Source organism: Motacilla alba, chromosome 7, assembly GCF_015832195.1.
Source record: "Motacilla alba alba isolate MOTALB_02 chromosome 7, Motacilla_alba_V1.0_pri, whole genome shotgun sequence".
NCBI lineage: Eukaryota > Metazoa > Chordata > Aves > Passeriformes > Motacillidae > Motacilla > Motacilla alba.
The window spans coordinates 23,421,256-23,676,678 of NC_052022.1; the positions used below are offsets into that span (position 1 = coordinate 23,421,256).

Sequence of the window (255,423 nt, forward strand, 5' to 3'; positions counted from 1 at the left end):
TGCCAGCCCGTCTGTGAAGGCTTCAAATCAATAGCCCCTACTCCTCAGCTCTGTTCTGTAAAATGTAAAACTACGTCCTTAATATAAACATTACACTAGAAAACATCAGGTTTTGTAAGTACTTAAGAGGAAAATAATAATGATAATGGTAGAAACATCAAAATCAATGCAAGCTTCAGTATAAGAAAATTTGCAGCATTTTAACAATTTGAATTAGCTTTTATAGTTGAACACTGCTCCTGGAGCATGTGCTGTAAACAGAGGGAATCCTGCAGTATTTAATTTGTTATTCTTCTGCAGGAAGGAAAACAAGAACATTTAACGCTGGAGAAAAACTTCTTGCTGAACTTTAATTTCAGCTTTTGGAGAAGAGCAGTGATATTTAATACTATGAAGAATTGCATCATACCTTGTTTACAGTTTTATGTTCAATAAGTTCTTTTAGCACTCGGGACAGGAAATTCTGAGAGTTTGAATTAATCATCCCATAAAAATATGAATATAACCCTTCTTCTGGTGTTTTACCTACCCCAAACTTCTTGCTCAGAAGAAATCTGAACTTTAAAGCATACCTAAGTGTTTTTTAAGGATATGCTGGTCTCCTATGGAGAGAAAGAGCAGCTGAAAATAGGACACTTTTTTTTCCCCCAGAAGTCCTGAGTTTGTCTGAATCTGTAGCAGCGGAGTAGATGGCATAGTAGGAAAAATCCACTACTGAAACTGGGAATGTTGGACCACTGGTAGAGGAATTTTGAATGTACACATCTGCTTCAGCAGCAAACAACAACACCACAACAACAAATACCCAGAGAGGGATTGGGATCAGTCAGATGATAAATGGATCAAACTGATTATCTTGAAAAGGCACATACATGTATGATTGCACATTAGCAATATCCAAATTTTTCGTATTTTTTTATCTTTTGTCTATCTTTAAGGCCTTTTCAAGACAAACTTGTAGTAAACTAGCACAACAGTTTCCAAAACACATTCAGAAGTCTCAAAATAATTCTGACTGGACAAAAACTCAGCAACTTTCTCTTCATACACAACTTTCAAGTCCTGTTCTAAAGAACTAAGAATATTACATACAAGCAGTATTATTTTATTTATGTAGGCAGCTGTTGTAGTTGCCACAGAGATGTTATTCAATCTTAAATAGAAAGGTGGTCTGCAAATGACCATTCACAGTATTTGCTGTTAATATGAAAATGTATAAAAACCCCTGTGAATACTATAACATTCTTCAGAACAAGTACATTTCTGTTCAGGGGCTCATGATTAAAAAAAAAAAAATATATATATATATATTTCAGTGAGTTCTAACCATCAGCTTCCTACAGAGAGATGTAATGGGGGGTGATAATTGTATATGGTTTCAAATACTTGATGCAAAAGTACATCTTGGGTCTGTCTTTGAAAGGCCTGTTCTCATCAGAAACGGCAAAATTTAACCCACAACTGTACACATCTTTATGATGCATTTCACAGCTGTCTTCCACTATGCAGCTCTCCATTCTTGACTCCAGCTCCCTATCAAATCCTGTGGTCTATAAGATTGTATAAGTGTGAAGGGTGGAAAATTTTAAATGCCCTGTGGTCTGTATTATCAACATGTCACATTTCATCTCTACAAATGCTGAAAGCACACTAGAAGTTAGGAAATTATAGAATTGTTGTAGAATATCAAAACAACTTCAAAAGTGATGTGAGCAACAGGAAGACCATTTAGCCTGGGAGATCTTACAAGGTCTGTAAATTCAGAGTGACCTATTGGAAAGGAGAGGCTGCTATTGGATGCATTTCTACTTGAAATCTGCATACGACCATATAAAACCAGAGTTAGCTGGGATTTTATCCTTAGTAAGAATATGCAGAGTAGGAAGACATGCTGAGTATGAATTAGAATTGCATTTTATCTCTTCATTTTTTTCAGAACTTTAAATTTGGCTCTACCAAAACAAACTTGGATGACTTTTCTAAAACATCTGTCACTGAACATTGGTTTAATGTGACACCAGTTTGTTCGTAGATGCATGCAGAATGGTGCATGCAAACAAAACTCTTAGGGATGCCTGCAACCCAACAACAATTCAGGATGCCCCAAGAGCTGGGAAATATTTTCTACAAAAGGCAGCGGTAATATTACATCTGGGTGACATTAAATATCATTTTATGAGGAGAGGTCACACTGGGAGGCCTCAAGCAACCCTCACATTCATGACTCACCCTGTAAGAGACACGGCAGAAATCTCTGTCCCCAGCAAACAAGGAAACTGCTGTGTTCTCCACACTAAGCTATTTTTTGTATATATGAGAGGCCTACTACTTATTTTGAGGAAGGCTTCCTTTTTTGTTTGACTGTTGTACCTTTTTTTAGAATTAAGGCTCAATAATGTTTTACTATTATCTGTTTCAAAAATAAGCTGCCTCTAAGCACCACAGGTACTTGAGGTATGACTACAGACTTCTTGTTTGTTTGTTTGTTTGTTGTCTATGCAAAATATGAAAATAGTATCCAAATGTTTTGGTGATCCCATATGGCAAATAATGCAAGGAATAACAACAAAAATAAATAATTTGAAGGCATGTTACACAAGTATTCCTCTGTGGAAATAAAACAAGAATTTCCAGGACTTCTTTTCAACTGGCTTCTCCAGTGGTAACCTAGTAAATGTTAGCTTTGCTGAGAAGTGTTTCAGTAAAAGACACTTCAGAAATTGGGAGATCGGATGTAGACACAGAAACTACAGGTACAGTGATTTCAATATTTCCCCTCCATTCCCAAAAGTACCAATGTTTTTTATAATGAGAGATGCTCCTAAGTGATTACCTCAACACATCTTCTTTCCCAGAGTAGTTACCCCAGATTCTCTAAAGTCAGATTGGCTTTAAGCGAACATGGGCAGCCTTCTGTGTTTGCTTTGCACTCTACCCATTCTTAGACAGTAATAGCCTTGTCACCATGTACATGAGAAGAAGGAACTTGAGAGGTGTTTGGTTTTGTGTTGTTTTTTCTTTTTCTTCCTGAAGAGATCCAGTCATTTCCAGTCTTCAAAATTAAGGCCAGATAAGCAGAATTTTAATAAAATACAGCTTAAAATCTTGCTTTTACGCATGGAAAAAGTATGGTGAAGAAACGATGACTGAATTAAGATCTTCTGTGCCTGAATCCATGTCCCAGTCCCTTACCAAACAAAGATTTTGGTATTTGCTCATAACCTTTCTTCAAAAGACTTTGTTTGAGTTTTCCCCACTGGTATGCAATTCCTTGTTTGTCACCTGTTCATTGGGGATTTCAGTTTGTTTTTTTACAATAAAGAGTGGTTTCTGGATCAAGTATTTTTTAAGACTTTAGAAACTTTATAGATTCCCTTACTCAATTTAAAATTCACATCTGTATGCATGTCCTGAGTTTTGGTTCCTCTAAGGAAATCTGACATTTTATAACCAGATAACTTATATGCCTGTACATTTTCCAGCTTCCCTGCTACTGCCTCTGGGGAAACAATCCTAGATTTAGCACATCTCCATCTGCCTCCCCTGTATAAACAGACAAAGCAACTACTTAGCCAACCTGCTACTTGCTAACCACTCTATTTTTTAAGGAGGACAGTGATTTGGGTTTTTGTTCTTTTTTTACCTTACATCTATATTTGATGGAGTTACTTGAGATGCTTTTTGAAATTTGCTATTAACTTCTATTGCTCTTTATTATTGTCCACATATTTGCAGTTTTCTGGGGTTTTTAAAGTGTGTTAGGGCATCTCACTTGACTTTGTAATGGCTCGAATTTATTCCTTTTTTAAACTTGTGTCTGCTAGCTATATTTAGAATGCTCAGTATCAGATGGGAAGGATGCCTACAAATTATCTGCATTATTCCAAATTATTTGATAAGTTAGTTCATGAAGTACATGCATATAAATATCCGCCAACCATTCAATCTTACATAACTATGGTATTTGTACTGTGTGACAGATCAGTTCATTCCCGTGATAGTATTTCTATTTCCTGATTGCATGTTGAGAAAAATTACTTGGATTTAGATTGTAAGCTGTTTGGCACAAGGAATTCTCTTTATTATCTACGTCATGCTCAGAGAACCACATCTCTAAGTCGTGATTAGAGTTGTATGTGCACCGTTATCAAAACCAACAAATAGATGAACCAGAAACACATATGAATGCTTCTTCACAAATTTATTGTCATTTATATGCTCACAGTTCTTTTCAAAGATATTTGTGAACATATGTTTGTTTCATACTAAGAAAAAACATATTGAAAGTTGCAGTCAGCAATACGTATTTCTGTTTTATGAAATTATGTTTGTCTGTACTTCATTTCTTTCCCAGCTATGTTAAATGTTTTTAATTTTTGTAGGATATTCTTGCTTTGAGAAACTAAAGCAGAAAAAAAGTGATCTAAAGAAAAACATATGACATCTTTCCAAGCACTAGAAAAGCTGCTAAACCCTTCCTTTCAGTCACAATCTGTTCCAAGACTGAGAGCTCACTGGTACATGAATGCTATCCTGCCCCCTGAGAATATCAGCTTCACAGATAACATGGAGGACTACTTCTCCGTATAACCAATTTACTGTGAATGCTGGAAACACTGGAGATTTCTTAATTTAGAGAATAAATAATTCAAACAGACAGGGGAAATCTTTGCAAAACAATGTACAATTTTTAAAATTCTAATTCTGTTCAAGGAACAAGATAATTCCTAAACAGGAAAGAACAACTGTGTAAAGAAAGTACGTCAGTAACACAGGACTTAAGAAGTTGAAAACTGGCAGAGAGAACATCTGAAAACCTCCTGGTAAAGTACCCATGTAGGCTAGCCAGATGGCATGCTATTTGTTTTCACTACTTCATTTAACATAGAAACAAACTGTTCTTCAGCTGAAAAACAAAACCAATTAGAATATTTCCTTTCCTCAGTGTTCCTAAACCTGAGTCCATTAAAAATCACCAGGGGTTTCCAGATAAGAACTATGCAGTATCTCTTTAAAGTACAGGTGAAAGATCAGAGTCACCTCCTGAGTTCCCATCTGTTTTATAAAATAATACTGCATGGCAGTATTATATATATAAAATATCCTGCACAGCATTGGAGATGAGGAATTGTGAGAAGGGTAGTATAAGACATTTGAGCATTTGTTATGTTGGTGTCACTGAATAAAAAGCAAGGATGCTTACATACTGAAAAAATTTATATTTATATAAAAATGGTGCAACAAACTGCAATTCCAAGAAAATCAGATTTGAAAAAATCTTTTTTTTGGCTAAGGGCAGCCTCTTCTCCCACAGATTTGCCACTTCAAGGACAGACAAGAAGCCAAGCATATGCAGCATAATTTTGGCACTTTTTCCCTGATGGAAAACTATGAAATACAAAATCCAGTATAAGTGCTAGTGGTTTAGATCATATGGGAAACTAGTCATCTTCTATCTTGGGCTGTGGATTGAAAAAGGTACCAAGGATAACTATAATCTTTTATTCTTTTCATAGAGAAAGCTTACCTTGTAAAAGTTAGTGCAGAGTCAAATAAAAAGGGTGGTGATGGAAGGCACTTTACAACAGCTTCAAGACCTTCTCTGAACAATGAGAGTCAAATAAAGCATTACATAAATGCATTGTGTCCTTGATTGCAAGCACTTGAATTAATGCTATTCAGTATGAAATCTCAATGCATCATCCAGAATTATAAAATAAATTATAGCCCTTGTAATTAACACCCAAGGGGAATTACCCTAATGACAGCAAGAATAGGATTTGGCTCCAACTGCAGCTCTGTCTTAAACAAGACCAGGGCGAGTTTGGCAAGCCAGGTGACACGAGCTAGCTGTTTCACTGAGGTGGTACAGCATGCCATGAAACCAGCCTGAATGCAGACACTTCTGTTAGATGCTTTATGCTGGTATTGCAGCATATTTCACTGTATCACAAGAGCATTTATTGAAAAGGATAAATGTATACACGTCAGCTCTACACTAAAACTTGTACTAGCAATACCTGTCTTATTGGACAGTGTGGGCCAGACTATGTTATGGAAATGTATAAGTGTTTGACTACAGGTTTATTAGTTTGATTTTTTTCCCTCCACCAGCAGAGAGACAGCATATCAAAGCTTCCCTCTCATATGGAAACATTTCCTTTTCCATACTAAAACTTTTCCCCCCCTTTTCTGTCAAAAGATAATTCAGAAAAATACAGGACAAAATGCAAACCAACTGAAATAGTTACAAAACCTGAATGGAGACGAGTTGTAAGAATATTTAAAGGACAAGTTGCAGCTGTGCTTAATTTCAGCAGAAATGTGAGAAATTGCATCAATAGGGTGGATGCCTCTTGACACACTGGATGAGTCACAGGAATCAGTCTACAGGCACAGTAATTGGACACCTTCTAGAGCAGGCTTGTGCCTCTAGAACAGCACAGGAAGAGAAACAAACAGTAGACAAGATCGAGATCATTCTGATTTCTTACTTTCTGTGGAGTTTTATGCCTCATACACATACTCATTTGAGCTGCAGGAAGTTACCTCTGCTTAACTAGTAGGAGGGATGGATATATTATGTGAATATACCATTTTTTAAATACACAGGGATTTCATGCATAGTGTTGAAATCGAGTTATTCTATTGGTAAAAAAGTAATATTGTGATTACTACATTGTAGTTGACACGTAGCACAGTAAAGTAACTTTGGGAAACTTAAGTTCACCAACTTGACTGCTTACTCATTTTAAAGATTAATTTTAATATGCAGCACTGTAATTTATATATTTTACATATTTTAAATACCCAGCACAATGTATAATTAAATAGCTGCTTATTAAATATATAACTCCACAGCCTTAAAAAATTACAGCCCTAGAATAACCGTATTTGCCACTGAGACTCACAACAATTTAAAAATATTTATTCCTTCCTTAGATTGTTTGGATTTTTGGAGAAGAATAACGTAAGATTTTTGGAGAAGAATAACATAAATTATATCAGAACTTAATTTCTACATCTGATTTTCTTAGGGTTTATAACTCCTGAAAAAGTTGGTTTTTTTCCCTAGCACATCTTCATTCATTAGTTTATTCTCCATTCTCTCAAAAAAAGACAGCAATAGATAGAGCTTAATTATATACTAAACAGATCAAAAGCTGCCTCCACATGATTACACAGTCCCAGAAAAAGAACAGTCACTAAAATAGTATCCTGAACAAAATTGCATCTGGTGTAACCACAGAGAAGCAAATCAAACCTCATGTGCAATGTAAAAAGTGCACTACCAGGAGATCTGCCTTCTCCCTCTGAGGAGGTTTAGCATGTACTGAAAAAGAGTAGCTTCAGCACTGGTGAAAGAAAGAGCAGAACAGGAAGATCTCAGATCTCAGAAGAGAACTGCTTAGGCTACATTTGTAAAAAAACATCTGCACCTAGCCTTATACCAGTGGGTTTGTTACCACACCAAGCTCCTCAGAGAGCAGAGGGAAGGTGGCTCAGTGACATCTTTCCCAAGGCTGTGGGAGATGGGACTGAGCCATCCTTGAGGGCAGAATCTCTACAGGGCAGGCAGGCCTGAGGCACTGCTTTATAACAGTGCCAGGCTCTGTGCTTCCTCAGAACTAGTGAAAAATGCTTCGGGAGGTCTCTTCTTCATGAGGCCTCTGCTGGCTGCAGAAGGAGTTTGTCTCCTGGGTGTTGTGAGTACCAATGGCAGGCTGACAGGAAATACAGCAGCCGTCCCATGGATTACAATGAGGCAGAGGGATCTCTGGGGGCTGTTCAAGGTCTAGTATAGGTTTGGGAGTATGTGCAGATTTTGGTAGCAGATTTGCTGCCTGTGCCAAAAGGGGAAGGAAATTCCCCTTGAGCTCCTACCATGTCTGTTTGATGGAAGCTCCAAGGGGAACACTAATGGCTACTCTGCACTCCACGCAGATAAGAGAATGCTTCAGTGTGCAGATGCACATTTATCTACACAACAACAAATGCACTTTATATATTAGGGGGGTTTTATCAAAGTTGGTCTGCTCTGTAATTATGTTGAGAAATGAATTGGGTGGAATTTAAATGAGTTAAGGTAATGAGCTATTAACCTAGAGGATCTTTCACCAAACAATTCATGCGCATTCAATCTTTCCCTCTTCCCTCCAACTCCATTGTAAAGGTGAAATGAAAGACTAAGTTGATCAGGACATCAGCAGTCATGGCTATAGCAGCATTCAGCAGAAATGAAAAACAACATTCCTTATACTAAACTATGCAGGTGTATTAAAACAGTAGGATTTTTAATTTTTTTTTAATATTTGTGCAATGTATATGTACATGCCCATGTACATCATGGGAAAATAGGAAATAATCAAGACAATGGGTAGTCTCACTTTTTTATAAGAAATCCCTGCTGGAAAGAACCACAGAAACAAATGAATCAATTCTGGATTCAGAATGAGAGGAAGACTAAGTGATACACTGCTCAGATCTCCACCTATACAAAGTCCCTATCTCACAATTTTTAGCTCATTAGGGGCAAATTTTCTTTTTTCTTTTTCTTTTCTTTTTTTTTTTCCAGTAAACACACAGGAAAGCACCTGTTTTGAAAATATGTGGGAATCTGGCAACTGCATGGCAGAGACAGGTTGCTGTGTCTCCACAAAGGAAATGATGCATGACAAGATTGTCTCCTCCGCCAGCCATCATCCTACAAAAACACAATGCTCCACCAATTCCCTTTGGAGCTTAAAACCTGCAGGACAGAAACCATAGTGGGGAGATGGGCTCTCCTTAAGAACCTGTGTTCATTCTTTCTTCACAGTAGAATGAGGGACTCCAAACAGGCGAGAGAAAAAAATTTCACAAGAACTCTGCAGCTTTGTCACTCACTGCTTTCAATTCTGAGCAGAGAAGGGAGCGAAGGCTCTGCAGAACAGACCGGGGAGACAAAGCCAAGCCTGGCTGTCCAGCTCTAGGCTCCTCTGGCGCAGACTGTGCTCGAAAAGCGGGTGTGTAACCCAAAGAGAGCACGTTCTGTGGAGCCCAGTCTCAGCCGGGGAGCCGACCAGGAGAGTGTTCCCTGCGCCTGTACCGAGCTTGTGCCGGCCTCCGCGGGTCCCTGCGTGCTCTCCGCGGGGCTGCACCAGGTCGGAGCAGAGCAGGACGCTCGGCTCCAGCTCCGGCGGTTTCTGGGACACGGCCCTTCTTCCCAGCAGCGGCTTCCCTGGGCTGCAGCTCGGTGCCCCGGCCCCTGCCGTCGCTCCCATGGAGGCCAGCGAGGGGCTGCTCAAGGGCTCTCGACAGAAGGCAGGGGCGGGCCAAGGAGCGCTGCCTCGCTCGGCAGCCTCTGTGCGTGTGACATTCTCCCTGCGCTGTGCCAGGCGCTGCGTCTTGGAGCCTGGGGTGGAGTAACGCACGGACTGATAAATCCACAGGGACTGATGCTGTCTTCACACTTCCTCCTGCTTTTGTCACCCGCTGCAGCAAGTCGAGGACACGGCAGCTCTGTAATGTCTACTCGTGATTGAACTAAGCAGTTCAAGAGATTAGCATAGTTTTTAATAAGTAAAATATTTTATTTCATTGGGGTTTTTTGGTCCTTGGCATGAAACAAATTAAACTCCAGCTGTTCCTCAAGTAATTTCAAATGAAGCTGCTCAACCACCTGGACTCACAACATTTTTCACACCCAGTCTCTTATCTTACTCATTTCCTCTCCCTTTAGATACATTTTAAAATGTATTTGAACTAAAGTCCTTGAATTATCCCCTTGGAAAGTTTTTCATCTTTTCTTTGGCAATTTAATCCTTTAATTCAAGTAGTCAGTTGTGTATCAAAGGTCTTTAGGGAAATGATTGCCCTAATTTTTAGATATGTGATAGATATTCAGTCAAAAGTAAAAGTATTAACTTAAATGCAATTAAAATTATAGGAATCTACTTGGAATAATCTGATTTGTCTGGACTTTCAAAAAGCCTGTAATAAGTCCCGCATAAGAAGCTATTAAAAAAGCAGCCAGTTGTAAGAGATCAGTGATTTGGGATGTGGTGCTAGGCGGCTTACACAGACATGGTCAACATTCTGTGGCAAAAGGTTAACACTGAAACTGCCCCAAACCCATGTTCTAGCACTGTAAAGTGCACGAGCTGTCACTCAGCTTAACTGAAACAAAAGTGAACAGAAAACTAAAGAACTTGAATTAATTGAAAGTACAAAACATTCACAGCGGAAACTCTTTGTTGAAAAGAACAGAGTAATGGACACTGGAAGAAATCTTGTGAATTATTAATACAAATTTGGTGTCCAAGTTGTAGAAGAAAGATCAGAGCATCACTGTGGACAGCTCAGTGGCTGTCAAGAAGCAAACATTATTTGGAACAGACTGTTCCAAAGCATAAGGAAATACAAAAAACAATGCAACAAACACAAAGCAGAAAATACAATGACATTTTGAAAATTAGTGGTATGGTCCCATCAACAGGAATGCTGTGTTTGATGGCCCCAGAGAACAGTTTAGAATCACAGGGAAAAGTGTGAGAGAATAGAGAAGCCATAGATATGATTATAGGCTGTAAGGGCTTTTCTTCTGAAGTGAAATGCTAAAGGAGTGTTTACAGAAGGGATGAATAGAAAAGCACTTAGCCCTGAACACAGGCAATAATGAATATTATATGGAAGAGAAAATGAGCACTTCTATCTTTTAACAGGAAAAACATTCAATGAAAATGAAAACAATACATTTAAAACATATTACAGCCTTTTTTCTTTCTGACAATTCCACAAGAATAGTTTACAAGGTTTGTGGAATTTTCTTCTGAAACACTGATTGATAAGAAACTAAGTATTTCACATGTAATTCAGAACAATCAGGGGGAGCATATAAAGGAAATAAGAGGGGCCCTCCAGAGATGAGTTTCTCTATTCCCCCTTTAAATTATGATTATGAAAGGAGACTATAATGGTCTTCCATGAAAAAGAAGAGACTGGACTTATTAGGAACAGGGAATAAAATAAGACTAAGTGAATGCCAACAGTAGGGTTAAAGTGCAAATTAAAGCTGTCACTCAAATTGAGAGTTTCACAGACTGATGACAACTGCCATGCAACTAACCTTGAAGCTCACTCTTCCTCGACTAATGCATGAAATACAGATCATAAAAACAATGACTCCTCATGCTGTATTTTCTTTATAAACTACAGTGAAAACTGCAATTAAGGAAATGAAGCCTTCCCATAAATACCGTGAAACAAAGAAAGCCTTTGATTCTATATGCAACCAAAATGAGACAGACCTTGAGTTTTGGGTAGAAATCCTGAGCACTAAATCCAGCCTTGCTCTTTAGAACAGTGGCAATCAGAGGCACACAGACCACAGGATGCTCCACCCATCTTCCTGGCATCCCGAGGCAGAGCCTCATCTCGGCATGCACAGTGCTCTAGTGAAGCTTCAGCTTCACTTACTCCTGGAAAGTAGAATTGCAGGTGGATAAAACCTCAGAATATGACACCAAAATACAACACTAGCAATGCTGTTTTTTTTTTAATCCCACCTTTTGAAGCGCCTGTCATGAGGTACTATTAAAATCTAGATAATTTTCCTCTTTGGTGGCACTACATTACACCATGTATCAGCAGAAAACCTCAGTTAATTTACCACACACCATTTTTTCTCCCAGCCAGATTTTCACATCATCAAGACTATGAATATTTTACACTGTTAACAAGGTATAGAGGAAAAATAGTGTTTGTGAGCTATTCAGATAGCATGGTGATAAAACTCATTACAGAGTAAAAATAGCTGAAATTTATTCCAATGAACTATATTAATTCACAAATATAACTAATTTTAAACCCTTGCATAACAAGAGAATGAAAATAGAAGACTGCATGCAAGTGTGCGTGCTTATACATATGAGGAGAACTGAAATACACTTCTCCAGCACATCTGCACCCCTGTAAATAGAGAGCTAAAAATGAAGTGGGAGGAAAGAATTTCTTTGCAAAATAAAACAAACAAACCAACGCCGCATGCCTGGGGATGCTGAACTTAGCCTGAGGTTCCTTCCTCAAAGGACATGTCCTTCCCTGGCATGGCCGTAGCAAGGAGCCCATCCTCACAGATTCTCCTCACAGCCATAATCATAACATGCACACAATCTGCAGAAAATGATGGGCTGCAGAGCACTTGTGGATGGCATTTCAAAGAACTCCAGGTTCAAACAAGTACAGTGATCAAAACAGCCTGATGCACTGTCTCTCTTTTATAAAGGGGGCTAACAAGGTTTTTTTTCTGTGCAGAAAAGAGAGGACAGGAAGGAACAGAGTTGCAAAGGGACTTTATTTTTCCCAAATGTGTATTTTCAGTTTCTCATTTCAATCATTGATCGAGTAAGTCACTTGGCTTCAATTTTTTCTTAAGCACTTTCATGTCCTATTTCTGGTGACGCGAAGTGCACAGCAGAACGGACCTTGTGAATCTAATCAAAGAACCCGAGCCTATGGAACAGAAATCCAACCTCAGAGCCTGAACAAAGGAAGCATATTCATTAAAAGAGTGCATTCTATTCCAGGTAGTCATCACTTAAGTCCTCCTTCCTCATGGGAAGCCACAAAGGCTGTCTGCACCCCCAGCAGTCTGGGGGTATTAGATTAATACGATCTAATACACCAACTTTTCAATCACCTATTTCAACCCAAAAAGTAACAGAACTTTCTGTCCACCATAAATCTCCCCCGAGACCTGTGAACACAGATTAACAAACAGACAGGACCATGAGAAGGCCATCAGTTACTGAAGCCTCCTTCTCAAGGAGAAGGTATACACAGACAACAGAATTGGGGCATGAAATGCCATTTTTAAAAGGGAATGGAAAGATGTGACCATCTTTTCTTTTAGAGGGACACCTGGGAGATGGGAAGGGGAGGACAGTTTAAAAGAGATGTGTTGGCATGCATTTCTGTGAAGAAGTGTGTTTAAAGCTCCTAGCTGTCAGGAGTGGTGGTGTGAAAGGGAGGAGGGCAGTCTCACTAGGACTGAAACAGCAAAACACAAGATTGCTGTCAGCTACCTAACTGTCAGTGGAATCCTTCTTCCTGCAGCACTGCTGGACTACACTGTTTTTCCCACTTTCTTCTAATTTATCAAATAAAAAACTGGGACACTTCACAATTTCCCATAAAGACATTCACTTATAACCGAAAACCAGGAAGAGGATGAAGGAGTAGAGGAGGAAAGGAGAAAAGGAGGAAAGTATTTGCAAAAGCGAGCTTTGGTGTAATGAAGAGATTCCTTCTGGGCTCTCTATAGCCAAGAGAGGCTCTTTCAGTTCAATGTACGCTGAGGGGTTCTCTGCTTATGACCCCTAAAGCAGCCATGGCAGACGAGTTCAAGCAGCCATTGTGGATCCTCAGTGTGCAGGAACAGCTGCCCAGACCTCCTGCTTATCTTACTTGAGATGTTAGTAGAGCAACAATCAGCAAAATGCGCAGCAGCATAACACCAGCTCTGCACTTTGCAGTGCTGGGAAAGGCAGGGCACAGTAGGATGCACCTCTCTTGTGAGAGCCCTACCCAGGTGGAAGTGATGGATAAACCAGCTGACTGGTGCACAGCTCTCTCCATAAACTGCTGCAGGAGTGTTTATGGTCAGAAGACTAAAATACCAACTCTCGGCATTCCCTACAGACACACAGAGGACTATGGGATTCAATTCTCTGCTGGATGTTGATCCCTCTTTACTTTTCCTGCAGTTACTTAATACCACTGTGGCTCCTCTGAGGGCACATTGGCAGACACAAAATCTCTTTATCCAAATTCAGAAACCTGTAAAACTTTACTGATGCTTCTTCCTAATAAAGGCAGTGCAAAAAGAAGGCAATCAGAAAGGAATGTTAACAAATGGAAGCCTGATTAACCTCATAAAATTTGCAATTGTCCTGTAATTCATTATTCTGAGGTAAGCAGAAGCCAAGCAGCATGCTTGGTCTTTACTGTAGGTGTGACACACACTGTTCCTTCAGCCAAACTGTCCTTTAAAGACTATTTTTTGATGCATTATGCAAGTGATATATGGTAAATTTTTAATGTATTTGTGGCATTATACTTTTCTAAATGGCTAACACTGCATGTGATAATAAAGTTCAAAAGGGACAGGGAAAAAAATGAAAAAAACTCTTAAGTAAAGCAGGAGAAAATGAAGAAAAGCCTAATGAGAGCACTGAGCAAAACAAATACAGTCAATGCAGCAGCATCTGTAAGTGACTACATCAAACATCTTACTCCTCTCCTTTTAAAATCAATGACTATTACTCCAATTACCTTAAATATTATTCCAGGGCAAAAAAAAAGGTGCTGAAGTTTCAGTTTCAGGATGATGTGAGCTTATTCACAGGGTCTTGAAAATACAAGGAATCTTCAAGTTATACCAAATTCTAGGTAAGGTAGTAATGAAGGAATTCTTACACAGCTTTTTAGAATATAAAAAAAAAACTGAATATGAAATTTCCCAAGAGATTTGTGAAAAGAGCTTAAAGTGCCTCAAAAGCAATAGGTGAGCCATTGAAAAAAAGCCAAGGGATCGCCAATTTTCCAGAGAGAGTGATTTGGTTAAGAACAATTTCATTAAGATTTTGGTAAAGTAATTAAGGAACAGTACCACTCACCAAGTGAAAACCAACCAGCATTATACCCAGACACCTGTGCCAGCAGCCCTGGCACAAACAGCTCTGACTTCACTTCTTACTTGTCATGGGCACCCTGACACTGGAAACAAATTCTCTCATGGAGCTTTACATCCTCTTACACATCCTTGCTCCTTCCTTCACCATCTTAAGGAATGTCGCACCTTATTTTCTCCCTCAGGAAAGATTTTGGTGCCTTCTTTATTTCACAAAATAATGAGAAAAAATACTCAAATGGACATAGCTTGAACAGTCAAAAGATGGCAGTTAACTTTCTTAATGGACTTGTCTGTTTGATGGCCTAACAAACCTTTTACCGGCCAACAATACCAAGGTTTTAAGCTGCATCCTCTACCCCCCTTTGTTTTTTAAGTTAAGGGAAAATGCTTGATGACATCCATGAGTAGACAAGAAAAGAAAATCCCTAACTAGTCTCAGCCAAATTACAGACTTGAGGAAAACCTAAAAAAGAGCAGAACATCTCTGAACTGACCTAAAGTTTTTCCAGTTTATGAAGTTGGTTTTGCTCCTGCCTCTTTTAACCTATAATTCACTTTAGTTTTAATAAAAATACCCCCTTATAGTCTGCCTTTTGATTTCACAGTTTCTTAAAAAAATGTTTTGACAAATTTAAAACACCTTTAAAAATATACTTAATCTTACTGAAAATAAATTGAAGGACAGGTCTCCCTACTCTTTGGATGTTATTAGAGTAACTGGAGAAAATTCTCTACTCACGTAATAACAGACTCCTGCTCTTTTAGATTGTCTGAGACAATTAGCCTTATGCTTTCCTCAGCAGCGACAGACAATTCAAAGTAGTTTAAGAATGATGAATGAGGATAAGCTATTGTTTTCTTTTATATTCATAAAACTGTACCAATGTAATAGCAGGCAGGCATTTAAATTGCTACTGGAGATTAAAGCATTCACCCTAGCTCACGTATTTTTTGGGAGTCTGACATGTACTAAGCTATTTTAGAGTACACCCTGGATTTAAGGCAAGAAAAGCTATGCTACTAGAACCTCAAGTAAATTAGAGAACACCATGCTCCTAAGTTAAAATACTGAACCATCAACATCTAGTTAGTACTACCAGTAATATTCAAAAACTGAATTTAAATTTCAGTATGTAAGTGATTGATCTGACTATAAAATTCACTTAACATAACACAAGCAGAAAAACGTTATTGTAGTCATGCCTCCATTCCTTTGCAGACCTGGAGATGAACTATCTGCTATCTGAAGGTGCAATGTTGCTTAAACAGCAACTAAAAGTACTTTTGAAAGCATCATCTGTTACAGGTAATTTAGATGTATTTAAAACATACTTTTTTTTCCCAAAATTTGTCTGCTTTCATGCTGTGAGGCTGTATTTTGATGATTTATGTAACAATGTGGCCTGAACAGCGGTAGTCTTTTTTCCTCCCCACAAAAAAACACGCTTTAGATTTGAGCATATGAACAGCCACACTTGGAGACCTTGCTCCAAATATAGCTAGAGAGCAGAATTACAGTTCTTACCAATACCACAAATGCTTCAGTCAAGATTTATTCCTCCACCAACAGGAATTTGCTGGGTGCGTCAGCAGCTCATCTCTTTAACACCTCACACCACCACTGTGAGGAAATTCAGGAACTTGGCCACGCACTCCTAGGAAAGGGATGCAGCCTCTCGCTGTATCTGACATGGATGTTACAACCACATTTGAAAGCTAAAATTTAAGCATGCAATATCAGAGGAGGTCATCAAAAATTCCTTCCCACAAATCTCTGATGCACAGTCAAGTCTGCTAGATTCCTCTACCACTCATCCCCCAAGCCAAGGCCAAGGTGTTTCAACCTTGGTTTTAAGTATCAAGAATTAAGAACTGAACAAAACAGTAAAGAAAATCACAGGAACTCTGCTTCTTGAAGTTTTTCTGCCAAAACTGTGGTTCCAGTCACAACCTAGAGCTCCAGTATTAATTGCAGACAAGAGGCACAAGTCACTCCTTTACTGTGTGGGGTCTACAATCAGCTACGGAAAGCAAGCCCAGACCACCCAGTGTCACTCAGCTGTACAGCAACTGAGAAGTGACCACTCCAAAAACTCCCATGGTACTGTGCCTCTCCTGGAATACCCTCATTTTGAATACTACAGAGTATTTTGACTTCTTTCCCTTGTAAAATACACAGTAAAATAAATAAAGGGCAGGAGGACAAGTCTATAGAGCAGACTGGCACAAGGTGAGCCTGCGGGTGAATTTTAACTTCTAGAAAAGAAAAACAGCAAATATACAGGTTTAGGTCTATAAAATTACACACAACATAGCAAGGAAAACACATCACAAATTAGCAAATTCAAGTGATCAGGCAGAGGCTATAGAAGAAACTTGCTTTTACAGATACTCTACAGTAAAACACTGGACTGCTGGCACAGGATGCTGCAGAATAAATGTTACATGTTTTCACATGTATTGTTTTAATTTATTTCCATTTATTAAAGGCGTCATTAACAAACTTTTTAACTAGATCAGAATATCTCAAACGTTATGGGTTAATAAAATATAGGCTATTAAACCCATAACATATTAAGGGAAGTATTGATGTAGGATATATTAAGTAAGCTTGTGTAATTACACCATTATGGAGTACAGATTCTTTTCAATAATGTGCATACAGAGCTATCAAAGGAGCATAAGAATTAGCAGAATTCTCTTTAGAAAACATTCTTTTAAATTAAGTTTTTGTGGATTTAACACACTGCCAAAATGCACACATCATTTTAAAATGAGATGTGCATTGGGCAAAAAGCCAACAGTTTAAACATGTAACACATGATGCCACCAAAGTATTTTTAGCTATGTGCCTTAACAAGATAGAAATCTTTTTTTTCTGCAATATAAATTTATTTTCTATGAAAATGTTTTTGGCTGAAAACATTTTTTTACGTGTAAGGTTGCAGAAATAAATTCTGTCAAATATAGAAAAAAAATAAAATAGACATTTTTTCTTAGAAAAATGCTGTGACAAGATCTAAGCAAAACAGATATATTTCCTTAGGAATGGTTCTACTTTCTGTTATAAAACAGCTCAAATGTATTTCTTTTGCTTTATACAGGAAATATGATTTACACATGAAATGTGAAAGTTATCTTTTGTCCAGCGATTGTGCTCATTTCACAAGTAAAAAAGAAATGTTGTCATACAGCAACAATAACTGCATAATCTGCAACTACCACCTCTTTCCTATTGATCATGCCCCCACACTATTTCCTATTTCAATTCTGACAATTTACAGATTTTTCTGTAACTTACTATTGAGAATTAGTCTTAACCAGATGATTTTGATTAATTTCTCATGAAATCAAGACTCTGTGAATTGTAGCTCATGACCCCAGAGAGAACAATTTTATAACATAAAGTGGTGCAATAACTAAGCGTTGTTTTTTCTGAACTCTGCCTCCAAAAAACTTGAGCACTTCAAAACATCTAAAAAGATTTGAAACATCTCCTGTTTTGCTTTCTTGTTTTTTTATATACTGTAAAAGAGGTTCTTTAAATGTTCCAGCGTAGGGATAGAGTTGAAGACTAAGACTTGGAAATCAAAGTCACAACTGAAAAAATAAAAACCAAACCAACCCTTTTTCCAAAAAGATCACAAGTGTAACTAGCTCAGGATGTCACAATATTAAAAAACATTGTGAAAAGTCACAGAACAAGCTGACACACTTTCACATGTGACATTTAAAACAGCAACATTGTGTTTTCAATTTTTAAGTCTTGAAGAAAAAAATCAACTGAGTATTTCCTGAAGAATTTGGTCAAAAGGCTTTCATGCTTGCAAGGCTGAAAGAACATGCAGATATAGAATGCCTGTTCAAAAATTTTATCGTTATCTCATGTAACATTCACGTTGTAGTCTGAAATTCTTACATTAACACCCCAGCCTCAGCACCTGGCTTTCAATTAACAAGTGAAGTTAAAAACCAATGGTTTTTTAGATTGTGAAGTTACAATTAGAAATACTTGAAACTAAATGACAAAATACCCAATTTGCTGGTATCTTACTGTTTTATTCACAAAATAAAAGAGCTTTGTCTTTCCAAACAAAGAACATAACAGAAAGAGTCAATGATACAGTTATAAAAAAGCGTTACTGAAAATTTGAAAAAAGTCTGGTAAAATTTACAAATGTGAACTATCACTTTGTACAAAATCTTCTTTTCAAAGAAACTTCAGCAATAGATTTTAAAATACAGTTCTACCAGCTCAGAAATGCACCTTGATCGCCTCGGGGGCCGGGCTTCATTTCCGCCGGTGCGGGGAGCTCTCCCTGCGCCTGTGGTCGCTCCTGTGGGAGCGGGACTCCCTGTGCTGCTCGGGGTGCCGGCTGTGCTTGTCCCGCTGCCTCTCCGAGCCGTTCCTGGAGCGCTCCTCCTGCTCCTGCTCCTCCCGTGGGCTGCAGCGGCCGCGCTCCCTCTCGCGGGACTTGGATCTCTCTCTTTTCCTACTGCGATGTCCATCGTCTTTGCTCCAATGTCTGTAATTTTCATCGTCAGACACAGAAGCTCTTCTTTCTGCTTTCTTCAGTTTGGAATTACTGTGTTTATTTTCTGCATCCTTACTTCTTTCATGGTTCCTATCCCTTCCGCTGTGGTAACCATCTCTGCCGTTGGATTCATCTCTGTGGTGGTACTTTGAAACATCATCTCTCCTGTGCGATTCTCTTAAATGTCGGTGATTTCTTTCTGATTTGCTCTCAGTATCACTTCTTTCCTCTTGCTGCCTCCTTCCACTTTTCTTTTCAAGCGATTTCCTTCTCCTTTCTTGTTTTTTCCTGGAAACTTTATCAGATTCTCTGTTTTTCTTCTGCATTCTCTTCCTTTTGGCTTTAGAAGCATCTGAAATTATAACAAATTATGGAACTAATGTTGCATTTTAATTTAGTATATTAAATTTATTAAACTACAGAAAGAATTCTAGAGAGTGTTTTTTGCCAGAAAACATTTCTGCACATGTATCTGGACAAAGGGTCCAAAATAATGAACTCCTGATTTCTATCCCTTTGCTATCTGCACTTGATGCCTCTCTTTTTAAAACCTCTACCTGTCATCATCCTCTTGCTGACTTGTACCCAAGGACCAGGCATAGGCTGTATAAGTCATACACCAAAGCACTCTCACAAATAATCCTTTTTTTCTAGGAAGATGACCTTTCCCAGACTATCCAGTCTCAAAATAATTTACTTTTCCTGGAAAAGCTTATCAGTCAATAGAGATGAAAAACAGCAGACGAGGGAAAATCTCCAATACTATCCCATGAAGAAAAAGTGGTAGGATGAAGTGGCTTGAGATAATGGTATTGCAGCACTGTAACAATGGCCTTCAGGCTCATTTTTCAGGAGAAACAGTGACAGCTTTGTCAACAAGACTAAAACTAACTTCTGTGTTTCTAAATACACAGTAGTGTCATCTCAGTGGAACAGGTCTTATCTTCCCGTTTGCTCTTTATCAGGGACCTTTAGATCCCACTTGACAGTATTTGGCACTAACGGCCATTAACAATAATCATCCATTCACCTTAGTGCATGAATTATAGAATCACATCAGCTGCTTCTCATCACCTTTTGAAAATGTGAACTGGCCATGAACTCATTTATTAGTACGTGAATTATCTGAATTATCTAGGCTCGTGTCTGAACTAAGGCTTGCTGACATATTGTTATAAAGCAATGATAGATCAATTCAGATATATTTTAATCCATTACATTTTTAAGCAGTGTTTTCCATACTGTTTTACATCCACCAGCATGCAGGAAAAGACCTGAGAAAGCAAACAGAAAAGCTGTTTTGATGGCAGATGTACTTTATCCTCTGCTGAACCTGTTTTAGAACTACCTCCCCAGGGCAGTGCTGAGCTGAGCAAGCTGATGAAGTTCCAAGCACTAACAAGCAGTATGACAGTAATCTCTAACTTAGTTTAATTTCTGATCAGCAGGTTTTCTATTTTTCTTTCATACACTGCACCAACTGAAATACGGCCACACACTCCTCTGAAAAATGCCTCTTCACTCTTACAAGTAATTTTATAGATTTAAAAAGCTGCAAACACAGGAAGACTTCAGAGTTGTAACCAGTAATGGAACCTCAACTCAGTTAACCATTAAAGCTTACTGTTATCTCCAATTAGTGTTTTGACCACTGTATTAAGGTACACCAGAAACTGAAAAGTGAAAGCAGGCTGCAAAGGCATCAAGATGTGAATTTTAATGGATGTGTTCCTCAGTGGAGAAAAGGCAAGCAGTACAAGAGAAGGTCCTAAAACTTCGAAAAACCCTGTTTCTACTCACAGACTGCAGACTTGGTTTGTCACTAAGGACTGACCCCTCTGGTTCCTATCAAGCAGCTCAGCAGAGCTGCAGCTGTCCCTGCAGGACCATCTGGCTCTGTGCTGAACCAGTGCCTCCTCTGACCCTGTTTGGCTGCGCCCTCCTCTCGCGCTGTCGTCACTGATGCTGTTAGCCATGACACACAGCTCCACCTTGGACAGGAGATTGTGGTGGAGAACAGAACTGCACTTCCAAAGCAGGAGCAGTTCACACTGCTTTTATTTTATTCATCATTTTCATTTCAAAGACATGTAATAAATCAAATTAACTTTGAATCAGCAAACTTCTGTGCTACAGGAAGTCATGCTGTGCTATCATCTGCTCCTGCTATATATACTGGGGGAGACTGCACAAACTAACTCATAATAGCAACTCCTTTAAAGATTAAGCAATGTTTATGACAGTTCATGTCTAATAGAAGTTTCTACATCAGCACAACAGTATAAGACACTAAATACTAATTATAATGCGTAAAAATACAAAATTAATTATAAGAAAAAGCTAATTCTTCCTTGGAAATTCCTCTACAGACAAGAACTTTTACTATATTGCCACACAATCTTTTCCTGAAGCAGAGGAATTAGAAATAGGGACTCAGATGGACCACAATATTTAAACACATTGCTAGAACTGAAGAACCGATTTCTGGAAGGAAGAAGCACATATTTCCAGGGAAAGACACGAGGAGTATCAAGCTCACTCAATTAAGCCAAGAAAAAAGAGTAGTGGACATGAGTCTCTATGGTTCACCAATAAACATTAAGAAAATAATTGGGAATGACTCTAATCCCTCAATCCTCCAATAAACTAAAGTCATAGCAGAATGCAAAAGATATCAATTATGTAAAAAAAGTAATCTACAAACCAACGTTTCTCAGATATTCAAGTCTCTAAAAATGGAACTCATTTTTTCTGAGTGCAAATTCAAAAATAAATTTCCTTGAGAAATATTTAACATTTTAAAACTAAAATTCAAAAAAAACTATTAGTTTTTAAAACAGAGAAATGACCACTGTCTGTAGCCAGATTTTCCTCAAAAGAAGTATGCATAGAAAGAGTAATAAACATATCTGGAGAAAGAAATAGAAGAAAAGCAAATAGTTGTACTGATGGTGTTTAAATACCTGAGTCACTGCTGCTGTCACTGCTAGATGAGGAGTCACTGCTGCTCGATGACTCTGAGCTGCTACTGCTGCTGTCAGAATCAGAATCTGAGGAAGAGTCTGTGTCTGAAGATGAGGAGGAATCTGATGACTCAACATTTTGTTTCTGTGTCATGATCAACTTCGGTGCATTTTTAAGATGTTCCCGTAATTCATCCCTAATTAGCAAAAAAAAATAAATTGTTCTTCAATTTTATTATCTTGTTCATGGGGAGAGGGAAGATGAAGAAAGTAAATATCAAATGAGAAAAGTGTTTCTCACGTTAGTCCTCCAAGGCCAATGGAAGTGAAGAAATTGATGGCAAAGCGAGTGTTTCTTGGGTTATCCCGAGGCAATAATCCCTCAAAGAAAGGCTGCAGTGTCCTGATGAAAACAAACATCTATATTAAACACCATGCCAGCTCAGCACTCCCACTGACATAAAGAAACTGAGAAAGAAACTGTATGCATCTCCACAAGAAAGCAGAAGCTTTCTCTTCATGCATTTTTCAACACTTTCATTGTTTGTACCTGTGATGCATCTAATCAAACGCTATTTAAAAACTTGCTCTTTTATGACAACATAAACTTCACACACAGTAGAACTGCATACACACTGATAGATAATGACAACAGAAACTCCAACTTTGTGAAGCCCTGAAGTGACTTGTGGAAGTGCAGCAGCCTGGGATAGCAAAGGATAACAGGTGCTGACCAAGAAGTTCAAAAATTAGGGATCCATGCTGAAATCCCCTCATATAAGGCCTTAGAGATACTTTCAAATTTAAGTTTACATGAACTAAGGCATCTACCAAATTCTTCATACACAGAAGAAATGCCAGCTTAGAGGAAATAGCTCAAGCAACTGCAAGTAACACTGTCAGAATGTAACGCATTAAATCTCACACAGAGTTAAAAGAATGTTAAGCATACTACATTTAAGGATTAGTAAGCAATCCTAGAGAAACTGTTACTAATAGTTGTGCAGTTTTCCCTAGAGAAACTGTTACTAATAGTTGGGTGGTTTTTTCCTAGGTTTTGTCAGAAAAAGAAGGGCCAGTAACATTTATTATGCAGCTATAGAGCTGACAATATATAAAAATAAACTCACACTTGGAAATTGTTACGGTAGCTGAGTGTCACTGGGGGTGGAGGAGGAAAAGATACATCTTGCAAAGAGTCATGCACGTACTTGAACCCAAAGTGCCAGCAATGCACTGAGCTTCAAAAGTGACTCCCTGCAATGACTAAACCTATACATGAACTTATTCTTGAAGTACGGCAGCTACAGAAGGGCAGTCTCACTTGAACCTGAACACAGAGTTCTTATCTGTACGTTTTCAGATAAAGAACCTAATTAAATTTACAGTTTTGAAAATAAAATTTTAACTTACACATCTTTTAATCTTGCATTTAAATTTGGAAGTCCCATATATTCACTGAGTTCCTGAAAGAATATTTTGACAAAAATTCTACTGGAGGATGTGGTAGTTTCTTCACTCAGTATTATACATTCAAGGACCTGAAAATATCCAGAAAAGCATTAACCTTTAAGTTTAAACATACATTCTTTTCTTATCTTAGAAACTTTTGTCTTCCTGAAATACTGATATTTTTTCCCCAAGGTTCATAAATTCTAGTCAAGACTGTCTTTTTCAAAAATTCTTTTCTATCACATGGGAGCAGCTGCTGATCATATTTATGTTAATAATTCTATAAGGATTTTTTTTTTTTTCTGTAGGAAAAATCCACAAGATAAAATCAGATGCGTGAACTTCTGGCAAGTTAAGTGATTTGGGACTTAAATACAGGAGAGGTAAAATATTTGGATTTGTGTGTGCTTGAAGAATGACAGCTAGACTAGGCTATGAAACAAGAACAAAACAATACGAGAAATTACCTTTCTATATAATAAGGTATCTCAGAATGTGAGACTGCTTTTGTTTATTAAGTGTTTAAATCATAAAGCGACAGTATTTTTAATTGTCTTATAATTCAATACAACTTCTAATTTATTAAAAATTAGAAGCTTAAAACTCTTTTCCAAAAGAAGTACTTTCTAATCAACCAATTCCAGCTGAACTCCCTAAAATAACAGCTTAAACCAACTACTGAAAAATGGGGAGAGAGGATGATGATACACAAGAGGGAGAAAAAGGAGATGGTACAAACCAGAATTCTCCAACAGTGTCTGAGAAGTTACTTAAGATAATCCAGTTTGCCACAAGTCATTACAAACTGTAGAATAAGACTAGAATTGATGTACTGTATGTTACTGTGGAGTACTGGAGCACAAGGACAATGGCTTTTTGTTTTAACTTACACTCCAGGGAATTGAATCGGTGTACAGGAGATGAGCAAACATCTTGGCCACGTTCCTCAGTTTGTTCGTTTCCAGACGATGAATGGTATCGTACTGCTCCTTGAAAATGGCTTCAAAGGACTCCATATATTCTTTCTTTAGCATGCAGAAACGCTGAGACAACATGGCACCGCTTAAACAACCACTTTAAACAAAACACTAAACATGCAAATAACCTACAACTAAGTGACCTAATGGTGTCAATATTTACTGCAAGACTTCTTTTTTAAATAACCCTTGGAGGAAGAGCAAATACTCAAATGGATCTATTTCATAGCTTTGAGCAGTTTGTCAGGACAAGAAACTCATTTGCATTGCAAAGCAGTAATTATCAATTCTGAACTACAGCAAATTATCCAGCATTTTGCTTGACTTCTACACATCCAGTATTTTCACCTGATGCAACCCCATGGTTTTTCAGGACATCACCAGATGACTATTTCAGTTTAGAGAGGCAGCAGGAAGCAGAAGTAAGACATTTTGGACATATACATTTCAGAGACTATAGAAATCAACATTTACATTCATCTGAACATGCAGATTCATATGGTTACTGCTTTGTAATGGAGTGTCAGCAAAAGGATTTCCTGGAATAATGGATGAAAAATACAAATGAGAAGAAACATTCCCTTTCAGCATAGCTTGTTCCCTTGAGAAGACAAGTATTCCATTTTAACTCTTCAGACACGTCAATATTATCGATAGGCAAACCTTAAGTAAGAAATAACTGCAGATAAATTAACAGTAAGTTACACAAAACCAGAGAGTTAGCTGGTTATTGAAGAGGAAACAAAACACCCCCAAGCCCAGGAATAGACTGAATAAGTATTCAATCTTGTGCTCTAAATTAAACCTACTAAGCAGCTTTGAACAAGGTGGTAAATGACAAGAGTCTCCAAGATTACTCTTCAGCACTGTAAAAAGGCTATTTTCTGGTAACTCATAATACTATTGTGTCTTTTTACCATTTCTTTGCCACTGATTAACTGTTTGACCATAATGAAAAAAGGGAGGCAAAATAATCAACAACATAAAGGGAAAATGAATTCTCTCATTTTGCATTTACTATGCTTTTTACAATCAAAGTGCTAATTCAATCCACTAAAACAATCAACTAACATAAGCATTTTCAGAATGATAAAAAGACTATCAGTTTTATTTTTCCATTAAAACTTATGTTTGACACACAAAAAATAGAGTAAAACAATGAAATTTTCCATCATGAAATATAAAATCTGAAACAGAACTCACCCCTGCCAGTAACCCAAAGAATTTCTCATATGTTCTTTGCTGAGCACAGCAGTCAAGTATCATATTGCAGAGTTCTTTCTGGGTTATGAGAAAAAGAATATTTCTCCAGGTAAATTCACTGTAGCAGCAAAAAAAACCCATCAGTACATACCAAGCAACTGAAGGAAGCCTGACATGGATGTGAGCTTTGAAATGAGTATTTGCATCAAACTTCACTGGCAACACCAGTAGTTTTCTGAATTTCTCTGGGACATGAATATAAACTTTTGCCCTTCAAATTTCCTCTTCCACTTAAACTAAGATTTATGTGCTAACACAATGTACAACAGTTTTGAGGGCTTTTTTCATAGTTTTGTTTTTGTCAGTTGATTCTTTTTGTGATATTCTTCTCAGCGTTTCTTTTTGTTTGTTTGAAATAGTACCAATCCATGCATTTACAGAAAAATAAAATTCTTTACAACTTCCAAGTGTTAAAATGGCTTACCAACAAACCATTTGGAAACACAATGTGCATTTCTTAGCAGTTATTTTCAAAATCAGAAACATTCCAAACTTATTCCCCTGATATTCTGCCTGAGATGCAGCTTGTAATGCAGCTGTGAATTGGTTTAGGGCACATTTGGCAACATTAATTAAGGCAAGTGAGCAAATGTTTTTATACAAATTAAAAGCCATGAAGTTACACAATGCTTAAAATAGCCCTGCAGTTTTTGCCCTGTTTTTTATTACTGTTTTCTCCTAAGACCAATTCCATAGTGTAATCAAATTTATGACACTCCCAAATTGGTTTCTGGCAGTCAGTCATGTATCTTTCATTATTAGTTTAACTTCTCTTTAAACTAATAGTAACATTCCTATAAAAACTACTGGATGATTTCATACTGGATTTCCTGTTCTCCCACTTGTGTCATTCTTCTAAGCAAGTATTCAGAAGAAACATTTTTGCCCATCATAAAAGCTCAAAACAAATACAAAGGCAACCACGCTGAACTAGAAAAGAAACCACTCCTCCAAATAACAAGGCAGTAATGTATCAAATAAATTTACAGATGTGTTTAAAGACATTCATTTTAAGACTGTCACACAGTGTTAATGTGATGCATTAAAATGTATATTAACTTTTTATATTATCCCATTATACAGTAATGCTGCAGTTAATCAGTTTTTAACAATAAAAAGGGTAAAGTGCTGATGCCACTGTTAATAATGTCAGGAAGACTTGAAAAACAAATTACTATTCTTCCTCATCTTAAATGCAATTATAGCCTTGGTATCCCCTGTGGTTTACAGTAATTAAATATTTTAACATTTTAATTAAATATTACAATGATTTGGAGGGTATCTTGAATAACCACATGCACGAAAATAGGTTTGCCCATGAAGACATTCTTGCTGGTGTTATCCAAACAATTTGAGGTTAGGTCTGGAGAAACTATCTTCCAGATTTAAAATTAACAAACTTTACAACTATTTAATTACTTTTTGAGAGATGCAACAAGCTCAGATGGCAATTCTAGCTTAATTTAAAGCTTCAAAAGTTAGTGAACTAATATCTGTACTCCTAACGATGTTTATGGCATGAAGAGCCTGTTATTTAGCTCATCACTTGTTTTGAAGACCACAAAGAATTTGTTGCCCAATTTTACAGGCAATTTCTATATTGTGTTGTTTACCTGTTTTCATACAATGCTCAATGAGTAACTACTCAGCTTAGTTAAGAAAGCATACATAGCTATCTAATCATGAAGTAAAACACTTCAAAATATCTGACATTTCATATAGATGGTGAATCATCTTTTGTGAAGATCATGAATTTATTATTGTATCATAGAGAACAGCAGCACTTCCCGAAACTGCTAAGACAGAAGATAAGGAGAAAGCTCCTTCTAAATGCACTGCATTTCTCACAGTTCTCCCAAAACAGTCTCTATCTGCTCTTACCCAAACAGAATAAGAGTTTAGCTGAACCGTGACTCAACCTAACATGGCAAGTATCATCATACACTTAAAGATGCTAAAGGAAAAGACAGAAAATTCAGACCTGTTTTGGTTTTTTCTCCTGGTTTTACAATTTTAAAACACAAGCACACCCAGCCCAATCTATCTTCTCTCAGCTTCACACAAAGGCTGTGTTCATGGCAGGCAGAAGAGCTAAAGTAACTTATCCCCTTCTGATCATGGGTTCCTTTTCACAGCTAGTACTTCCCCCCTGCCCCTTCTCACCATTTTTTGCAATTTCTGTAAGATTTGCATTCAGCCAAGACTGCAGTTTCAGAGCTGCCCCCCAGGCTGCCTCCATGTGGAGGTTACTTCTGCCCTCCATGGCTGGAAGTGATGCCATTTCCACCTGCCTTCCCCTGCCAGCCCCACAGCTGTGCTCCATCCGTTGCATACACAAGCTGAAGCCATCATGAGACATCCCCACCCTGTAAGCTATTCTTAAAATATAACATTTTCAATGTCAACACTTCATTTCTAGAACTTTCTTCATGGAACTAAAGGAATTGGTTTGCCAGGAGCAAACCTAGTGCAGGCCTCAGGTTCATTTAAATCAATGTGAAATTGGAATTATGTGAAACGAGTGCCTTGCATTTTATGTATTTTCACTGCTTTTACAGATGCCACATTTTTTTCTCTTTTAATTCACTGATGCCTATTTTACTCCCACTGACTACCTTAAAGCTTTCCTTACTGCTGCATATTTTAATGGGTGTAACTATCACACAGCCTACTTTTCCCAGCATCTCTGCTTTCTCTTCTTAATTTGTCAAGTTACCACTTAGAGCCAAAGCTGACAAAGCCATGGAAGGTGTTTCAGCAGCAGGCAGCCTCTTGTCAAGCTATGTGCAGTGCTTTTAGCAGCTACTATGAAGTCTCCAGGTCTGCCCTGTGCCCTGCTAATGGTCTTCCTCAACTTTTGTCCCTTTTTTTGCTCAATCCCTTTTCTGTTTAGAGCAACATATGCTTAAAGCTGAATATGGTTATCACAAATCTTGGGTAAATCAGACTTAATATTTTACACTGGAATCATTAACTGGATATAGGGATAGATATATTTAAAATCATGTTGCTACTAGTCTGCAACACACAAACACACACAGAAATGGAAAAATACATCAAAGTCACAGTACCTCTTTCCTTCTACCTGAAGGCTGCACGTACAAAACTTCACTTTAAGTGATTTCACTGAGCAATTCCACCTCCTTAGGTTAAATCCATATACATATGTGTGCAAGATCAAAATCTAAGCAGAATTCTAGCTAGTGCCTGCCATCAGTAACACAACAGCCTAATTCTGTATGGATTCTGTACCTTTGCTTTGTGGACATCAACAAATACCACAACATAGTATGTGCATGCAGTGTACTTTTTTTTAAATTGACAAATCATGGCAATTTAGAATGATCCTGCACCTCAGGTCCACAAAAAGCTCCTACTTCAAAAGACAGAAAGCTACATGAGGATGATTATCTTTTACAGCCAGTAGCAAGGCTGTGAACTAATCATGGTGCAGTTGCTAAACCCACCAGCTGCAATGCCCTCCAATTAAAGAAATTAATGTATCTAAGAAATCATCAACTTGACCAAAGCGTAATTATCAGCTTTAGACCACCCTGCTCTACGTCAGCTTCCTGAACTATATTTTCACTGAAAGTGAAAATAGTCAGGCCAACATAAGTACTTGTGTTATCTTCAAGACTCAAGGCATAAATAACACGAGACACTGACACTCCCACACCACCAACTAGGACTGCTTTGAGCAAGTGACACCACCCCGTAAAAATGGAGATGTGTCAGATGCATGCAAAATTCTTTCAAGAAGGCTGTGCCTACAAGAATTTTTCTCATTTCAAGTAAAAAAAGTAAAATCTGGTGACGCATTACCTTTATCTGGAATATGCACAGTGTTAGAAGAGACTCTAATTTAATTTAGCCACATTTCTGTATACGAGTTTAGTTCTTATCACAAACCAAGAAAGAAGAAAAGCCTAAAAACCAATCCATTTTAGGCACATTTTCAAAGAGCAAGAACAGTGTATGGTCAGTTTAATTTTTTTTAGTTGTCTGCATTTCAGCCAGGTTCGTTTGCTTGCTTTTCCCCATAGTTCAGAAGCCAGAACAACTGGTAATACCACACTCCTCTAACTACAGTTTTAATTTATTTAAATTTTCTCCTTTGGTAATACATGGGATTAACACAGCTTTAACAGAGATAATAACAGTATTTTTTAAAAAAGTAAAACAGTGAGCTCTGCCAAGACTGAACATATGCTCAAAGAAGCAATTGCAAGGCTTGTTTAGAACAGCTTCGCACAGACTGAAGTACAGACAGCAAAGCTATTTCACTTTTGATCTGCTGGCTTCAGCTGGGTCTAAATAACACGAATAAAAGCAAATCCACTCCTAGTAAATTTACTTACAAATGAAATAACACTTTAAATGTTTCCCCTCAAAAAAAACCAAAATCAAAATCAAATCACAGGACTGCTGACATCCCTCCTCAGCAGCTGGTCCTAAACTGCAATGCCAAAAAGCAGTATTATGTTGTTCCAGTCCACAGATTAACCATCTGAACCTAAATCCTCTTTCTGTGAGTCAGAGCTGTGTGATAGATCCATTACTGGTATTAAACAGACAAACAACTTGTGTTGCACAGCAGTTAATGTGACACAATGATCTGATATTTCAACCACTGGTAAAAGCTGCTAATGTATTTCTGAACTCAACCCTGAGAACTCATACCAAAAGTTTCTACACATGAAGATTTTTGGAAGAGTTACCCAGAAAGATGGTCATTAACACTGTATTAATCTTAAATCTGTTTGCATCTGTCTTTAGGTTTCAGATATTCTGATTAGTTTTTTGGTTGTATGTAATTGACAATTTACTACTCAAAGCTTGTGGAAAACAGTCTTTATGACAAAATTCAATACATATTGCTTTATTAAGTAAAGTCTTTCAGAAGAAAAGCAGAACATTACTGTAAAATCAGACTTGATTTGAATAAAAATTTTGCAATGAAAATCTTAAGCACCTGATTTTTAAGGAATACTACAGCTAAATGCTCTAGTTCCTTCTCCATGATAACTGCCATTCATAGTAGGAGTTGGAACAGAGAATGAGCATAAACAAAGCTTGCAGGTTCACCCAAGAGTTCAGCAAACATTTCAGGAATTTCTCAAGACTGTTTAAATAACTGTTGAATCAGAAAGTGTGAAGAAATAAGACGCAACATCCTGCAATACAGATGGCTGGAGGTTTCAGTAAAACAGACCGGAAAACAAAGAAGTGCTTTATGCCTAAAATAATGGTAGTGGAGAATTATAAAGGTTGAAAAGACCTCTAAGATCAAGCCCAACCATAAACCCAATGTGTTCACCACTAAACGATACCCACATGTCTTTTGAACACTTCCAGGGATGCTGATTCCACCACATCCCTGGGCAACCTGTTTCAACGACTGACCACCCTTTCAGTAAAGAAACTGTACCTAGCATTTAATTTAAACCTCACCTGGTGCACTTGAGGCCATTTCCTCTGGTGCTATCTTGTTATCTGTGAGAAAAGACTAACCCCCACTGGCTACACCCTCCTTCTGGGTACTTGTAGAGTGACAAGGTCCCCTTTGAGCCACCTCTTCTCCAGACTGAAAAAGCCCAGCTCCCTCAGCCACACACAGCAGTCCAAGTGTGGCCTCAGTCCTGAGTATACAGAGGGACAGTCACTGCCCCTGTCCTGCTGGCCACGCTATTCCTGATCCAGGCCAGGATGCCATTGGCCTTCTTGGTCACCTGGGCATTGCTGGATCACGCTCATCTGCTGCCATCCAGGACCTCCAGGTCCCTTCCTGCTGCTGGGCATTTTTCCAGCCACTCAGCCCCAGCCTGCAGCTCTGCCTGGGGCTGTTGTGACTCAAGGGCAGGACTCAGCACTTTGCCTCATTGAACATCACACCAACGGCCTAAGCCCACTGACCCAGCCTGTCCAGATGCCTCTGCCTTCCTGCTCTCCTGCCGATCAACACTCCTGCCCAACTTGGTGTCATCTGCAAACTCAATAATAGCCCATTTTTTAATGAAGGCAGAGGGAATTAATTCAATAAAGGCTTCAGTCTGAAGTCTTGAATGAATAAAAGGTGATTTTTCTAGCTTAAAATCTGGCAGCTAATTTAAACAAATTTCCTGGTGAATGCATTCAGCTTTTTTATCCACATGTACAGACTCAAGTCCTAAAAACTCCTGAATAATTTTACTACCTACATTTGCTTATTCTTTCTGCTCTCACAATGATCAGGAAGTGTCTTTCTTTTTTTTAAGATTTTTGTCCCCATAAAGGAGCTTAATTCTATACAATGAGCAAGTCAAAGCTCTCATATCTTTGATTAAACGAGGTGAAGAGTAATTAGGACTCTTAAGGAAAAAAAATAAATCAGTACAAAGTAGAAGCCTCATGTGATAAGAGAATGCAGTTTTACAACAGTTTTCAATCTTTAATTGTAGTAATTCCTACAACTAGTACTGAATCATAGGTCGATCCTAATTGTTGGGTTTTTCTTTTTCCTTCCTTTATTTCATCTGAGCAGCTTTTTCCCACAGAATTTAGGAGTTGACAGAGACTGCCATGGTATTAAATCCTAAAAGTTAAGTAGTTCTCACTACAAGCAAGTAGTGTTATGCATTATAACTCTGTTGTATGGTCTAATACATATATTCTAGATTGTTTGCTCTATTCTTTTATAGTTGAATTTGCTGGGCAACAGGATGTTTTTTCCCATTAGAGTTCTTCAGGTTATGCATCCTTCACTGAGAATTATAATCTTATGCATGCTTAATATCGCATTTCATGCACGCAATTAGAGAACCAAATTTTAAAAAATCACAATCTCAGTTCTTAGTTTACTTCCAGGTAAATTGCTTAGAAACAAGCAACTGTATAAGAATTGAAAAAATTATAGGTAAAGAAGTTCTCAAAGAACACCTAAGTGTAGCCCAGATCTCCCCTTACTGGTTAGTATTATACTAAAGTTACTTATTACACACACTGTTTCATATAAAACTGATAATTAAAGCCACAAGAAGTTAAAAAGCCCACCCAAGTGCAACCCCTATGATGACAGCTTACAGCAAACCGAAAAGCTGCTTGGAAAATTAGATGTGTGTTTACATTCTACCAGTATAGAACAAAAGTACCGGATCAAGAACAGTTTTCATTACTTGAAACAGCAATTGCATTGATCTTACAGAGTCTGAGGACAAAACAGCTTTAGTCTCATGATCTCCAAAATTACAGCCAAGCAATCACTGAAAACTGCTTTACTTCAATATGATGTTTACTCACTTACTGTGAAAGCACCAAAACATCACACTCATAGCACTGTGCTAAATTTCAAGCCCCACTGATGAAGTCTACAGCTGCCTGCAAATATGATCTTCAACCCAGAGTCCTTTCAGAGACAGAACCCTGTCATGGTGCTGTATTCTTATCATAGGACAGAACTTCCACCAGTCCAAACAACAGATCTTTTTAAAAGGCTACGAGCAAACATTTGTGTTGCTTGACAGAAAGGAGCACATGCATAAGACAAATTGCTTATGAAATGTGTGTCAGTCTATTTGCTCTAAAGGTTGTGAAATAAATTTTGAGGAACAATAGCTGTAAGGAATGACTCTCATTCATCTGCCTGCTATACAAACTAGGTCATGGAACGTGAGCAAGGTTTTTAGATACTACCACAGTACTGTGTCTTTATAATGTTAGTTAGTAAGAAGAAGAGTAAGAGTAAAGGCTTACAGTCTGACTTTCAGGGAAATCCATCTTCAGCAGTTTGTGAGCACATTCTTCAAAGTCTAAGCTGAATAGAAAAAACACTTATTACCTGTGCAATATTTGCTATACTAAAAACATTCCAAAACTATGTTAAGAATCATCATTGGTGCTAAAACCTCAACTGTTTTGAAGAAAAGTATGTCAGCTGTTTGATTTGCCAAGACTTTACTGCTGTTGTGTTTTTTTTTTAATAAACATTTTGTATTTCCTGAGTTTCTATCTGAAAATTAATCCAAAGTGATTACATTTGCAGGCAATCTGAAAAGATGATCCAAGTCATTATTACTATCACATCATCTTACAAAACTTAATAAAACAGAAAAGTGGGAGCTTGTTTTGCACATTTTGAAACACACTGAAATGCAAGCACTTCAGACCAGCTCCAAAAGCAATATATACCACAGTCTTCTCTGTGCACTTGTGTTCTGAAAGCCTTTAGCTACCACTGGGTACATCCTCCCCCCCACACATCAGATGAACAAGTGTGAGTATGGCAAGAAAGTATTGAACAGTAACTTTGAGAAATGTGAAAGCCTTTGATACCCCCAGTATGGTATTAATTCATATGTCTAATGATCAACACCACAACGACACCATTGCCCTTGTAATGCAGCATCAGACCTGCAGAGTATTATGGGCTGCAAGGGATCAATCCTTCCTCTCAGCCTGGTGACACAGAAGCTACACTCAACAGGTTTGGAATATTTGTGCCACAAACTGCAAGCAGAGTTCATTCTCAACATGACCACAAGCAGACTGTACTTCAGGATTGGTAACTATATACTTATTTTCCTAACAATGCAGACTGCAAAAGAACTCCATCTCAGAAGTGGAGACAAACCACAGAATTTCTAAGTGTATCTCAAATTTTTTTCATAAATTCTCAAGATGCTGTTAAATTTGAAGATCACCGACTTCTGTTCACTCAGAAAGTTCTCATTACAGCAATAGTCCCAGTCCACTACTCAAACATTTGGAAACAAACAAGATTTATCTTATAACAAGAATTTGGAAAACAGTCTGCTTTACACAGTCAGGTCAGGCTCCATAAAGACCACGTCCTTCCTTTTCTTTTTCTTTTAAATTGCACATTAAGACAGAATTTTAAAATAAAGAATTACAGTTCACTGAATTGAAAAAAAACTACAATCCTAGGTGTGTAATTTATATTTACCTTGACTGAATAGCCAGATAAATTGTACGACGGAAGGAGACCAGGTTAATTTCTGTTTTGTCATGGACAGTAACCTTCTGACCTGGAACAAAAAAACATGGGTTTGTAAAGAACAAACATTAAGGAAGACATATGTAGTAATTTTTTAGGAAGCTCTATTTACCATTTACTGAGTCTGTAGCACACTATTTTTCTAGAAGTACTTAGGACTGTTTGCAGGTTTATATATTTTTTTATCTTTATTTTTATAGATAAGGAAAAAAAATCTGTATTTGCTTCATCTGTAACAAAAATAAATACTTAGAGACAATTTTAAAAGGGTAATTTTTTTAAAGACCCTTCATGTTTCTTAGTAACTGCAACCTCTGGGTTTAATATTTCTTGTCAACATTATTAGCAATCCATTTTCTGCATAATTTAGGCATACACTGCTTTATGCAGCGTTTCTGATTTTAAAACGTAATTCTTAGTTCCTTTTAATTGTAGGATCTACATTACAGCATTCCACAAAGTCCTGGAGCAAGTGTAGAAAAATCCATTCTGAACCAAACCACTCTGGGAACACTTCAATTTGTAAAATACTCACTATTCCTTCAGTCTTTGAATGTTTGGTAAAAGCATAAAAAATGAGAAATTATGGGAATGTTCATACTTGCAATAAGCCTGGGAGCTCTGCTATTCTGTGAAATATTCCACCAAACTAGTAAGGAAATCCATTCCTGGTATTGTACAGGAACAACACTTGACTGGCTTTTCCATTACTCATGCAGTCTGCACAAAAATTTCAGTTATGCTTATCCATCTATGTTTTTTCCTGGGAATTGAATACATTCTTTGAAAATGAGTAAGTATTGTCTCCACTAAAGTGAGAGACGGAGGACATAGATACAGTTGCAAGAAAATCCATCCTAATTTTGAAAGTGACTTAAAAATATGACAGAGCATGGAAACGTTTAAGCAAGAGTTTTCATTCAGCTCTTTTTCGTGTCTTACATTTTCAAGGTTTTTCTCCAAGGATACTGTCAAGAAAATCATTGGTTTCTCAAACCAATACTGTCATGAATAATGTGGCAAAGCTGCTTTTCTTTTTCTGCATATGCTAAATGCTTTCTTTCAGACTTTTATACTGTTTGCTAGTAAACACTTAGATCTGAGAATAACTGAAGAAGAAAACACTGCTTAACACTTGAACATCTCAGTTTTGCAAAACATCTAAGAAGCTGAGCTCTTCTTTCCTGTTTATCTACATTCAATCAATTGCTTGTAAGGTGCCAGTCATACACTTACCATCCTCATCCTCCTCTTCATCGTCTTCTTCATCTTCTTCACTACTTCCAGCTTCTTGATTTCCTTCAGATTCAGTGTCACCTTCATCAAGAATTTCTGAAAGAGCAGTATCCCAGATTAATGGAACACAGACCACAGCACTTTCATTACAAAAGCCCCCTTGATCCCACTCCTGAAGAGTGAAAGGATGTCTCAGGTACAGAATGTGGAAGAGGCCAAAAAGCAGATATATCATAACTGAATGGAAACAAGATGGAGAAACAACACTGAGTAGCACAAATACTAAGGAAAGGTCTGTGAACTGAAGGAGTTTTATAGAACAGAAATATTACCCACTCTTAAATAAATGTTGGCAGCAGCAGCTGAATAAGTAAATGCTATAGGTAATAGTTGTGCATACACACATTTGTCCCTACCTTTCTTCAGCATTTTGTATTTCTCTTCATTTTCCATAAAGTTTGGATCCATCTTGAAAACATCTTTAGAATAAAAGAGAATCTTTATTTAAAACACAAATTGAAGAAAGCTATTAATATTTAATCTTGAATTTATTTTCTTGGGGAATGCAGTTAAGGAATTATCTTTCATTTCTAACTTACTAAGAACATCCTCTGGGTTGTAGTCATCTTCCAATGGCAACATATGAGTAAACTGATCCTCCTCTTCCACTAGATCTAATCCCTCTGGAATGATTGGATGATCCTTGAAGCCATCCTTCCGTACAGCAAACATGACTTCTATCATGTACTGAACACGCATGTCAATTTTAGATTCATGCAGAATGTGTCGAAGGCGATCAAAGATTGCTTTGGAAAAGAGAGAAATGTAAACATGAAAGGTATTTACTAATACCAATGCCAAGACAGGTTTTGGCTAACTGTACTTACCATTAATACCTCTAGGAGAAACTTCTGTTAATTTGAGCCCACTTTCTTTAATAAATCCAATTGCTACTTCAATACTGTCATCAGTAGGCCTTTCAAGTAGCAAAGTGAGCATTTCCAAACACAAAACCTCATGAGCCTGTGGAAAAAGTATCAGCAAAGAATTAGAATGCACAATATTAACTATCACCACAGTCATTTACTGGTCAGACCTGTCCAGCCTTTGAGGATGCCACAACACAGCAGTTTAATCACACACAAGGCAGCAGTAGCTGGGCAAAGCTGATTAAGAGGAAGTCAAAATTTCAAATCCAGTTATACCATCATTATTTACACCAATTTTCTAGTGAATGTGACTGCTCTATTAAAGCGAACAAGCTAGCCAAGAAAAATATTTTGCCATTAAAGAATCAACAGAATGCCATTTCCAAGAAGCAAACAAACCAGCACTTGCATTACAGAACCCAGTTCTAAGTGCATTGTAGCTGTAATTAAATAAGATCTTCCAGGTCCAGGCATATAAGCAAATTGCCCACCTCAGATTAATTTCTTCTTTACGAAAATGCTGAACATTCCCAACACATTCCTGAGACACTGCTCCCTGACATTATTTAAATCAGAGCATCCTGATTTCTGACACATAAACAAGTGGAATAGAGCTGGATATAAATTTGATTTAGATGCAACTGAGTCTACTTCTGCTAACACACATGTTGCAAGAAAATTCTGTTTAAGATCTGTGGGACAGAGCTCCAAATGATCCTTGCGTTGCATAAAGACATGCCTGAATACTAGCCCAAACACACACATGAAATCTTGGGAAGCTCTGGAGAATAAGTGCAATGGTAAGTGCTGATAACTGCATAAGCAATTACCAGTATCTTTTATAAAGAGATCCTAACAACTTCAAGTAGGCACCACACTCAGGCTTTCAGCAACTTTCAGAAACATTCAGAGAACCTTCATTTAGGGTACTGCTGTCTTAAACTAAAAATTAGCCATATAGGGTTTGGATTGAGTAGAAACAAAGAAACATACCACATTCTGATTCATCAAATGTGCAACAAATTTTGAAGATGTTAGACAGAGTTGCTGCAAAAGAAATAAACCAGGAAATTTTAACATATGGAAGAAAAAATCCCTAACCCAGACATACTACAGATTACTGCATCTCACAAACAAATTGGAGTCATTAAACTATTTAAGGATACTGGTAGTTGTTCACAATTAGGACTGTACACTCAAAAATAAAAAATTAGAATTAAACACCCCTGCCCAAATAAAAAAAACCCAAACTATCACAGTATCAATCCAGAATAGGTTGTCAAACTTTCACGATACTCTAATACTACTAAATATTCCATTGACTGGTCTTGACCCATGTCTTGGCTGTGCTCCTCTGTACACACTTAACACAGTTACAGTGCAGAACTCCACATTGCAGCACATTGCTCCTTTACAATTTACATACCTTGTCATTTCTGCGATACCCTTTACGAAAATTCAGTATCAGCCTCTTGAGGATCAATTCACCAATATTTGGAAACTTGGAATTGATGATTGCCACAAGTGCTGCATAAACATGAGTAAAAATCGGAGAGGCGCTCTGAGCTTGCAAAATGGATCTAGACAGCAATCCCCTGGAAGAATAAGTAAGGTTTAGAGACCTTCCTGGTAATAAAGCACGTAATGTTTTATTCAGTACTTTCCACATGAAATAGTGTTGTGCAGTTGGAACAGCTGGAAGAAACCAGATGATCTTTTTCAAACCATGGTTTATCATGCCACAATTGGAATTTTGCAAAATGTCTTGCACAAATCTGTCTGAACTGAAAAGTTCTTAAACTGCTACCTAATCTTTCACTAAATATTGTTCATATTAGAGATACACTAAAAAATGCTAAGCATACAAAAAGCAATCTTGTATTCTGCAATTATCCCTTTTCAAATCTGAACTTTGTCTGATTATAAAATACTACTTAGAGCCTAAATGAACGTAAACAAAGGACTCATGAGGTATTAGTTCTTTTATTCTTCAAATTATCTCTTTTACATTTATTGTCAAGAAAGTCTGAGAAGAATCTGTAACTTGCTTCCCCTCCTCTCAATTTTGCTTTTTGTAATGCTTAGAAGCACACAAAATTTGACTTTTACTGTAACTCAACTACATGTGGGTGAGGATAAAAATAAAACAAACCTCCAAATGTGAATCTTTGAAGTATACACTGATATCCAAATCTACCTTCCCTGTGGTCTATTGAAATCCTAAAACAAACTCCTACAGAGTAATAAATACAAAGTGCATAGAGACCCTATTCCTACTCACTTCGGCATTGACATGTGGAATAGAACTCATTTCATACTAGTGCACAAAAATAGAGGACTTCCATTTTGAAATTAGTTACTTCTTGCTTGCACTGAAAGTGGTCTGTTTCAGTTCTTATTTATCATCTCCTTAAAACCTCAGGAAAGGACTTGACAGCCAGGTAAAAGTTCGTGTCATTACTTTTAAATGCACCTTTGTGCAAGTTTGGAAGTACAGAACCAACTAAGGAGGGAAATGGTGCCATTTTCCACATACACTATTTCGACATTTATAAACCACATACAAAAACTTCCACAGACAAGTGCATTGTAAAAATAGTGAATAAGCTAATTTTTAAACTAAAATAATATGGCTAGTATGAAAATTAAATTTCGGGGACATGAAATACAGGCAAGTAAAAAGCAGCTCTACATAAAGCGTGAAACTTCATTATTACTTTTAACAGAAATCACATTCAGAAACTATTTGCCCACTGTCCAGTTTTTACTTAATGATTTAATTCCCTTATTTTTCTGCTAGTTGCCTGAGTCTGATCTTCCCATCAGATATAACACACATGAAAAGTAACACACTCCTCCTCAAATAAATTCATGTCAGAGAAAGTGTCACTATCTATTTGAAACCTAACAGAATTATTTTTGGATTTACCATGCTACAACAGCATAATGGTCTTTTCTTTACAATGCATCAATAAACAACACCAACAGGTAACTGCAGTAAAACTTTTTTTGCTTCTTTTGCCTAAATAGTGGCTAAAATACTATTTGTCCCAGAAAAAAAAAAATGAAGCACTACAAAAAAAAAATAGACAGTGACAACTGTAAATTACAAGTCATTCAAATAAAATGCATTGGGAAAACCTTAAGAAAAGGAAATATACACCATCTGTTGCATTCTTCTACTCCACCAAGCATACAATCCCTTTCCCAAGTAAGGGACTATTCTGAATAGTACAATACGGCCTAAGGTTAATACTAAGATCTGACTAACACCATACACTACTAATAGCACACACAACACTGTACACACGAAGAGTGTACATGTTTCAGAAAAGCAAAAGAATTATTTTAAAATACTAAGGCTTACCTTCCCCGAACAATATTCTCCTGAAGGAGCTCATGAATGATGTTTTCTATATTAGAAACGTTCACTTTATTGACAAGACCATTGATCGACTTCTTCAATGCTTCCCAACTCATCCTCTGGTATGCCAAGCTATTACAGAGTATCACAAATTAGTATTGTATGAATTTAAAGTTGCACTGAGCAAATTTATATATATATTATATATATATATATAGCATATATTCACAACTCCATTTAATCAGTAAAATAAATTAAAAATATTCACTGCATAAATGTGAAGAGTTGTTCACAATTATATATTCAACCACTAGAAAATCATTGAACCAACATGATAAACCAAAGTGTAATTCTCTCCAGATATGGTATAACCCAGTATGTTGTTTTGTAAGATGTTCCAAAAAGATCCTAGCTACATTTAGTATCCTGCTTTACTTTATAATTTCCACTTTGCAGCAGAAGCAGGTACAGTTTTATCTTATTTTCTTATCTCTCTTCTGATAAAAATATACCTTCAAAACAATGATCACAACCCTTAACCCATCTTTCCCAACATTCTCGAAACACCTTAACTGTTCTGCTCGCAGCAAAAAAACTACTATGTAACTTTGAACTCACCTATTTTTATCAGTGATTTGCTCTTGCATCATCCTGAGCTTGGCAGGTGGTATATATGCACCACCTGTGCGAGTGAGGATTGGATCCACTTCTTCTTTCTTCTTCTTTGAGGTGGTCTCATCATGAGCAAGTGAGCTCTGGCCTGTCGACCTCTCTGGACTCCTGCGGTCAGGTGATGAGTATCGTCTCTGCTTTCTTCGATCGTATTCTCTGTCCTCCCATCTCTCATAGTGTCTGTCTCTCCCCCTTTCCGACCTTCTAAAAGGAAAAAACAAACCCACCCACTAAACACCCAAGTGTACGTGAAGTTTTCACTTTTTATTCTTAAAAGTAAGTATTTCATTACTGATTAAGAAAGGGCTCCAGACCTTCCATCTGAAGTTCTGTCATCATAGTATTCTCGTCTTGAATATTCCTCATCATATCTGCTGTCATCAGAGTATCTCCTCTTCCTGGGAGACGGAGACCGAGACCTATCACGCTCCATATCCCTACTCACAACCCAAGACACAAAAACTATTAGTAAGAGGCTGAGAAAAGCAGTGGTATTAATATATACTTGCAATATAATTGAGCAATGCATAAGTGTTCCAATTCTGCAATGTGAGTTTCAAAATATGTGTCACTCCAATAAAAGCGTCTACTTTAATTTGTCATCAGGAAAAAATTATCAAAACTCAAAGAAGCACTGTAAAAGAAAGCTCCTAGAATCTGAAATTAAATGTTTAACAGTAATAGCATCAAATAGCAATGGTAAAGCAACTTGCATTCCTCAGAACATTTGTTTCTACTTACTTTTGCCTGTACAGCATGAAGCACAGTTGCCCAAAAATGACAACTGTGGTACCAGCAATATGTAACTTCAAGCAAAAAGCTAGCATGTAATTTCTACTTTCAAGTCTCATGATAATTTAACTAAATGCTAAATTTTAGTAACAAATCCATTTAATTACTGTTACATTGACACTCAAGTATTTTATTAAATCTACACTTGCTTTTTACCACTTAGTTATGGTAATATATAAAAAGAAACATAACCTGATAATTTTTTTAACTTCTCTAGCTCACTATGTGAGGTATATATACAGAATTGAAGGACACAAAAATCAGTCATTCTACCTGTCCTCTGGAGACAAACTTTCATGTCGGGAACTGTAGTTTTCCTTCCTGTCATGACTGGAACCATGCTTTAAGGAAAGAGAAAGAAAAAAAATCAAGCTCCAACATGACTGTGAACACCTATCTTCAAATCAAAGCATACCATGCCTCAGTTCCCACTCCTTTACAAGAAGGGCCATCAAATAAAGCTGATGGCAGCCAGGTATGACAAGGAGAGGTTCCTGGTACTCTAGGAACAAGCAGTTGAACAGCTGGACACCCTGGACATCCACAGGATGCTGTAGATGCCAAATGCTTCCATGGGTTCATGGCACTGAACAAACACTGAAGAAAAAACCACAAGGGTTACCAAAAAACTTTATCTGGCTCAGGAAGCTGAAAACAGGTAGAGAGTGGGAGTGTACATGGGCAAGTACTTTTATAGTTGCCCTATCCTAAACTCTTTAAGGCACCTGCTGTTAATTACTGCTGGAGACTAGAGTAGATTGACCACTGGTCTGCCTTTCCTGCTTCCTTCTTTCAGATGCCATTTTAATTTGTTGTATCACACACAATACCATGAACAGAACTCCACCATTTCTTGTTTAAAGAGTGTCTTTGCTCTCTCCTAAAAATTCCCTTTATTAATTTTTCCTTACGTTCCCCCTTTTTACTACTAATCACAATTTATTTCCTCATGATTCATTCCTAGTTTCATACACTACAAACATCTGATTTATTTGGCACATTCGCAGGATTGTGTAAGTGATACACACTTAAACAGCTCACACCAAATTCCACAGGTTGAACCATGACATTTGTAAGTATGGACTCATACAAAAATCAGGATGTGACAACATCTACAACCAACAGCAAGATATTCATTAGCGTGTTTCTAAATAACTTTGGTAGAGTCATGCAGCAGCATCTGTAACCTGAGTACTTTCACTGCAAGGGTCATCTCTTCCTCTAGAATATTATTTATGATTTTTCAGAACCACAATCTCATGATGTCACAGAGTGGTTATCTGTGAAATAGCGAACACCTCACTTGATGCAGAAACTCAACAAAAGCATTTCCTTATGCACCTTGATGGAACTCCCTGCAGCAACACTCTCATTGAGTTCACTGAAGCAGCACCCTCTCCACCGACTGGCACACCAGCTCTTGTCCCACCAAAGAACCAGTTAAAACTCTGAGTGACCAGAATGTAACGATACCTCTTCCATAAAAAGCAGGGCAGCTGTTATCTCCAAAAACTTAAATGGGGGGATGTGTATATATGCAAACCAATAATTGCATTTTTGAGGCCATTATAACATATCCTAGAATGTTGTCTTTCCTAGGGTGCACTTCAGTTTGCTAAAATTACACCCAGCATTCTGTTGCCTGCATCAAGGTGATGACACAAAACAAGGGCATTGATTGTCCACTGGCAGCATGCATCCTTATAAAAGTTATGTCCACCTGTTTAATTTTAGAGCCACGCTATCTTTGATAGTACAAGAAATTCACATACACACCAAGGTTTTCTACCCCTTTCAATGATCATTACACCACAAAGAAGATCACTGAATTCATTCAAGGGTAAGAAAAGTCCTTAAGTTGTTTTTTTTCCCCAGCACAGTAATATAATGCCAGTCTGTATCCTAAGTCTCCAAGAAAGTGGTAATAAAAACCTTTGAATAACACAAGATAGTTCCTGTATTTAAATCCTATCTAGTGGATGGGAAGAAGGCACTGGGTCTTTTAAAGATGATCCATTCTCATGGGTTATTTATCATCTGTCTCTGCCCAAGCAGAACCAAAAAGAAAAGTGTTCACAGAAATAAAACAATGTTACGGCTGTTTCTGTCTTTGCCATTTGTCACATCTCCTTGCAAAAGCAGCTCTACTTGCTGAAGAAATTGTCACCCTCAGCTCTCTGTGACCAGGTTTAGTGACAGCTAAACCCTCAGCTCTTTGGGACCTGTTCCTCTCCATTTTCACCAAAATGATTAAGTGAAACTGTCCAATCAGTGTCCTTCTGCTAACTGGCTTATTTTAACAGATGAGGGAGCACTACCAGATTGGGAAAACAGAAGGTATTAAACTACCCCTCAATCATCCCTACTAAAAGCCACTCAAGCCAGAAAAGTTGGGTCAAAAGAGTGAAGAAGCTGATGCAGGTTTCAACTCTGGACAAACAGGCAGAGTAATACCACAGATTTGAGGCAGTGCATCACAACAATATTGCTCTGCTAACGTGTCCCAAACCTGGCTTTACAAATGCTGTGTGCCTTTACAAGCACAGCATTTCTGAATTTTTTTCTTCTTGCATTCCCAAAAAATCACCCCCACCCACTCAGAAATGGGACATACAGCTACTAAAAGAAAAAGTTTTAACATGCATAGTATGACATACTGTTGCTATAATAACTGCTACTTATTGCCTCTATATCTTTTAAGATTGTTGTTAAACTTTTCAAAATCTTTTTCCATTCCTCTACCTGCTTACACATACTGTTGAGCCATCAGCATTCAGTCAGTTTTGACCAATTATTGTAACATTTTACACTAATAATATTCAGTACTTTGATGGCAAGGACAATAGCAGCTAGAAATAGCTGTAATTTACTAACTCCAAGTAGTATTTATCTTGTAAACAGCTGCTGTCTGTTACAGATATTACTGGCTTTGCATTAAGGAAGTTTTATTTGACACAACATCAACTACAAACCTAATTACCAGTGGCATGGGAATGATCAAATCTTACAATTTAGGTTTAAGAACGCTTACATTTACTTGTGTCACCCTGCTCTTCATCTTGACTTCCGGCTTTTCACAAAGTTCTCAACGTGCAGCAACGAGGCAATCCAAGCTGGAGATCAGCATATGACAACCATTTCACCTGTAACACACACAAGACAATCAAGAACTTTCGACTGCACACGGTGCCGGAACACGCACCTTCATTTTATCCTTTAAGGCTATGCTTACACAAGTCCTTTAACCAAAAGGCTCCCCCGGCTCTATTCCGATTTCCTGCGGTCGCACAGCGGCCGCACAGCAGCCGCCGGAAGCTCACCGCCACAGCCGGCCCCGAGCGAGCGGCCAGGCCGCGAACAGGGCTGCCGGGGCCCTGCCCACCGACCCCGCCGCACGGCTCCCGGCCCGGGCCCAGGCTCGCGGCGGGGGAGGCCGCGAACACCCGACCCGGGGGCTCCCCCGGTCCCCACGGGGACGGCGGGATGGGCGCCCCGCCGAGCCCCGCCCGCCGAGCCCCGCAGCCGCGGCCCCGGCCCCGGCCCCGGCCCCGGCCCCGGCCCCGGCCCCGCACCTCCCGCCGCCGCTGCCGCCGCGCACGGCCCGGAGCGCGTCACTTCCGGCGGCGCGGTCTGAGCGCGCGACCGGCCCCGCCCCTCGGCCGCCATATTGGGGCGGAGCCGCGCCGTCCCCGCCTCAGTTTCAAATGAGCGCGCTCGCCGCGGGGGCGAAAGGTACGAACGGCTCGGTCCGGGTTCTCTGCGCAGCATCCCAGGGAAAAAACATCCCGCTGCTACCCAGCGCAGGTTTCCCGCCAGAAGCAACTGTAGCAGCAGGGAGCAGTCAGCCGGCCTGCCTGTGGGGCTGAGATCTGCGCGAAGCACCGCTGGAAAATTGGATGGAATACCGCTGCCCCTCGGCCTGCAGCCGAGCGCACACTTCTGTCCCTCACAGCGAGGGTTAAACCTAGCTGCACATGTGTGCAGACAGCAGACACTGCACTGTGCCGGGCGCTGAGGAACACCTGGGTGCTACAGGGGTCTCTGAGCTCTAAGTAATTCAGCACCTGCTGAATTACTTAGATCCAGGCTAACAGAGAGCCTCTGCCTTATTATAGGCACGAATGGGTTTGGATTTTGGAAAGTAATTAAATGCATAGGAAGGGATAAAAAAAGGAAAATTCTACATAAGGTGTTAAAATGCTTACGGTTAATTTTCAGTTCTTGTGAGATAAATGAAATGACGCAGCAGATGAGGGTCAGGGAGCATTGGCCCGGCAGAGGCAGACGGTCCCTGCGGATGGTGTGACCGAGCTGTGTGGCCAGGCTGTGCCTGCCCGTGCCCCGCGCAGCTCCTGTGCCGCCGCACCTACCGCCATGTGCCACTTCTTGAGGGCATGAAGATGCCAATGAAGTTTTCTCAGAGCTGGAAAATGCTACGTTTCTTTATTTTTTGGAGATTGTTAAGTCAAGTTATTTATTCTGTACTGAGCATTAGAGTACTTATGTTTTGTCATGTACTACACCTGCAGTATATTCTCATTGCAACAATTAGTACAGGTTCAAATGCTCACTGTCCAAAAAAAAAAGAAAATCACAGCATAGTGAGGAGAGGACATTCATGATTGGACAGATCTGGTCAATGTAGTGCAGCAGTTGAAGACTTAATCCCCAAGATTTAAACTGACTGTCTTGCTCTTGTGTCACTATGATCTCAGAAGAGTAAGAGAAAAGGAGCATCAGGCCATGACTGAGATCATGCTATGCAGCACTTTACCTCACAACCACTTTGGTTTAAACTAATGTACCAGTTCATGCTCCCCAGCACTTGAAGCATTCACAAAATGGGAAAAAACCTGTTCTCAAACTTTTCCAAAGGCCTGTAATGCCATTGTAACGTTGTATACTGTCACAGATACAAATATTCTGCTCTCAGGAGAGAGTAGTTATTTTAATTTAGAAATACTAAGCAGAATAGTCAAGGAAGCAAAACACACCTTGCTCAAAACCAACACAGAGATGTTAAGAAACAATAATCAGAAAAAGTGAATGATTTTTTTTTTTGCTTATAACTTTTAGCTACAGGATTTGATTTCTTTGGCTTAATGATTTGTGAATGCAGCTCTTACACAGGAGACTGGAAACAGCATGTATTTGCACAGTTGTACATGTTCTGACAATATGAATTGTTCAATGCTTTCACAAGATATTCCCTGAACCCACTGTCTGCCAGTGAACGCTCCATGATTTCCCATTCTGCTGTGAAAGTAATCTTTTTTCTGCCTCACGCTGTGTAAACAGGTGTCACAAAATAAAAAGGCATATGGCGTCAGTGTGGCAGCAGCATCTCCTGAGAGGGACATCCTGTGGCTGATGGCACATGTACCATCCCTCAGCCTGTCCCTCCAAATGCCCTGGGAGAGAGAGCATGGACAGCTGAGCTTTCTCTCAGAGGGAGCCTGAGGACAGGGATAGGAAATATAAAGGTCTCTTTTGAGGTGCCTCCACTAGGAGACTACTGATAACCTCTGAGAAACATGTTTGTGAATTAAGAGTGGCTGAATAACGTGGGATGACTTAAATTTTTCAGTTTTCTTCTTGGATGTGGAAAGCAGAGAAGGGGCTGGGGAAATGGGATTCACTGAACAAGGAAAAGGGCTTTTAATGCTGAATAGAAGCAGTGAAGTGAGGTTTCCCTTTTCTCCTTTCCTTAGTTAATGCTTTACTGTTGGATTATGCAGTGAAGCTCCCTTCTGCTCATTTCTTCCCGGCTCTGCTCAAATTAGAGTGCCTCTTCTGCAGTGGGTCACACATTTTATTCCTCATCAGGTTGAAGGGAGAATGCTTCAATTTTACAGTGGGTCTGGTGTTGTGGTTTGGCAAAATGCTTTAAGAGATGCAAGTTTTATTTCTGCGAGAGTGAAAAGACAAAGCCCACACTTCCCAAGTGCTTTAAGGGGGTAGAATGCAGTGCAGGTTGAGTACCCCAGATCAGCCCTTTGGAATCTGTCACACTCAAGATCCCAAATGTACAGAGTCTGAAGGAGAGCTGTGACTGTGGATTCTGACTTCTAGAGAGAAGAGGGATGCAGGCACAGTCTCTTGCTCGGTGTGTCTTCCACAACTTCTTGCTCAGCATGTGGGACTCCTTAATTGCCTGGAAGGCACTCAAGTGAAGCATCCAACTGAAGCAATCCTGATCACCCTGCAGGAGCCATACAGCTACTCTGTGGGTGTAAGAGATGGTGAGGATCTCTATCTCTGTCTGAAATAAATTACAGTTCGAATGGAGCATGATTATGGAGTCTGGAAAAAAAATCCAAAGACAAAACCACACAAGAATTAACTCATGTTGAGTGGCTTTATGTGTATTTGGAACAGTAATAATCAACAAAGAATTATTCTCCTTAAGTAAGCATGATGATCAAGCCTTGAAATACAATAACACCCAATTCACACAAAACTGAACCAACATGAGAAATATGCCTTCAGATAAGACAAATTTTAAATATAAACTTTTACACACTGAAAATGCTGAATGAACTGACAATTCAGTTGAGACTAATAGTAATTAAACCAAACATAATTGTAATCTTTGAAACCTGCTCAAAGGGAGGAAGGGTAATGCATCCAACAAATTCACATTCATCAGCTTAATGTTTTGCATGAACAGTCCATTAGTAAGCCACAGGAAACATAGTTTCAGTCTTGTTGTTTTCCCATGGCAGTTTTTGTCATTGTGCTTGAAATGATATGAGTTAAAAACCATCCACATGGCACTCCCTGGGCTGGTGCCTCTCCTGGCAGAAGCAGCTGTGGCTCCATCAACTCCCAGGCTTCCACAAGTGAGCAATAAAGGCTTGCATATAGAAGCTCACTGAAAGTACCTAATGCTTCAGAAAAACAGTGATAGCTGCTCCAATAGCTTATTCTGGCGACTGAGTCTTTGCAGGTAGTATTGCTTTATTAATTAATCTCAGAATGATGGATTGGAGACTGTTTTCCTGACTGCTTTATTAGGAGTGAGGAATTTACACACAGCTAATTCCCATCCAAGTTAATCAGTGTGACCTTTATCATGCTGTAGAATTGTAATCTTGTGCAAGGCTCAAAATTTGTTTCCAGATAGCTGTTGCAATATGCTGGCTGTGGGGTATTACTGTGCACATCAGCTGAGATGAGAAATCTCATCCTCTGTGGTTTCAGTTTAAGGTCACCTAAGTGACCTTAAGAGGTGAGCCAGCAAAGGAGGCTGGAGACAACACAGCTGAACTTGTTCAGTAGCAGAGTGGGTCAGGGATGTGCAATCCCCCCTCTACTGCTGCCTTTTGTGTGGCAGGAGTTATCTCTGATGCAGAGTGTTTAGAAGCAACATATGGGAGAGAGAGAGCAAGAAGAAAGCTCTTACATCACATAAACACCACTATTTCAGAGGGATCTAATATCTGTGCTCTGCAGTCCCCTCACCATCACATTTTAATAACTGCTGGAAGATCATGGGTTTACAATACTAAGAAATATCTCTTTTTGATACCTCGAATGTGTGACACTCATCACATTCCATCACAATTTTTTTTCCCAAGGAAACACCAGCAGACTCCTGCAGAGTGTTTTGAAACCTCATCAAAGTGAAGCTATCCCTCTGAGCTCAATGGCAGGGATGATCATATGTGAACTTCCACACAATTCTGTCTGTGTGAGAGCACATCACATATGTTTACTATTATTTTTAATGACAGTCTTTCAGCTGCTTCTCGTAGTAGTAAAAAAATCCACCCAGCTACTGTTTAAAGCACTTCCTAGTCTGTGTGCTAAAATCTCCCTTCTTTCAGTTTTGTGGCAATGCTCTTCTCCAACCAGCTTCTGGGACTGAAAACAATTTTTGTCCATTCATGCATCTTCTAAACTTAAATTAATATACAGAGTAAGCAATTATTCAGAAAAGGAAAGCATACTGAATGCAGATTGGCCAAAAAAAAGTAATTTTTTTTTTACAATGAGTTTTTGCTTGTTAATGTTATTAATGTTTGTTTGTTTGAAGCCTTTCCTACTAAGTGGAATGGAGTGGAGCCAGACATAGTGCTGCAGGTTCAGGGCACTCTGGGCTGTGAGCTGGTATTTTCATGTCCTTAGTTTCACTTTGTCCTTACACACTGCAGAAGAATGTTTGTTCTTTTCCACAGTTCCCAGACTTCATCAAACCAAGGTGTCACTCTACAGCCGGCACCCTGAAGTTGGAATATTGGCCTAAAATTCAGAGCTACGCTATGAATTGAGCTGTGTCATCATTTGGCAGTTTTAGCTTATTTAGCAACTAAAATCCTTTTTTAGCAACTAAACCCCCTTCAGTTTTGTTTTTCCTCCTTTGTGCTGATTTTTTTTTTATCCTCTGTGAAGTATTTTTATATCTCCTGACCTTTAAAGAAAAAAAATATCTCTGCTGTTCTGCAGAGCTAGGACAGTAGAACCCCGTGGTGGGGTCATGATGCTGGGTGCTGGAAGGTGTGTTTGTGCCCAGAAACCAGAGGACAGGCTAATGAATTCACTTTTCCTTTGCCTTCCTGCACTGACCTGGTGATTGTATCACAATAACACATAGTACAGTAGGTAAAAAAAAAAAAAAAAAAAAAAAAAAAAAAAAAAAAAAATACAGTGTCCTTCTCTCATCTTCCTCCTGCATTTTTATGCTGATGTCATTGAGCAGAAGCAGCCACTCATGCCTTGAACTAAAGGACAAGTTAGCATAGCTGCTTCTCACTGCTGAGCTGACATTTGGATGTTGTGCTAATCTTTCATCTCTTCAACAATGCAGAGGGAAAGGTGCTCTCTGACCAGAGCTGCTGGCTGCTCCCAATGAATCTCAGGTGAGATTAAAGCACCAACACATGGTGGGTAGATGATGTGTCATAATGGATGGAAGGGACAAAACCAGCACGAACATTAATTATTCTGGATTTGTTTGGTTTCTGGATAATTCTTATGGTCCTGATGTCATGACAAAATATCTAGCTGTTGGCAGGACATTAAGCTCCCTTTGGAATTCTTGGATGTTGCAGCATATCCAGCTATGTGAATTAATTACAGAAGATTTAAAAATACAGAAAGTTGGTGGAAAACACTTTTTTCAGCATTGAAACAGAATAACAACACTGGAAAGACCTCCTGAAGTATTTCACAGGGAGCTTTACTAGATACAGAACAGTAACATATTTGAAACAATAAAAGCAAAAGAGTATAGTAACAAGAGAAGTAACCAGTTATAAATTGAAGCAGACTTGTAGTAAAAGACCTCACTCCTCTGTAACAGCCAATTAGTGTGGCAGTAACTGTTAGGTATTGTACAAAACCTGATGCCACTATTATTTTATTGGAAGTGAAACATTTTAATTCTATTAAAGTGATACATTTTAATTCTATTAAAGAGAAGCTCTTCACAATATGAGATCAACTTGTGTTCAAGGTGAAAGCGATCTTAGGATCTTACCTGATTTGTGAATGTAGCTGATCTAAATCCTGGCAGAGACTGCACTTTGTCTCCTGTCTCTCATTTTAATCCTTTCAATCCTATTTCATACCACAGGAATTGTTCTTTAGCCTACTCAGAATGTCTTTTTTTTCCTGGATCGAAGAGTCTTCTTATGGTGTGAAATGGAAGTGTTAGGAGGTCAACTGAGAAAAGAAGATACTTCAGTCATCAAGATAGTTGCACTAAATAGATAAAAGAAATTCCTTTGTAGTGATAGTGATACCATGTATGTAATTCAATATTATTTTAAACAAAATGCAGACTTCCTATGTATGCATATACTACAAATTAAAAAAAAATATTCACAGCAACTGCCAAAATTACTTGTTCAAACTAACAAAAGTAGGTGCCAAAGTGCTGATGCTCCTTTGATAGTTTTAACAGCTGTGTGGTTCTGCACACTGTATAATCAATGGTAAGAGCTCCTGACCTTTTTCTTACTTGTCTAAGAAAGACCTGTAAGCATTTTTTCCCCTTTAAACTGCTGTGGTATATTGTCTAAAATTTCACTGTGTTATCCCAAAAAAGTCACGGTAACAAGCCCCTTTAGGAATGCGTTCATCATGTCACACAATGCATCAGTTAATTATTTCATCTTAGCACTACAGCAGACCTTCAAGTTAATAGCCTTTTCAAACTATAGGCAAACAGTAGGTGCCTGACTTAATTAACTCTGCCTGTGATGTGATTTGTATCTTGGTGTTGCTTGTGCTAAAAATGGACACTGTTTTTCCTATGGGTTATGGCTGTATTTCTCCAAAGGGCTGGGACACTGCAACTTGAGGAGCAAGATTATTGTTATTTGATGATTTAGTTATCATTATGGTCTGCAGATCAGAAGATCTGCAAACACCAAGGCACAGCTAATGGAGTAAAGCAAAATTGATTGCACTAATATTTGGATGAACACCTACCAGTAATATATAAATAAATAAAGAAACAAACTATTCATAGAAATACTAGAACAGATTTGCTGTATGGTCTAAAGAGAAACAGACTGTATGATGGGTGATCTGAAGACCCACTGCACTCAACGAAGAGATTTATTATTTTTTTTATTTTAAGGGTAAATTCTAATCCCAAGCACTGTTTCCTCCCTGTACCACCATGGCCATGCATGGTTCCTCTCAGCTACCCAGGGTAGGAAATTCAGCCATCCCATTACTGGAATGTTTATATGTCTTTGTTGTCCTAATTGTGGTGAAGTATTCACTTCACAAAACTTCTGGGGACACCATGAGTGCAGCTGAGCACTGTCAAAAAATGGCCTTCTTCTCAGGATTCCTTCTGGACAGACAGATTTTATCTTCACTGGGGGGATCACATAAAGCAATGACAGTAGTCCCTTGTGAAGCTACAAAGGGATCTTGAGTAGTGCCAGTAATATCCATCCCTGTCTGGATACAGGTGGCACCCTCCATCTGTCACCTCTGTGTCTTGCTGCATAGGAGGTATCCCAGCATAGCAACATATACTTGGATTTTTTACAAATTAAAGAAAAAAATTGAGATTTTTTTTTCGGAATTTGTAATTGTGACTGTTCCATCCTTTTTCATCATGACGAAAAGACTTCTAAATTTTAAGACATAAACTGCAACATGAAAACTACACACAAAACTAGTATTTTTCTTTAACTCTGCTACAGAATGTGTGGTAAACTCCACATCAGAAACAGAATATATTACATTATAAATAATAAATGTCAAACAGTTAGTCAATAGTTAATGCTTAGAATCACCCCATGTGAACATTAATTATTTTTGTTCATTTTTAATGGGCTTTTTCCTCAGATGTTATATTTGAAGAGAAGCAGTACACTCCTCTTACGGTTGCTAACTGTACCTTTCTATTTTGAGTTGAGTCCTTACGGTTTTTGCAAAGTACCAAATGTTCCTATTTCCTGTGAGAAGGGTTTCCAAATGAGCCTTTGGCAATATTTCTGAACAAAGTGGGACCACTGTAGGAATAAATTGGCTTTGCCTCTCAAATCTCCATGGGGCTTATGAGGCAAAATGACTTTAGCAGGGAAAGTAGGTTAAAGCAAGGACAGGCAGCCTCCTCAATCGACTGAGCTGAAAAGAAGCACAAATACCCACCTGATCAAGTATATTCAGAACTCAGTAGTCCTAAAACAGACCACAGGTCAAGAAGCATCAAGTGACACGAACTTACAAAAGATGTTCCCTAACTGTTACTCGGATGTTTTAGCTTTAAACTGGGTTTACTCTAGAGAAGCAAATTAAGAAATATCATTTGATATAATCTTAATCTTTGAAAGTAATCTGTTTTTTGTTTTTTTGGATATGAACCCTTTCTTTGTGTGTGTGCGTGTATGTTCCTGCTAGTGTATTTTAGTAAGGATTAGAGGGTTTGGGATTTTGTTGTGGTTTTTTTTTTTTTTTTTCAAGCATTGGACCATAGGGAAGCTGCTTTTATGAGAATTATTATGAAAGATAGGGTTTTGTTAATTAGTTTTAGAATTTCTTCCTTTAGACACAGATTCTCTAGGAATTAAGATGTTTTCTTATTTTTATCTACCTAATCCAATAGCTTTTGTTGTTTTCCACCGTGTGAGTTCTTATCAACAATATGGACTTTTTCCCCACCTCCTTCATTACCTACAGCTTTAATGAACTGTTATTTCTGGAAATCCTTTTGAAGGTTCCCTAATATACTGTTATACTGCTTCTCAGCTGCAGTTATGAATTACCTTGATTTATTTTGATACTGTGATTAATTTTGACACTGAGGAGTTTTTCATAGCATCAAAATTTACCAACAGTAGTTCTGTCACTTATGTGCTATTCTCAATAGTGTCACTGTGTATCATTGTGGGAAGCTCAATTCTGAGAACAGAAGCATCTTAATCTTCTCAGCTTTTTTCCCTTATTTTTGTAACAAAACAGTGCCCCCAAGAGCTTTTTTTTTCAGGAAGGGACAATTTTAGAAAATTAAGTCAACCATTCATCAGTATATTAATTCTCTGAACATAGAAATTCTGCCCAGCATTGCAACCAGAGGTGTTGGTTTGAAGAACAGTCAAAAGAGTGTTTGTTTTGGTTTTCTTGTTTTATGCCCAATAATGGAAAGTTAACCAAATGACTTAATTCCTCTAATGGTTCCAGTTTGGAGAGCTGTGCTATCTTTGCTGGCGCTCTGAAGAAAGGGAGGAGGCTGCAGAGATCACTTCTCAGCAAAGGTCCTTATGGCAGGGCTGCTTTTGTCCTTTGCCAGTTGACATCAGGACAGCTGGCAGTGGTCTGGGAGGCAGCAGGAAGCACTGTTTGTTTGTTTGTGTGTAGATAAACAGAGAAGAAAGATAGCATGAAGTGAACAAGAACAAAGAGAGAATAAACAAGGAACAGCTTTAGTTACAGCAGTCATAAAAATACAAACACCAAGCCTATTAGGTATTTTGCTAAAATACATGAAATATATGCAAAAATAATCAGAAATAGCCTCTAAAACTCAGAGAGGCAGGTTTTAATGATAACCTGAAGTGATAATTTTTTTAAACATTTTTTAAGTGTCAACAGTCATCACTACTTTTTCTGACCCTGAAAAACACCTACTACAAACAGAATTTTGGGTAATTTGTTGTCTTTCTCTCCATCTCATTGCATGGGTTCACCAGAAGTTGAAGCTCATAAATGAAATAAAAACCCCACATAAGAGCATATATTTGCTTTAAATAACTTTCAGTAAGCTGTCACAGGAACACCTCAGGACTGAACCTACAACAGAAGTTTAACTAGTAGGCATGGTCTCCCCAAAAAAGCCTGCTAATATCTCTCTTTAGCAGAGTGATCTCATTTTCTCTGGTATATCTCTACAGACCCTTTTCAGCCAGGTCCTAGGCCCCTGAGAGATTTAGGGGTGGAAGCCAGCACTTTGAACTCTTCAATATGCAGAGCTTTTCAGACTGGTAAGTAAGTGTGAGAGCCTTGTGTTGTGATGAGATCTGTGCCAGAGCAGGAGTGCAGTAACAAGATAATGCTCAGATCCAGCGGGCAGCCGGTCCGGTCAGATGTGGTTGTTTCTGAGTTGCACAGATTTGCCTGAATGAAGATGAGTATGAGAAAAAGGAAGTACTATAAAACACACAGAAGAAATAGATCATAGCATTCCTAGGTACCCCCAAGTTCCAAAGAATAAAAGTGTTCCCTTTGGTTGCAGGAGAGCAGCAGCATGAAGCTTAACGCTGTGACATGAGGCTTTGTTCTCTCCATAGGAGATGTCCAGATCCTGCAGCCTCCCACAGCTTCATTACATATTCACTAAATATTTTTACATGGAAATTATAAACTCCTTTTGGGTCACAGACTGTGTCCATTCTTTAGCTCACTGAGTTTAGAAACATAATTATTCCTCCTTATATTAGAATTGCAACTAATTAGGAACTAATTATTAATAATAAAAGAAATGTGCTGTAATTTATCTGTCAAATGCATCCATGTAGTAATATTTTAAAGGCTATACTGGCCTCTCAAATAAATGTAGATAAAGATCTACTCTCTTAATAACCATTTTATGGATCTTCATAGCTTTGACACAAATGTGTCTAGTTTTTCCAGTCTGTTAGAATCACAGCAGGCACTTCAGAAGTGGGAGAATAAACTGTCCTCTGGGAAAATCAAATAAATAGTTTTTAGGTGCCTTGTGATAGTGGCAGACACTTTGGGGTGAGTCCCTTGTGTTTTGTGTTTAATATCAACACAGGGAAATTGTGGTACAGCTAATCAGCATGGCCTTTCACTAGGCATTCAGGGCATCATTATTTGCAATGCAGTAGATTTCTTTTGTTCTGGTTAATAATCTGAGCTTTAGGAAATATTTCACTATCTAACATTCATAAACATAAAAATAATTTGAGGCATTTATTTTCTAGCATTCAAAATTCAATGTTTGCCTTAAATCTGGAAGTTTGCTCTTTTTAGCTTTGAGCCAAACAAATATCAACCTTCAATAGGTGTATGAGTGAGTATGACATTTCTCTGTAGAGAAAATAATTTTGCTCTTGAAATTTCTAGTTTTCACCAATTTTAGTCAACCTTTCCCAACCTGAGCTGGCAATACCAAAATGTGATCCCACACAACAAGTCACTGCTGGTTCAGCAATGATCTGCAAGGATGTATGTAATGTTACTCCTGCTTGAAACTGCAGGATCCCAGCTTTGCATTTGTTAATTACTTGGGCTGGGGAAAGAGGTCTCCTTTTTTAAGGAATATTTGTAAATAATTTCCCTCTCTATAGAAGTAATTCCTACTTAAAAATTAGAAGTAATTTCAACTGCAAAAACAGGCATTAATTTTTCCCTTTCTTGATTTGATTTCTATGTGGCAGCAAACTCACCAAAGACAAAATGCTGTGGAAGAGAGGGTGATAATGGATGGTTTTATAAGTGGGGTGGAGTGAATTTTACAAAAGTGGGAGAAAGGTGACCTCTGCTCAGAAGCTTCCCTGCTCATTAGCAGGTGGATGTGGTTTAAAGATTCACTGTGGTGCAACGAAAGAATCAAATTAGGTGTTGTGTGAAGCTGTCATTACTGTGTGTTTCTCTGTACAGCTCCATCTTAAAGCATGTCGTTCCTTTCATAGCAGCCCCTCCGATTACTGTATCTCATCCCTTCCACATCAAAGTGCTGTCAGCGCTTTCATAGTATAAAAAGAACACAGAGATAATTTTACAATACATTCTCTTCAAACAGATTTGACTTGTGCAGTTGCAACATTTCTTTCTGTTCTGGGATTTGCAAAGGAAGATGCACTAAAATGAGCAGCATATAAAAGCTGAACAAAAACAGGGAACTAAATACCTGTTTAAAATTGGACCAAAGCACCTCTGCAGGGATGGTAAGGATTTTAGGAAGTCAATTCTTCACAAGTGCCTTCTGAATTATACTTCAGTCAGCTTGCAAGAACCTCTGGGAGTGTGGAAAATGTCCATTCTTGAAAAGCATGAATCATCTCTTTTTATTTACTAGCTAAGAATCTTGGTACCTTAAAAAGTCCTCAGTAAAATATACAGTAATGCCAGATCCCACTCTCCACCTCAAAGGCTCAGTCTCAGCTAGCAGCCAGCAGCTGGGCTCACTGTCTTGACCTTACTGCTCTATGAGAAAGTAAAATAATGAAATGATGAATACAAGAAGAAAGTGAGTGAAGGCAGCAGAAAGACAGAACTTAATAAAACCAGCTTTAGCTTTGTGGATATTTCTTTAATTCTACTCGGCCAAGAAATTTTTTTTCTTCTTAGTGATTATACAGCTATGCATATATAAGTGTAAATGTTTCTCATTGTATTTTCTTGCCTTTTTTTTTTTTTTTTTTTTTTTTTTTTTTTGTCATTTGCCAGCATCTGTAGAAGAGGTTGTCACAGAAGTGAGTAATAGTTGGATGGAAACAGAAATGAGAAAAGCACTGCGTCCTTGGCTCTTCATGTATGCCAAGAGACAAATACTTTATAATGATGTCCCATCTTACAGAGAGGTCACAAACTGATCTTGGTTTCTCCTGTGTAAATCGGGAGAAAATCGGGCTCAATAGACTTACTCAGGCCTGAAATCAATTATTGCTGCGGCGTGAGTGAGATGGAGCCCCGCTCCTCGGCCCAGTTCTGGCATTGAGATGCAAATGGGATCGGCGGGGAAGAGGGAGCAGATCCCGGCATGGCAGCGGCAGCGGGATGCTGGCACCGCTCGTGCGGGACGGGCGCGGAACAAAGGCGGGGCGGGCCCGGCCGGGCGCCCGCGGAGCGACACGGCCGGCGGGCAGCCGGGGACAGCCCCGTGCGAGTGGGTAATTGTTATGCGGCCATGCAAGAATAGAAACAAAATGCAGCTTAAATACTCCTCCCCCAAGCCAGCCCCCGCGATTACGCTTCCAATGACCGCAGTGGTAGCTGCGGTGTCCGTGTTTCCATTTCGGTCCCTGGCATCTGCGGGCATTGGCACTGGAGCGGAGCCCAGCGGGATGCCTGGAAGGCAGCGCTGTGCCAGGTTAGTGATGGGCTACATCACTTTGGACAAAATGATGCTTCCTGACACCGTCCCTGTGTGAGCCCCCCTGTAGGAACAGGCCGCAAACACACACATACACACACACACACACCCCCCCATAACATCCCTTCGCGTCTCCTTCCTGCGTCTTACCTCCTACACCAACAACCAAGCAATTAGAACATGTACTAATATATTGTACCAGTTTAAAAATAACACTTCCCACCTGATGTGTGCCATTACTTTTTTTTTTTTCACAGAGAATTTAACCCGAAGTGGCACATATATCAGTGGCTGAGTCTCATTTTTCTCACAGAGGAACCCCAGTAGTACAGTGGGATGTTTCAGGGGTAGGGATCTGCACTCTTGAAACCCCTTCCCCAGGCAGCCTGTTCTCCAGCTTCATTAGTGTTAATAAAAGGCAGAGGGCATTAAGAGTTTTGTTTCTTTTGCCATGTCAGTATTTTCCCATATAGTGACTAGAGGTCTATATAAGAAAAAGAATATCTCTGCAACAGACTTTTTAAATCCTGTGCCATATTTACTCACTAGCTATTTTTTCCTCTCTGGTAGCAGAGAGGAAAAAAAATTACATTTTTTTCTTTCTTTACATTTATTTTATGTAAATAAATGTGAAGAAAATAAACACTGAATAGGCAGCTAATTCTGGAAGCAAAGGATGATGTCAAATTTAACAAGGACATTAATTCTCCATTTCTTTTTGTTCAGTTTTACTATAATTATTTAGTGCTGTTTACTTTTATTCGTTTGTTATACTCAAATTGACAAGTCTGGGAAAATAGTAAATAAATACATAAAAACCTTGATAAACCCCTTGATCAAGCAGAGAATAAAGCCTTATTTGAAAGGGATAAATAGTAAGGAATTGCTTGATTTTTCTGAAGTTTTCTTTTTAAAAAATATTCAGGAATACAAAATATTAACTCAATTTTGCAGTACTTTTGAACTAGCTGAGTTTACTCTTCGAAAATGGGAGAATTCCATCGTAGACAGCAGATTTGGCATTTATTTTGAAAGATAGCTCTAAAAGGGAAACTCTCTTGCTCCCCACTTTACTCCCTACTGCAAAGTCCATATGACTTTACAAACTGTTGTTGTACTTATATATAAATACTCTGCTGCTAAATCTGAGGGTGGTAATTTTCTTCATCCACAGTGCTTTTAGACAACCTAGAACATTTATCTCTGCTTTGAGCACTACCTGTGTAAAAATATCCATTGTAAATGTAAATATCCAATGTAAATGGAAGAGAAAACTTCCAAGTCTTTTATTATCTCTTCATTAAGCTCTTGCAGGAAAACATTTAATGTGGAAAAAAGACATCAAATTAAAGCCAATGTTTCAGGCAAATCCTATTGTGATGAGAGTTATGTATCTTTACTGAACACAGACCTCAGAGCTGACAAGAATCAAGACATTAATGATTGCATCCAAAGCCAAAGCCTGTGAAACATCCAAGGGGTCCCTGGGCAAAGGCTGAGGAGGGCAGGGATTTGCCACTCTCCTTGGCTGAAGCCCCAGACATAAGATGATGTTAGAGCCTCTCAGAGCTGAAAGGTGACTGAGGCTTGTAGGTCAAAACAAAGGAATCTTCTTCACATCAGTATTACAGAGGGAAATTACATTAATTAGTTAAAGAAGCACTCTGAGGGCCCTGAAGACAGACAGAGTGTGTTATATTTTTGGTTATGGGATGCACATGGCTGGATCATGGCCATGCCTGCTGTAGGTGTTGCCATTCTGGGGGCCATATGCTTGTAAATTTCTCAGGAAATAATAAAGACTCTGCTTCCCCCAGCCTCCCCCATGGGGCAGCCAAATTATGGGGTGTGCTGCTCTGGTGTGCTCTCACAGGTAATACTTTGAAGATCTAAATTCATCTTCTTCACACAGGGAACACACAATAATTCTACTGACAAGTATCGAGGCACACTCTGCACAGCAGCTTTGACAGGCAGATATCCTGGCTGAGCCTGGTGAGCTGGCAGGGCTGTGTAGGAGGCAGACAAGTGGAATTCCTGTTTTATATATGGCACACATGAAGGAGTTTGAGGTATTTTGTTCTAGCTAACTCCTGTCTGCAGAGCTTTAATCCATCAATCACCTTCCAGATCTATAGTATTTATTTTCTTCTGCTAGCCACAAATCCGAGATGCCCTGATACATGTCAGCCAGAACAATATTTCCATTTATTGATATCATTCAATACACAAAGTGCATTGAGCATACACAGAATTAAGTGATAGGCTGATTTTTATTTGTCTGAGGGAGAGTGTAGTGGTCAGAACTAAGGACAGAATTTAGGACCTTATCCCTCCTGGGCTGCTGAGTCTCCTCAGATTCTGTAGACTTTAGTGAGGAACAGGGGACAGAAGTTCCTTATGGAATGGTGTCTTTGGGACTTGTGACAGCCAGCAAAGCTAAGCTGGCAGTGGGGACAGCTTCTGTGCTCACTGTACATCTGATATTACTGAAATGACTTTACTCAGAGTATTACACAGTGCTCGTATGTTGCAATAGAAGCTCATTGCTGTCAAATTCTGTACCTCTGCTTACTGAAATGAAAACCATAATAGAATATATATGTAAAAAATTCCTTTCATCTGTTACCATGGTGATTTCTCTTAAAAATACTATAATTAAAAATTAAGTAATAATTACTTCATGTAAAAATAAACAAACCCCATGACCTGGTTCCCTTGAAATGTTAAGCAATTCTGACTAGAACAGGAACTATCTGCTAAGAACAGTGGATTGTTATGGTGAAGCTAGAGGGTGTCTGTTTTATAGAAATGAAACGAATTAATTAAGAAAAACCCAACACTGATGTGATAAGTTTGCTTTACTTAAATTAGTTGCCAGAGGAAATCACTGAAAAAAGAGGCTTTTATATATATTTTTCTTAAATTGGACTATTCTCATGGTGGTAAAAATGTACATGTACAAAAGAACTGGATTGTAGAATCTTTAATGTTGATATTCTTTTGATAACTTAGATTTGGCATAACCTCTGCTTTTAAATGAGAGCACTCAGTTTATAGTGCTGGCTTAAACCCACTGTATGGCTACTGAGCTTCAGCAGGTTTAGCACTTCTCTACTCTAGACACAGCATTTGTATGTTTTTTCCTCCCCAAAGAAGTAAATTATTTATACAGCATCAACCTTTTTTAACCTAGCTTCTGACAGGCTGGGATTTTTCCAATCTCAGTTGAAACTGTCTAAATAATTTATCAAGTATTCTTTCAGTGTACAATGAATTCTGAAACCTAAGAAATGTTAAATGAGATTCTCTGCCCTTACAGTGTGAGTGGGTTACTGAGGTTAAGCTAGTATTTTCTTTGAACTTTTCTCAGTCCCTGTTTTCTCCCATTGTACAGTCTCCTTTTTCTCTCTGTCTATTAATTTTCATGACATTTTCTATTTATCAGACTTTTCCTTTGTGTTTCTGTTTCTCTTGCTACCTCTTCCCTTGCTGATGTTTTTCTATACCTCTTCTTCATTACAGTAAGACAGATTTCCTTTAAGATGGTCCTCCAGAGCGAGGAACCATCAATTTCTAGTCCCAAGAAATTATGGATCTTTCAGTCCTGGATCTTTCAGTCCAGCCTCAAATTTAACTACACCTTCTCCTATCCCCATTAAGAAAATGGTGACAAATCATAGAATCACAGTCATAGAATGGTTCGGTTTGGAAGGGACCTTTACAGGTCCTGCAGTCCAACCTCTGAGGGCAAGGGCATCTTCAAGTAGATCAGGTTGCTTAGAGCCCCATTCAACCTGGCCTTGAATGTTTCCAGAGATGGGGTATGTGCCCCCTCTCTGGACAGCCTGTTCCAGTGTTCTGTAATCCTCATCATAAAAGATTTCTTCCTTATGTCCTGTCTAAATCTTGCTTCTTTCAGTCTAAAATCATTACCCCTTGTCTATTGCTACAGGCCCTGCTACTATAAAGTCCATCCCCAGTCTTAAAAAGTCTTGAGGTCTCTGGTAAAGAAGAAAGATGTTTGCACACAGAGCTTGGATCTGCAAACAACATTGAAACTTGGAAAAATGTATTTTCAGGTCAGGCATCTCACACACACAAACACCAATCCATTTCTATCTGGTCAAAACTTCCTCTAAGATTGCCTTTCGTATGGCACTTTGATAATTATGTCTCAGAGAACCAGTTAAGTTTGTAAAAACACAAAAAAACCTCCATCAGGACTTCAATCCATTCCAAATTTTCCAGCAGGTATTTTAATCCTTTTAAAGTTTAGTCAGTGGTCCAGGTGGCTTCCGATTTTCAGTATGAAAAATATAATAAAGTAGCACCCCATAGAGATTTTTATTTAGACTCAGCAATTCAGTAGTGTATCCTTATGAATTAATGATATCATGAACTGTGCTTCAAGACATCTGAAGTAGCATCACAGCTGAAAACAGCACAAATCTGGACTGGCTACTGAATTTCTGTAATTCTGCTGTGTTGTAACTGTTTAAACTGAATGTTATTTCTTTAAGGAAGCTATTTATTTTTAAGGTTTAAAGCAAAGCTGACTTTGGAGAAGCTGACCTGCCTGAGTCCCTGTGTCAGAGAAGAAAGAGTGTCCAGGCATGATTTTGTAGGAAATGCTCACCAAATTATTTTTCTGAAGGTTTCCTCAGGCAAAACAATGTTCTTTCTGTAAATACTAAAAATAGATTTGTTACATCCTCACTTTTGTGTTATTATTTCAAGAATAAAGCTTTGATTTTAATTTGAGGAGCAGCAGTTTTTCCACTTTATAGCTATTACAATATAAATTAAATACTTTAAAACTGTATGTGTAAAGATTTGTTATGAGCTATGCAAGCTTGCCTGTATCTGACATATTGATATATGGTAATTTTTCAGAAGTCTACGAGAATTTAATTTTACTCCAACAGTCTAGTTTGCCTTTTATTTTTTATAAAAATGTAAAATTTAATTATGAAGAAAGCTCTGTCCCTTCATAGCTATCTCTGCTGTATTATTTTCCTTTTTACAAACCATTCCACTTGGAGCTGAACAGGGAAGGGATAATCCCAGTTTCCCACTAGATGACGCTCTAGGTACAAAAACACAAACTTCAGCATGTTCATCAATTTATGTGTGAACTGCTTAAACACATTACGTGTTCATTAATTTACAGCTCTTATGTGCTTATAAAGATTGATGATGTGGAGGCACAGCGGCCTGTGAGAAATTGGAAAAACAGTGGTTCTTCTGTTCAAAAGAATGGCTATGGATATTTCCCCTGGTATGTCTATGGCTGTAGCACATCATTTAACTTCAGTGTTAATTGTTTTGTTCACTTGTGCTACAACACACTTGCTAAGAGCATTTTTTTCCATACATGCTTGAATTTTACTCTAATGTGGTTAAATGTCAAAATTTACTATACTCCACTCCCACAAGGTGCAGTAATTTGGATACCTAGGTATTAGATAGATACACTATGTAGAAGTCACACACATATTTACCAACTAGAATAAACAGATAAAAGATATTAAATAACTCTGTATTCACCTGACACCTCCCTCACAGACATCCTTACATAAAATAAAGTACCATAAAGGAATCACTCTCATGTCAATGCCTTCCTTGTAAAGTGTCTTCCATCTGCACAGTTTCTTTATAAAAGATGTAAGACAAAGTTATGAAACTATATTGGAGACCTTGAGCTGCTGGAGTGCCAATTATATGTAATTCAATTTCAATGCTGTAATTGTTTATGTTTTGTATCATCTACTCTAAAAAAAAAGACATTTTAATCTTTCTGATTTAAAATGATTGAAATGCTTCTCATCAAAACACAATATGCGAAAGAAAAAAAGAAAAACAACCTAGCAACATTTCAACCAGAAAGGTTGCTATTCTAAGAAAACAATGCTGGCATTAAAAAAGTTTCTATTCTAACATACAGCCACCTCTGAGTGCCTTATCAGCAACAGAGTGTGTTGTTCAAGCTGAGCAGAAAAACTTTGGGATTCGAGAGAAGTGGGCACACAACACAATTACAGTGACAATTTGTTTGAAGGTGCCTTGGATTTGCATCAGTGGCAAGCCTGACTGATAAAAACTCCTCCAAATCCTAGAATAGTAAGTTTGGAATGTGCACAAAATTAGAAGATGGGTGTTTGCAGCAGAACATTGATGTGCAAGATTATCAATTGTTACTTTCATATTCATATGTAATGATAAAGACCTTCATGTGTACATTTCCCTCAGTCTGTGAGTGTTGGTATTTTAGGTACCATGGCAATGACAGCTTTAATGGGAGCAGACTTGGCCACCCTGCTGAGAGACAAGTGAATCACATGATTTTAATCTTTCATGTATTGACTTTCTAACTCTTTAAAATACATTCAGCTACAGACATAAAAGATACTGAAGCTCTGTTTAGTAAACAATTTAACAAGATTCTGAACTTCATTAATAAATTAAAGAATATATTTACTCATATGGAAGCCTGACCTGAATGTCTAGATTTCTTCTTTGCATCTGTATTTACATGTTAAAAATCCCTTAATTTTCTGGTTGAGATAACTTACTAGGATTGTCACTAATGACACATTATGAGGATTTACATGGAGAGTTTTTTTTCTGTGTTTTCCAACCAATGACATGCTATTTTCTATATAAATTTTTATGAAAATTATAGCTTTAATGAAAAAAAAAATCTTTGTTGCTTGATGAATCAATACTTAGGGTACTTAAAAAATGAGGTACCAATACTCACCTATTTTCTGAAAAGTACCAGGAATATTAAAAAAAAAGTTTGAACCTTTGAGCAAATGTTATGTGCTGTTTACACCCTGACTCTGCCCAAGCAATGGAGACTTGTGTCAACATATGATTCCACTGGCTTCAGGCCACAAGGAAAGGGCTCTTAGAAATCAAAGAGCAAAGTTTCTCGCTGCAAGAAAAAAATAAAATAAATCATGATCTGTGCTCCCCATTACTGAAAATAATGAGATTTTTTAGTTACAATACTTGATTCACATTTTTTAATAGTTCTAGGGTGTTTTTGCCTCATATTTCCAAGATTTCTGGAACAATCATAATAGATACTTTTTTTTTTTTTAATAAAAAAATTAGTCCACTATTCTAGTTCTCTCAGCTACACTGGCAGACCTCGTCTGTGTGCTCAGCCATGTCAGCAGAAAAATGCTGCCTTCCCTTATGTCAGTCAGGAATGTGGTGCAGCTCCACCAGCCAAAAATTTCCCTCTGTCAGCATGTCTTGAGTGTGTTCTGGGGCCTCTGGCAGCCAGGCTGCTCTGGCACTGCTGCAGAGGCAATAAAGGCCAGCCCTGGAGGCACTTGCACATGGGGACCTGCCCTGCCAGAGCCCCAGGTCACCTTTGAACCCCGCGGTGATAAATACTGATCAGCAGCTCTGGGTACCTTTAAACCTGGACTCCCGCCCCAAGGATCAAATCTGCGTTTTGTCCTGAGCTTTGTTACGGCTTCCCTGCAATGTCACCGTGCACAAGGGACCCTCTGGCACTGCAGAGCCTGCCCGGTGCCACCCACACCACAGCCCAGTGTCAATGTGTGGGTTTACACCTGCATGTCTTAGCTTTCAGTGCTTTTCAGACTTCCCAGCCCAAGCAAAAGCTTTCTCTCTTTACTTCTATTTCTGTTTTGCCCAGCATGGGAACAACACCTTTTGTTTCCAACCTGTATCTATCGGGTACTGTGTATGCAAGTCTCAGAGGCTGTTTCTGTTTGAGTGATGAGAAAGTACAGCCAAATTACAGCAAAGAGGATGAAAATTAGAGCAAAAGAAAGAAATCAGGAGGAGTATGGCCCAGGGGATGTCAAAATCAACATCTACTCTTTTAGAATATATTTTAAAAATTTTGAGGAAAGTCCATTTCAAAACCTGAGATGAAGACACCTCATTGTGTCTCCATTGTTTGAATGGAAAGCATTCTCAGACTGATGGAGGACTCTTCCCCCCACATATAAGAAAAAGGACATTGACAAGTGTCACCTGTGGCACTGAGTGAAGTCCACAGAGAGCAGGCTCCCAGGCTCTCTGGGTGGGAGAGAGGGCAAAGAAGGTTCAGCAAAGAGCACGATGTCTTTTGATTTGTCAGTAGCTCTGGGATCTGAGTTCTGCCGAGAACAGAGAGGAGAGAAAGGAGAGCAAATAGAGCATCATCCCAGTTGTAAAAAGATTTACTGAGAGCACCTTCTGAACTATGGTGAGCAGTAATTGTCTACATGTCTCCACAGGGCTATGTTGAGATATGTAGAAAATAGTGTATTTTTAATGATTGAAATAAAATATTTGACGTTGAATTGAGCAGACAGACATTATTTTAAACTGACGTACAAGTACTACAAAGAACATATTCTTTGCAAAAAATGAATTAAAATATGTAAAGCTGAGATTCTGGCTAATTTTTTTTTAGTCTATTTGAATGAGTCCCCCATCCTTCTACAGGAGAAGGCAGAGGAAGGGAGAAGTGTTTGAAAGTCAAAATACTACTTTGCACATCTCTAATGTTTTCCATTCTAGGATCTCTAGTGCTTTACAAGCTTAATGTGATTAACTTTGTGCTCAGTAAGCAGTTCTGCCCATAAAAATAGGTAGGTCTTTACAGGATTAGGGCCTCAATTTGTCCTTAAAGCGGTGAGCAGTGAATATCACTGCTTTAAAAGACAGAGCTGTATAAATAACAGAAACTGTGATTTGCCTAAAGATCTGTCAAAATGAAAATTGTATGGGATTAACCTGAAACAAAACTAAAGAGAGCTCAAATTTGCAGCAAGCTAGAAAAGGAAAGAAGGAAGAAACAAAAAAATCCCAAACACAATGAAACATTTCCTTTGATTAAAATATGAAACATTTCTTTCTTAAAGCTCTTAAAATGCCATTCTTTAGAATAAAATGGGAATTATTTAAAATTACCAGTTGGAAATGAAACAGTAATTCTCAGTATGTCAAACTGAAATGTACTTTTCTTAGTACACAGCATGACAATTGTCACATCATAAGAAATGTCCTTTGGCAGGGAATGTTCTATGGTGTCTGTGCTAGGGCGGGTCAGGTGGAGCCTTTGGCACACAGCTGTTGCGGGGAGCTCCCTCAGTTTGGGGGGATTTCAGGGGCAGCTGCACCTGTTTTGCTGTGTCCCAGGGGTGCCCTGCTCAGGGCACAGCCAGTCCCAGGAATGGCCTCCTTGGGGCACAGCCAGTTCCAGGCATGGCCCCCTTAGGGCACAGCCTGTCCCAGGGATGTCCTGCTCAAGGCCCAGCCAGTTCCAGGCATGTCCTGCTCAGGGCACAGCCAGTCTGAGGCACACACCAATTCTGCAGCACTGAGGTCCCCAGATGGGCAGCCACAGAGGCCTGAAAGTTTCTGATTCCCTAATGCCACAGGCTCGTCTTCCCCTTGTGCCCAGGCTGACCCATCCCATCTCCCTCAGGCATCCCTTTGCCATTTCTGTCTCCTCTCACATCTCTTGGGACACACTTTGTGCATGCAGATTGCACAGAAAATAACTCAATTTTTTTTTCCTGATTGTTTCTTCTCCTTGTGGTAGTTTGGGAAAGATCTAATACTCTGAAAAACTTGTTAATCATTTTCTAATAAAAGCCACTTAGAGGATAAGCAATAGCAGAACGAACCCCCTGCACAGGAAAAGAAGTGAGGAGTCACAAAGCAAGACTACAGCTCTCAGGGACTTCAATGGGGTTTTGATGACTATGAAGAGAAACCAGGGTTTAGGGCTGAGAACATTTGAAAAGTTTCCTGAAGTCCGCTGCTAGCTCAAGGGAAGGATAAATGACAAAAATATTTCTTCACTGAAAAAAAAAAAGTAAAATGATTTTAAAACTATTTAAAATTTAATGTGAAATTATGCATCCAAGCAAATGTTAAGACTTAGACTTCATATAATTTACTGCTAAACAAAATCCTCTTTATTTAATAAGGTCCCAACTAATAAATGAGTTGAAGGATGTTGCTTTTCAAATTATATGCAGTATCACCAGAATATTATTTGACTTTTACTTTATCTCAACCACTTTATTAACAACACACATAATGTGCTACTAATATCTTCTATATTTATCTTTGTAACAGCACAGATGATAGGTTCTGTTTAGTTTTGTAGGTGTAACTATTTTCGGGACTGCAGAAAAGCTTTTGGCCAAATGACTCTGTGCTGCAGCTCTGCAGGAGCAGAGAGAACATGTGCTTCTTTTCCAAATAAGTCACACACAGTAATGAGATCAATTTCCAGCTGAAAAGAACAGCCTATTTTGTTATTGCAAAATCCATGAATAGACACAGCAAGCGAGGATGAACTCAACTAATTTCAGAAAACTGAAGGTCCCCAGCACAGGTTTTTGAGAACATTTGCAAACAGATGCCTCTGGGAATTTTCAAACCTACCTACAGGTCACCTTGTATCCATCAATACCTTTGGAAACAGGAACTTGATTGTCAGTGCAGTTTTGAAAATCTCATTAGACCTCTACTGCCGATTTGGAGTCCTAATATGTTGCTTAGAGTGTCAAGAAACAATATTCCCATTCACCAAGTTAGTCAATGTAAATGTAATGCTAACATATATTTTAATAAATGATGCTATTGATACTTAAGGAAAAAAAGGGGTTACTAACAGCATATTTTCCAAATCTCAGTTTGTACATTTCGTGTGCTGTAATTGTACATTCAGCTTGATGCAAATTAAAAGACAGCTTGTCTACTAAAAATGAAGATATAATGAACTAATGTTATTTAAGGTTTCTACAACAGAATTTGAATAAATATATGTTTAATTTTCCGCTTAAATAAACATGTATGAACAGTTGGTAGTAAGAAATCTCCACCTGGAGTAAAGGCTACATGCAGTTGCAATTTTGAATGATTATGCACTCCATTAAGGACAAACATTTTTAGAATAACAAGGGAAAGTGCGAATGCAAACCAAGATTAAAAGCAGTTATTCAAATCAAGATTCCATGATTCAGATCTGTAATTTATATCACTTTGATTTACATGTCAATCCATTGTACTTACAGTATTTTCCTCTAATGTAATTAAGCTCTCGAATTTGAGGCCATATAGTTGTACTGAGCTGCAAAGACATCTTTCTAATCTCTGTGATTCCATTTTACCCATCTGTTAAGGGAGAATAAAAACTTTTGTCTTTTATGGGTGAAGGTACCATGCAAATGCAAATGATATTACACAAAATGGTAATTGAAATGGTAAAGGAGCAAGAGGTTTTAATAAAATGACAATTCAAGACACATGTAAGTGTCCCTGTGTGAATGTTGATTGAAATGAGGAAAGTTAAGAGTGAATTTTAAGTGCCCATAGAAAAATGCATTGAATGTTAAGAGTAAATTAAGAAGCGCCCAGGCCAAGGGACAGAGCTGTCTCAGAAACGGATAAAGAAAGAACTGAAATATTCCTTTGAGGATTTGGGACAAAGGATCACTCAGTCCTTGATAACAGTGCAAAGCAGGTTGGGGAATAGGCTGTGGGGAACACAGGCATAGTGACACTTCAAAAGATGGAGGAACTTGAAAAAGTTGAAAATGCAGTTAGCCACAGATTTGGATCTGAAGAGAGAAAAAAGCAATAGTGAACACAGCTGGATATGATCTTTGATGTTGAATTACACAAGGCTTAAGAAGAATTAGGGCCTTTAGAAGATACTGTCATTGGAAATTCTAAGAGGTAACTCCAGGGCAGAGCAAAGGCCAAATTCTCCTCTCTGCTCCACAGGCCACAGCTGCTGCTGGCAGGCTGCTCTGGCAGAGGCTGGCCAGGTGAGCCTGGCATTCAGCACCATGCAGATGCTCACAGCTCCCAGGAGGCACCAGCTCCCAGGGGTCGAATGAAGGGAACCATAAAGGTGAAGGAGCCAGCAGCGGCCTCTCAGGTACACAGAAACCAGCTCTGAGACACTCCTGCCAAGCCCTGTGCACAGCCTGGGCCAGGCAGAGCCTTTTGGAGCCAAGTGTAGGGGTGAGTGTGAGGCAAAGGTATGCCGGTACTGGCACACAGAGGGATAGGGGAGCTGCCTGCCCTCTGCACAGGCTATGGAAACAATCCTCTCCTGCTTGCAGGGGCACTAGAGTTGCAGCAGTAGGCTTTCAAAGGTAACTAAAAATTGCCAAAAAGCAGTGCCTTGATACAATGTTAGCGGCAGCAGAAGAACCATGACAAAACCACTGCAGAAAAGAGGGATGTCACCTGGCCCTTCTCATATTAACAGGGACTTCCACTCTAACAGTGTAAGACTTACCAGCGCATAAAAGGTACTGCTGAAAATGTTAAATGTGATTTTTACCTTTTAAGAAAACCTATGTATTTTCTAAATGTACATGGGAGCATGTAGGTGGGGCAACAGAATACAATGGGGAGACTCTGAGTTGCTAATGGACACTGTCTCAAAAAAGGCAGAGGAGAAATAATTGCAAGCATTATCTGGCAAACGTGAGAGCTGAGGAGGAAGGCAGGACAATCTCACCTTCTTCTGGAAGGAGTTCTTCGGGCAAATCTATTTCCTCCTGCAGGGTATGGAAAACTTGCTAATAGTGAGGAGAATGGTTGCTGTGAAATGACAGATCTTTGTACTGAGTAGGGATTTAATGCCAAGCAGCCATATATTGCTGCTGGCATGAAAATCTCCCACTTTGTTTGCTCCAGAATTTGCACCTTGAATTGGAACAACAACCAGAAGAAGAGAAAGGACCATCCCTGTAAGTCCCATCCCTCTGAGTCTCTCTTCAAGGACTGCCTCAGACAGTCAAATCAACAATAATGAAGAGTTTCATGTCAAAGAACATTTTCTCTGATAGCCCAATTAATCCTTTCCTCCTCTCCTCCACACCTTTCTCTCCCTGCCTTTGAATTTGCCAATTGCCACTGCTAATGGAGTCTTACTAATGGTGAGGACAGCAGCTGAGAAAGCACCAGTACTGAAGGTTCTACAGTACCTAGTTTAAAAAAAGGTCATCTCCTTTGAATTGAAAAACAAATAAATAAATACAAGGCAGACATTTTAATGGATTCCAGCTGAGGAAACTATAAGACACTGAGATATACTCTGCCTGAGATCATCATTTTACTCTCTGCTCAACTGGTTGGCAGTTATGGTGCCGACAGTTTAATCCCAATTTCCAAATTAGTGTCAACAACTATTTCTTTCTCCAGAGAGGATACAGCAAGACCATAAAAGACCCAGAACATGATGCCAAACAAGCCTTTTCCTTTTGGCACACTAGGGGAAGAAAAAAAACAAATGCAAGAAAATATATCCATGGCCATTTCTTCTTCTTGGAAAGAACTAACCAAACACAATGCAAGAAATATTTTCCCATCTAGCATGGGCAGTTAAGATCATCAGATGTGACCAAATTACATTTGATTCCTTTGCTTAAGTTACAGATACTTCTGCTTCTAAAATTCAAACTGGTGAACTGAAAAAATCCTACTGGATCAATAATTCTGTGCCTTTTCTAAATCAAAAGAAAGATCACTACAGGACAGACAAGGGGCACTGACTTTAATCTAGGGAACAATTGATGAAATGTAGACTCACTTGCAATATGTTCTTTGGGCACGAGGTTTTGGTTGTGTTGGGCTGCACTGTGACCTTGACAAGAGCCCAAGGGAGTGAACAAGGTAGCTCACTCTATGCTGCTGCTTCGAATGGAGCTTGAAAAGCAAAACTTCACTTTGTCACAATCCACTTCTTGCAGGCACCGTACTTTGTACCAACCTACTCCAGTGAAATGGGTCCTTTCATTTTTTTATCCTATATTGCTGAATGATAGACTAGAAAACATTCTGAATTTCACTATTAGTCTTAGGGAGCTAAAAGTAAATGCTTATCAATGAAGGCTTGATTCAAAATGTTTCTGAAAAGAAATGCTCTCCAGTATTTACCCAGGAAGACTTAACATGAAACCTAGGCGAGTAGGAAGACTGAACATGAAACCTAGGTGAGCAATCTCTTCCCAATTAGCCTGTGCTACCCTGTCCTGAAGCCTGGTACCAGGAAGTGCTCCATATCCACAGCTCCTGCTGGAACAGGGCAATCCTGTTGCCTTCAATGTTTAAAACGTCCTCAACATCTCACAGGATGTGGTGGTCTTCAAGCTCCAGTTCACAAGCACATGTGCTTAACTTAAGCATGTGAGTAGTCCCATTAATGCTGAAGTGTTTAAAGTTAACCATGTATGTAATTGCTTGCAGGGCTGTTTCCTTAATTAGCTACACTCATCCTTTAATCCTCCCTGTCTTTTAACCTCTGCACTGTTACATGACTCAATTTCTTTAATCAGATAATGAACATTTGGGAAGTTGGTATTTACTGCTTCTGCTTCAGGATGTGAACTAAGAAAAAGATGGACCCTTGGATCCTTTGTAGAGACTTATTACTAAACATGGTGAAAATAAAATATAATGGCATAAAAAACATGTTTGGAAATTCTGAAAAAATCTTAATTTTCCTTTTGTTAAGTGTTTTTTTATACTTCCTGGACTCATGTATTGATTTCTTGATAAGACTTTTCCTAAGTTTGAAAATTGCACATTCAATGTCTGAAAAAATTCCAGGTTTAACTGAAGTTCTATTACACTTTCAAAGCAGCAAATCAAAACTGAAATGATGCAACGCAATGGTGACAGAATGGCCACATTAAAATAAAACTTGTGGCCAAAAAACCCCACCAAACCAACAGTAACTGCCCTGCCAACAAAAAAGTTTTAGAAACACAAAATAGAACAGGAAAAGAAACCTGACCAAAAACCCTTTGGCAAAAGTAGTTTTGAAGAGAACATTTTCCAATTACTGTTTTTCATTAAAAGTGTCTGCCAGTTGCACTTCAATATGCTGGATGCACTGCCTGCTTTCTGCCAATCTCTCCTTATCAGTTTTGAGGATGCCAGGAGGGTAGGAAAGCACATTTGCAGTTGTCAGGTTTCACTGCCTTTTCTACTCCCTTGACCTACTTTTTTTTTCACTAATCTTTACATTTTCTCTTTTTCTTAGTTCAGCACAATAGCGTTCCTCCAGATTTTTAATTATTCTCCCTGGTAATTCCCTGGAGCCCACTGCTTGAACTTTCTCTGCTTGCTTTACCTCTAAGTAAAGACCACCTATACTACACTTTCCCAGAGTCTAACCCCCTGTAGTTTCCTTTACTTCATCTGTATGCTGCGAGCTGTCCTCTTTGGAGAGTTGCCTTGGAGTTTGGCAACACTGGGAGTCTATTCTTTCTCAGATGATTTCCCTGTCAGGTTCACTGCTACTGAAAACATACACTTTGAATTCAGCCATGAAAATCGCTTTGTGATAATCTTCACCCAACACTGCATTATATGGTACTACATTTGCTACTGGGCTGGGAATTCTTCCCTGTTTGTAAATCTGCTTTGTTGACCATATTATTTTGAACACTTCATTTCATGCCTAGAACTGAAAAGCAAATAAAGTATCACAGCAAAGCATTAGATGCTTACCTAAAAAGGAGAATGTGAGCCTATCCAATTTTCCTACACTATTGCTCACTTAATATAGCGAATAAGCCTGAGGTCCACTATGATTCCTTCATAATGTACACTGAACTGTATCACTTTCTTCCTCAAGCCAGTTTGCCACTGAGCCAGATGTACTCTACCCATCTTCTCATTACTATGATCAATCTTCTCTCTGCTGATCAGAATTTAATCCTATTAAATCACGAGGCTTGCAGTAAGTGCGTGTCGTACACACGCACGCTTGCCACAGCAGATTACTATAACCGCCTTTATTTTTGGAACGTGCACTCAAGGCTGCCCCGGGCTAATCCGTACAGCAATCCTGCTCCATGGCTGCAGGAAGCTGGGAGAGGCACAGCCTTCCCTTGCAGGGATTGCCTGGAGCTCACAGATTCCCCTGGGTTGTGAGCCAGGACTGCCAATTTTGATGTGTGGCTGGGAGCAGAGACGTTATGAGCCTGTTTTGCACCTTGTGCAGCTGCTCACGGCTGGGCTGGCACCTGTGAGAAGTTAACACCTCAGGTCCATGGAGGCTTCTACATCTCCTGGTGCAGTCCAGTTTTCCCTGGTTTATTGAATTTTTTTTATTATTTGCCCTAAACCAGTAATAGATCGATAAAGGTCTTGACTAGGGGAGAAAGGTTCCAAGTAATTTAGCAATTTGTAGCTGCCAATGTTTCAACAAGTTTGGGTCACTAGAGGGTGTAGATCAGCCTCTTCAGTCTCAGTCTGGACATTTGTGTTGTGACATGTAGACCCAGACAGCCTCCTGATTTACTATATTTACTGTAAGTGCTTCGGAGAGGAGGTGTGAATTACTCATTTTGAGTCTGTTTGCATAATGTCCAGTTTTCCTTTTCCAAGCACGCACTACCAGGGTGCTACATTATGAAGAGTGAAGCACTTCATGCCTGTTCCTGCCAGATACTGTCAATATAAATATTAACCAGAACAGCAACATGAAACTTTGGGTATGGGTTATTTAGTCTTTTGATAGTCTAAAAGCAGTACATTCAAATTACATCACTTATTAAAAAAAAAAAAAACCAAAAAAAAACAAGCCAAAAAACAAACCAAAAAAACCAAAAACGAAGACTACAGCCCAAGCAGACTTTTAGCCTGTAATTGATCTCTTCTCAGATAAGATGTACAGAGTTTCCAATAGACTGATATTACTTTCTGGGAGAGGCTTGCCAAATGATTGCCCCCATTTTACTTCATCCAATAACAGAGTTGTATTCTTTAATGGTCTCTAAACTTCTTAGGATTAAAGTGACAAAGAGATAACAGATTACATTTGAATTAAAGTGTTAGTAACTTCTACATTTAGGTACATAAATACCTATGACCTAAAAGATATTTTCTAAGCTCTAAGTACAAGATGGTCTTTTTTCAGTTTATGAAAAATATGACCATTATCTCAGAATCTGAAGAAGAATCTGTTCTATAGAGCAATAGTCTTAGGTCACATTTTCATCTAGCTATTGTAATGAACAACTTGGATTTACAAATATTCTTGTCAGGGAATTAGTGGTTTGGAAAATAATGAGGATGAGAAAACCTTCCTTGTTCTCTGTGCAGGCTAGACTCTTAATGAGAGATAATGGTGATGAACTATAAAGCAGAATGGTCCAACAATGCCCTCCTGAAAGATAATCATCTAATCATCCCAGAAGCTGCACACGCCAGCATCCTGAAACCCTTTGCTGAATAAAAGCATCTATCCAGAGCTTAATTAAAAAAAAATTATGCATTTAGGACTACTTAAGAAAGTCAAGATCATTCAATCAAGAGTGTACCTCTGAGGTCACATGGTCCTATTGAAGATCTAAGCTATTGCAACAAAGAAGCAGAGAGACCATTTGTAAACTTCGGCAGAAGGAAGCAGATATGATTTTTGTATGTTATATAAAGCTGGATTCATGTCCTGGATCACAGGAAGATCAATAAATACTAATTAAATGAAAATCTCTCACTGCCCACGGTCATTGTTTTGTTATTTTACTTGCTAAAGAGAATTTTTTTTTATTAAATAGTCAGGAATTATGATGTGAATTTAATTATTGACAGCACTCAAATTTACCATGCTTCAGGAGTTAAAATGTCATAAAATGTTGTTAACAACAAGAAAATAATGCCCTGTACAGGTTATCCAATTTCAAGAAGTACATGTAACAGCATAATTGTGGCAGCGTAGTCAGCATCTGTATGCCAGTTTGCCTGTTTTTATTTTTATGTCTGCCATTGCCACTGTGGATAACAAAATCAGCTCCATAGCAGAAGTGGAGGGAGAGGCAACTAAGAATGCTCAAACAGGTCCAAGAACCAGTTGGGAAACTGGGCTGCAGCAAAAGAAAGTCACTGACTCTTAGTCACACCCTGCCAGAAACTAAGAGACCTAAGTAGAGAAAGAGGATATAGTAAAATTAGAAGCATTAAGACTAAAATATAGTCTTTTTCTACTGGAAAAAGTAGTATCCTTACTCTGATAGGAAATGGGTAGGGCAAAAAAGGAAAGTAGGAACAGCAGCATTTTCAACTTATGTGAAAAACATCCAAAAAAGTTGATGATTTTGACATCATGATGTCCTGAATTATTTTCAGGATCTAAATTAATAGACTACATTAATTACAAAAATTTCATCTGCTATCCAACTGCATGTTTAAGAAATTCTAGCTCCAAGCTTACTCTGTACCTGACCTGTTAGATGACCTCAAATAATGTCACCATAAAAAATGAGTCTAGCACTGGAGAAAGGACCTTGGAGGAGTGGGTGGCACGATGAGGAGACTGACTCAGTGTAGACCCAGGTCCTCAGCAGGTGGGAGATGTCTCTGGTCCAAGGCAGGGCTGGCACATGGGTGTGTGCTTGGCAGAGCCAGGACCCACATGGGAGCTCAGCCTTTGGCTCACTCAGGGCAGTGAAAAGGGAATTACTCTGATGAATCAGAGCTAGACCCTGCAAGGTGTCCCTGCAAAGGTGACAGGAGTAAAGGCTCTGTGAGGTGGCTCTGAATGGAGCCTGATGAATACCAAAGGACCTTCCAGGTACAACAACTGCTAGTAAGAGGCTTAATAAATTAACAAGCAAAACATTATTAATTTTCTCAGACAATTCTCATCTCAAAAAATGAGGAGCCCCCCTACTCTAGAGTTGCAGACCAAGTCGTGACTGGCATAATTTCTCTGCTGAGAGTTGGAAGAATATAAAACCCACTGCCTGCAAAAGAGTGACTGTCCAACAGGGAGATGCCACAGGAACTGCAAGAGTAGCCTGCAAGTAGTTATGTTCTGGGGCCTGATCCCATACTTATGTGAGGATGCTCTACAGAGAAATTCATGCTGGAAATGCAGAGTACACTTAAATCCCCATGTGGACATCTCGTAGTCAGTATTTCAAAGTGGAGCACAGTATGAGGCTGGACTAAATAAAGCTATATTTTTCCTCAGCTTGGAATTCTGCACAGAGCAATTGTTCTAGAATTGATTCTATTCTGAGTCAAACACAGCTTAGGATAGAGCTGGCTTAATCAAATCTTAGTTAGTTCTAGTTCAGTAGTCCATGCCCAGGAAAAAAAACAAAACCAAACCACAGAGCAATAAAAACCCCCTCTAATATCACATACAAAGATACTATCATTAGATGAAAAGACAAGAATCAAAATTCCTAGTCCAAGGTGGATAATAAAGTCACAGTCTTTCACTCATTAGTTAGGGGCATACCCTGCACTATTAATCTATTCATATACTATATACTATCTGAAAAGTAAATATAATACTTTTCTTTCAAAGCTACCTTTATAGGCAAAGATAGGCAATTTCTTTAAGGAAGAATTTTTGGTGTATTTTGTCCCTGGTCCTCGCTATGGTGCAGAGATCACTGCATTTTTCTTTTCTTTTCTTTTAATTTTCTTTGATCTTTCATTTCATTCTTCCATTTTCTTGCACTTTTCTGAAGACAAATCTCTAGATCAGTGAAGAGATCCTTGACCCTCCACCAATCATTAGCATTTTGAGACAGGTTCAAGTGAGTGACCTATGGATTAAAAACACTATAGCCTGCTACAAGCCTGCCAGGAGAGTTTGCCCTAGAGTTAAGTGGCATTTAACAAAGAGTTCCTCTACTTTGCAATCTTCCACGTTTAGTGTTTAAAAAGGAATTAATCCTAAAATAATTTATGGCTGTTCATATTGTTGTCATGTATTTGCAGGCTTCTGTTCACTCTGTGTACAAATATAACAAAATTCATTCTTTTTTAATCCTTCATAGTTCAATCTCTGATAGATCATACAACAATGGAAAACTATCTTCCAAGCAGCACCTGTCTTTTTAATAATTCAAGATATTAAATAAATAAAATGAAGAATGTACCCACTGCTTTACTTGCCCAAACTCCCTCATCCCCCTCATACACATTTCATGATAAAAGCCATAGGTTAAGAGACATGGATTAGTTTTCACCACAGAAAGGGAAGCTTCAACTTTGCTTTTCTAACTTACTGTCTCCCTACAAGACAAGACAATTTCCAGCTGCCATCACTATGTGTTTTACAGTACCTTAAGTTAGCCACGTTGTATGCATAAAGTCCATGTATTTTTACTGTCTGCTTTTAAATAATTATAACAAAATTTAAATCCCTTCAAATAGAATGAAGTTCAGAACAGTATTTTTTGAATTGCAATTTCTTCTTTTTATTAAATAAAAATCTGTACTTCTTGTATTTCTATAGTTTAATTTTCTTTAAAATTTTTATATCAATTTTTCGAGTTCTCCATGGATTTCAGACCTGGGTGTTGAGCACAGTAAAGTTAGAAACTTGATTGTTACATCCACAACGTTCATGTACATCTATGGTGTCCATCACAAAAGCGTTGTGTTTGCTCCCAGTGTACCTACAAAGCACAGTTCAAAACATGAAACAAATCTCTGCTGTTTTAGAGGCAAGAAACTGACCCTGGGGATCAAACCCACACCCTCAAGAGCTGCTTAAGGATCTTCACACCATCAAGCTGATTGCCACGTTGTGTGGCCACTCTGAGCATCTGACCTGACAGAGCTGTTCAGTGCCATAGAGAGTCTGTAATGCAGAAATGATCATGAATATGAACCTTGCACGCTCTAGGCTCTAAGCATGAAAACATCTTGCCATTTCAATTTTTAATGTCTATTTTGAATGTTGTTTCTCAATCAGCATATATTTGAATAATCAAACATATTTATTTTTATCAAGAAGGAGTCTGAAATGTGAGAATTTACTGTTCTGCAGTTTCCCCCCAAGCAATCTGTGGAAAGGCAATAGCTGTATTTCACAGATAACACGTCCATTAGCAGCTCACTCTGCTGCTCCTGACCAGTGGGATTATGTCACACATGGTTTTAATATCAGAATCGAAAGCAGCAGGTATCCCCTTTAATTAATTTTTCCCCTATTATTTCAGACATGTTAGATTTGGTTAGGTAATACATTTTGCAACAACAATTTTGATAATGGAAGGGTAGTTATTAAAACCCCCCCAGACAAACAAACAACAGTGTAGGCAGAAGTCAGACAGGCATGAATGGGGTAGGGGGAGGGTTGCAGGAATTCAAACTCCCTTGCACACAGCCTCTTCAGCCTGAGGGCTGTGACAGTGCACCCAGTTCCAGGGGAAGCATTGCTCAGCTGTGATGGACATCACTGCAGCGGCACAAATGGCTTCAGTTGGTCACAATTCTAGCATGGTCATGTCATCCCATGATATCCCAGGGTTTGAGGTTCTCAGCAAAAAATATGAGTGATGAATTCTGTGGCAAAGCACCGCTGCTAGTGATTGTTTTAGCCTGTTATATAAGATCACACTAGGTTTTTTTCAGCTGGTGTTGATGATTAACAACTCTTTTGGAGAGATGACAAAATGAAACACCCACAAAGAGCAGCAACCAGCATTGGAAGAAACAGAAGCTCATGTCTCCGGGACTGTTGCTGCTTTGGAGACCACAGGTCAGAGAAGAAAAGACCCCTCATTGCCTTGTCTGTCCCTCCAGATACCGTGAATAACTTCTAGCTGCTCTTTCTGATAACTGGTTCACAGCATCATGGGTAAGAGTCATAGATGACAGCAAACTGCTGTACTTTTAGCACTGATACCAATTTATATAGTTCCCAGAATACTGGATGAATAAATTTCACTTTTTTGTTGACTAATTTCTGACAAGCCATTTTTAGTTTTCAGACTTTGCTGTCTTTGAAAGGTTTTGTTTTGTCCGGATGTTTATATAATGCACACAATGGGATTCTTAGCATCTGCTTGAAGACTTAGAGAAAACTTCTTCTGGGTGTTTCCAGGAATCTTGTACTTCCTGTTTCTGGAGCTACTCCACATCAAAATTAATGAAAACCAAAATGAAGAAAAGAAAAGAACAGGCCAGCAAAGAAAAAAAAAAAGGTATTTCAGAAAGGGACTATGTAGCGGAACAAGGTAATACAGCATTACTGCTATCTCTGGGGTGTTCCTTTGAGCAGCATTCTGGATGAACTTTTCAAGGACTACTTAATCTAAGACATGCCTACAGTCTTTGAAGTAGGGATCAAACCTCTGTGTGCCTTTTGAGCCCCCACGAGAGCCCATCACCCAGTAGGAAGGGAAGTTATGCAGCCTCTTGTGTAACTTACACTCTCATATGTATCCTTGCCCTCTCACTCAACAATTTTGCCTTCTAGGCTGCTTTAAAGCTCACACAAAATTCCTTGGTGATGCAGAGATGAAGCCTGCAAAACCTCTGCTCAAGTCTTGCCAGCAGCATGCCCATGTCTCCATGGATGTGCGCCATGCAGCATCATTAGCACTTAGACTGTGAGGTGCTGGGGCTAAAGACTCTGTCACTGATGGGTTTTGTCAATTGGTGTGTGCAGCTACAGCCTGTGAATGAATCATGATGCAGTATCAGACTGCCATGTGGCTTCACTGGCCTGCTGTGTCAGGCAAAACATTGGGTATCACAAAATGAATTAAATCCGAGTGAAAAAAGGCCTTGGCCTATTTAAAGAGGAGAATGTTTTTACTCCTGCTGGAGAAGGAGACAAAAAAAAAAAAGAAAAAAAAGAAAAAAAAAGATTGATTGCTCAAGTGTGCACATATAATAAAGCTGTCATTTACAGGAATGAAGCAAAAATAAACTCACTACTGACATAGTCTAATAACCTGCATTGCTCAGGTCTTGCTGACTCTGTATGGCTCAGTTCCCAGTGTCCTACTGAGCATATGAGGAAAATAGCCAGGTTTTGTACAAACAAAAATGTTCGCTTGAGTTGTTCCCAGGACCAATACAGTCTAACCATCATCTTGGGAAAGGAAGTTTTGGTGCCAAGTAAAAATTTAATCTGGAAGCTGAGAGTCAGTAAGAAATAGAATTGTTTCCTCAGACAGCCCTTCTCTGCTATGAAAATCAAATCCATGGTAAGAGGAGCAGATTGAAAAAAAATTGTTCTATGATGATATCTAAATACCTCCTACAAAATGATTTATGATTTTAGTCTAGTCCTGAAGGGAATTTGCAGAATTGCACGACCACTGGCACTGATGTGGGGATTGCAGACAGCACAAATTAGGCTCTAAATAATGGATCAAAAAAGAGGAGCCTCAAAAGCTACTTTTTATTGCTCTTTGGGGAATAGCACAGACTATTATAAAATACTCCAGGTTGTGAGGCTCCAATAGAAATGTGTTGTTTAAAGGAAAGAAGCCTCAAGGAAGGTGGGGAAAGCTCAGTGGCAGTGGGCTGGTAGAGCTACACCTCTGTTCAGCAGAAGACACAGGGCAGGGATGTTGGGGGCCCTGCAAACAGCCCTGCCCTACGCAGTGCTCAGCCCCTTGTCCTTTAACTGTGTACAGCCTCATGTAAACTTGCAATGCCTGGGGGATCCAGCTGCTTCCTGTTAATCCTACCTTCCTAAAATAAAGCAAAGGTGTCCAAAGGTGTCTATACAGCCTGGTGAAGAAAAGGAATCACAGGATGATGATATTCAGGTATGTCCAGCAGGCTGCTGATACCTTGTTTTATCTGAGAATAGCAGGAACCATTTCTGTTCCTTGTGTCAAAAGGGGCTGGTGCCACCATCATAAAACAGCCTTTGTTAATCCAGATCTTATAAAATGCAAGACAGACTTCTCCTCAATTAAAGCTCTATAGCATGATTATTTATGGCTCCTTGGTTTTTTTTTTCCAAGTGATTTTTTTTGTTGGGAAAAAAAAACCAAGAAAAATAGAAAATCAATTATGATCAGATAAAAATGAAATAGAAGTCATACATAAATAAATACCAGATAAAATAAAAATTGAAATACAGCAGAGAACAGTAGTTTATTTCATCTGAAACTTAAAGAGGCCAATAGCAGTGAATGCTTAGCTACCCCCATGCAAACCAAGAGCTTGCTTGCCAGACTTAATCTCTGGTGACCAGCTCTTTGCAGCTACATGCAAGATTCAGTAAGAAAACAGATGGTACACTGGAGCTTTGCTTCGTGAAGAATAATAGATGAGTAGATAGAGCCTCTCAATCTCAGAGTGGCACACGGTGATCAGAATCCTAATCACAACCATGCTGTGATAAAAGGCTCTGGATGAAGAATGAATTAAGGTGGTTTGTCTGTTTTATCAATAAAAGTAATAGTGAGATATATTTCTTACAATTCTTTAAGCAGAAGACGACTTACAGGAGTGATACATACTGCTTATAAAGCAGTGTGAACTGGGATAAATCACCCTGTCCATTTACTGCTTGTGCATTTGTTGCCTCTGTATTATCAGAAAGATTATTCCCTGCCTTCTGTAAAAATTGATAAGAATATAAAAAAATATGCAGACCAAAATTCTCCTTCTGGCATCTCTTGTGCCCTTACTGTGAAGGCTGGCACAGGTTAGAAAACAAATCAAGTGCTTTATGTTGCACTCTTTTGTTATTATGATACATTATAGTCTAATGCAGGATTCTGTCATGTAGCAGTATTTGAGCAAGATTTCCATAGTTGAAAAACAATTTCATGTCAAGAAGGTAATAACAAGTGAAATAACATCAATAGAACTTGAATATTAGGACAGCCAAAAAGTAATGATATTGCAGCCTAAGGCATTAGAAGGAAACAGCTTAAATTATTCAGCAAGTAAACTGATGTCATGTGGTCAATGCACTGCATATTTCACATATCCCAATTAGAATTATTGTAATAATAAAGATTGATTATTAAGTAATAAACAGTGGCCAAACAAATTACTGTAAACATAAGTCAAATCTGCTAGGACAGCATATCTTTCTCTCCTTCCAGTTTGCAGAACAGCCCTTGACACAAACCAGAACTGAACAAGCAATTTTTCATAAATATTTTCCGATTTCTTTGTCCATCTGGGTGACTTCTTCTAAAGAAGTCACAGAAAAATCTGTGAGCATTGTTTTGTCAGCATACTTTACTGTCCAAGATGCAATAATAATAGAAAAAAATATTTCTTTGGGTTTAGGTAAATGAGGCTGCACCACAGTTTCCTATGCTGGTTATAATGAAATGTGATAAACTGGGGAGGTCAGACATTTTTGTTTATTTTTCAGCACCAAATTCATGTGGTAAAACCAAACTTGTTTATGAACTTCTAGGTTTTTTTCTACTGAAAGTAAATAATGATTTCTGCTACAGAGATTTTAATACTGAATTGAGGCCCCTCAAATTTAACCAGTTTTAAACACTATTTAACCAGACAAAACACATGCCTCACAGCTTTCATGCAATGCCCATCCTGCCTTGTCTTTTGGATGATGTCAACTGGTACAAATCTGAGCCCCAACACATTCAGTGGCAGAGAATCTGTCCTAACAGGTTCCTTTGAAGTCATTGTAAATAGAGCCTTTTCCTCCTCAGCACAAATTTGTCTTTTCCACAGACACAAAACTGAAGCTGAATATTGCATTCCACAGGTTACCACTGAAAGGATTTATTAGCTAAATCAAAACTTTAAAAATCAAAAAGCTTTCAGTCTGTGGGATGGGATTCAGTCTGGTTTCATACGCAAACACTGACAGAAAACCTATAAACCACCTGTGTAAGCCCCTTCAAGACCTTCATATTTGTTTTGATCCCTTCTGAGTGTGTAATTCCCATTAAACAGAACTTCTGGCATAGTGCTGTTGTTGACCTGTCCTCACATGTTGTTCTTTCATTGCTTCATTTGGTGCAAACCTTCAGAATGCATAAAGTTAGAAGCCCATTGTTTTAAAGAGGGTCATCACTAAGAAGCAGCCAAGGAAATGGAAATGTGAGAATTTCCACCTTATGGTGGACAGCACTGCTGTGATGAGGCAGGTCCATCCTGCTTGTGTGGATCAAAATACATTGAATGCAGTTTATCTGGAAAAAAAATTCTTGTTTTTTTTTTCCTTAATCTTTGTCATTGGATCACACAGATGATTTTAAAATACTCAAGACCTATTACAAAATTAGTGATGGAATACATAACTGACTACAGGGTAAATAGACCTGTTCAGGACTTAAAGTAGCATAAAGGTTTCATTCCAACTTGAGGATGTTAAAGGTGAAAAGTTGGAGGTCTTTTTTACATGTTTATCTTACTAAAGATGCCTGTCCACATTGTAAGTTGCTTTTAAGAAACACTTAATGAGATGGGAATCCCTTTGGCCTTTTCAACAAAAGCTTTCCTGTGAGTTTGCAGCCAACCAGTCCTCTCAGAAGCCACAGGTAAGGATGGTGAGCTTGAAAGGCACAGCCTGATGTTCCTAAATGCACAAACAGCAAATAAATATGAGAGACCTGCCTGATATCCTGGATACTTTACATTTCCTGACTACTTTTTAGAGACTTAACTGCATTACTGTGCTTTGGAGACATTTGTTCAAACACACATTGCTCTCACCAAACCTCTCCTGCCTGTCTCTTGGCATACTGCACAGCTCCACTCTCTATCAGATTTATATGCAATATATCCCTAGATCTTGAGATAAACTAACAGGCATCTGAAAGAGACCCCAAATGAAATATTCATGAACTGTCATAACATTCATTACCATTTTATGATTCTCTTTACTTGGTTGAACAACAACGCTTTCTAGCACCCTATTAAATCAGCTAGCAAACTTTATAAATCACCAGCTAAACTACATGAATCTGTCACTTCTTAATGTACTGTCTGGGCTCCAAAAATACTTGAGTACATGGCAAAGTCATACTACTTATAGGACTCTCTTTGCTGTCATTCTTCAATATTGATTTTTCTGGGCAAACTCTTAGTGTGTTAAGAATTCATCATCTTTTTATGATTGAGTTTGAGTTTAAAAGAGAGATATGCCAAACAGCTAAAATTGAACAGATATTTAATTTTGAAATTGTGAAAAGATATTTAGCTTGTTTAGGAAAAAAAGCCCAAACAAATTTGTACAAACTCACCAATTACAATGAAAACTTTTTGCTGAGTTACAGTGAAGAGAATGGGGTTGTGCAGATCCAGCTAAAGCTCTGCAAGGCTCCTAATGCTGGACTGAAAGCTAACTCAGGCTGCTGGAAAATGATGTTAAATCCTAGTGAAGGAAAGTGGAAGTGACTGGGATTGCTGAAGACACAGATGACCTAAAGAAGAATCAGATCTGTCCATTTCCATTAACATTGTCACCTCTCATTTGAGGGCCTTCGGGGCAGAGATCTTCTTGGCTGCCTGTACTGCACTTTTCCCACCTATCTCTACTGGATAACAAGAGCTCTCAACCAAACTTTTATCAATGACTTGCTGCCCAGCATCGACATGGTCCTTTCAACTGCTGGATTTACTGGAGTCCACACCTCACCCCACTTTGTCTGCCTGGTTTCTTCCCAGTTATGTTTGGTTTACTAAACCTGTTTCTGTCTGTGCTGCTTGCTAAAATCCAGAATCTATATAGTACTTTGTCATGACAAATTTTAAACAATTCTCTGATGGCTGAGTTTGGTCACATCAACCTAGTAAATAACATGGCTGAGAAAAAACCCTGCAAGTTATTGAATTAAAACCCACCTGCATCAAAACAAAAATAAAGCCATCAACTATTTCCTGAATTTATTGGCTGTAATGACACCTGACACCTGCAATATTTCCAGCAGTATCTGTTCTGTTGGTAGCATTTTACAAGGTCAAAGTTGCAATAAGTTTTGTGTTCTGAAAATGAAATTATCTGAGCATTTCACCCCTTTTCTACTATGCACTGGGTCTTATTGATTCACATGACTTTGCCCCTGAAGCTATGGAAGCCTAAGCACAATTTGAAGTTCATTCTTTTCCTGTAAAGAGCTGATAGATAACCTAGATATTATTTACACACAAGGTTAGCCTTCTGATGCCAGTCATCTATGTCTGTGCTTGAAGTGAAGCACTGGTTTAAGTGATTTGTCAGGTTAGAGGAACCTACCCTCTTTCAGTATGAAGTCATTACTCTTGTCCTGTCACTACAACCCCTTGTAAAAGGTCCCTCTCCAGCTCTCTTGGAGATACCTTTAGGAAGGTTCTCTAAGGTCTACCTAGAGCCTTCTCTTCTCCAGGCTGAACAATTGTCAAGCTCTATGTATCACAAAGCAATCAAAATAATTTGCCATAATCTGTACACAAGTAAATGTCAAGGGAATTGAAACATGACTCTCATTTTATACAAGGTAACCAGACTTTACACCTTAGCATGGTGATTTTGATAATTTCAAAAACTTGGGCAGTAATAAAGTTCTTGTACATTAACTAGCTAGAGCTAGTCTCTAGATACATGCAGCAAAGGAGTTATTTGTCAGGAGATGAATCCCATGAGGTGCTGAACATTCTGGATTCAACTCAACAGAATATTTCAGCACATATTATTTCACTTCAAGCATGGGAGAAAATCCTTTATTTAAGCTATAATTCTTGGTGCCTAAAAGAACTAAATTCTGTTTTCCTAAATTCACAAGCAATACAGCCAGTGAACAAAACAACTCAAATCTAAGGGGATGCAAATCAAGCCATAAAGAGCAAACAGCAGCAATAAGATTATTTGCTCTATATCCTACAACTATTATCCTACAACCTCTCTGCTTTGCAACTGACATCTTATATCCATACTTTCTCTATCACACAGCGAGTTAATTCCTAAAATACAGGACACAGCATTATTAATTTCCTGAACAGCTCTCCTCCTTGAATGAGGCAGATGTTCTTCAGTTCCATACTGGCTGTCACCTTCAATTAGTGTGGAGCCAGCTGAATTCTTCCTACAATCATGGCTGTCATGCTAGTTGGCTTGGAGAGAGTAGGCCTGGCCTGTCAGATGATACACATATACCTGCATTGTTCCACACTTCCTTAAGGATCCAAAATAAATTCTCTTGTAAAAAACTCTTTAAACCAAAATTTGTAAAATTGCAGAGCATTTAGTTTTGTTGAGCAAAGTTTTGAGTTTTGGGATAAATACTGACCTAAGCACTTAAAAAATTTTGGTATGTATTCAAATCCTAATAAAAAGAATAGGCTTAAGTCTTACCCCTCATCATAAGAGTCAGAGGACACAGGATTTATTAGCCTAGGAACAGCAACATCTTAAAGCCATTATCTGAACTGAAGCAGGTTTTAATTCTAATGTTGAGATTAAACTGATGTGTCACCACCTGTACCATTCCCGAGCAGGATACTGCTAGGAAATTTGAAAGAGGTAGCTCAGATATTTTTAGTGCTGTGTTCAGTTTTTCAGATTAGTAAGATAATTCCTTTTTTGCATACTCCTAGTACCCCTCCTGTTCTTGTTTGCAAAAATTTTTAATGAGCAATTAAAAAGAAAAAAAGAAAAGAGAGAAAATAAATCCACACCACAATGAAATATTGGCTTGTCAAGCACAAAAATATCTAGCACCTGACTGATACACTAGAATTTGTAAAGCTTCAGTTCCCTGTGAATACAATGTCTATTTGATGTCCAGCAGAGGAAGGAAGGGTAAAACATTCATAGACATTATTAGTTATTCATAAACTGGTGAATAAACATGAGCGTGCTAAAGAGGTGAGGCTTTTTGGTTTGTTGTTTGAGGTTTTTTCCCCCATAAAATGCATTCCAGAATACATAGTGTGTTTTATGCTTTTGCCTCTCAGTTGTTGAATGCTGTTCCATGACTTTGATTAAAAAATTAAGAGAGAGTCCAACAATCTGTATTTAAAGAGTAGAATTAGGTTGTCAAAATGACACATTCACTGCTTTCAGCCTATACAGGCACAAGTTTGTTCAGTTAGCTTCTGGCTATGATCCAGTCAAATAGATGTTTGAATGAACTCAGAGAAATATTTTTACAGTGTGAAGAATTTTGATTCTTGGCTGCAACACTTACCTTAAATTGCTTAGTCATGTGAGAGTATAATTTCACTAGCTAGCAGATATCCCATTGAAATGTCACTTGCAACATGCTTTAGCTCACTGGCTGTGACCTGATGTAAGGTCAGGTACACAGCTGTTTAAATAAAAATATATACCGTGATAACTCACAGTGTGCTCCAGTCATGCAGAAATGTGAGTGAACAGCTTATTGATTTTAGTGTCTGACACGACCTGCTCATAATTAGGAAATCAATAACCTGTATTCCTCCTCTCTTCTCCACCACCCACCTTTTCCCCAAATTCCAAAAATACCTCTATGTTCAAACAGTGCTGATGTTGGATTCCCATCCCAATTCTTCAAGCACTTCTATAAAAGTTAAATGATTCCCCACATTTTACTTTGGTCCAAAGGTCTGGATGGTGGCTGGGGAAGAAATTTACTTAATAATACTAAATAATGTTCAAAAGAGATCTTAAAACATGGCAAGGATATAGCAGATTTTGGCTGATAAAAAGATTATAACTACATTATAAAAAAGAAACTCAGCTGACAACACTGGTCAAAACATTGATGTCTCATCAATTGTCCCAGTTGACAAAATAGCTGCAGAGTGTGATCTTCTCCCATCATTACCCCATGGCAGGGAGGCCTTAGCCCTTTGTAAGATGCTGTTAACTTTAGCACCACTGTGCCCAGGTGACATTTCCCAGTTAGCTCCCCATTAGGCACCACTGGTCTTTCAGCAGATTTACAGAATGCTTCAGGGCTTGAAAACATTTCAGGTTATTGCTCTAGAGAAGAACAGGGCATGCAGACAAACTAATGGAAGAGATCAAATATTTAAATAACACATATAAAATACCTCAGGCCTCTTACACGGCATCCCAGAAAAGAGTCAATTATGGGGAACAGGAAGAATCTAATAATAACCAAAGTAGGCCATATGCAAACACTGTCATCCTGGCAAAAATGTGAAAGAAGCTATACAAATAGCAGTGAAGGAAGACAAATATGCACACTCAGAGCATGCACACCCCAGAGCACCCTTTCTGAATCATCTTATGAGAATACAATCTACCAAGCTGGGGGAATCCAAATTCAGATGTAGCTACATTTCGCCTGAAAAGCTTGCCAAAGCCAAGCTTCCTTGCACTCCCAATCTGCCAGAAATACACTAAGAAAAAAACCCTACACAGCAAGTACTTTAGTACTTGCCCAATTCTTCATACTGGCTAAGAACAGAACAATGCACAATGTTACATCCTTTTCACTAGGCTTAAAATGCAGAGGCAGCATGTAAAACCAGCAGGAATTATTTTCAGAAGAGAATAATGCCACAGGAAGCCCAAAGCAAGGACCTGAGTTTCAGCAAGTATTTGAAAAGACACAATTTGCACTCTTGCAGCTTCACATACGGAGGATTTTACATGGACATTAGGGTGCTGACAAAACAGCAATGCAGTCCAAGACAAAGCACAAGCATAAAAACCCTCAGAGAGACATATTAGGAGTTACTCAGTGAATATTGAACTATAGGTTTGTCAAAAGGATTATTTTTCAGTGTAAGCTTTTTAGAAATAAACATACATTTTAAAAACCCGCATTCTCAGAAAGAATTCAGAATGTAATTCAGAAAGAATTAAGTTCTAGCACAACAGGTGTAAAGCTTCCCCCTTCATTTAAAGTACTATTCCCTAGCCTACAGTCTTTTAAGCACTGTATAAATGACCACATTGGTGTAAGAGGATATACATTTGCTTTCACATCAAATGTCAATATATCAAACTTCAGCAATGTATTGGTACCATTTGAGGCTTTTGTGATGAAAAATCAGTGACTCCAGCAATTTTTTTCCACAGACTCAGCTGTATTCAGTGTAAGACTTCCCTTAACTCTAGCTTTTGGAATAGGTGTGGGTACATCTTAACTAGCTTCCACTATCAGGCTCTCACTTTCAGCCTGCAGTGCCCGGGCTGGATTTTTGAGGGCTCTGGCACATGCCCAGGCAGTGATGCTCTCTCTGCCTCTCCAGGGGACATTCCAGGGCTTAAACACACAATTTCCCAGAACTCTAAGGTTTATGTGCTGAGGGTTTGTAATTTAACACATAACAGACACACACTGCCCTTCACAAATGTTTCTATGATTTTTCTCAGAAACTTCAATATTCTTGTGGGCTCAGTGTAGTAAATTTGATCAATTCAGTGATAACATTTATGGTATGAGGCTACTCATGGCATTTTTGAAGCATAGCTAAGGAGAAAACAAACGAGTGGAAATGAGATGCCATTTTGGGCAGAGGAAAGGAATGTGAGAATTTAAAGTGGGGAAAAAAGTGTACAGAGTTGTAGCTGCTCTCCTCTCAACTCAGCCAAAACCCCAGAAAATATTTCCCCATCTTTCCCTTTGTACTTACCTTCAGAGCCCAAAGAGCAATACAGATTGTTTCTCTTTCTTATCAGGGAGTCTGTTTACTTGCCCCAGATTTATTTCCTCTGATTTTCACATGGCTGAATCTCATAGTCCTGCTGCAAAGAACTCCTTCCTTTCTCCTCCCCACATCTTCATATAGTTAAGAGAATTAACATGGTCATTCAGAAATCGTTAAAATTTTAAAATAAAAATAAATCTCTCCACTTATGGGTTTATTTGTTATGCTCACCTGAAAAATGATCGAAACATTTAGCTCCCTCTGCTTCTGTCCCTCAGTGCTATTCCACAACAGCTAAAAATACAAAATTTCTTTATTCTAGACTGGAAAACATAGCTCTTCATCACAGCCTTACAATGAACTGAGGTATTAAAAACTACAGCAATCTGATTAAATTGTATTGTAAAAACCTCAAACCACACTATATTCTAATAGTGGAACTAGGTTTCCTTTTTTTTTTTTTTTTCTTTTTTAAAATGAACCCTGAAAATACTTCATTTCTTACTTCTGTACAGCAAAACCCCCTGCTGTCATAGTCCAAATAAGTCCCAATCTGATTGTAGTAAACACTTCAAAGTACAGCACACCACAGACCCTCCCTCCAGTCCCACCAGCTCCTCACACTGATACTTGACTGAGGCTTTCCAGCATGTGCAAACATTCTGTTTCAAACGTGCTTCTCATCTTTCAGTGAAAACCATGCCTAGGCCAGATGCTTTGGTTGTCTTTTACATTTATTTAATTGGTTGCCAATTAACATGAAACTGACAAAAGCAAATCTACCCCCTTTGCAATCATTTCTTTCGAGACGCAAATGCTCGTGCCTCATCCTGGCTGGTAATAGAACAAGCAGAGACTAGAAAGAACGGTTTGTTTCCTGGAATAAATTTTTTGGGAGAATGCAAATTTGCATTCACTACCATTAATTAGGTCAAGATAATTAGCAATTAACTCCATTTAAAAAGGACATAAATGTTTAGTCCAAATAAATCCTGGTCTGCGTAGGTGTGTCCTTAAGAAACTGGAGTTAACTTCCGTGGGTGCATTTCATCAGGTTAGAGGAAAAATGAAGACTGATCACTAAGAGAATTAAACTCAAATAGAACAAAAGAGCACAGCAGAAGCACCAGGTGCTGTATTTCTCTCTTTGAAGGTGTCTATGGCTGGCTTTGCACTGTTTTAGTGCACTTAGTAACAAAGGACCACTGACACTCAAGGTCCCACAGAAGCAGTGAGTTTGGAAGGAATGTTTTCAAGGAGCAAAGTTTATCAAAGCTGGGACAAATGAGTATTTCTGTCAGCAGTAATGTCAACTTATGCATCCCTCATGCCCTTTTTAACTCCATGCTCTTCTCTCTGGGGCGGCTGCATGGGCAGTGATCCCGCTCAGGAAAACTCCTTACAGACGATAACTGCTATAGGCACCGTTGTAAAGGAAGGACTTAGACGGAGAGAGCAGAATACAACATAAATGTTTTTTTTTTTCCCCAGAGGTAGATCTGGGAAAGCCTTCCCGTGGGCGAGGCTCCATTCCGGTCCGTGGCCGCGCAGCCCCGCAGGCCGGAGCAGGGCGGGGCTGTGCTGGGGCAGCGGCGGGCAGGGAGCCCCGGGCCGGGCAAGGACCGAGCGGCGCTGCCGGGTCCCCTCTGCTGCCTTTCCCAGCCGAGCTGCAGCGACAAAGCACCCAGCTGTCTGTCAACAGAAAGAGGGATTTTTTACCTGCCAGTTGCATAAGGAAGCAGTCAGACCTTGCTGTTCTTGTGATTTGTCTCCAGCTCAGCTGACTAAGATGTACAAGTCAGGAAACAAACATCGTTCTTATCAATTTTCCAGTCACTTTTTATAGGTGCTGTAAACTACGCTGAACCAATCCCTTCTCAGTTCACCCTGGTGAGCTGTGAGTCTGTAACAGAGCTCAGTCCATTTCTGTAGCCAATTTCAAATATTTGCTACAGAAGACCCTCATACTATTTATTTAACACCTTGATGTAGCAGCAGTAGGTTGTACCATCCTACTACAGAATTAGTAACAGTTGTTAGTGACACATAACAGCTGAATACTGCAGCAGTGTTACTTGAATGACTCTTTCTTAAAAAGCTGTATTGTATCAGAGACTTGTTTCAATTTACATTACCACTGATGGTCTCTCTTCAGTCTTTACACAGAATTCCAATTAATGTCAAAGAGGAGTAATCACACATGAAATGAATGGAGAATATATCCCTTAAAATTGAATGTGTACACAAGATATTAACTATAATTTTACTTTTATACTAGAACATTAACTATAATTTGCAGAATAAGGATTTTCCGAGTTCCCTCCCCCCAAAGAAAATGAGGAACTTCATGCGTAGTCTTGCTGAGCTCAGTGATGGCACTGGAGCCTGTTGAGAAAATGATGCTGTGAATTCCCCAAACAACTTTAAAACAACTCTCAAAGCATCTCACACTAAACCCACACATGGGATTGAACCTTCAAACTGAGATTAGCTGCCATGCAAGGTAACACAATATAGTCTAAATGAGCAAAATACTACACCAAATTAATGAACCAGTTTATTGGGAATTGAGGTGCAGGGTTTGCTGTCTGTAAAGAAGGAGAAAGGCCAAGCAGAATAGAAGCAAGAATATTAATAGGCCAGTAAAAAACTTCATAAAAGGTACATTTTTTTACTTTAATGGGATAAGCAGGAAAAAACAGACAACACCATAATTTATATATTAAAGAATAATGGCAATACAGCAGTGAAAGATGTGTAATTTTACTGAGACAGCTTATGTGACATCTTTTCACCTAATGACAAAAAATGTCAAAACAACCCTAAAAGCACCACTTTCCTGGAACATACTGAACTAAGGCCAAGTTTAAGGTGAAAGTCCTTCTATGTTTCACCTTCATAGAACTGCTTGTTGCATCTTAGCTGCTTTGCTTTCCCTCCATCGAAGGCTTTGGTACTTTTCCTACAGACACAGTGAATGATTGTTCAAAAATCTCAGCACTAAAAAGGCAGCACCCAAGGCCATGCTCTCAACATCTACTCTCAGCAGTGTGAGCTGAATCAAAGCCTCAATAAGATGGCACAGGTACAGAAGAGGCTGGGGATGAGATGAGGAAAAAAGCAGCATTGAAAGGCAAATATCTGTTAGAGAAATATTGATTTCTACCAGGGAGAAACCAAACCAAACAAGAACACCTGCTGCAGCCCTTATCTGGCTTGTTCTCTTATCTGCATTTGGTCTTTAAACAAAATTTGTGCCCTCCTCAAGAGAACTTCTAGTGCAAAATCAGTGATAGTGGGATGAAGCACAGCATCCAAGAATTATTTTTAAGTGCTTACTTGAACTCATCTAAATCTAGAATGCCTTGAGCATTTCATTTTTTTCTGTGGTTTCCAAGTTAAAATGTAAAAGCATAGGCAGTAGCCTTCAAAGCTTGCATAAGTAGGGAGAAAACACATTTTGGAGAGGACTGTGATGGTTTCTAGAGTCCTTAAAAAAAAGGTAAGAACCTTTCCAATATTGCTTATAGGAACTTCAGTCAGACTGGAGTGTTTAATGAAATCCTGTCCTTCTAGGGAGGACTCAGTGGCCACTTCAGTTTTCTTAGGTTCAGCACTAGGACAGTGACTCAGACAAGGAGCATTGCAGCTAGGGGTAAAAAGAGAGAGAAGGCAGGCAGGCAGGAAGGAAGGATGGCTGCTAAAGTTAGAAAGGGTATATTAGGCTTGGTATGAACAGTCAGTATGCCATGATTACAGGTGTAACTTAAAAGCAAAAAAAAACCCCACAGAAAATACTTGGAAAATGAGATGGGAAAAGAAGCATCAGGGAAACAATGGAGAAACAAGAAGCAATTCCTGTGTGGCAGACCCGACTCAACACCCGTAAGGCGCCCTTTCCAGAGCACGTGCTCCACCTCCATCACATGGTCAGTCTGATATGAACAGCCAGTGGAGCTGTGTGTATCATAAAGAGAGCTTCATTATCTACACCCATGGGAAGCGTCCGAAGACGGATAGGGCAAGAAGGAGATTGGCATCCACAGCAACACCAACCACAGTAAAAGGAAAAAAGAAAGCATCAACACATCCCCATCCATAAATTCCAGCTGTACAAGGGAGCTTTCAGGAATGTCAGGAATACTCTTGAAGTTTACGCAAATCACACTTCTCAAAATGAAGTGAAGGAAAGTTCTGTCATGGATTTCCAAATGCATTGCAGGCTGATCACGCAAAATAGACCACATTAATGACAGAGGAGAAATGGATAATAATGTGGGGAACTTGTCAGAAATATAAGATTTGCCAGAGAAAAGGGCCAATCATACCATCTCAACTAGTCACAAGTGGCATTAGCCACAGTGAGAATGGATGTCTTTTAGTCAAGGTAATTGTGAGCATATGACCACTGACTGAATTGAAAGGACTGAACTGAAAGAATTGATGTGAAAATGGAAGGATGCAAACCAAGTTTCCACAGAAGAACCATGTGTTGCACCAAGCAGGAACTGCAACAGGCACTGCAATCCCCAGCTCAGCAGACAGTAGGAGGGAGGAGGGTTTGGGAGATACATAGGCTGCAAGAGACTATGAAAGGAGAAACACCCATACTGTTACAAATAAAAACAAGTACAAATATAGTAGGCAGATATAGTGAATATGTAGCTACAGGAGTCAGCAGTCATAATCTACATACTCTGGTCACATATGAAAGCAAAAAAAGCAAAACACAGGTATGCTCCCAAAACATCCCAGAACACAAATGCACATACAGAGAGGAGTGCACTTGCAAACTCATGTTATTGACTGAGATTGAATGAACTCACTCTTAATGCCTTTCACATTTCAAGACCCAAAGAAGGGAAGTTAGGCAGCAAGTGCTGGCAGTCCCTACTGCCTGTGCACTCAGCATGTGGGCAGGGAGAATACCCTTTGATCACCTGAGTACTGGTAAAGATATCTGGAAGTTTGTCTACCCTGTAGCTTTTGTTCTTTAAAGGTTTATTCTGACAGGCTTGCTCCTCTAGGGTGTATTCGATTGCCACATCTATGTGAAGCAGTTGCTTGCTGTTGGCATGCCACTCGCACTTTATATATCCCCATAAAACCTGGAAAGAAAAAGATGCAAAGAGAGGAGTCTAAAGCTTTTGCTTGGCTGGAGAGCACAGAGCAAAGGTACTAAATGTTTTGAAAATACAGTGTCTGCATAGCCCTCATTGTCTCACATGGGTGCAGCTTTAGTAGCAGAAATTCATCACTTGAGAGGGGTGTAAGAATGCTTATTTTCTATTTAAAGAATAGGCACAGAAACTTATATATCTGAGAAAGAAAGGCACCTTCTGGAGCAGCCACTCTGCACCCATGAAACACACTCCTGGAACAGGATCTTGCTTCACCATGCAGTGGGTTTAAGGAATGTGGGCCCAGTTCTCTCCTGGCTGGGTGTGAGCACCATCCTCTGAGATCAATGCCATTACATACATCTTGCAGGGCAAGAGCTGGTTTGTATGTGATTTGAGAACCCTTGCAAAGAACACTAACAGCACACGAGAGCTCTCAGATATCCTCTGAAGAGTAGGCTGTCTGCCAAGAGAGCAGCACATTAGGCAGATACATCAATAATTTCCATCATCTATCCACCAAAGAAAGAGATTCCATTCACCTTAAGATGCATCATATGTGGATTTTACCATGCTGAAAAGGGCAGAACTTGCAGTATTCTGAACTATCTTACTATAACAGGATTGGTTCCCCTTAGTGCTGCTCAGATGTAGCTACTGCCTCAAGGAATTTATATTAATTCAGTGAGTCCCATCCCTTCCGTGACAGGAGTGGGCTATTTTGCCATAAATTGGCTAAACTCCATGGCTATAACGGATCAAATGAGGTGTGCCCATACATAATGTTTCACCATAAAATTTAACTAAAGAAATAAAATTTGAACACTGGCCAATAAAGTGGATGGAGAAGTGGCAGAGATGGTCTCAGCAGCAAACCTATTGCCAGCACCGAGTGTGGGACAAGCATTTCAGAATGTAAAATCAGGTGAGCCACATTCCAAACTGGTGATTTCAATACATCTTTCAGAAGGTTAAATTTTAACTGAATGCTGTTGAACATGCTATTTCAATGTCATTTGCTCTTCTGTTGTAAGTATTTCAGAGGTCTTGCCCAGCTATTCAGCTGAGAAACTGCCCGGCTCTGTTCTGTGCTGCATTTTGTTGCCTGCTGGGTCATTTTGGCTAACACTGTGTTTTCAGCTGACTATGCTGCACTGAGGAAAGGCAAACAGTTCTTGCCTACATCTGAAAAACATTTTGATCTATACAGAAAAAAGAAGCATTTTAGTTTGGTGTGCTGTTGTTTGCCTAGGATTGGAGTTAAAAATTGAAAAAGAAAAAACAAAATTCCCACTCCAACCCTCCTTATGACATTTTTAGGTATTTTTATGTCTAAATACTGAGTTACATCATTTGATGATTGGGTTTGCATTCCCCAGTCTGGTTCTGCCTTGTAAAAACTGGAGTCTGGAAAGATCACGCCTCTGTGAATGGGGAGCAGAAAGCTGATGCTCATACCCTAAGCAGCTATTCCTCCTCCTTCAGCCACCACCCTTTTTTCCACATTACATTCTGTATCATATTTCTACTACCAGTATTTAAAAAGCACACGGCCTAGGCAGGTAAGGCCCCTGTATGGCAGGAGAGAACAAAGGCACTGTAACTCTATCCACAGCTCCTCTTCCTACCACTGGTTCTCTCCTTCCCAGGCTTTTGAGGGCTTTCCTTAAATACTCCACTGACAGGCCACTGTCTTTACCTCCCTAAGTCTGGGATTCCAGCGAGGCTGGGCAATTAGAATTTGTCCCTAAGGCTGTCTACTCAGACTTCCTGGCCAAATCTCAAAATTATCCCAAAGCCCCAAAAAATGCTTGGGTAACAAAGGCTGCAGCCACTCAAGGAACAAAAACAAAAGGAAGGAGAGACAGCGAGTCACAACTATAGAAAGGGGGATTTATGAAAGCTTGTCCCCATCTCACTCACTGTAAGTTGCTGGGGTTTAATGTCCTGTGGGAAGCAGTGCAGCTACTGGAGCCAGCAGCACAGCAAGTGTTTTCTCTCTGGGATATTTTGGGTCATTAAATGTTGCTAAAGACATATTTGACTTTGGGAGGCTTAAAAGCAAACCTTTTAAAAAACTGGCATGTGGGATTCAGTGAGGTAATGAGTGATATGAAAGAGCTAAATATTAGATTCCAAGTACTGTATTATGACTGAAATTTCATATCACCTAGAGGATAAAGTAAAATTCAGTAACTTATTTTGAAACAGCAAAAAACATTTCCGGATTTTATCAGTGCTGTTTAAGGTCTACCTGAAGCTGGCATGCAGCAGAGAATAATTTCTTTATATCGCATTCTCTTTCAATGGCTCATTTGTTTACCATAAGCCAAATGAAATAGGATTTCAAATAGGCTGCTTTTCCATTGACTGTGCCCTGCCAAGGTCTAACACACAGTCTATTTTCTATCCAAACAATAGCCAAAACTTCAGTTGCTGGCTTCCCCAGGAGGCTGTGCTGTCCTCTACAGCTTGTGAGACTGAGTGCCACTAGAGCAGGTAACAGTTATCTGGCAAGATAACAAAGGCTTAAGTGATCAAGATGAGAGAAAGGCAAAGGAGACAGAGAAGTATTTTCTCCTTTCTTGCTTTTGGCAAAGGATGAGAAAAGACCTTGTCCTTGTGGGCAAAATGAAATGCAGAGGTAATAGAAAATGTTTGCTACAAAAATCACCAAACAAGACAAAATATTTCTCTTAGTTTCAGAGGAAATAAGACAAGTAAAAACATCTGCTATCACCTATAAACGTCTTTCTTGCAGAAACGATGTAACTGGGACCAGGTTTATGGCATTTGCCTCTACTGCCCCATGGGAAACTCCTGCTTGGGTACACCGGAGCGTTTTACAGCAACCACAATGCTGGGTGAAGGACAGTGATTCCTTCTGGAGAAGGACACATCATGTCCTTGCATTAGACTAAACATTCCATTTATTGCAGATGGATTGTAACAGAGTCCTGATGCCATCTCTAACCTGGGCACTCTGCCATGCTGCAAGTTCATTCCAGCGATGCACTGAGATGGCTTTGGTGCTCTTAGTCTCAAATCTCTTTGGAGACAGTCCAGGCAGGCTTTCCCTACTTTTTGACAGCTCTTGGCTTGCTTCTTCCAGGCTCAGCAGTTCATTTCCAAATTTCCCACACTCCTGACATTGCTCCGCTTTGATTCAGCAATGCCCAAACCATGCAAAAAAAAAAAAAAAAAAAAAAAAAAAAAAAAAAAAAAAAAAAAAAGCCAAGCAAGGAATCCAGGCCCTTCTGCAAGCCTGGAGTCTGGTCTCCAGATGGTGAACATCCACACCTTGCTACATTTTTCCCCAGCCCCTAAGATGCCCTCTCAAGCGGAAGACTGAGGTGTTATCACATTCCCTGCTTTTCCTCCTGCTGGCAGTGGTGCAAGGGAGGGCCTTTGCTGAGCATCACATGCAGCTCCTCAAAAGCAGATCTAGGGCAGAATTCCACTCAACAACAGAAATAATCAGAGGAAAGCCCAGAGAGCGTCTCCTGAACACATAACATTTCCCCCTAAGCAGCAAGCCCTTGCACCCTTCCTGACTGAAGTCAGTGATGTTTAATGTGTTACACAGATGGACCAGAAGTTATGTAAATCCAGATGGCTATTTCTGATACTTTTAGATGATGGTTAACAGTTCTAAATATTTGCCTGCTGTTGGTAATCATCCAGGTTTGTGAATTACTCAGAAAACATTCAATTAGCAAGAAATTGTGTTTTTAATTACCCATTCTTCCGTGACGATATATGGCATAAGCATAGATGAAATGAACAAAAATGCAGAAGATAATGCACACAGCGTTGGAAGGAAGCCTACCCTGAAAAGTCCTTTTGTAAATCCTGACTGAAGCTAGTAAAATAAGACAGACAACAGTAATGGGAACTGGGGAGAAAATGTCACATTTAAGGTCACATATGGGTCTGGATTCAAACTCAGGTCTGACACAGGATGTGCACCATCCATAATCATTCAACCATTCCATCAGCACCAGGTACAGTATGTTCCACCCAAACATCCCTTTGTCCAGCACTTCCTGTGAGCATTTCTGAAGCCTTGAACCAGCTGATAGAAAATGCTTGGCCTAAGGATGCAGGAGGGATGCAGGCCATTTGAACATGACACTGGGCATATTCAGAACACTCTGGCATTGGACATAGGTTACCTTGCAGAGGTTCAGAACAAGGGAGTGAAGAGATGCAGGACAGGTGCTAATGTAGTTGGCTGGGAGAGTCCAGCTGAGGTGCCAATCCTACCATAGGCACTTCCTAACACAGCCAGCTTGACTGCTTGGCCCCTTTTGCTGATGCAGTCTTGCTAGGTGTTTCCAGCAGCTTTGAGACTCTCCCACCTCCTTGGTGGGCCAGGAACTCCATCTCTTGGCCCTTGAGGAAGAGCATACCTCCCGTGGTGTCTTACGGACACTTCAAGTGGAAGTGGTTGAAAATACAGATATATTTTCCTGGATAGTGTTCAGTGATGGAGCAGTGTAAAACAACATGCCTGCCATGGGAAGCACCAGATGGGGTTTGAACCAGCGCTAGATTTGCCACTGAGCACAGCTACGAAGTTGCCAGACTGGTAATGAAGGTAGCTGCCTGCTCCATTTCAGAAATCAATGACACATTGTCATCCTCTGCAGGATAAACTGAGAGCTCTGAACTAAGGTCTTGACAGCTAAAGTGCCTTTGATTTTGCCTTTAATTCAGCAAGCACACAACATTACTGGATTCTCTGTATTAATAATAAATACATCCTGAAGCTCATGTCAGTGGCAGAGATTCAGTTCTAACCCGAGAACAGCATAGCTCTGCAAACAGCATGTCTCCAAAAAGCAAGACACTATTCACAGTGTAGCCAAACACAGGAAACCTGACGGCTGTTTAATAACACATGGAAATAAAATGATAGTAATAATATTCATAACTAGATTTATAAAATACTTTCTTATTTTCAGCATTATTTGTTCAGTCAAAGAAGGCCAGTACATTTATTTCTTTCAGTTTTCTTTCTAATAAAAGAGCTGAAATAAAGCCAGTCCTGAAGAGCTGGTTTGGACCCCAGAGCTCTCTAGGGTAGGAACTTCTGGATATATTTAGGTGCAATATATATCCTATGATTGCTCCAAATGACCAGCAGACCATGTTCTGCATGTCCACACTGCCTCTTACAGAGGCCAAGTACAGGCCCTTCCCTGCAGCCCAGGCTCAGGACTATGACCCTGGGCTCAGGGTTTGGGATGTGTGGAGGAATGAGCCATAACAAACAGCACTGGTGTGTGGTGAGCACAGCACAGCATGAGACTCAGCTGCAAGTAGGAGGAATTACCACAAAAAGCAGAACAACATGCAAAATGTGATGAGGTAATCTTCTTGCTCCTTAAATGCTATTCTGAGGGTTAACAGTATCGTCCTCCAAGATAAAGCTTGTCTTTCCCTTTGTTTGATGAAAGGCAGTTCAATTGCTGTATTTTAAAAAGAAACAAAGTTGTCTTTCAATAGCAGCCTAAGTTGAAGACTGAAAATACTGTGATGTTTTTCAGGCCAGATCCATTTATTTAAATAGTTCTTTAGAAAGTGAAAAATTGACATATAGGTTTTAGCTGGTATACATGGGTACACAACACCAGCTGCGGCCACAAAGTAAATAAGCACAGCCATGATTAAGATGTTTTACATTATGCAATTATTGTGACTTGGTTTGCCCTTTATATCCACTCAGAGCAAACTGAATTGGACCAAATAGATTTGAACATATACATGATAGCCCAAGTTGAATCTTTTTTTAAATATAAATTTGAACTGCAAGACCTTTGAATTGGTGTTCTCAGAGGAAAGCTTAAGAACTGTGTTTGAATGCTGTTAAAAACATGCACTGGACTTTTACATATAAAGAATGCATTTGAATCTCTATTTAACAAATCACTGGGTAATAGTTACATTGAATTCAGTCTTTTGGCCAAAGTAATATTAATTTAAGCTCCATCTCTTATCTCAGTTGCAGAGCAATTCCTTATTTACTGTACTGCATTTAGACTGAAGGATCATTAACTCCATTGATGGCAAGAACCTGTAGATATTTTCTAATTTACAGTTTCTCCATTGAACATTATTTTCTCAGTGCTGGGAATGATTATGAAAACAGGTGGTGCCAAACCACCACAGCCTTCATTGACTTCAGCAAGACTTGCAGCTGGTCTGCAAATCATGGCCTTTTAGTGCATGTTTGTGGCAGGGCAGTATAAGATGTGAGGTGAGGGCCGGTCATGTGGTGTTATGCTGAATTTGAATTCATGAAAATATTTTACTGGAAATCTCAGAAAATAGTTTGATCTCTCTTCCACATCTTTGAACCTACCTGTCTTCTGAATAAGGACTGCAAATTACTCTAGTAATAGGCAAACATACAAGTCTGTTGCATGTTGCCACAGAGGAGTCTCTAAATATTGTAATACTAAATATATCAAGAAAAGCAATGTCAACAGACTAAGGTGAGATAGTCGGACATGGTATTACGTAAGATAATTCCTGAGACTAGCTTTTTTATATCTTGATTTTGTTTTAATATTTTTATTGCTATTCAGTTGTGTAAGTATTCAGTGACACCCCATCCTTTTCTCAAAACCTTCAGTCATGTAAACTGAGGTATTGATTTCTTCAAATAACCCAGTGGTCTTGGTGAATTACTAGCAGACTATGCTGCATTTGTCTTGTTCTGTTTATCAGCAACCATTTAATCAAACATTTGAAATGCTTAACAGAATATAAGGATGGTTACCAATCTTCTTTTAAAGACCTTAAAGTCAGCACCATCACCAGCATCAATGCATAGGTGTTTCATGTTAAAACAGACTGGATGGGGGAGGCTTGAATCTATTTTAAAAAAGATTATTTAACCTAATATATAGCAACAGCCTATCAGAAAAGTGACAGAAAATCAGAAACCACTAGAGCCTAAATTACAATTGGAGGTGATACAGAATCTAACCTAGATCAGGTCAGTAACACCTTGCCAAGAGTGCATGTCTGTGAGAGTGACACAACCATCAAGGGTGCAATCTCTCTCCATTAGGACATGAAGAATACCACTAAGACCTCAGCAAGAAATTTTGGATTGATCTCACACACCACAGCTAGAGCTGTAGAAAGGAATGTCATTGATGGTCTCATTCATATCCCAAAGATAAAGATACAAGCAGTTCAATTAGCACGACAAAATGCTAACCCAATAATCACTACAGAATTATGTCCTCCTCCCAACATGAACCTGAAAGATTTGTTGCAAGTAACCTGACTCCAGGAGCCTCTGAGTGCATCTTCATCACAATTAGCTTGAGGGCAGCCCTAAGAGCACACAGGCATTCATGAGTCCTAGCACTAAATCCATGGAGCCCTGATGTAGTTCCAGTTATCCGATTGTCATTGGTACACATCTACAGCATCAGTGCTTTCTAGTAAAACCTATTCCTGTGCATATGTTAATATGCAATAACCAGTTCAGCTATTGTTTTGGTATCCTAAACACACTGCACTTAAAAAGAGGGTCACTTCACAATGAGCCCGTTTTTTCCCCCAAAATTCACCTACCTTATTTTTCTTAATAGATATCACGAAAGTATTTTCCATTAGTAGATTGTGAAGCACTGATTTACACTAAATTACACCAAGTACATAAAAAACACCTGTCATGTTTAACCCCAGCCAGCAACTCAGCACCAGATAGACACTCACTCACTCCATCCCGGAACGGGGAGGAGAAACAAAGAAAAGGTTCTACTGAGCCACAATCAAAACATCATGGTGTTGTCAACACTAATTTCATATTAAATCCAAAACACAGCACTGTACTGGCTACTAGGAAGAAAAGTAACTCCATCCTAGCTGAAAACAGGACAACATCAAACACTTCACAGTATGTCTTTCAGCTCAATAACTGGTATTTATTCACTACAATGATTTTTCTAACTGCACCCAGTCAAACCATGATTTGGATAGTTATTGTCTTTAAACACAACTTCTGAAAAAACTGTTGGAATACCTTTCAAAAGATGCAGAGTTCTCAAAAACTTGGAGAAGGAGTGGCATTAAATTGCAGTGGGAAATCTGATGCAGTCTCCTGATTAAAACTTACATGAAAATAACAGCTGCAAGAATGCAAGTTGACAGCTCCTGCATCCAGAAGTGAACAACAACTGAATTTACTTAAAAGTTATATTCAAGGCGAGTATGTGTGAAATAAAGAGGGTGTCCAATTTGATGAAAATAACAGCTAATATTTTTTTTCCACTTTTCACTAACAGAGAAGACAGATGACATTTTAATGGTGTAATCAAGACCCTGATTGCCACTGGTGACAGAATATGCCATGAGATCTGAATGGATATAACATATAGGAGCACTTGCATTGCATTGGATGTTTCTGCTTGAAGTATCATATTGGGTTTTTTTCTTTTTTTTTTTTTCTCTGCTGACAACAGTCCTTTCAATTCTTCAACTTTTTAATAAAGCAGCAAAGGCTGGGATGGAGGTTTGTGAAGATAGGAAAGCTGTGCTCAGATGTTGGTGTAATTACCATTTTCATGTTGGTTTTAAAAGTTAGTTTTGCCAGCAGAAAATATGCAAGAATTTAACTGTTTACATGAAAAATTTAGAGCTAATTAATTTGTGCTAAGAATCACAACCAAACACTGAATGACTCTGACATATTTCTTTCAGTATTAATATTTGCTTTCTTTTACTATTAGCAGAGATGTTTCCAGGATTGTGCTCTCAGATTTGTAATTTCAGAGGTCCTTGTGCAGCAATATCTGCATTGGCATATGCATATATTTCTTCTTACAGATTTATCCCATGTTTTGGGGATTTTTTTTGTCTTTGGTAAAGAATAATTAAAGCACCCTAGACTATTTCTTCTCCTTATTGGAACATTTACCCTTGGAATATTTGGAAGGAAGATATTCTGTATATACAGCCTTGTCCCTGTATCACTGATGTGCTTGTGTCTCAGAATAAGGAGAAGGAAAAATTTGGATACATGATGAACATGTGGTGGGGCTCTCAGTCCTAACTATTTACCCAAGCAATTATAAAATTACAAAAGTTCAAAAGGCACACATGGAAGTGTCACAATCAGAAATGTAAATGAATTGCAATACTTGTAAGAAGCTAATTAACAGTCTAATAAATCCCTGTAGCAAAGGATTAATTCCACTAGAACTCTGGAAAAGGAGAAGCAATTTTTTCATTTACATGGAAAAAATGCTTTCAAGAATAGCTTGTGGGTCAGAGCAGTGCTCAAGTTTAGAACATTATCTGACACCCTCCACCAGAGGTATAAATTGCAACCTAAACATAATTTTGAATGTTACTGAAGGATAAGCTGGTGGAAGAAGCCTCCTTCAGGAAAAAAGAATAAATGCTACCTCTCATTTTCGGGAGTCTACATCTTTTTCATATTTTATATATATATATATATATATATATATATATATATATATATATATATATATATGCAGTCAGCCCTAACTCTATGCTTTTTGACAAGCCACACAAGGATGTCCCAGAGAATCAGGGCCATCTTTTCAAACCTAATTTTAAAAGGAGATGTGCTTGATATCAAGTCAAACGCTGTCTGCAAAGAGCTGCTGGAAGAGCCAAGCGAGGTTTCCTTGTGGGTGGCAGCAGTACCTGATGGCCATGCTGGCACTGGGGATAAGTCTGGCCTCTGTCAACTCAACGAGAATACAACATGCAATTTTATCATAGCTTAGCTGCCAATACCATATCATGCAAAACTGCTGCAATTTGAAAGTAATCAATACCTGCAATTCCATTATTTGTAGAAATTACTTTAACTACAATGTGCTTAAGGGAATAGTGACAGGCTAGTAAATACCTCTTAAAAGAGACAACTTGTTCTATTTCAGAAAAAGAAAGGATGGCATAATCAAACATCCCTTTCTTAAGTTTTACATGCTTTAAATGTGGTAAAAAATGTGGTAAAATATTTTGTTTTGGTCTGCATTCCTCCAGATCCACTCATCATCCTGGTCATCCTAGAGAGTCTTCAAGAGATGGTAGAAGTTTTTGGATGAGCAGTCTCTCCTTTAGCTGTATTTGGTCACAAGTGGCTGTAAATGATGCTTCACCACCTCAACATCTTGTACCAACACAGCTTATTGGTGATATTGGCTGTTTCCTCAGCTGGTTATTTTCACATCAACGATTTTGTAATCATATAAAATCGCTCTTCCGTGAGCCAAATTTATAAAACATAATTCTTTCTCCAATTTCAAAATAAAGCTTTTAAGTTCAATTATTCATTTTTTACTTACCATCTTCATTGACTTACCATCTTACTCACCCTCAATAATTATGAGGTTGAGGTTTTTTTGTAAAAAAATTTATATTTATATTTTGCATATAAAAACATTGCTGCAGTTAAATATCACAATAAGTCTAAATTATTTTCTTCTTTCATAATATAAGAAGGGAAAGCCCTTAAAAATGTGAACAGATCTTTATCCAAACATAACAGTTTTATAAAGAAACTTCTGTCAATGGGGAAGGGAAGAGGGAATGATTTTCACACTTACATGTAACTGTTTTTGAAACTGAAGGTGTCAGCTAGTATTTCTACAAAACTAAATACAATTCCTCAATCAGGAGACCAATTAGACAAAGATTTATGGTACTTTAGTCTATTTGCTTTAGAATAAATCAGTTTTTCTGAAGCCAAGGTTCAGAGACAAATGGGTGGAAATGGAGGACAAACACATCAGCATAACAACATTAATTAGGGCTTCAATCCCTCATTAGCAGCCTACATATTTTAAGCTCTTCTCTTAAGTGCCTTAATATGAAGAGTTCCAGTGGCCATCTTATCAAGAGCTCCGTGGTCAGGAGCTACGCTGTCAGTGATGAGCTCACTTGCAGGTCACAGTTTTAAACATTGCCAAGATTATCACTGATCAGCTGCTGAAAGCTTTGTTCCTGGGGTTGAGTGATGAAGAACAGCCCCAGCAGAGGGTTTGGGCAGAGCTGCCAGTGCTGGTGGGAAGCAGAGGGGCCCGGGGAACAGGGACATCTTTCACAGGCAGCATCCTTGGAACCTGCAGTTACCTGGCTTGCTGTGATTGCACTTTTCCCATTCCAGAGTGGATTCAGAGCTGTAATTACCAGCACAATGCCCAGGCCTCTTCTCCACAGCTGACCCTGCACTACTGGGGTTGGGTTTTGATTAACAAAAGGTTAACCCAACTGACACCTGCTGAATCCTTAAGGTTTCAGCAGGTGTCAGTTTATTTAGATCTCAGGATGTGCTGCCATCCTCTCCAGGGCACTTCTCTTCCTCTGTCAAAGACTTTGTTTCCTAGTACAGAAGATTTTAAAGAAGGATTTCAACTCGGCAGGTGCAGAGGGCACCATACAGGTGCAATGAGAAAACAAAGACTTGGAAAGCTTTTGTCAGCCTAAAATACTGCCTGGTTTGGTAAAACACTTATAATGATAATAATAATAATAATAATAATAATAATAATAATAGTAATAGCTGTAGCGACAGCTGAGGTTTGCCACAGAAAACCTACAATTTTAAACAACTGTGGCTCCTAAATTATGACATCTATGTATACTCCTACATTTACCCCCTTGAGTTTGTGTGTCTGTCTGTAAAAACAGTGGGTCATATTTGCTCTTTGGTTAATTCCCCTGATTTAAACATCCTTATGTCCTCTGACCACAGTGTGTGGAAGCAGGGTTGGCTGCTTAGTCTGTAACCATGGTCTCAGTGTGCTCAGTTCTGATTAAATTTAATAGTTGCAAAGCCATTAAGGTCTCTGAATCTGACCAGTTATAATTAGAACAAAACTGTCACAGTAACAAAGCAACATGAAAATGTACTGTTCCTTCAGAGGAAGCAACTGCAGAAGAGCCACCTAGAAGATACAGCATTTTACATGGCTAATAAATCTGATTATGGGTCATTCTGTGGATGCACGAGTTGAATTCAGAGATAAACAAGGTCTGAAATTTCCCTTCTGTGACAAGTCCCTCTTTCAGAAAATATTTCCAAGCAGAACTGCAAGAAGAATGGGACATTTTGAGCTCCTCAAAACATAGTAACACTATTTCAATTTTTTTTAATAATACACTTCAACACTCCTGAAACCTTGATGATATACTGTCATGACCTGAAACAGGCTACTCCAAATCAGCTTTAAATTTAAGGCGTGTTTTTTTAATAGCAAAGCACTACTTTCAGGGAATAGCAATTTGTTAGAACGTCTTTCCCTGGTTCTGTTCTCTTTGACAAGCTAAAGACTTGTGTCCAAATATGCATCCCACTGGAAGCACTGTTAATAATTGATTACAGCTCACTGGCCAAAGAAAAGGAGTCAGAAATACTGTTTTGAAAAAATCTTGGAAACCCCTGTTATTCTAAAATATTTTTAAGAAAAAAAGAGTGTGTTTTAAAAAAAATATCTGGACTGATAATCAATACATCTCATATATTTACCAGAGAGCCCACCACTCTCAAACAACACATTTTTGAAAAGTGTTTGTGCATTTAAATACAATGAAAAAGCTTTTTATCCCATGATAAACGATTATGTATGGATGAGCAATGGCACAGAAGATTTTCAGATGGAAAGAGAAGCCTGTGATGGGCAATCAGAGAGGTAGTTCTCTGTGGCCTTCACTTTACTGGGGTGAGGGGGAGTACTGGTTACAGCTATGGACATATAAAAATAGAGCTTAATATTTCAAACTTGTTTTAACATTGTTTGGGTTTTCTTTCCTAATGACATTTTTGACATCTTTGCATATTCAGAGATGTGAAAAATGGAAAACCAAGTCTATCAGCATTATCCCACAAGGAGCAATCCCATTCCATTCTCACCTACCCTTTCCTATTTGTCCCCTACAGCAACAGATTGATTGTTTGACCAAAGGAAAAAATAAATAAAGGAAGCATTAAAATTACAACTTCATTTTCAACAGTACAACATCAAGACCTTGCCCTGGCTAGTAATGCTGTGGCAGGGGCCAGTTTTTGGCAGTGACTACCCCAGCCCTGCCTCCTAGCTCAACACAGCACATGGGCTCCCAGCAGGGCAGGTGCTCCCTGTGCCAGCCAAGGTGTTCAGCTGCCTGTGCCAAGAACACTTCCAAACCTTCCCAGTGCCTGGGAATACGAGCGTTAAAAAGAAAGTCAGTAAAGCTCAGGTCTTAATTCCAGACCTGGCATTCACCTGCCATGTTTAATTATGTGTTGCATTAAGCATTCATGAAGGAAAAAAGATCCATATGCGAATGCCTGTAATAAAAGGGACTATCCCCAGTCCAAGCTGCACACCAGAAACACCAGTTTGCATAGGGTTGTGACTCTGCTCATCATGATGTACCCTGGTGCCCCAGTTACTTTCTTGGCTGAGGGCTGGTAGGAAAACTGTTTTTACCCTTAAATGCAGAGGTACACTCTGTCAGCATAGTGGGTTTTACAAACCCATCGTGCTGCACATAGGTTTCCCAGGCAACACGTGCGATACAGCCTTCGGTATCCAAGTTACTTGTGTTGACAAACCACATACCATCTGCCATTACTACAGCTGCTGCCTCTACCACTTTGAGGTTTTCAAACTTTTGTACGAGTTACAGTCACCTATGATTTAACAGGGGGAGAAACTAAGGCAGCTAGTGATGGATCTGCACTGGTACATGGCTATTGTACATGCTACCACACCACACTGTCTCCTTCTGGGGTTGTTTGCTTATTAATGGAAAATGTAAAAGTGACTCAGAAAAGGTTGATAAACTGCATTTCATACTTAAAACTTGAAAAGGAATCAACACATAAGTAAAAAGTAAAAGCATTTATATAAAAGCACCAAAAAAGAAAAAAAAATACACTTGTTCAGAGATTCTTACCATTTCTTTTTCAGAAGAAAGGAAACTTTATTTTAAACCAGACTTCTTTATGGTATACCTACTACTAAAATAAAGAAGGAAATAGAGCCTGTAATCTGACATGCAAATCAGACTTCAGCAAGGAGACAGATCTTCTAATTCTGTAGCAAGCACAGTAAAACCTGCAAGCAATACACAGCATGTGCTCATCATTCACGTGGGCTTCTCTTCCTTGCTATATCAGCACTAGACACAAGGAGGACAAGGCTCAACATGACCAGAGCCGTGGCTCTGGCTCAGGCACCGAGTTTCCTTGCAGGTGTCTGGCTCTGCCCCAGCCCTTCTGCTGGGATCTTCCTCCCCAGCAGAGTGGTACCTCCTCACTGGCTGTCTCAGCAAAGGACACTGGGGTCTGTACACCTCAGGAGACACAGAAATCACCCTTTTCCCATCTCTCTCTTTTGGAGTTGTCCTAGTTGTACAGCAAGATTGATTTTATCTGTTTAGTTAAGTGCAAACATTGAAAAAACAGTAGCTTCTATAAAGGACCAAAACAAAGCTAATTTAAACTTTTCTTAGCAGCAGTCCTAAAGGACCCAGGACAGGAAAATGAATGGAAGAAGATGCAGTTTAGGCTACCAAAAGCACTGGCAGACAGCTGCTTAATCCCAGAATTGTCATGTCAATTTAAACCCTTCCCCTGGCAGGGATTCAATTCTTTTCATCTCTCCCGGGAGCTTGAAAAGGTCAGAGAGAGAACATTACCCTGGTGCACATGCAGGCTTGATTGCCTTTCTAGAAAGGCATCTCTGCTTGAGGCTTTGGCTGGCAATTCAGGGCGGGACAGAGCCAGGTACCCTAACGGGGATGGGGGAGGGATGCTGCTCAGCTGCTGCGGACAGCACACACCACATCAGGCAGCCAAAATCCTCACTGGGCCTCAGCATCTGCCAGGCACCCACGGGACCCTGTGGAGCCACCTCGGCTGACAAGGCCACACATAATTGTGAGTGTTTGTGATTGTGTTCAGTGCACATCCCTGTGTAATGTGGCCTGAAGTGGGTTTCACCCTGCTGATACTATGGAGATGCTTTCCTTGATGTGCAAAAAGAGTTTTGCTCTTGATCTTGTGGTTTTTTGGTCTCCCCGTTTTTGTATCTAGTGAAAGAGGCCTATCACCACCTGAAAGACTAGAGAGGAACAGAAGGGACAGCTGATTCCCAGCTGCATTCATTCACCTGCATCTCCTACAGTGTGCACAAATACCCCACACCTCTCCCAGGTCAGATGCTGCAGAGCAGGACTATCACCATGCAGCAGAACCACACACAGGCAGAGCAGAAAAAACCCCTCTCTTCTACATGTAATGGTGATCTGTGCCTTTACAAACTCAAGGCCTTATTATTACAGTTTCTTCTATATAAAAATGGAGCCATAGGAATGGCAAAACTCCAACTGGGATGAAACACAAGAGCCATCTGCTCAGCAGAAGGGACTTTGGTGGGCTCCTCATGGAGGACTCCTTTCTCCCCACTGATCTCTTGATGCCCAGCTCAGTTGTTTTGCCCAGCCCTCCACAAGGACAGGGATAGGGACCATGTCTGCCAATAGAACACCCTTCACACCATAGAAATTGCAGATTTTTCCAAACCAAGAAGTTTTAGCTTGTTCCCAGACATTTTTCATGTGCAGGAAAACATGCTCACATACATGAGTCTGTGTTCACCAAAAGAACTTGTAGCATAACCCAGAAAAAAAATCTGCAAGGTTGCTGAACTGCTTATCTCTGAGGGGTCAGAGAATGGAGCACAAAGCAACATGCACTGAAGTTGGGCTGGAGCCCGCCGGGAGGTGCTGAGGAGAGGCTGAGCCTGTCCCCAGGAATGGTACACATAGGAATTCTGCATCCCTCCTCTCCTGACCTCAGAGGGACACCAGGTAATCTTATTCTCAAAACTCACCCACCACAGAGCAGTCAATAAGAAACGCAGGAGAGCCCATACGCTTCTCGGTTCCTTTTACTAAAGGCACTGACTGCATGTCCCTCCCTCCTCTGACTTTCCAGGGAGCATTTTTGCTCCTTGTCACTTGCAACATCTTCTAGGACCTGCCAACACTGCCAAAAATCTTCTCTAAGCACTTAGTAAAGGTTTCTGCCTTGCACCCATGAGCATGCCAAAACCAGCCTTGGCTTATCACCATGGCATCAGAGCTCAGAGCCTCCTCAATGATTGAAAAGACATTTGGTCCCCAAACCACTTTCCTGTCATGGCTTCCAATAAGTTTAATAATTTTTCATAGTCAATTTGAAAAATTCAGCAAGAGGATACTGCCTTTTTCTGCCCCCCACCCCCGCCCCAGCTGTGTCATACACTTTTGAATTTCAAGGAAGTTTAGAGTAAGAATCAAAAAAGAATCTACCCTTGTTTTAATCTGAAAGGCTTAGAAATATTTAATTAAGTATGAATAATTTTCTGTGACAAAAATTCATTATTTCATACTTTTAAAAGCATTTTGTTTCCTAATACTTTCTAACAACTCAAAATACCCCTAATATGTCTGGTCATCAGCTGTATTATTCCTTACATTGACCCCACATATATGGGATCACCAAAACCAGGGCTCAACAATTGAGGTTTCTGCCAGAAAACCACACACAACCACAAACAGAGCTAAAAGTGAACAGATTTATACTAGGGCATTTTTATTTTAGAGGTGATACACCTTGGTCTGCTACACTCTTTCCAGCAATTGTGACCATTTTTCTTCATTCTTTTTTTCCCAGCTATTCCTACTCTATGGAATGCACAATACAATAGTACAGGATAGATACTTTAACAAAGTATAAATCCTTCTTTTCTCTCCTAAACTGCCAATTCTACTTGCTGAATAAAATTATGATCTGTTGTGTCATAGTCTGTATATTAGCACTGGCTGATCAAAAGCAAACTTTGTAAGACAAGTGTCAGTGTAAGCATGTACATTTTAAGAAAGTTTAGACTTTGAACTGAAGGAATAAAAATTAGATTTGCAAACTCATCTTGATATTTGGCCATACTTTGAACGAAGACAATGAGGGAAAAAATCTACACTTTAAATAGTTGCTTTGTTGTGCTTGATATTGAAATTCTGTGGACTTTCATAAAAGAAATATCAAAGTCAAAGAGGCAGCAAACAGAAAAAGCAAGCGCCAAACTGCAAAATGACTTGTAGAGAATACACTGCGGGAACTGTCTGTAAATTTTCACTGATAGAGAGGGAAAAAAAACCACAGTGGAAAACATAACTAAACAATCTCATTTACTGTTTTAAGACAGATTTGTTTTCAACTTGACTCCTTGGGACCATCCTAAAATTACTTCTCAAAGCCTACAAGCTCTAGAGTTGCTGCAGGAAGGATTGGAAGGAACATTTGGCTCACAAAGAAACAAAAGAATCTCTTTGAGTATCTCTGTAATACATGACTCACAACTGCAAGCTGGCTAGGCTACATGCCAAGTCTGTGTCTTGAAATGGCTCATTTATTGGCAAAGTTTAGTCCTGAATTTATCTAGATCTCTTTTAACAAAACATACCAAAATAGCACCTTTGGCTGCAACTGTGCTCCATGTGTGGAGCCTAGTAAAGTATCAGTTGTTTTTATTTTGAGATCATGGCTATGGTCATTCCTGGACCCAAAACTCCATAATCTTTGTGGACCATCCTATGAAAGCTAGCTGAAGAAGATTTTCAATTTCATTTTTTGCACAAGACTGTAAGAAAATTAATTGAATGCATTTAAGCATGCAAGAGTGAACTGAGCTTGTGAGGCTCTGATTTCTGTACATTCAAAGATCTAAGCATAAAACAGTGATACAAGTCCCTATTTAAACGTGCATTTATAGCTCTGTGCTAAACACAATAAAGAACTCCCAGCAGACAGCGTTTTTATTTATGTGTGGGTGTACTTCAGCTCTGCATTTCATTCTCCAGGCAGCACTTAGCAATATTTATCCAGTCATTCTACTCTTTTATAACACACATATTTTTACTTCTAGATACAATATCAATTTTGGAATATCAATACTGAAATGTCCTTTCTAAAAAAAAAAAACCAAAGTTTGCACTATCAGATTCAAGTATATCAAAACAAATTCCCACCACATTGTTTCAGATTTTTATGGAATACTGAGACATGTAGGATACTTGCTGACAGGCTTTCAGCTCTGGCCTAGGAAATGACTGTAAATTCAGTGTGTCTGTAGATGCAACCTCTGCAGCCCATCTCAGCCAGCCCCTGTGCAGTGCAATGGTGACTGGCCAAGCCTCTCCCCGGGTCACAATCCTGCACCAGGGTAAAGCGCCTGTATTTCAGCCATGTGACAGTTGAATTTGATTTACCTTGAGCCCAGTCCCGATAGCATCTAATAATAAAACCTTGTACTTCTCCCCCACATGACCCAAGCAATCTCTAACACCAAAATGAGAAAGTGTGGTGCACAGTAAAACATCCCAAGAGCAGCAAGTATTTAAGGGTGCTTTTTCTTCCTTCATTCTCACTGAAGAGCACCTCTGAGTTCTTGCTTTAGCTCAGATGGGGAGAGAAGATTTGACTTGAACCTAAATGTAGACCCTGCTGCCTCATGTTTGCTTCACAAAGCAGTGTCCAGGTACACAAACTGAATAAAACAACTGGAAGATATTCTCCAGCAGTGCATCCACAATACTCCCAACAGCACCAGAGATTTACCAACTAGACAAGTGCAGACAAGTCCAAATAAAATAATGAAACATGCATAATAAGGATGTCAGGTCTTCATCAGCAACTGCTCTGCAGACCTGCTCTTACTGATCTGCAGGCTGATCAGCATGGTTCCAAACCACAGGGGCATTTTGCTGTTGAATGTTTGGCAGGCAGAATTTGTGTTTCTTATCGCATAAACCACCAAGACTAATCCCATTGTGTGATGGACATTTGTTGTATCTTCTGCTCAGCATCATATGAGTTTCTTGGACAAAGTCCATCATTTAGATGCTGGCTAGTGCACATGCTTATTTTCAAAGGAGCTTTTAATCCATTTATGTTTAAAAGATTTATTGGTTTAATTATTGGTTTATTTTCTGGTTTATTCCTACTCTTTGATGTTACTGGTTATTACAAAGCTCCTATAAGGGGCTGTTAATTACTCATGCCATTCAGAGATCTATCAAACTGTGATTTAAGGCAGCACATACATTGCTTGATGTAGGGGAAATCAAATTCTTTTTCACTCATTAAAGAAAACAGAACATTTTGCAAAATGTTTTCATAACGGTGACATGAAAAATATGTCTGCATTGGGACTGTCTGGAGGAATATAAAGCTGAGGAAAGAAAAGAGGAGGATTTTCATAGTGCCACTATCTCATGGCTATGGAGATAATTTTTATCTGGATAAAAACACCACAGGATACTTTAGCAGGGAGCCCCACAGCGACTGAGGTCTGGTGTGCTGAAAGAGCAGTGCTCAAGGAGCTTACAAAGGAAATTCATATACTCACTGTAAGAAGAGAATGGTGTTTAACCTCCACCCTCAGCAGGAGAATTAGTGTTGCACATGGTGGGGAGTTACACCTCTTTTTGGGAATAGTGGCAAGTAACAAGGTTTGTTCCTCAGGCCTTGCACACTGGAAAAATGCATTGTCTGTGCCAAGGAGAAGAATTAGGAAGCTTGTGCATCCATTTGCATTACTTTGCAATGCTGAATGGTGCTAGCTAACACACTACTTTTCTGTTGAGAGAAAATCAATAGCCTACAATGATTTTCCGCCCTCTATAGGATCTGCTATCACCATATGCAAAAATTTGGAAATGCTGATTTTTATTTTCTTCTAAACAGATGAAAAGTAGACAGCAGCTATAAGCATATCTAGATTTAAAATAGTAGTTGAAAATCTGCCTATGAGTTTAGTAAAAAGGCACTAGATCTCAGGGGAGACATGATGAAAAGATTTTTTTTTTTTAATATGGTAATGATATGCAGACTGACACTGAAAAGTTGAGAGCCAAGTGACAGGCTCCCAAATGAAAGAGGTCAAATTTTAGGAAGCTGAGTAAACATAAAAGATTGAAAACAGTAGGCATTGTTCTCTAAAGCAAACTCTCAATATTTAGAAACCAAAATGCAAACTTAAATTTAGTCCAGATATTAATGATAAAAAGCATTAAAATGATCAGGCCATCAAATGAAAATTCCAAATCTATTCCAAAGTATATGTGCCTTCACAAATCCACTGCAAATACAGCCTGTAGCTTTTGGCACTTGAACACCCCATGGAAGCCAACTCTAAAAAAACCCCTCATATCCCTTAAAAATGTCCAAAAGAAAGATTGTGCACCTGAATACAACCAGATTATCTGAGTGAGTGCTGGCAAAGTTGCTAAGATCTTTGAAGAAAATTATTCAGGGTACATCCTATTCCTGCAATTCCCTCTCACAATTTGAAGATGCTCTCACATCTCTCTGGCACAAGCCCCCCCAAGGATTGCACTGAGAGCAGTTCTCTAGGTTCAGGTTACTTTAGATTTCATAAGGTAAAGCCAGTGCTTCACAATTTCTCACTTAAGAACTGGCCAGAATGGTTAATGAAGCACCTGGTCTGGCTACGTAATGACAAACTTAATCAGCTTTTCTTCTGGATGGCTGGGGAATGTAGCTAACCTAGACGGACTATACTCTACTAGTTCAGTATATACTGAACCAGGTGTGCATTATAGACCCAGTTTCATTCCAATCACGTGAATCCTGCAGTCATTGTAGCACTGAGTCAGCATTTAACCCTTCCTGCTGATGGTGTGTGCAACCACTTGATTCTTAGAATTAGATGACAATGCAAGAGGAAGAAGTACTTCAATCATTTGTACTCTATTCCTCAAAAAGCTTCTTTCCCAGCAGGCACTGTTAGCTCTGACACTGTATCTGGCCCACAGCTCCACCCTTCCCATTTTACGTGCTGTCCATGTGTTGACAGTAGGTAGCAGTATTCAGCATCCCTTTGTACGGGCTACTGGGATGAAACTGCTTCTGTTTCAGCTGACATGCAGAGAGCAGGATCCAGAGCTATCAGCCTGTTGGACATCAATTCCTAAATGTCAGCCAATACATACAAACCTAATTCAGAAACGGCCAAGAAATTGCCTCTTACATCCAAAAAATTTTTAAGGCCATTAGACATGCCTGCTATTCACTTTGATGGAAACCAAATTGCACCCACTGTTGTGTAGAGTCTGCAGGTCTTAGGTCTTATATCACTGTTGGAAAAGCCTGCAATCTGTGTTTTAAAAGTTCCACAGTATTATTTCTTTTTGGACTACAAAACATGTAGATTTTCACATGATCCTTTTTTTGTGTGCGCCAGGAAAGCACCATCTCTCCTGTGGCCTAAAGCAATGTCTCTGTCTTGTCCTGTCAGTGCTGTGACTGTGACATATGGTGGCTATATGAAACATCCCCAGAAAACACCTCTTCATGCTGTTTTACTTGCTTTTGATATAAATTGTTAAAAAAGGTAGTTCACTTTAGGTCATTCTGACATTGGAAGTCAGGGGCTTTGTACAAATGTAGCCACTCTTCCTTCTTGATACAAAGCTACTGGTTTGATTTTATTTCTCATTTTACATTGGTGTTTTGTCTCTGGAGCAGTGTATTCACTTTGTCTGAACCACTTGAAAAAAAAATGGAACATATTTTCATCATAAAGAATGAACATTAAAACTGAGTGTAGCTTGGGTGGATTACATGGGCAGGAAGGGTTGTTAGGAAGCTCTGTTTGGAAGGGATTGCACATATCAGGGATTCACAGTTCTGGCTGATTTAAGTATAAATGGGGAAAATGCATATTCTAAAACAGATTATTCTAAGCTTGCCTTTTTTTTAAAGTCTATTTAAATATTAGTAATTTTCTATAATGTCCCCCTTAAATGCGAATACATATCTTTGACAGGCAATAAAAATATTATGTCATGGCATTCTCCTAATTTTTGGACTTGAAGTCATTCCAATGAGAACAAATAAATTTGGGTCATGTGAGGTTTTAAAGCAGAGAATGACTTAAATATTATAGTATTTTTTATCTTGATACATCTATTACATATATTCTGCCCCATATTTGTGTCTGTAAGTAAATACCTGGGTCTGTGTATCTGTAAGAAATACATTAGACTCCAAAATAGGTAAAGATTTTCAATGTAGAAATAAGGCCAAAAGTACCTCATCAGATTAAAACACTTTCAGAATTCTTTCTAATTGAATGCCAATTAGGAGGAATTTGCCTGTAATAATGCCTGAGCTGAATCAACAAACATCATTAACTACAAACAATTCCAAATCTGTTCCATTTTTCCCTCACCTAGTACACATTCCTTCAACTGAACAGAATGATTTTTCCTGATCACAATGGATTAAAATAAGCACAGGTTTAGACTACAGCATTCAACAAACAGTTTATGAAAGATGTATCTCTTGTTCTGCCATGGCAATGAAAGCCATTACGAAATGCCTGTGTTAATTTTGCACCAGATCGCAGTGGAGATCTGTACAACCCATTAATCTAACAGGGGTTTTCCAGTACACCTCTTTCCATTCTTCAAATTTGCAAAAACATATCATTTCTTATTAAACAAACCACGAAAGAATTTTGATAGCTGCAAGCTACAACTACTCTCATTTGTTTATTTAGAATGATGCAGAAACCAGTGCTAAAGATTAGTCACAGTAATGTTGACGACAACACGTGAAGAAAAGGCATATATTTGGTCTACAACCACAGATGGCTAAATTTATTTGCGAAAGCTGCCAAGCACAATGAAACAAAGATGTGGCTGTTGTAACAAGCAAAGAGCAAAAATGTCAGGAGTTCTTATCTAAAAAATTGGCATGCATGAAGTCAAATTCACATGACAAGGTGAGGGCACATGAACAGCTACAAAGCATAAGCAGTTGTGCTTTCCAGCCCCACAGAAACACAGGCATATGAAGCAGACAAACCTCATCAGCTGTGATTGCTGTCTTCTGCCTAAATTACCCACCCACTGAACACTGCTGCAAAGATCCTATTTATGGGTTCAGTGCCTGCTTTCAGATTCTGCCTTGCACAGATCATCTTATCTTGTCTGAAAGAAGACCAAAAACCAACCGTACAAAAAGCAACTTTCTGTGCCAGGGTTACCTGAGCTGTTGACTCTCCACGTATTGGAAAGAAGCAGATGTTACTTGATGTAGTCTCAGATTTACCCTTAACTCCATGAGCATTGGTGAATTTTCCCTTCACAGGTGGTTAGCAGCATTTCTGAAGAGAACGACTCCTTTCTCCTCTTCTGATATTATACCCACAGCAAATTGCTTAAAAAATAATTGGTGGACATTTAATGGTGTAATGTGATAGTACAGTGGCGGAAAAATTAGTCACAGTCAACTGCCTGAACTCTGTGACCAAACATAGCTGTTGGGGCTCCAGAGGAGAAGAATGGAGAGGGGCAGGGTGGCAGCCAGTAGATACATTAGAGCTAACAAGAATGAAAAGATCAGGTCTTGATGCTTATGGTTCCTCCAGAAGTAAAAAGAAGAATGAATTATTCAGGATAGCCTTGAGAAAACCACTGTCAGGGTAAAGGGAGTCATGCACTGGGATGATACCTGATGACAGTGTCTAATACCAGATGTATTAAGACCAAACATGGTATAATTGCTTGATTAGACTTGGCCTAAGGAATGATTGCAGCAGTAACTTTAGCTTATGATGAATGGAATACTTAACAACAGCAATCATTGCTTTAAACCACCAGGAAGTCCAAGCCATACCAAGGAAAAGAAACAGTCAACCTCCTGAAATTACTATATGAAGTTCAGTGTGAGACACCAACCCTTGGTCAATACAGCAGTTTGGTACAGGCACATAGAGAAAACCAAAAACTAGATGGCTTTGATATACAGAAAATGCAGGAAAAGTCACATATTGCACTGCTGAAAATCTCTTACTGGGAACAGAGAACTGGCAGCACTGAATAGCTTTTGAAACAGTTCTAATAGAACCAGCATAAAGGCCTCATATTTTTTTTCATCAATGCCTCCAAAACAGTTGCAGTAGTTTATGATGCTTGTGCTTATCTTAAAGAGCAACATCAACATATCAGACTGAATTCTTACACCAGGCTCCCAAGTCTGTCACTAACAATTGGGAAAAATGTCAGTAAAATCTATGTGGCGAGTTCATTAGCTTCAAGGCACTCTGGAAATGTGAATTCCAGTACAAATACTGAATGTGAGTAAGTCAAAACCCTGGAAAGGGGCCACGAGGAGGCAAGAATAAAATTTTTAAAGAAAAGAAAGCCCTACAGATGCTAAGAAAGAAGAAATGTGATTGATGTCATAGTAGATAGCTAAGAGCTCTTCCATCTTGTGAGATGAGAAGCTGGGGAGGGTAACCCTGAGTGAGTTTTCTTCTGGCCAGTAAAGGCCCCTAAAGCCCTTTGAGAACAAACAGACTTGTAACTTCCCTGGGAAGCCTTGCACACAAAGAGCTGACCACTCATGGGCAAAAAGGGGGCAGAACAAAGCAATATTTTTCTTTTACTTTCACAAACAAAATTAACTTTTCACAGGCCAAAATATCTGGGATCAGGGGCTAATGTAAGTAACCCAAGAAGTTGAACACAAGTCAAAAAGAGATGCTGGGGGCTGGAGGCTTATTGGGGAAATATCAAGGATATGTTCTCTCTCTGGCTTAATGACTTCAAGCTGATTCAGCTGATGCACACATGCCTCTCAACAAAGCACCAAGGGCATGTCTTAAAAGTGTCTGACAATCAGACTAGTGCCTTCAGAACTAGTGAAACCCATGGAGACCGCAGCAGAAGACAATCCTGCCAGCATGACAGAGTAGCCATCCTGAGAGCTGCAGAGATTCATGATTTTACAGTGGAAGTCATCAAACAGGAAGCCTGCAAAACTTTGCCAGGCACGAAATTGTGCCAGGGGACTCCAGCATGCACAGAGGCTTCTGTTCTGCATATTGAAGACAGAAGCAAAATAAAAACCTGCAAGAAGCATAAGACAAGACTTTCACCTTCAAAGATGAATGGGTTTCTTTTAACTCCTGGTGCCAGGCATTGAAACAACAGGTAAAACTGCCACCACAGGAACTTCTGAGGAATGATGCCTGCAGGCAGCTCCCTCAGAACTGTCATCCTCCCCCATCCCCAGAGTCCACAGAAAAGAGGGCTCTTTCAGTATGAGATAAGAGCCAGCAAATTAAAGCTCTCATGGACCAAAGGAAAATAAAGCAAACTCTACCATGGGACTCACATTAAGCCTTTTTCATCTCTTGTTATCAGAGGAACAATCTTGAAAATCTATAGTGATCATAATTGTTATGCTACCGTGTAGAAAGGAAAGCTTTTGTAGTGAAATCTTAGCCCAAGCTACTTAGTGATTAGCAGCTCAAAAGTGGCACTTTCAACTCCATCCAGATATTCAGTAGCATCACTGTAGTGCGCTCTGTTAAGTGTCCCAGACCATATTGCAAGAACACTTATTTCAGACTGTTCCCTCAAAAAGGCATGCTAAAGTCTAGAAACAAACCTATTATAGGGCTACTGGGATGGAAATCCTCAGTTTTGCAATTATTGCCTGTCTATTGTGGTATGTGGACTCCCACATCCCCAACACTGGCCTGTGGCCGCTCTCTCCATGCAGGTCAGGGAACTTCCCCTTTTCCTGAGGCCAAACCTAACAAGGATGAAGGCATATACAGGAATCACCAGAGTCACACCTAACAAAATAAACCAAGGAAATAATTCAAAGACCTATTAAAAAAAAATTATGGATGACCTCACTGTGAAGTAGTTTTTAGGGATATGAAACACAATGATTCATTAAATTGAATATGAAATGAAATAAGCAATATTAATGTACATATCAGTTCACTTTTTACAATTTCATTTTAATTTCCTAAATTAGTTGTTTCCTCTCTGTCGTGACAGCTCAAATAAAAATTTAATTGTTATCAGACATTTATTATTGTTAGCCATGCACCTTGAGTACTGGGACACAATAACTTTTGGTTGCTTGTCTCAGCTGACACTGCACCCGCTCTCTAGGGTAGCTCAAGGTACTATACTACTGTACTATACTCTTAGTTTCCAATGGGTTTTAATTGCAATAATTTAACCTACCCACTCAAGCCAGAAACAGGTGTGAAATAGCTTTTCTGCTCAAAGTAAAAAAAAAAATAGAGTTTATTTTGCTGCAATTCTGCTTTTTTTCTGTGTTGCTAAAAGAATATGGATTATCTTTATTTTCACATCTGGAATTCACTGTAATAGAAAACACTAGTGAAATGTTTTCCTTGCTGCCAAAGAAAGCATCATACAATTAGTACTGCAATTGTCACCAATTTTTGGACCATGCAGGCACGAGAGAGGAGGTAAAGATAAGAGAGTGTGTTTTCAGATTCCACTGGAGAAAACAAGAGTAATCATCATATAAATGAGTGTATTTTTCTCAGTTGTCAGAGTTACAAGTCCCCATGTGTTAACAAATGGAAAATAACACATTCATTGCAGTCAATCTAAAATAATCCCAGTGTGAAGGATGCCAGCAGCAGCCCTGCCAAGACATGCAGCGTCTCCCCGTGACCATGACAGACCCCACCGGTCACCAGTGGAGAGGAGCCCAGGATTGCATTTAAATGCTGGTAAGGCTGCCAGCATTGCTGTACCTGGGAATGACAGTTTGTACTGCACAAATATCACAGCAGAATATCACACCTGCACATTGATGGCTGTTCACTTGAATGTTTGAAATCTTAGCTAGCTCAGTCATTAAGCTGCTGGAAAAATGATGCATGTCTTAACCCCTGACATATGGAGTAGCTTTCCCGCTGTCTGTCTCTCTCAAATTCAGAGTAATTTGAAAATTATCCATCTTCTCTTGATCTTTAATACACTCATTTGTCCCATGATCTCATCACACATGTATTTGTTGATCGAGGAAGTTCAGTGGTATGAATTAAATCCTAATTGCTCACAGAACAAAAATTGCTAAAGTTTTCAGCTCGTTGAAATGCACAGATCTGTATCCCAGGAGTGTATTACTAGAAACATCTTCGTTATGTTCATGGCTTAACTGTGTCTTACACTTTCCCAATTAATAAGATTTCATAACCCCTGAGGTTTATGTGCAAGAAGAAATTGTCAGTGAGTTTTGAATCCTGGATACTCGAGAAAAGTAAGTACTTTGGCTAATAAATCCCTCAAGTAACAATTAGTGTTATCAATGTAATATACATAGTTTATGATTCCAGTAAAATTGCCAAATGTCTTCTTTTATATATTCAGACAGCCACAGTCATAAGGTTTAATTCCTAGGAACAGTGAAATTTGCTCTGCCTAATGAACACACAGCCAAGAGGGTTTTTTGCCAGTAAAAGCCATGCCCCTCACAGGAGTGACCAGAGCTCCATGCTACTGCACCAATAGTGCAACGAGGCTGCCACCAAGTCAAACCCACAAGGCTTCATCCAAAGCCACTGAAATGAGGAACAAGCTTTTCCAGATACAGAACCTAGAGATTTTGAAACACACACACACACATATATATATATATAAAAGAAAAAAGGGATGATAAAGAAAGGAAGAGTAGACCTTTTACATCCTTCATCCACACCCCCTCTGTGTCTGCCACCAACACTGTGACCAATGCACCCAGTTATGGAAAGACTGACTGACAAAACTGTTCCTCTTTGTCTGAGGACAGTGGGTTTGCACAGAACATAGCAGAAATCAGCACAGTTCAGGGACCATTGGGATATAGGGGTTTTTTTTAAGTCCCACTGTCCACCAGCTAAGGAGAATGCTGCTTAAAAAATAAATAACTCAATTTCAGCCTATTTTGTGTTTATGTCCACACACAATACAGATTAATTCATTTAGTGGTTGTGTGAAATAAAGTATTTCCCAGGGCTTTGAAAAGCTGGAATTTGGAGTTGTCACAGGCTCTGTTCTGGCACTGAGGAATATTTGACCTTGTGCAAGATAAAGTGATAAAGAGATCTTGTATATCTACCTGTCTGCAACCCAGGTTTTCACATTTTTACAGACTAGTAATTCAAATACCTCCAGCAGAATCCATAAGGCGGTTATTGGGAATACAATCACAGAACAGTCTGGCTTAGAAGAAACCTTTAAACATCTTCTCCAAGCCCCCTGCCATACACTGGGGTATCTTTCACCAGGATCAGGCTGCTCAAAGCCTGTCTGACCTGGGGCTTTGAACAACCTGATGTGAGGAGGGAATTAGTAACAGAAATATGCACTTTTTACAGTAGACTGCAGTCCTTAGCTTTTACCACAATTTAGTAGAATTTCTTATAGCTTTAGATAAGCACTTTAGAAAATACTCAATAAAGAACTGAGATAGTTTTAGTTTATATTAAAGGTATATTGTCAAGGAAAAATAGAATGAGTTTTTTTCTTCTGTATTTGCAGCATTTCTTCCTTGTGCCTCACTCAAATAGGACAGTGAACCTAGACTAAGTATGAACCTAGACTAAGTACTTTTCTATTTCAACTTTGCTTTCAGGGTTTTTCTTTGTGTGGGGGTAATTTTTTATTTTTTGATCTTGTTTTGTTGTTGTTTATTTGGTTTGGTTTTTTGGTGGGTTCTGTGTGTATCCTTTTACATTCTGGCTGACTATTTCAACCTGAGACCAAAACCAGGTGCAGTAACCCCTTATCTATCCATGTCTTAAACTGATTCACAATCCTCTGAAAATTGCCATTCCTGACAATGCAGCTGATGAGCCATTTGCTACCCTTCAGATTTTTGAGGTTTACACCAATATCACAGTTTTATGTGATATTAATTATCTACAACTTTATAAAAACCCCTTGTGACAAAATTTAAGACATACTAGAAGCACCTGAAAAGGGGAAAAAAATAATCAAGCAAAGCTTGAATTCTGAAAGCCAGTTTTACATATTCAGCAGCAGCTTTTTCTTTGTCAGCTAAGGATCACAAGGCCATTTTTGTCCTTAGCTGCATTTTAGAAATAATAAAAATGGCCAAAATAAAATTAAATCAAATATTTCCTACTATTTATACTAATCTATATATACATGTTGACCAGACAGATAGAGTGCAAAACAGATTTTGTAGATATAAACTAAATTCATGAACATTCAGACCTTTCTGTCTATTCTGCTTTGTCTTTTGAGGCACCTCATTTTCAGATAAGAAAATAGACCTGGATCTCTTGGGCAGGAAAAACACGAGGTAGAATTTGCTCTTTAACTAATAGTATACATTGCTCCTGGTTAATTGATATCTATCTTCTATGTCTCCAGAGCCAATAAATATTCATGGGACAGTATTGTATTAATTAGCTTAACCTGCAATCAAAAAATGAATTTTGAGACGTATAGTGTGATCCTGGGAACTTCAACTGGCCTCCCAGTACACAAAGTGCAACATACTTCATGTGGCAGCCAGATCTGACATGAAAAGAAGCTCTGCTGTGTCCTGACTGCCATTAAAAGCAGACTGTTAAAGAGCAAAGGACCATGACATCTGCTCTACCCACTGGTACTTCTTTCCAGTGTTAATTTTCAAAATGCTTTCTTCCCTAGTAATTCATGAAAATATGAATTTAGAGAGAAACTCCTCTATGCCCTCATGTCCATTTCTAGCCCACAGCTCCATGCTGTGGATGTCACCCTCCACAAGCCAAAGGTCTGCTCTGTTAACATTTGTCCCTTGTCCTTGTTTCACTTCCATGTCATCAGTTATCACTTTGGCCACTGCTATTCAATCTACTTGGCCTAAAAAGGAAATCTACCATTTTCATTTTCCATCCTTTAGTCCTGAAGCATGGTAGTGGCACTCATCCTCCAAAGAGCGTGAATACTTCAGCATTTGTCCATAGAGGTATAACTGAGGTATTACTGCTTGACATGTGGAGTCTGACACAAAATATTATGCATGGACCACAACCATCCTTTAAAACAGATTCATGACTCCTGGATTTCAGCTGTCACACAAAGGAGACCTTCTCACCAGCTCTCCTAGTTTTCCCATAAGCATGTCAACATACTCAGCCTCTCTGCAGCATCACACCAGAGAGCTCACATAACATGTTCTTCTTAAAGGAAGATCTGAAGAAGTATTTTAGAGGAAATAAACTCTGATTAGCAGGTCTGGAACCAACTTTTTTTTTTTTTTTTCCTAGAGAGACCTTACTCCAATTAGGCAGATACAGTGCAGAATCTACTGGATCAGCAAAATTGTTTAGGAATGTTTCAAGGACACTTGGCAGCCTGAAACATACATGCATACTCACACATTCAGGAATTACTTCCTTGCAAAACTTTGGCTTTTCTAATTAAATGAAAAATCCCATAACATTAAATTAAAGCTAAATATCAAAGAAATTAACAAAATGGCAGTATTAAGGTTCCTATAACCCTATTTTAATTGCCTACAAAGTATCTTATACTTTATTAAGTATCCAACTAAATAGTCTGTTTGTGATAAAAACATGCCCTAGAAAAGAAAGGATGACAAAACATGGCTTTTGGAAATTCAATGAGTTAATTTCTTAACTTTTTCCATTTCAACCTCAGTTTCAAAATTTTGTTAGATTTAATAAAATTTCATATACTTGAAAGAAAGAGAAAAAACATAACTAGTAGAGATTAAGATCTAAATTTTCCTAATTTGGAACTATTTTGCTTAATTGATCAAGCTAATAGGATTAATACAGAGACTGTAGAAATTCATAAAACTGAATTGTTCTTTAATAATAGAACAAGTTTTCAAACAACAATTTCAAGCATCAGTTTGAAACCAACTCCCATAGCCATTATTTATATCATACCCAGAATGGTGCTAATAAAAACCATTCTTCAGTGCTAAGTAAACTTCAAACATTTAATAGTAGTATAAAAAGTACAGCAATTTTTAGCTTCCTAAAGCTAACTTGCATCAAATCCTCCCCTTAGGAAGTCTGAACCAGCAAAGCACTAACCTTCAGCATGGCAGCAAACACTACAATTCCTTCTCCAACAAAACCATAATTTCTCAAACGTAGGCAGGAGAGGCCAAATTTTGTGATCATAGACCAATTTCCAAAATCACGCTGTCATGCAACACACATGTGGTGGAAAAGAGAAAGGAAGAGGAGGGCAAAGAAGAGCGGTTGTGAGGGCTGCTTGCAGGTGAGCTGTGACAGTGGTGTACTGGGGGACAAATGTCCTGAGAGATGGCACTGCCCAGACCCGCTTTGAACGCCCCTCCAGCCTCGTTGCCTGCCATGGCTCCTCTGCTCTGAGTTGCACAGGAGATTGTATTGCTCCTAGGAGAGCAGAGCCTTTCACCAAGTCACATGCTATGGTCACAGCACCTGAGCTACGTGACTGGTGTGTGACTCTGGAGGGGTTCTGGGGCTGAAGATTGGACACTGGCCCATGGCACCCGCTGGGCTTGACTGCATCAAACTGGAAGGGCACTGGTGAGCCTTTGTGCAGAGTAACAGATACAGGTGGTAGTTCTGTTAATTCACACTGGGAAAAAAGCTGTTTCCAGAATATCTATGAAATGGTGAATGACCCCCAAACGTGATTGTGAAGTGCTTCTGTAGTGACCTCCACAGCAGAAAACATCAGCACACGCAGCACGGACAGTTTTTGCACTCCTGGCTGGAACAGCAGATGGAGTGCAGAAAGTACCAACCCCAGTGGGTTTCCCCTCTTCCTTCCCAGCCTGCCTTCAGCCCAGGGAACCTTCCTGTGCATACATCATCCATCAAGATACTTTGGTAAAAGCAAAGGGTGATGGTGCTCCATTCCCCCACTGTTCTGCTCAACTCCTAACGTCGAGGGCATGGCTGTTTCTGCCATGTCTCCCACCTGGGCCCATCAGAGGCATCACCAGTGCCTGGCTCCAGCTGCCCATGGCTGGGAAGCTGTGACACAGGCCTGCTGCCTGCCCGGGGAGCAGAGCAGCCAACCCAGCTGGAAACAATGGTGTGGAGGGCAGGGCAGCTCTGGGACGTGCTAAAGCTCCTGCTCACCAGAGAGGACTGGGACACAGGCAGGGAGGAAATCTGGATGGGTCGCAGACCATTTTCATCAAGGGACAGCAGAGTTGGCATTTAGCAATAATTTGTTGAGCCAGCTTGAGAGACACAAGAATATTTTCCACTACTCAGAACATAACTGTAGTAGCAGTTCTGACTGAGAAATCAAGTTATAACTATGACATGCTGAGTGCTCAAATAACTGCTATTTTGACAGACTGGCCCAGATTTTCATCTCATTTCTTGAGAGAAATGCTGTATTATTTCATAAAAGAACTCCTGCAATACCCATTTATGTCAAAATAAGAACATAATGTAGACTTGCAGTCAAGGATAATCAAAATTTCTCTCAAAAAAATCCTGTGTTATGCTTGCATCTTGAGAAACCTGCTAGGGTTGGGGTCAAAATTTCAAAGGTTGCAGTTTGAGAAGGAATATTTCTTTCTTTTTTCTTGATGTATTAACAGAACTATAATTTTGTTTTTGATGTTTTCAAAGGTGGACATAAATTTATTTTATTTCTGCCTTTGCAGTGTAAAAGAATAGGTGCAATGCTATCAGACTTCAAGTATATGCAGGGAAGGTAGTAATAACCTTTTGCTTTTCCTGATGACTTTCAAGTAATCACTTGGAGGAGCTAGGTCAGAAGAAATCTGTCTCTCTCCTCTCTATGCAAGAGAAAAAACATGTGACAACTAACATTTCTCCAAATTCCTGCAGTCATTTAAATCTTTAACTCTTTTGAATTTTGATAATTATACATCACATGTTAGTGATAAGTAGAAGTCTGTATTAGATTTTCATTAGTTTAATTCCATCTTAAGATCTAGAATCTCATACTAAAGACACAAACATTGTAAAAAAAATATTTCATTTTGCTTGTGCAGGACTGAGCTATTCAAGTGATTAAGTGTGCTACAATTCTTCCAAGAACAGATTATTAGAGAGTGATGTTTTTGTTATTTCCTGCTGGGACAGAAATAATATAAAGAGTAAGCTGAATGAGCAGAAATGGTACAAAACCACAAGAACTGCTTGGTCTGTGCATTCAGGTGTACAGCAGAAGCAAAAGGTACACCCTGGGCCTGAGGGGGGACGACCAGCCAAAATGGAAAATGGTAGCTTGGATTTCAGAGCGCATTTTGCAGGAAACTGAGGTTTTTTGGTCTGTCCAGAGCAGCATTATCCATCTATTAGTTATCTAAAGATTGAGCAGCTCCTGAATGCCATGTTCTATGTGGGAACTCAGTAGTGGCTCTCTATGAACTTCCAAGATGACACACAGTGTATTATATAGCTCAGTTCTCATGAAACATTTCTAAGCTGCTGACAGATAACACATCTTGAGAAAATATCCAGCATCCAGGTTCTTTCAAAAGAAAACAATTTCATTTCTACTCTGTGACCTCCGTAGTCAGAATGTGCCAAGTTTAGCAGTTACCAGTCTATTGCTAATATTTACTGCACTAAAATCCAGATGTGCTACTACTAGTGGTCAGCAGCAGGATTCCCAAGGTCTGTAAGGTTCATATTTTAAGCCATATGTTTCTTGATGGCAAAAGATCAAAAGATAACTGCAAATGTTAGGTCAGAAAAGTAGCAGAGCTAAAACCAAACAAACTAACATTTTTAAAAGAATCTTTCTCTAAAAAAAGTAGAGTTAATGTACCAAGAATATTTTACAATCCTAAAAAGCACCATATGGTTAGCTAATATCGGACGTGCACTGGTGTTTTAGCACTATCGTTTATACTTTGCACTATACTCTAGCAGATGAGCTGATTCAGTCTAGTTTCAATTTGTCCTACTCCTGACTGTATTAATTTTTTATCAATTAGTAAACCTTGCACACATTTCTACAGTCTTGATGATCAGTCCTAGCACACCTGACCTTGTTCTGACAGAAGACTACACCAAAGCAGTAAACAAATATGAACGTGTGAACTTTTCATGTAATGAAAGTTATCGATCCTTTCTCTACAAAAGCTGTACCTCTGGCTCATACTCTGCCCATCACTTGGCCTGGTATTGGCTGGGTGACTTGTCCTAATTCCCCACTTCAGAGCTGGGAACAGCAAACAGGGGAATGTCTTGAGCACCCCTGGAGCTGTGACCTCCAGGAAAATGTTCCTCTCCCATCAACTGGAGAATTTCTGGGCCCTAAAATATTTGTAAGACCTCCCTGTTGACTGTACTGCCCTACTGCCTTGTGTTACGTACTAGCAAGGCTGTCAGGCTTCTCTGAAAAACCCTAAAAAAACTCTAAAAATTTTTTTTAGAAAAATAGTATGGGACCAGATTAGTGCCAGCACAGTCTCCTAATGGGAGCAGCAGAAACTCTCTATGGACTAGAGCAAAGATGGCCCCATCTGAGAATCTTGTCCCAAATATTTGATACACAGAGTACAGGGTCAGGGCATGTTAAGCCTGGGGATGTTAATCCCCATCTGTCAGGACGGAGCAGTGCCTGCTCCCAAGTTGCCTGGCCCCTTGCCACAGAGCACAGGTGCCCCGCAGTTACAAGTTTGTGGCCAGCCTGCAAAGCACAGCAAGCAGCATTGCTTCTGCAGGAGGTTCTGCTCACATGCCAGCACCTAGAAAACAGCCAGAGAGAAGCTGAGTAATGGTACTGGAGGTGGTATAAATCCTCCACTCGGTGTCTTATTTACAGCAAAGTTGGACAATGATTGTGGGTTCTTAAACATAAAAACCCCATATCACATACTGGCTTTTGCTAAGAAACACCAACCTTGACTTAAGCACATGCACCAGCAACCTGTGAAATGGGTTTGAGACACAAGTGCCATCTGGCTACAGGCAGTCCTTGAGTGCCTGGGCTGTCAGCAGCAGCTGTCCATGCACTCCTTCCTTTCTCCACAGAACATCACACAAAAGCAGTCTCATTGACCAGATCAGTGGGACAACTGCATCCCTGCCTGCTGCTATTAGGGAGTTTCAGCACTGCAGTTGGTAACACTGTCACTGTATCACTCACTCCGAGCTACTTCTGCCTACAGTTTGTAGATATCCCAACTGGGGCCAATTTGGTAGCAATGTTACCTTGCTAATTATTAATTCATTTACTATTCAGAAACTATTAACCATGCAGTTATTCCTTACTGGTAGAAACATCTATATTGCAATATTTATAGAGCAGATTACAGTGGAAGGAATTTTGTCTCGTATAGAGCGCTAAATGGCAGTATTGTTTTATAGTGAAATCCATTTTGCTACAAATATAGTCGGTCTCTTAGAAAAAACTGCCAGTAATTGCCCATCTCTGACAAATTTTGGAGCACAGACTTTAGCATTCCTCTCCATACATGCACACTATTCCTTTTGGGCTGTGTTCTTACAGCCAATCCACCACAGGACCCCATCCAGGGTCTACAATTTCAAGGGAGTGACCCCATGATTACCTACATGAACTTGCAGAAGTTTCATCTTTCCCAGCAACATTTTTCACCCCCTCACTTCCCATTTTTGGAGATTGTGAATATCACATATAAGTAAGGTGTTCATCTTTGCCTTGTTTTAACTTTTTCACAACTATGTTCATTGCACGTCCCCATGGCAGTTTGTTTTGTAAACACCCATTTCCACTCAGCACCAGAACTTTCCTATGACTTAGCATCCTCTATAGCAAGGTAGCACAGGGATAGTCTTGTTCCTGAAATTGCAGAATTGGCTGGTGCTGACACATGTGCCATGTTTTAAGGTCAGGGTGCTAAATATCCCTTTTAAGATGTTGACAAAATAGTAGTATTAGCAGGGACAAATCTTGCTTTAAAGTCCTGCCTGTTTTCACAGGTGCTTTGCAGCAAAAGCAGCTTGAGGTTTTTTTCCCTTCCATGAAATTTCCTGATCTTTGTTTTGACACCTCTCCAGAGCCTCGTGGGTCACAGGACCATGCTATTGAGCTTTCCCACGGTAATTCCAGGAATAGCTCCAAGATATGAATCATTATGTCCTGCCTTGATCATCAGATGCTTGTGCAGCCTGTGTAATGCCCCATCTGGATAACTCTAATTCATACATTTGGGGGCCTTGCCGCTATTTCCCTGAAGCTGCCTGTAGCTTGTGCGCAATTCTGTTGCCAATACAGTAACCAGAGCCAAAATCTCAGTGTGAACTGAAAGAGGTTCATTGCCTTGTAATGAAGTAGAGGATTCAGTTCTGTCTCACGCAGGGCTGCCCCACCACACACATGACTGTTGCTTTGTTCACATTCCCTGTGGCTTTTCCATCACTCGAGGTGAGGACACGCAACCTCCTTTCCCAGTCAGAGCTACAAAAGAGATATTATTGCTCCTTGTTGTTAGTTCCCAAATTTACCGTCTAGCCTCGCTAATGCTGTCTGAATGCCTATGCCTTGCTGTTCCACACCACTGCTCTGATTCCAGCCTTCTGCTTCATGGAGCACTGATTTATTCAGGCACAGAGGGCTACAAGAGAGCAGGAACACGTGCGTCTTCATGCTACAGGACACCTGTTTGCCCTTGCCTGCCAAATAACATTTTGTTCACGACAGTTGCGGTTGCCACCAAGACAGATTGAATTACAGCAGGTGCCTGGGAAACCCAGGAACTTTTGGGGGATAGAAGTCTATGTGACTGTAAAGCACTTAGTGTGTTTGGAGCCAGCTTATACTTGGAAAGACTGGTAGGGACAAAGTGAGCCACAAGGAAAGGAGCCTAATGGAGCTAGTGAAAGAAACATTCCCATAGGGGCTGAGCCACCAGCTGCATCTGACTGGATGGAAATAGGATATCACATGCCTTCTTGCTCAAGAGAAGACTGAAATTAAGTTTCCATGCCTGAATATGAAGAATAAGACAATGTGTGGCAACAGGGGCTCCATGAGTCGGTGGGAAGCTGGTGGGGTGAATCTGAGGCTGCTGCCATGCTGTGCCCTGTGCTTGACCACCAGCACTAGCTGGAGGTGCTCTTACAGTGTTTTGATGAACCTGAAAATGTACAGAAAATGCAATTTCCTTATTCCCATAAATACTACACTCAAAAACCTGCAGGTTCTCAGAAGATAACTGGTTCATACCACAGTCTGAAAATCCACTACCACAAAACCAAATCCCCCAAACATAATGGAAGTTGGTTGTAGCTCCTAATCTAGATCTACATAAAATCTCTAACAGATGCCATCTACCATGAGAAGTGGAAGCAGCATTTCCTGGCAGGACTTAAATATTAGGCAAATGACATCCAGCAAGGTGCAGGACTGCTTTCATAAAGACTCCTTTTAGATGGAATCATTTACACAACTGTGCTGATGGTAAGGATCTGCTTGATAGACAAAATGCGCTCACAAAATAATTGAGATTTATACAGTGATCAAAGGCAACTACCCGAGAAAATTAAAATAATATAATGTAGTAATTGAAAGACCCAAGAATGATGAACCAATACAGTTACCATACATTGTGAACAATCATTTAAAAAGTGGTAAATAGCAGAAGGCATGAGCAATCTTATTCTTTTTTTATAAAAATGTTTTAGTATGTGACCAAATATTTTGTATTTTGGTACTTATCAGGCATGTAAAAAAATCAAACAAAAACCCTTCAGATGAAACGTATCATGTAAATGTAAAATTATAACTGTCTAAACCACATACACAATAATTCTGGTGACCAATAATTCTATTTTTGCTAGGGAATATCAAAATTCTATTATTATACTCCCTGTGCAACACAGAGGTAGAAAAAACTTTTTCCTTGAAAATTGAGTGCTGCCAAAATAAATCTTTCTTCTTATCGAAAGTTTTGTCTTAACTTTTTAGTAATTTTAAAATAGGAAACTATCTTTTTAAAAACCTCAATCCTCTGTTTTATGAGGGACCATTCTGTGCTTTCTCCTAATCTCCATCATTAGACGCCAAGAAAACACAGTAGCAAAACTTTTAAAACAATTCCACAAAGATTCCCTAACAGGTGGATTTCCCCCCCTCCCCCCAACATATTACTCTCAGTAACTTAGAAATCCAAGTCCCGCTAGGAAAATGCTCATGTGTTGCAGCACTAACACACGAGTGGTGCCAGCGGCGTGTGAAGGGAGGCGCGGGTGCGAGCGGGGCCGCGGGGAGCGCGCACAGCGGCAGGAAGCGCTGCGGCCGGGGCTGCCCCGCTGCTGCTGCGGGCGGAAAGGCTCGGCGTGCGCCGCTTATTTTTAGCGGAGTATCAAAGTTGGCGGTCTGAAGCGGGAGTGCAGACTTGGTTCAGCTCTCATTGACTCTGGCTGCAAAGCGCCCAGCAGCCCTTGAGGAGAATCAGCCTCTCGGTTTGGTTTCTCTTGATAATGGTGCTGCACTGCCTGGGTAAATTGGGCGGGTCCTTGAACCTCCGAGTGGAAATACTACATCTAGGACACGTGAGCTCGTGTAAAAACAAAGATGTAACACGCAAAGAAACCTTCATGGGACCGTTTACACCACGGAGTGGCTTTTAAATGTTGTATAGAATTAATTAGGCAATTACAGCAAAGAATAAGATGTCTCAATACATTTAAAAACACTGATAAAAAATAAATGTCCTTAAATTGTACAACCCTGAAGAATAACAGAACCTGATTTAAACACACACATGAAATTTTAAAAGGATTTCCATATGCCAAGAAAAATAATAACAGAAAGCAGGCGCAAAGCACTTTAAGGAATAGGTTGAACTTGATTTACAAAAGAGACTGAATTTAAGGAACAAGAGCTAGGTAATTTAATATGAATGTAGGTATATGGTGAATTGCTTCCACAGAGATGGCAATTAACTTTTAGCTAATAATATATAATATTCAATAGCAAGAGGGTAGCATTTATCCTAGATTAATCTGAAGCAGTAACAAATAATAATTAATTTTATGATAATCTATCATTATCTTTTACTTGTGACCTATTTGACCTTTGGATTTTTGTTGATGTCAATAGCTTTTTTACTCACACCTCTTGAATCTCTGCATCTATCACCCAGAAAATTATAGTCTGGATATAGATATTTTCTTTTAAATATTGATAAATCTTTTGCCTTTCCTAAATTTTTAGTAGCAATCATAATAATTGAATTAGAACTTAATGAAACAGCAATTTGGAGCTTTGTATTTTTTTTGCCAAATGAGACTTTTTATCCATTAACTTTAAAAAGGAGAAACAGGGCAGACTTTTTAGCTGCGCTTATTATTTTCAAAGAATGATATTTTTTCAGATTCAAGAAGAAAAACCCCTTAAATCTTTAGGGAAATAGGATTAAACCAAGATACTTCAAATCATATCAGCCTTGAAGTAATAGAAGCTTTCCTGATAGCCTGAGATTGGAAGGGACAAAAGAGCAGAGCCTGTTCTCAGGCTGGGAAGAATACAAGGCAGGAGAGATATGTATTCATTTCCTACATAAGTGGCAGCACTTCATATGATTTTTGGAAATCAGAGAAAGGCTTGAGAACCCCCAGTCACTGACTAAATTACTTAGAAAAATGTTTCTTCAATATATAATTGGAAAAAATAGAAGGAGAGGGAGCTTGAGTGGATAAGAAGACAAAATGATTTCTTAACCAAAACACCCAGTTATTTCAGTGATAGGCAAAGGAGAAATTCTCCAGCCATAAAACAGAGAGGGACATTTAATGTCTCTCCAGGACAGAGCCTGAGCATGGCAGGACGGTGAAGCCTTAAATGTGAGCATCAAAGACAAAGCAGCTACTGCTCGAGCAGTTTCAGACACTTAACTGAAATGTCACAGGTTCCATTTCATTAACTGCTTCAATGAATTCCAGGAAGGAGTGCACCAGTAACACTGGTGATTTTGGCTTTAACTGAGCAGCTTATTACAGCGAGCTGCTCAGCTTTACTCAGCAGAAGTAAAGCAGTTGCTCAAAGACACACTTCCTAAAGTAACATGCAAACTTACTTTAACCTCTGAAAGAATTTGCTCCTACCAACATGAATTCAGGAAGCTTTCAAGAACCAGTCACTTGCAGACATAATTCTAAGGTTTTGAAGATATTACCATAATGAAATTTCCAAAAGTTTGAGGAGGTAAGACATCAAAGCTGGTTATTTATACACTAACCATAGTAGTGGCACAGTTTCTTGGATTTCCAAAACCCTTCCTATAAAACTTCGGAGGGAGATTTTTGTTTGTGAGGTGGTGCTCTTCTCTATTTGGGTTTTTTGGAGGGGGAAAGGGGAAGGGCTTCTATTTGTTTGGTTTTGGCATTTTTTTTGAGGGAGGAGTGTTTGGTGTTCTGTTGATTTGGGTTTTTTGTTCGATTGTGGTTTGATTTACTTGTGCCAGTTTTTTAAAATGTTCAGTAAATAGCTGAGACTATTGATTTAAAAATAAAATTTAAAAGCTTGCAAAAAAAAATTTGATTATACAGAGTGGTGTTTGGTTAACATGTGGACTTGGTGACCTTAGTGGTATTTTCCAATTTACTGATTCCATGATGTCATTGAATGGTCACAAATAGAGAGGGTGCTAACCAGGCTCAAGTTCTAGACTCAATTACATGCTGTAGAGTTAATAATGATTTGCACTTACAAGCAAAGGCAGAGTCCAAATCCACAGTGGTTGTGATAAACAGGGGTAGAATTTTCCTCTTCCTCCACCAGGCAGGCCCATTGCACCCTGCAAGGGCTTATTTGCAGGAGAAAGCAGATGGTGTTTGTAGTGCTGCATTCCAGCTGGGATTCTGCCAGGGAAGGGCAGCCTTAGTTTTTGTCCCCCTTTTCACCATGACAACTTTGCCAGCTTGGCTCTCAGCACTTGTTTTTTGTGGCAGTGTTAGCTAGAGGAGGATTACAGGGCAGCAATGTTGACTTGTGATGCTACAGTTGTTCTTTGAGTGAGCAAAGACATTTACTTGCAAGTCTAGGAGTTAAGCATAAAAGATGCAAGAGATGTGACTTATTGTTACTTATTACTTAAGTAATTGCAATTAGGAGAGCTTGACAACTTTCTCACTCAAATGGTATCATAATTAATGGTAGGGCCAAAATCAGCTACCTTGTGAGCAATCCTGGCTGACCCCAGAAAGCCTCCTCTTGGAAGAAACCATTTTTCTGGATTTCTGAGACAGTTTCCTAAGACACAGAAGAGAGGAGACGTTGTTGCCCTCCATACAGCCATCAATGCCTTCTGACCAGTGTACATGATAAAAATAAATTCACTGAATTAACGGGACAGAAACTGAGAAGAAAAGATGAAGTGACATGTATTTTCTTTCCTGAATGCCTCACATGTATTTGGCAGGTATGCTGGAGTGAGCACAGCCTGCCTCCAAGAGATTGCATGGGAGTTTGACTCCAGCCTTTCCAGCACTTTGTGAATAGACCTAATATCACAGGCTGGATAACTACAGAATTGTGTTGCTGTTCACTTTAAAGCATATCCCTTTGTTACCCATCACTTCAAGAACTACTTATTTCATGAAATGAGCTTTTCTAGTGTCAATCCTTCCAACTAAACAAAAAAGGAGTTGAAAAAAAAGACTATTTCAAAGTCTGTTCTTCGTGTATGAGCAAATGATATGGAGTGAAATACACTATTCTTCAAGCTTGAGAGGTGAATTGGTATCCAGCTAGGACTGAAGCAGCCCTTAACAATAATACCTGATAGTTCTCATTACACTGCAAATGAAAGTGTTTCACAAGGATGACTTGAAAGGCTCAAGTAAGATATATTGTTAGCACTTTTCTATTTGGAAGATCAGTAGGATAAGGAACAGATTAAACTACCAGAACCTTTTAAAGGGACTAAATTTCACAAGCACAAATGAGCTGGATGAGCCAAAATAACCTCTATCTGTCTTGTTTTTCTATACTGAGAGACCAAACCCTTCTTTAATCCTCAATGACATTTGTTTAGACAAGAAGAAAACACCCCAACGCACAGTCTCTGCAGGAAGAGCCCCAGGCATGTTTCTCTGCAGCACAGATCACCCCAGAACTGCTTCTCCTTGAGGCACCCATCCTGGGAAAGGAGTTCCTGGCATGGTGAGCCTTGGCAGGGGTGGTGCAGCAGCCCTTGGCTTCAGGAAGTGGGACCACAGCCCTTTGAGCACTGGAGGCATCAGGCCTCCTCTCTGCACCCTCTGGCTGCCCACACAAGGGGCCTGGTGTTGCACAAAGGTTTTTGCAACGATCCTCAAGAGGAGAAGAGGTATAAGTGCTACAGATTTTACTACAACTTTCAATCTTTCTGTTTTCTTTGCATGATTTCTTGACCAGTTTTTTTTTTTTTCCTCTTTTGATATGGTTTGATGGGTTTCTGTTTTGATGTGGTTTTACATTTCTCATCTAGGACACCAGAATGGACTGCACTGCTGCCCTTGTGGCTACCAAAGAGCAGGAAGGCAAAGAAACACAAGAGAATCCATTTTGCAGATCTAACAGGTCGTTGGAGCTAACTAACCAGATTACTGGATGCCCTTCTGCATGGAACCTCCTGAGCAAACACTTCAAAAAATACAGTCTGTAGAGTAAAGGTTTCAAGCTCTCACTGACTTTCATTTGCATGAAATCAGGTTCTTCTGTCCCTGCAGAAAGGACTTACAACCTCTTTATTTTTCACTCCCTTTCCCTCAAGCCCTCCCAACACCATTACATCAAAATGAAAATACATTCTGAGGGCCCTTCTAAGGCCTCTCAGCCTGGACCACACTCACGAGCAGAAAGAGCTGGAATTCCCTTTGCCTTTGGCCTCGTTGCCAGCTGGAGCTCCAGTGTCAGCAAACATCCTGAAAGCACCCAGACCATCAGCTGGGACCATCCTATTCTCCTTAATAAAGTGGCCACAGCTCTAGAACTACTTTTGCGAGACCCTTTTTAAAAAATAAATGTACTGGGAAATACCAAAAAAGGTTGGTGTGTAAGAGCAATGTATTTAGGAAACAGAAACCAGGTTTTAATGGAACAAAAATCCCTACTGAAGTGCCTCATTGCTTCAAATTGTATTAACATGAATCATCTAAGCATTGTATGTGAAAAACAGAAATCCATCTTTTTCCTTTCAAATGAAACAGTGAAGAGCAAACTAGCTTAATGTCATTTGATTGCCTGAATAGAAACTAAGCAGGAAGAATAATTAATCCTCTTTGCCAAACATAACATATAAAATCTTAATAATTCTTAAAATGGCATCTATTGCTGAAATAAAAGCGTTTTGATACTTCTAAATGGAAGGAGAGGCAAAGAAATGACACTTTTGCATTTTATACCATACTTAACATCAGCTCATGGCTAAGCTCTGTGTTTGCTTTGAATTAAAATCTCAGTAAAAGCTCAAGCTTCACTCTTTTGGGAATGCCAGTGTAGTTTAAATGACATTATGTGGAGGACCAGAGGGTAAGGGAAATGGAATAGTCGCTGTCTCAGTGATGTTAAAGCAGGGATCTTCACAGGAAAAGCGGGAGCTTTGGAAAACAACAGCATGAGGTAATAGCAAATGTGCTAGACCTTTCTCCAGGAGGATCTGAAGGAGATTAGAAGGAGAGGGACTAAGATAATAGCATTTGAAATTAATCATGTTTATTACTCAAATGGCCTTGTTTGCCAAGCCATTTCATACAAACAGTGACTGCAGCCCTGCTGTGGTGGGCAGTGGCTGCTGAACAGGGGCCCCTGGGGTGGCCTTAGGAATGCTCAATAAAGCTGCTGGCTCCAGGGCAGGACTCTCCCTGCTTTTCTCATTCAGGAGAGCGTGTGGGGAAAGGAGCAGCCACAAGCACTGCAGCTGAGCTCCCTGTACTAGACCCTAAGGACCAGCAACCCTCATCCTCCTGGCTTCTTCAATGTCTCTTTCTCCCACTACAATTAAAGCAGTGGTTGTAATGCTTTTATAAACATTTCAAATTATGGATTTATCTGAATAATAAAAGCTTCATAGCAGTGAAATCCAAGTCTGCACCTGGCCTGCAGCACAGACAGAAGAGAGGAACACCTGGTTGACTCCATAACACAAAGTATAAAGGGATGATTGTCACACTCTGCCCTGAGAAGGAGTGACATCAGCTCCCTGTTTAACCACGTCTAGCACATTTAGGTTGGCATTAGTACTGCCAGGACTTGAAAAGGATAAGAGCAGCTTTAGCTGAGGTGGTGGCTTTTATTGGAGCCTTATTTCCACTGCTTACTCCTTTTAAACTTCATCATAGTTGGAAGGCTGAAGCATATAGGGACAAGAGCAGCTAAAGTCACTTGTGAGAATCGAATGTGGACTCTCAAGTCACTTCAACATTTTAAGAAATGTTATCCTCTGCTTTGCAGCTCTAGTCATGTAAAGAATAGGATATAACAAGGATAACTTCATCCCTTTAAGTCACAATCCTCTTAGGATACATCCATCTTTTTCTTGGTGCAGTCATATCCAATTTCAAAGCTCAGGTCTTTTATCACACAGTATCTGCAAGACCTAGATAAGCTTAATAAAAATCTCTGTAATACACAGTAATCAATATATTACAGGAAAGTGTATGTTGACTAAAATGTGCACTGAGTGGAGGAGAATGAGGTAACAACCCTACCTAGGGCAGCCAGTAGTGGGGCTTTGGGTGACTACCTCTGGATTCTAGTTTGGCTGCCTGTTGGGGGCTTGCAGAGCAGTCCCAGTGCTGGCTGTGCTGCTGAGCTCCCTGGCACGTGTGATTGTTCCCTGCTCCGGCTGCAGCACACACTTCTCTGCACAAATTTATCTTAACAACCCCTCACTATTGAAATCTAAACCTCCACATCTCAAATCAAAATACAGAAATGTGACAAAATTTATTCACATGAACTCATACTTGCAACAAATAGAATGAGAAATTTCACACATTTTGTGCTTAAATACTCTTCACTTCAAAGGAACTGCTGTACTTCACAGTCATTCTATCATCAAAAGAAGCCACAAAGACAAAAAATGTTCAAACATGAAATTAAAAACACAGAACAAGTTCAGCATAGAGTAACTGGGCAAGAAGCCTCTGAATTCTTGGACCTCTTGAGAATGCACTTGAGATGAGAAGTCAGCAAGAGTTTAAACTCAAGTCTTTATGCAGACATTTATCATAATTTTCTCTGCCTAGTAGCAAGATTTGTCAGCCCATTCAGACTGCCATTATCATTGTCATCCGCACCATATTCCATTGAGAGTAATTAACCAGTACCTGCCCTAAATTTTTAGCTTCTCTGTGATCTTATAGCACACTTGGCTCATTAATCTTGTCTTTAAAACCTTCCCAGACATCAGAGTAGGCCTTGGTAATTTTGCTAGGGAAGATTTCATAACCCACTCTTTGGCTAATTATGGCTGAACACAAATGTAAAGCCTGGCCTCATTCATTAAAAACAGGCAAGGTCTTTGCATAGGCCTCAAACTTCAGACTGTCTCTGGACAGCAGCACCTTGTTGTGGCTCCCACAGTCACTGGCTAAGCCCCCACACTGGTGCCACCTCTGTCCCACCAGGCACACTGCTAGGGACAGCAGTGAGAGCACCTGTCTCACGAGGGCAAAAGGGAGGCACTAGCACGGCCAGGGCAGCGCTGGCTGGGGGACAGAGCACTTTGTGCCTGGCGGCAAAGGCAGGGAGAACTCAGTGAATGAAAAGAGAGATCACCTTGTTTTCTTGTCTGCTTTTGCCTGGAGTAGCAACCTCTCCCCAAAGCCTAGACCCTGGCTGGTTATTTTAGGGGAAGGGAGGCTGCAGAGAATGGGCTGGGTTTGTTTACTTCAGACTAATTATTTTCTTTAATTATGTTACTTCTATCGTCATAATTTTAGTAATCTAAACCAGGCAGTAATTACATAATATACCCTTGTTAATCACCCTTCTTCTCTTGACAACAGGTTTTATTCCAACGAGGGCTGGGAAAAAAGTAAAGTTACTCTACTGAGGCAAGTTTATGATGACATTTCTGATTACCTTACTGTGTGACTAATGCAGCTAAATGGGGTCTGCTTTGCTAGTTCATCTCTGTGTATCAGGCAAAAGGAAGCAAAAAGCATGATACAATTCTAAGTATGTATTTCAACGCACTGTAAAACACATAGACAAAGAGTAGATGGTACTTGACCATTAGACATTCTTCTAAATCTCTCCTGAAAGCATTAAAAATCTGCCTTACTTATGGAGCAGGAATGATATCGCTAAAGGAGATTTTAAGTTTATATTTTTTTCCTTGTAAACTAGCATTTTTTTTAATTAAGTGATCTAATTTGTGTTGCTTTCCTGCTTTGTTCATCAATAAGGCCTATAAGCATTCACTGAAGCTGTCACACTTGCAGATTGATGTACAGCATATAAATAAGGTGCATATATTGTGCAGGAGATATAGTCTTGATTTCTTTCACAGGCTCTAGCAAGGTTGTCCAAGGATCCCATATTGAAAGTCCCTACATCAATACATAGGCAGATTTTAAAGCTAGTGAAAAATAAATTTACATGTCAAACTTAGATCCAAACTCTTATTTCAGGCTCTGATTCTATACTCATATCTGGGTTTGAGGCATTAATTCTAAGAGGACCTCTCGTTCTCACCTTGAGGTTGAGCATGCCTTGAAGGAGAACTTAATGCTCCAGTACCAGTGATGAAATGTCTGTCTATAAATACAAATGATCACAGCACATATGCTCCTTTCCCTCATCTCAGCTTCAGGACTGCAGATTTTTTGTATTCCAGGAAGCCTTAGATAGCAGCATTAATGTAAATAAGGGATCCCCTCCTCCTATTTGTTTGATGAAATAGGATCCAAAGGCAAAGGCCTTTACAAGTGATGTCCCTTCCATATTTTGTTCAGCCAGGAAAAAAGGCTCCTGAGCTTGTGGAAGTTCCCACAGCACTTGGTGACAGATGCAACAACTCCAAACATTACGCAGAAGGAGCTGCATGGAACAGAAGGCTACAGGGGCTCTGATGGGTGCACAAGACAGCTAGGATGGAGCTGGCTCCTCCTCATTTCCATCAGCCATTTCAGCTCAGGAACACAGAAGCTACTCAGTTCTGTGAGAAGCTACTCAGTTCTGGCCCATCTGGCCAGACTCTAGCATTTCTACAAATAACAAAGAGGTCAAATAGCATAAAGTTCAGTTTTGTTTTAGGTGGCTTAAAATTTAGTCCCAATAAACTTTACAAGTAGCTTACAGATTCTGAATGCAAATAAGATCGGTATTTTGTGTACTCAGAGTTACAAGTGACCTGTTGATGAAGTTGATTACAAAGATCAGCATGTAAGAGTTGAACAAACACAGCTCCTTCCTTAAGGACTCAACCAACACATCCACACAACCATTCACAGCTTCATCCACAGATTAATCGAGCAACTGACTCTGTGGGACAGGGTGCCTTGGCCGTGTGTCGGTCAGGAGCTGGGGACAGCTAGGACAGGGGAGCTCTTCTGGGTAAAGAACATTTTGCACAGCATTGGATTCAGCATTACACAGGCCATGTACATGCAGTCACTCTTCTGGGTGCACTGCCTAAGTAGGAGTAAACCAGTCCAAACTTGACACTATCTCCAAAAGTTATCAGTAGCAGATGGAGAAGGGGTGTGGGTCATACAGCTTTGGCGGTGAAGAATGCTAAGACCAGCCTGACCCATCAAACCCAATCTTAAACATCCTGAGGATGTGAAGAATGATGTTTCCTGGCAGACACTGACACCAGTGAGGATGTGGCAAAGTTCCTGTCAAAGGAACCAGCAAATGATAGAACTGATAACTGATCTAAAGCTTCTGAGCTGACAGAGCTAGTCCAGGGAACCATACTACTGACAGGCAAGCAGTTTATAGAATAGGGTGTATCACTTTTTAAGGGCAGGGACTCCTAAAACACCCCCTTCTAGGAGGGCATGTGGAGATTCCTCCCAAGTGGAAGGAAGGTTACTCCTTCAGTCTGAGTGAAAGACATTTGCCCATGGTCATGGATAAGGACAAGTAACTTCAACTTCTAATTAATAATTATTTTACCAATATCATTGTTTACATCCTGCTTTAAAAGTAGGTATAACAGCTAATATAGTGCACTGTCTGTATACATAGTAAATAATTCTGACCAGTCTTTTAGTCTTTATCACAAACAAAATAAATCATGCATTTTTGTATGTATATTTGTGTTTCCATACTTAATCTTGCAGAACAGGTTGCATAAAGGTTCAATTACATCTATATAACTCTCTAGACAAACTGGTGACCAAGCCTGGGGCTAATATTGGATCCAGCAGTATTCTGAGGAGTTTAGAAAGCAAGAAGGTTGCCCCTTCTGGCTCAACAGCAGGTCTTTTCTAGGAAACTTGGTGTGAAGCTTCCATTCTAACCACAACAGGAACGCTAACCTATTTCATGAGGACCCATTTTCAGTATGTCTTCCATAGGGACGGTAACCAAAACATAACCACTGTCCACTGTGTGGAAGAACAGAAATACACAATTAAGAGGAACACATCACCCCAAGAATGCTTTCTACTCTGTTTCCCCAAGTCATCGTTAGCCTCGAGAAAATGACAATGCCACAGGAAAAAAAAAAATCACTTATTTAAAACACTGGAATTTAAATACCCAAATTCAAGGAAGAAAATTTATTTTATGGTATTAAAAAGACTAGTATCTTTTCAGGAATGCATAAATGTCATTTAGTGAATGTAGAAGATTATTTTGATGAGAAAATCTGTTTCTGGAAACCTCTAGTCTCACCTACTAAAACCATGCTAGAATTAGAATAAGAGCAATATATTTTAGTTAAAATAGAGCTCTGAAAGAATATAGATTAAGTCTTGTTCTTGTAAGGCACAGTAGGATTCAGCTCCTCAGCCACGCAGAGCACAACTGCTGATCTGGGGGCAGAGACTTTAAATCCAGTGGACACTAATGATTTATGGTGAGAAAACCAAATTTCATCTTTTTTTTTCTCAGTTCTGTGGTTATAAGAGGCCTGGTAATGACATGCAACTTGTGACAAGAGAAGAAGTTTTGGCTTCTGGCCCTGTGGGACTTGTTACAGGCCCACACCAATGAGATCTTCTAAATGGATTAATTTCCTTTAGTTCTGAGGGTACCTGCTTCTCTGTACCCTAACCAGCAGGTCTTTGGTACCAGGCCTTGTCAGAGCATCAGTGCTGCCTTTGCTAGGTAAAATGCCTTCCCATCATCATTACCTCTATCCATAATACAGTTCAGATCCCCCAAAGATGTCTGGGGCAGGTGGTATGTAAGGGTTGCCTGCAGTCTGCCTACTGCAGAATCTAGTTTTAAGCTTCAGAAAATTTTTTTTATTACCAATATGGGAAGTCAGCATAGATTCAGTTGGACGTGTCCTGTAGATGATTTTGCCAGAAGGAAAGTCAAAAGGCAAGCTATGTGAGGCACTAGTTCAGCACCTGACACCAGTTTTCATCAGAAGATTATTTTGTAGGATACACAAGCCCTAGAGGAGAGATTTTTAAAGGAACTTGCACCCAGCAGCTCCAGCTGAGGCGCTCGGAGCCAGTATCCACCACTGTGCTGAACCTGCATTCAGACTGAATCTTGATGCTGGGAGGTGTCCAGTACTCTCAGCCCTGAATTTCCAGGGGTTTGAGAGCACTCTGAATTAACATTAAGCTTACTGTCACAGTTCTTCTCCCTTCTCCCGCCTCCCTCCTGTTTTATTACAAGTAATCCCATCCTGGGAATCCTAAATCATGTTACATGATTTTCTCTGTCCTATTATCAGTTTCACTCCATGGGAATAGCTGGCAAGTGCCAAATTTATTCTGTACAAATTGTTTTAAGGGAAGACTGATGTTTTTCAATCTTTTCTTAAATTGAACATTGTATCTTGCTGGTGAGGACTGCCTATCAGAGGCTTTTGACTTGCCATGCTCCTACCCTGTGTGGAGAATTAGATTGATGCTCTGTATTACTGAATAGATGTTGTGAACAGCTGGGAACACAGCTCACACCCACTTAGTGCATTTCTTCATTTTTAATATCTCTTCTCTTACCCTTTAACAAACTGCAGCCCAATTACTCCAGGGGGTAGGCAAAGGGCTGACCCTCTCACTCTCTTCATCAATCACCATCAATACTGTTTGCACAAAATATGGTTCAAAAGACAGTGTAGCCGCGAGGGGAGGAGAGCAGGACAGACACCCAGTCACACTGCAGCATTTACCAGCAGAAACATCAATTACAAGGCACTGAGCAAGAGCACAATCGTACTATTTATCCTGTCTACTCTAAATATTACTGGGCTAGGAAAAAATGGTTTGCTTTTTAAAATTCCTTTTTCCTCCCCTCATTTCCTCCACCATTCCTCTCACACATGTGCATGCACATGTCCATGCTCACATGCAGCTTTCCTCTTGAAGCTTGCCAATTGCCACAGATTCATCTTTCTAAGTACATAATTCAATCCGCTGAACATTACGCTGTGGTAATGCTGATGAGCTCTTAATTCTTCTGTATTTATTGCAGCAAATTTATAACTGACCTTAATGAATCTTCCATTATGAGAAAAATGTCAGTGCCAAATCTCTTAAGAAGGTCTGGCATACAGTGGTTTTAAAAGGTCAGTATGTGGCGGGGGTTTTTGTGTTTTCATTTTGGTATGTTTTCTTTTGTTTTTTTTTTAATGAATTATTTTAAAAATAGGAACTTGTATTTTAAAAGACAAGCTTACACACAAAAAAAATATCAGACTCATCTGTTCAGGTCCTCGGTTTACAGATTAACATTGTTACTTAGCTAATGCTCAGTAAGCACATGGGAAAATTATTTTTTAAAAAGCACTGCTGGTGTAAGTCACCAAAAGGCATGTAGTCACTACTGCTTGTTCATGAGGAGCCAACCCTACATGAGAGCATGATCCAGAAGCAGAAGACAAATTGAGAGGATGGGATAAGCATAGGGTGAAGAGTAGCAGGACTTGTGTCCATCTAAGGGCAGCCAGAGCCATCTTGCTTTGGTTGCTGGCAACTGCCAATAAAACTCCTCAGTCAAGAAACTCGTTTACATGGTGCGGGACAGCTTTATTTTAAAAACAGCTTTGCTGAGTTAGTGCATTTGCTACAAGGGATGTGATTTACCTGTAAGATGCACAGTGATAATATCCTGTGGTGGTTGAAAACTCTCAGAAGGCTGGGGAAAGGAAGATATCACTGCTCTCATTTAACGGGTAGAAAAAGAAAGAGTAAAAATTGTTCCTAGGGTGAAATGGCAGGTGAGTGGCTGAGGAAACAAAAGCCAATGATCTGGTTAGCCAGGTTTTGCTGCTTTTGCTGCACACATGCAGTGTAAATGTCAAGAGAAAGCTTAGCTTTTGGAACAGAGTTATGTGTTCACTGGAAAGGTAAACCACACAAGAGAAGGGCTTGAGAGCAGACACAAGTAGCAAAATCTTACAATGGTACATGAAACTCCCCACACTGCCAGTGTACGTATTTTTGTAAAGCACAGGGAAACACTGCCAGAACAGAGAACTAGAGCACCATTTTGTGACCTGGACTTGTCTCAAAGTGGATTTAGGTCACCAAAACCAGTCCCAACATTCTTGTCTACAGCTGACCACAAGAGCCATCTCCAAAATTACAGATGCCTGTCACCTTAACAAACCCAAATGTGGCCTTCCCCCTTCTTGTCCCAGAGCTGTCTAAAACTAAAATGCTTCTTCCAACAAATCAGCCTGTGGCCTGAGTGAATTATGAAAGGGAGAAATCAACACTGTCATCTGCTCATGGAACAATAATTATCCCTTGTATGCTACTCCAGAAGCAATGCCATTATCAAAAGCATCATGCCTGTAAAATAACACTTCTGGGAATGGCGCCAGACTAAGGGCTCACAGCTTTTGCTCAGCTTGTGAAAAACAAATCAGCCTAGGTGTTTGTCCCGCTCTTGACTTTCCTAACAGAAACCAGGTTTTTGGCTCTTCCATACCAAGCAGAACTATGGCAAGAACCAGCGTGGAGCAGTCCCTGTGGTCAGTTCAGGACCCAGGCACCCAATGCCACCATGAGGCAGGGGTTTCTTGGGGACACGAAAATATGCAGTTGTTGATAACATGTTATGGCATAGCAAACTTCTGCCTCCAAACCAGTGCACAGAAAGGCATTGTTGGACTGGGAACATCAAAAAAAAACAAAAAAACAAACTGTTGACAAACCCACAGAATGTTAGAAGGTCACTAAAGACTAGCACAAGAAAACAAAATTACAGTAACAACAGAAAGCACTGTATCATCAACATCTCTCTAGGAAAGGGATGGTCCTGGGCATTCACCATTTTGTTTCTCACATTGCTGCTTCCCTCAGGGTTGGTGTCTGATGAGGCACTGAGCTGACTGAGCACAAGAGAGCCTGGGAACAGGAAGCTGCTCAGAGGCTCGGCCACCACAGCCAAGTGAAGGAAAAGGAATTTTAAAAAATTCATCTGGCACAAAAGTAATTGTGCACTTTTCTGGTCTCTGCTTCTTACCTGTGACAGATAAAACATTAGGAAGAGGGAATACAGATCCAGGAGAACTTGTAATTTGGATTACATGGGGGATAATCAGATCACCACTGGTTTTGAGCTTGTTGAGCTCATTTCTGACATACTGTAATTCTGAAACTAAGTTGTTGTATCAGCCAGTAAGTGACAAGTTCAGTGCTAATCTATAAAAATTACAGCCTCCTTACTGCTCAGCTCATTAAACTGACTCTGTCTCCTGGCCACTCATTCATCTTCATAATCATCCCCCATTCAGCTACTAACCTCCTCTGTGTGTGCAGTTTACAGTACATCAGGAAGATAAAGTGGACTGATATTTGCTTCTTAAGAGCAGTGGCTTTTAATTTTTACACACACTTTAAATACAAAGATAAATAAGATAATTTAATACCACATTTTCAGCTCAAACATTAGAAAAATGAGACCATATTCAGATTTTATAGCAATGTTAACTTTCTAAACGTACTTATGTTTACATAGCACATCTGAAATATCAGTGTCTGAAACAACACACATCTCTTGCATTGTCCTGCCAGAGAAACAAGGGGAGAGTCATGAGTAAGACAAGATGAAATTATGAGTTTGGGTTACTACTTGAGAAACAACATGCCTGGCACAAGAAAACCCATGGAATGCTGCATGGAGCCTTCCATCCACTGGCCAGGATAAACTCCTAAGGAATGCTGCGGGCCCTGTGCACCTGAAGAAAAAAATGGGACTTCTCCAAAAGTGTCTTTTCACCCCTGGGTGGAAGGAACAGTGGACCATGCATGAGACACATGGTCTATAGAATAAAGTCTGGAGGGAAAGGAACAGCCACATCAGGGGCAGGAGGTGGCAGGGATGGCTCTCTCAGCTTGGCTGCCTGCATGATTCCTGATTGGTTTGAGCCCTGTACATTGTAACTCCTGGTGTTGGAATAATTTACAGATTTTACGGGTAGAAGAGATGACAGGGTGATGTGGGTTGACTGATGTTTAACAGACTCTAGGGTTTCTACAGTCTGGTAGAAGAACATACAGAAGACAACGTACACAAGTTTTGGTGGTTTCACCAGTGCTCACATGTTCTATATCAGGTTATGTACAAATTATTAAATATTAATTCTGATTCCACTTTTAGCCCTACAACACAGCCCTATCATTCTGCAGCAGCTCCAAACCTGGAGGAGAGGTGTCTGCAACTGATCCTTTGCTTCAGCAAGAGCTCAAAGGAAGGGGCACTCCCTCCTCATCTCATCACCAATTTGCCAAGAAGAAACTGAGTATTAAACTTATGCTGTAAACAACAGCCTTTCATTGAATTGGTAGTAGAGCAGAAAAGAACAGAAATACTGCTTTTTCAAGGCATTTCAGCCAAAATGGACACAAAAGATCTTGCTGTCTGTGCACTTCAATTTTAGAGAAACTCAAGGTACAGCCTCTATAAAGTGGGCCTTATCAATAAGATGTAGCACTTTTAGTCTGATCACAACAAAATAGTTTTGCTTTCAGTAATACAGCTTATTTACAGAAATTAGACATCCCAAGTAGCTAAGAAAGGTCACAAGAATTGTTATGCTCTCTCTTCTGTCATGCTTAAAGTCAAAATACACAAAGCAAATAAAGCTTGCAGGCAACACATACAAGCACATACAAAAGTATATTGGCATACACACCACAGCAGACCCAGTTGCAGGATATGGCCCTCATGAAACAGGGAACATCCCAAGAAACAGCAGTTCAGCAGGAGCTTCAAATGTGTTCCCTAATTTCAGTTTCCCTAAGGGTTGCCACAGTGAACAGTTTTCTAGCAGGGAATAAAACTCTCTCAGCTTCACTGAGGCATGTTAAGGACCAGACTTCACAGGGAATACAAAACGTGGTGGTGCAGCCACTGGAGAGCCACACTGGGCAGACGCTGAAAAAACATGCAGGTGGAGAAAGCAGCCACCAGCTGTTGTGGCTACAGAGGAGAGGATACACAGATCCAGACTGATTGCTGCCCTGCCTGACTGCTATCCTTGGCTTGAACTTCAGCACAAGTGTTATTGGGACCAGAACACGTTTGGAAACAATAGCAAAGCAAAAAAAATGAATTGCAGCAGGGATGCCAGAAAAAGATATTAACTTTAGAGAATTGTGACTAACTTTATTCAAAAAACATATTACAAGTTGGTACTGTATTTTTAGAAGTCTAATTAAGCAAACATCAGGAATATAAATTAGTTTTGTTTTTTTTTTTTAAATTTACTGCTTTTAAACTTAAAAGTTCCTAATTCATAGAGCAAATGAGGGATGGATGAGAAATATGAAAAGTTATCTTATAAAATTGCTATATTTAAAAGCGTCTTCCTTTTCATAAGGGATGAAACAGCAGATTTGGAAAAAAAGTGTCCAGAGAGTCGTGCATAGGAAAGGGGAGGAAGGAGCAGAAGCAGCACCAGTAACATCTCCCAGAACAACCTCTGCCCAGGACTGAGAGCAGCTACTGCTCTGAGCAGCCCCCTGCTCTGGCTACAGCCCACCACCTCCCAGCTCCTGCAGTGCTGAGACCACAAGGTGGCTGAACTGCTTAGGATTAAAGCATCATTTATTAGCATTATTATTAGCATTTGCTATGGAACATGATGGATATTGAGAAGAACAGTCATGGACAAATGCGGTGATTGGGTCTGTTTCTCAAGCTTCTGCCTTACAACATCTAAAGCTTCTCTATAGGAATGCCCTCACTGCATTCCCAATCTCTCCTGAAATAAAGTCCCTGCTCTCTGAGGAGCACTGCACCCCCACTGCTTCTTCCTGCCCACCTTGACTCCTGTCTCCCTGACAGTAGTAGTGATGAGGAAGGCACTCCTGAGGTTTAATTAATCAAGTCAGTTTCTCTGTTCTGCTGCTATTCAAAGGTTTTGGCCATCAAGTTTGATCTTGTCAGAAAACCAATAGTTAATTACTTGCTCCAGGTACACTGAACCTATTCAATTCACTTTTCCTTTTTTGATTAAGTGAGTCTGTGGATGTCAAACAAACATTAGGCAGAAAGCCTCTTTGAAATGCATCCCACTCCTGCTTTACATCCCGTGCATTGCCAGCCATGGAGCCATTTTCCCCACAGAGCCATTGTCCTGGCATGCTGTGGGATGAGAACCCTTAAAGGCAATGGGGCTCGTCCTGCCCTGAGCTCAGAGCCTGCACACACTGAATGTGATCCACATTACAACCTGAAAAGTGTCTGAACTGGCTTGGCCACACTCTGAAATATATGAGAGATCGAGCAAGCGTTAGAACAGCTCAAGAATTGACACACTCATTCCCAGCCCAGCCTGACAGCTGGCACTGATGGGAAATGAGCATGTCCAGCCCATGCAGTGAAAAAGGTTCTGTTTAGCTGGGCCACACTGGTCACAGTGCCAGCACTTCCAGATCCCCATGCATTCATCTAAGGGTGACAGTGAAAAGGAGCACATGAAGCACACTGAGTGCTCTTTCAATGCATGCTGCTATAATATGAAAATGCAAACTGCCTAAATACTAAACAAGAATTGCAGCCTCAAGGGAGATACAGAAAAATCAATGCAGCTCCACAGACTTCACTCTACATTTGTGAGGTCACTGAAAAGCAAGAAACAGGGCTATTCTTGAAGTGGTTACTCAAGGGGTTGAGGAAGAACTTGCGTCTCCAATCCATATCAGTCTCTACTCCTCTCAAAGGAAAAAATCATTCTAAAATAGTTCCTATATTTCACAGTTGTGCTCTTGTTTATTGACTATAAAATCTTTTTCATGACAACTATATTACTGTGTTTCTAATTCACATTTAGTCCTAAATTTACAGGCAGACTTAGCGTTAAAAATAGATTGGCGTTAAATCTGCATACTGGTTGTTTAAACCACACAAAATCAAGGAAAACTTGGAAAGATATTAGAGTTCCAAAAACAAGAAGATAATTTAATTTTTTTTTCAGAGGCAGTAATTTTTAATTTAAAATAAAGTACTTTCATATCATTAGCAAGTAATATTATAGTGAATTGGAACTTTAAAATCACTAAGAACTGATAACTGAAAGGTGTTGCAGCTGATTTTAAGGTTATGAAGAAGGTCTTAGATTGTCAAAGCAGTATTTTTTTAAGCAAGGAAACATTTACGGAACACTTTTTATTCTTGAAATCTTATTGATATGTTTTGGTTTTTTTTAGATTTACCAAACCTGTTTCCTTTTATAATACAGAGATCTCCCCTCTAATCCTGTCATGCATTAAAAAAACTTGTTGTGGTGCAAGGGGAGCCCTATGCCACAGTACCTCTGACCACAAAGAGTTGAGCTTACAGGGTCTGGCCAGGTTACCCAGAACTGCTACAAGGTTTGTACCAGCCAGGCCCCTTTTTCTGCCCCACTCATTCGCAGCTGCCTGCTGCAAACCAGCCCTTCCCTGTTCTGCCTTGGGAGACACACTGGGGAGGAAGGAAGAAAGGGGAAAAGCATCTCTCTTCATCTGGCCTATTTTCAAACACAGCTACATTACTTTCATGCTAGAATTATTCAAGTCAGAGAAGACTTTGAATCTCTCTCATACAAAGTTAGGACTCTCAACTCCCAGGAAGCAGCAGATCCCTGTGTGCTCACATACAATGACAGAACTCCAATAAAAAAATCCAACTTATTTTGAAGAAGAATCCCCTGCTATGGGGATGCTTTTTATAGCCTCTACCTTCTGAAAGGAAGCCTTTCTTGCAAGACATTTCAAACCCCATCATTGCTGGAATTGAAGCCACCCTACAACCTGGATGCCACTCACCAGCTGGCAGGAGGAGGTGGGTTTGCTGCCAGGGCTCTGCCTCCACCAGCTGATGGAGAGCACGGTACGAATTGTTCAATCTCTGTCCCTTCAGACATAGGAAAGACACTGCTCCTGTCACAGGCAGGTCTTAGAGCGATGTGAACAGCTTTGGCAAACACTTCTTTGGGAGGAAAACTGCAGATTCATCTGGGCTAAAACTTTGTAAGTAACTTCCTTCACTTCTGCTAAACAGCTCATATTATTTTATCAAGAAAAAAACTGGGAAAATCAAAAGCTTCCCAACATGGAAATACGGATTTTTTTTCAGCACCAAGCAACTTGTTTTGCCATCTCCTTTGATTATTACTTTATAAAATCTTAAAATTGCTTAAATCCAAAAGCAAAATTTAAACTTTTATGTGCTAAGACTTACAAAAATGGGCAAATAGATTTTGTTTGAACTCGATCTTGGTCACTTTCCATACAATCCTTTGGAATGATCAGCTCATCAAGCAATTAAATGTTCATAGGCCTTCTAGAGGCACACAGCCAACTTCTGAGCACTCAAATTTTTACTAGGTGCCTCCTAAAGTGGAGAAAGAATTACCCTGTCAAAGTGGACATAGTATATTTGCTGGGGGGATCAGTCCCACAACACAGCAGGGCTGGGCAGCAGCCACCCTCACAGATCCCCCTTCTGGAGCCAGCAGGATCCCAGCTGCACCACTGGAACTTATTAATTGGACATTACAGTTTTAAATATTCAAAATCTTCCATTTTCCTGGTCTTAGCAACTGTCCCATGGGTTACAGCTGAAACTAAGAGTTATAATTGCAGAAGAAGACATGACTCCCTACTGTGCAGAGACTAAAAGCAGCAGTGCAAACAGCAGAGTGCGAACTAAATTTTTACTGTTCCTCACAAAGACAAAATACCTTAAGTTGCAATGACATCATTATAAATTGATTTTATCAGATAAATCTGAGGATGTGGCAATATTCTTATAAAATCCTAAACAATTAGAGTTGGGCCTCTCTGTTCTAGAAGTCTCTATAGGTGGAGCCATTTTTACCTCAAATCCATAGTACTTGAGTATTTCTGCTTTGAGCACCACTTGTGAGGAAAAAGAATCACATTTTACATTATCAAGTTATATATTCAACTACTGCCTAATCACTAAAGACTTCTTTTTACTGAAACACTGTTTGATTTCATAATCAAGTACTCTAAATAATGTTAGGAATGGATTTGAATATTTTTTGCTGCTAATCTGTTGCAGAGCCACTCAAAATACCTGAACAGAACTTCTAATATAGGTGCCAATTATCAGGAGACAAAAATTGATCATCTACACTGTAAAGGGTATATAATAGAGACCCAGAGCTTCTGTGAGCCTCACTGGGGGACACACAGGACTGGTGCTGAGAGAGAGTTAAATGCCATCTCTACTGTAACTTCTCCTCATCAAGGCCAGAGCAGGATAACCCAGTATCTGCTTTGTGGAAATCCTTGAGACATACTGGTATCTGTAACCAACTGCAGAAAATGCTTGCAGAAACTTCCACACCCATTCCCTTCTTGGAGACTGCATCCTCCTCGTTACTGACAGAGAAAATTATCTCATAAAAAGCCAAAGGTTTGTTCAGAGTCAGATTTGAAGAAACTCTAGGGACAGAAAGTCCAACTTCCATCCAAAGGGGACCCTTCATAACAAACCCTTAACACAGCCGGGTGTGATGGACAATATTCTTCCACCCAGGTGCCACAGGGAGGAGGTGCTGGGTTTTGTTTCATGCCTTAGTCACACAAGCTGGCAATGCACAGGAGAAATGTAGCATTATGCTTTGACAAACACAGGAAATGTCTGGAGGAGGAGGATGATCTTCGGTCCCAGGAGCTGGGCTACAGGAGTGCCAAACTATTGAGTTCATAGCTTTGCTGGGAAAAAGCTTTTACAAATTCACATAAAACAAGGCAACTACCACCATTATAGGATTTTATAAAGTTTCCTAATTCAGATAACACCTTACTATAAGCCGTCAGGAAGGTTTGTGAAAACAAACAAACACGCTGAATTAATTTGAGCTAGGTCAGCAGTCAATTTGCTATTGTGGAGTCAGATTCCAAAACACAAACAAACATTTTAGATGGACCAAAAAGGTTTTTCCTTGAAAAAAATTGTTTCCATTTTGGGTCATATGATTCACCCCCCATTCCCTCAAGGAAAAGAAAACGTGAATATAGGAGAGGATAAATATCCTGCACATACTGAATAGACAAGGGACCAGCACCTTCCAATAAGGAGAGACCTTGTGCCTTCGCAGGAGAGGCCACAAGCATCAGGCACCAGGATACTCTGCTCTTCCACTCCAGTTTTGGCTCAGGATTTAAACTGTCACAAGCAAGCCCTCTAACCATCAAGTTAGGGGGTTGTTTTCTGTCCCTCTACACACTTAACTGTCTCTACAGCACAGAAGCAAATCAACAGGAAGCACAGCCTGCTGTGCCAAAGCTGTGTTACTCACTTACCCAACACTGACACAAAAAACAGGCTTTATCTTTGCAAGATACCCATGACACCATTAGGAAAAAACACTATCCTTCCATCCCTGTCCATGTTTTGATGACACAGTTTGCACTAAGAAGCATTTGCTGCCATGTGCATTTCCAAACCATAGAAATTTCCATACAAAAATAGTTAATGAGAAGTGAGTCAATTTATACAAAACCGCCTGTCAGAGGCCGTTTGAGTTCAGAGAGGCTTAAGGATGTTTTGCATATCCCAAACAAAGTATGAACAAGGTTGTCAAAAAAAAATTCTACGGTGATGCTGTGGTATAAATCCATTCAGCTCTGCAAGATGTGCAGCCCTTCAAATAGTGTTTGACTGTTCCACTTTCATGGTTTTATCTCTGATTTAAGTGAAAAACTAAGAAAAACCTTTCAGAGCGCATAGTAAGACAAAACTCTTACAAGCCCATCACTCCAGGGGATGGGACTTTTTCCAGAGACACCAGGCCCTTACAACACACTGAAGGGTCTGCTGTAATTCCTATTGTTGATTTCTATCTAGGTGGAAAACAAACAAAAAAATCCCCCATATTTTACATGATAGACTTTCTTTTTCTTAATCAATAAATTTTTTTCAGAAGTATACTTGATTCACCTAAACCCTTCTTTCAGCTTGGAGCAAAGGCTGGAGGAGGCTCATATCTGTTCCAAACAGACTGTAAAAACATTTGCACTCCCCAAGACATGCAGGTTTCTAATACAAAGCTGAATAGTACAAATTTTATTTTGTTTTAAAACCACAAAGTAATTTAGCTCTTAAGGAAGATACTTTTTCTGCTTTCTTCCTCCACCCCCTGCAGCCAAAGGACTCTGTTCAGCAGCAGTCTGCATTTCAGTTAGAAAGGGGAAAACGGTCTGAGGAACACCCTTCCTATCTCAGGCAACAACGTGGCAAAACCACTGTTTCTAGATTGGAGAGCCCAAATCAGAAGTCTAAGCTAATAAAGAGCCAGGAGAAAGGTAAAGAGGCTTCAGAGTTAGAAGATTTAAAGAAAAAAAAAATAAATAAAAGACCTAGCAGCACTTTTCATGTCAGTAAGGGCTCCTGGCAGCTAACACAAGTTACATCCCCCTGCCCAGGCCCAACCTCAGTCATTCCTATTACACATCACAAACTGGATTCCCAAATTCCTCTGTGGCTCATTACCTCCCATGAAAGCTCCTCTCTGGGGATATCCAGCAGTCAGTCATTTAAAGTCTGCCTTTCCTGTCTGGAGCTGGAAAGCTGTCTCTTGAATCTAAAGTACCAGCACATCCCTCCTCTGACCTGTTGAAGCCAAAATTCCTTTGGCTCTGGAGGCTGCTGCAGACTCCAAGTTCTCACCCAACAGTAGCATTTCCCCAGAGTTTGGTTCGGGTTTCACTGTCAGAGACTGCTGTACCTACAGCAATGTCTCAGACAGCTCACAGGATTACTGCTCCTGGAGTAATGAGTCTGATAAATGACAGACCTGAGCAACACTAAATCCAGGCTCATTTTATAGCCAATATAAACTTTTACTTCTGAACAAAAGAATCACTTAAAGAAGATAGAACTGATTTTTTTTATTAAATACATTTCAATTTGGCATATATGCTCCAGTGACTTGAATAAAGGTCTAAAACTAAACACACCTGTTTCTTTATGACTAAGCAACACAAACAGAAGCAGCCAATGAACCACAATATTCAATATTTTTCTAAGCTCACTTAACTTACTTTTCAGATGTTAAGCATGTTTTCCTGGTGTAGGAAAGCTGCTTCCACAATCTGCTAGAGTTAACCTATGTCTACTATTACATCACTTTTAGGTGCTCAAACACAAACATTATTTGCCTCCAGTACAACACTCCAAGTTTTTTTTTTAATTAATCATCTTTGTGTACCTTTTATTTGATGGAAGAAATGTATATTATAAGGGTAAAACTTTCAGTTCTTACACAACATAAGACTTTCCTATGGTAGCCAGAGATGATTTAACAGGAGGAAAAAATAGCCTTTCTTATGACATTTACTTTAGCCCAAGATACGGATGAAATTGAGAAGGGTTCAGAGCTAAGTACTTTGATTTAATGAAGCAATAAGGGCATCAGTGAGAGGTTCATGTCCTTGATTCTTATACCTACTAATTCTGAAATCTGTACCACTGGCTTTATTCCAGAAAGAGCAGGTAAACATTTGGTTCTAGCCACTATAAAGAACTATGTATTTAGACACCCTGATGTATGACCACCCATTGTTATTCACAGCAGAATTTATCCAGAAACAAAAGAGACAAAGCACCATTTAGACCAAGAGCAGACCACCACCATTAAATTTTTTTCAAAGTAATTTGATAATCACACGTTTTTGTAAAGGTAAAGTCTACGCACATGAGATCAACCACAACAAGAAATTTGTGAATACTTCTGTAAACTGCATTATTATTTTTAACAAACTAGATACCTTTACATTTATATTTTTATTAAAAAGTACAGATTATATTTACCCTACTAGAAGTTAAGACATCTACTTGATGAGACTGACTAGTTAATCATTAGAATCTGGTCTAAAAACACAGTAATGCTTACACTCATATATTGTCAGAGATGGTACTGTAACCATTCTCTTTCCATTCCAGCTCCTTTTGGGCAAGCAAAGTATTTCTGCATAAAGAGATCATACACACATTTGAAATAATTCACTCTGTTAGAGAATTTTTTGTCTCAAGTCTTTTTTCCATATTAAAGGAAATACTGGATCATTTAGGAGTTGATATGAGTGATAAATAGGGAGCAGAAAAATCATAATGAGCATCTTTGTATTTTCAGAAAGAAAATGCAAAAATTGTCAACTTTCATTTGGTGCAATTTTTAAAGTGCTAATAAAAGCTGTGGCATCCTAAATTTTTTTCCACAGTAGGCCAATCTGCCATTGAATTACCATTGAATTGCAGTCTTAATGAAGGCCTCTTGAATTTTACTGTATAGCAATGAAATATAAAAAACTGCAAGAGTAAAGCAGATCTTAAATATCAATGTACACTGATGTGTATTTTACATGCAGGTGTAGCTTACATTCATTTATTCAGCTATCCACTGCTATGATGGGAGGAAGATTATTCTTTACTTCTACCCACTGTAGGATTTTGAAATCAAAATTAATAGCAAGGACAGTTTTATCACAGCTCCTGCACCCACAGATGCTGTACATAATCTTGCAACCAATTTCTAATTATTTTTTTTAATCACAGACGATAGTGACAGATGGCACTTGGGGAAATTCAGCGTTATGGGTGGGGGTAGCTATGAATAATGGCAAAGATAGATGTGAAGCAACATGCACATCAATATTTTGCCAGATTTGTTTCTATCAAGTGATAAGAAAACAATGTTTTGACTATAACCTCCAGCAACAGTTAAGACAATGTTTGTTTTCCTTCTTTCTTCGGAAGGAAATTTCTACTACTGTCCATTACTAAAACATGATGGAGTGTGAAAAAAGGTAACAGCTCCACTGCCATTTAGTGCAGTGACAGCCAACAAAGGGTGGTAACAGCACATGGGGTCAGACACCCACCGAACACAAGGGATGAAAATATTTCCCACCACAATGACATCCCCTAAAGGTTTGTTTTCCTGCTTTTCAGTGTCAACCCAATAGGAGAAGCACAAGCCTGCAGGTTGTACAGGATTAGGAAAATTCTCTTGTCAGCACAATCCGGCCCAACTGTAGGCTCTTGAGACATGTCACACACACCCCTCACGATTTTCCACTATTCACCTGCTTATATATTCAAAGTATTCACTATTCACCACTGCTTATATATTCAAAGTACAAAAATGCATGGGCAAAAACCCATCACTGAAATATTTCCTGACATGAGAGCAGGTGCATTTCCACCTCATCTACAGAAGACAGGGATTTAAATGCAACTTCCAAAGATAACTTAAAAAAACCCCTACATCTTGCATGAAGTAAAGAAGGCTCTGCCCCAATCACCTCTTGGGCACAGGGCCCTCCACACACCCCCCTTTCTTAACACTTGCACAATAACTGAACATTTTGTGTGAATTTCAGTGATGCTGTTTTCTCTACTTCTGCACTGCAGGAGGTGCACAGAGCTGGTTGCCAAGTCAAGGGCTGCAGGGCTGGTGCTGCTGAGATGCCAATCTGACCTGCACCAGGCAGAACACAGCTCTACCCAGCCAGGCATGGCATGCTCTGCATTTCTGCTGGCTTTATACTTTTCTGCTGGTTTTATGCTAAATCTTTTGAAAAGCCTGAGTAACTCAGATTAATGGTGTCTGATCTAGTATAAGGTCTGCTGGGATAAAGTGGCCACTAAAAATATTAAGGTAATATTGTTCCCACCGGCTTTTAAAGCATCAGATATAAAAGTGCAGATGAGCAGACTTCAGGGCTTCCTCCTGTCTGGGAAAGGTAATTAGATTCCCTTCCTATAGGATGACATGTTTTACACTCCAGCCACACCTGCCTCTGCACTCCTGCCATTTCCTGAGGGGGCTTTTTGATATTTTAAGCTCTCATTTAAATTGGATGGTTGGAGATCAATGTTGAATCTGTTCTTTACCCTGGAAACAGAATCAGGCCACAGAGCGCGTGTAAGGCTGCTCTTGCCAGCTGTGAACACAAGTGGAGTTTCCCATATATAATTTTTATTTTCTCAGTGCTAAGAAGCAAGAGTTAAATTCACTTCCCTGATCGTCACACAGGCTGCCTTGAAGTCTATTCAACAGTATCTGCTTGTATTAAACTCCAGTTGATGTCAATAGGGGTGCTGTAGTCACAGGGAGAGCAGGATAACTTTGAAGGAATGTGTTATGTGTTCAAAGAAAAAAAATTAACCCTTACCTTCTTAATATTACCCTTGCTTCTGCTTTACCAGAATTGCTCTATAATTTCATTGTTTTGAATACAATTTTTTTCTTTTTAATATATTGAAGTAGTCCAGGGAAATTAAAAAGGTATTCATAAGAGAAAGAATTTAGTAAACAAGAAAAATATACACTGTTATGTTTATCCCTTTTTTTCTAGTTTACCTGACTAGTGGTATTGTCACAGAACTCTGTTCTGCTCTAACCACTGAGTAGTTGAGCACAAATACAGCTCTAAATGCTGTTCTACATACAGGCCGGGCCATTATCCAGAAACCTGAACTCAGTGATTACAGTCGCTTTCAGTTTCACACTATGTCATGACTGGTGGTAGCAGAAAGAAAGCTGGTAAGCAGCATATTTCTTTAAAAAATTAAAATTAACTAGCAAGCCTTAGATATAGAGGGAGAAGAGTACAAAGATTAAAAGTCACTAATCAATTCATGCAGTTTGAATTAATTAGAAACTAATCCTATACATGTTGAAAAAACAAAAGAGGAAAAAGATAAAAACTATGAATGATATGAACAATAAAAAGCACAATCAAGTCCTTTTTCATAAAAGCTACCCTCCCTAATTCATTTCATACAAGTTTATTGCAAGACTAATTTAAATTACATAAATGCCTAATCTTCCATAGGAATTCCCTGTCTCATGCTTCTCTTTTCTTGCTCCAGTTGATCTTTTCATACATGAAATAAAACTCCCCTAGTGGAAAGGTGGAACAGGAAACAAATGCCTGTCTTACAGGGATGCAATCAATAAGAACTGTCCTATTTGGAGCAGCTGAGAAGTATTTCAAAGGAAATCCCTTCTTGACTAGAAAATGTTAATGGAAAGACCCCAAAAGAGCAGGTTTTCACACCTGAGAACTAAGGAATTTGAAGGAAGCCAACTTTGAGGATGTTGATTACAAGACATCAATTCTTTGACGTTTTTGTTTCTCTAATGCATCAGTAAGTTGAGGTAGAAATACCCAGCACAACTTGCAGCTTGGTGAATGTTTGAAAACCCACACACTGTGCAGCAGAAGAGCAGAGCCCCAGTGGCAGCACTGCAGGCAGGGTGCCCGAGGCCACGCTGGCAGTGTCCCCTGCCAGCACCAGCCCTGCAGCACAGGCACACAGCCCAGGGCACCCTGCACCCTCCCACAGCTGCTCTGGTGTCCTCTCTGTTAAAAAGCAGAATTTCCACCAAAATGTGACCATTTTAACAACTGCCTGCTGTCCAGTGAGGGGTGGACAACCCCATGGCTCTGCCAGATTGTCACCTGCCAGGCACTGGGGCAGGTCCTGCTGAGCTGCTCCTCAGTGTGGGACCAACAACCTGCACCTCCAAAGTGACCAGCTCTGTTACACCAGGAAAGGTTGAGCTCATTTCAGCTCAGTGTTAGTGCCAAAGGGAGTTTTCTCTCTCAGCCCAGTTTGTGTAATCATCGGTACGTGAAAGTTGCCTGAAAATTTTTTCCTAATTAGAAATATTTCTACTGCCTACTCCACAAATAGATGGCAATATAAACTTAGGGTGTTTTCCCCAGGGCACAAAGCAAACTTGCATTTCCTTTAGCTTCTCAGTATCAAGGGAGACAGCCAGAAGCAATGCCAAAGTCTCTACCTGACACAGAACACTGAATATATTTTAATATAATTAGTATTATTTGAATAAAGCTTTTTTTTGCATACCGATAAGCATCACTGCATTGAAACCTTAGCTGGATTAAATCCTCTCCTTTGAGAGTGGGTCTGATTTGAACAAAGACCTCCAAAGGGAGCAAAACAGGTAATGCGACAAGCTCATACCTTCTCAGAACCAGGATGGGGATGGAATGGATGAAGGAGAATTTGCTAAAACTTTCAGGGTTAGTGAAGAGGAGCCACAAATCACCTGTTTCAGATTTTCCTTTCTGCTCTGTGTGAGATGTGATATGAGATTTCCAGCAGTGCATAACCAGTTCAGTTTTTTAAGGAACCTGAGTCAATTTCAATTGGTCACACCTTAAATGGTTTTCCTCAGTAACCTCCCAGAAATGTGCAATAATGAAGCTGATGTTGACACTCAAGAAATATTTGAAATGCTCTCCATTTCTATTGATCTGATGGGTAATTTTACTGAACTATCACCAAATTAAGTCACAGCAGAGATCCAAACAATAAGATTAGTGAATTAATTGTGATATTGAATTAAGTCAGCATTAAACTGAGAAGCAAATATAGCAGATAATCAAGTCACAAGTCTAAAGCAACAAGCAATCTTTGCCTAACTAAAGCTGGAGACACAGCTGGAGAAAATAGCTTTTGAAGAAAACCAAGAAACATCAAATAACCCTAAAAGAATAATGAAAAAGTGTAAATAAGATTTCTCCTGGAAGAGTGAAATGCTTATTAAGGTAACACCACAAATGTCTGTTGTGGTTCTAAACATCAGCTTGGTCCATCTGTATGAAACAAGTCCAAAGAGTAGTTCAGGAAGCAAACTGCATTTTTTAATGCTAATTGAATCTTCTCTGGGTCTCACTGTTGTTAATAACACTCAGATTTCTCTCCCCATTTCTTTCCCTCTGCTCAAAGCAAAGCTGTTAATAAGGTGTTAAGCATCAGACTGTTACTACACCCAGAAATTAGGAGAGGTAGGACTGAGACAAGACGATTTGCTCAGTGATTTCAGCACAGTTTCTTAACAGCCTTACCAGCAACAGTTCCCTTATTCATACAACCCTGCTCTCAGAGTACTAGAAATGAATTTTAGTAGCTAGTGACAGTCTGAGGCATCTCTTACTGAAGAACTTAAACAGGGAAACAGCTGCATGGCTCAAGTGTGTAAACCACTATAGTTTTGTTTTTTTATAAAATCTCAAGTGCTTGTTTGGATGGATTCTGTCATACAAACAGTGCAGTTGATTGCTGGGATATACTCAGTTTTTAGTCAGTATCTCTAAGAGTATGTTCAAAATTACCTAAAAAAAGGCAAGTCAGTTTTGAATTGTTTGGTTTTTGTTTGTTTTGTGTGCAGCAGCTTTTTCGATTATTTGATTTTGCTTGGGCTTGTGGGGTTTTTTAGTGTTTTTTGGTTTTGTTTTTTGGTTTTGGGGTTGTTTTTTTTTTTTGAGGGGGGTTTGGAATTCTTATGAAATAATTTTTCCCTTGTTATGATCTGCGGCATAATTAGATCACAGGAGTGGCTATTTACCATTGCTCTTCCCACACTAGTGCAATTGCATTTGAATTCATGTGCAGTATTACAGTTTAAGTTTTCCTCAAGTGTTGAGTTATGTGTGATCAGGCCCCCAGACATGTTCTGATATACTGTAGAAAAAAAATTAAGAGCTGGAGAAATTCACCATTGAGGAATAAATCACTTAACAAATTTGTAGCTTTTCTCTCCTGATTCCTCCTATTCCAGGATAGGAGAGTTTTTCCCACAGGAAGACAAAAAGCCTTCAAGGAAAATTCTGTCCTGAATTACTCTCCAAATTCATTGACTGGAGAGAGACTTCAGTCTGAATTTTGGTAACGTGAAATTGATCTCTTGCTCATCACATAAATGCAGGCACTCCTACATTCAGATTTCAAATTGAAATCATTAATCACTCAGGTTTAAGACAAGATAATATATCACAAGTTCTCTGGTCCACATAAAACAGCTGCTATGTTTGCACCTGACCACTCACTGGTCTGAAATTGAGTGTCATTGATGAGAAAGTAGAAGACAATGAGATTTTCTGGACTGGTTGCATAAAAAAGGTTAATAGAATTTAAATCAAACTAAAATAACTTTTCTTTATAAGAAAGTCTTTGAATAATTTTATCTGACAGTTTAAGTACTGTAAAGGGAGTCTTATCCATGTTTCAAACAAAATTTTTTACAAGTGTGTGTAAGTAATCCACCCCTTAAGGTCGTCAAAAACCAAATTTCTTCAGATAAACTAAAACTGTAGTACCTTAATAAGGTACTATTTTAAATTACACTCCTTATGGCAGGTAGACATATCTAAGGATTTCATAGGCATTGGTGTGTTTTTTTAATACATTAACCTGTACATACATAACATATTTACTCTCATAAAGCTCAAATGCTAATTATTTAAGCTGCCATTAAGTAAACCCTGTGTTGCTCTTACCCCTCCACAGAAACCCATTCTCATACTGCACAGGACAAGGTGACACTTGCTGTTAAACAGAAAAGGCATTTGTTTGCCATGGACAATTTCAATTTACTGCTGCCTGAATTTAAATTGTACATAGCTCTCTGTCAAAAATCTTGGTGAGGTTTTAGCCAGTAGTTTCTTTTCCTGCCAGAGACTGAAACCTGAGCTGTTGAATTTTATTCACACTGAGCAATGGCAAGGAGGCAGGAAAGGAGTTTTTGGCAATTTTGAGAGCAAAGTTGCTCCATAGTTCACCAGTAAACTGAACTGTCACATACCTCCACTGGCCATCAGGACAAAAAGAGAGGAATTTCAGCCTTGAGTTTATTGAAAATTGTTGAAAGTAAATCCATTTCTGTTGTAAGTTGATATGAAAGAAACTTGCAAAAGTGGGTGAAAATACATTAGGAAGTGTTCAACACTATTTATGTTTAGTAGCTTAAAAATGTTTGGACCCCCTTTAGAAACTGAGAAGCAATTTGAAGACAAAACTTCTAAAGCAAGATAATTCTTTAGAGGTTTAAGTTTATTACAGATGGTGATTTTACCTTGAATACAATTCATTTTAAAGCAAGAACTAAGATAAAAGCATTAGCTACTTCCTACATTGCATGGCCTTCTTACTTCCAGATATGCCAAAACAAAACATTAAATTGTGCTCATCGTGAAATAACTTCTCCATCTCTATCAAAAAGACCTCAGGACAAGTGTTTGTATTCTGCTTCACCCTGCATGCATTAGTGAAGATTATTTCTTGTGAAGTTCTACAAAAGAGAAGAGTTAAATTTAGCCCAAGGAACCAATATTTTCCATCTCTAGTGAAAAAATCATGAATAGATAAATAGTAAAATTTTAACTATTTCCAAAATCCCTGTTTCTACATCTATAATACCATGCCATCTGAAGGGAGAACCAAATCAGCACCAGACATGTGAGCTTCACTTGTATGTGACCCATGAGATAACATAGCTCTGGTAACTGTCAATTCATTTAACAAAAACATATGAGAATTTTGACAGCCTGCAGTAGGACTTTGGATTACTCTGGCGAGCTGGGGAAAAAAAAACACCCCCAAGAAAACCAAACCAAGTCCCACTCCCTTTCTGTAGTTTGACATAAAACATGCCTGGACACCCATCTACCTTAAAATCTGCATTTCATATTTGGTGACTGGTACCACCTGCTCCACCTTTCAGCTGCGTAACTCAGTACTTAATGGTGCTGCAGTTTGCAAATGTGTCAGCTTGGCAGAGCATTCATGGAAGGACTGGTCAGGGAGAGAATGAAAGATTTGTCAGCTGAGAACTTTGGGCTGTCAACTCTTTGCCATGTGCTAAGACACAGTAGCTACAGGAGAAACTTGTGCTCATATATACTCATATACATTATTTTGTGAAGGCTTTGCAGAGAGCACAAGACAGCAGCAGATCTCATTGAGCAGCATGTGACTGATCAGCACAAAGGCAGAAGAATGCAGCTTCACATTACAATAATTAAAAATCATGAAACATTAGGTTCTAGCATAGCTTGCAGCTTAATGTTGACAATGAAGAATAACTGGAGGATAAATGAGCATATTACAAGTCTCATCTCAGCTCTATACACAGTGCCTTATCACTTTAAGAAAGACCTTTCCCTCCTAAAGCACATTATTTCCATTACTTAGGGAATTACAATATTTGTACAGTTTATATATGTGTAATACAATGGGATTTGCATAATATGAAAGGCATTAGTGCTTTGATTAGGAGAACCACCTGCACAACCTCTCAAGTATTAGTTCCTGGTTATTCTTTTAACCCAAGCACTTCCATCTCGTATGTTAAAGCTCCCAGTGAACTGCCAAGCTTTATCTGGGCTACAGTGACAGAAGCTGGCACTGCTTAAGGCTCTGTTAATCCCAAAAAGCCAATGTGCGAGGACATGAAATCATCTTGACTCACAGGAGACACCACGCTATGTCAATTCTGCTGCCAGGACAGAAACATCACAGATGTATTGCTGTACACGCTCCTAAACCAGCTAAACAGAGAGGGAAATAAGAGACCAAAAGCTTGTTCTTCCTGAGCATTGCATGGAGAGCAGTGCTGTGTGCTTTGATGACAGACACATCCCTTAAATCCTAATGCCTTAAAATCCTGAATTAATTTGTTAATGAGATGATGTATTTTCACATCTGTGGAAAGTCCTCAAACGATATTTTCATTCTGTAAACCCTTATCTTGGGGAGAACCAGCTTTCACTGCATCAGCTCACCAGGTGCCCTAGCTGTCTGTGGTGGCAAGGACAGCAAACAGAGCAGCCTCAATTATAGAGCTCTCTATACATGCAGGTACATAAGGACACTGCAGTTAAAGGAAACCCTTTCAATGGTGTTGTATTTAGGCTCACCATCTGGCAGGCAATCCAAGACTATGCACTTAGGTTGGAGAAGTTCAACACAGACAGTTATTTCAGAGGAAAGAGTGAATTTTCACTTGGTGCACAGGAAGGGGCTCAATTATGCAAAACACTGCTCATCGTCTCAAAGACTCTGCAGAGTTTGAACCCTGATAATCAACAGTGCCACAGCTTAGGACAACAAAAATCCTTTCATACGGATTCACAGGGAGAAATAGCGTGCTGTTTTATACATGGATTTAGCTGCAAAAACTAAAGCAGGCTATCTCCTGAAAATGCAAATCCTACCTTATAAACCCTGAACACAGGTTCTCCAGATAGGCACTTGAAAAACTCCCGAAAACAGAACAAAAACTAAATTGTACTCCTCAAACTTCCCAAAAGAGTAAAGGCTTCAATTTCTGCTTATTTTTGCTCAATGCATTGTTAATCCAACACAGGCTGGAACAACTAAACCTGATACTTAGCTTCCCAAGGAAAAAAAAAAAAAGAAAAACATTCTCCACTGTAGGATGAATCTCCCCCCGAGGAATTCTTGTTGCCAAGTTTTGACAGATCAGTTTATAAGATTTTGGTGTTATAGATCAGATAAGAAAAGCAAATAACATGGAAATACCTGTAATCTAGCAAAACAGTTTTGCTACTTGCATGTTTATGTTGGTTCATTACAGAGCAACCATCAGCAGAGTTTTGCATTTCCAAACCATCTCCCTCTCTATGGACATTTTACTAGAAAATGTCCTTTAGAGATCAATATGAAAGCCTGATGTGCCCTTACAGACACAGTGCTATACTAAAAGCACTTGTGTAGGTACAAAACCTGCCAGGGATCTCTGCAGAACACCACTTTCCTAGCAAGACATTCAAGACTGCCAGGTAACAAAGGCTACTACAGGATATTTAGCACAAAGCCAGTTGCCTTACCTCCTTTATTACACTCTGCTTCATTTACAAATCACTAACACCTTTCAGTGAAAAAGAAAACATGCATCTCTGTGGCAAACCAGAAGAATTTATCTTATAAGGCTACAGATCTATTACAATATTTAAATAATGCTATGATTGTCTATGACACTATTATTAGGTTAATATTATGATTTCACTTTGTCAGTTCAACAAAATTACATATTGATGTCTTGTTTTTCCACAGCAGCTTACCCTGCTGTGTTTATTTTGCTTGGCAACTGGATTTCGACTTTTAAATAAGTGTGCAAGTTGGAAAGAATGAATTCCATTAAGTAATCTTTTATAAATAAACAAAAGGGATCAAAAAAAAGTATTTTTCTGATGTCTTGAGATTTTCTGAAGTTGCAATAAGCTCTTCAAAAGGCAGAGAGAAAATATTATCTCTGTTAAGCTTGATGCTAAAAATGGAAAGAGAGGAATGTAAAATTTAAATCTCTTCCTTCAATGCATTAAGACAAGATGAATACTTATTTTCCTAGTCCAGACAACAGGTAGTCACAACAGAATCACAATTTACTGCACCAAATTTATGTGTAAAACAGAAAAGTCAAGTGCTCCTATTATCCAGGGAAAAGAAATGTGCTTTCTAAAATGAATACCTTGCATAGTACCTGTGATCTCCCTATGGTATATTCGTGCTTATACAATGGATAACCATTAACTACTACGTTAAGTGTTTCGTTCTAGAAATATTATTTAAGGCTCTGCTAGGAAAAAAAATAAACCCGAACACCTTTAGAGGACATAACTTTGACATAAAGAGCAAATTTCTTAATCCTTTGCATTGTGAAAGAGCGATTTTTTTATTACATAACTTTCTAACAGCTATATGTAGAACTTTCAATTAAACGTAAGAAATACCTAAATCAGATCAAGTGTTTTTACTCCAAAATTTCATTTCCTTTGTAGGACCAGAATCTATCACTTGCATTTCCACTAAGAATGTTACTTGCATCATGAGCAGTCTTATGGATATTGTTTGCTCTACAGGGAAAGAAAACAAGTATATAAGACATCAGATTTTAATTTTTTAGAATGAAAAATCCTATTTGCAATTGCTTTTACAAGACCATCTCAGAAATACCAGCGCCTGATTCCAAAACAAAGGACACCACACTTGGCAAGTGGTATAGCTTAATACTTAAGACAAAGTAGCAGTAAATCTTTTCAGTTCTATTAAAATACCTCACCACTCAATTCCTCACTGTATTAAAATCACTTTAGAAGGCGGTTGTTTAGCTTCTCATTCTGTCTCCTGATCATAATTCTTCTTCTTTTCAAGAAGATGACAAGTAGCATTAAAATACTGCTGTATGGGGAGGTTATAGAACACACCACAGATGTTACCGAGTAAAGAATGCAAAAGAGGGCTGGGGGAAACAAATGCATGCTGAGCAGGCTCATAACTCAACTCTACTTGACTTGGAAAAAAATGCATCATGGTTCTATTCTTTTAATTGATTTTTTTTTAAATATCCAACTAAATTTTTTCCTTGTTCTTCGTGGTTTGCTGCTTGATAGCCTGTATCTGCCAGGGTGACACCAGTAAGAAGCACAACCTGAGCTCTCCTGCCTATCTTCTACCAGCAAGACTAATTCTCTAGCACTAGTCCCTTCAGAAATCCAAAACACAGAAGTTTCAAGCTGAATATACAGTCAGGCATAATTTAGTAACATTTTCTCTATAAAATTACAATAGAAATAATGTTTATTAAAATGAATTTCAAAGTTCTCAAATGACAGCGAAGAGAGACTTAATACACAAAGATTTAATTGTGATGATTTACAATGAATAATTTTTCTATTTTACTACTCAGCAAGAGGAATAAGGGTTGTGTTACACACAGCACTTCATTCAACACAGGGAAAAAGCCCTCCAGAACAGTGATAGTTTGGCTGTGCCGGGCAGCAGCTCAGTCAGCTGGGCAAAACCCCACCACCACTATACAAGCAGTCTCTTTTCCAAGATAATTAGAACTCACAGAAACCACCAAACATTAATGAGGAAACAAATGCACACAAGAGAAAAGAATTCAGACATATTGAGGCCAAATCTGCCCAGAGCACCAACAAATGCTGTGAGCACACACCAAAGAAAGACAATCTGTGGCATCTGAAAGACAAATAATCACTCTGAGGTGTTCAACATGTTGGCAGCTAAAAAGCCTTCTAAATCCCTGAAATACGCAAGGTGTAAAGGGCTTCAGCTTTGTCAGAGCTGATTTTCCACATGGAAGCTGGCTGGGTTACAAAAACACACTCAGCTGACAGTACAGTTCAAGTGTCAATTAAGATAAGACATCAAACAATTTACTTGTAATTAAGAAGCTACTCAGACATGACAAATAGATTTGCAACTAAAATTTGGTCATGTCTTAAAGGATCTCTTACAATTGTCAGCGTGGAAGAAAACGAAGACTGGAAGTTATGAGTATGGGAAAATGAAGATTCAAATGAAATGAGAAATTTAGTGAGGTTACAAAAGACATGAACTGGATCTGGACTTGAAACAAAGTTCAGAGTTAAGAGATCCTTGTCTCACACTTAACTAGTAGGTAGAATTTTCTCCAACATGTTTTATACCACCTTTATCAAAATTTTGCTATGCTTACAAACCCTGTTGCTTACTACATATGTGCTAATTATCAGTTTGCAATTCATACTAAAATGTCATGATTGCTGATTGAAATACTGTAAAATTTCTAATAAACTCTGAACTTGTCTATGTATTTATATGTAAAAAGTAATTAGGAGAAGACTGAATTTCCTGAGGATATTTTCCATTAAATTTCCTTTCTCCACTATATCAAGCCCTATTCCTTCAAGGCAGGCACATCTGTTAATTTAACACTCAGTATCCATATGCCTAAATGAATGCTTTCATTTAGAAATGGGCTTGTCTCAGCTGAAAGCAGGTCCTTGGTAATCATGGCTTACGTTTTTATCCCTCAAAAATGGGGCTCTGGTCGCAGAGATGTCCTTGTCTGGACAGACTCTGACTGGAAATGTCACTGCAGACAGGTAGAGGCCTCAGGCAGAGATCAAGGTCCTGTTCTCTTCAGCATTTTGTGATCACACACTAAGAGATCACCACTCTTACAAAAAAGATATCTTCAGGAATGAAAGGACACAACTAATGGCTGAAATGAGGGAAGAGGAGGTGGAGAAGAAATGGCAGTCAAACCAGCAGTAAAATAATTTCCTGCTTAGATTAAAGGCATGTGCAAAATTCCAGTTGACAACTGTTTTGGATATTTTGACTTGGATATATTCAGTTACTCAGTCAATACAACCATTCCCTTTTCCTCCCAATTGTTTAGGGGAGAAGGAAGGATGTGGTATTTTACTCCTTCCCCAATTATTTTGATATATTTCTGCATGTTCTAATTCTAGAGGTATTAAGACCCATAAAACACCAGCAATCACTCCTACACAGACTCTCTGCTCCAGGTACTCTTCTTCCTCTTTGTTCCTCAGAATACTAAATATACCTTTCTAAAAGATGTTTTTAGGGTAATTTCTATTGCTTCCCCACCCTTTCTTTGGCAGCTGAATCAGCAAGCTGACCCAAGCCAATGCATTCTGTGGGAAAGCTGCTGACAGTGCAAGAGGGGTTGGAGAGCCTTTGATGAAAGCATGACTGCCTCTCTTCAGCCAGACAGCATTGGTTGAGAGCCCTTTCGGCCAGCCATTATAGGATATCCTGCTCCATTCTCCTTCTTGGTTCTTAAAATGCTGTGAATTTCCAAACCAGCCCCTGCCCAAAGCCCTTGTGGTGAGGGGTCTTTTAATCCCCTCTCATTCCTCACAGTCCTGGGTTTCATTTGGTTCTGTTTTGTCCACAAGCACTCTGCATGTTGTCCTTTAGTTGTTGCAGTTCTGTTGCCTCTCAAGCCATAGGAAAAATCAGGGCAGGAGGCACAGAGTCATTAATGAGCATGTAATGAAAGGTAGGGAGAAAATTAGTTTGACTGTTGCAATACTGAGAAGGAGCCAGAGAAAGGAAGGTGAGCAGAAACTGGGAGCACTGGCTGCATAAAAAGCTCAGAAAGTGGTTTTAGCAGTAGAACAGACAACAGGTAAAATAAAGAACAAGTCTGCAGGAGTTGGGGGCCAGCAGGAGGATGTTTAAGAAAGAGATGTGAAACAGTATGGATATGAAGGAGTGCCCAGGTCTTAGAAATGTTATGCAGGAGAGCATTGGTGGGGCAAGTACACATGGGGGCACAAAAGCAATACAAAAGAGACAGAATAAAGGGTTATTGTTATCCAGAGTACAAGACAGATGGAGGAAAGGTACATGGAAGAAGAGAGAGGAAAAGCTAGAGTGTGGTTGAATTGACAGGACCATAGTGATTGATTTTATCCTTCATCTATCATCCTTCATCTATCATCCTTCATCTATCACGTATCTGGGACAGCCTGAGTTCTGAACTGTGTTTGCCAAGGGGAAAAAAAATCTCTCTCCTCCTGCTTCAATCCTTCCTTAATGCCTTCAGTAAGCAGTACAGCCTCTCCTCTGCTCAGGATAAGAAACATGAATTCATTAGGTAAAATTCACACCACATCATCCTGCTTCCTGGCTGCACAATCCTCTTCATCCTGATTAGAGTGCAGCCTTGCTGCAGGAATATACCAGCCACCAAACCTATTTTTGTCTCAGTCAAGCACAGCTCCAAGTGTCATTACCACATGGGGCTACCATTTCCTATCCCACGAGTTTCCGGAACAGCCTTTTTCAGGTCAAAATATTGCTTCACTAAAATCAAATCACTTCCTTCAGAATGCAAATCTTTACACTTGTTACATGATAGAAGACATTCAAAATTAAAAGCCAGCTTAATACATTACAGAATAAAACTCTGCTTCAAGAAGGCAAAGGAAAAACACTTAATGTAACAGGATTTTAAAGAAAAATTAGAAAAATCAGGCACTCTCCTCTCCTTGCTTCTACTCTTTCTTCCATTAAGTTCCCTCATGGCAAAACTTGCTCTTGGCCCTGACCCTTCCCCTCCAACATCTTCTACAGGCTTGTTACTACTTTAGAAACCATTACACTACAATAAACTTCAGATCTTTTGCCTTATTTGCAGTTATAAGTGATCTGGTTTTGCTAACACAGTACTTATTTATGGGCATTAAAAATACATTCATTTAAAGTTTTTTTAGTAGTGACTAAGTATTTAGAATAATTACCTCTGAATCCTGTCCCCTTCCTGTGAAAATGGATTTTTTTCTGATCAGCAAAAATGTGTTATTCTCCAATTAAAATATCAGACTCTACCTCTCAGCCTTCAAGGGAGGAGAGTGCTGATAATCTCTGCTAACCAAGCACAGTGACTTCAGAAAATGGGACTTGACCGTAGAAGAAAGTTTAATTCTGCAAAGCTGAACCAGGAAAGGTAGCAGACCTCACACTTGATCATCTATGAATGAATCAAGGTTCTAATTAGCCAGCCTGATTTATGGTTTTCTCTTTTATGATAAAAACAGTCAAGTAGTATGTTAATTGTGGTAGATTCTTCACTCCCTTCCAGTTATTAAATTAGGATACAGTTTAGTTCAAGCTAGAATTTACCTGTTGAAGGCATTACATGTTCTTAATCATTTCTTCTGGAGCTGCTCTTTGCTACCAGGTCTTGTCACCATTGCACGTAACAAAAGATAATAGCTTCTATTTTCCACTAGCTGACAAAACATGCCAAATTGATCTCTGTATTCCAACTGAAAACTAAGCTTTACAGATAGCACAAATTGAGACAGTTTACTGTGTAATCCTGCACCTGATGGTGACTCTGCAGCTGTTTTTTGTCAGTAAGTAAGCCAAAATTTATGGCACATTTGACAACTTTGGTAAAAACACTATTGTAGGATGTTACATATAAAGTTATTAAATGTTCCTGTAAGCTATATGTTGTTAGTAAGATTAATGCCATTGCAAAAAATTTATAATCATCACAAAAAGAAACTGAAATGACCATCTCTACTACTGTTAAGAATTAGAGGGGAAAGTCCTCAAAAAAATAAGTATGAAACCATAAATTGGCAAACACCAATCGGCAGAAATTCAAATGTACACCACTTCAGTAAAGAAAAACACAGTTTTCATTGAGGTCTGTGCACTGCCATTACTAGTAATTAATGGTACAAACTATGGGATCAGAGATAGGTCTTGTGATGTGAGAGACAAGAGGTGGAACTGACTCACCCAGTGAGAACACCCAGAGTCCATTACTGGCCCTAGTGTAAGTTTTTAATTAGCATTGAAATGCATTATATTTAGCTCTATATCTCATCTAGAGCATCCATAGCACTAATCAGTCACCTCATCACAGCAATTATTTTAAAAAAATAGTCTGAGTATGAAATCATAATTTAGTTTGTGCATTCCAATCCCTAAACAATATAGTCCTAAACCTTCTTTAAATAGCCAAAAGCATAAGAAAAATAGGATTATTAACTACAGACATTTCAGATTAGAAATGTATTTTTTATAGATCAAAGGGTGATCTATTGATGTATAGATCAACTACAGAATGAAACTTTTTGAGCTTTTAATATCTTTTACTTGCCTGACCATCCAAAATGTAAAATTTTGTTGCCCTTACCTTACTGCTGTCTGTGGAGTCCAATTATTTTTCCTTCTGGAGTTTGTGCCCAAACAGCTTGGCTGATTAAATAGTAAGGAGTAATGGAGAGGAGACAAGATATTTCTTGTTTTTTCTTGACACCTGAAAACTGCAGAAACAAAAAAAAAGAGGGGCAGAGAAGAACATTAGTAAAGCAAATGAAAAAAAAAAAACCTACAAGAAATAATGAGTGAGGCAAGATGTCAAGACAGTTTGGCAAAGAAACAGCTCTATAAGGATAAGAGGCACTATGGGGAAATACAGATGTGTTGGCAAAGGGCGCAGGGCAAAGGGCACATTAATTGAAGATGATACAGTGGCAGAAGCAGAACCCTATTGAAGGCTGCACTGCTACACAACTTTGTAAACTAAACCGGGAGTAATGAGAGGGTAAGGTTCCTTCCTCATGAAGCCAAAAGACACATTTCATCTTTCTTCAGTACCTCATTCTCATGGAGTTACTGCTCTAGTTCAGTCTGCACAGGTCTGCACTGCAAATCTTGGTACCGATTGCTTCCTAAAACTGATTCCTTCACATGGAAAATTCCTTAAAAGTTCTCAAGTTCAAAAGCTCTACCCAAGAGCATACAAGTCTAGAACATTTCTCAAGAGTCATCAGCTGGCTAAAACAGAGTAATGACAGGATAATACTGCTTGGACAATTGTTACCATCCCACAATTGCCTCTGCCTGCCCTGCACCCCGGGCAGAGGCAGGCTTTAGCTGCAAAGCTGGGCTTGTGCACATGCCCAAGCTGCTGTCAGCACCAAACTGACAGCACTACCTCTGCAACAAGGTTTGTTTAGTGCCACCTTGTTTTCCAGGCCCTGCACTAACCCGCCACAAACACATCCCTGAGCACTGAACCACCTCTAACTTGCTCTGACAATCCTTTAATCTTTAACAGCCCTTCATGTTTCCTCTGCATCAACTACACCTACAGACACCAAATTACCAATACCTACAGAGTGATTTGCAGAAGTGGCAAGTACCTATGCAATCACCTTGTGATTTTAAAAAGTTTCCTAACATCAAGTACTTCAAAAATAAAATTCACTGAGTTCTCAGTGTCAGACAAGTTTATAGTATCAACCTTGCATCTCATAGCCTCACATCTAAAATGTATCTACAGCTAATGACAGACATTTTTCTCTCTCATACACACAGTCTCCCATAATAGATCCAATTTAAGGATGAGTTCATTAATATTTGTCACAATACCACAATTGATGACATGCCATACACAAGTCTAGGCATACATTAACATGCCTGGGGTTTTTTATGGCAGGGCTAGAATAGCAAGTAGTTAATAATACATGTGACCACACACTGAAAGATGGAGAAAAAATACCTTTCACAGAAAGTGTTGAATAAGGCAGAAAAAAAGAAGAGGAAAAGAAAGAATTGGAAAACAGAAAGAAAGCAATGATCATGCCATATAATAACATATCAAGTTTGGGTTTCATAACTCAGTTGAACTCTGAAATTTCACAAGTTTTGTGCATTTCACATTGTAATCTTAATAGCATTTCAAGAAGATGAATATTAGCTTTTTATTAAGATGGTATGTACCATCTAATAGTCTGTAATACTACTACATAGCAAATCTACTGTTTAGAAAACAAAATATTATAGCATCAGTGTTATCTTGTGTTTCCCCTAAGTACTGCAAAAATACTTTCTGTGAGAAGTGGCACCACTTCAATATTTTTCATGACAACCATTATACCAGACGTATTGTTTTCCCATTACTAATACATAATGATAAAATTTATGACGGAGGGAGAAAAAACTGTTTTAAAAGCACTGAGAGCAACGAAATTACAACACAAGAACAAAGCTATAATTATAATGTACAGATTTGAAGATATTTGGTGAAGCATTATTAAATATATGTCGGTAAAACTAAAATCTTGGGCAAAACTGTAATTTGACGCCTACCCTCAATATTCTTTTTAGCATGAGCTCCTCCAAAATATTTAAGTACTAGATACTACTGTCCAGAGACTTATCCTGCCAGAAGAGAGGAAGCAATGAATACCCACAGCATAACAAGTTCATAAAATGTCTATGTACTGACAGAAAACCTATTTCCAGTATCCCACAAATAACTCAAGTTATGAAATCATTTATTATTTCAGCTGCAAGCAGGGAACATACTAAAATGCATTTATAATAGAATGGGAAGAGGCATGCAGTCAGTGAGTAATATTTCAGTGCAATTAAATATAATTTCAATAATAAATTATGTACCATTGTAAACCCAGTGCTTTGTACAAATATCACTGATGACAGTATGTTAGAGTGCATTTGTGTTTTATTTATATTGCAGCAAGGAATATATAATGGTTCTAGGATGTTTTCTCTGTTAAAGTCAAGGGTAAAATCAAGCAATTCATGTGAAGTGCACCTCTTTCTGTTTTACTTATTAGAACTCAGGTTCTGCTATTTTTGGTTTGCAAGACTCTGTTTGAGACTAGAGCATATGTGACTTTATTTTAAGCTGCAATATTTTAGCCCAGATGTGTTTGAGTATGCACATTAAAGGATTTGCTGCAATTGCCTCTAATTTTTATAAATGTATGACTAGCAGGCTTAACTACTCAAAAAACTCCAAAAAGAATTTTCCAGAAATCAGTGAAGATGTTGAACCAGTGTCTGGTGGCAGGGGAGCAGGTGGCATCAAAGACAGGTGCTGTTTCCATCTCTTCCAACACTTCATCCCTGGAGAAGAGCTTGAGTGAAGACATCCAGCAGAGGTGAGTTGGAGGAAGCTCACATTAGAGGTGGAAGGTACTCTGGCAGAGAAGAGGCAGCTGTCAGGCTCCTGAACCTACAAACTGGTAGTCCAAAGAGCAGTTCTGTGAACCACGGGGAAGCACTGGAAGAAGTGTGGACACTGTTGCTCAGCTCAGGCAGCTGTTTTTGTAAACTGGGTCATGCTGAATTTGAACAAGAGATACTATTTTTGTCAATGAGTTACTGACTAAAGATTTAAAACGCTAAATGAAATTACCTGACATGAGAGACAGCTCTTAGGAAATCCAGTACTACTGATAGCACTTAGACTCACATCTGCAAGAGTTTGTAATAGTTTGAGCCTTGAAAGGAAACCTTTGAGAGTTGACTAAATGCTAAGGAAAATGGATTGACTAAAAAGTTGATAGAGCAAAGAAGCATTAAATTATTCAACAGCTACATCCTACATACTTCCACAGTGCAGTATAATCCTGATTTCACTGTGTTCCCATGAGTTGCCTCTGAATACATTCTGAAATTTATAAATATGCTATGAAATACAATATTTTCAAGAAGAATTAGAAGTTGGCAGCAGCTGTGTGTCAACAGTCTCTTTAAAGATCAACAGTCCCAGTCTAGTCATACCCCCTCAGCCCCCCTGGTTCAGTGTTAGTTGGATAAAAGCCTGCAAAGTGAGTCTTTTTATTTTCTAATTAGCCATTCACATTATGTTTTACTGTAGGAAAATCTAAGATTATTTAGGGTCTTAGACTTTGTAGCCTGCAAGTTCCTTCCCCACTATAAGCTCTAGATAAAAAGAGCATTTGAGGCTACAGGTGCAGACATAGCTTTAATCAAGGTTTATTTAATGCCCAAAGCAGTGAGATAACTCATCCATCAGCAGTGCTGAGAGGTGTGGGCAAGAACATATGCTCCATCATCTCAAATAGATGATCAACTCGCCTTTTCATTTCCCACCACGCGACCAGCAGTCATGTTTTCTCAGGCAGACCGTGGCTGAAAGCTCTCAAGGAAGCAATTTTATCCACTCTTCCTTGAAAGGGCCAGTGCCTTAAAGGCATAATTAAGTCCTAAATACATAATAGTTAGTGACATTTAGCAAAGCATGTCATCTCTGGCAAACTGCCACCATAAAAGAAACAGCAAACAAATCTATTTGCATTGTTTTCAGTTGGTTTGTAATTTTTTTGTAACTATTGTCAGCAAGTGCAGAAGAAAGTATTAGATGAAATAAGCTGGTTAACAGACCAAACTAATTATATTGATGCAGTGAAAAAAACTAATACATTTTGTAGGAGGCACTATTTGGTGACAAAAATGATCTCTTTAAAGACATGCAAAATGCTTTATTTCTGCTACCAACACTTGTATAGCTTGCACTGGTTGCAATTGTAGAGCTTGGCAAATAAAATGATCATTAGAAATTCAGAGCACCAATGTCCTTCTCAGTTTTGGATTAAATAGACCTTCCATCAGCCCTGCCCAGCCTTGCACACACCTCCCCCTCCACTTTTGCTCTAAAGAATCCATGCTTCTTTTAAAACATCAGCAGAAGGGTATTACTGAGCAAGAATGGCCAAAAAAACCATAAACACCTCAGCCCTCAGTCTCCTTGCTCCCAATGTTACACCACAGCAATTGACAGGAATACTTGGTCAATCTCCCACAGAAAGAATGGAAAAAAATTAACCTGGGAAAAAAAGAATAGTAAAAGCAGGATGTATCAGAACTTTAAATATTTCAAACTCACAGCCAGTAAAGGAGAGCATTGAAACCATAAAAAAGGCATCATATTATATCAGGAAATTCTGTTCAGGTGCTCCCCATAAGAGATTACATGAATAATCAGGTTTCTTCCCTGGTCACCCTTCTCCAAAACTCGATTTTAAAATTATATCTAACAAAATAACAAAATCATTTTCAGCTAAACACACCAGGTCATACCTAACCCACTAAGTCAGTCCTTCTATACTCAAGAGACTTCCTGGTGGAGAGAAATTATTTGTGTATTCTGTCAAAGCAGGTAAGACCCAGCAACTATTTGTAGTGGCTTCAGAATTACTGCCTGAGCCTCAGTTGTGCTCTCTGCTTGAATTGCTGGAGAACACAACTTCCAGTAAAGATGCTGGATGGGGCAGTGGATACCCTACAGCATGGAGCTGCACTGCTGTCTGCCAACTTCACTGAGGCAACAGCATCTTCAGTAAAGGTGGCAAGCAACATCAAAATTGACATGAGATTCAGAGCTCTTCTGTTAATGGAAGAGTCTTCTGCATTTAGTAAGGAGAAGATCCTATTGCTATCAAGTTTATCTTGCTATCCTATCAAGTTTAGATAAACTGAGTTTATAGGCATGTAAACTTGTTCTTAATATTACAACCCAAGAACATTCACCATCATGCCATAGTCATACCTCTGTCAGAATCTGCTCACCACATGATACAAGATAAGGAAAATCTCTTAGCTCCAGAGGCCAGGTTAGAGAGGCCAAGCACATGAGCACTACAAATTTGCAACTATATTTGTTGTGCAATTATATTTTGCTCATTCTTTTCCCTTTTAGCAAGGGATTGCTAAAATCCAATGCTAAGAATTGCACAAAAAGTTTCATCCACAATAATTATCTTCTCTTTAGCTAGTTTTAAGGTCTGATTTTCACTTTTATTTATTTAGAAAAGGCAGCAGTAACTGTTAAGTTCAACTACCCTGTTTCTTACAGAATCTTTGTGGGTTACTGAGGGACAGTTTCAAGGCTTGCTAGCTTGTGTGTTACTAACGTAGCAGTATTAAAGCACCTATGAGCAACATGAAGCATGGAAATCATTATTTCATTACTTGAGTGCCATTCACATCTTGAGTATCTGGAAGTGCCTGAAAAACCTCAAGGGCTGTGAACCATAAGATGCAGAAAAAGCATTACTTACAAGTAGAGCAAAATGCTATTTTAAAATGCCAGCTCAGCAAATGAGATCTCAATACCATTTAACAGCGTTTTACAACTAATTATATATCCTCAAAACAAGTGTCCTTTACATTAGAATGAAACTACAGCACAAGTATGAAGAGTAAAGACTTACTGAGAATATGGTTTATCACTTGTGCAAAATGAGCAGTGTGTCTTCTGTTTCACAGAGTGACAATGCTTTGGATACTACACGCTACTGGGATTTAAAGTTATAAAGCCATAGGAAAATAACTTTGTGCCTAAGAGAGATATCTAATTTCTCACATTAAATACCAACAAAAAGCAGCAAACACCATTTTAAAATAAAGCACTTGCATAGGGCTTATAAATGAATGGAAAACAGGTGCTGGAAGATGTTTTAAGTAGGAGGCTTGACTCTTACTTTAAAATGCATTGGATAAAAATATGTATCTTTTTGCAATTTCAGTGATCAGGCATCTAACCTGTTCCTCGTTTGAGGTGCAAAGCTCCTGTTGGATGGCCTTGCAGCCTGCTCTCTAGCACAGCATGTGAAAAAAAAGAGATCTGTCCCCTTCTGGCAAAGATCAAACAGACAACGCTCCAAATTTCATTTACAATATTTGTAATTTTTCTTCCGTGCTTCGCAACCTCAAGTCACCAGAAATGTTGTTTTATGATACACAGAGGAGACACACGAGCCTTGATTCCCTGGGCTCCAGATGCAAGAGAAGTAGAAAACCTATGGAATCCTAGTCCACTCCATCCAACAGCGACAGATCTCTAATCCTTCAATGCTGCATGTAGTGAGTGCTCCAAGGCAGTGCAAGAAGGCTCCTGACTCTAAAGCTACTAGAAAGGGAAGGAACAGCTCAAAAAGAAGAGCTAGGGAAAACTGGGTCATGAACAACATTCCTCCTTCAGCTACAGAGCCAAAGTCTGGGTAAGGGTAACTCCAGCAATGCTCCTCCACGCCCCTGCTGCTGGCAGCACAGCACTCCCCTGCTCACCCCAAGCAGCTGTCACCACAGATGCCACAAGACACTGTGGCAGCACAGGGAGCGTTTCTTGTGACAAAAGCAGCTCTCACACCCATCTCAGCAAGTGGTAGATACACAATTAAATTTATGACTGACTCCCTGAATGCGCTCTACAAAAGTTGGTTCTTGGCCAACCAGGTCTCTGGACCCCAGAGCCAACTTTCCATGTGGCTGTGAGGGAGAGAGAGCAGGCACAGCTCAGAACAGACCCAACAAGATAATGCTAATTTACCATCAGCTGCTGATCCATTTACTTCCAAGTTTTGCAGTGAAGGGTTGGGGCGATTTGCTCTCTCTTTCTCCCTCTACCTTCTAAGATTCTGGAGCCCCACAACTCCTCACTACAGAGATATCACTTAGATTAAATCATTTCAGTGAGCCACCTGTGTTACACTGTGTTTGGATGGCAATTTCTCTGAGGACAGCACCTGTTTCTTATTCCATATTGGCAGCACAACAGGCCTCACACTTAGTGGACCATGAGGCATCACTATTTCAACAGAGTATTGAAAATATTATCAATAAGAATTATGTCACGGACATCAGTTAAAAACAAAAGTTGGGATTTTAATCTCACTGTTAAAAACCAAACCTACCAAAAGAAAACTCCACCAAAAACAAGGCAGGAATACCTGCTTTTCACATACAACTTCCAAACCCACGGGCAATTACTGCAATTGTTTCATGCATTACCCTTTGTTCTATCCAGGATAGAGGAAATGCAGTTAAATTCCTTTTCAGAACAAGTGCATGCAAGTGAATTAGACATAGTGAATGCTGTAGCTGAGTCTGATTCTTGTTTAGTAGCTTTGGATGATACCATTTGGCATTAATTTCTCTCTCATTTTGTTTTGTCACACTTGGCATTTACTTCTGTGGTACTCAACTTCACAGTTCAATACAAATGAAGCTACAGTGATGCTGAAAGCATTGCTTTAACATCATAATGGTTCAGGATATATTTGCATTTTTCCTTCCATGTTTGATCACAGTACTGCACAATTATCATGGCAGTATTTATTGTTTCCAGTGATGCAAAGCGCTGGAATTATTAAAGCTTGTTTTAACCTTGTTCTTTTGTACCTCAAAGTATTTTCCTCTCCTTCCTGATGCAATCCAGAACTCAAAAGGTCAGCTACGCACATTAAATTGCAAGGCTTCTGTATTTCCTACCTTTGAAGGTATTAGGTTAAAATAAAACAAAAACCTAAGCTGCAATGTCAGTTCAAATACAGAACTTCTCACTTCTGTTCCCTAAGCTCACAGAGCTTGCAAGATTGAAAGATACACAGGCAACATCCTTAAAATAAACAGTTCCAAATCTTTAAAAGCAAGATATGGGCAGGGCAGTTTGCAGGTGCCACAAACAAACAAAAGCCTTCCATGGTAATTTGCTAACAGGATTCTTCCTTTGCTCATAGACTAATCTTCAACAAACATCCAGCCACAGTGGATGTGTAGAAGCAATACTGGAATTTGTCTGTCATTCATTTGGGTCTCAACAGCATTATGTACTTGCATTACAATATAACAGTATTTGTATTTTAGTTACAAGAGAACAACAAAGCAGGGAATTGAATCTTCAGAATAGTGAGCATGTAACAAGCACTAAGACAATGATATTTAAACATCTCCAGCTTATTCCTGTCATAATGAGCAATTTTCTGTTTTCTTCTGTGTCCCTTTGAATTATCACAATAAGAACACTGGGGTTTTCTGCTAAAGGAAGATCTTTAAAGTAAATAAGTCTGTTTTCTCCTACTGAACCAAGAAGAAAGCAGAAGGATCTGATAAGTTACTAGTTTCAAAAGTAAAACAATCTCTAGAAGTACCTATTGCCATTCTGCTTACAAATTTATACTCCCTAAATACAATCTGAAGCCCTTCACTGAGATTTAAAAACAGCTGGAAGAAAACCAGAATTTTGCACATATTTTCTCCTTTTTCCTTGTTTAAATATAGTGGTAGCAAATTCAGCTCTGAACTCAACTGTCCAGTGGCTAGCTTTTCATCATATGCCTTTGCAAGCTGCTACAGGTTGTCAGTCCACATCTTTAGTGTGCTCACCTGTCCCTGAGGGCTTTGTGTTTGGTGAAGAATTTCAATGCTGCTATTAAAGAATAGATTTTTTTTCCTTAAAGTAAGCTGAAATTTTTGTACATAGGGTGAAGTCTCTAATGCTTCACTGCATAAACGAGCTATTACCTTGTGTAAAACAAAACTGCAAGACTGACCAGAAATGAAATTTGTGCTTTCACTTACACTCATGCATTGTTTCCTTTACTGGCTCATATAAATATCTACCTGAGGAATTGGTAAACTATAAAATAACACCTCAGTTGACACTGTCAGTTTTCAGAAGTAGACTCCAAATTTGACTTTTTCTGAGCTAACAGGTTGTAGGCTGCTGTTTTAAAGCCTTACTATTAAAAGTTTGAAAGGAAAATCCAGTTTTGAGTGTAATATTTTCCTTCCCAAGCATCTTTTCAAGCTACCCAGTTTTCTCTGCCAATGCAGAGCCTGTTCTTTGTATCCCTGGATATTCAGTTACACCAAACATGGGCACCCAAGTACAGGCAAGTGAGTTTGCCCAAGCGATGTCAGCACAGGCACAACACACCTGGGTCAGCTAACCTGCAACCAGCAAGGCATTGGAAGTTCATGCCTTCAGTAACTGTGCTTCATTGCAATTGCTTTTTGGTACACATCAGCTGCTCACTGGCTTCTCAGCCTCCCCTCTCTCCCTAGCAGGGTTTGAGATCCAAGCCGTAGTTCTTCAGGCCCTTACTAGATGGCATTTCATAGTCTGCCACGAACAATGCCTAGAGCTTGGCCATGCCTGACAGACTCACACTCAAATCACCATTTATTTTTCCAAACAAAAACCACCCTGGGTGTCTTTCCCTCACACTACCCTAGAATTAAAGTGGGCTATATTCCAGTACTAGGCTTTACACCCATGGGAACACATCACGGAAAAAAAAAAATTCAAGCCCAAGAGTTTTCAGTCCAAAAGCCATCTTGCAGAAGTGCTGAGAACAGACTGGAAAGAAATAATCTGGTATGCTAAGTTAAACACCAGCAACCAACCAAACAACTACTGTTTCTTGGGGAAAAAGTTATGTATGCTCATAACTGCCCATTTAGATGTCAGGTCCTGTTTGGCTTTCAAGGTTCCATACAATTAAACTATTTTTAAATTACGAGCCACTGATCATTACTTTATTACCCATTACCTTGTAAGTGAATTAGGAAAACAACACTCAGGATTTAATAAAACATAAAACAGATTAGCAATTAAATGCACAATTGTTCTATTGACTTTTCAACAAGCTTTCTCAAGACTGAAGAAAAAAATATCTGTATTAACACAGCTGTTTATAGAGTTCATTTTAGCTTTTAAAAACAGGATACTTCATCATTTCATTATACAGAAGGAACCTGAAATTTATCATTAGAACTATCAAAGTGATAGCCAAATAGATTGAATGCACAACTTAATGTATTAGAGTGAATATATCTACCTGATATTGTTGTATATAATTCTTTCAGATTTCAACACATAGCTAATGTAATGGGCAGTACACTCTTTCAGGTTCTCAGTATTCAAAAAAGCACAAGATTCCTTAAAATATTTTAATCCCTGTGTTATACTAGAAGATACTAAGTGCCATGTATTTTTTTTTAATTTAAAAATGAGAGGGAATCCTTGTTCCAGCAGCTGTGATTTTCTACATAATGGTTCACTTAGTTGTCTAATTTTGTCTATAAAATTGTGCTTTATACATAAGGGTATCAATTTACCACAAAAGCATGCACTGAATAAACCCCTCTATCACTACCTAATTACTTAACCAAACATGATAAATATTGGAAGGCACTATCAATAATAATGTGAAATAAAATACACAGGGGCAGTGAAGAATATAATCTTATCTTAAATCTTGATCCTACTGGAAGCAGGAGTAGAACTTGATGCAAGATCACTTTCTTAGCCCATTATCCTTGTTCTTACTATACAAGAGCAGATGTCAATAGCAGGTTTGGATAAGCCACAGCAGGGACATGAGCAGAACAACAATGCAATGTTTGTCTCAAGTCAACACAACAAAGGGAAAGCTGGGGAAGCATTTGTCCCACATGATCAGCAGAAAGCCTCTGCAAGGGGAGGAAAGGGGCAGCAGATGCTTTATTTTTGCAAGGATGAAGAAATGACAAAGTACAGAGCAAGCTTAACACACCAGCATGGGGAATTGGGGCAGCTAATTGGCCATCCCTCAGACAAAGCTCCCTCTTTCCCCTGTGCAGTCACAGGCACACACACATTTAGCAGACCAACCTTGCTGAGGAGCTGCCAGTACCCTTCCTGTGTCCTAGGCACTAATAGTGGGCGCAGCTCCTCCTGCTGTAGCTTATCCCGCTGGGCAGTGGGGAGAAAGGTGTTGCTAGTCCTCTTCCTAGAGGTGTTTATGCCTGCTCCCAAGCCAAGTTCCTCCTTCAGGGGTGTGTCCTACAGACATCTGGGTGGAAATGGCTTAGTAAGAGGGCACATTACACTTAAGAGTTCTCTGCTCCATTTATCTGTTGATGTCAAGAACAAAAACACCAGCTGGCACATCAGGCAGCACCACATTATTAGAGCACTTCTAGCCAGGTAACACAAACTGTCTTTAGCATACAATTTATGGTCAAAGCAAAAGCTTTTTCTACATTTTTCTCGTTTGTTGCTCAAGTAACAGACACATGTGGTGTTCTTTTGCTAAGTTGCATGCTACTACACTTGAGCAGGAGTGATATTATTTATATTTGTGTCACCAAGGTCTGAGATGATCCTTTCTTTCCATGCAAACACTTTCACCTGCCAATGGCAAATTACCACATGCCACTGAAATTACCTCCACCTCTGGCTTTCACTCCAACATAGTAAGAGATGAAGTCTTTGGTTCTTGTGACCAAGCTAAATTCAATCACATACACTTGCTTCTTTTTCCTCTAGTAACCACGCTTTTGAATTTACATCTCACATCCTTCCTCAAGACATTTTAGCCACAAGGAGTCCCTCTCAGCTGATGCTGGGTGTAGCAGGCCCAGGGCCTGCAAGGCATCCCTGGCGTTCAGCAGCCTAAGACAGGAAATGCCGACTCACAATGACTGGACCTTAGAAGCCCCTCTCTTCCACCTTCAGACCCTTGCTTATCTCTCTGTAAGACTATAGGTCACTTTAACCCTTACGACTGCACAATTTCCAATTCCCCTATACCCTCTATAAAGAGCTACTTTTGCTCAGTTTGTTAGAAGAGCTATCCCTGAGACCTTCGCAGAAGATCAATAAAGACATCGCTGTGGAAACTCGCATAGCCTTCTCCTCTCTCGCCTTGCATCTGCCTGCGGCACCCAGCAAGCTAAGAGCTGAAATCCCAAATGAGCTGATAATCACTAGAGAGCTGATATCACTGGAGTTTGCTAAGGTAGCCTGCAGCCGGGAGCTGCTTGGGAACTCGGACAGGCCGTGCCAAGCAAGGCTGAGCTATCCGGCTTCTGTGCAGCCCTGCTGGGGACCCCCGTAAGCTAGCGGAGGCCACATCAGCTGGGCAAACACAAGTGACTTCTGCAGATTCTCCAACATGACAGGATCCTGCTTCCTGCTGCAACAGAGACACTCAGTTAAAAGCATTTGCTGGGGATGGGGAAACGATGTTCTGTGGCAGTGTAAGGTATTGCACTATGGTCAAGTAACTTCTCCCAGGCTACATTTAGCACACAAGTGCTGCTCAATATCTCTGAAGAACAAGTGTCAGAGAATACTCTGTCCCGAGGCTGAGAGTAGCCTTCTTTTAGTAAAGCATCTTGTAGTGCTACAAAAGAGACAGCTGAGCAATTCCCACTTGCAAAGAGTGAGACAAAAAAAATTGATGAAAACCAAGGCAACTGGTCCAAGCACTATGCACTTGAAGCTTGAAGCAATGCTTGGAAGTAATTCAATTATTTAGGAAGGAGTAAAACATTAAACCATTTATAAATAAAATACAAAATTAAAAAAAAACAGTGCGGTTATCCTGACAATTACAACTTCTGTTTAACCAATTAGTAAAAATAAGAAAATAAGTTTCAAAGAACATTAATTTGAAAAATGTCATAGAAAAAGGATGCTTTAGATGGTAAGAATAGCTACACAGGGATCCACACTATTATATATTGCCACTGGACCACTGCTTAAACCTCATTTAGAGTCCTTCCATCCTAAAGAGCTCCTAGAATTATTAGAAAAAACAAATTGGAAAGCCTATCTCCATGGAATAAGATGTCCATCCTATCCTACTGTTCCATAAATGGGATAATTTATTTATCATTATTTTGGTTGAATTGTGAACAAGCAGGTTTAACAAGTAAGCCTTGCTGGACAAATACAATGCCATTTCAGCACACTGTTAATGTGTCTCATAATGCCTAACAGAAAAATTAATTTCCTTTTAATATGAAATGATCACACTGCATTTTGCAAAAACTGAAAAGAGATGATTCAGTGAAGAGTAAAAAAGTAATTTTCCTTTCCTCTATTGTACTTTTCTCTTTTCTCCCAGGGTATATAAGGGAATAAATACCCTTTAAAGAGTAGTTGTTTAAGACTGATCTTATCTTTTACCTCAGGTCACAGCACAAGAGGATACATTGCCTTTTTCTTTTAGCTGCAAAGCATTTCTTGCTAAAAGGACATGGTCACTCCGGTTCCTAGGAGAAATTATTATCAAAGAAATTACACTATAATAGAGTGGGAACATGCAGGCTGGGGCTATCAACATTTGTCCTTGCTCTTAAACTTGTCTTTGTTAATAATAAATTGTCTAAATTGATTCATAATAATGACAATCTTCCCCACAGGATAAGAACCAAGACAGTTGTTTTCCTTCCTTTTATTCTGTCAGTGAAAAAGAAACCGTCTTTCGTTCCACTGGGCTATTTGCTAATTATGAACAATTAATCATTAGTCTAAGACTTCATAGTACGGTATTTTAAAGTATTGCAATTAAGAAAAACTGAGCATAACATTTAACTGTTTTGATATATTTTTTCTGTACTTGCCAGTATCTTCTGTAGCAGTTTCATTTCAAATTGGATGCAATTCAAAGCAACGGGAGCAACAGCAGCTAATGCCAGGCTCAGGTCAGGTCCAATTTCTTTTTAAAAATGTTGGATAATGATGTTTTATTCCAAACCAAAAATATGTTTAAGCTGGAACAGAACCAGAAGGACAATCTGGGAGACCTGTTTCACAGTTTAAGAACCCTATTCATCAATAACTGATGAAGAAACAACTAGAAAGGGGGTTTTTATCGCCACATGATGGAATTAGAAGCAAGCACAAAGAACATTCATTGAATAAGTTCACATTATGACAGCATAGATCAACTTGAGGTATTTAGTACGCCCTTAAAAATATGAGGCTCAGATTCATGACATGAAATTCCGAAGGTCTAAAAGTTGAGATCAGATAGGCATCTCAAGACAACTAAGAGTAATCAGTCAGATCCAAAAAACCTGCTACAAGTCATTCAGCAACAGTTTGTTTTTTTGGTTTTTTTTTTAGAATGCAACAGAAGCTGCAGTTTTTTCTTCCACTGGCTTGGCAGCTGGAAACAGGCTGAGCAGGGCACCAAAATCCTGCCCATGACATGAGAATTCCCAGTGCTCTTCTAGTGCACCCACCTAGCATCAGGGAACAAAGCAAGCCAAGCACGCAGTATTTCAGCACTCACACCAAAACCCTATCTTAGGAGGTTCAGCTCCCTGGTCAAAACCTTGTCAGACAAGCCCATTAAATTCTATAAAAGAACCTTCAAATAAGCTGTAACATGATTTCAGTTCACCAGATGGTGGTATTAAGGTATTGCAAGAGGCACTAAACAGTGTTTGAGCAATGTTTATTGTCTGCCCCGATATGTTTCTTTAATAGTGCTGGATGTATGAGGAACACGAAGTGCTCCATCTCTTGCTCACTTAGTGAAAATCATTTTCCAAAATCTGCTGCAAATAACAGAAATCATCAGCTTTTAAAGCAACATGCCATATGGCATTCCCAAATTAGAGGTTAAGTGGAGCAAAATCCCATGAAGTCTAGGCAATAGTCTGTCTCAGGGAGAGATGTTTCCAATCATGTTTTCAGAGGCACTTATCTGACCAGACACAGTGGCTCAAGTGGAACTTCTGCAAAGGCCTTTCCTGCTCCATTCAATCTCTCATAACCCACCCATGGGACACATACTTGACTGCTTGACACTCCACAGGCAATTACTCCTACACATGAACTGGATGTCTTGTCCTTTCTATTGTTTTTCAACCCAATTTACACAAAAATCCATACTTTATATTTTACATATACATTACCTAGGTATGAAATGAAGGGTTTGCTTAAAAGTTAAATGACAAATGCAGCTTCTTTGCTACTCTGTAGCAGTGTTTTACTCCCCATAAGTTTATAAACTGAGTTATAGGTAGAAGACAGACTGGGACTTTGTTCAGTGAAAAAACACCAACGTTCCTGAGACTGAAGAAGAACAAGAATTATATTTGAGAAGATACAGACAATTGGGAAGACTTATCTACTTCAAAAGTTCCTGTAAAGCTAGGATCTCAATGTCAATTTATAATACAATAACAATGGGTTCTTTCCCCCAAAAACCCAAGAGAAAACCCAAAAATACACAATCAACAACTGTATCAGATACTCAATGAGAAGAGCCACCTAAATACGACATATAGTGATGAAGACTTCTTTCAAAAGTTCATGGAAGCTTCAATTTTGTGCTGTGAGCGCAGCACAAAAAGAACATGAATTTCAAGGCACAAGTCTCATTCATATCTGAATCTACCTCACTGCTGACTGCTATTCACCAAATCCCAGAGGAGGGGACTTCTTCTCTCAAGTCTAGGGTCTTAACTGCTAAACAAAAGACAGCTGACTCAGCAGCATCAGCACAATGTGTTCTACCAATAAAACACCAATAAGAGCAGATGCATTTTTTGGTATGAACTGGGAAAAAAAAAGGCAAACCAAACAACTCACACAACCAAACAAATTTTTACAAATGCTCAAAAGCAAACAAACCAAAATAAAACCATAACAAAAGCAAAAAACAGATAACTGGGGAGGGCAGTCAGACAAAAGACAAAATATTACAGTATCATTTCTATTTCATATCATAAGCATATAACTGTTCAGCAATTACTCAGCAATTGCCAGACAAAAGAAGGCTTTTTGTTTTCTGGAAGAAACACAGGGTAATTATGCCAAGTTGCCTGAGACACTGCTGTAGCTTGTAATGATTAGGCTTTATAATAATGAATCATCACACAAGATAGCACTAACCAGCCCTAATACCAAGCTTAGAAGCTATTATTCGTGCAGTTCTTACACTTATTACTGTATCAATAGATTGCCTAGATAGTTTCCATACCATCATTAAAAGCCTGTTTGTGTGCATACATATTTATACACTCAGCCCACCAGGTCTTCTGAGTGGATCTGGTTCACAATCAACTTTAAGGTTACCAGTTCTTCATCAGGAAAGAACACAGACCAAGACTATTAAAACCATAGGTTTGAAAGCCCAAGATCTGAAAGAGGCAGGCAGACATGAAGGCATTTTTCAAAGGACTAAGAGCTGGATTGGGCTCTAGTCTAGAAAGTACAAAGGCAGCATATATTATATAAGATTTCTCTCATTACAGAAGACACCATAAATCTTGAAGTACTACAGAGAATCAAAGGACTGGAAAGAAGGAATTCCTGCTGATGTACTCTAAAGAGTGACTTTGTTTAAAGAGCAAAGCCACCTTCCATCATCTCCAAATCTCAACAACAGTCAAAATTGTTCCAGGAAAAGTAAAACAGCTCTATTTATCTCTCTTTCAAACTCTCCAAGAAACTTGAAATTCAAGCTGCTTAGTTCTAACTTAAAAAAAAAATCTCCATAAATGTGCATTAAAAGCACATACCACATTTACATACCTTTTAATTCTGTGGTCTTGGGAACCAAACAGAACAGGCAAAGATCTGAAGATTATGCAGAGCAGCTGGTCTTTGTTCAAACTCAGTCACTACTTTCACTCTTGACACCAGGGCCACAAGACCCAGGATATACTTATTCCTTCCTGGGCCAGATTAGCTGGGCTGACAGGTGTACGTAGCATTATTGTTCAAAATTATCTGAGAGCCGGCAAAGCCACCAATATCCAGAGACCAGAAACATGGAGTTAGCACGATGCTACTTCTAGGTCATCACTTTAAAATACAAACCCCATAGTTTAAGGCTTCCTTTATTCTTTTTTCTTCTGAGCTCAGTGAAGTTTGGCATCGTTGGCTGTAAACACTCACTAATGTTTCTACATAATATCAAGATAGTAGATAACACTAAACACAGAAAGCATTGTGCTTCCAGTTTTACATTAACCTCTTGAGTGGCACTTTCTTAAGCTGAGCATACTGCATAATTCTCTAGCTTTGATCTAGACATAGCCACCACTTTAAAAGGAAAGATTTTGTTTTATGACTTGCAAGGCTGATTATACCCAGCTATGAATTGTTAGGTGTCAGTCTTCAGTTATGTGTTCAAACATTTAAACACTGAGACAGATTTTTTTAACTCTTACATAAGTAGCTGATATCAATAAATCCAGACGAAAGCCTCAGCTTCCCCTATCACACTGAATGATTACAGTGTCTGAGTTCACATGAACTAATAAGACATGTATTTCTGAAATACTAACCATGATTCCATCATGTTCTGGGATTTTCAGGGTATTTCAGTCTCCCCGTTTAACTCACATGCCTTGCACTTACTGGAAAAGAAAACCATTGTCAGTTTCTAAGGATGACTGCACAGGTCCTTTTTACACCATCCAGCTCTAGCTGGTTGTCACAGCTCAAACAGCTTGTCACAACCTGGACAGGCTGCGTGCCTGCTCAGTCTGAGTCAGCACTGCCTGCAGATGACAGCACTGCCCAGCAAGTTACAGCAGTGTCCTGGGGGATCCTGTCACCCACAGCAATTCACAGGAGGGACACCTGGACAGGTTAGCTTCACAGGGCTTCTTTACCATGAGGAATTAAAGTTGTCCAGCATGGACAAAAAGTTTTTCTCCTGATCTATTGGCACAGCGACATCACAGTGCTCTATATAACAACTCATGTTTTAATCCACCTCACCACCCTGAACAGTGAGAGGTTTTAGAATTACACACTTTGGGACAGATCTCCTTAAATCACAAGCACATTACTACAGCACAGCAACACTCCTGCACTGTACTGTGTTATTTAAGGTCCCTGGAGTTTTCACATCATTTTGCCTGCACATTGTAGCTCTGGGGTTTTATCTTCATGGAATTCAGAAACTATATTGTTCAAGAACTCCTGTTATTTTGTGCTCATTCTGTCTCTGATAAACTTTTAAATTTTAGCTTGTTGGATGCATTATTGTGGGACAGTGCTAAATCTATGCAATAATTAAATTCAAAGATGTGTGGTGGCTTAATGTATCACTGTCTGAGTCAGAATTTTTGATAGGCTTACTTATCAAAGCAAAAAGTAGTTTGGATTCAGTCCAAGGTGAGAAGAGCAGTGGTCTAGGAAATGATCAAATAATAACTGTCTGAAAACAGAAGCAAAAGAACCACCCACAGCATTTCAGGCAACTCCTGGCATTTAAAGAAAATTTGAGTCAGTGACTTATACACTAAAAAGCTGTCTCTTGAATTCTGCTTACCCAGATGTACCTAGCTAATGATTTTTACTAGATTTTTTTGACAGCGCATGCTGTCAAACTTGCATATAAAAGAAACAAAACAATGTACAATATTATAAAGTAACCTTTGTGAGAGAAAACTCCAGAAAAAAAAAAAAAACTAAGGATGTATGAAGAAAGAATATTCAAAAATAATAGCAGAACTTTTTTCAAGGAGACAACCAGATGGCTCAAGAAGAGTGCAGCAATGGAGGAATCTACTATTTACACTTTCTATCTGAATGTCTATAGTAACATTCTCAAAGAGGGAAATAAGTGTTAATCTTTTGCACAGCATCTGTTTCTATTAGAAACACTGGAAAACTGATGATTTTTATTTATAGGACACATTTATTGACAAAGTTATTGATGGTAATAGAATTTGGGGGCTTTTTTTGCAGTAAGGCTAGATTCTTTTGCTTATCTTCTTTCAATAGGATTTTCTTCCCTCTCAGTCCCCTTTGGAGACTTTGGGAAGCCTTTCCAAGGTTGTTATGGATGTGTTACATCTGCAATATATACCTAATTATTGCAGCCTGTCAGCCATACTCCAGGAGCTGCCAGGTTGACTCTTCACCTTCACTTCAGCATTCTTGCTTAGGCTAGATTCTCTAGAATATGGAGCAAAACCAGAAAATTTGTCTATCTCTTTCAGGTGACTAATAACTCCTTCAGTAATCCCACTGAGCAAAACCCCCTCTTAAGTCTCATTTGTGAAATCTTCCTCTCTGCATTGGCTTGAAAGAGTTATTGTCTGCTAGCACATCCAATTCAGCTAATAAGGTCATGTGCTTGAAACAATTTCCCAAACTATACAGAACTGCTCTGTAATATTTCCTCAGCCTTTCTTACTGCTGAATATTGTTCAAAGAGGGGTTAAAACAACCACCACGAGGAAACCAGCCTTGCAGATGACATAAATGAGGAGGAACTCAGACCAAAAGTATGAAGCCCGGGCAAAGATTCAGCCCCGGGCACACACAGCCGGCCAGTGCAGCCCCGAAGCTGTAATAGCCAAAAGGTATTATCCACAAACAGGTCAGCTGCATTCACTGGGAGGGATGTAGGTGTAGAGCAGCAGGGAGATTACATAAAACAGCTTTGCAGTACTGTGAAAAAACATCAGAGAAATACTGATCCCATGGGGTGAAGATAAGGAAGGAGAGACCCTCCACATACGATTAAAAGCAAAACTTTTAAGTCTTTCATAGAAACAGAAGCAACTTATTTCAGGACTGTTATACAGACTACGTCTGTCACAATTAAGGAAAGGTTTTTGCCAGAGGGACTGTCAGCAGTCAGCTGGCAGACACACATGATTTCTGACATTAATGGCAGCTAGAAAAGCATCACATATTGTGGCAAGGAACATGAGAGGGATGGACATGCAAAGGACACCAACTATTGCAGAATTAAGTGGGCACGGCCTTCCTTCTTGTCATGGGATAAAAGATTTGCTGAGAGGGAAGATAATTTACATGCAGCAGAGTTAAAAATAAAGTGAGAAATCTATGCATTGCAAGGGTACCGAGGCAGTTCCAGGACAGAGTTAAGACTATGTGGGTATGTACTTTAACTCACATGTTCCTCCTTTTCACATCTATGCACCTGCAACTTCCTCATGTGTCTTAAAAAAAAAGCAGGAAAGACAGAAGTATTTCTGTTTTGACCTCTTAACTATTTGGTCAGAGATGGAGGGAGATTAGGGCCCTTAATGACACAAGAAGGAAGAGCTTTTGTCTGCAGGACCCACTGGGTAGCAGATAAAATCATAAACCTTTACCATTGAACGGGGTTTCACCAAAAAGATGTATTTATCACTTGGCTATATATTCAAAATGTACAAAATGGGATGAGCTAAGGGAAGGACATTTTCTGTTTGCTGAATTCATGCAAGGTCTCACAAATAACACATTACTGAAGTCAGAAAAGCATTTTGTCTCTGTCCACATCTCTGAAACCGGCCAGTAATTGGAAAGTGCAGCCACCAATTTGGAAGGCAAAAAGGCTCCAAGGACACAATGATAAGAGTAAAAAAAAGGTCCAATAGCTAAGTGTTATTAAGGTGTGCAGATGAAATGTAGAAAAGACACACATGGTGCCTCTTTGCAGTGAACTGGTGCACATAACTTACTGGAAGTAAGGGCACATGGAAGCACTGGGGAAACACCCTTCAGTAAAGGGCAGTCAGGGTATGTCAACTGAAGGCTGAGAAAGAAGCATTCAAATTCTGATGTCAGCAAAAATTTAAAGCCAACAGAAAATGATTAATTGTTTGTATCTGTGATAAAACATCTTTTTTTTTTTCCCCAAACCACCAAAAATTGATCAAGTGAAAATGAGCTGCCAAAACTACACCCACAAAGATGATTTCAAGGACAAGTTCTATCTAGAATACTCATGCACTTGCAGTAAGGGAATAATCACACCTCAGGCTACTTTTTTATGTAACATATATATCTACACACAAATTAAAGCTGAACATAGGCTGAACTTCTCACGGTTTGAAATGTGGAATTCAGATGAAGTCCCTGTTCTCACAGCTGATTCACCAGCCCTTAACTAAAGGGCCCCTACCCCACATAAGCCTGATAAAGCCCTGAAATAAGGCATGGCACAGCATTTTTGCACTGCCAGGGTAAAGGAACATAGAAAGCTAGAAAGGGGCTTCTCTTTCTTGGGACAGAGGAGCTAGGAATTAATAACGAACAGAAGAGGGATGAGAAAATTGCTGGAAAAAGAAACTTGCCAAGAAAATCTCTGGGAGTTATGGAAAACGAGTGACATTAATCTGGTTCATCTGTTCTTTCCTCACATCTCCAGCAACAGAGATCTGGAAATGATGAGCTCACAGCACCTCTGGTATTTGAAGTGCATAATTTTTCAGTCAGCCTAGCTTGACTTTTCGGACTGGAACAATCTGACAATATTTCCTTGGGACAGAGGCAAGAATATCCTATACAAAGCTATTTCAGTAAGAATTGTGCTGAAAGGATGAGAAACAAAAATAAGCAGTTTTAGTGAGAAATAGTCTAAGCTTTTTTTTTTCCCCCTCTAATTTTTACCAGGAGTTGCATGGCCCAGAGCAACATGAAAAGCTAAAAACTGTCACATGCATAGCACACTCGTTCTTTTTGTGGGTTTGGCATCAGCTCCTGCTTTATTTGTCACTTTGGTCCCAGCTCAGAGAGCACAGGAACAGGCAAGAACCAGCCCAGCAGGCTGGTGGGTAGCCAGGACACCCCTGGGGTGCAGGAGCAGGCTCAGGCAAGCAGGGACCCTGTCTCAGGTACCCCTCCCTCCCTCCTCTGCTTTTATCAAGTCCTGCCCATCTGCAAGTGCTGGGCTTCCCCTGCTGAGACACACACAGGGAAACACACAGAGACACTGCTGTGAACTGACTTTTCAAAAACCCAAACTGCACCCTTGGTTCAGCAATTATTACAAGAGAAGGGCTCTGTTAAACATTCATATAACACCACATCCAGAGCAAAAAATAGCAGTAAATAACACATACTACGACTCACCAAAATACCACTTTGAGCTACAATTTTTTTCCCCATAAGAGATTTTTTCTGCAACACAAAAATCAAGAGACCTTCTCTCTTTGCACTGCTTTCTGGAACACAGACTGTATATCAAGTTAGAAGACCTATACTTTTTGGTGATTCAGAAATCACCTCTTGGACCACAGGCTCTCACAAAGAGCTTTCAAGTGCCACTTATTTAAATAACATGACTGCCCAGAAAGGAAAACAGTGATCAAGGAGCATAATGTACCATTTCTGGCAGAAGGTTCAGCCTTATTTGCTGCATATTAAAATTAACAAACCCATTTACCAGACCTTTATAGCCTCATACATGAAAATCTAAGATGTAGTTCTGCTTGGAAAGGCAGCCCAAGAGAAATGGTTTATCATTGAGTTAATTCTTTACTGTATTTACTCCATCTTTATTTTTCTCAATTTAGAAAAATAAAATTTAAAAAAAAGTGGAAGAAGTGACAAAGGTGTAAGTTTTCTAGCTTCCACACTTGAAAAATACAGTAGGATCTTCCCACCTTTACAACATGATCAATACAGAGGGTAACGTGCTAACAAGGTTTTAAGAAATGAAAAGGTTGTCCTTCTTCAGCTTTACATAAAATGCCATGAACAAAATCAGCAACAAAGTCTTTTCAGAAGAGGAGGGTTTTGCTGTCATATTTCAGCTACAAAAAGTCCTGTTACAACTCCATAAATGCATAATCCACAAAGCTGGATTTGAAGCTTCCCTTATTTGCCGGCCTATCCCCAAGACAGAGGGAAGAGCTATGGAAGAGGAACAGTCCAGGATAAGGGCACTGGTCCTCTCCAGCTCTCACACACCTGAACTTCCTTCTATGGAACAGGAACAGCAGAGCAAAAAAATAAAACACACAGATTATAAACAGGGAGGTCATTTGTGACCTGCAGAAGTCAGAAGTCATCTTCTAACTATGAAGCTACCAATGCAGCCTCAGGACTGTAGGTATCATCTTGCTTGCTCAGGAGGTGTTTAAATAAGCTCTTGGTTTTTGTGCTGGCGCCAGTCTGAGCGCAACTTAAATTTACCTGAGTACAGAAGTTCATCCCTTTGGTTAAAAAAACCAATTACTTAAGTGTCAAGGACTAAATTTGTGAAGAGAGAGCTTCCTTCTGATGGTAGGACTTTGCCTTTTCATCAGTAGAAGAGTTTTGGAGCTCCCAAGGATGAAATAGCCAAAGAACCAAGGAACTCTGGAGGCCCCTATGCAGGAGGCCAGGCCACCAGAGCATCCCTGGATCTTCTCCAGAACAAAGCTTTTTCTTCAATAAATGCAGTGAGAGCTTTTAGTTACCAGCAAATTCTTATCGAACAATCTCATTATTCGACTCTTCAGCTCTATTTGTGCAAAACATACTATTATGATTGTTCTAGCCAATGACAGAAGAAATCAGCTCCTTTCAAGAAAGTCTGAAAACCAGGGATCAGGAGAATTCAGAGTGTGTAGACCAAGTGGACCAACAATTGTGACATGTCAGAAAGGAAAGACCTGCAAAACTTTTAATTACTGCACAAGAATCATCTCAGTCTCTACCCAGCAGTAGCTAACCGCTTTTCACCTGAGCCTTTCTAAAAGCTATATCAAAAACACAAAGAACTGATCAGCTACAAGTTGTGACCCAAGATGAAATCATCTCATGCCCACGAGGTTCTGAAAGAATCATTGAAACATTTCCAGGAATAAATGTCAGCCTCTGTCTACTGAAGAAGGCTGCTTCCAACAAAGCCTGTCTCCCACTTAGACTAGCACAGGATCATCCACTTTTGTATCCCAAATCAACATACTAGAAATCAGTCCCAGTGCACTTAATTACACTCTCTGGAGCAAGTGAGATGGTTGGTCACTATGCCTCAGGCTGACACCTGAGAAAATCCCACCAATTCACAAGATTTAAATAAATGAACTGCACTGGAGAAGTGTTAGACAAAGCTGATGACTTCTGTCATGTTACTAACAAGACTTAGCTTGGTGCCTTTACTCTCTTTTTGTGCCCGAATTAAGTTTAGGAAGTTTGGCTACTGCTGTCAGGAGACTAACAGAAAACAGGATGGTTATCAGACACAAATCAGACAGCTACAAAATAAACAGCTACAACTTTGAGCTTCATCTTATATTATATCCAACACAGATCAGGTAATGTGGAATTAACTTGAAGCTGTAATGCAGAACGAGTACATTCATAGTGATAGAACTCTTGATGAGACTAGACTGATTGCAAAGACTTCAGCAGGTCAGCTGTAATGAAGCAGTTCAGCCATTATACTCCCTACTCTTGACCTATACTCCCAGTATATTTTAGAGTATATTACAGTCTGGCATTTTAATTGAGAAAATTAATCTGTTCTTACAGCAGTAGAAAGGTTGAATGGTTTGCAACAGTTCAGTTTGCCCTGCAATAATATTCTAATCCATTTTTTCTTATCTCAACCCTGCACAAGGCTTGCACCCCTAATAGTAGAGAGTTTACCAACATGTCAGTGGTACTTCCTTTCCTTCCCCCAGCAGCCAGGGAAAATATCCTAAGATGATGCATTTCCCTACCACATTTATATATATGGTCATCCTTGGTTTTACTCTCCAAATACACCTCATTTTCATATGTAAATATTTGAAGGAACTACAATTTTATTTGCTAGATCTAAGATCAATGCTCTTGTTTGAGCTTTTTTTAAAACTTGAAGTTATGCATTGATATAAAAGAAATGAGACTTGTGTAAATAGGCTTAAGACCTAAAAATATTGAGGGCTAGTGCCTCTGCCAGTCTAAGTCAGCACACTTCCTTTGATAAAGCTCTGTTAGTTAACAACAGCCAGGATCCAGTCCCACCTGGATTGCCTCTAAAGTAGATAAAAGTAGTGCTGAACTCTGAGGCATGAGCTAGTACCCAAGAGATTTCAAAGAAACTGCTTCTGTTTCCCCAAAGTTAAATTCAGATTCAAGCTACCCACTACCTCTAAAGAACTTTCCTTTTATTCAAGCATAGCAAGTCCTTGATGAACTTGCTTGAAAAAATTGTACATGGAATAGTCCAATAGATACACTTCTGTTTTGCAATGGTATCAAGGATCAGCAATTATATACTCTTACTCTGAAACGTATGATACTTGATGTAAAAGTGAACACAGCTCTCAGCAGTCATTTCAGAAAAAAAAAAAGAGAACCTGTAAAACTAAATATCACAATCCTATGTAGTCTGATCGTAAAATTAAATACTACTGAAAACTGAAGGTTTTGCTATACTACAGGATAAGATCTTGGCAAATAAAGCTGCTGCAAATGTTTGAGAGGATCTTATGCACATGCTGGATCATGCAACAGTTTAAGACACTTCTTTCCATTTAAGAACTGGGGTCTCTTTCTGTAACTAACACACTTGAATTTTATTTTAGGCTATGTAGGAAACATTCTTTGGCATCACACAATCCTTCAATACTGTACTTCACCAGAGATTAGAATAAAGTTTATGTACTTGCTCAATAATGACTGAGAATATTAATTTTCTGTGCTGGTGGGAAAAGGTGCAATATTGCCCAGTATTTAATCTGCTTGCTGCATTTCAGCTGTCTCACAGCTTAATAGAAAACAGAAATTAAAAGGCTTGAGTTCTACTCCTGCAGGCAGTCTGTGCACAGTCCCACGCAGGAAGTGACAGTCTGAGCTAAGCTCCCAACCCTCACAGGTGTAGCAGTGTGTCCAGCAGCACCCTGCTGACACTTCTATCAGGCAATAAATGCAGCTTCAAGAAAGAGAGTTGCTTTTCACTCAGATGTAACAACAACAAACATCCAACCTTACCTACGCGAGGCAATGTACACCAAAGCGTGGTACAAGGCTACAGGAAAGTCGTTTTTATTTCTTGTAGACAACTGAAATGGGATTCCAGACAGTGAATGATATAGCCCTTCCTCCTTTCAATGTCTTCAGCTTTGTGAACAACAGTCTAGCTCAATTATTTGTAGATGATATATAAAGCCTATTGCTGAAGGACTACAGATCAGTTATCAGAAACATCATCTGAATGCATACAATGCCTTTCAGAATATTCTAATATTTATCCTTGTGGCAAGCTTATTTGCCAGCTGAAATATTTCAAATAATTACACAACTACAGAAACATATATGGAAAGGCTCATTATAGATTGTTTTATTTAAATTCATTCTTCATTGTTTCTCAGAATCTCCTAGGTCACTCAATACAACTATATACCTCAGAAGAAAAGCAAGCCACCTTTTCTTAAACTTTAATAGAAATAATGTAGCAGGTTTTATAGATGCAACATATCCAGAATTTATACACTCCTGACTACAATTTAGCGATTTTTTCTTTGCCTTCTGTTTCCTTGATAGTCTCATGCCTGCAGGGATTTTGTTTCTTAATTGGGGAGGGGCTGCAAATGTATGCATGCTGAAGAATACTATGCTATGTACATAATTTTGGCCATTGACTTCAATGAGAATGAGGCTAGAGCCAATAAGGCATGACATCATAAAAGCAGCTTGCAAACTGTAACTGCTCATTCTTCCCACTCTGCCAGGAAGGTGAGATTAGTGAAGCCATTATCCTTGCCTTACGCTGCAGAAAGAATTGTAACAGCGGCTGAGAGACTGCCAAGGGCCTCGGAGGGAAGCAGCGTTTGGACAAGGAAATAGACTCAAAGAAGCTCCTGGCTCAAGGGGCAAAAAGCACTGTTCACTACTCTGAAGAGAAAAGCAAGATTTAATTAATAATAAGCCTGTTAGGTGTTTAGGTGGAAAATTAAGATAGGAATAATAATCATCTTAGTGGTATCTAGCTTTTTTAACATACCAAAAAGCATCCATACTTACGTAGATAAAAATGATAATGTAATGAGAACATAAAATTCCACCACGCATTCACATTTAATCAGAGAACATGAAGGAGATGTTTTAACTTTGTGTGTAGGTGTTAGTTTTGAACATTTTAGAAACTTAAGCAACTTGAGTTACATGAATCTGTACATAAAGTACAGGAATTAGTACATAAAGTACAGGAATTCTGTTGCCCAGTCATATTTACATACATGCTTGGCTATGAATGCCCACAGAAAAGATATAAGCATTACCACACATTTCTTTGAGCACATGGTTCAGAAATTTCACTGCTTTAACTAGGCTAGTGTTTCACTCCTCTGTAGTCTGTAAGTATCTGAGCAAACCTTTCCTCCCTTGTGCATTCAGATTTAAACATGAGATTAGTTATATTTAATCAAGGCTGCATTACTGTTTGCCCCCAAAAAGATGACAGCAGCATGGAAGGTTTATTCTAGTTTTTTCTTCAGTGATTCAGCCTAAAATTAATACAGTCCCATTGCAGAAATCGACAGAAATTAATATAGACTCCTTTTTTAAGCCTTATACCAAGGCAAGTAAAACCAAACCTTGAATATTACATATACATATCTCAGTGTAAAAAACCTGAAGAGAAACTAGTTTTTCTGCATGTAGAAAAAAAATGAGTTTTAGTGAGATGCCAAGTTTTAGAATAATTCCTAGGAAAGATATTATAGATGAAGTCCAAAGAGTTCTGAAACCACTAAAAATTAGCAATTCCTCTTTACTGTCCACTTCTCTCTAAACACATTTTTTTGTCCACCCATAAGTCAAGGCATGCAAATTCCTCTTTCAAAGTGTGGCCTTCGCATAGTTAAGAGGAACTGCCCCAGTAGCTCAAACAAAAGTAGCTGTAGCGTTCAGAACTTGCCACCTGACCAGGATTTGAAAACTGATGCTAGGTGGCAACAGATGAGTCAGAGCTACCTGCTCCAAACCAAATTAATAACCTCTCTGCAAAGGAGCTCAACTACTTCTATATCATATTCAACTTGAGAATCATAAAAACACTGGGAGGGCAGTAAGGGGAGGGACATGGAAGTCTTTGCAGGGAAGGAGGAGTTTGGCCATAGCTGCACCACTGGGGGAAGAAGGGGTTCTGCCCTAAGTTAACCATGCACACATGTATAAACTACACTGCTGCTGAGCTGCAGCACTCAGAGGCCTCACGAAAAAAAGGATGAACCACAAGTTAGGCATGCAGTTTTTCCCCATATAGATCTCTGGAATGGGCCCTGTATATTTAGTGAAACAATAAGCACAGGAAACAAAGCTAACCGATGAAGAGATAATGGCACATCAATTAATAGGTAGCAAAAAACAAAGAGTGAAGGGATGTGCAAAAGAGCCAAGAGTGCCTGAAATTTCAAAAGGCATTTCAGAACAGAGTAAGCATACCTTGCCCTTGAGCGAGTTATAAATAAGCACATCTTAGTGGGATCACTGAAAGACAACTCAAGACAGAAAGTACTGTCAGGCAAGTATATTTTTGTATGACGTAGATCTCTTGCTCATACGACAAAGGAGGCTGAAACACCTGACCTAAAATGAGGAGGAAGTGGCAAAGACAGGGCTCTAAATGTTCAACTCCAGGTCAATACTACTGAAAATGATTCTTACTTCTACAAACCTAAACTCAAATTAGCAAACAGTTTACAATTAAACAGATTTACTGATGTCTAAGCCTACTGCCTGTCTATGCAGAGCTAGGATGTATGCAACACAAAGACCAGTCTGGTGGTTTATAGCCAGATTTATTTCATCTTGCATCTTCAGCCACTGTGTATGCTAAATCTGTAAAAATCAGCTTATAATCAAAATAAAAATAAGAAAAATGTCTATCCTGAATTACTTTAGCATAAGATCTATAATGGATCAGATAAAATGAGAATCTTTAATTTTCATTGCTCAAGTATGAGTTTCAGTCAGGGACTGGACTACACATTGGCAATGAAAAAAAGCAGCTTTTCATCAGCTGCCTGCTACCTCCTGTCCCATCTACAGAGATCCTCCTTGGCCTTCTGCAGCCAGCAGGCCAGCTGTGCCGCTCCACTTCTTACTGGATGCATTTCAGTATCAGAAAAATGAAACACTGCCTGGAATAGAAACTGCCCTGGGCCAGCATTGTCCTCCCACAGGCTGCTGGCCAGCCTGAACACCCAGGTCTAACACAGGACACTGTTGTCACCTCACTTGCTGATAAAAACAGGCAATGAGCTTCAGCTGCACAGCTCTATTCCACAACATTCTATTCAGCTACAGAGCACTTCTGGGGAACTTCTGAGAAATGACTGCCTGTCTAAGCCATGTTGCTTTGCCATATTCCTTCCTTTTTTTGATAATCACACCAACACTGTCTGGCACTTGGATTGCTCTGCCTTGCACAGACTCATCTTACAATTACACTCAATGCTGTTTGCTGGGAGCCTGAAAGCTCCAGCTGCAGAGAGACTGCACAGACCAGCTGCTTGCCAGGAGCAGAAACCTTGGAAAGTTACATAGGGTGTGTAATTAATGATGCCTGTTCCCTTGACCAGAAAAACATTTGGACCCAAGATATGAAGCAATTACTGAAGTACACTTGCAGAACTGCAGAAGGGAACTCTGATGTAATAATGAGCAACAACTGGGTACAAACTGGGTACATGTGCTGCATCATTCAAATGATTACTCACACTGATCACAGGCAAACAGAAGCAGAGATATCACACACTCAAGGAAACAGTGCCAACCTGGCAGAAAAACCCCCAAAATTTTTTTAATGAGAAAGGAGACTTTTCTATCTGGAGATGACTGGGCTTCCCAGGACACTCTACCTTCACAGAAATAATGGCTCTATCTGCATCTCCATATCCTGGAGATGCTAGAACTAGGCAGGTCTTGGCAGGAGCTAGTTCTTTTATACCTTCATGATGCTTTAAGAATTATTGCCATTATTATCATATCTGTGAGAATTTCTTGGTGCCAACAAGGTCATAAAGTGCCAGACAATGGAAGCCACACTTACTCTTGGCTTTACAGTCACAAATTCTTTAAGAAAGAATAGACACCAAGAAAAAGAAAACTCCCACTCCTCTACCAATGTTATTATAATACCAATGGTATGATTGTCTTTCATGTACCTCAAAGTCTGGAAGGTACATGAGAAATATATCAGCAACTCAGGAATTTGAGTGCTCCATACAAGATGTGCCGCTTATCACCAAAGTCAGGATTACTGTGCTGGACTGAATTATATAATTATGAGGGGAGAGCACTTTCTAAAGGAGAAATCTCCAACTTGGAACCCCGAGTGCTCAGGGTGCTCACCTGAAACTTCCCTGTTCCATTGCAAGAGCTATTCCACCAGAGATTATTTTCCTTTTCTTCTGTCAACCAGCATTCAAGGAACAAGGTGAAAAATGGAAAGGTGTGGTTTCTGAGGAAGATGCTTAAGTTTCTCCCACTTGCTCTTGCAGTTTTGGGTATGGTGACAGACTCCAAATGTTGGAGAAAAAAAATAAAAACCAGTGGTGGAAGCGATCAAGCCTGCTCAAGACTGTTATTGTGTGTGATGCTTTTCCTAAGCTGAAGTACAGACTACACCAATCTAAAGATGTGAGGTATAAAAATAACATACAAAAAATTACACTAAAATCTCAAAATTAGTAGGAAACACCTTCCACAAATCAGTTAAACTGAGGCTGTGGGATTACTCAAACCATGTTTGCAATGGCTTGGCAAGTTCCCGAGCACTTGGTGGTTTGAGAAGGGTCCTTGCCAGTCTGGGACACAGCCCCACAGCAGGATGTCTCCACATCTGGCAGTATTTACTATTGCTCTCCTGCCTCTGGCAGGGAAGGGAGGAAGGAATGGGGACTGGCACATGGCCAGGCCTCTTTAGCTGGCCTGAGACCCAAAGGGGGAATGGCTTTCCATCTTCTCAGCCATCAGCTCCAGCTGAGAGCTGCACTGGAACAGCTTCCTTTGCTGGCTTATCTCAACTCTGTAATACTGTAGTTGACATTAGAGATTCATATAGGCACTATTGCTATCAGTGTTACATTGCTTCCAAAAGCACATCAAAAACCACACTAAACCATTGCAGTTTGAAAAACCAAAGTTATTGAGAAAGGGAAAAACTCCAAATAAAAACAGCTAAACCCAGAAGAACTGTAATTTGTTAAGAGTTTGATAAACAAATCATGAAAAAGGAGTGTATAGCTCTATCAGACTATGTCTTTTCTTGGTCTCACAGGGTGGAAATATCTTGACTTGTCAATTTTCTAATCTATTAATGCAGAAGTGAAAAAAATAATAATGGTAATTTTAAAAAAGAAAGCACAAAAGAAAGAACACCTATTTGGGCAGGGGAATAAGGGTGAGTAACTTCTAGCTTGCTCAACTCTAGAGAAAGGCTCTCAACTCTAGAGAAGGAGTATTGAGTGGCACAACATCCTGGAACAGAGGAGTAGCAAAAAGAGGTGATTTACAGTACTTGAGAAAGAGGGAGTGGGAGCAAGACCTAGTTAGCATAGTTTGTCATTTGGCCTTTCCACTTTTCCACACTTGGGCTGATGTCTCTCTGAGAAGAGACAAAAGTTATTTCTGATCTGCAGTGTCGCACAGTTTTTCAGCAAATCTCCAAACTAATCATAAAACAAATCTCAGTGGCCACAAATTCTTTTGGAGTGCACCTGCAAAATATTAAACAACGGTCCTTACAAAGGCCCACTCATTAATGCACTCAGACACTGCCCATAAAGTCTCAAGTTGGTAAGATTAAGTCAGACTTTTTTCAAAAGTTTGCATTCATAAACTCTGAGTGCATTTTACAGGTTTTATATCTGATGAGATCACTTCTTGTTTTTCTCTGTTTCAAAGTCAAAAACTCAGGCCAAATTCCAACCTTCTCTAAAGCCAAACTGGTTGGTTTCAGATGGGTAAAGCCCAGGTAAAGAGTAAAGCCCAGGTCAGAATTGGCTCTACTCCTGTATTTCCTGAATGAAATAGACATGACCTCATCAAGGCATTAAAGATCCTCTACAAGATGAGTCTGCACCTGTCAAACAGAAAGCTAGTGTGCACAAAATGAACTACATAACTACATGAGTTCTCAAAGAAATGGCAATATCCCACTCACCATTCAAATGAAAGGAAACCCAAGTGGTACAAACAGCCTATTTACAGCTTTAGGGCAGGGGTAATTTGACAAAATCAGCTGATGTTGAAAAAATTATTTTAGCTCCCAAGAAGTACTGGGCAGATTCAGTTTGGCCAGAAAACACTTACCATGATGATTCAGGCATGCAAGAGTGGTGGAAAGGAATTTTTTACAAGGCCATGGACCTACAGGATATGGGGTAATGGCTCAAAACTGAAAGTTAAGTCTGGGTTAGATACAAGACTGAACACTTCACTGTGAGGGTGGTGAGGCACTCGAACAGGTGCCAGCAGAAAATGGGTAGATGCCCCATTCCTGGACACGTTCAACGTCAGATTGAATGGGATCTGGTCTAGTGGAAAGTACCTCTTCCTGACAGGGATTAAAAGTGGAACTGGATGGTCTTTAAGTTCTATGATTCAAACTGGAAAGTTACTTCAATTGCCAAAATTTAATGCACTTTCATTACACATCCATTTCAAAGTTTTGTAGAAAACAATGTTTATAAGGTCTTATTTCAACACGTTCACAAGGAAGTTTTTCTGCCAGAAACAATCAGATTTAATTCTTCTGTATGTACAGAAAGTTAATATTCAAAGGCAAACGAGTCAGTTATAGTAAAAGAGAAACAGTCATACTGAACAATAATAACAAATAACCACTTCAATGAAGGGTTGCAAGCTTGCAATGGATTATTTTTTAGAACAAAAATTAAAGAATAATACTAAATCCTCTAACAATTGAATCAAAATCAGTATTTAAATTTTTTTTAAAATGTGTTTTTGCTTAGCCAAGCCCCTTCTTCAACAAGATTAAACTACTTAAATAAGTGCAGCTAATTTTTGCTTCAGATAATGCTGAATCAGATTTGTTGTCCCCTGTGAGATAAACTGCATTTATTCCATCTAAAAGGAATGTAGGTCTTGACTACATTCTTTCTTCACATTAAGTGTCATGCACTGTTAGTCTCATACAACACTCGCTCTCAGAGCAGCACAGATTGACATGCTCATCCCCCCTCCAAAGAAATAAGTGTCCATGTGCAGAGCTGCAGAGAGGACAGAGCCAAGAGCTGGTCGGAACACACAGGTTTTTCAGGCACATGCAGAGGAAATGAAGGTCTGTACAGCTCTTGGCTCTGCACAGATTAATTCTCTCTTAACCAGACTACAGATGCACATTAATGCTTTTGCTGCTGTACCAGTAAGTGTCAGTATGGAGAGTCATCAAGCCTAATTCCAGAGTTCAGAACAGTTATTTGTCAGATGCTCTGGGTTAGCACCATTCTGTTTATTCAATCACACTGCAATAAGTGAGATCTTCAGTACAGTTGACTAGGCATTTATTTTGGATTTAACATCTCTCACGGATCCAAATGAATACAGACTAAGTACTAAACCACTGAAGGTACACTAATTCTTTGGAGTATTTCTGGTGATTACTTTTGACTGCAATTTTAAGAAACAGGGTAAGTGATTTCCTAGTGGATCAATTTTGGGATGACAGCTCCCTATGATCACCTTTCCAGCTTCCACTGGGAAGCTCCCATTTCTTCCCAGTCAGGAAAATGAGGTGCCTAGGACCTTGCATACAGCCTTGGGGCTAATACTGGCAGGGGTGAGTGCTGCCATAATAGTTTGATCCTGCTTCTTAACATGATCTCCTGCTCAGTGGCAAGCAGTTAAGCCCTACTGCCCTACTGATAGTATTTCTAGACAGAGATTAGAAACAGCCTTTGTATTTTGTGGTTTCAAAAAAAAAAAAAAAAGCTTTCTCAGCTTTGGTCTTTCTACATCCCAATTTGTTTGGCTCCCCATGGCCTTTCCCCACTTTCACCAATAGGAATCATTGTAAATAATACAGATGCTCAACTGTCCCTCTTGCTTCCCCCTGCACTACCACATGCAAGGCAGCCAGGTTACAGACCTGTCATTCTACCACACAGCACCGGGAACCACTGGGGTGATGGAAACCAAAAATCCAACGAACATGTAAAGGCATTTAAGATATGGGAGAACAAGTATAGAGCTTTCACTTTTTATTATGCCTGACTTTTTCACCCCAATTCCTCAGACAAATTCCAACAGCACTGACCTATGTCAATAGCTACTTTTACCTTGCACTTGACTGTGTCACCTTCACTGCAGGCTCACAAATTGATCTATGATTCCCTTTTTCTCCTAATAGTTAGACAGTAGCAGATTGTCCACACATCTCAGTTAAGCAGGAAATTCTATAGTTTGACAAAGGCAGGGGTATCCCCATGGAACATCTTCCCTTCTTTTATCTTTAGATGGTCTCTGTTTTTCCCTACTATTTTTCCAGGCCTGAATCATCAAGTTTCTCAGTGTGGTGCCCTGTTACAGCTTTATCAATTAAAGGTATAAATGCATTTTATACACAGTAATCCTCACAAATTCTCTATAACACAGGAGTGTTATTCATGCTGCTTTTATTTCTACTCAAAAACATTTTATTCTTGCTCTAATACAATGCTACACAAACCTGATAAGAAGAAAGCCCAATTACTATAACAGGACAACATGCTCAGAACTCAAGAGCAAGGCTGATAAGCAGCCAGATAACACACTAATGAGTAAAATTCCTGTCTTCTATTAAGTGGCTAATGAAGGTATCCAAGACACCTGTAGCATTTTTCAAAGGAAAATATAAGAAGTCCAAACACAGCATTTTAAAAAATACACAAACTTGTGGTATATTAATTTGTCCACTTTGAATGTGGATAAAAAATTTAGCTAAAAATAAACTTTTGATGATACAAGCCTTATCTAGTCATATAAAACTACATAATGGAAACTGGTCAACATAAATATGAGATGCAACAGGTAAAGATGCTGAACACTCTGATGTCACTGCATGCATGAACTATTTGTTCACCAAAACATATTATTGTACTTGACCTTCATCTGTCCTGACTAAACAAGCACACTTGCAAAGTGGAGCAAGGCTGAGCCTTAGGAAAGAAGGTGTGGAAAGACTCTGGTGCAGCAGTTGTGGCCACAGGCAAGCATCTCCTCCAAGAACTGTATTTAAGTGATTCTGGTACTGCAAATACTTAATTCAGTGGGAGAAAAATACCCTGTAAAAAATAAACAATATCAGCACTACAGCTGTTCTGCTTTCTCCACAGAAGTGATTTGGACATGAAGACAGTGGTAAGAGGAGCAAGGCAAATGTGGACCAAAGCTGAGATTTGTATATGACACAAAACTAATAACCACAAATAGCATTTGTAGCACAGCTTACATAAGCAATATTATCCACCTTCAAAATATCCTAAGGGTTATAAAGTCTGCAACTATCATAACTTCTACTCTGAAGAAGTGTTTCTCTACCTAACAGTGATAATTGTGCTTATTTCTTCCTGGTTGTTAGGTAAACAACTAGCAGTGACAAAGTCAATAATGACAAACCTTACAAAAAGGCTTGTGATGATGCAGTTAAGGCCATTGGAAAATAATTCTATGAAGTGATGCTCTCTAGCTCCCCATCCAGTTTGCTCTCACGAGGTGTGGTGAAAAACATCCATCCCAGTAACAGCCATCACAAAGACAAGCAGTGTTTTCCATCTAAAACTAGGCAGAGCAGCCAGTAGGCAGAAGCATCACAGAACACAAGTACGCTTGGTTTTCCCTGTTCTTCCTCTGCAACCTTGGGCATGTCACTCATCTGACTCTGCTTCTCCTCTGCAAAAATGAAGATAATGACACAAGAGCTCTTCAGAATTTACTAAATCTTGAAGGCTATCAAGACTAGATGGAGCCAGCAAGAAGCACAAGAGAAGACTGGCAGGCTGCCTTTCACCACAGGACAAGGTAATGTCTTTGACTACATATAGAGAAGAAATTTTTTACAAGCACCGTGAGGCACTGAAAGAGACTAGCCAGAGAGGTGATAGAAGGAATCATCCAAGGTCATACTGGACAAGACTCCTAGCAACCTGCTCTAGTTGAAGATATCCCAGCTCATTGAAATCGAGTTGAACTACATGACCTTTAAAGGTCCTTTCCAACACAGCTTACTTTAAGCTGTAATTTCACTGCCCTTGGTGTTTTCTCTTCTTGTCCACTCTAAGATAAAAATCTGCTATTGATTTAATCACCAGAAAAGGAGAATCAGTTTAACAGGCAGGAGCTTAATACCTTGCGAGAGCTTAAATAAAAACCTCCCAATAATGAAACACTGACTTGCGTCTAGTAACCTCATACTTTGATCTCAACGGGGTAAATGAAGAATGAGGCTGCTACATGCTGGCCTTAACATCAATTTGCCCTCCCTCTCAAAGGCCTGCATTTAGGCCTCAAACACTCAGAAAGATGACATTTGTGCTGCAGAATATAATCAGTATTGCTGTTTTAGGCATACCAAGTTGAGTTTTCCAAGCCTGTCAGTGTTAGAAGCAGAGATGGTTTATTAAGACAAGAGCTGCAGCCAGAAGAGAGGGCAGTCACATCTGGGCTTGCCTGTTCTGCAGCACATCCCTCTGTCTCCGCTCCAGGCTTTGCCATGACTGCCCACAGTACAGCACAACCCAAGGTCCTCACAGAAACCACCACAGGAGCCTCCTGTGCACCCTGCTCCACAAGGGCAAAGCTCTCAGACAGAGCTGCTTTTGGAGCCACAGTCAAAATCCTCACCTCACTGAGTCAAGTGGGAATGTGCCAATGACTCCCAAAAGGCTAAACTTCACCCTTTGCTGAGACTATGAAGTATCCACAGTCTTGAGTCACTTCCAACACCACAGTGATATTTGGAGGCTGCAGAAGCAGGCACATATTCATTGTCCTGTGTCACTCAAACTGCATCAATCTCCATTTTTATTTCAAAACAATTTCCAGAAGCAGGATGATATTTTTAAATTTTATTTCATGTTGAATTATACTTTAAAATAAATCATTATTTTTTAATTTTATAGTTATTATTCATATTATTTCATGACACACGTCAATGACAACATTAAATACAACACATTGTACTGAGCCATGTCACAAGCTTTATAAACATATCAGATTAAGTCACACAAATATTCTCATTTTTAAGGGTGACTACTGGTACTTAGAACTCATGAAACTCCTTATGTTATTTTCAAGGTCAAAATATTTCCTTTTACCCTCTGTAATAAGACTTATTGTTATTTTCCAGATCAAACTATTTCTAAACTGAAGAACAGCTGCTTTGAAATCTTTGTGCTTCTAGTATGAAACTAAAACAGCTTTTTTCAACTATGGGATCTTTCTGCAGGGACTGCAATTACTCAGAAATAATGCAAACCCTGTTTGTCTGTTTTAGTAATATATAAAAGCACTTTTCAAACTAAAGTGCTCTGATAGTCAATTTAAAGTTTCAAGTGCCTTCTAATACACTTAATTTCAAGAAAAATTATAATGTAACTTTTTTCTGTCTATGGAAAGAAAACATAATAACACATTCTGACTTCTAACACAAAATGTTTCCATGTAAATCAGCTCCATGTCTGAGATAAGAAATGGAAGTTGAAAAAATCCAGTTGATTAGAAAAGGATACTTCAAATTTTGATTTAATGACTTGGAACTGGTAGAAGTTGTTCATAATTTTTCCTCCACAGCAGAAAAGTTGCTAAAAGTTCCAAGTTTCTATGTGATTCTGCTTTTCCAATACTTCCAGGTTTTGATTTATTATTATCAAAGAACAAGCTTCTAAAATCAGATTTTTGCCAATAATGCTGTAGCCCCAAGGAGGAACATTTCACAGAAGGGAGTCAGAGCAGTGCAGTGCCAGGGAGAGACCAGGAGTATCTGCTCAGACCCAAGCCATGCTCTGGCCATTAACAAATTTTCCATGAGCAAAGGAATTTCCAAAGAAAATAAGTTACTTACTGGACCTACATGTTCTCCCACTGCAGGTGATCATTTCCTTTTCATAAGGTCGGTGATCACTTTCAATAACAAATGACATTCTGTAACCAGCTTCCCATCCAAAATATTGGCGTACGATTTTACTCACATTGCTTTCCTATCATGCAGCCTCAACAACACTGCCCTGGTGTTCCCAGGAAACCAGCTCCCTTGAGAAAAGGAATTGGACAAAATAGTGCAGTCCCAGCTCCTTTACTCACCACAGGCTGCAGCTCCCCTCAAATTTCTTTTGATTTGCTCCAACAATACCAAAATGAGGATAAATAATTCCTAGCTTGCAAACGTAGCAATTCAAAGCACTACACAATCATTTTGACTAAGTGGAAGAGCCCAGGCCTTCTCCTGGCCTCCTAAGTGCAGAGCACTCTTTGTACAGAGTGAAGAAATCACTGCCTAAACAATGAGAAAACATTGACTTTGTAGGCAAAATAATGCATATAGACAGAGCTGTGCTGAAATTGAATTATACACATCAGACCATGGTTTCATCTGGGGCTTCTCTCATTATTTGGGACAACCCAGGAAAGATCAAGGCAGAGGAGAGAGGGCTGGGCAGCATGCACAACTGGAAGAAACAGCAGAACATTTAGAGGAGGAAAGCCAAAGTCGAAGCAGAACCAACCCCTTTCTCCAGGCTCAGACACAAGCATTGCCAAGCACAGCCATCAACAGCCACAGAGGACAGCCCTGCTGTGGGGACACCCTGCATCTCCCACTGCCCAGCCCCAGGGGACAGCAGCCACACTGCTCCCAAACATACTCTACAACCACTCACACAGTAACCTCCACACAGCTTAGTCTGCAGTAAATCCTCATCAGCATTTACTCTGAGGAATTAAAGGATTACTTCACTAGAACTGCCTGAAATAAATACCCTGAAGACAACTTCTTTAATAGTTTACTAAATGAACAAGCCCAGTTTAGTTGATGCATCCCTAAGAGCTGAACAAGATTAAGCAGTGGCCTCCTGTTGCCCTCTCCTAATCCCCATCAACCTCACCCCAGCACAGGCCAGAGCAGGCACCAGGCTCCTCCTGTGCCACATCTCAGGTCCTCCACCAGAGCCCTCACCTGCCTTCCCACTGGGACAGCACCCAACCTGCCTCTCCTGCTTTTGAGCACCAAGAACTCCCTTCTGCTTTAGCCAGCACCAGCCCTAAGAGCCAGGCTGCACAAGTCTGTCAGCACACAACAGGGCTGATCCCATAACCCTTCACTGCTGCAAGCAACCCTGCCAAGCTTTCATTTAAAACAGGAGCCAGACAGCTCAGGAGAGCTAAGAAGAGTGTAAGGAGGCACAGAAAAGGTTGGGTTCTTGCAGTCCAATTGCTATAAGTACACCAAAAATTGCACATTAATCTATGATTCAAGCTCACTTGGATTTTTTTTTTTACATCCAAACCATTATATGAAGTCTGAAAAACTTCTAAGCACTATTTTTTCTTTAAATCAAGCATGGCGTATGTCCAAATGCTTACAGAAAATAAGCTGAAAGCCCAACCAAGCCAACCTCTAGACTGCAGATATTCAGCACCATTACATCATAGTGATTCCCAAACTCCATAGTTTGTGTCACATTCAAGCAACACAAAAAAAAAAAAAAAAAGGCACAGTGAGGAGATAGAACAACTTTTTTTTTTTTTAAGGAAATCTAGTCATCCTCTCACCCTCTTTATTATCTGAAATGCACTTGTCCAGAAAGAGAAATCAACACATCCAGTGGAGACACCTCAGCTGGTGTTCATTGTTAAAATTCAGCTATTAGTGATCCCCTATCCTTTTAACCAATGTTGACTCAACTTCATGACATAAGCTTCAGACCAGAACACAGTAACTCAGAATGACCACTCAATACCAGTCAAATGCCTTGAGGCATTCCTAGATACTTACAGAAGTTGAAGGAGGCAGAAAAGGAATGTCCTACCCAAGGGGTTTTCTACATGTGAACTATGGAGACCCCTGCACCACTGGCCTCATCTCTCCCATGTACTTCTCTTGCCTGGAAGGCCAGAAGCTCCATGTACATGTTTATTCCAGGCCAGGTGCCATCACAGGTGCACCTAAAGTTAAGATCTCCAAGTCCAAATTAACACTATTCAATGTGTCACTTATGGAAATACACAAACTTCCCAGCTGCTGTAATTCAACATAGGAAGGTTGAGATTTATGGCTTGAGCTGATGCCAGGAGCTAAGGAAATACCCAGGCTCTCTAGGGAATCCATTTTGGCTCCTTCAGACAGTGATCAAGCCCTGGACTAAGCCCTGTGCCAGCTGCTACTAACAGCAACCATCAACCCAGCCACAGCTATATGAATCATCTTCACCAATGCCCCCTGTGAACACAAGCAGAAACCCACACACTCTCCTCCACTATAAGAGAATGTTTCTGGAGCATTTAAAAAAAACCCACTGGAACGCTAATGAATTTAGTGGTACTCTCATACTTGCACCATAATTACAGTGTCCATATATGCACTGCATAATAATATAAACTTGTTTAAAAATTTTGGCTAGTCTGCTTCTTTCTATAATCATCAGGATTATGGATGATTCCTGTGTTATGGAAAAGAACTTTTGGAACACAGGGTAGTAAAAATAAAACATTAACAGCACAACTGCAAGCACTTTTTCTGCAGCTAGTCTTTTTTTTTTTCCCTTGGGTTGTTCCTTCAATATATCTTTGAGCTAGAACAACACATCAGAATGGTCTTCATATAAATTCAAATTAAGAGAAAATTCATTCCCAATAATTTGTAATAGAAGGAGGAAACATTTTATCTCCCTTATGCAGCTTCCACACAGACCACATGGAAGCAAAACTGTGAGGAGCCAATTTCATCTACTTTGTTCACAATTTTGAAACAAGAGGAATTTTGGCATCTGCTGCTAACAGCTCAAGTTCACAACCATTTGCAGTCCCCCTTGAGAAGTGTCAGGCAGTAGCTACAAAAATGTTCTGTGGGATCTTGGAGATTTCAGTACAGGTTACGTACTGGTACTTTCATCACTTTTCATGAAGTGCTCTAAGTGTTAATAATGAAATCGGCCAGAGCCTATTAAATACCGTCTGAAGTGACAGCTCTGCTATATTATTACAGTGTTTGCACAGCAATCATTCTGCAGGTTAAGTTATTTTAGGATGAGTGGTGTTTAAATTAAATATAGTCCCCTGTGTTCTTGTTTCATTTAAAGTCTACTGCAGACTGCCTGTCTCAATATTGTGCAGCATCAGTAAGTTTTGCTGAGTCTCATTTGTTTGTTTTGCTTTTACCCCTCAGTATTCTTTTTGTCAGGCAAGATGAGGAATTTGAAAGAGTCCTGCTGTAATATTTCACAGGTTTTCATAACACAAACAACCACAGAGCATGAAGGATGGTGGAAACCAGGCTTAAATAATTTAACCCAAATAGCACACACAAACACTGCACACCATCTTAGCCAATCTGAGTATCCAACTTCTTCTACAAAAGTCAGTGCCACATTGGGCCAAAGTGAACAAGGACAGCAAATCCTAGGTCTGTTCTATCCAGGTCTTTCTCTATAAGCACACATAACAGAGATACTGTAGTTAAGTCAGAAAGAACAGCTTCCATCTCTGCTATGCTGTTAACATGTCTGTACACAAGTACTTACCTACTTAAGAGCATTTTTCAGAAGCATATTATCTCCTTCAGATAATTTATGGCATTAATGAGATTTAACTAATAGCTTTCTTGAAAAGTGAGCACACTGCAGTAGTTGTAATCCACCTATTTCTCAACAGGGAAATATTTAAAGTTGCAGTTTATACTCCACTTTCCCCAGTGGGGTGAAAACCCATAACAAAGACTAGCATTGTATCCATTATTAATACTTACTCAAGCACATTTTAATAAATGCCACATACATATGCATATAATGCATACTCTACATCAGCCTTTGAATGCTCATGGCAAGGTATTTCCCAGAGCATACACTGCCCCTGCTATGGCACCAACTACATTTACTGTTAGCTGAGAGACAGTCCAATTTGTAGGAGCAGAAAGAGTAAAGAGACCAGCACTGTGAGGCTGCAGAAGAACAAAGATGGAAATAGAGCAATGAGTTGGATGGAGGTCTGAAGGATGGTCCTGGCCTAAAAGCACTGCTTGAGAACAAGCACAGCCCACAGTGGGTGAGGAGGTCACAGTCAGTCACAGGGCTTATTTCAGTTTTAACATGAAACAACTGTGCTAAGGCTGGGGTGGATGAGGGAGAGAGAAGCGGGAGGATACTGTAATAGTAATTTTTATTACCATGAGAGCCATAACAAGACTAGACCCAAGGGAAACAATAAAAAGGATAAAAGTGTCTCCCTAAAATCTGAAGATACTCCAGCAGCACAGGGACCAGTGTATTCAATTCAGCAAATTTGAAGCAAGTCAAACCCCAGTACCAGTAGTTTTTCAGAAACAGGACAGACTGTAACCAAGAATAATCTGACCCACACTCAGCACTATACCTCCATATCTATACAACCATATTAAATAAAAAAAATTAAAACCAAGCACTTCAAAAGACACTTGCTTAGGAAAAAATTGTGGTATCTGAATGCCCTTCAGCCCCTACTTTCTCTATCAAAGCTACTCATAATCCAGAACCTAACAACATCAGAGACGTAAAATCACAATAACTTACCTGCCTATCCTGTGGAAAGGAGCCTACACAAATCTGAGGAGCAGCCCCATGCTCCCAGCAGCTCCTGTATTACAGCCAAACCCCTACACTCCCCCAAGCACTGGGAAAAGCCCCAGGCTGTGCCCAGCCCAACCAATCAGGCTCTGGCATAGCTCATTTGCTCATCACAAACAGCTGGGCAGTAGGAACAGCCCAACCAGCCCCAGCTGGGACCCAGGGCCAGAAGCCACCAAAGACAGGCACAGAGCCCACACCTGAAGCACCAAAATGCAATGGGGACTATCCAGCATGTCAGACAGCTGGGAACATGAGCACTGCAAGTGAACACAGCTGAAATGGGTAAAGCAAAATGCTGTGTCACAAGTTTTACTGAGGGAGCAATTTCAAAGTACATTCTGATTTTTTTTTTCCTTTTATGTCAAAATTGTGTGGATCTCTAAAGCCACAGTATAGAAAAAGCATGTGGATGTTCCTGGGGGAGCAGAAGGCAGTAAGGAAGAGGCAGTCCAGGGAATGCCAGGTGAGGGACACCAATAACAATCAGGAAACTGAAAAATTTGTGGCATTTTAATACATGTTAAATCACCTATTCTATGAAAAAGGCCACTCCTCCAATTCAACATGAATAGTGGACTTTCATTCACCTCCTTTTTGAAACATTGAACCATGGAAAGCTGGGCACCAAATGGTTGGGAAAGAATGACATGAAATTACCAAAACAGCTACTTCACATTTACCTGAATTTGTATTTTCACAATAGTAAGGCCCTTATAAATTATCTTTAAAAAATATTTGTTTTCTGAATGCTCAAAGTAACACCTTAGAATGATTCTGCAGTTCTAAGCAGACAAGATTGTCACTTCTAGAGCTAGACTCCTTTTAGCTGTCATGAGATGAGGTTTCAAATTCCCAGACAACTGAGAATCTTGACACACACCACATGTTCCCAGAGTCTGCCGTGCTAGAAACACTGCTGAACATAGTAGCCCCCCCCCTCAGCTGAGTATTATTTAAGTCACGTGTAGATATTTGCAGGGTCAGGGGCATGAGCTATAAAGAGCTCATGGGATATACTGTAATAAAAACTGGAACTAGCAAATTCTTGCTTGAGTAGCATTTATGAAGATTTATTGTAAATATATGTAAACATTAAGTAATAAATGTTGTAAAATATCAGAATGTTACAGGCTTTAGCTGCTCTGTGTGAAAACATTTTACCTAAGATAGCTTTTAAAATAGCCCATGAATATCCATGCTTTGCCATCTGCTTTTGAATTGAATGATCCCTCGAAAGCAGCACCATAAATATTTCCACAAATGAGTGATCTGTTCACACTATATCCCCTAATGCTATCTTATGGCAGAGCAAACAAATAACTCACATGTCACATCACTGCACACAGCAACAATAAGGTGTACTCTGACTGGGTTTTAGCACATTACTAAAAACTGCATCACTGGCTGTCTCTGAGGATCTAACCTGGCTTTTTAGAGACATATTTCTTGACAGCCTGTCAAGAAAGGCTGGAGATGCACATTGAAGAAAGAATACCTTTATCATCTCATTTTTTTTAGACATGATGAATTCTAATCTGGGCCGAGTCTCAAAAAGATCTGAACAAAAGGATGAATAGGAAGTAGAAAAAGAGGATTTACAAAGGTGTTTTTACAAAATGAAGTCTTAAAGGCAGAATATGCAAAAGAGAATTTTTATGCATCAGTTATAAAATCTTCTAGTCTAGTCAGTATTTTAAAATATAAGAAATTAATTTGCTGCATTTTTACAATTGTTAGCTTTTTCAAAATGCTCTCAACAGCTTCTTTGGAGACAATGACAATTGTAGCAGCCAGGGAAACGCACACACAAGGTTCACTGAAGTTCAGTGACTGAAGAAAATATTTCCGGGTTGATGTTCACAAAACTCCAGGTCTCTGCTTGATCTTTCCAGCAATGGGTTCAGGCTGAAAAGGGGGCTTTGGGATGCTTTTGGCACTTTTTTTCTGTCTGGCATTGAGCAGATCAGTGGGTCCAGAGGAGAGAGGTGCTGAGTGGTGTGGGGAGCGTGTTCACCCTCCCTTCAAGCTTTTGCTCTCCAAAGCCCCACTGTCAGTCAGGTTTGATGAAATCAGCAGCTTTGCCCTAGATATGGGCTGATTTGGGTGCCTACGCAGAGGCAAGGAGAGCTTAAAACAGACCTTTCACCTAGTGTGGCAAGACCAGGGAGGTTTTCCAAGGCTCTGACCCACCAAGTGCTGTGGCCCTTGCTGAGTCTGCCCAATGTCTGTAGCTCCCTTGTGGGAAGCTCTGTGGGAAAACCCTGTTATTCCCTTTATTTTAAAGTAACCACTGAAGAAAGCCACGTGGTGGGGGAGCGATGTCAAATGCCAAAGGCAGATGAACAAAATCAGTCTGGTCTACACTTGACACCACATCACTTATTGATTTTTTTTATTTCAAAAATGAATGAAGTAAAGCACTGCTTTAATAAGGCTTCTTTGTTTGTCAGAAATAAAGCATAAAGCCTTCAGAGGCACAAGTGGGGAAATGATGAAGGAAGAGGACTTAAAGCCCACTTAATGCAGTTTTCCTTATAGAAGCAATTCTTGAGACAGATGGCCTTGTCTTCCTCCCCTCCTAAAAGGAAATAGTTCTGCAGGTGGACACTAAACAAAACCTCAACTAGATCGATTGTTTTGGGAGACACACCCTATGCTGAAGTAGCTAACAGCACTGGCTGGCTGACCTCAAAGCCGGTCCTTCCTGTGAGGAAAGACCTTTTCCTTTATGCTGCTGCTGGGGAGTGTCCTCTGGGGCTAACTCTGCCTGGCAATTAGGAAGCTGACTTTAACATCACAGCATCCAGTGTTATATCTAACTTTGCCCTGGGTCAACTGGTAGCATCGAGGACATTACCCATTGGCTAACAAATAACAAGAAAGAGGCATGGCTGTAGAAATAATAATACTTATGCAATGGCACAAAGACCTATAGGCTCTAAGAAAATTAAGAATACCAGATGTTACTGTTCTTTCCAGTTGCCATGCAACCACAGCCACCCTGCTATGCTTCACCTTCCTAATCTCCTTAACAGCTAACTCTAAAACAAGTACAATTAATTCCCCAATGAACAAGACAGGACATGACCCAGTCCAGTGGTTACAGGAGTCCTTTGATTGTTTGTATATAAACACTGAACAGATACAGCACCAGCACACAGCGTGGCACAGAGCTGGCATTTTGTACAACAAACACAAGTCATTGTTGCAAACTATGAACTTTCCCATAGCACAGGTTTTTACAACTTCTCCTAACTCCTATTCTTTATGCTGCTTAGGAGACACTCTGCCAGCTCTCTGGTGATCCAGGCAGCCTCTTACCCTAGAAACCCAGATAGAAATGAGTGTGCTGCGCTTCAGCTGAGCAGCATGTACAGGCATTAGGACACACTGAGCCGACTTATGCCCTCTGGAAATAGCTTTATGAATAATGATCATATTTTCTCTTTTAAGAGCAATGTCTCAGGTGATCTGCTGTGTTGTGGTTTTAAACAAATAGCTTCTGTACCATATGTAGAAAAACATGATTGTTATAGCTGTGCTAAATCAGATCACTTCCATTGTCAATAAAATGGATGGTGAACAGCCGCTTCTGCTTCTAACAAATATTTGTGTATGTTTATAGAGTTAGAGAAAGTAATAAGTACATAAAAATCCCTTTGATTCTGATGTTGTTCTCATTTGCACCAGGCTTAGACCCATGATACTAATATTTCTACATTGCTTCCTGACACAGTGCAGAGCTGGTAAGCAGCCAGAGAAATTATTCAATTAGCCCTGAATACAAAGATATCCCAGGGTTTCTGATTCAGCATTTAAGATTGTATTGTAATAACTATAGATTGTACAAGTGACATGCCAGTTTTGTGCAATGTCTTATTTCACAATATGGGGGGAAAAAATACATGGAAGGGGAAAAAGCTGTTCCAATTAATTCTCAGTGAATTCAAGCTTGAGGGGAAGCATGTATTTGCATATAAACTGTGTAGAAATAATAATGATGACATTTCATATTTCAAAAATTACAGCTTTCTGATATTTTAAAGGTGTTCTTAAGTGATAAATACTTCAGTTAAGTACATGATAGATATGCTCTCAAACATTTACAAGTGGTGAAAATTCTCTGTGCTGTATTGGAAAGAGCAATATATTTGGCTGTGCAGTAGGGTAGTGTTAAGTGCTTTCTTTTTCACACCTCCTGTGAATGTCCTGATCCCTCTCAAAACTTCTCATGATGGATTGCTATTCCTGCTTTCAGCCCACTGCCAGAAGTCACCACATTCTCCCAACATAATCAGGTTTCTCAGGCCAACCTATCCACTCTTGATATAGAGACCTTGACAGTCCTGCAAAAACCAGGAAAGAATTAAACAGCTACATGTGCCGGGGCCTCATCTTCAGAATACCAAAATAATATGTTGATCAAGGCACCAAGAGGACACCCACGACTGGAACTCTTCTTCCAAAAATTTCCACCAAAGGCTTCCAAGGCATGCCTGGAAATGCAGCATATAGCCTGTTGTGTTGGCCAGTGAAGAGAAGAGCAGAACTGACTGGTTACTCCCAAAAGACATCAATAAGTGGATGGTCACCTGTGAGTTTGTGGCTTTTAAGATGGAGGATAATAGGAAGCACGTTAGCATGGGCTGGGATGTTAGAATTTAGTTGGTCTGACAGGGAGCAGCATCTGAACTATGTTGTGTCTCAGTCATATAGATCTTACCCTTGGCTTTATAGCACAAGTATGTACTTGTCCGAATTATGGTTTCATGAGCTCATCAGGTTTTAGGGTTTGCCAATTTTCATGCACTGTTATTCAAAGAAACATTCACAAAAAAAAAAAATTACATGCTGTCTGCATAAAAGCTCTGCATAGCTGTGTTCTAGAGCCAACTCACACTTCAAAGTCAGACATGATCATGTTAGGCTATAACTTTTCACAGCAGCAAGCACTGGTGCCATGATTTCATATTACTGCTTCTCAAGCACATGGAAATGCACAAAGTAATTTTTCAGTGTCATACAAACTAATACACAAATGAGTTAAAACAATATTTTAACATTCTGATTATATACTCAGATTATTAATTGCTAGTCTGGTCCTCCTTATATTTTCCCATCTTCTCATTATCTTGTTATTGCAGTGGATGGATGATAAGTGAGAAAGACAGACAAACCTGAATGGTATTGTAGCCAGAGGGGCATTTAAAATATTGCTCTGCACCTGGGAAACAGGTTTAATTACTGGTACTGTCAAAATGTTTTAATGTAAACAGATTTCCTGACAGATCACATTTGCTTACTGAGAGCTATCATCCCCCCAAACACAATCCACTTTATGGTGGGGCTTTAAAAGGCAGGTATTGTAAATTAGAGTAATGAAGCTTTTATGTTTAAAGATGCTTCATCTACTTTTAATGCCTCAAATGATAGAAACTATAACAAGCCTTCACAGTGAAATTTAAATAGGATTAAGAGTCTGAAATTCTTTATAAAGTAGGTGTCATAGGCCTGATTCTTTCTGAATTGGTACAGAGTACAGGCAAAGGAGGGAGGCAGCTCCTACTTCTTTCTTTTGGGCAGTTTGGAATTGGTCTGGTTGTTGGTGTGCACTAAAGAGACTGAGAGTGCCCTAAGCTGTACACCAGAGGCAGTGTTTGATGTGCCAAGGCAGTGCTGGGGCTGCCTCAGCCATGCCGTGTCTGTGGCTGGTGCTGCTTGCTCTGGAGTCACCACAGAGCACAGCCTGCCCTCTGCCCCTGCACCACAGGGGCACCCCAGCACCTCTGGGACAGGCAGCACACCTCCTCTCTACCTGTTCCAGAAGAGGACCCACCACAAAAATACCTGCACCTGAATTCAGAGATGATTCTGATTACTCTGTTGTGTTTGATTTATGTAAGCATCTTATCCTATTCATGTAACTCCTGGTAATAATTCTGAGAGCAGGTTTCATATTAAGCAGTGTTTGTCAAAAGTAGATTTAAAATCTGTAATTATAACATCTGCTTCCACAGCATATTTATATTCTGCTCATCCATTCAAGATACAGAAACATAGATCTTATTTGACCAAGCACCATTAGGTAAGGAAGCTCTGCTTTCAGATCTGCATATTACCTCCAAATTTGAAGGGAAAAAAAAGTAAAATAAATTAAATTATTTCATGTAGGTGGTACATGAAAGAGGAACCTCAATTCATCTTATAAATTATTCATGGTGAATTATTCACTTGACTCATAAAGAGACAAAGAAGGCGCTTTTTTATACTATAAAATCTACTCAGACTTAAAATCTGTATTAATATGAAGTAATGTGTGATTATAGCTGGAGATGTACTTTTAAATAATTCTTGTGAAATTTGACTTTACTAAGGACACTTACTAAGGGTGCACTCTTGTTCCCTGGTAAGAGCACTCAAATGGAAAGCATGCAAGTAAAATGCAGAACTCAAGAAAAACTAAAAGTCACACAACTTGGTAGACCAAAGTTCTTTCATTCTTTTGAGGGATGAAGCAAACAAGAAAAGTCCGAAACACTCTAAGGGCAATCCTCAAGATTTCTGATTTCTGTTGTGAAACCACAACCTTCTCTGTGTGTACCACAGCAGACTTTAGAAACAGTTTGCATTTTTGGCAATATTTAGTAGTTCAGACTTATAAGATCCAGTCTTTAATCATGTTAAAAATGAAACTATGAACATTCCCACTGATTTATGACCAGATTTATAGTTCAGGTGAGTGAAAATACATACATGTTAGCAGCCTTAGAAAGACAAGATGGAAACTTTTAGTCAAACAAGGCCAAGATTCCAGCACTGAAACACTGCTATCGGTCAATGCCCTACTGAAACAGATTTCTGAATTCAAGACAGTCCTTTTCTTAGTAGAAATCTCTCCCAGGGCTTCAATACTATAAGAATTTGAAACATTTTCTCCTTATTTTTGTTTTATATTCATTCATATTTGTACCATTTTGGCCTGCTTCAGCATGTTAGGATCAGGACTGAACTTGAAGATGCTCTAAGTTTGATGAATACACCATTTTCTTAGCTGAGATCCAGAGTCACAGATCTCACACTTGACTAAACACCCCTGTATCAGTAAAAACTCATCTCCAATAACTAAAATTCTTTGCTGATCAAACATAACTCTGCTAAATGAGAGAAACCGAAGTATTAAACAGCTCCAGAAACCTGTTCACATGCAACAGCACAAACTGGAGAGATGTAATAAAAGCTTGCCACCTCCCTACCACACACACCAACTAGTTTCCATGATTATCTCATATTTTAGGGAAATTACTAACACTAGGAAAACTGGATAGCTGGTGAAGCCATCTAGATGATGGGATGGGAAATAACAACTTTTCTCTGGTGATGACAGCAGTAAGCCCTTCCAAATTTACAAGATTATTGCCATATTTCTTCTTTCCCAAGAAGGTTCTGGCCCACCAACTCAACAGTCAAAAACCAATGTTATATTTTACTGTCCCTCTCCCCAGTGAGCAGGATGTCAATGTAACATTGCTGGGCATGGTAAGGGCTCCTCTTGGTCCAGTTTACCAGATCACCAATAGCTAGCCCTGGCAGCTAACAAGAGATTATACCACACCATGCACAATGTTACCCTTGGTCTGCCATTAGACTTTTATGCTAATGGAGTCCATGTTTCCTGAGGAAACAGAAGCTAAAATCCAGTATTTTATGAATGAAGGGAAAAAGAAGAGAAAGTGTAGTTTACCATTTAAAATGAAAACTGTACTTGCAATAAACTTATAAGAATGGGGGTCAAATTGAGATGCCAGACCTGTTTAAAATCACTTGATATTCAAATTCATATTTTTTTTTCTGAATGTTAAGATACTTTATTTGTTTTAATCAATGTCTTTTCCATTGCTTCTGTTAACCAGTGGGATTAAGGCCAATATGAACTTTAGACATGTGCAGTCACACTTCACTGCAATAGTAGGATTGTCACTAAGAAGATTGATAAATTGATGCAAAAGAAACCTGATATACAAAGTTATACCCAGACCTCTTCAACAGGATGTCAGATACTTCATTCAGTTCCCTGTATTTTATTTAGAGTGATATAAATTTTGTTCTGAAGACACCTTTCTGCTTCAACATACAAATAATATTTTTTATAATTCATTAATATTAATAACTTTGAATTTCTCCCAGAGAATTTAGAAAACTGTTTATTTTCAAGGAAATAGTATAAATCAGTAAGATAATAATCATTAAACTGTGATTCTATTGTATTAATTTATTACATCATTCAATTCTAGTAGAGACATAGCTCAGAATCAGAAATTCATCAAGGAGTTTTTATTTTGAGTCCTAACCAGATGATCTTCTGTCTTGAAACAGTATTTTTTTGCTTAAAAGTATGCTATTAAAAATGGTATGAATTAGAATTGGCAATTAGAAGTTTTAATTATAATGCAGAATCTTAGCATAATTTGTCTCACCTCACCTTCTTCTTTCTGTCAAGAATGCTGCATCTTTTTTCCCTTTCAGATATATTTCTATTAATTACTATGAATTGAAAGTACAAAGTCTTTTGTGCTTTACTTTCACCTTTCAACTTTTAATCCAAAGAATTAAATGCACTTGCAAAGGATTTTTCCTTCAATAGACGCATATTAGAGACAGGCTTAAGCTGCAAAGTTTGCATCTGTACCTTCATTTTCCTTATGGACACTAGGAAAACAACCAATATCCTGCATAATTTTGGAAAAGAAACAACTTCATGACAATTAAGAAGACAATTTAAATCACTTTAAAAAATTTTCTTTCTTAGCGAAAGATTGCTAAAAGTTTCCACTCTTGAAATCCAAAATGCAGCTATGAGATCCATAGCTGATCATCTCCTAATCCAAACAAGGCAAAGCAGAGAGCAGGAAGCTTTGTGCCTCTGCTCCTTTCCCGCAGCTAAGCTGCCACTCTGGTTCTTCTAAAAGTAATCAAAAGGGATTTGGACATTGCTCGCAGACATAGAACTGTCATCACAATATTAAAACACAGAAAATAAATGTAGAACAATCTGAGAAAGTCTAGCCTTGAAAAATCAGCTTTTATCCTTCGGTTAATTAATTCTGGAGAAAATTTTTGATCAGATCTCATTTTTAACCTTGCTGTCAGTTGGTGAATCGGCCTGTTTTTCTCAAGTGGGTGTTGGCTGAATGAAATGTCTTATCTTATGTCATACATCTTCAAAGACTTCTATTTTTTAAAAGAAGACTTACACTGGGAAAGGACAGGAGGTCTTTTGAAATTAAAGTACAGTGCATATATTTAAGTTTACTTGTTTCAAGATGTATGTGTCCCACGATGTGCCTCTCACAAAGTTTTTCTGATTTTTCACTGAAGCAACAATTTGAAAGTCCTTTTCAGAAAGGACAGCTTTTTGTAGGACAGATTGTTTCATAAATACCAAGAAGAGTTATTATTTTTTGTGTTCTTAACCCAAAACTTCTATATTTTGGGGAGGAAGTAGGAGGAGGAGGAGGGGGAGAGGGAGAGGGTAGGAGAATACTGATTAGCTAGAAATTATTACTAAAAAGAAAGAGAATTACTTTTGCTACTGTGAGAGGCACAATAGCAAAAAAGCTCTTGCAATGACTTTCTAAATTGATTACTAGTTACACTGCAGCACTGCACACTGCAAAGTTGTTTCTACACTAAACATTAGCTTGGACATGCTCACATTTTTTGGAGTGAAAAAAGTATGCATTTTTCTCTAGAGGACGGCATTGTGGGAACATTTGCATTACAAACGTGACAAAGAATTTCATATTCTTTGGGTGCTTGCTGGAAACTGACCCTGTACCTTAGGTTTGAAAATTACTATGTATCAATTGCAGCTTTGTGTTTACACACAGATTAGCAGGCTATCTAGTACTTACATTTTTGCTAAGAAAAATCTTCTGGGAATGTGAAACACTGACTCTGGCAGTTCCTTTACCAGGAGAGAGAAATGCAAAAAAAATGTGCAAGGGAATCTGCATTTGAGCTGTGTCAAATTTTGAATTGCAAGTGTACATGATGCTTACCTAATTACTATTCTGTGTGAGGGAAGAGTAGAACAACAATGCTAAAACATTGCATAAAATTCAACGTTAGCAACTTTTTACAGTTAAAAAGGTGTCTTTGAAAGACCTTTCTACAAATTTTATAACTTAAATAAAAACTTTAAAACTTTAATAATGTGTGGATTATTTAGGCCTTTCTATTATTGCTAAGTAAGGACATTTTCTGCATGGTTCTATGAAAACCCCTTGTTCAGAAAAAAAGTTTTACAAAAGGCAGTAAATAGGCACTTACCTATTGACAGTTGCTTTTGCAGGAGGCACACCTAGTGAACTCCCATCTTTTCAAAGAAAATTTCAGTCCTATTTACAGAAATTGTATTAAAAGTTAAGATCCCTCTCCTGTAAACAGCTGGTTGTCTGCAAATATCCCCTGAGCCACTGTGCACTTTGGACCCTGCAAAAGAGGACCAGAAGCTTTAGTTCGTGGTTTAAAAATATTCCTCAGGGTACTTGTCTTTTCAGTCCTTCTCTGTAATTTCTTCCTGTGTGAAGTTCCAAGAATCAACTTTTTCCCACACAAAGGTCAAGGTGGACACAGAGCCAGGGCAGAAATAATGGCTGACCCTGGTAACAAGATGTGACCCTTACTCATGGACTGGAGACAGGCTGAGCACTAAAAGGGCTCCCAGCATTTCAGACGCTGGTCCCTACCATTACCTCAGTGCCTCAATGCCTCTGAGCAACTCACTGGTGCAAACTGCTCTGACTGTGACTGCTCAAAAATAGAAACTTGGACCACCATATACAAATTTCAGAATATTTTTATAACCACACTTAGTACAGAAGCCAGATTTCTGTATTTTAGTGAGTGATAAATATGATCCTCTGTCAAACAGCAGAATAGTTAAAACACCATTAGAAAACCCAGATATCCATCTCTATCATATTTGCTGCATTGTTGCTACCTACCCTAACCCTTCCAGTTAAGCTTAGGAAGTTGGTTGCAGAACAAACCTATTTTAAAAATTGCCGTAAGTTTTATTCTAAAATAAGATTAAAACTTTTGTTGTTGTTGTTGTTGTAAACACAATGCAGCATCTGAAAGGATATTTTTCTGAGTGACAGCTGAAAATCCATTATCTGTAACATGTGCAGCAGAAAGTTCACATCCATGCTCATCACAGCATTAGGGGCCTGAGAAAAATCTATCCAGTTCAGTGACCTATTATCCATGCTATTTGATTGAATGCAGCCAATGCTTTTTCATTTGGATAAAACTCAGCTTTAACAATTTTTAAGATTTCTTTACTCTTTTAATGGGAAATATAAAAGATATGCTGTACTACAGTTGTATATCATGCTAAAAAAAATCTGTTCCCTATACATCAAGGGAATCAGTACTTAAGAATAGTGAAAAAAATGGAACCTGCAAAGTACTTTAACACCTGAAATGGAAGCATTAAGGTGCACAGTTTTGAAACACAGCAGTACTTGTAGATACAGAAAGGAACATTGTGGAATTTCAAAAGTTCTCACACATGTTTTTAACCCACATTTCTGTCAGTATGATTGTCATGATGGACATGTTTTTTGGTCCCGCTATTCCTTTGTTTGTAACATAATACCTCTGCACAGAAACAGCCCAGATAGGAAACAGGGCAATTTCTCACACCCTCTTATTTCAGGATTTCTGCTGCCTTTTTTCTTGAGTCATTGCTCTGCCTGGATCTGAGCTGGCTTAGCAGGGGGCTGCTCTGAAGGAGCAGAGGGCCAGCCCTGAAAAGCACTCTTGCTTTGGCAGCTGTTGTGTACAGCAGCAGCTTGTCCTCTGACAGGCAGCAACTCTGCAGGTGTTGTTGACTATGGCTACAGGGAAAAAATCCCAAATAGTGATGGTGTTGACTGCAGACATATTGGGAGGAGCCCATATATTCCTCCTCTTTCCCCTAGCGAGACTGGCAACCTGCACCTTAGGAAGGTGCTGACCTTGCATAACGCACACAGACTTTGTAGTAGTTATTAGGCAGAATACAGAATACAATTTTGGCAGTGTTCTGTATTGATTATGGATGAACTGCAATGGTATTAATGAAGCTGCCTTCACTACTGACTGCTTCCCTTTGCATGAGATAGAACCATTCACAGTTAAAAACTGTTTCTTCATCTTTCCTCGAGAGCCAGAATTATGGAGGCGCTTTTGCACCCACTAAAATCAAATTGCAATTATATCTAAAACTTTTCCACAGCCACAGGCTGTTAATGACTGCAGTGCTCACAAGAAGTCTACTTTTATATTTAATCCTTTATGGCAATATACACCAATAAGATTTGTACCACTCTACTTTGACTTTCAGCTTTTAAGACACACTTTTTAAAACCATGAAACCTATGGGTAAATTTTTCAGTGGGTGGGAGCCTACTCAAGAGGAGATTAATAGGACAAGAAAGACAAAAAGGTTGCAAAAGGGATTTAAGGGATGAGAATCTCAACAAGGATACAGAACCATAGAAACTCCCTTAAAATTTCCATTTAACATGCTAATAAAGGATATTAAGTACAGAAGTGTCCTGAGGGAACAAGACAGATGCAAATATTAAGAACAAAATAGTAGCTAACCTTCAGGTTTTGGATTAACATATGATATGATTCAAGAAAGTCCATGGAAGCCCATCAACAGCAGTCGTTACTCCTTTCCTTTCTCCAGGTCCACACAGCAAAGAACAATTTAATACTCAGGCTAAGAGGCTTAAATATTGGCTTTTACACAATTTTACTGCTTATCTGTCACCAGGGCTACAGCCATGACTATTACTACTACTGGTAAAGAAATAAAAGTTCAGCTTTTGCTGAGTGCTTTGAAGTATTTTGGCAGATAATGCAACTAAACATAAAAACAATAATCAGTTTCTCCCAGGGAATGTAACGGGAAAATCTAACACAATTCAAGGTCAACATTTTATAAACAGATTATATAATATTTGTTGGATATGACAAAAGAATGGAATGGTAAAGCGGAAAGTCAGAAGTGACTACTATAAGACTTCTTTGTTCAGTAAAAGAGCAATTTGTGATTGGAATATAATCAATACTGGAATATAATTATTTTTTATTTACCCCAAAGAAGAAAAAAAGTAAGTTCAGCTAAGAAAACTTTAAAAATAATTTTCTTTACTGATGGTATTTAATGCTTTTTGTAACTAAATTTCAAAGCACTCAAGAGTTCACCACCACTATCATATTCATTTTATAGACACTGAAATTGAGATACATGATCAGAACAAATAGGTTACAAAAATATGTATCCACGAAATTGCCAACACCAAAGAACAGATTGTGGAACCAGCAGGCAAATGGATATAAAGAAGAGAGGGAGTGCACATGTAAGCCATACTAAGCACCCACACGGTTGGTATTTGTCTGTTATACTCCACATATAACAATCTCTCTTAAAGCAAAAAGGTAGCCATACAATCTCCTTCTGCTTCTTATTGCACATAATTGTTTTCCTTTATTTGATAAAACAGATTTAAATTACTGCTGCATTGTCAGATTATGTTTCTCTGGCCTATTTTATCAAACACATTGGCTAAATGTGTGTCAATTTTGCCTGGTTGGACTTAATGTGACTGTCAGACATATAGGCCATTTCACCATCATCTCCATAAGTAAGGAACACTGTTCCAAAGTCCCAAATAGATGACAAATGCACAAAAGGTATATTTTCAGTTCAGCAAACTTGCTAACATCACTTCTGGTTTTTGTTTATTATGCAAACCCAATGTCATTCAGTTTTTCTGTACAATTGATAATTGCTAATTATGGAAGGAAATGTTATCTGATTGTCAACCATGAAATCAAATGAATTGAAAATATTCCATCAAGCATTTAACGAAAGTGTAGGAAAAAGGCAGACTAAAAATAACAATGAATGTGTTCTTTGTGTTGAAAGATCATTGGCAGAAGTAAATCACACAAAATTCAGATCCTTATTGCTTAATCATCTCACATTTCATTAACCACAGCTGCCAATTGTCTTGTGCAATGTGAATTGCTTTTCCTAATGAAAAAAAAAAATCGTAGGCTAGAAATCAGTTTCACTAAGATGCAGTGTTAGAATGCAAATATTAATTTCTGAATTAATTCATGACAGAGGGCTTGGCCAACCTGAGCTAATCACACCCCTGGGGTCCTCTAATCCTCTAAAGCTGATTATCTCATGATTGTCACACCCACTGGGAGTTGCCTTTGTCATTAGCAAATTCAAACCGTAGTTAAAAAAAAAAACAAAAAAAAACAACAACTTGTTTTGATGCTAAGGTTGGATAGTGAATAGCAGCTCCAGCTCTAATCCTTTGGCTGCCTGACAGGAGGAAATGTACTCTAGTATGTGTTGTTGCTCCCTCAGAATCACTGGGATTGAGGAAGAACGAACAGCTACCAAGTCAGGAGGCAAGATTATATACTGATAAGACAGGTTTGTTCCTCTAAACTTAAAGCAGATACCAGTAATAAATACATGCTATTATCTTTTTTTTTCCCATTCATTATTCTGTGAGTTTGTTTTGAAGGCAAATTAGCATCACGATGAAGCTATTTGTGCAACAAAAATCATTAATTTGGTTGTACAACACACGTCTCATGATGTCCTCAACAAAACCTGTATTCTATCAAGACTGTACAAGCTGCAGGTGGAGCTGACAAATTCACAGGATGCATTTGAAACAACTGGAAGTGAAAAGGTGACATCTGTCTCCAGCAGGTACTTCTAATTCTATTTACTAGATTACATCAGTAGAGAACTAAAGTCAAAGATTAAAGCACACTGTTGGGGCATTCACCCATACACAGTCCCATCATGAAGGAGTTTCTCCATGTGAGATAATTTTAGCTGTGTTCTGTGAAACTCATGATTTACAAACACTATAAAATTTGAATCTGTGTCAAGCTGCAAAATTGTGCAGGGAAGCTGGCACTGAGGGTATGATTTCAATTATTCATCACAGTTGTTCAATTTGCATTGTTTTTGTGCCTGCATTTCCAAGCTGCTGGAATTTGTTTGATACATTAGCTTTCTAACCACTGTATTTGAGTGCAGGATAGTAGCTTTCCACTCCCTAATCCAAACACTACTTGTGTCTCATTTGAACTGTTTACATTTCTCATAATGACTCCGTATTTGTGGGATTCTTTTTTCCTCACTGTTTGTTTTAAATAAAAAGCAAATAATTGTAGGTGGGCAGAGGTATGCCTTCACTTGCAGGTATGGGATATGCTAGAATGTAAAATCTATTAATTTTTGCAGCTGGTATATAAGAACACTGCTGATACTGTTTTGAAATTCTTAGAAGTGCTAGTATGACATATTTATTTTGAATCTATACATACATTTAAGGTTTCACTCAGCTGTAGGGTCCAAACTATACTGCAATATGGAGTGAGTCTTGCATATTGAGATTCACACTTATCTCCTGAAGTTTGCATGGGAGATTTGAGACTCCTGCATGAAAGCTTGGAAGGTGCAATAAAATATGTATTTTGTGAAAACATGTAACATGGTGTGGAATGTGCATAGCATGGCTAATGATGTTCCAGCAGTATAAAGAAGAGCAAGATCTACTGTAAAAGTGTAATTGTGTGTGCTTTGCAATTAATTTTGCACACAACCTGAAACTTAGACTACTAAATTTGTGTTCTTTCTTGAATGAGCTGAGAAATATTTATCAGGCGACTGCCAATCTGCCCAAGTCTTCATATACATGCTATTTCATGCAGCCCCAGCTCTCTCTTGCAAACACACATGGAATCCTTTAAACTTTAAGCGAATTACTCATGTTAAAATTGAAAAGCAAGAACTGAAAATTCAAGGCTTTGTGTACACGGACCAAATAAAAAACCAGCCACTAGTGGCCACAGAAAACATATTTTTTTAATTTTTTTACAGTGACAGAAAAGCTTCTATGCTGGAAATGATAGAGAAATACTAAATTCTCTGAATTAAAAGTCAAAAATTCTAAATACTATTCTAAATTCTATTCTAAATTCTAATACTAAATTCTCTGAATGAAATATCTCTCAATCAAGTATCCATCTATTCAAAATGATGATTTTAAAAGGCTGCTTTGTCATGCTGCTTGTCAAAAAACCTGAAAAAAATGAACTCTCTAGGCTCATGTAAGAAACGGGTATCAGAATATATGCATAACCAGAATTTAAGATAATGTAAATTTTTCCTTACATACACTTTGATCGGTTTGGTTTTTTTTAAAGCTACATCTCTGAAGCAAACTATTTATTGCATCTTAATACACTGTGAAATTCTCACAGGAAATGAGGACATCTAAATTAGTGTCATGTGACAGTGAAAACAATGGAGCTGTAAGAATTGAATTTACAATCGTATTGGTGAACCCAAGTCTTCCCCTGTACTTGCCAGTGATTTAATTCTTCAGCTTTTATTGTATTTTTTTTTCTGATTGCTTTAGAATCTAAATCTTCCAACTGTTTTGATCATTAAAACTTGTAAATCTCTTAGAAATTTTTCAAAATATTTTGATGCATTCTACTCTCTCTCTTATTCTGGAGAGTGTAGAATGTGTGTGTGCAAGGACACACACTTGTGTGTGAACACACTTTCCTCAATGTGTCACCAACAAAATGAACCGTCTGTCTTTTGAAGTGTTTTTACAATGTAACAGTGGAGCAGGAAAGAGAAATGAGAGTTAAAAAAAACCCCTCTCCCTTCTTTTGAAAGCTGTGTATAAACCAATAATTTAGCATGGAGGGAGGAAAGAATTTTGAGAGACATGACAGGTTTGGGCAAAGCACTTTTTTTTAAAATATTTTTTTTTTAACTTTTCTCAACATCATTGCAGCACTTGTGTCTTACAAGCACTGATTCACCTGTTTGGTATCCAAGACAGAATCTGATCTGAAACATCTCTAATAGTTCATGGGTGAGCATGAAGAGATGGATACAATGTTCAGCCATGACATGTCACATTTCTTCACAATGTGCCTCACACAGAGAAAAGTCTTGTGATGAAATTGAAACATGTCAACACAGTAGCAGACATCATGAGTCAAATGGAAATCAGGTGGGAAAAACATCTTTTAAAGCTGCGAATACACTATTTTTATTTACTTACATTTATTGTGGCAAAACAGAGGCCTCACCAGAAATCAGGCTCACTCTGTGTAAGAAACACATTTTCTTGGCTCCAAAGGAAAGGGAGAGCTTGATAGCTTATATTGCATATTCTATAGACAGTTACGTGGACCCTATTGGCTTCTATAATATTTTGAAAATGCATTCACAATTCTATTCTATTTCCATGCTAGTAATGTCAGTGGGAGTCCTGGTAGTATGCTATTTAGGCACACTGAGAAAATAATAGGATTTACAATAGCTGGCAATTTGTTTTCTACTGCCACAATGTCTGCTTTTGTTACAGTCTTTGTAGCTCTTAGAAATTTCTTTCTGGCTATTCTGTTCATCTTTTCCACAGAAACATTTCTTCAGTGTGAATCACTTCAGCATGAATTGGAGTGGTTTTGCTGCCATGAGTTTTTATTACTAGAACTAATACAAATAGTGCAAATGTTTTTTCCAGAAATAGTCATTCACATTTTCAATGTCTGTGGGGCTGATGGATGGCCTCAGCAGCAGTACTAGCATGCTATTTCAGAAGGCAGAGAATATTGCCAAATCCTAGGAGCATGCTTGTTGGTCATCCTTTTGTCCTTAATCACTTCCAATTATTGGAGGGATCTGAGCCTCCATGTCTTCTTTTACCCATTGCCAGGCCATTTTGAGGATTTTTTTTCATATGTGATAAATTAAGAAGGGAGGTGAAGGAAGAAATAGTATTTGATTACCGCATCTAAAATAGAAAACTGTAGTCCTAAACTTCTTTTTGAAAATCCAGTCCAATCCCACAGCAAACTGACTGCTGCTCTGGTCACCTGCCACACAAGGATAATAGTAATTAACTTTTTAATTGCTTATCATTTTCTTCAGGTTAAATCAGTCAGAACTGTCTTTCTACATAAATGCCCAGCAGAACTCAATCCAACACTAGGATCCACAGACCTAGCTAGTCTCAAACGTGGACCTACCCAACTTCATCTACTGACCAAAAGATTCAGCCAGTGCCTGAATCCTAAAGGAATATTTCATTCTGTGGCCTCATCACCTGACTCAGCAGCCAAATTTTCCTGATGGGCAGGGATGAGTCCAAAAGAACCTCAGCAACTGTGTGTAAGGCTAGACTCAGGGCCAGCCTAGTCAAATGGCATTTGGGAGGCTCCTAGCTGAGCCATCACCATGGGACACAGCCTTTGGTCCCAAGGCCGGGCTTCAGACAGGGGGCCCAGTGGCACAGTCTCACAAGTGCCCACTGTGCACTGGGGAAAAGGCATTTAAATATTCTGTCTTTCCATACTCAAGATGATAAAAACACATTTAGTAAAAGATGATTATTAGAAGTTAATTTGCTGTATTTTTTTTTTCTGCCAAATTACCAATTAATGTAGCTGGAAAGAAATATTTTACAGATGTATAATCAAGCCCTGAAAGGAGAGCTTCAATTGAAGCCTCTAACTATTAATGTATTAAATTATCATGATGTATCTTCAGCTGATTATATCAAGCACTCTTCTAGAATTTGAGGAAGTAGTAATAAATTAAATGATAAATTACTATTGATTATTTTTCAACTTATTATCCTCTAGATTTTGATAGGAATATTGTCAGCTGATGCTGAGATATAGTGAACATAGGCAATGGTTTCAAACAGATCCTTCTGCATAATAATTGTGTATTAGGGTTGCATTTTCCTCTATGCTCCATTGCTAGGTCATGATGATTTATGGCAATCCTTTTTAGGCATGAATGTATGCATATGTAAACAATAGCAAGTTCTCTTCAGATGGAGGAAAAGAGCTAACTATAAGGTTTTAATTTAATTTTGTTTATCCAAACGTGCTATCAACAGTAGATTTCATTTAATGCAGAAAATTACTAAGATAGCTAATAGGTTCTATGAAACCTAAAAAGTAATATTTGTATTACTGCAGTAATTCTAAGAAATATATAACTCATTATTTTCAGCATAAAAAATGCAATGATTATACAGCACATAAGGGTGTTTTATTGGTCATTAAAAAACTCAATTTCCTTTCAGATAGCTCCCTGAAGTTTTGTCTCTCAATTACAGAAATATTTCTGAATGCATTTTTTAAGAGTCACAGGTCAAACTACCTAAAAAGACCATTTGAAAACTGACTTTTGAAAGTGGCCAGCTACATGATTCTGTTTTCCTTAGCAAATTCAACCTGGAAATGTAATCACAAATCTAGGTTTAACAGCAGGGTGGAAAAACACCTTTGCATGCTGCTTGTCCTAGGCTGTCCATATAATCAGCTTTTAATAGGGAGGGAGAAGCAGATGCAGAAGATTATTCTGTCTTGAGAATGTCCATAAAAACAGAGATGAAATAATACAGAAAAATACACTTTTTGTATGTATGTCTAGATTAATATTTGTATCTTCTTAAATTTTAGTAAATAGTTAGAAACTGCATATACAAAGACTAGACAAAAAGGTGAAAGTGAATGAACTGTAGTGTTTGTTGCTTAAGTCAATACTAAAGGCCTGTTTTTTTAGCTATAACCCCAAGAATTTCACAGAGAAAAAGTAATGTAGAAATATTAGAATTTCACAGAAGTAAGGTAAAAATGGCATTGAATATAATTAGTAAGCTTTGGATTTTAAAAAAGAAACATCTCAAATATTACTTAATTTCATGGAGAAAGCAGCATAATAACAAAATCTTCATGAAAAAATGAAAGTATCCAAGGCAGCAGAGTACAACTCTGAAAAAACTTTCTCTGAATTATTATAAGTATCCAGGAGTGCTTAATTTGTAGAAATCTCTTAATGTAAATCTAAAGAGTAAGCATCAAAAACAACCAGAAATCCTTCCTTGGTCCCCCTGTCAGCCCTTGATTACAAAGATACGTCACCTTAATGACCTCAGTCATCATCAATCAACCCAAATTAGCACCTATAATGATTATTTTGAATTTTAGGTTGGAAGCCATCAATATAAAAATCAAGTATTCTAAATACCAGCACTGCTTTTTTCTTGCAATGTGTGATTATCACCTTCAGAAGCAACATGAAAATGTTCTGGCCAGAAAGAGTAAAAGTAAAGCTAAATGACAATTTCTTTAAAAAAGGCTTGAGAAAAGCAGAGGAGTGATTCTAGTAAAAAAAATTAAAAGTATGGCAATTTTTAAGAAGTCTGATGAGTCAGAAGAACATGAAAAGGTATCCTATTCTACAGAAGAGATTTAAATATCTTCTGGTTAATGCATAAAATCTTGCTAGGCAAAATTGAAGACATTCTTCTTACTCAGTACTTATTAACTTTTAAGATAGTAAGTGGATTCAATGACTATCATCAACACTATAATCTGATGCCCTGTTTTCAGTACAGAAAGAGAAAAATTTATTTCCCTATTCCAAAGAGCTTTATGAATTTGGGTAAATCAGTGAGGCATGACATCAACAGTTCTTGTCATTTTCCTTACTTTTTCTTGTTTGCTATACTCTCTTACACCTTTCACTAAGTATGAAACAGTGGAAGAAATGAAAATCTTGGAAAAGTAGCCTGGCTCACAAAATATTATAATCTAATGTCCACATCAATAAAAAACAAGACTGCAATAGTTCCTGTGAATAAAAGCTTTGTGGATTATGGAGTTAACTCTTTCTAAGGGCTTGGGACAGGCTGTTTTTCTGGTCCCAGTGGCCTTATTTCCTTCCTGTAGGAAATTACCTCAAAGCAGTGGCAGACATTCAAAAGGTTTTTCCAAAGAGCATGAAAAATGTATTAACTGCTCATGCAGTGTGACACCTTACCTGCTGTTATTCATTATTATGTTTAGTAACAGGAATAGGAAGTGCTGCAATTACAACCCCCAGCCCACAACAGACCCTTCACCCAAAGTTAGTGGAATATTTTTGTGTTCAATGGTTTGTTTCTGTTCAGTTCCAGGGGGTTCTATAGCCACTAGCACACTGGGAGGGATAAGAATCAGAAAGAGAAGAAAAAGAGCACACAGCATAGAGGATCTTTCTGCAGTTGACATTCTAACAAGGGGATGACAGCCAGGCACCATTTAAAGCAACAAAACTATTCAGGACACCTTGTGCACAGCAGAAGAGCTGTGTATGCGTATGTAGTTGATGCATGCAAATAAGAACTGAAGACTGAATCAGGTTTTTCCATTATCTATGAAACTTAGATAACCATTTCCTTTAAACAATTAGATAAAATCAGGATGATCCATCCTGGTTTGAAGCAAACCAAAACAACAGGGCTAATGTCTTCAGAATCATTAGCCTGGTTCCAGTGCTGACACTTAAAAATTATTATTAAATTATTAAAAATATTGCACAAATTTTTACAGAGTTTTAAAGGCATATTTAGGTAGTTTTCTATTAATAAGATATTATTACAACATTGCTGTAGCAACCTGAAAGTTATAGTTGAAAGAAATTTTCTAAGCCTTTCTACCCAGGTACTTCTAATTTTCAAAGCTTTTTGAAAATCCTTTAAGTTGCTCGCTGGTTTCACTTAAATATTTCAAGCCCATTGTTAATAGCAAACACTTCAGAAAAGTTTTTTTGAGAGGATTGTCAAGCTTGACAAATCAGTGTGTATGAATATCACATCTTGCATTAAGAGGTATGTTCAGAAGATGAGGCAGTATCCAATGAAATGGCTATAAAGGCAGATATTGAAGTGATAAGTAAGGCTGTAAGTTTATACAAAAATTAAGTCAGTAAATTAGAAATTGCTACATCCTTAACACCTGCAATACTGTCCTAAGATAAGTACAGAGGGCAGTATTAAATGACTAAGTTAGGCAGCATACACAGCAATACAAAACACTATGTAAGCAAAGGCTTATTTTAGGAAACAATTTCTCCACTTGTGTGTACAAACCCTTATGCTGACATAGGGCCTGATTTACCGTGGCAGAAATGCAGCAGAGATGAGAAGAAATCCCACAAGCCTGTCAGCGGGAAGTTTTCCCTTCAACAAATAGTTTTCACTCAAAAGTAACAACAGTTTTTACCGACAGACCTGTATGCAGGGCCAAGAGATCAGCTCTGTGGCATGCCTTGGCTACCAGCTGAAACAGCTGTGCCTTGTGCCTTGTCTGAAGTCACATCTGTGTGGAGATGACTTCTCCTCCTCCATGAAAGAATCCATGGCAAGGTGGAACAATCTAGAAAGCCCACTATTTTTGTTATCTGCAAATGTTGCCTTGAGGAAAAATTGGTCATTCTCACAGCTGACATTTTCCTTTCTGGCTAAAAGAGAAAAATCTAATTTTCTCATGGATTAAAGCATCAAATGTTTTAATTTTTTCAGTCTTTGAGCCACTGTTGAATCGTGCTCCTCTGGCCACAGGGCCAGATGACTGGAATCAATCATGACTGGAATCACAGGAGTGTATCTCCCTAGTCCAGAGCAGAATTAACCTATTTCTGATAGATGTTTTCCTCTAGCACCTTCTCAGAAACACTCCATGTCTTACCTGCTTCATTGTTGCATTGCACTTAGGAAGGTGTCATACTCTTAGGGCTAGGAAGTTTTTCCTGATGTCAAACATAAATCTCTCTTCCTGCAATTATGCTGAATTTATCTCTTGAAGATAAACTACTCTGCTCAGCAGGAGATGATGTGTGGATGATGATGTGATGACTTGTGAAAAGACATCATCACTCCTCAATGTGCTACTCTTACAAGACAGGTGGTTTATATTTTCACTAGAGATCATTCAGTTGAAAAGACATATTCATCTGAAGGGAATAGCCCAGATTTCAAAGAAATATAATTTACTACTACTGATTTCTTTTTCAGTCATACACAGGATATATTATACAGTATTGTATACAGTACAATACAAAAAAAATCTCACGGAGGATTTTGTAGGGAATGCTTTCTGTTTGCATAGAATAAAAATTAGGTCTTGAAGGAAAAAATGCAAATTTTTATTTACATGTTTAAAAACTTTTTTCCATGTGTACTGAACAGCCCACAGAAAAAGTTCCTTATAAGCAGATATATACTAATAGACAATAAAGACTAGAGTGTTCTCAAACATCTGAAAATTTTTCAGGGCATAAGTTCCTTGATTCGCTCAGAATACACCTAGAAAAAATACTCCATTCATAGCATTTGTTGACAAAAAATGATTTCCTGTTTTAGGTAAATAAAAATTTTACATTTCCTAAGGTTAAATGTTTCTAAACACAGCTGTTTGTGGCATAATCAGAGAAGAAATACATATGGAAGAGACACCAACTAACATATTCTGTTTCTTTCTGCTAAGTGAGATGTTTATCAAAACATCTGACCTCTATTCTTCAGGAAAAGATGACCACATTTAATTAGTTAAATGCTTTCTGCACAGCTTGTACTTGCTGGATTTCACACCTCTCGATATTGATTTATACCTCTGGCAAACAATGAATGAGAAATGTAGAGAAGAATATATAGGCTAGCACTGTTCCTCTGTGGACTGGAAAAGACTTCAAACTTAGGGGACAGAAGGGGACTCAAATATAAGTAAGATTTTACATCAGAAACAGTGAGTTAAATTTGCACATAAGTCCTCAAAGAAAACAGTAACATAGGTTTGGCTGGGATAGAGATGATGTGATCAAAGGCATCAAAATGTGATGAATGCAGACTGCAGCAATGACAATCTCATTTTTAATAAGGGTACTGAGGCTGCTGTTGTTGAAGGTCTAAATTCAGTCATTGTCTCAGCAGCCCAAAGGATGATAGCAGCATGCAACACTGTGAATATAGTTAAGAAAAATAAAGGAGCTATTACATCCCAGAATCACAGCTACATTTCTGCACTGAGGCAGTTTGGCAATTTAGTGACACCAAAAGCTGACAAAGCAGGAGAGGCAACTGACACACACTGACACAGAGAACCATTGGCAGTACAACTGCTCTTGGCAGGGAACGTGTATCCAGATCCAGACCTGCTGCCGTGTAATCGCAACTCCATGGAAATCAAACATTTAAACTGTGCAGATTGGGTCTGAATTCAATCTTTCAGGTTTTATACCAATTTTAAATGAGCCTCCTCATTTTTTTTTTTTTTTTCCCCAGGATAATAGTATTTGGTCTAAGTGCTATCAACAGCATGGAAAGATGACAGTAACAGCAACTTTGGGATTCTTCATGGTTCTGTGCTGCTCAAGGAAGTGCTGAATTCATAGAATCATGGAATGTTTTGGGTTGGAAGAGACCTTAAAGCTCATCTAGGTCCAACCCCACTTAGGGGGTCCATTAGACCAGGCAGCTCAGGGCCCCCTCCCAACCTGGACTTGAACAATTTCCAGAATGGGGCATCCACAGCTTCTTTGGGAAAGATGTTCTAGTGCCTCACCACCCTCATAGTGAAAAATTTCTTCCTCATATCTAACCTAAATCTCCCCTCTATCAGTCGGAAGCCATTACCCCATCTCCTGTCCCTTGATGCCTCTGAACAAAGTGCCACACCAGCTTTCTTGTAGGCTCCTTTAGGTACTGGAAGGTGCTCTAGGGCCTCCTTGGAGCCTTCTCTTCTACAGGGTGAACAACCCCAACTCTTGCAGCTTGTCTTTAAAGGACAGGAGCTCCAGCCCCCAGATCATCAACTGGTGACTCAACTGGTATCATCGTTACACTTTTTTCCTAGCTAAAATAAAAATTCCTAGGGATTCAGCTTTTACAGTAATCTACAAGGAGCTCCATAAAACAGGAATATGTTGTGGGTTAATTTTCCACATGGAATATTTCACACAGCTCTTTAACTAGAGAAAGAATCTTCAAAGAAAAAGCAAACTAATGACTGAAGATGTTGGCTGACAAGGGCAGGTTTGTAAAAACAAACTGGTTTTAATTGAAAAGATTTTTATTAACCACTTAGTTAACCCTAACTCAAAATACAATACACAATTGCCCCCTCATACAATCTAGTCATGCCTTTTTCCCTGCAATCCTGTCCATGAAATTCTATGGTGTTCAAGAATTTTAGCAGAGTCAGAGGCCAGAGAGCAATTAAAATTAATAACTAGTCACTTTCTGTGAAGAAGGTTATATAGAAATATGCTTGCTGTCATAAGTGTTAATTTATCACTTACATGACACCTAGGAAACACAAGTATGCTGAAGCATGAAAACACTGCACTGGCGTTAAAACAGATTTTTTTCTTCCTTTTCTTCACTCCTTCAACTAAGATATATGATGTTGCTACTGAAAACCTATTCATATTTGGAAACAGATCAGGTCTGAAATACATTTAATATATTTTATCTGAGGAAAAAAAATAACTAAATAAGAAAAGTCATTTTTTCACCAAACCTGCGGAGCCATGGTATAACTTAAACCAAGGCAAAATATTATGAAATAAGAATCGTGACATTCCACACAGGTGTAAATGAACCATGACACACAGAACATAGAGTGTACAACAGACTGCAGAGGATGCAAGAAATGTTCCCATTTTTACTCAGATTAATATTTAACTGTCACTAAATCCACTTAAGTACAATTTCCATTTTTTCTATATCCTTGGTTTTAGTTTAGAGTCTGCATGTGTATGAAAATATCTCACATGTACTCACTGCTCCTATATACATCAAACAAAATAGGGTGCCTTACACAGGTGCATCAAGATTCCTGCAGGAATATTTGTGAAAAATTAACTTTATGAAACCTAGCTTTTTATTTTAACATGTTTTCTGGTGTTTCCCAGCACATATTCCTGGCCAGGAGTGATTCCCCACCATTTTTGTAAGACCTGGGCTCGTTCACTGCAAGATAAGTCCATTCTACTGCAGACCACAGTGATTTCTCATCATTATGCACTGCACAGCTACTTTACTGTAATTCATGTCTTTTCAAGTGATTTAGGTATTTTTTGCTTTCATTTCAACTGGTATATTACTTATTTTTGCTCATTATTTCTTACAACATGTTTCATACTTGTAAGTTCTATATTCCTGGGAAACACCTTTATTAAGAATTTCATTGTACCAAGTTAAGACTGAACTATGCCAAGAATATGTTAAGGAATCTTCAACTTGCTACTGTCAAGAGGCAGTGCAACTGAAAGCATATGTTTTCTTTAATCTTCCTAAAACATATGTAACATATAGAAATGTTTAAAAACCTATGGGAACCATTTTTATAACTATAACCATTGCTTACTGTTCCACTGCAATATAGTGATCAAAAAAACCCAAAGATGATGCCTAATCCAAAATATTTTTTATCTAAACAATACAATAGATTAAGAAACAATCCCTCAGCAATTCTGTGAATATTAGAGTCCATTAAGTCTTTCTATTAGAGTTGCACATTATGGTGGACTGGTTTTGATACTCAATAATATTAATGATATACCATAAAATCACTTTTTATTGTACACCAAAGAATGCCCACAGGAGAAAAAAAAATGTCAAGGCTGCAAGTGTGTAAAAACCCAAATTCAAACTTTTTATGAAGAGTCCACAGAGGAGAGAAACACAGACTAAGACTATAATCTCTGTAATACCTAATACATTGAGTCCCTCAGTTCTCTGCAGGGATTTTATACTGCCTAGTAAAAATAAGATCAAACTGCATTCTTTCTTTCCAGATTAATACAAAATAAATAATTTTTTTCTGTGTGGCCATCTACTTTGATAAAACTTAAAGATGCTTTAAATCCTTTACTCCTCTTCCAAGTTTTGCCAAAGGCTTAAAGTGCACTTGTACAATATAATCACAGACATTTTGTTTCCTCAAGAAACCAGTCCTAAAACCAGATGACAGAAGAGCTAACAAGGAGCAGTTGGTTTATCATGGTGAGAGGTGACAAGGCTGGACAAGCAGGCACTTAAATGGAAAGAGCTAGAATGAAAGGTCAAATGAGACAGTGAGGTGGGTGGCCAACCTGACACATGAGAACTGAAGAATATGAAAGCAAACAAATAACAAAGAGAAAGTAAGAAAGATGAAAAAAAGCCAGAGAATAGAAAAAAGTCAGAGAATAGAAAAAGAAATAAATATATAATGAATGAGAATATGAAGACTAAAAACTAGCTGTTTGGGGAGTAAAGATTGACACTACTTAACAACTAGACCCTCTGGAGGATATAATCTCAAATTATTTGCAAGAACATTCATTCATCTTCACGCAAATTATGTGAGGAAAAAGAGGAGGGCATCTCAGAGGAGATGTTATCCACTCAGTCCTTCCACTTCTCTGAAGAAACAGCATCTGCTCAGCACTTCCAAAGCAAAGAAGTGAAAACTAGATTTATATAACAGCTGCAGAAGTAGACTGCCAGGAAGTCAAAGTAGTTCATTGCTTCTTCAAGATGAGAGTCTAAAAATTCACAGCTCCTGTGATCAACTGGAAGCTTGTTGGGGGCTGTAATGAACAGTTTGAAGAACTATCCTGTGGAGAACAGCAATTGTGGGAGCACAGAGGAATGATGCAAGCAATGGACCCTACAAAAGGAAAAAAAATCTTTATATTTCACATGACATAAGAGATGGCAGTTATCAGAGGCTCTGGATGTCATTGATATTCTCATATCAATGGAGCAGAGAGGGCAAAAAGAAAGAATGTTGCACACTGAAACTGCAAGAATGAGAAGCTGCTCAGAATAGGTATTTGAACAATGCTGGACAATAATCTTCAATTAAAGAAGCCTCATGCTCCAGGATTGCCTTGGGAAAGAGGTCATGGTGAGAGAAGTTATGGAGCTCTGTGACAGCTGATGAGTAACTAATAATCAGTAAATGTAAATAGTCACTGGCACTATAACTAGTTTGGAAATGTTATAAAAATGTGAATAATTAAAAAGATTACAATTAACCTGATCTGATGATGAAAAGGTCTTAGTTTTACTTGGTAATTTATTGTGAGTTTAATGGTAATTTAAAACCTAAAAATGTGACTGAATTATTTTAATCCATTCCTGACATTGGTTTGATGAGGGCCAGAACATCTCCTCTTGTAGTCTCCTTGCTATTAAGAGCATTGTGGTGGGTAGTGCTGAACACGGTGTAAAAGCAATGCTCTCCACAACTGCCCGTGCCCACCATGCTCTTCACAACCACCTCACTGGCGCAAGTCCCACCGTGCACAACTGTGGAAAGGCAGACATCAAGAGAGGAGCACAAGGGCTGCAGCTCTATTTGCATCACCTACCCCTACTGAGAGCTGAGGTCCCTCAGTATCTCTATTGCACCTTTTCCAGAAAAAAATGTCATAGTTCGACCTTCCCTATAACAGCAGCTATTGAGCAGTTCTCTCTTTTGGTGGCAGGAAAAGTACATGATACAGAGGGAAGAGGTAAGTTTGGCATCTCATTTTCAGCTCTTGAAAAGAAGCTCTTGAAAAGAAATGGACTTTTTCCTTCAAAAGAAAACATAAATTTTATTTCCAGAAAATAGTCCCACAAGGAGCCTGGGCAGTAAAGTCTGAGGCTTGATTGTGCTCCATGGAAATGGGGAGGGAGGGTATTAGTTGCGCTCCCCTGCCTTAAAATTAGATGTGTTTCACAACAGCCCTTTCTTCTCCAAATTTTAAAACTGATTATTTTCAACAAACTTTGAATTTTTAAATTTTGTTACTATTTTTAAAATTACTTTGGCTAGACTACATAGCCATGCAAAAGACAGCCCAGAAGACACAGGTTATTCTGTATTTCCAACTAGTGGTCTCAATAAGCCTTAACAATATGCGCTGATTAATGGTACCAAGGACCCTGGAACATAAATAGGAACTTTTCTTATTTTACAGATGAGGGAACTCAGACACAGAATGGTTCTGTGACTCTGAGGTTAGAGTGCAGCAATGCTATCTATCTCATCTGTCAATCTCTGCTGCCCTTCCCCAGTATATATGATCTTCTCTCACAAATTAATAACCAATATAACAACAGGCCACAATTCTAAATTTGCTCTTTCCTTTCCCCAGACAGGGTTTACCTGACTTATTTCCTCATCTCACTCTCCATTCTGACCTTTTCTGCTTTCCTCTTTTCTTCATTGATGCTTTAAGCTGAGTGCATTGTGGGGCTAGCAGAGCTAAAGGAACATGTTATACTTTACCCTGAAGGCTTGGAATGTTGTGATCATTCCTCCTGTTTCTGCAAGGGCCTCAGAAGTCTTCAATGTCTTCTGCTGTCATGAGATTTTCCCCTGAGTTTAGGAGAAACGCTGTTCATAATGTAAAGTAGATGGCAGGAGAGAACATTGTCTGAAAATAAGCTGTTCCAGGTAGTGACTAGAAAACAAAGCTTTTAAATTGAATAATGATATTCTGAAACTGACCCAAATTCTGTGGAGGGCCAGCCTACAGAGGGAGGCAAGCCTCTTAGATTCCAGGCAGCAGGATAACCATTACTGAGCAGGTTATCCCAAAGACAGAATAGAAATCTCCCCTTTCTAATGCTTGGCAGAAAAGAGTTATTTATATTTTTAGTTGGAAGCTCTGTTGTATGAGAAAATGTTTCTAACGTGAGCATGCTTGGGAACAAAATACAAGTTTCCTTCTTCAGATATTATCCTGGCAATCTCTCAGTTCCTTTGCCAGGTGCTGAGGCATTCTGTAGCAAAGGTGGACAGGCATCACCCCAAATCAGAAGCAGGCATTTTGTACATTTCTAGGGAGTGCCTTTTACCAGAAATCTGTCCACTTCTTTGAAATATATTAAGTCCTGTGACTGCTGCGTGGGTAGTGCCCACCAAAGAAGGCTGACCTACTCTGCTCAGTATGCTCAGGTCTCCCTACAGTACAGTCCTTCCACTTTCACTGCAAGTTCTCCCACTCATTTCTCATTTTGTTTTTTTTTTTTACAGGGGGCAGAAGCAGAGATTAGCACTTGCCAGCCCTGAGCCTCAGGCACAAAAGCACTTCCTATTCTGCTAGAGATTGCTTGTATGAACCCTGCCTTTCGATGGTTCAGAATGACCCCATCAATAACATAGTAACTGCTAGGAAATAATGCAAAGAAAATAAGTTGTGTTGCACTTTAAAAATTCTTTTTCCATTTACATCTTTACTTGTTGTGTAGAATTCTGTGAAAGATAAATCTGTGAATTTAAAGACTGAGTTCACTGCTCCTTGGTACAAGAAACCTAGGAAAATAACATGTAATTAAATAAAGTTTTGTTTGTTTCAGGATTTCTTCATTGAAAAAGATATCAAACAAGTGTTTCAGCCAGGGCTATATCAGCACCACAATACTTCAATGTGAAGATTGAGAAAGATAAGCAAATAGAAAAATACCTATTTTTTTTCTGGAGACTTAAAATGCACATGGGAAAATTATTAAATGGATATGCTGATACTTCTGATTAACTGAATCATTTTTGGCTCTAAATCTCCTTCATCCTTGATTTGATACTGAAACAATAAAGCACCACACCAATACACCAGATAACTATATATTGGATATTAGAAGATATCATATGTAAAGCATTGATGGGAGATACTGGATTTTCTCAAAACAACCTGGCCATCTGTTTATATGTTGGCATTTAAACACTTAACTTTAACCTGTGTTCCAGTTCAACACTAAATTACATTAAATTGATTGACCAAGATGTTCTCTCTTAAAATTTCCACCAGTAGGATTAATACAGTCTACTAGGAAGAACATTACTATTTAAAATCATGATCAGCCTGACAGCAAAGGCCAAAGGCTCATTCTCACACATGGCTGAAAGAGAGACAAAAATAAGCAGACCTCAGGAATAATGATCTCCATTTAGCTAATTAATTAAAACAACGTAAGGTAACTTAGGAATAAGAACACCCCTGAGAGATTTTTGGTGGCTTTCAAGATCATGGATACAGTACAAAGTAAAGTCATCTTTTGATGTTAGATGAGTGGAAGCAGCTTCATTGGCATATTTTTTTCTGTTGTTTTGAAGTTAGCACCAAGTTCTTATTTGTTCTGTCATAGCACAGTCCTCTCTATTTTTATTTAACCCAAAAGCATTCATAAAACCACACTATGTTAATATTCACGTTAAATATTAGTGAAAACATAACAAACGGTAGTAAGTGATAACTGTTAGAAATTCCAGTACGAATAGGCAATACTGCAGGTAGTCTGATCCAAGCAGTGCTGGCATGAATTAAGCTTGCATTTCCTACACTTTCTCACCAGTGTTGCACAGAACACAGGAGCATCATTCCAGCTCAACTCCAGTTGGAGGCATTAAAATACTTTAAATTTAGGCTTCAACTGACACTTTCATTGTGTTAATTATATTTTAAACTTCCACCTCAAGTTCCTGCCCCACTGTGCCATCTTTATGAATAGCACATTCTGTGATACACAAGTGCAGACATACAAGTCTCCTACCTGAAGAGATGGAGTAGGTTAATTTACATATTTATTAAACATTGTAAGTAAAAGCACAAACTGCTGTGCCACGCTGCATTGTGAAGGAGGACTCCAGAAGCAGATGGGATTACTGCACTAGAAAACACATAGCAGTCAGTCTGCTGACATACATGTGAATAAGGGTAGGAAAATGACACAAAGGCTATTTAAGACCAAAAAAAAATAAATTGAGAAATACCTTCATTCAGCAGTGCAGCTCTGCTCCACAGGGGCACAGAGAACATCCTTGGTCTCTCACTCTCTGCTGGGAGTGTGGGAGTGCAGGAGAAACAGCACAGTGGCTGGCCAGGAAGGACATTCATCTATCAGCTGCCACCCAGCCACATGAGCAGTAGTGAAGGACTCCAGAGAGCGCCTGGTTCAGTTCTCACTCGGAAAGAGGGTGCTGCTCCAAATTATAAAACAGAAATTCTCATTACAAAAAGGAACAAAAGCTCAAAGAAGAGTTTGTTGTTGAAACCATGGGACAAGACTAAAATCAGACTGGTCTCACACCTGCTAATCACAACCTCTTTCCTGTGCAAAGATTGCTGGCTGGTGATACTAAATGAGCTACTTGAAGACAGTCACATCTTGACATCACACAGACGGGGTGATAAAAATGACTGTAACATTAAAGCAGCTCAATTCTAAGTTTGCACCACTTCACCACTCAAATGATTCAGAGAAACATTTCAACATGCTAAATGACAAAGAGAAGGCCTCCACTTGCCCTGAGGATCCAATCTTTCCTTGCTCTTGAGTTTTGCCAGTATATTTCCAGGGCCTGACTTTCCATCTTAGATGGCTTTAGCTGCAATTATTTGAGACCTCACCACTCAGGCTCCCCGCTTGTATGCGACTGCTCCAGCACAGGAGGTAGCAGATCAAATATGTGGGAACACTTACGCTGAGGCTGCCCTCCCCTCTCAGCCCTCAGCAGCACCGTGGGTGGAGATCCATTCTGCTGCCACTGGAAATGCTGGACACAAGTCCCCACTATGGGAACAAGTCCCACTTACCAGGGCACAAAGGAAACTGCTGGGAGTTACAGCACCTTCTGCTATTGCAGAGACTGCCCAGCATGCTCGAGTCAGGGCTGTGGAAGACCAGCCCTGCCCAGTTATTTGTAGGGATGATTTATCATGATAGGGCCCTGACTTGACTTTTCTGTCCCACTGTGGGAGATCAGGGCTCCTGTACATGAAGGGAGTGCACAAATGCAGATAGTTTTTTCCTAGTCAAAAAGCAAGATGCCACAAAGCTACTCCACAGGAGTCTTTGGTAATCCTGATCTTCATAAGCTAAAAAAGATACTGCTTTTCTTTATTGCAGAACAGCATCAGTCAAGCCAGTCTTTACACAGTGCAGACATGATAATGGGAAATATGTAGAGGCCTTACCCTATAATTAGGGTGCTTTCAGAAGTGTCTCTGGCTTTCCAGGCAGGCAAATGTAAAGCACCGTGACTCATCACTAGAAGGTGTGATGGCTCTCAGGAAATTTGTGAGATTTTCTTTAAATGCTGATAGGTCCCTTCCTCGATGGGATGTCAGAATTTGAAGAGCCTGATGGGGACTGAAGTGCCAAAATGCTGATAAGCCAGATAAAGCTATTTGTGCAATTGTCACCAGCCTTAAAGGCTATGAAGGAAATCTTTTACTCACCTAACCGCAGGGAAATAGGTTAGTCAGACTGAGGCAGTAAGGAGCTGTCCAGGATCCTTTTTCTTAATAACACACTCAGGATGGGCCAATTTAGTCATGTACTTTTTAATTATTACTTTTCTATAAAAACATCCATCAGCTTATGAATAATGTCTGCCTCATGTGTACGTTTTTTCTGACCTCAACTTGGTCAGGTGAATTTGACTTTATAATTATCTTGCCTTCCCTTGGCTGGCATCAATGAGGATATCAGCTCAATTACTACCAGCCTATTCACTTTCTGCTTTCACTCAAAACTTTGGTCTTTTGGAGCCAGAGCTTTTATGGAGCCAAAGGTTTCCAATCTAAGCAGTCTGTAGATAGCACTAAGACATATGCTTGTGTGTAGACTTACACATAATTCAATCTGAGATAGTTTAGGAGTGGAATGTCTCTATCTGCAACAGGGAAATGTAATTTTCACTAGGCCTTCAACATTATTCACTATTACAGCTTTCATAGCAGATTATCACACACCAAGAATGACAACACAATTTTACTACACCCGATGAGCAGAAAAGGGGCAGATTTCATACTGACAGTTTTCCAGAAATGCTGGTCTGCCAGGGTTGTATCTGTAGAGCCATGCTCTCCCTAGCTTATGATTTACACACTATACTGATGAACATACACCACAAAATAATTTTATGGAATTTATGCTGTTACTTACAGACCTATTGTTCTCACACTTTGGTACAGGTAAAGTCTGTATTTACATTTTACTCTACTGTAGTCAAATATTCAAGACACTGCACTAAAAATGAAATGTATTAAAGTAACTGCAACTACACATATCTATACATGAAGGAGAAATTTACAATTAAAATTTCAAGAGAAAAAAAATCCTCCTGCTTACAGATGAAATAATGCTTATATATTGAGGGAAATATCCTTACGTAAGTCAAATTACTTTTGTCCAGTAGCCAAGAACAATTCCACTTTAATTTTCTCTAATTTTTCTTGTTTTTCCTAAAGCATTCCAAGTAAAATGAAAACTATAGCAATTAAAAGCTAGTGAATAAAACAAGCTGCTTTCCACAAAAAATAAAGTATGGATTTTTTTAAAGCACTGATGCTCATTTGACACGCACAGCACTGAATTCATATGAATGACTACAAGAACTCCAAAGGGGGCACTGTATTTTTTTCCTTGCATCAATAATCCATACACAAGGAAAGAATTTTCAAAACAGAACACAAGAACTGCATGTGAACACTGTAATACAAACATATCCTCATAACTCTGTGCTTTGAAAACATGATTTATCTGCTATGTTTTTAAGCACCTAATGCTAACCTGCCCATTAAAAACCAGTGGCCAACTGACCATTTAGTCTTCCAGTGTGTAAAACACAACTGTCAAATACAATGTATGCTGAACAGTAGCGTTTACAGTCCCTTCTTAGGATTATGATGAAGATTAATTAATATATGTAGTGCTCTAGTGCATGCTAAGTATTTTTAAGTATGGATTTAGATACAGCAGTATTCAATATTATCAAGAATCCTAGCTAAACAGCTAACTCCTGTGTAAAAAAAAAAGTCAGCAAAATTCTCCTCCTGATTCTATTCAAGCATGCTTGGATTCAGAGAAGGATTGGATTCAGATATCCTGAAAAGTCCTGTAAGAATCCCAAGTTCCAGGCCTCATGACAGGCTGCATTACAGCAGTCTCGAGATTATTGCTGAGCTACAGCAGCCTCCAAAAAGTCATTCTTCAAACAAGAACAATTGAAGCGCAGCAGTGTTCTGGCTCTTGCCTTCATCTCTTCCTCCCAGCCCCCTTCCTATCCTTCCTCCACCATATTCCCATGCCAGACTTTGTAAGGTGACAACACAAAACCAACAGATGGGCTGAACACCAGCTGACAAAGACACCAGGAGGTGGCTTTCTAATGGCTGCTTCCTGTCCACTGTCACATTGAATTTATTTCTCAAAAACTTACCTCTGCTGTTCTCGTAAATTTTTGAGAACACAAATGAAGTAAGGGCCTTTAGCTTTTCAGGGGCTTCTTTTTCCTTCATAAACCCCAAAGAATCCACAGCATCACAATGTAAGAATAATCAAAGTTATGGTGAAGGCACAACAGGAGGTGCTGCAGCTATTGCAGGCTTCCTGTACTCCCTTCTGTAAGTCACTACATCCCTTCTTGGCCCAAGATTTTTGCATAATCTGCTTTCCTACAACTCTCTGTTAAAACTGTTAATTATCTTGGGACAAGACACACAGAAATATTTGAAAAAGAGCTACCTTACAAGGAGCACTAGTTGCTACTGTGACATTACCCCCCAAAAAAAAAAAACAAAACCAAAAAACCCACAATCAAAATTTTACTCCATCCACTTAAAAAAATAAAATTGTTCATTTCCTGGTTCTGCAGCTTGTCCCCATCTATCTGTAGCACTGCAATAGGGTGCTGTAGCAGGGGTCCAACAGGGGTTTTAACACAGGGCTTTAACACATCCTGGAATGGAAATACACTTAGGACAGAAATATTTCTAGGTAACGAATTTACTGTCAGGAAACGATGACTTTGTAATAAAAAAGATGAAGTACACAACTGTAAATATTAAGTAGAATTTTCAGCTGAGCTGCTCTTAATCATGAAAAATGTATGCTGGCCTTTTTACCACCTGTATGCCCTTCAAATGATTGGAGCCAGGAGATCAAAATGCTTTTCACGTAGTTTTGGTCCCATTGTTTGCCATCTAAGAACTTCATGTCAGATGGAGGAGACTCAAATCTAAAATCCTAAACCTAGAAAAGTATATTCAGATGTCTGTGCAGTCCAAGGGAGCTGTTCACCTCTATGTGCTAACAGAAACTTCATATCTGTACTCTGACAGAACAGGGAGGGACACAGAGTCAAAAAGGCACTGGGCTTCTGAAATAAACATCTACTACTGAAATAAACATCTACCAATCTACCACCGTTTGCAAACAGAGCTTCTTAAAAAAATAACCCAAAGAACACAAAAGCAACAAAACACAAACAAGGAAGGCAACTGATTGGGAAAAAAAAAGTGGGCCTGAGCCTGAGTGCCCAGGACTTCCTTGGGAAGGCTCTGCAATGCCAGCTGCACTTCCACAATTTCAGCACACAATAAACTGACAGAGAAAACACATTCATTATGCTGTACATCAGTTAAAATTACACTGAAGTCAGATTACAAGGGATATGAAAAGACACAGAGATGTAGATTTGTAACAATGGCTACTAAAATTGGCATTTTTCCCTCTCCTTCAAACTGTACCTTTCAGGGCAGCCTTCTTTCTGTGGATGACAGCACAGAAAGAAAGAACCCTTTCTTTCTGTGAATAACAAACATACCCAAGGAACATACAACCTCATAAGAACAAAGTGTCATCCTCTGAGACCTGATGTCAAATGAATGAATATTCAATCAAGTAAATATCTGTTATGTCCACACATTGCTGTAGTAAATTCATTTTAATATAGTAAAAAATGCTGGGAAAAAATAAAATCTAGAATAGTTTTTCTGTAAGTCTCCATTAAATGGGCTTTCTTAATTTTCACTTTGTATCCTGAAAGCCACAAAAGCCACACATGTAGAAGCTGATGTGGTGTACAACTCTTGGCCAATCTACTTACTTTCATTCTTTAGATGTACATTCTTCTACTGCTTTTTTGGGATGACTGCAAATTTTCACCTGAAATAATTTTAAAGACTTAATCCTGACTTTTAAAGTTGCAGCAAGCTTCATCTTGAGCATCATCAACAGAATGGGAGGAGGGGAAGGGGAAAAAGGTCTCAGTGCTGACTGATAGATTTTTGATATTGCTGTGCTTCCCTTTTACTAATTATGCCCAGATTGCTCATCATGCCAGATACTGTTTATGCTAAGAATTTTCTACAGCATACCTCAGGGGCAAATTGCCTGTAGTGGTGAGCTGGGAATTCTCTATAGCCTACTTTAACAAACAAACCTCCAGTATTCCTCCACATCATATCATTCAACTTTCCTGCCAAATCCTCAGCATACTTTTCAACTGAGTTAACTTCAACTAACTCCAGTGAAGGATATTCCTTGACACTCCAATTGTTTATTCCCTCTAGATCATGGTATATGCTCTCTGAGCCCTTGATCTTGCACGAGCTAAGAAAACACAGCAGTTTTAAGTCATTAGGCTGTTGATGATGAAAGCTATCCAGGCAAAAGCCCTTGTGCTGGACAGCAACTGTTAGTCTTGAGATTTCATGTAAATTTCACAAACATTTATAGTAACTGTTAATTTCCTCTCTGCAGAAGCCAGTTATCCACCTCAACCTCGTCTATTTTTCACAGATAGATAAGATCTTTTATAATGAAACTGGATTTTAATGTCAGCGTGATCAGGCTCTAAGATAGGAGTATTTACATTCTCGAAATTGGTGGATTTGGGCAGGCAGTGTGAGAAGCTGTTCCCGTGCACACCACCACCGTGCATTTGGAGCAGGCCAGAAAATAAACTATATCTCCATACCATACCACCTTTCTGTGACACCGCAACTGCTATCAATTGGCCCATTTCCTCTTTAAAACATTTGTGATTTGGTGCGCTGGCTGCTCGCGGAGCAGCTAACTCTGGTGTTGATGCTGAATACTTCTAGTCGGAGTGGTGAGGCTGCAGGGTGGCCGGTGTTTTTCCAGCTCCCACGTGTGACAAAGTGCCAAGGGCAGGCGTTTGTGGCGGCGGGGTAAGGAACCACCACGGGTCCCATCCCTGCGTGTCCTGCCCTGTCGCGGGGCGCAAGGCACGAGCGGAGGCGTCTGAGGTGTGAGGCTGGCGAGGCCGAGCGCTGCGCAGACCGCACGCCCCCCGGGCATCGCCGTTGCTGGGCACCGGCCCGGCGAATCCCGCGGCGGGCCGGAGGCTGGAGCCCCTCGGGAGCCGGGCTCGGCTGACGGCTGCGGGTGACGCCCGGCCGGGTGGA

General features: G+C 39.2%; 1 protein-coding gene and 1 long non-coding RNA gene across 4 annotated transcripts; both read right to left on the reverse strand.

Moving 5' to 3' along the window:
- Positions 1 to 11,474: 11,474 nt before the first annotated feature.
- On the reverse strand, positions 11,475 to 45,509 carry CWC22 (CWC22 spliceosome associated protein homolog). 3 transcript variants are annotated; one of them, XM_038142881.1, is made up of 20 exons: positions 45,422 to 45,509; positions 44,881 to 44,992; positions 42,123 to 42,190; positions 41,372 to 41,494; positions 41,004 to 41,258; positions 40,389 to 40,517; positions 38,448 to 38,616; positions 38,015 to 38,068; positions 36,980 to 37,115; positions 36,692 to 36,898; positions 36,509 to 36,571; positions 36,093 to 36,188; positions 34,806 to 34,887; positions 33,596 to 33,656; positions 25,805 to 25,882; positions 24,515 to 24,667; positions 23,586 to 23,713; positions 22,474 to 22,575; positions 22,173 to 22,369; positions 11,475 to 19,561 (listed from the first exon to the last, which is right to left on the reverse strand). In XM_038142881.1, exons 2-20 carry the CDS (start codon positions 44,905 to 44,907, stop codon positions 18,966 to 18,968), a joined length of 2,724 nt encoding a protein of 907 aa, XP_037998809.1. In that variant the 5' UTR covers positions 44,908 to 44,992; positions 45,422 to 45,509; the 3' UTR covers positions 11,475 to 18,965. The 3 variants fall into 3 exon arrangements, with proteins under 3 accessions (XP_037998809.1, XP_037998807.1, XP_037998808.1); XM_038142879.1 differs by having other exon boundaries at positions 11,486 to 19,561; positions 41,004 to 41,261; positions 45,422 to 45,508; XM_038142880.1 differs by lacking the exon at positions 45,422 to 45,509 and adding an exon at positions 45,082 to 45,341 and having other exon boundaries at positions 11,486 to 19,561; positions 41,004 to 41,261.
- A 487-nt stretch (positions 45,510 to 45,996) lies between these two features.
- Positions 45,997 to 217,414, reverse strand: LOC119703384. The gene is made up of 5 exons (XR_005257622.1): positions 217,212 to 217,414; positions 174,559 to 174,688; positions 66,397 to 66,521; positions 51,331 to 65,314; positions 45,997 to 48,152 (listed from the first exon to the last, which is right to left on the reverse strand). It is a non-coding gene; the product is annotated as an uncharacterized LOC119703384 (long non-coding RNA).
- Positions 217,415 to 255,423: the final 38,009 nt, after the last annotated feature.

What these genes read in the sequence shown, in the direction of transcription:
- CWC22 (XM_038142879.1), bottom strand. Translation starts at nt 44,907, where the DNA reads ATGAAGAGCAGGGTGACACAAGTAAAT. An exon ending in TGAAGAGGAGGATGAGGATG is followed by an intron (nt 34,888 to 36,092) that starts GTAAGTGTATGA and finishes TTTTTGTTCCAG; the next exon opens with GTCAGAAGGTTACTGTCCAT. An exon ending in ATTGGCCTTGGAGGACTAAC is followed by an intron (nt 22,370 to 22,473) that starts GTGAGAAACACT and finishes TTTGCTAATTAG; the next exon opens with GGATGAATTACGGGAACATC.